The following is a 240503-nucleotide window of genomic DNA, read 5'->3' as shown; positions in this document are numbered from 1 at the left end:
CTCAGTTAGATTTAGGGACAGCACCTGTCTGCTCATAGCAGCAGAGCTCTGGAGAAAACATCACAAGGGTGCAAAGCTTGATTCTGCTACTTTTTCCTTACTTATAAGTAATGTAAAGAACTCTGTCACATTTTCTTTCCAGTGGGTTTCCCCCCTCCTGCAACTTGCATGTGTGGTTTTCATTTAAGTTGTTACGAAGTTATTATGAAGAACGTTTTGGAATATTGCAGTGGGGTGAATATCTTCCAACTTTGGTGAAATTATTTTAATTTGATATATATACAGTATATAAAACTCGTCACCTAAGTGGGGTTCAATGCTACTGAGATATACTTGTGAGAAAATGGATTTTTTCCAGCTCAGCTTTCCCCCTCAGCAATAAACAGCCTTGTATTAAAATTTCCCCCTGAATCATGGTAGCAAGATTGGTACCATATAAGGTATCATCTACCTGGTGCTGTTTTAGGCCTGCAGGGTGATAAGAGACTGCAATATGAAATTTCTGATCAAGGAGGATCATATGAGGACATGAATTTGGGTGCAAATTTTTTAATAAGAAAAATCACACCCACTGTGTGTTAATTGGTTCACCACTGCTAGGATATCAGTGTTAACAACTACCATTTTGTGCATGACCACTGCTGATTATATACTGTAATTATTGGTGGCTCTTGATCTCTGTATTTCATTTTCCTCTGACCTCACTGTTTACAATCTATCCCCCAAACCATGTGCATAAATAGACCTGAAACCAGGGGCATACCTAGGATGCAGGCCCAGGCGTCATGGGGGTGGGGGTGCAAAAATTGTGCCTCTCCACTCTTGCTCTAAGTGGCTAGGAGCCTGTCTGCCCGTCTGTGTGCTCCCTGGGCTACTCCAGGGCTGCTTGGGCCAGTTGGGCAAGGTGAACAGGTTCCTTTAAGTGCCTTGGCAGCAGAATCCGGTTGCCAGCGTGGGCCATTGCAGTAGCTCCCCCCCAGTTGGTGCTATTAGAAGTGTGAGTGAGTTTCTGGTCCATGGTGTCTGCTGGTTTTGGAGGCGCCAATTCAGCTCCTCACAAGGGAGCCTGGGTATACCTCTGCCTGCAACTCAGAGCAACACTGAAATGGACTGTAGTCTTAAGGTGCCCGAGACACTTTGTTGTTTTTGCTGCAACAGATGAAGACAGCTACCCTTCTGGAAAGCATTTTTTTTTTTGTCACCGATGGAACTATGGCACCAGGTCCTTCATGAATATCACAAATAATCTTGCAGAGTCATCCAAGGTCAGCTTTGATGCAGAGCTCTGTGGCATAATATCAGCCTGGCAGAAACTCAATCACTTTCTCCCTCCACGCTGGATAAATAAACTTTGAAGAAAGTTGTGAGGTCACTCAAGTTTGTGCGTGTCTGAAAGTCACAAGATGTTATCTGCATGTCTGTGCTTTAGTAGTTGTTCTCCATTTTCCCCAGCAGAAAATGCCACTAGAATATATTTCTGTAGTTATCCAGGCAAAGAATGGCAGCTTTGTCTTCTTCTTTTTTAAGCAAGTATTTTTTTTTAAAGCAGGAACCATGAAGCTTTGGCCTTCTGGCTGTTGTTACACTACAGAAGAAAGTAGACAATTGTGGTGGGCTGCTGGTGCTCACCTGACCATCCTCCAACTGAGTCACTGCTGCACACCTGACCCCGCTTACCTGGGAGTAAGCCCCATTGACTTCAATAGGACTCATTTCTGAGTAATCAGGATAAGGACTGCACTGTAAGTCCCCTTGGCCATTAGCAGCACAAAGCAATTGCCTCACACAGAAGGCAAGCATGCTTGTCAATTTCATGTGTACAATGTCTTGTCAGTTTCTTTCTTTTTCCAAAAAAGAGAGAGAGATATAACTATGTGTCACAGCGATAATGCACACATCCAGCCTTCTTAACCAATCCACGGATGGGCCAAAGATCTTAAGAGGTTTATCAGGAAAAGACAATGGAGGTAGCCAGGCAGCCATGGAAAGGACCACAAATCAGTTTGCAGTTAAATGGTTGGGGTGTGGAACAGGGGCAGAGGAAGGGGGTGTGGTGGGGGCGGGCTGCCCTGGGTGTCACCACTGAGGGGGGTGACAAAATGCTGGGCTGGGCATGCAGCGCACCCGAGCCACGCGTCTCTCCTGGGCGTGACACGGTGGCTTGGGCGCCCGCAGGCTCCACTCTGCCCCAAACGGTCCGCCTGCCACCTCCCCCTCAGCTGTAGGGTGGCTGAGTGGGAGGAAGCAGGCAGACTCCTCAAAGGCCCCATGGAGCATCCTGCCCCAACTCACCCTGCATAGGGCACATGCGTCGCCCCAGGCGCCCAATCGGCTTGCTCTGCTGCTGGTGTGGAAGGAAACAAAGAGTGACGATGCATTTGAGACATAATAGTTTTGTTCTACAGGGGATACACAAGTGGCAGGGGTGCCCTGGGAATGCAGACTGACAATGATGGTACAAGATACAAGTTTTGGAAAAAGAAATAAGTGAAAAACCAATCTGATAGCGCTGTTCTCTTTTCTCCAGAGCCAGAAAGTGTTGAAACAGCTGGCAGGGAAATGATTTGTAATGGGGAAATTGTTAGGAGAGAAAGGATTATGCAGTTATTCTCCCTAACCATTCCCAAATATATCCCCCTGTGACTGTTTTTCTTTATGCAGCAGCAACAGGAGGGGGAGATTGTTATGTGCTTCTGTTGCACAGGGTGTAATCTGGTTCTTTAGTTATCAGGTCTCTCACACACACAAAAACTCAATCCCTTTCAAGACGTGAGCGCCCTCAGGTGGCTGTCACTCAAGCTACTGGCAGTAATGGCAAAGGTTGAGATCTACTGAGTTCTGATAAACTGGAGGCGATATTCAAATTAAACTGGTTTTATTCGAAACAGTTCTGTTGTCCAGGGGAGACTAAAAAACAGTCTTCTGTGTTAATATAAAATACTTTTCTCAAAGGGACAGATTACTTTCCTAACACCAGGGAAGTTTTATTTTTATTATAAGAGAAAACTTTTCTATACATTTTTTTTAAAAATTATGCCATAAGTCTATCTGACCAGAATTACTTACGTCTCTCAGGAAACACTTAACCAATGGCTCATTATTTGCAAACATGGTGAATGGATCTGCACAAAAGACTCTCAAGTTATCTTCCTCACTATTGGCATGAATTAGTTTCGTTAATTTGTCAATGGAAACTCTTTGTTTATACTCTGCTTCTAGTGGAATTAAAGGGTGTGTTTTAAATATTAGTATCTTTATAACTCACCTGACATGTTCTTAAGTATCAGATACCTTTTGAAACTAAAAATTTAGGCAAAGCATCCTCTTGAAAGAAATGCAAAAATATAGATGAATGCCTTAAGAATAAACAAAGGATTGTAGCTACTTTATATGTGTATACCCTCTCTTATGAGTTAAATATTTTAAAGCTCTATTCAGTAATAAGGTATGCAATATTTGCTACATCATGCCTGATGAAACATTTGAGTTTGCATATTAAGGTAAACCAAATTGTGGATTACCAGGGCCATGTAAACATGGAGTCCTAGAAAGAAATTCCACTAAACTAAGCCTGACTTGGGTTTGAACCACATACAGGAGTAGCAAATTCTTCAAGTTAGCAAGGTACAGAACTTTTTATTTAATTCATTCTCTGAGATCAATAGTCTTTGGCTGGTAGATAAACCTGCATGTTCAATGAAAATTTCAGGTACAAACACATAAGAGAATTTATAGAATCAGAATTGTAGAGTTGGAAGGGACCCCAGGGGTCATCTAGTCCAACCTCCTGCAATTTAGGAATCTCAACGAAAGCATCCATGACAGATGGCCAGCCAATCTCTACTTTAAAACCTCCAAGGAAGGAGAGCCAACCACCTTCTGAGGAAGTCCTCAGCTCTTACTGGCAGAACGTTCTTCCTGATATTCTGTCAGAATCCCCTTTCCTGTAATTTGAAGTCATTGGTTTGAGTCCTACCCTCTAGAGCAAGAGAAAACACGCTTGTTCCCTCTTCCATATGACAGCCCTTGAGATATTTGAAGATGGCTATCATATCTCCTCTAGTCTCCTCTTTTCCAGGCTAAACTCCCTCAACTACTCCTCATAAGGCTAGTTTCCACAACCTTTATCATTTTGGTTGCCCTCCTCTGCACACATTCCCTCTTTCTTAAATTGTGGTGCCCAGAACTGGATCGTACTGGACATTACTCCAGGTGTGATCTGACCAAGGCAGAATAGAGTGGTACTATGATTTCCCTTGGTCAAGACACTACTGCTGATGCGGCTTAGAATAGCATTAGCTTTTTTTTTGCTGTCGCATCACATAATTGACTCATGTACTACTGGCAAGCCAAGTACCCCCCCATCTTATGTTTGTGTCACTGGTTCTTCCTGCCTAAGTGTAGAAACTCGCATTTGTCCCTACTGAAATTCATTTTGTAAGTTTTGGCCCAGTTCTCCAACTTGTTTTGGTCATATTGAATCCTAGTCCTGTCCTCTATGGCATTAGCTACCCCTCTGTTTGGTGTCATCTGCAAATTTGATGAGCATCTCCTCAATTTCTTCATCTGAGTCGTCTTAGGAGATGCTGAGGCAGTGCTGCGACATGCTTATTTGGATGACTCGCAGGCAAGGACTCCATAGCCAATTGTCTTAATCAGTACCCACTAGCTAGTAGCTTCCGCATTAGTTTCCAGCCATTCCTGTTATTTAATAGCTTCCTATAGCCCTGAGGCTTAAAACTGATGTCAGTCCGGAAACCCTAAGTTGACTGAGGAAGCCAGGAATGAACAACAAGACTTAGGTCACTTCTTAGAAACCGCTCTTCACAATCACCTGCTCTCAAGGACCAGTTACTGAATTACATGAATTATTTTGGCCACCTCATGAGAAGAGAAGACTCCCTGGAAAAGACCCTGATGTTGGGAAAGATTAAGGGCACAAGAAGAAGGGGATGACAGAGGATGAGAAGGTTGGATAGTGTTCTCGAAGCTACAAACATGAGTTTGACCAAACTGCGGGAGGCAGTGAAAGACAGGAGTGCCTGGCATGCTCTGGTCCATGGGGTCACGAAGAATCGGACACGACTAAACAAGTAAACAACAGACTAGTGTGATTCCTAGCGTGGCTAATCTGAATTTTTTAGCACCAATCTTTTTCCACGGCCGTTAATGAAAGCCAACATCATGAGCCTTGTCCTAAAATCATGAGAGTCCTGGTTTTCATTTAGACATTGGCTGTGATTCAGCTGCTGATCCAAGCCACCAGATGCCAAGGTGTAGGTTGGCATGCTCTACTAGTTAGTAAATCTGTTCATGTTATCAGATCAAGGAGAGCCTTAGATACCACATTCTGGATTCCAGGGGGGTCGGCTTCTGCCTCTTGTCCCATCCCTAACAAACATTTGATCCTCTGAAGGTTGCCGAGATGGGAATGTGGCACTCAGGTTGAAACAGGCTTTCCACTCCTGCTGTTCTTGAGCTAGAGCTTCTGTAGCACCTTTCATAGGAATTTCAGTAGATTCCAGTGCTTTTTTTTAAGGCTGCAGCTATGGGTTCTTTTTTATTGTGCTCGCGATGCTGTGACGGTGGTCATACACAACACTGCTTTCAGTACTGTCTGTCCCTACAAAAATTTCAGGGCATTCACATTGCTTCATAAGAAGAGCCTGCTAGATTACAATGATGATGACAACGACTTATTAAATTTGTATACTGCCCTAAACTTGCAAGTCTCAGGGAGGTTCACAAGATAAAAACACAATATAAAACCATGAAATGCATAATGAAAACAAAAGCAAGAACAACCCAATACAGTGGTACCTCGGGTTACATACGCTTCAGGTTACAGACTCCACTAACCCAGAAATAGTACCTCGGGTTAAGAACTTTGCTTCAGGATGAGAACAGAAATCGTGCAGCGGCGGCGGCAGCAGGAGGCCCCATTAGCTAAAGTGGTGCTTCAGGTTAAGAACAGTTTCAGGTTAAGAACAGACCTCCAGAACGAATTAAGTTCTTAACCCGAGGTACCACTGTAATCCCCAAAACATTTTAAAAGGGCATTGGATCAGGCCAGTAGCCCATTGGCCCAGCATCCTAGACTCACAGTGGGCAACGAGATGCCTGTGGGAAACCCGGAAGCAGGACCTGAGTATAACAATATTCTGTCCGCCTGCAATTCCCAGGAAAGGACATTCAGGTGCATATTGCCTCTGACAGTGGGGGTAGAATGTAGCCATTGTGGCCAGTAACCATACGATAGCCATATGCTTAATCTCCAGCCAGCTCTTATGCCACAATGTCCTGTTGAAACCCTGTAACCAAAACCCTGATTTTATTTCCGTCCCACTTCGGTTGCCATGCAGACGGCAATAACGTGGCAGCGTTGGGCGAAGTGTCACAAAACAAACAAAAAACCCCAATATCCAACAAATCCACTAATGCTGTGTGAAGAACATGCTGCAGGATACAGCGAAGGGACCCCGAGGCTTCCGAGGGTCATCTAGTCCAACCCCTATAATGCAGGAATCTCAACATGACACGGTTCCCCCATCCAGTCTGAAACCACACCAGATGCTGCTGTGCTTTGCAAAGGTGCTAGCAGTTTTATCACCTTCAGTGCCCTAAAAACCTTTTTGTATATATAATTTATATATACACATCCCTTGTGCAGAGTACCCTACAGGGAGGTAGCCAGGATTTATGGGGGGGGGGGAGGACTTTTGTGGAGTGTCAGAACCGATTTTGCACCTTAATAGCTGTTGATATTTACTATCAACTGCTACTGTGTATTTTGGGTCTATGGACCACAATGAAGCTGTGTGTGTGTGTGTGTGTGTGAGAGAGAGAGAGAGAGAGAGAGAGCGCGCGCGCTATCAGCGACTCCATTGGTCAGTTCGTTATTTTTATTTACTGTATTTGCTTGATTAAAAATCAATACAAATCTGAGGTTTTGCCTCCCTTAACAAAAGCCTGCCCCCACAACAAAAATCCTGGCTACGCCATGGTAATCCAGTAATCCTGGAATCACAGAACCGTAGTATTGGAAGGGGACCCACCATGGTCCTTTAATCCAACCCTGGCGTTTAATTCTGAGAAAGCCTGAACCAGCCTGTTAAAAACTTTCCGTGGATGGGGCGCAGTCCCACACCACCGACGCGTGTTTCTTCAATCGCGCGTGGGGCGTGCAGCTCGATCCATATTTACTGGCAAGTAAGCCTTGCAAGGGAGTGTGTCCAGGGTCTCTCGGCGCTTCTTCTGCCTCTCTCACCCACCCCCAATTCTGCTTCCGCGCTTTCATTAAAGCCCTGCTTTTGCCGTTTTTAGATTTTGCTGCTCCTCGTCCCGCCCCAAATTCGGCTGCCCCCCCCATACGCAAGAGGCGGGGCGTTGGCGACGAGGACCAATCCCGGGGCTTGCATGCAAATCGAGGCCAGCGTGTGTTTGTTTTCATTTCCCGGTGCAGCGGCTTTTGGGAAAAGGCGAGCGTGGGGTGCAGAATCGGAGCGGGCCCCGATTGAGAGAGGAGGCGAAGCTCGGCTCTGCTGTTGCTGAGAGGAAGGGGCAGCTGCGACCCCAACGCTGTGGAATTGCGTGCTGTGGAAAGAGAATGTTTTGAAGAATGTTTCCTGGAACGGGATCTTTCTGATTCTTCCTCAAGTAAGTTAACAGTTTTTCTTTGCAGTTTTTCTTTTTTTAAAATAAAAATTATTTGATGCCTCCCGTCTCCGCTTTGCGCGCGAGCGACGATACAATCCTGTGCAGCCTTGTTTACTCTCGAAAGTGTGACTAGGACTGCAGCTTAAATATTTTCCCACAGCTGAATGTAGGGCATGTCCCGCGTCTCTAAGCAACCGGTTTTTTAACTGTGCCACCACAGCAGTAATAAAGTCTAACTGATAAACATCCGTCCCCATTGTTATAGAAGACTTTCCCATTCAGTTTTTATAGTAGCATAACGTTCTAGGTGCTGTGTGTGTGTGTGTGTGAGAGAGAGAGAGAGAGAGAGGGAGAGAGAGAGGGAACTTGGATTATTTAGACAATACCAATGCCCCGTTGAAATATTTTGCGCAAAATAACTTCCCAGGTGTCTATGGGGGGCGGGGAGGACGATCTACAAACGCATTAAATAAGAATTTTTACTTGAAATTTTGTATTGGGTCTGCAACCCGTGCCTCCCCCCTCCCACCCCGTCGTCTGTGAGCCTTTCAGTTCATCCGAGTTGGGTTGCTGAACTCTAAAAAGAAGTGCAAGACGGGAACTGTGAAATTGTGGACTTTGTGTTTTACGGATTGCTGATGTGTTCAAAACAAGCGGCTTCCCCAAATTCCAATAAATGCTTAGGGATGGTTCATACTTCATCAAAATATGAAATATCAGACCGAAATATGAATAAATGAGGCAATGTGTATCATATACAGTACATTTATTGGATTGCAAAGATAGAAGAGTTGAATGTATACTTCATGACAAATACAGAAAGATCCAGAATACGGTACATGTTGCATTAAATGCAGTTACATATTTAATATGTCTGGCTTCTTTTTTGTTAACTTGCAGGAACAGAGGAGCAGAGGGAGGGGAAGATTAAACCTTTTCCTTTGTACTCCAGGTCCAACTAAAATTGTCCCTCAAGCTGGGATTTGCTGTAGGACAGAAGGTGCTGTTGGTGAAACCATGCATTTATTGTAACATGTAGTTCAGCCTTGAATGTACAAGTTTTTAGGTCAAGTATGGGGAACTGGTGGCTCTCCAGATTTTGTTGGACTCCAACTCCCATCAGCCCCAGCCAGCATGGACAGCGGTTAGGAATGATGGGAAGTGAAGTCCAATAATACCTGGAGGGCTACAGGTTCTCCTTACCTGTTTAGAACTTTTCTCAAACATATGCACTGTAATTATGCAATTTTATGGTACAGTCATATAGCTTGAAGTATGATGTATAAATATAACAAATTAGAATATGAGTTAGCATCTCACATGGAATTCCTCGCAATAATGACCGTAAGCTAGAGGTTCCTTTACACAACCTGTTGCTATTGCACATGAGGATCATCTCACTAAACAGGCACATGTTTGGTTTAGCAGATACTGTTACTACTGATCACCTGAATAGATGGGTGATCTAGAATAGAGATGGTGAGAATAATGCCCATAAAATGAATGGTGCTCTAACATCTTTTTTTTTTGTTAGGGAGAAAGTTGGTTTGCTCTGACATTATTATTATTATTATTATTATTATTATTATGCATTTTTACCTGGCTTATAAGGTTCCTTAGGAGATTATGCCTGAGCTGTGGAAGCTTTAGTATTACTGATTCGTAATTTATGTGTGGGAACAACTGACCTACTTAGGAAAACAATACACAAGGAATGGAAGAAGGGACTGTACAAAAAAAATAGGTTAATAGCCTGGTAGGAAATAAATCAGGTTATGGTTGTCATGATCTCCTGTAGTCAGGCAATATTGGCTGCTATATATGGGGCAGATTAGGATGTCTTTGTATAGAGTCTAATCTGTGTTGTGCTCCCTGATGTTCCTAATTCTTATTGAATAAAGTGTGCATGGATTAATTTTGCCCAAATGACATCTGTTGTTATTTTGGGATTTTGTTGTACTATATCATGGACTGGCTGGATGCAGAGGAGTGTTGGGGGGGCACCAGCTGGGGAACCCTCAAGGGAAACCCCTGGGGAAGAGGTTTCAGAGGCCAGGGGACTGGTAGTGGGATGACGGGTAAGAGGTCAGAGGAAGCTGAAGAGGCAACAGGGTTTAGTGAGCAGGGAGAGGCTGTGGCAGAGAGCAGTCCAGCTTCAGAGGCAGGAGAGGAGGAGGGCCAGGAGATGGAGATGAGGCAGGCTGCTGAAGAATCCAGGGGGTCTCCCTCTCCTGTTGCGACCAACTCCCCCCGCCCCAGTCTCACAGAACACACAGAGAAATGAAGAGGGTGGAGCAGTGAGAGACAAGATTTTGAAGCCTCAGTCTGCTGGGGAAGAAAATGGGGGAAGAGCCTTAGAGAGTGGTGGGAAGGCTCTCACAACTGCTTCATTGGGGCAAGACCTACTCGGAAGGATTGCTATGACCACTAGGTATGCACTGTTTTGGTTTCTTTGAGTAAAGAATTAACTTCAATGACACTGGTGGTGGTGGTGTTTTATTGCTGACCTATTCCTGACTCCAGCTTTTGACATACTGCATCTTTTGCAGTTCATGAAGTAAAATAGATTGACAGATTTGGGATGGGTATAGACCAGTGTTTCCCAGCCTGGGGTCTCCAGCTGCTTTTGGACTACAACTCCCATCATCCCTAGCTAGCAAGACCAGTGGTCAGGGATGATGTGAACTGTCTGGAAACAGCTGGAGACCTAAACTTGGGAAATACTGGTGTAGACTATTAATTTTATCAATATTATTTTCTAGCATATCAAACATGAATGACTTACTCAAAATCTATTTTGGTATTGGACCAAGATTCTTCTTTCCACCACAGCCCCCTTGGCCATTTGACATAATTTTGATTGCAATCCTATATCAATTTGTCTGGGAGTCTGTTGAGCACAGTGGACCTTACTTCTGAGTAAGCATGCAAAGAATTGCACTGTTGATCTTGGTTTGTGGATGGCAGACTGTTCTTCCTAGTTACCTGTGTAAATGGTTGGGATTTTATACATGGTAAAAAAAGAAGTGTAGATGCCTTTCAAAACAAATTCCTGAAAACTGATTTTACAGTTCTTTGGAAAGTATATAAAAAACCATTGATATGCACTTTCAGGACAGGAAAAGGTAATTTGATTGGTTTATCTGCACAGTGAAGAAGAAGAAAAAAAGATGAATTCAGACAACTATATCCCCCCCCCCCCGACTTTTGCAGTATCTAGGTACTGGGATTCAAACATAACCAGGTCACCTAAATGGGTCTTTGAAGTAGTGGACACCATAATGCTTATAGGTTTTCAAATGCATTTTTACTTTAGGACACTATCATCTGTTAGATTCCAAAGGCAGCTACAAAAGTCATCACATTAAGTGAAGAACCCAATTGTCTGAATCTATTATTGGGTATAGGCCTCTTTTAGATGGGTTGTTTTAATCCCATGCATATGCTTTAGGAGCAGTGATGCATATGGTGACTAGTGCCACTCACAGGTGAATTGACCTGGTGCCTGTAGGTCAGTTACCCAGTTCTGCCCTATTTGCCATGACTCAGAAAAAGGCGGTGATAAATTGTGCTGATGCATATCATTCCAACCACTGTCACAGCCTTTCGGCTGGTGCAATATAAATGGCTGCCTTAGAGGGCAGTTTATGTCAGGTACAAAGGGTGGAACAAAGACTTGATGTGCGATTTTTTGTCTAGTACATTAGCGCCCTCCAGGTATTTTAGATGGCAAGTATCTGAGGGATAGCTCATTCGGTAGAGCATGAGACTCGTAATCTTAGGTTTATGGGTTCAAGCCCCTCGTTAGGCGAAAGATTCCTTCATTGCAGGGGATTGGATTAGATGATGTTTGTGGTCCCTTCCAACTCTACAATTGCAGAGTTTGATTAAATTAGCCTTTGCTCTGATTCTTACGTTCTTATCTTAGAGTGTTGTTATTAGTTTGTGGGTGCAAGGCACCTATAATTCCTGAATTTAGTAAGTGTTAGAATTTAATCAGTGCCACAACTGTACTGTGCAATGAGAAGGTCATACCGACGGAGCAGACTTAACTTCTCATTTTGTTCAGCTTCTTTTATAGAACATCACGCAAAAGGGGAAAATGAAGGGACGTTCAAAAAAGAAATCTGTTCACTTGTACAGTGATGGCGGCCAATGGATGTCTAATTTGCCGGAATGTCTCTGGGGCATTCCTCTCTCTAATTTGTCACTTCCAGGTAAATAGCACCAGCTTTTCAGTATCCTATTACACTTAGATTTGGATTCGCTATGCTCTGTAGCACCTGTGCACTCCCACAAATGCAGTATTAACATGTGTAGACCACATTTTGGAAATAGTTCTGGAGTGAGCTTCTTCCTGTCATGTTGACTGTTGTTTTGGTGCCCGACAACTCAGTCAGGGAGCAGGCCCAACACCGAATCTCATCGACAAAATCTAATAGATGTAAGCCATAATGTTGGGGTATGTGTAAATGGTAAAGGTAAAGGGACCCCTGACCATTAGGCCCAGTCGTGACCGACTCTGGGGTTGTGGCGCTAATTTCTTGCTTTATTGGCCGAGGGAGCTGGCGTACAGCTTCTGGGTCATGTGGCCAGCATGACTATGCCACTTCTGGCAAACCAGAGCAGCGCACGGAAACGCCGTTTACCTTCCTGCCGGAGCGGTACCTATTTATCTACTTGCATTTTGACATGCTTTCGAACTGCTAGGTTGGCAGGAGCAGGGACCGAGCAATGGGAGCTCACCCCGTCACGGGGATTCAAACCGCGACCTTCTGATTGGCAAGTCCTAGGCTCTGTGGTTTAACCCACAGCGCCACCCACGTCCCTTTGGGGTATGTGTAGTTTGCCCAAATTGTATCAGGAGGGTGGTTAGGAAATTCTAACTTAAAGCTTCTTGCTGAGAGGAAAACACTAGCCAGGAATGATTTTCCTTTTCTGCCAGCCCTCCAGAAACAACAACTTTGGGAGGTTGCGTGATGGCTCAGAATCAGACATCACATGGATCTTGCTTTTCGACCCAGTCTCTCAGCCTCCAAGAAACTTGATGAAAGGGTTTGCACTGAGCTGGGATTTGATACCCGCTTTTCCCCACTGATAGATCTTTTTGCAATTATGTGCTTAGGGTGGGAATTGTGTGTAAAGCCACATGGTATTAGAGATGAAGTTTTGTGCAGAGGGTAAGATTTGTCAAATGATTGGAAGTAGATTGACTTTATGTTTTTATTCCAATAGGAAGTCATGATGCTATGACTTATTGCTTGGATAAGGACTCGAAAGTGAGCATAAATGAATCCAAGTTGCTGCAGTTTATGGACAAGCATATGCACAGCATAGTACACCCAATTATTTTGAGGTGGTCTATAACACAGGTAAGCAGTTCTCAAACTTTCTGGTTCCTGTGTCTTATCACTGAAGCTTGCTTTTTCAACAGTTAGCATGCTCACTCTGCTGTAAGGGCCATATGAGATGTACCATCCCACAGCTACCGCAAGGAGAAATAGAATAAATGTGCCTGATGTATTAAAAATGTTGAGGTTTGTGCTAAGCAACTTAAAAGCACAATCTGCTGTCTTCTGAATACTATTTTTTATCTAAAGTCAAAAAAGTGTGCTACTGAGACAATTCAGTATTTTTCTTGTTTGCACTTTGTTTTTAACTTGACAGGTGCTGACTCTGTCAGAGCAACTGGATGCTGGAATAAGGTATTTTGATCTGAGGATTGCTCATAAGCCTGATGAACCTTCCATGAAATTGCACTTTGTTCATATGCTGTACACAACAGCGGTTGTAGAGGTACAGTTTTGCTTTCATAGCACTGAAGTATTTATTATTTCATATTATCATGGGATTTATTACCTGCCTTTCACCCTAAGGTCCCAGGGAGGACTTAAAACACAACATCACAACATAATTTAAAAAAAGAGTTTAAGACAACTTACTGTAGGTACATATACAGTCATACCTCATGTTACATGAGCATTTTCAGGTTGTGTCCTGCGGCGACCCGGAAGTACCAGGGTTTTGCTGCTTGCGGGTTTTGCTGCTTGCGCATGCACAGACGCACAAAATGACACCACACGCATGCGCAGAAGCGGTGAATTGCGACCTGCGCATGCACAGACGCAGGTTGCGTTCTTTTCAGGTTGCGAACGGGCCTCCAGAATGGATCCTGTTCGCAACCAGAGGTACCACTGTAATGATCTAACTCCCCTAGATGTTGTACTCCCAACTCTCATCAGCCTCATCCATTGGCTAGGGATGATGGAGGCTGTATCCCAATGTTTGGAGGGCTGCAGGTCCCCCAGCCCTGATCTAACTACTATTTAAGTAATATGGGGCGTGTGCCAGCCCCTTCCTGGTGCAGGTGAAAAAGCTGCATGTATGCCTCAATGTCTCATCTGTAACAGCCTTGTGGGGGCATATCCCATTTGAGGAAGAGTACTTCCATCAGTTTTACCATTGGCTTTTGGAACTATCAGGTTGTGTACTGGATCAGGCAGGTGCCAGGTAATTTGCCTGATTCTGCAGCCAGTGCAGAGAGTACTGACCCCTATGATCCTGCAAACAGTGCTGCAACTAGACATCCCATGCATACTAAGCAGGACTAGTTGGTCTGGTCATTTTCATATTATACATTATATTATATGCATGTATATATATGCATGTATACGTATGCATGGTTGCCATGGCTGTACCATGTCTTGTTGGCAGAGAAAGCACCACATCTGTACCAGGTGAATCAGAAACTTCACTTATGTGCTCCCAGGGCTTGGTATGGGTGCTGGCTCACTACAGACCAAGGTCTGTTTGTGCGTGCAGGGAATATGCTACCTTCCTACGGTCCAGATCATGGTCACTGATGCCATGATTTTCAATAGAGTGCAATGGATCTGTATTGGAATGGAAATTATTGAATGCCATTATGGCCTGAAAAAGATATTAATACTCCCCCCCTTTTTTGTATCAAATGATCTTTAGTGTCAAAGTTCAAGGAGATGCTCCTTCAAGTCTGTAGTGTGGAAATATAGAACTAAGGACTTATTTGGATGTTCTTCTGCATACGTCCTGTTGGAATGAAAAGGGCGCTGCTTAAGCACATCTGTGTTTTACATGGATACCGTTCAGTGGAGCTTGTCTAGAAAAATCCAAGGTCCTTGATGACTTTACCACAATATGAAAGTTTAAAACCAACATGCATGATTATGATTCTTTATTAAATTTATATCCTTCCCTTCCTCCCAAAGAAGCCCAGGATGGCCTTGAGGACTGAAGGCATGTTAAAGTCAGAGAGCCATCAATTCCAGCTTGGGTATTTTGTATTCATTCTGTAGCAATGGCCCTATTCAGAAGAAACCAGCTGTGCTTTATTTCCATTAAAATCTACAAACTTGCCCCATTGCTTTCGATCTTGCTTGTGCATGTCTCTTTTTTTCTGGATTGGGGCTGTTGCAATTAATTTGCAGGAATCTTGGTAGCTGTGAAGATGCAGTTCACTGGAATTTTGGCTACTGTTACGCTGTTTTATAAATATCATAGGGATAGATCCAGACTAAGTTACTTTTGCTTAGCTCTCACTGAATGGGATTTAAGTTTAAGGCACAGCTTAATGAAGCTAACCTAACCAAATGTGTTATGGCTAGAAAGCGCAGCTCTCAAAAAGCTTTTTTCTCAGGTGTCCACCATTTCAATAAGACCCAAAACGTAGACTTACTAAAGATTCAGCAATGACCATGTTGACTCAGGTATAACATAGCAATTCCCTGTGATGTCTGGGCTTGCATATTTTAATCTGTTTGAAGATTATTAGGATTCCACAGCGGGCTAAGCAACAATTACAGCAGACAAACATTACTAACCCTAAGTGTTCAAAATATGAATCAGCTTCTCAGAATTGCCTGACTGGCTTTGCAAAGCACAAATTAAAACACACTTCTGCTTCTCTTTTATTGGCCTTCTAGTTTCCATGAGGTTGGAACAGATTGTTTTTCAAAATACTGAGATCCTGGTGTACCTAGATTTCCAAGAATAATAGATATGCAGACTGTGGTTCAAAACAAACTCTGGTCAGTTTTAGAACAAACCAACTTCAAGCCACAGTGTCTGAAGCTAACAAGTTTGCTTTATGTGGCAATCCCTGGTCCAAATTCCTTCTCCTGGCTGTCCAGAATGAAAGCAAAGAATGTGTGAGGCCAAGACTTGTGGCTACTTCCTGGTGTGTGTAGTGCTAAAACATGGTTTACCAATTAAGTGAGAACTAGACAATTGTGTTTGCTAGATACTTGGGTGCACTGGCCTTTATAGAGATTTCTGTACGCACAGAGGCTTCCTCTGTGTTTTCTTTCTTTTTTTAATGAGCCAGGGAGTGCACCACATGGACAGAAAAGGAATTCTGGTGCATACAGCCTTTCCCTTCCATGTAGAGGAGAGGTGGGAAAACCACAGCTTGAGGACGACATGCAGCCTCCAGCCTTGCCCAGTGTGGTCCTGACACCTCTCCCCAGAATATCCTGTAGCTCACTTTGATCAAGTGCCGCCCAGCATGGAAGGAAAAGCAAGTTGCAAGTGGAGAAACATATTGATTTCTGTCTTTGTGGCTCACTTTCCTTCCCAGTTAGGCTGGAAAAAAAGGAGGCTCTGTAGATGAGTACACTCAAGAATCTTTGGATCACACCTTATGTATCTAATTAATCAGATCCTTTTTTTAATTATTAAATCAAATGGCCCATTAATTCTGCCTACTATGTGATTAATGTTCTGGGGTATTTTTTTGTATTGTATTTGACCTGTGGTAACTTCAGGTTCTTAAATATAACACTGCCATATTTATTGGAAAATAATGATTGAGCAAACCACCCCTAAGTTGATTGCTCTGTTATGTGTGCCAGATGGATTTGATGTCAATAGGATTTGAGACTATGCAACAGATGTTAATATGAGACTTTTAAACCAAAAGGCCTTCTGAGCTAGGATACCTCTTCTGTTTTGGTTTGTGGTTTTGTTTTGTTTTTTGGCATATGCAATTCAGGAACTTCAACTTAATCAAACATGACAGATGGCCATCCAACCTCTGCTTAAAAACCTCCACCTCTCGTGGGAGTCTGTTCCACTGTTGATCAACTCTTCGTGTCAGACAGTAATGCAAACAGAGCAGAAATACTCTGCTGTGTCATAAGGACAGGTTACTTGCCACTTAGACTTGAAAATTAAAGTCGAGATTTTCAAGATCCCACAATTTAGTCAAGATTATTCTATTGTTGCAATTACATCAAGTGGTATTTTTTTTTTAGCTGTCTCTACTGTAGACAAGGTAAAGGTAAAGGACCCCTGGGCAGTTAAGTCCTGACAAAGGTGACTATGGGGTGTGGTGCTCATCTCGCTTTACAGGCCGAGGGAGCCAGCGTTTGTCCACAGACAGCTTTCTGGGTCATGTGGCCAGCATGACTAAACCGCTTATGGCACAGTGGAACATTGTAGCAGAAGTCAGAGCAGATGGAAATGCCGTTTACCTTCCCACCACAGTGGTGCCTATTTATCTACCTGCGCTGGTATACTTTCGAACTGCTAGGTTGGCAGAAGCTGGGACAGAGCAACAGGAGCTCAAACCCGTCACGTGGATTCAAACCGCCAACCTTCTGATCGGCAAACCCACATCTCTGCATACTGTAGATAATATACTCAGCTTGCGTTAGCTAACATATGTCAAACAGGAAATGTGTAAAAAAAATTCCAATCCTGCACAATTAACATCACTGTATCTGTAGTATGCAGATTCCAATCCTGCACAATTAACATCACTGTATCTGTAGTATGCAGCTTAGTGTCACTTGCGAAATTCATCAATTACAGGTTGCTGTTTGTTTCAGTTTCCTTGTAGCACTTAGCAGCTATTTATTTTACTTGTTTCGTGTTGGCTTTTGCAGGATGTCCTGTGGGATATTTTACGATGGTTAAGAAACCACCCCTGGGAGGTTGTCATTCTAGCTTTCAGAAATTTTGATGGATTAGATGAGGACCATCACCGCCATTTGGTCTCCCGCACAAAGGAGATCTTCAGTGGCAAACTGTGTCCTAGAAATGTAAGTTGCTTGGAATGTTTGGTTGTGAAGTTTCAAGATTGTAGATGCCTTATTCACACTGGCCTGTTCAGGATGATACACTGAAATAAATAGGATTGCTCATGTATATATCCTCGAACTATGCTCTAATTGAATGAGATTCTGTACATATTAACATCAATACCCACATCCTTTTTGGTCAATAGGATTTCAAAAGATGCACTGTGATTCAATGGGAATAGTTTAGTGTTTAATTTCTTAAAATGAAAAAAGAAGAAGTAGTGTTGAGACTTGAGGCGCACTATCCAGTTGGTGGATACAGACTGAAGCTAGTTAAAATGGAAAGGAACTGTTTGTCTGCTAACATTTTTCCACGACTCTTTGTCTGCTAACATTTTTGAAAACAGATTCCAGAGTGCAACCTTAGCACAAATTAAATTATGCTTTGCTATTACTGACATTACTAAGATGTTAAATGTTTCAGCATGTAAACATGTTGACGTAGTTAATTCCTTAAAGGTGTGCTACATTAAAGAAAGAAGCCTCAAAACAATAATGGAAACTTACATGGTTGCATCTAATTAAGTTCTACCCTGCATAGACCCATTGAAAGTGATGGACCTAATTTTGTCATGTGGCTTAATTTCAATGAGCCTGCGAGTAAAACACAGGATACAAGACCTAATCTACCCTCCCAAAATGAGCATCAATCCTCTCCTGGCTGAAGTAAGCTTTTTCCAGGTTTGGTGTGGGTGTTCAGTATCTGGCCAAATGTAAAACATATCACTGAATAGTTGCTCCATTGATAGCAATGGGATTTACTTGCAGGCAGTACCACAGACAATTCTGTAGCCTGCTCCACATGCGTGTATGGATAATGAATTGGGGGTGCCAACTTGAATAAAATATGGGGGCAGGAGAAGAGGCAGGTAAGCCCTGCCCTACATAATTGATCACATAATGCAGCACATTTACACTATTTGCATACCAATGCCCATTATCTTTGGACCCCCCTTCAAATATTTTATTGGGGTGGAGGGTGCTGAAGGGACCTCAGTCCCTAGGAGTTAGCTTCTGTATAGTGAATTGTGCTGTGTTTTTTTAAAAAATGTACTTAAGTAGGAAAGGAAGAAAGGTCCTTTGGTTTTTGAATAGACCCCAGTCCTAAGCTAGTGGATGGGCATCAAACTAGCAATGGTTATATTAAAAGAACATAGTCCATGGAAGGGGGTGGAGGAAGAGTGTCTCCATGAATTCAGTGGCCTTATCTTCAAAAGTGTCTTGCAATCCACTTGCAGCCGTCTTACTGTCATATGTTTTGCTATACAATTAGGGAACTACAGGAAGTATGACTTGGAACTTGAGGTTCCACAGAGCTGCCTTGAACTTGATCCTCATCCTTCCTACTGAGCAACATGAATTCAGTATGTTGACATCCCTTATCTTTCAGGTCACTCCGACCCTACGGAGCATGTGGTCCTCTGGCTATCAGGTTATTGTGTCCTATGACGATCCAGGACAAGTGACAAAGCACTGTGAGTTGTGGCCCGCGATTCCCTACTGGTGGGGAAATAAAACAACAGCGGCAGAGCTTATCCGTTACATGGAGATGAGGAAAAAGAATGGTCGCCCAGGTAATTGCTGCGTTTGGATCTCCCAAATGGCCAGCTGGCTGGGGCTGATAGGGGTTGGAATCCAAATTCTGCAAATGGGAGGTGGAGTGCTTGGGTCCAGGAGAAAGGGTAGCTTACAACTGAGCAGAATTGCTCATGGACAGGCAACTTGATTTTCTCTTCTGAGAAGGAAGATGTGCTCATCCATGTCAGTTCTGCTCTTAAGTGCCCATCTCTGGTACTTGAAATGGAAATCTAGAAAAAATCTAGAAAAAAATGAAGATCAACTGCTGAGTTAAGAGCCACAGTCTGTACTCAGCTGCACTGTAGGGCACATCCCCATACCTTTTAAATTTGGGTTTTAGTTCATGGAACTAATCTCTTTTTTAGCTGGGTGGCCTTTTAGAATGATTTTATGCTCCTTGTGTTGGTTTTATGTGGATTTTATATTGAGGGTTTTGTTTTGTTTTTCATCAGATACAGTAAAACAATTGTCTAAATTTTGTGAACTACGCAGATATGTGGTCAATGGGGTGGTCTACTAGATGGATAAATAAATGGCAAAAGTAATATCTGGCTTGCTCTCTGTGGTTTGTGAATGCAGCAGAACCAACATAGTGGTAGAAAGGGAGCAAGTCTGCTCTTCCTTGCTAAAATAAATAATGACACTCTATGCTGGTGCAGAAAACAAATAACCAAAAGGGAATAAAATCACAGGAATTTCAGCTAGCAATTCCCTTTTTTCTTTTTTCCCTACAGCGGGATTATTTGTTGCAGGAATCAACCTCACTGGAGACTTAGGTTATATTCTCGCACATCTACGTGGATCTGTTAAGAAAATGACTCTTCCTGCCCTTCCATTCCTAAATCAGTGGGTTAAAAAACAGCGCCCTGGATCCAAGAAAGACTGTATCAACATAATTGCTGGAGACTTCATAGAAAAAAATAACTTTGTGGAAAACGTGATAGGCCTTAATAGAAAATTTTTAAAATAGCATTGCAGCTTGGATGCATGCTTGGGTTAACACCTAGCATGCCATCTCAAAAAAAGAAGAAGAAGAAACAAAAACCATAAATAACCCACCTACCTCACAGGAATGTTCTGAAGATTTTGCTTGCAGCTAGGATATGGATAAACCGAAGGTGGCTTCATGGAAATTTCTATGAAAAGACCCAGTTTTTCTGGGAAGCATTTAGTGCAGTAATTGCACTATACTAATATACAATCTCCCAAAACTCTGCTCTAAAAGATCTGTGCATTCCAATCTACCAGGGGATATATTACTGTGAAACATTGAGTGTTTGCGACAGGCATCCGGCAACCACAGGCAGACCAGCATTCTATGCTGTTGTGATCTGGGAGAATATGGGTGATACAAAAATGGAAAACCAGGAATGCAGGCTCCCACAGTTAGGGAATTGGCTCATCTTGAAAGCTGTTAAAAGACGTGCGCACAAAGAAGTAACCATGACAGCGCAGCTTTTCTTCTTGGTTCGAAAGCCAAGATGTATCAAGTTCCCAAAAGGCTGCATGCTAAGTGAGACAGCGACTCCTGATTGCGTGCTCAGCTACACTAAGTCTGCAAAATTCTGCAGGGTTCAGGGTTACCAAATTCATCAAGGCTTCAACAGAATTCAATAAAGAGGAAAAAACAGAATGAGAAGAAAGAGAAAATTTGGAATCTAATAAAAGAAGGGGAGAAGAAATTGAGATCTAAGCCTAAATCTCAAGAGATACTAAGAGAAATAAAATTCTATCAAACACAATACATGGAATTGATGAATCAGGAAATAGAATGGAAAATTAAACAAATGAGACAAAAGACTTTTGAGTCCGCAGATAAATGTGGGAAGCTACTGTCTTGGCAATTGAAAAAGAGGCAAAAATTGAATACAGTGACATCACTCGAAGTAGATGGGAAGTCTATTAATAAACCAAATGAGATAAGTAATTGTTTTCAAAGTTTCTTCAAGAAATTATACAGACAAGGGCCAAAAAACGAACAGGAGATAGAAGAATTTATTGGAAAATACGGCCTATCAAAAATCTCTGAAAATAATAGAAGGAGTTTAAATGAGAAAATTACAGATCAAGAAATAGAGAGCGCCATTCAGGATATGCAGCTGGGAAAATCGCCAGGACCAGATGGATTAACTGCGAGATACTATAAAGCACTGAAGGATTGGTTAATACAACCATTGAAAGAAGTTTGCAATCAAATTTTGGAAGGGAAAAAGGCTCCCGAATCGTGGAAAGAAGCATTCATCTCACTTATACCGAAGACAGAAACTGAGAAACATCAAGTTAAGAATTACCGCCCTATATCACTCTTGAATGTGGATTATAAAATTTTTGCAGACATTTTAGCAAAAAGATTTAAAAAAGTTTTGTTAGAGGAGATTCACAGGGACCAAACTGGCTTTCTACCAGGCAGGCAATTGTCAGACAATGTGAGGAATATTATAGACATTTTAGAACTTCTGGAAACTGACATAAATAGAAAAGCTGTTTTGATTTTTGTGGATGCAGAGAAAGCCTTTGACAATATTTGTTGGAGTTTTATGAAGAGGAATCTCCAAGGGATGGGGGTAGGCAAAAACTTTGAAAATGGTATAAGTGCAATTTACTCTGAGCAAAAGGCCAAACTAATTGTAAATGGTATGGTTATGGACGAAATTCCAATAGAGAAAGGGACACGACAGGGATGCCCAATTTCCCCTCTATTGTTTATATCGGTACTGGAGGTTTTCCTAAATATGATTAGAAGAGACCAGCTGGTTAAAGGTATACAGGTCGGAACTAAACATTATAAGTTAAGAGCATTTGCAGATGATCTAGTCTTGACATTACAACAGCCAGAAACCAGTACAAAAAGAGTTTTGGAACTTATTGAAATATTTGGTCAGGTAGCAGGTTTTAAATTAAATAAACATAAGACAAAGGTGTTGGAAAAAAATCTCACGGTGGGGGAAAAAGATAGTTTTCAAAGAGAAACTGGTTTGGAAATTACTAAAAAGGTAAAATATCTGGGGGTGAATTTAACATCTAAGAATGTGAACCTATTTAAAGACAATTATGAGAAATGCTGGGCCGAAGTGAAGAAAGATCTCGATATATGGTCAAGATTGAGACTTTCCTTGTTAGGCCGAATTGCTGTTATCAAGATGAATGTATTGCCGAGATTGTTGTTTCTGTTCCAGACATTGCAAATTTTAGATAAGATGGACTGTTTCAAGAAGTGGCAGAAAGATATATCTAAATTTGTCTGGCAGGGCAAAAAACCCAGAATAAAATTTAAGATTTTGACTGATGCAAAGGATAGAGGGGGCTTTGCCCTGCCGGACTTAAAACTTTATTATGAAGCAGCGGCTTTTTGCTGGCTGAAACCATGGCTACTTCTTGAGAATACAGACATTCTGGACCTGGAAGGTTATGATAATAGTTTTGGTTGGCATGCATATTTATGGTATGACAAGGTAAAGGTACATAGAAATTTTAAAAACCATATTGTTAGGAAAGCATTGTATAATGTATGGAACCGATATAAAGATTTGCTTGAAAGTAAAACCCCCAGGTGGTTGTCACCAATGGAAGCTAAGGCGGTAAAAAGATTGAATATGGATACAGAGTGGCCAAAATATTGTGAAATTATAGAATATGATGGTGAAAAGTTGAAACTACAGAGTTTTGAGAAATTGAAACCCAAAGTTCGAGATTGGTTACATTATTTCCAGATCAATGAAACTTTTAAGCAGGACAGAAAACTAGGATTTCAGAAGGAGAGGTCAAAGTTAGAAACAGAATTGCTAGAACCCAATACCAAGAATCTGTCTAGAATGTATAATCTGCTGCTAAAATGGAATACACAGGATGAAACGGTTAAATCAGCTATGATTAAGTGGGCACAGGATATTGGTCATGATATTATGTTTGCTGACTGGGAGCAGTTATGGACCACAGGTATTAAATTTACGGCATGTAGTGCCCTGAAAGAGAACATAATGAAAATGATCTATAGGTGGTACATGACTCCAGTCAAGCTTGCAAAGATATATCATTTGCCCAATAACAATTGTTGGAAGTGCAATGAATGTGAAGGAACTTTTTATCACCTTTGGTGGACCTGCCCAAAGATTAAGGCCTACTGGGAAATGATCTATAATGAAATTAAGAAAATCCTTAAGTGGACATTTGTAAAGAAACCGGAGGCTTTTCTCCTGGGCATGGTCGGCCAATTGGTACCAAAGAAAGATAGGACCTTTTTTATGTATGCAACAACAGCAGCAAGAATCCTTCTGGCGAAGTATTGGAAGACTAAAGAATTACCTACTCTGGAAGAATGGCAGACCAAGGTGACTGAATTTATGGGATTGGCAGAGATGACCGGCAGAATTCGTGACCAGAAGAAAGAGACAGTGGAGGAGGACTGGAAAAAATTTAAAATCTATCTTAAAAATTGTTGTAAAATTTCGGAATGTTAAGATGTCAAGGGATTGGATACAAAGAATTACAGCTATAAATTGAAATTTATAAAATAGAATTTTTTTTAAAGAGAATTAAATATAAAAATGGGATGAAGAATTGCTAAAAATTTTTAAAATTTGGATGCAGGGAAGGGGAGGTTTGGGGAAGTCGTGTTATGTTTATTTGTTTTTTGTTTATGTTGTAAAATCAATAAAAATTATTTTAAAAAAAAAACAAATTCATCAAGGCTTACTTATGGAAAAATAAGGAATGTGATTGAAGTTCATGGTTTAGGGACAATTAGGAAGACAGGAGTGCCTGGCGTGCTCTGGTCCATGGGGTCACGAAGAGTCGGACACGACTAAACGACTAAACAACAACAACAAGGAACAAAATGTTTAGCTAGAGCATCATGTTTACCACAGTAGGCAACAGGAAGGGGAATGAATATTCATTCCAAAAGCAAACCTTAGGGAGTCATACAGAATAAATAAGAGCACTGGACTTCAACCACTGTGTAGCACTGTTACAGAAAAAGCTAATCTACTTCTATGAAGGGTATAAGAAAGGAACAGCAGCAGAAAGGCTGACTAATGTATTCCAGAATCCCTAGTCAGTGTTAACAGTTCTAAGTGTACATTGCAAAAAATAGAGCTACAATCAAGTTTCCCCTCAAGGCATTAAATATTTATTTTTGTTAAAGGAGGGGAGCCCAGGCCTGTAATATAAAACTTTAGGACTTTTCTTCTCCAAATAAGTAAGTACTTTTTAACAAAGTGTCAGGAATTGTAACACAGAAGTTAGAGCAGCATTAGCAGTCTGGAAAATCACGGCAACTTTTCTGATAAAACAACATTCACTTTGATTAAAAATTAGCTTTCTGACTGATAACAAACCCTGCATATAAGCAATTGAATAGATCTGCCACTTTGCCAAGAATGGGTGGTTTTATGCAATTCCCCATAAACTGAAAGTGTTGCAACTGTCTCATGACATTTTCACAAATATGTTTCTTCAGCAATCCAAGGCAAACAGTTCCTGGTCTGTCTGAAGCAAACAGGATGAAGGTCTATATTCTAGCAAAGCACTCTCTCTCTCTGTGTGTGTGTGTGTGTTTGTTTAACAGCTCTGCAATACCTATTAAACAGACTCTCTGCAAAGATAATTTATCTTGTTAACTGCAAGATGAATAACTTGATCGAGGAAACAGTCTTTTGTATTTGCCCAAAGTGGAATTGTTTATGATCACCTTCACGTTGGCTGTACCATCTTCAGGAACAACATCCACATCTTGCACTGTCGCTTCTTTGTAGAGCCAACTAGAAAGGCAGAAAACAGTGAGCCTTATAGACATTGGCTGTATGCAGACAAAAACCAATCTCTGGAGTATTAGGAACACCGTGTGCTTATGCACTCACTCCTACCCTTGCATGCTCAGATTAATAAGCAGTTCCCTGGTCTGAGCAAATGCTCCAAATCAGGATTGCCGTTCACTTTGCACGATACTCGTAAATACTTCACGTGAGTTGGGCACAGGAAGGTGGTAGGGTAGGGCTGAGGGTTCCCTAACCCGATATGAAGAATAAGAACTCCTTAGCTCCCTTCTACAGTGGTACCTCGGGTTACATACACTTCAAGTTACATAAGCTTCAGGTTACAGACTCCCCTAACCCAGAAATAGTACCTCGGGTTAAGAACTTTGCTTCAGAGATGATGGATTTTTCGGAACTAGCCGACCTGAACAGAAGAGTCCGTGACCAGAAGGAGGAGGAGTATCAGGAAGAATGGACGAAATTTAATGACTATTTAGTTAAATATGCTAAGTTAAATTGGAAAAAGCTTGCAATTACCAGATAGGCTTAGGATTTAAATATGTAATGTGATGAATTAATATGTTTAATGCTGAATTGGTAAGAAAGAAAGATGTTAAGTGATTAAGTTAAGTTTATAAGAATTTTGATTTGGAAAACTGTTAAAATGATTTGCACTGAAATTCAACTAGGGGGATACGAGGAAGTCACTTAAACCGCTTCTTAAAAAAACATCTTTAGACCCGGCCAATTTGGCCAACTATCGCCCAGTCTCAAATCTGCCATTCTTGGGCAAGGTGATTGAGCGGGTGGTTGCTGAACAACTCCAAGCACGCCTGGAGGAAACGGACCATTTGGATCCCTTCCAATCGGGATTCAGGCCTCACCATGGGACTGAAACTGCCTTGGTCGCGCTGGTTGATGATCTCCGGCGGGCTAGGGACAAAGGTGAGAGCTGTTTCCTAGTTCTGCTGGATCTCTCAGCAGCCTTTGACACCATCGACCATAACATCCTTCTGGACCGTCTAGAGGGGCTGGGAGCTGGGGGCACTGTTATACAGTGGTTCCGCTCCTTCCTCCTGGGCCGTGTCCAGAAGGTGGTGGTGGGGGGTGAGTGTTCAGACCCCTGGGCTCTCACTTGTGGGGTGCCTCAGGGTTCTGTCCTCTCCCCCATGCTTTTTAATATCTATATGAAGCCGCTGGGAGAGATCATCAGGGGGTTTGGACTGGGTGTTCATCAGTATGCAGATGACACCCAGCTCTACCTCTCCTTTAAATCAGAACCAGTGAAGGCGGTGAAGGTCCTGTGTGAGTGCCTGGAGGCGGTTGGAGGTTGGATGGCGGCTAACAGATTGAGGTTGAATCCTGACAAGACAGAAGTACTGTTTTTGGGGGACAGGAGGCGGGCAGGTGTGGAGGATTCCCTGGTCCTGAATGGGGTAACTGTGCCCCTGAAGGACCAGGTGCGCAGCCTGGGAGTCATTTTGGACTCACAGCTGTCCATGGAGGCGCAGATTAACTCTGTGTCCAGGGCAGCTGTCTACCAGCTCCACCTGGTACGCAGGCTAAGACCCTACCTCCCCGCGGACTGTCTCGCCAGAGTGGTGCATGCTCTAGTTATCTCACGCTTGGACTACTGCAATGCGCTCTACGTGGGGCTACCTTTGAAGGTGACCCGGAAACTGCAATTAATCCAGAATGCGGCAGCTAGACTGGTGACTGGGAGTGGCCGCCGGGACCACATAACACCGGTTCTGAGAGATCTGCATTGGCTCCCAGTACGTTTCTGAGCACGATTCAAAGTGTTGGTGCTGACCTTTAAAGCCCTAAACGGCCTCGGTCCTGTATACCTGAAGGAGCGTCTCCACCCCCATCGTTCAGCCCGGACACTGAGATCCAGCACCGAGGGCCTTCTGGCGGTTCCCTCATTGCGAGAAGTGAGGCTACAGGGAACCAGACAGAGGGCCTTCTCGGTAGTGGCGCCCGACCTGTGGAACGCCCTCCCATCAGATGTCAAAGAGATAAAGAATTACCTGACGTTCAGAAGACATCTTAAGGCAGCCCTGTTCAGGGATGTTTTTAATATGTAATGCTGTATTGTTTTTAATACTGATTGGGAGCCGCCCAGAGTGGCTGGGGAAACTCAGCCAGATGGGCGGGGTATAAATAATAAATTATTATTATTATTATTTTATTATTATTATTATTATTATTATTATTATTATTATTATTATTATTATTACTTAACAATGTTAATAAGATTAGTTTTAATAAGGTTATGATTTTTGTTTGTTTGTTTGTGTGTTTATAATTTTGTGAAAATCAAAAAAAGGGGAAAAAAGAACTTTGCTTTAGGATGAGAACAGAAATCGTGCTCTGGCGGCAGCAGCGGGAGGCCCCATTAGCTAAAGTGGTGCTTCAGGTTAAGAACAGTTTCAGGTTAAGAACAGACCTCCAGAACGAATTAAGTACTTAACCTGAGGTACCACTGTACATTGAAACAAAGCAGTTCTGTGACTGCAGTCTAGACAGTCAATGGGAAGCATTGGTGATGTGTTCTGTAGTAGCAGCAGCAGCATGATTACGAGTCAACAGCCTGGTGGCACCCAAGGACATATTTCACCAAACTCAAGGTCAAGAAAGCTAACCAACACACCAAGAAGGGAACTCTTTCAGCTTTAACTGTTACAACAGAACCAACAGAACACAGGCAAGTTGTGGGTTTGGCAAGGAAAATGAAGCTATTTTTTAAAGATGTGTTAAAACTTTGCTGTGGCGAAAGACCTAAAAGCTATCTGTGTTTGATGAAAAAGATCCTAGATACAAATTTGCTCTACAACAAACACCCCGCAACCAGTAAGTAGCCTTACCTGAGCTGAGGTCCAGATAGATCAATTTTAATTGTCATAATGTTTTTCCCAGTTACTTTCAAAACTCTGCTGTCTATTTCCTTTTTTAATTCTTCTAAACCATGCCCGAGGAGAGCAGAAATTGCCATTGCATCTGGCTCAGCCGGATGATACCTCGAAGAAAGCAGAGGTCAGAAAGTCAGGTCTTGGCAGCAGGAAACAATATAGTTGATACACAGTGTGTTTTGTTGCTGTGGGCCTAGGAATGTTTCAGACATATTAAGATGATGCTCATATTTTGATTCCATTCTATGTAAGAAGAACATTCTGGAATTAAGCTCCAAGATCATTTTGTTTGGGGAAAATTCAAGAGTATCAGGATCAGAAGAATGGTAAAATTCAGGTATTCAAACCTGATCAGGCATGTGGTTGACTCTGGTTCCTACCACTATCTAGTATCAAAAATATTGAAGTAAATGCAGGGTTATTTCGCTCTTAAACTAATCACATAGCTCAGGTGCTACGTCTGTCTTCACTGTAAATGTAGTACAAATTAATTTTTTCTTCATTATGGTCTTCTGTAAGTGCAACTTTTCAATTCCCAAAGTGTTGCATGTTTCTGAGCCTCATTAAAAGCAAGCAGCTCTTTTGAGTGTTGTAAATATTAAATGTTTTATTTCTAAGAAACTCATAAACCAGTCAATCCGGTTTAAAGGACACAACATAATTTATATTTAAATAACATTTAAAACTGAGGAAATAAATAAAACACAAACTGTTGTGCGCTGGATTCCACCTAGCAGTCATTTGGCATTGTGAGTTAGAGAAAATGTCTCAATTTTTGGCCATGCTGGGTGGAATCCAACCATCCGCCTTGCATTCATGGAAGGCCTTTTGACTCGGCAGAAGCCTCTGCTAACCCCTGTACCCCTCCAGAGAGTGGAAGGATTTTCCAGACCAGCGTGGAGGTGTCTGATGGATCAAAAGCCCTTCCATGAATGCCAGGGATTCCACCCACTGACTTTCGGCTCTTGTCCAGGTTGACAGGGCCGTGGCGTTTTGCCAGCAATGCAGAAAATGAATCTGGCACATTGCAGCTTATTGCAATACTCTAGTTTAACTTGATTAATAATTGAGATAGCCGGGAGATATAGACGATAACATTCTGTTACCTCTTACCTATTTATCAAATCCACTTTATTGTGAACTTCAATAATTGACTCCAGTAGGTGGCTGGGAAGATTAAGTTTCCTGAGAACCGATAGCACGCTTTCCTTCTGGAGGTTGCTTTCTGGATGGCTAACATCCCGCACGTGTATGATTAAATCCTAGTAACAAATAATATGCATGCCCCAAAAGGTGCTGAGTTATTTGACTTTTAAAAGAGAGCTGTAAGAGAGAAGGCTAGTGTTTCATACTGCTATTTGATGAGGTACAAAACTGAACTCTAGGTGAAGTATTATTTGGCTAATTTCTAGAGTGCCTGTTTACTTTCCAAGAAGTAGAAATTGCTTTCATCTCTAGCACATATTAACATTAACTATAGACCCTAAGCAATTCGACCTTCTCCTAAGGCTAGAGGTGGAAGTCCTTGGAACAACAGAGGAAAAATAGACCAGGAAAAAGAAACTTTTGAAAAAGCTAAACGGATGCCTCCAACCAGATAAAACTGAACCAAAACCACACCCATGTAAAGCTCCTTTTGTCAAATACTCTTGCATCACTGTAGTATTTAAGATATGTGACGCAGATGAGGGCTTAAAATAAACATATTTCTGAGAAAGACCTAAGAAGGCAATTCAGCATATCTAGGTTGGTTTTGGAAATTAATGTAAGAACTATTATGGGGGTAGGGTGAGTTGCACCCTATAGGTATGATATTTTGCTAAACAGATTAAAAAATTTGTATCTAAAGTTCTCACTTATGACAATAAAGGTAAAGGACCCCTGACAGTTAAGTCCAGTCGTGAACGACACTGCGGTTGCGGCGTTCATCTTGCTTTACTGGCCGAGGGAGCTGACGTTTGGCTGCAGACAGTCCCCCGTCCCCCCTGGGTCATGTGGCCAGCATGACTAAGCCGCTTCTGGCGAAACCAGAGTAGCGCACAGAAACACCGTTTACCTTTCTGCCGGAGCAGTACGTATTTATCTACTTGCACTTTGACTTGCTTTTGAACTGCTAGGTTGGCAGGAGCTGGGACTGAGCAACGGGAGCTCACCCCCTCGTGGAGATTCGAACTGCCGACCTTCCGATCGGCAAGCCCTAGGCTTAGTGGTTTAGACCACAGTGCCACCCGCGTCCCCACTTATGACAATGTCCAATACAAATTGAGCACAGTATGTTGCAGTCCTCAACTCTTCCTCTAGGTTCGTCAAACAAAGCCTATAAATTCCTCAGAAACAAGTGCCTAGTATCCAGGGGACCAGTATTTGCACCCACCTTAAGAGTAATTTCTCCCAAATATGTTTGTTGGCTTTTAGGCTCCATATCTGTTGAACGGTGGTGGTTGTACTTACTGAGCAGGCTACATCTTCTAACGTAGCTGAAAACGATTCCACAAGGTCATGGGGCAGCTGAGACAGAAATCCAATCGTGTCAACATACAGGACAGTCAGACATGATGGCAGGAGGCCAGCATGGGCTGTAATGTCCAATGTTGCAAAGAGCTGATCTTGAGGCTGCAGTGCTGAATCCCCAGTAAGGGCCTTGATTAGAGTGGTTTTACCTAACAGAAATCAAGGAAGGAAAAGCTGAACCAGCCACAATTATAAAGGGGGGGGGGAGTTAATGGGATGGAGACTTGTCATTTATAGAAGCACAAAACCAGCAACCATGTCAATACTATTTTATAATCCATATGCCGGTGCACATTAGTGTGTTACGGACAGGTGTTCAGGAGATCATGATCCATCAGGTTTCATTTGAACAGAAGGAAGTGTGCCTGTGAGTCTTTCTGTGACTGGTAGGGGGTCCCAGGATCCAAGTCCCTTCCCTTCCCTTGCCTTCCCTTCCCAAAATACAGTTATGGAGCTAAGTGTGCAGCACCCTTCTGTGAAATGAGCCAGCCTGACTGCTTCTACCTGTCAGCATTTGTAGCCAAGGAGTGAAATCAGAGCTGTGATTGATGAGAGGGTTGTTTCAACACCAGTAACAGGAAACCCTGAGGTCCTAAACAGCTTGTATTTCCCCCTCCCCTTTAGTGCACTTTTGCTGCTTCTGTCTTATTTTCTAGCTGTCCTTGAAATCTCTTCAGTTTTCAATTCTTTTTCTCCTACATATCAGGCTCCACCTATCTTGTGGTGGGATCTGGTACTCCTTGTAAGTTATTTTCTGAAATACTACTACACAATAAACACAGGTGGGTATTCAGGAATCCCCTTCCACACATGGCAAATGCAGAATGTGAAAACTTTGCAAAGAGGCTTAGGCTCTATCATTTATCAAGGATTTTAGATATGCGGGAGACCCTACTAAGTAACAAAAAAGCACTTTGTTTTCTCAGGAAGAACTGGCATACATACATGTTACAGTCCAAGAATTAAAACTTCCTTACACAAAGCTCTCTTCACATTTACATGAATTTCCAGCAAGTACTTAAATACTAGCAACATAAGCATTTGTGCTGCTGTTCCCTACCACAATTAGTGTAGCCCATTACTGAAATAGTAGGAAACTCTGACTTTCTTCTTTGACTTCTGAGTAAGCGCCTTTTTCTTCTAAGCCTCTCTAGCGCTTTTCGAATTTTTAGTTCCTTTTCTTTTAAGAGGCGAAGTTGCACTTCCATGAACGTTTCACCTGAAAGGCAAGCAGCAGCAAAGCAAAAATCAACTATTTGGAACACATGAAGGAAACAAGGGCGACAACAAAGATTAAGTCTTTGCAAAATTATTATTTTTAAAAAATAATAATCACACAACAGTAAAAATAAAAGCTGGAAACAATCCAAAAAGTCATGTATAATTTTTGTTAAAATGTAACAGTTTCCATAATCAGTAATGATAACATAAAATAAAGAATTTTAATATACACTGGAACCTCGGGTTACGTTACCCTCGGATAATGTAAACTTCGGGTTGCGAAAGCGGCAAACCTGGAAGTGTTTCGCCACTCGCACATGCGCAGAAGCGGTCTACTGCTGCATGCACATGTGCAGAAGAGGTCTCTCCTTTTGAGAAAACTTTGGGATACGGCCGGACCTCCGGAATGGATCCTGTTCACAACTGGAGGTACCACTGTATATGAAAATAAAATTTTGGAAGGGAGATGAAGGATTCAGCAGTTGGTGGAACACAATAAAAAATGTGTACACAGTGGTAACTGGTTATGAACTTAATTCGTTCCGGAGTTCCGTTCTTAACCTGAGGTACCACTTTAGCTAATGGGGCCTCCTGCTGCCGCCGCACGATTTCTGTTCTCATCCTGAGGTAAAGTTCTTAACCCGAGGTACTACTTCCGGGTTAGCGGAGTCTGTAACCCGAAGTGTTTGTAACCCAAGGTACCACTGTATTGCTTAAATGTACAGAACACTGAACATGGCTGCCACACCTGCCTATTGCAGCTAGAATAGTCTTTAACCTTGAACATACTAGCACAGGCATGCCTTTTTCAGGAAAGATCTGTAAAAAGGATGCCAGACTCCCTTTTATTCTTACCCCAGTTTTCACATAATGCTAAGCCAAATCATGAGTAGGCATGGTTTTGGCTTGACATTATGTCTGAACCCACGGGTAAGCCAAGAAAAAAAGCTTGACTTTAGCTCATGCTTTGTCGGGAGACAAACCATGAGTTGGATTTGGATGCAACGCAAAACCAAACCACAGCTTATCTTCAGGTAGCATGGCAACAGCAGAATCGGGAGGAAGAGCAAGGCAGCAGCAATTCATGCTTAGCTATGGTTTAGATTAGCATTACGTGCTAACCAGGCCACAGATTTTCTGGGAGAATCCACAGAACCAAGTCTAAGCAAACATGTTTCATATGCATGGCTCTAAAGGAATCACTACAAGAACAGTTCCATAAAGACAAGCTGCTTGTGGGTGGTAATCAGTGTTTGCAGCAAAGCCCTTGATTGCAATAGTGATGGAGTTTTTTTACTATTGATTTCCACAATAAATGCTGCCTACCTGAACCCATAATGTATCTTGAGCCACCTCTCTGCTGATCCAACCGATTGACATCATTTCTTACATTGGTCCTGAGGGATAAAAAAATTAATATGCCTTTCAATGGCCATAAAAGTCTATTGACAGTTAAGTTACAATGGATGCGACTCAGATAAAATTAGTTGAAACCAATGAAAGAAGTTAGGTAAAGGTAAAGGTACCCCTGCCCGTACGGGCCAGTCTTGGCAGACTCTAGGGTTGTGCACTCATCTCACTCTATAGGCTGGGAGCCAGCGCTGTCCGCAGACACTTCCGGGTCACGTGGCCAGCGTGACAAGCTGCATCTGGCGAGCCAGCGCAGCACACGGAATGCCGTTTACCTTCCCGCTGGTAAGCGGTCCCTATTTATCTTCTTGCACCCGGGGGTGCTTTCGAACTGCTAGGTTGGCAGGCGCTGGGACCGGACGACGGGAGCGCACCCCGCCACGGGGATTCGAACCGCCGACCATGCGATCGGCAAGTTCTAGGTGTTGAGGTTTTACCCACAGTGCCACCCGCGTCCCTATGAAAGAAGTTAGTTGCAGTTAAAGTAAATACCATTGCTTTTAATGAGACCTAAAGCACAAGCCTATACATGCCTAGCCAGAAGTTAAACCCCACTGAGTTTGACAGCACTTGCTAAATTGGCATAGGACTGTAACCATAGCTGTCAACTTTTCCCTTTTCTTGTGAGGAATCCTATTCAGAATAAGGAAATTTCCCTTTAAAAAAGGGAAACGTTGACAGCTATGACTGTAACCTTACACATAATTAACATTAGCTAAGATCAGATTCTTTCTGATCGTTTAAACATAATACTTTCATTGGCAAAGAAATCTGTTTTATGGTACTATGCTGGACTTTTAAACCGATGGTGCTTTCACACATAAAAAAGTATGTTAAGGGTCTATCAGAACTTCTGAAAACTACATACACAGCCCTGAAAGGAGATGAAAGTGATGAATAAGCACTCATAAAAACTGTAATGATAAAAAAAATCCATGTATATATCTTTTAACAAAAAAAAGGTAACTGCAAAATAGCTTTAAAAAGCTTCTTAACTTGATCTAAAGCTGCTTTTATAAGTTGTAAGCTGCCATGTTATATTTTATAATTTTTTCAAATAAAACATACAAACCAGTCTTCCCCAGTTTGGTGTTCTATTGATATTTCAGACTACAACTCCTATCAGCTTCAGCCAACATGGCCTGTTGTAGCTGATGGGAATTGTAGTTCCAAACATCCGGAGGGCACCAGGTTGGGAAAGACTGATCTAAGCTTTGTAATGTAGTTACAATAGATGTAGTTACATCTATCAGTATATTACATAACAGGCAAGTCAATTCTGAGTTATTATCTGAAAGCATTTCTACTTTCTATTCAGATACTAACATGAAATGTGCATTGCTTTAAGTACCTTAGAAGTGGGATTTCAGCCAATGCTATCTGGAGCTTTGCCTCTTTTGTTCGAGCATTGCAGCGGAAAATATGAAGGACGATTGTGTATCTGTCAAAGACTTTCACTTGCCAGGCTTCTTCAAGTTCTTTCTTTTAAAAGATAAAATAAACTGAAGGTTTTTATATTGCCTGTGAATTTGATGGAATTCAGAATTTTAACAATGTACTGCTGTAAATTTAGCATCTAATGGCTTTAAGGACTTGATTGCAAAACCTTGTGCTTCATTTTCTGCATATTTATAGCCCTCCGATATAGAAGATGTCACTCCTGGAATGGGGATGGACCAAGTAGCCTCATCCCATAGACTTCATGCGAACAACACAACTATCTGTACCAACAGACCCTTCACACGTACAGCTGTACGTGCAAAGGCTTCTATGTCACCTGGAAACTGAACTGCACAGGCTTCTGGAGTGCATAGAAGCCTTTGTGCATGCAACTGTATGTGCAAAGTTTCTATCAGCACACAGTCATGTTGTTAATGCAAAGGCATGGGAGTGAGGTCTATGTATCCCTGGCCCTTTGCTGGACAACACAGGAGCAATATATTCTGAAGAAGCCTCTATGCTCCATAAGCCTTTCTAGACATGGTTTCACCTACACCCAAGTCACCACCTATGATGAGTTTCCTCTTCTCTGGCATAGCATGTGTGAATATGTAGCATATCACCGGGCACTATCGCATTGTGAGTTTCCCTGCTCCCACCAGCAGCTGGTACCTAGTGGAGTGGATTGAGTAAACTACTGCATTACAACATTGTGTGGTCTGTATTTATGCTACAGAGGGGAAATGTCATCACAAGGAAGCATTTGAGGTACAAGTAAAAGAATGCCTAGACCAGTTTTTCATGTGTATATTACAAACTGATGCATGAAAAGGAATATGGAACCATATTTAGGTATAATTTAGTGATGTTTAGCCACGAAGCAAACATCATACTCTGTCATAGTCCAATCCTATGCAGGTTTACTTAGCCCGTTCAACAGCAAGCGAATAAAATCAGAGTTATTTCTTGACTACTGGACTTCTGGACTACTACTAAATCAATGATTTATGCAGATTCTTAGCTACATTCACACTGTATCAATATAATAAAAATATTCCAGAACCACGAAGGAAGACTTGTTAGCTTAGATATAAAACTTTGGATTACCTTTGTTAGAGGAGAAAGCCTTTCAACATTTACGAAGACAGATGATACGTTTGACAGTCCTTTAATCTTATCTAAAAGAAAAGTATTGAGATACATAATTTTGTAACATATTGACTTTTTTTAAAAAAAGTGAAATAGTAGCCCTGCATTTTAGGCATTTCTCAAGGGTTGGCAGGGCAGGCACCCACTTCCTCCGCCGTGTCCTACAAATACTCATCAATCACATTCCTAGGGACAATTCACACCCTCAGGTAAGGCAAGAGTTTCAGCATCAGTCATTTGCTAAGAAAACATCTGACTAACTCTTGCAGATAGCCAGATTATAGCATTATACTTGAACTACTACCAATATCTGATGTTGGATTAATGCATATGGATATTAATCTGTTCCCCCAATTTGGGTGCATTAGAAAACAACAGAAGTGCAACAGCTGGTGCATGAGCGGAAGGGGTAAGCGGGTAGTACACATGCAGAAAGCTTGCTCAGAGTTTAATAAGCTGCAGGTTAAAGAGAGTTATAACTGAACCAGTCCATTATGTACAGTCAACTGTTATTATTTATTATAGCAAACCTAAACATTTCACTGAATCAGTCATAGTGAAATATTTCAAAGTTATAGCCATTCAACCCCCCCCCCCCCATTTAGAACATGTAGTATTTAAATGAGTATATAAATCTGATGGTTAGATACTACGGGGTTTCCTTTCATTTTATGAAAATGATAATGTGAAGCATTAAAGGAGAAAAGAAAAAAGCTTCAAAGCTTTCTTCTGTCTTACCAGTCAGAAGCTGAAAATTCCCTTTGCCAAAGATAAATTTCTTGTCAGGAACTTTTGTAGAAAGGATTATTTTATCTACAACTGTCCAGTTCTGTATGGTGTTTATGAGAGCAGCAGCCTCAGCTAGTTGTAGTTCAGCTGTCAGTTGGGAGAGAAAATTGATACAAATACAGTTCTAGTCACATAACATCATCCATTTTCAACATCTGTTTATCCATAAACACACAGTTATAATGAAAAGTACATCTACGAAATGAAATCTTGGAAAGTTAACACCCTTCAAGCTAGAGGCAATGTCACGTCTAGAGATGGAGACACCAGTCTGTTTCTGTTCCAAGTCAGTTTCACATGTGCTCAAAGTCCCATAAACCCGTGCAGAAGTCACCCCAAATTCAGTTTAATGCACCATAATGGTATTATTAACAATAATTGCATCTATACCCCTCCCTTTTCCCCATGGAGCTCAAGGTGGTGTGCATGGATCCCCCCCCCCATCTCATTTAATCCCCTGAGAGGTAGGTTAGGCTGAGAGGCAGCTGACTTGTGATGACTTGGGCTGGTTTCTATGCCTGGTGCCAACACCGTTACTCCATGTGCGAGTACAACACACAGGAGGACAAGCTGGGCGCAGCTGCGTTGCAGACACACAACCTTTCTTGTGTGGCTGTGCCTGACGTCTGGCATCACACCTGTGGTTAGCTGCGGCTTGCCTGGCCCCCATTTCACAGCTGGGTGAACAAGAAACACTTTCTGGGCGTCAAGAGGGAGAGTGGGCAGGCTCGGTTCCAGCAGATCTTCATCTATGTCCAGCCCGTCCTCGTCTTCCTCCTCGTCGCCCCCTGCTCCGCAGCTGCTCCGGTTGCCGTCCCAACCCCTCCTTCCCTTAGCAGGCCCATGGCCAGACTCCGGGAGCCGATAGCTGGCGCCAGTGGCGTGCCAAAACCTGACCGGAGCGGGCGCTAAACGCCCAGCCGCTGGGAGAGGAATAGCGACGCGCAACTTCTGCAGCAGCTGCCGCCACCGAAGACTCACGAGGACCATGGCGCGCGCGTGTGTGTAACACCCATTAAGTCCCCCCAGTCGCGATTTGTCCGTCCCCCAAAACACGCTCCGCGGGTCCCATCACCGGTTGGAACAGAGCCGGGCGCAAAGCCCAGCCCCCTCCTCTAGCTCCGCCCCACACCAACCCGGAGCAGAAGCAGTTGCCATGAGAGGGGCGGGGCTTGAAGGAAGAGCGTTCCAAAGCGGAAATCTCGTTCCTATTGGGTAAGTCGCGGCACGTGATGATGAGGAGGGATCGGGGAGCTTCGAGCGACTTTTGAGGGCGGGGCTCGTGCCGCTGCTGTGATTGAACGCCGGGGCGGGCCGCTCCGCCCGTGTCAGAACCGGGCCTTCGCCTGGGCCGTTGTCGGCCAGCAGAAGGGTAGGGGGGCGCGCTCGCGGGCGGGTGGGCGGTCAGTGTCCGGGCTGAGGAGGGACCCGCTTGCGCAACGCTCCGCGCGCGTGACCCGCCGCGTTCTCGGTCGTCGCCCCTTTCCACCTCTTTCCGCCTTGCGCGGCGAATTTCTCTCCCTTTCTGCTCCTGCTTCTCCCGCTTCGTTGCGCTCTGCTCCACTTCGCAGCCTCTTCGCAGCTTACAAGGTTGGGTGGGAGTTTCCGAGCAAGGCAGGAATTCAACCGCTGGAAGTTTTTGGCACCCTATTCCGGCCCCTCCCACCCACCTGCCCCGTGTGAAATTTGTACCTGTTGATTTTCTGGCGTGGTTAAGGACACAGGAGTCTCAACCCCCCGCCCCCCCCGAATGACGACAGTCTCATCTTGTTGTTTGGGAATATCTTTTTTTTGCATTCAAATCTTGCCTTGCTCCTTCCCACGAACATACTTTCCTTTGCCCTGGCTGAGGAAACCTAGCCAGATGGGCGGGGTATAATTAATGATAATCATAGTAATCATTCTGTATTTGGGTTGTACTTCCTCTTTAGCTGCAGTCATGATAACTGTAAAAATATTTCTTTTTCTGAATTATATGCCCTATTCTAAACAGCTGTAGGTTTCTCTCCACCCCCACCCCCCACCTTTAAAAAAAATCTCTTTTTAAAAAGGGGATTATTTTCTCTTTGGTAAATCGTATTTATATAGAAATCTCTTTTTTCTGTGTATTATATTTCATAACACACGAAGCAACGGTTTTAAATGAGGTAGATGTAGAATGAATTTTGTCATTGCGCCACTGGTGAAATTTTCTTTCTTTCTTTCTTTCCCCACCACCTTTTTCCTCCCTAGGAACTTAAAGGTGGTGTACACGGTTCTCCGTTCCCTGTTTTATCCCCACAACAACCTTCTGAGGCACATTAGGCTGAAAGACAGTGACTTGGAGAATTTCAATAGAAATTAAGGAGGTAAGAAGAAACCTGTTGGATCAGACGAAAGGCTTATCTAGGCCAGATTTCCTGCAGGCAGGTGCATCTACTAGGCCTACAGGCAGGTCTATGAAGGTGATCACTCTCCCTGGCTGTTGTCAGCCTCTCCTCGTACCTATTTAGTGGCATGAAACCTTTATCCTTGAGGGTCCCATTTAGGCCTAATCAGCTTTTAAGGACATCAAAGCCTGTGGTCATCATAACCACATATTTATTTTTTTATTCTACAGTCCTACCTCTTGTTACATTCGGTTCAGGTTACGTCTTTTCAGATTGCGTCCCGCGGAGACGCGGAAGTACTGGAATGGGTTACTTTCGGGTTTCGCCGCTCACGCATATTCACTCATGACGTCATGCGCAGACGTGCAGCTGTGGCTTGCACTCTGCTCATGTTGCGAATGGGGCTCTGGAACGGATCCCGTTCGCAACCAGAGGCACCACTGTATTAATAATAATAATAATAATAATAATTTATTATTTATACCCCGCCCATCTGGCTGGGCCTCCCCAGCCACTCTGGGTGGCTTCCATAGAAACCAAAAATACAGTAAAATATCACACGTTAAAAACTTCCCTGAACAGGGCTGCCTTAAGATGTCTTCTGAATGTCAGGTAGTTGTTTATCGCTTTGACATCTGCTGGAAGGGCGTTAAGCATTTTTCTTCCATAATGGAACACACGGTGGTGTACATGTGGTTCCTTGATTACACCCTATGTGAAGAAACATTTTCTTATGTCTGTCCCAAATGTATTACCAATCAAATTTTTGCCACAGGTGGTCTCCCTGTGACTTGAAACTTCAATGCATAATAATACCGAACTTTGTATAGTGCTTTCCTGCATTCATGCACATTGTTTAGTTGTTATCTTTAAGCAACCTTGGAAGACTAATTAGCACATTGTTCTGCAGCCCAAGACTTAGTTCATTTTGTCAACAAGGGCAACAAATAAAAATGATAAAAAATAAAGCAGACATGTGCTGAGGTGCCTAGATTAGGATACAAATAGCTTTCTTTCCTTCATGTGATTGCTCTTTTGGTGTGTGAAGTGGGGCTCATAAGCAGATTACAGCTGGTCTGCCTGAATCAGTTGAGGAGGGATGTTTGCCAATGTGTGTGCATGCAAGGTTGTGGGGTTGGTCGCACGCAATTTCGGCCCCAACCACTAATCTCATGCCAATCCTGAAGGGATAGTAAAAGCACCTGACTTCCTTAAAGTATCCTGGTAATTCATAACATCCTTAGAAAACTACAGCTCTCAGGATACTTTGGGGGAAGTCATGCCCTTTTAATGTGTGGCTTGCACACAGCCCAATAAAGGTAAATAAAGCTGGAGGTTAGTGGTGGGGAGAGAGTTCACCTAGTGAGATCTGAACAGATTCATAACCTAGTCTCCTAGCTGCTATGCTACAACAGCTTAGTTTATGAGCAACTTGGATTAAGAACACTGCAAACCCAGAAGTAGGTGTTTTGGTTTGTGAACTTTGCCTTGGAAGCAGAACATGTTTTGCTTCCTGTTGAGCGTGTTCCATTTGTAAATTGAGTCCCCCGCTGCTAGGGGAAAGCACGCCTTGGTTTAAGAATGCTTTGGTTTAAGAACGGACTTCTGGAACGGATTAAGTTTGTAAAGTCATACCTCAGGATAAGTACGCTTCATGATAAGTATCTTCGGGTTGCGCTCCGCGGCAACCCGGAAGTAATGGAGCGTGTTACTTCCGGGTTTCGCCGCTCACGCATGCGCAGACGGTCAAAATGACGGCATGCACGGAAGCGGCGAAACACGACCTGCGCAGATGCGCAGTTGCATCTTACATTCTGTTCAGGATGCGAACGGGGCTTCAGAACGGATCCCGTTCGCATCCCAAGGTACCACTGTACTATACTATCACTCCTGTCTTAAGACACAAAGTATCTATGAAGAAGACTATGTTACTGTTTTACTATAACATACACTATGTTATGAAATTCTTGCTGTGTTACTATGAAATTGTTCTGTAGTGTTTGTCTCAATTTTAAAATTTATTTACTTAATTTTTATGCTGCCCTTTCTCTGAGGATCACAGGGGCAGTTTACAATATAAGAACACAAAAATACAAAAAATGGTATCAAACAAAAACAGTAACCCTCCCACTTAACCAGAGGCCTGGGAGAAATGCATTCCTGTTTCTTTGTTGTAAGCCGCTTTGAGCAGGATTTTTCTTGTGGAAGAGTGGCATGCAAATGAATGAATGATTGACCTAATAATGTTGCAAAACGTTGAGAAACAGTGTAATCTCTGGTTATGTTTCAAGAATTATTTCTGTGTAACACAAAAGATTGCGTACTGCATGTTGAATGATGGCTGGTCTTCAGAAATGCTATTATTTCAGCGACTTTTGTCTTGTGGGATTGTAAGTAATTCCGATTAGATTCTCCTCTTAGCCATGTTGCTAAAATATAATTTTACTGTTGTATTTTTGAACTGCTGCTATTAACATATTGTATTGTAATTTTATGGTGTGTATTGTCTGCTTTTTAAAAAAAAAATCGTGCAGTTCTGCTGTTCTGAGGAGAGCTGAAGAAAATGAATTTGAATTGCTGTTGCAAATATTCTTTTTCACGATGAAGCGTCTGATCAGAATGACTTGCTTTCTGTGCTGCTGAGAGGATGTAGCGAAAATGATAGCAGAGCCCAATTCCGTTGCCAATCTCCCCAACCACAAGTAAGACTTTTGACAGTAGCATACAGAACTTATCTTGTTGTTTTTATTGAGAAGTTTATTTTATTTTAGTGGTCTGGAGTGGTGTGTGTGTGCTCATACATTAAAAATGTTGCTTGTCAGTTTATAATTTTAATATGATACAATTATATAGTTTCATGTTTAATATATCTTAACATTTAACAACGCCAGCAAAACTTAATAAGATCAGAGTTAAAATAAGGAGGAATCCACTGGGATAAAATACAGTGGTGCCTCGCAAGACGAAAAGAATCCGTTCCCCATTTTCTTCGTCTAGCGGTTTTTTCGTTTTGCGAAGCAAGCCCATTGACGGATTAGCACTATTAGCGGCTTTTAGCGGCTTAGCGGATCAGCTGATAAGCGGCTTAGCGGCTTAGAAAAAGGGGGGGGGAACCCCCGCAGGAACTCGCAAGACATTTTCGTCTTGCGAAGCAAGCCCATAGGGAAATTGGTTTTGCGAAGCGCCTCCAAAACGGAAAACCCTTTCGTCTAGCGGGTTTTCCGTCTTGCGAGGCATTTGTCTTGCGGGGCACCACTGTATAACATCAGGTTGGAGAAGGCTGAGTTAGTATAATTTAGGGTTGCCAGGACAAACCCCAAAGTTGTTGAATATAATGTCGGAATTGACAAACTATCAAAACTGACTCGGAAATTGAGTGAAGTGGAAAGTAGTTTGTGCTGGTACCTCCTTAAAAAGTGGAGTGCTGGCCAAATGCAAAATGGTAGCAATCAAGTGACCTCTAAACCACAGTTTGCCCATAGATTTGTAAGTTCAGCCCATGGTTTGTGTTCCCAGCAAGAGTTAGCCACAAACTCTTGGCATGGCTGGCTCATGCAGTGTTGCTCTCCAACTTTTTCTGAGTGCCCTGCATTTGGGTCAAAGTTCAGTGGAAGCTGAGCCAGCTGGTTTGGTTGTGGGACTATTTTACCCTAACTTTTAGCCTGTGGGACTATTTTGTTTGTTTGTTTTTTAACTTGGAGGAAGGCAGCAGAAGGCTTATAGGCTACACCTACTTTGTAAAGCCTTTCCCCTGTCAGAAGCATTTCCTCCCATTTCTCCTTCAGACAGCAGCACATGCTGTACAAATTGGAAGAAAAGCATTGGTGAGCCAGATATGGCCTGTGGGTTGCTGACCCCTGCTTTGACTTGTGCTTGTATGTTCAGTTTGTGAAGCAGAGGTTAAAGGAAGCTAGAGACTGATTTATGGATGGAGAGTTAAATACCCGCCCCACCCCCCCATGATGTAAAGCAGATACCCTCTCCTATTTTGCTTTGGTTGAATAGCTGCAAAGTATGTAAGCACTTCTTGCTTTGAGACATATGTAACATGTAAAGTTGCATGTGGACAGAAGTAGTGGTGGCTGGTGCCCATTGGACGAGGAGGCCAATGACAGGCAAAGCCAGAACCAATGACCGGCATCTTGGTGTCATGTGAACAGTGGGTTAAATTACAGAGTGTTTGGCCCATGTCTTGAGTTAGCACATCCCCTATGCTTGCTGGATGCTCTGAGATAAGAGTGCCAGGTGCAGTGAGTTACCCTATCAACACCAGCAAGGTTGATTGTATGACTTGCTGAATCATTCACCCTCCCATTGGTTCAGGAATGTAGAGGCAGACATAATAGTCTGTAGGGTGCGTATCTCATTACATCCTTGTTCTAGGGTCTGACTCTGAATTTCTGAGAGTCAGGGGAAGAGGCTGGGTGGTTTTTTTTTTACACAGCAGTGTTAGATAGCATGGTGATCGTGTTTGTGGATCTGTTCAAGGACCAGAAGGGGCAGTATATAGTAGATAGCAGTGTTTAGCTTTGTCTTGTCCCTGGAGGCAACAATCACTGTTACTTTGAGCTGTGTGGGAGAGGAGTTCCCCCCTTAACTGGGGACTCTGGAGGAAGCTGTTCTGCTTGGAGCAGATAACCTCTAAAGGCTCTCCTGGGGCACTGCATGCTCATCTGATACATCACACTGGTTGAAGTGTGGTGAACTACCGACCGTCTTCCAAAATCCATCAACAAGGCAGGGTGAACTAATGCTAGTTTTACACCCATCTTCACCTCCGTTGAGTTCTATAAGGATGTCACAGAGACTAAGGGTGGAAGGTGGCACTTTTAAGAAAGAAGGCAGACAGGTTGGGGGCTAGCTGAGGGCAGACTGAGGTTGGTGGGGCAGTGATCTATTCACTCTGTTGGAACAGCCTCTCCTGGAAGAAGTGAGGAAAGCTAGGGTAAAAATCATGTGAGTCATTGGCATGTATTAATACTAATTTGAGTGAGGAAGGCAGTGTGTGGATTTGCTACTTCTTTCTTTGTCTTAATAGGCAGCACAAGCCCAAACAAGTAAGCTAGCCTGTGTGTTTGTCCATGCAGAGGTTGGGAAATTTTTTATAGAAGTCTAATGCACTTGACAAAAGGATAGGTTTTGTTTTGTTTTAAGAAGGTAGACCAACAAAGTTTCTGTGATTGGGATTATTTAACGCCCCCCCCCCCAAAAAAAATCTTTAGGGTATAGTGAATTTCAAAGTGGCATCATTGACATGGTTTCATAGTATGCAACAGACTAGATATTACAAAGGGAATATGTAAACAGTTTCCTGTTTATTTATATTATGAATAAAAAGTGGAAGTGGTAGAGTGACTGCTTAACCCTGACATCTTTTGCTTTTTGTCTGTTTAAGAAATGCTGGGCAGCATCCAACAGAAATCAACACGTGCAATGGGACTTCCAGTTTAGCTTCTTCTCCAACCGTATGTGTCTCCAAAATCTGTTCTGGACAGTCCCCGAACCTTACGGATCAGATTTTGGGGGAGCGCAAGCAGGAGACTGCAGGGGGAGAAGAGTAAGTTGAAGCTCTATTGTGCTACATTGGATTTCACACCCGCTCTTGAAGCTGTTTTGTCTCCCATGGGGAAAATGATAAGGGAACATATATCTTTTTCTCCATGGGGAAAAAAAAGTGACTGGTGGGAATTTTTAATGGACAAAAAGCAGGAGGGGAAGGGGTTTAGCATCCCCTTTGCTCCTGATTGCAGTTTCCTGCAGTTGCTTTTCATTCATAAGAAGTTGTGACTTCTGTGTAACGTGTAGTTTGGCCCTTTGTTGCCTGTAGTTGCAACAACACAAGACAACTAATTTGTTTGCCCTGTAAAAAGAAGAACGTTTTAAAAAAAAACTAAAAAACTGATAAAATATTAGCTCTTAATATTCAGCATTTCCTTTCAGGGGTTTTGAGTCAGTTTAAGTAGCAACTTGGTCCTCAAAAGAGCCTTACAGTGCAATCCTATATATATAGCATGTATATGTATATGTATATGTATATGTATATGTATATGTATATGTATATGTATATGTATATGTATATTTGGAGGGATGATAAAGCTGCAATCCTATACAATTATTTGGGAATAATTAAGTTCTGATGAACTCGAGTTCATCAGAACTTAATTATTCCCAAATAATTGTATAGGATTGCAGCTTTATCATCCCTCCAGATAGGTGATTTATTTTTTTAGTGGGTATATTCTGCAACATGTCATTGGTGTAACAGTAGTTTGTTATCAGTGGATTTGTAGTGCACATCATTCAACTTGATTGGTTGTTCTGTGATGCTTTCCCTATGTTACCTTATTATTGCCATCTGGAGGGGGCACTCTTGCACCAGAGTGTGACAGAAATAGGACACATACCCCTGGAATATTTATGGTATGAAAAGTTACAGGATTTCAGCAGGAAACTACAGAACATGCACTGATTGCAAACAAAGCTGTATGTCCACCCCAGAACTTTTACAGGCACAAACAGTATTGAAAGAAGCATCACATATAACCACCTTGATACTGTCAGGAGCATTAATAATCACAAATGCACAAAATAAAGGATGTGTGGAGGGGACTCTAGGATAACAGTTCTTAAAGCCCGCAACTCAATAGAGATTGCTCTCTTTCTTCAAACGATCTTTCTTTTTCTTTTTCTAATGACTCAGAGAAAATGGGATCCATGAGGAGGTTGTCTCTGAATCTACAGTGCAGAACGGCAGCTGCTTGAGAAATGGCAATGTTAAAACTTTTGTAAGTTTCTGTTATGTTCTATAATTTCACTAAGTGGACAGGAGAAGGAATGTGCTTCCCTGGATCTCATTGTATTGTACGCATAACTTAGGGTTAGACTGGGTATACAGTTGATTCTTCGTGAATGATTTATATTGTCTACAACTGTTGAATGTCAGTAGTCCCATACCAACGCAAACAATCTCAGATGATATTTGTGCATGCCCATAAATAGATCTCTCCCCGCCTTACAATTTTTAGGTATACATAAATGAATGTTGAGTGTCACTGAGTATCATCATTCACCAATGAATTTCCAGACATTCACACATTTGTGGAGAGGGAGAGAGAACAAAAGAAAGGGCAAGGAATTGGACTAGATGCCCCATGTTTTCCTTACTACTTTTATGTTTCTGCAGTTTCCCTCTGATTGAAGTATATGCAGTTGAAATTATTTGCTATTAAGTTGCATAAAATGTAAGTGAATTTACTCCACAAGGAATGGCTGACTTGACACATGCCTGTTCACCATAGAATAATAGAATTGTAGAGTTGGAAGGGACCCCAAGGTTCATCTAGTCCAGTGGTGGCCAAACTTGGCCCTCCAGCTGTTTTGGGACTACAATTCCCAACATCCCTGACCACTGGTCCTGTTCGCTAAGGATGATGGGAGTCGTAGTCCGAAAACAGCTGGAGTGCCAAGTTTGGCCAACACTGAATTCTAGTCCAACCCTCTGCAGTGCAGGAAACTCAGCTAAAACATCCATGACAGATGGTCGTCCAACCTCTGCTTAAAAACCTCCAAGGAAGGAGAGTCCACAACATCCCAAGGGAGACCATTCCATTTGATTTCTGAGTGTGCGGGCATGATTTCAGGCATTTGGACACATGGTTACAATCTTCATTTGGAGAGCACATGCTAAGCACCACAATCCTAGCTCCTACCATGTAAAGATGTTAGCATGAGTCCTTGTGTCTGAACTGGGACCTCTAGCTTCAGAAATGATAGAGGGGCATTGTGTTTAAAGTAAGGTGAAATTTCTGACTGTGACCTGTGATAGCTCATTCATACAGCCACTTAATGCTTTATTGCTGTAGAGAGGTAAGAGAAAAATCCGAGAACAATGTGAAAACAGAAGAAGACACCCTTCAGATGGTAGACGGCCAAACCAGCTGCAAAATGGAGAAGTGGTTGAAGCAGTTACGTTGTTTGAGGTGGTCATCATGGGCAAAAGCGCTATGCAGGTACATCAGCTTCCAAGGTTATGCGGGAGTTTGATACTGTCTGTTTCTAGTTTTTTAATCTGTTGCCTTTTTGCAATGTGGTTCAGTCTGTGGTAGATGACTGGATTGAAGCCTACAAAAACGATCGAGATGTGGCACTTCTGGATCTCATCAACTTTTTCATCCAGTGCTCAGGTTGCCGAGGTAATTTTTTATCCCCATGCTTTCTGAGGGCAACGATGTGTGTGTGTGTGTGTGTGTGTGTGTGTGTAGCTAATTCCTGTTTGGGGATCCTCTTAATTCAGAATCTGGCATGCATTTGCTAAGATGTGGCTATTCCATACAACTCGGGTTCTGAATTTAGAGCTGTGGAAGCAGAAAGGTAGAGTAGAAATGCAGAGGAGAAGAAGTGGAGAAAATAGATAGATGAGCATAACCACTAGTACAAATAGGTAAAGGTAAAGGGACCCCTGACCATTAGGTCCAGTCGTGACCGACTCTGGGGTTGCGGCGCTCATCTCACTTTATTGGCTGAGGGAGCCGGTGTACAGCTTCTGGATCATGTGGCCAGCATGACTAAGCCGCTACTGGCGAACCTGAGCAGCGCACGGAAACACCATTTACCTTCCCGCCGGAGTGGTACATATTTATCTACTTGTACTTTGATGTGCTTTCGAACTGCTAGGTTGGCAGGAGCAGGGACCGAGCAACGGAAGCTCACCCCGTCACAGGGATTTGAAATGCCAACCTTCTGATCGGCAAGTCCTAGGCTCTGTGGTTTAACCCACATAGCCAACCGCGTCCCACTAGTACAAATAGTTGTGTTTAAAAGCTGTCTTAACCGGTGGTTGGAGAATAAGTCACACATTTAAAATGAGGTATGGAAAGTTACAAATATTGGCTGCGTTCACATGAAACGCTGAACTGTTGGTGTTTTAGCACAGAGGGAGGCTGCACTGTGCCTCCAGATGTTGTAAGAGAGCAGCTTCCACCAAGCCCAGCAAGCGGGATCAGGGATCCTGGGAGTTCAAAAATAGATGGCATTGCATTAGCTATTCTTAGTTTTAGCACTGTGTGCATATGGTTATACCCTGTAGGGTGGGGCGGTGTTGCTTAATTGGATTCTCGAGGTGGAGGTCACTGCCAGTAACAGAGAGGGAGAGGGACAATGCGGCAGGGAGGCTGGCACGGTGCAGGCGTAGCGGTGGGAATGTTGGATTGGCTTTGCCACTGCGCCAACACCACAGTGACCTCTCTGCTGCTTTTCCTCTCTCCTTGTTGGTTACTGGTAGCAACTTAATGCATCAGAAAGTAGCCATGGTCCACAATGATGGCCTGCTACTGCAATCATGGATTGGAATGAGCCTGGGACTAGAGATGTGAAAGCCTGGGGGGGGGGGAGAGACTTGGAACAATTTGAGACCCCCTCTCCCCATTCCGTCTAGATTTTTTTCTAGGCCTTCACATTCCCTTCTGAGACCCCAAAAAGTGTTGCATTTGCACCCCCCCCTTTCCTTTCCTCTCCTCCACCTCCTGACTGGCTAGAAATATTATTACAGGTATTTCGCATCTTGTGCTTATTTGATCACAGCTTTTCCTGGGTGGGGAAAAATACATTCATAAATGATGGGCAGAGGACGCCCACTCTCTATTTATTTACACACACACAAACCTCATGCACGGAAAGCTGTGATCACAGGTTCCCTGTGATGGACTTTGGGAAAGGAGGCATGAGAACTCTGGCAAGGTTCTGGAGCCCTTGTGTTTCCTTCCAAAAGCCAGGAAGGAATTCCTGGCTTTTAGAGTCCTGTATATTCAGAGACCTTGTTTTAAAATAGAGTTTGTGTCTATGCTGGCATACTTTGTTCAGTTAAATTTTTACTTCTATGGTTACTTACGTAGGAATGGTTACAGCAGAAATGTTCCAAAGTTCGCAGAATTGCGATGTGATGCAGAAAATGACAGAGACATTTGATGAGGTGGGTTCTGCTTGTATGAGAACACTTTTAAGCTGCTGATTGTTGATAAGCTTATTCAAAAGTCTTAAATTGTTTATTTTGTAAATATATAGATAGATGTATAGATACGTACACACACTCACCGCTGCATTGTATAACTATATCATAGTAGTTTAACAACAACCTTAAACCATAAAAACACTGTTTAATTTTATATAACTTCCCATCAATAGATATAATGTTTCTTAAAAGAAATGATGCAATATCTAAACTTGGAAATATCTAATTAAACACAATTTTATGTTTTGTCCAAGCTGGGAAACTCTGCCAGTTCAGAACATTGTCATATATTAAACCAGCTTCCCAGTTGACAAAATGGTTAACTGCTCATGCTGCAAGAGTACAAACGAAGGGTCTATATGTGTGTGCAGAAGGCAGATACATATATTTTGCTTTTCAGGTGAAAATACATGATTGTCCAAACTGTGTGGAGGGGGAGGTATTATGTGCTACAGTGGTTATCAACTTGGCACAAGGATTACAGCATCTGATCCCACTGTTACTCTCAAAGGAATGAAAGCTTTGTGCAGTCACCCAGATCTTTAGCTTTATTGGTGTTGCACGGTACACAAGTAGCCTACCCTTTAGCTGACTTTAGCTATTGCACACAGCTTTGCACATGAGGTCATGGTGAACCTTAAAAACTTGGGTTTTACTGTGCTTGTTTATTCCTGTCAATTAGATTTGTTTAGCAATACTGTTGCTTCAATTCTGTTTTGCCTCTCTATATCTTGTAGGCAACTGGATTGCAGTATAAAAAGTTCATGGCCTATCCCTGGATCTTGACAGTTACTTGGCCAGTGGATATGGTAACGCTTTGCATTTCTTTTATATTCCGCCTCTCTTCCATTGGAACTTGTGATAGGGTACCGGGGGTTCCCAGGGTGTATCCTATCCAGTCACGGGCCAGATCAAGCTTCAGCAAGGCTGCTTTTTTCGCTGCTTTACCTATCCCAAAACTGATTCCAGAGTCTTTCTGTGAGCATAAGCCAGTTTTGAGATGTGTAAAACTTCCAACAGGAGTGCTCTGGTTATTCATTTATTACCCGTTTTGCAAAATTGTTAGCAATGTCTCCTGCTTCCTCTTTCCTCCGAGTTGCATAGCACCCTTCAGCTCTCTTCCCTTTAACCTTCATGCAAGGAGGCAAAACACGGACAATCAGTGAGGATTGTTCGAAACTAAGACCTAGGCAGTGCTCCTTTGATTGATTATATTCCTGGATCAGACTGCTACCCTCAGCCATCATAGTGCAGGGAAGAGGGAGATGTGGGAAGTAGTGTTCCAGTGCTGAAGCCTGAAGCTAGTATAGTCCTTCTCCGAGCTGATGATGAGGGCTAAGGTGGCAGCTGCTGCTTGGGCTGACCTTCAGCCATATTAGTTCTGTGCATGGAAAGTAACTTTTACAGAATTCCGTGTGCATCAGAAGTGGATGGGGAGAAGCTTTCCTCTTGCTCATAGCACTAGAACTTGAGTTTATCTAGTGAAGCTGAAAATCGGAAGTAGTTAAACTGTGGAACACACACTTACAAAATGTAGTGACCAGAGGATCCTTCTAGTACAGCGCTGATCTCTTGTACAGTACAGTCCTACCTTGGTTTTCAAACAGCTTAGTTCTTGGACGTTTTGGCTCCTGAACTCCGCAAACCCGGAAGTGACTGTTCCGGTTTGCGAACTATTTTTGGAAGCCTAACGACTGATGGGGCTTCCGATCGGCTGCAGGAACTTCCTGCAGTCAGTCAGAAGTTGCACTTTGGTTTCCGAACGTTTTGGAAGTCGAACGGACTTCCAGAATGGATTTCATTCGACTTCCAAGGTACGACTGTATTATTCTGTGCAGTGAGCCTGGGGGAAGGAACAGAGGCAGGAAGGGTAGCCGTGTCAGATCACTAACTCTTCAGTACATTTTTGTCTTCTGGATGCATTTCCCATACACATGTACTCTATGCTCTGTGAACTTCCAGACTGTATATGGAACCACTCTTGAAGATGACTCAGGAACTTCAACTGGTCCAAAATGCAGCAGCCAGATTACTACTCCCTGTGGTCCCGTTTACAATTCCCATAACATCTGTTTTGAAACAGCTGCACTGTGGATGTCAGTTTGTTCCCAGGTCCCAAATCAAGGTGCTCACATTAGCGTTGGGTGTAGGCACCAAAAAACATGGAAGATTACTTCCTTCCTTACAGAATGTATTTGGTGTATTTGATCAGCAGAGGGGGCCCTCTTGGTCATTCCACTGCCTACGGAAGTTCTGAGACCTTATGTTGAAGGGGGGAGGCAATAACTCAAATAATGATGATAAATAAGTTTTTGTCATAGGGGGTTGTTAGGTGGTTTCTGGTTTTGTATTTTGTATTTTGATTATGTATTTTGTGTTTTGATATTGTGATTTTGTCCTGTGAACCACCCTGAGACCTGTGGGTATCAGGCGGTATACCAATTTAATTAACAACAACTTGTCTTACACCTCTTGTAGGATGATAAGGACTACCCGCTTGTGAGGGCAGGGCCCTACTGGAAGAAGTTCAGGACTAATTTTTGCGATTTCACTTCCGTATTGGTGCAGCAGTGTCAGTTCAGCATCCTCTATGACAACTATTTGATGGACACCATCATCTCTCTCCTTTCGGGCCTGGCAGAGTCCATGGTCAGAGCATTCCGGCACACCAGCACATTAGCAGGTATGCACAACTGGACCTGTCAAGATTTTTCAGAAGTAGTACATTTGGTAGCTTGTGCTGGCGAAGCTGGTTAAGGTGTAGGGCAGCGGTGTCGAAACTTTTAAGAGGGCCAGATTTCATGAAGTGAAGGGCCGTGAGGACTGACCAAAGGGCCGACCAGGAAATAAACTGCCACAGAGGCCGGATTAAACTGATTGGTGGGCCAGATTAGGCCCCCAAAATGGACTTTGGACATGCCTGGTTTGGGCAGGGATAGGTTGCCAGCAGGTCTATTCATGTTAGCCTGATTTTCATATGGTGCAGCTTCTCGGATCACAGCGCTGCAGCAGTTAAAAAAGCAGGCCTTGCCAATTTCCCCACATCTCTCATTTCAGCTGTTCAGGTCACTATTGTGGAAAGTTTCAGTGTATAGTTTACTTGGTAGTGACTGCAAAACATCAAGATAAACATTAACAAAAATATAGAGTAGTCACCGGTCATATTTTAATCACATTAGGAGTTCCTGATTATGTATTGTAAAATAAAACTCTGCCAAAATATTAAGTAAAAAAAGGGACCAAGAGCTCGTTACTCTTAATAAGAAAATAATTCCAAGAAAAGAAAATAATTCCATAACCAATACAAATTATACAACTCATATCCATGGTTCTGATTAAGCAATGAAGCAAAATGACTACTGACCTTTATCAAAGTTTTTTGAAACACATAAAATTTATGGATTTTTCTTTGTTTTCAGCTATGAAGCTTCTAACAGCACTTGTAAACCTCATTGTAAGTATAGATGTCAGCAAGCATAACCTGGAAAGATTATACGAGGTAGAAAAAAGCAGGACTACAGGCAAAAGGACCAATACTAGACTGGACCAGCTAGAGAAGAAGAAAAAAGAGGTAGGAGAAATTTCCCCTTGGAAATTGATGACAGTTTGTAAAAATGCCTATTTGTAATTGCTGGTTACTGGATTTCAATTTGAGGTGGTCGGCAGTGAGCGGCTCACGCCAAACGTTTTCCTATTCTCCCAATCTAAGGAAGGGAAATGAATTCTGAATCACTGATTGGCATAGTGTTGTTTGTTTCATCATATTGCAATACGGTGCTAGAATGTGAAGGTTGCGTTGAATACTGGCACATGGCCTCCTAAAGACTCTCAAAACTCATGTGCCAGTCATGTGTATTCACTCAGTGTGACAATCCTGAAACAAGATGGCATTTGTGGTGTGGAAAGGCATGGATTACTTGGGTGGAGGATCACAAAGTTATCCAATAGCCTTTGCTTTAGTGAGTGATCAGACCACTTTACCTGGTAGTGGGTGACTCGGGGGGGGGGGGAGACCCAAGACCCAAGACCACAGGTCTTTTTTCTCAAAGTTTCTAAACGAAGCTTCCTCTATTTCCAGTAACAATCCTTGTTACCACACTTAAAGAGAGCTCTTAGGTAGCAGCGGGTTTCCTAATTTTAAAAAAATGGTTACAGTCCTAATTCATGCGTATTTACAACCACGCACCTAAAAGTGGCCAGCTTTTAGTTTTATCTGACTCTGTTCCCAAGGCTGGAGTTCAGGTGTGCACATGCTGTTTGATCTCCAGTTTGTTGTGAGGTGGAGTTGGCTTGTTATATGGTTCTGGAGTTCGATGGCCACTACCCCCTAGACATAGCCACGACGTGGTTTGTCTTTTTGGCATTCCCTCCTATTCCCTAAAGTAGCATCTCCACCCAGCCCAGTTCAGCCCAGACACCCAACCCAGAGGGCCAGCTCTGAGGGCCTTCTGGCAGTTCCCTCACTGCAAGAAATGAAGCTACAGGGAACCAGGCAGAGGGCCTTCTCGGTAGTGGCGCCCTCCCTGTGGAACGCCCTCCCATCAGATGTCAAGGAAATAAACAACTATCTGACTTTTAGAAGTCATCTGAAGGCAGCCCTGTTTAGGGAACTTTTTAATGTTTGATGTTTTATCACTTTTTTATTACTAATAAAAAAGGGGAAACCCAGCCAGATGGGTGGGGTAATAATAATAATAATAATAATAATAATAATAATTCCTTGCCCCCACCAGGTGCTGACATGGTCCTTTGCTCCTTAAGGGGGAATTTCCCCATAAAGCTGTCCTTAGTTCCAACAGTCTTGTTTGTGGCTGTCTGGACTGTTTTCCTGAAGGTTTTTTTTTTAACTGTGCCATCCAAAGTTCAACAGTTGCATCTGATCAACTGTGTTGTCAGTGTTTACACACATCTTCGTCCTCCAACCCCAGCATCCATCCTTATCTTGTTCCAGTCTTTCCTGCATCTTGGAGAGCGAGATCACCCTGAAACCCTTGGCCTTGTTTTCAGCCATTTTTGATAGGGAAAAACCAAGTGTTCCTACTCCCCCTCTCACACACAAGGCTATGTCTTTATCTATACTTGGAACATAGAACCAAGCCGATTACCACAGTCACCACAGTTTTGATTAATAGAAAGTGTAAAAAATTGTACAGGCAAGCATTACATTTGATTATGGGATAACATTAGCCCCGTTGTTCCGCTGTTCATTTACAAGTGAAGATTAAGATGTGAACCAACAGGTTAAATAAATATTAGTGATGAAGCAGGTATTTTAGTTGAGTTATTGAGGAAATCAAAAAATATATAACTAGCTTCTGTTGTATCCTTATCCCTTCCAACCTTTCATTATATCTCAATTTGAAAAAAATGAGGTGGTATTTAATCTGTGAAATTTCAGTGAAATGAGATTAAGCATAGAAATAAGGCCTTGCCTATAGGAAGAGACTGTTCAATTGTTTTCATTTCAGTATGAACAGAAACACCTGGACATAGAGAACATGATGAATGCTATTTTCAAAGGGACCTTTTTGCAACGCTATCGGTAAGAACCTTTATGTACTTGGAAGGAGTCTCTGGTCAGGATATGGGCATCTGAAGGACAGACTGGATGATGGGATTCATTCTACTTGGGGCTCCGTCACAGAATATGCATATTCTGCAGTATCAAGTAATGGTCCTGCATATATGACTCAGGGTTTCATGTCACTTCGCATGGCCTGAAACACAGTACTTTTCGATAGAATGCTCACATATTCTGCTGCCTGCCCTCAGATATTGCTTAAGTGATAGCAAGTAATATAATTTTAAAAATAATGTTTCAAGAATACTTCTGTTCTTTTGCATTTTTTTCCTTAACAAAAATCTGTATTGCAATTAAACAGTGAACAGTGTTCCATTTTTATTTTATTTTAAAGTGATATTATTCCAGAAATCCGGGCCATTTGCATTGAAGAAATTGCCTGTTGGATGACAACTTATCCTGATCGGTTCTTAACGGATAGTTACTTGAAATACATAGGATGGATGCTGTATGATAAAGTGAGTATTTTTTTTTCTCGACAGTTGAGAAAAAAGTTAACGCAATCTCTTTTTCACAGGCAGAATCCCAAAAAGTTGAAAAAGTGATTTCTTTTTAATTGATATTTGAAATAACAAAGAATGAAAGGGGGATTTAAAAAAGAATGAGAGGGGAAGAGTGAGAGGAAAGAAAAAAGAAACCCATCAGCCTACAATAAAAATATAATAAGCATTAATGCATCCACCTTAATCTAAACATACAAAGTGGTACTGCCATCCAGATAGGTGTCTACATGAAACTGAGGTTTATAAGAAGTAGGTTAAAATATAGCAAGGGCAGTAATGTCCCAGACCACTGCATAATAAATGGGTGAGTGTTTATCTTTCAAACATTTTCATTTATTGAATTTATATCCCTCTGTTCCTCCCAAAAGAGTCCAGGACAATGAACACATCTGAAGTTTTTAAAAGGAAGCATTCTAAAACTGTTAAAACCATGCTAAAAAACAGGGTTTTTTAGTTTGGAAAAGCATAGGCCTCTTGGTGACCATAAAGGAACACAAAATCTACTTTTGTTGCCTTGCCACTAATTTAATTTAATTTTGACATATACGGACACCTTGGCTTTATAAATTTCTTGCATGACAACTCTTCTTTGTTGAAAAGGCATTCTTCTTTTATTTTGCTTTTAAAGTAAAGCACTTTGTTGCAATAATTGAACACAACACCATATGTGCCTTGAGTGAGGCAGGAGTGAGCTCTGTTGAGTTCAGTGGCAATTGATTCCAGGAAAGTGCATATAGGATACAGGTTGGGGTTTATTTGTTTTTTGCCCCTTTAGGGAAAACCCCTAAAGAGTTCCCCTCTACTTCTTTGAGGTTCCCCAGAGTGTGCTAATCACTCGCTGCTATTTCTTCGCAATCCTGTTTCGGTTACATAGCCACCTGATGTCACGGGACTGGCAAGGAACGCCTTTGAGTCGGGGGGGGGGGGAAGGGAGGAGATGAGTCAGAGCCGGAACAGTCAGAAGGAGACAGAGAGGAAGTGACGGAAGGGGAAGAGGGAGAGAGCCAGGAGGCGGGAAGGCTCTCCGATGCTGAAGCAGAGCCCCAGCACCGCACAGGAAGTTCAGGAACAGACGGAGAGATTATGCCTGTGCCTTCTGCACAGGAAAGGAGAGGGTTAAAGCACAAGAGACGTCCCATGAAGCTTCCCTGCCTTTTCTGTTGGAGGAGAAGCCGGAGAAGACCACTCCCCGAATCTGAACCGGACGATTTGGATACATGATTGTACTGTGCTGCTTCTACATATGTAAAATAAAGAACTGTAAATATCTCTCTGAGTGAGCAGAGGGTGCTTATTGCGAAGATCATATGCAAGCCATCACATCTGAGCACCTGAGTTTGCTACTCATATGCACAAGTGGGACCTGCAACAAAATATTGCAGCATCGAGTGCTCTTGTTCAGGGTTCGAACCAGCTAGCCAACCAACCAACCATCTCCCAGTCCCCGTTCCCCTTTCTGCTCTGGTTTTCTATTCCTTCCTTTCCTTTCATAGTAGGCATACCCTGTTGTGTGGCCACTGAGTGTGATCAGCCCTCATCAGACTGTTTGGCGAGGTTTGTTTCCCTCTTATTCCCACCCACCCCGCTGCAGATTTTTGTAGTTCTGTAATTGTCAGGGTTGCCTCAAGCCTGCTGATACCTCAGTTTTGTGCATGAATCATGCTCTGTTGACTTCACAAAGGTCATAGCTTGGGGAAAATGTTCGCCAAGTGCCAATTGAATGTTTTTTGTTCTTAGAATAATGTCAATAGTTGCATAGTCTTATCAGTGAACTTCATCTTCTATTTCATCCTGTATTCCAGCAACCTGACGTCCGACTGAAGTGCCTTCAGGGCCTGCAGGGAATATTTGGCCAGAAAGCGCTGGGTTGTAAAATGGATCTCTTCACTTGCAGGTTCAAGGTGAGCTTGAACAATAAGTGTCTCTCAGATTGAATATTCTGGTTGGTTTGCCTTGGAGGGCTGACCATTTTCAAAGCTGAACCCTGAATCCTGTATCACTTTAGGCCTATCAATGGTGTACAAGGTGTAAATTACATATAACTTTAAATGGGAAGTGTTTTATAGTTGATACACAAGGGTATATTGTATATACGTGACTTTAAATGACATGGTTTCCCTTCTGCCCGTGACCCAATGCTGGGAGTTTTAGTTTGGCCAGGGTGGTAGGGCTCCTCACAAGAATTCAGTTCCCAGGCTTCTCTGGGAAAAGGAGGTGAGTTAAACTAGCTTTAGTTTATAGACATAACCAAGACATAGCTTTAGACATAACCGATCTGTGAAGTTGCAAGATGCAAGCCTTTCTTTTTACATGTATGCTCCGTGGGATAGGCATGCTGTGGTTTTGCCATTATTGCTGGAAAGCTGTTCCTAATCACACAAAGTTACGATGACCACCTGACCTCCAGTCTACATCCATTTAACACTAATGGAGATTCCTTGACTCTCAGGCAAGAGGCCTTAAAGGATAGTGCCCTGATCCTGTTGCCACATTGAAAGAGGACAGATCGGACTTGGTTTAGTATTCCTCTTTGGACAGAAAGCAGGCTTGGGAAAGCAAGTTCTTATTTAGAGAGAGGTTCATATGAACACAACCCATTTGGAGCCTTGTCTTTCGTTTTCATCAACTTTGTTTGAATTGATCTGCAGAGACATGAAACATTGTGTGCATTGCTAGCATATGTCAGTGTTCGCAGGACGTTTTGGTACTTCGCAGTCAAGAATGCCAGGATCCAAGATTGAATCAGTGGGGACTTTGAATCATAGTCTTGAATCATAGTCTACAAAAGGGAGGACACTCCTTTTTCTTGTAATAGATGGGGGATTTTTTTTTTTAAAAAAACCTCCTAATTAAAGTACAGACAACCCATTCCCGTTTATAAAGCTTGCCTTCAATGACCACATGAGACCAATTACTGTAAAAAAAAAAAAGGTAGAACATTTTGGACCCTTTTTGTATGTACCGTATTTTTCGTCCTATAGGGCGCACCGGCCCATAGGGCGCACCTCGTTTTTTTGGGGGGGAAATGAATAAAAAAAAATTATTCCCCCCCCCCAGCCGTGGCTGCCACCCCAAGTCTTGTGCACACCTGCCTGAAGCACGGCGCACCCTCCGGAGGGCTCCGCGTGCTTCGGGCTGCAGGCTGCCACCCCAAGCCTTGCGCGCCCGGCGGGACCTCCTGCCGGGCGCGCGAGGCTTGCGGACACTCGCCTGAAGCACGGGGAGCCCTCCGGAGGGCTCCGCGTGCTCCGGGCTGCAGGCTGCCACCCCAAGCCTTGCGCGCCTGGCAGGACCTCCCGCCGGGCACGTGAGGCTTGCGGACACTCGCCCGAAGCACGGGGCGCCCTCTGGAAGGCTCCGCGTGCTTCGGGCGGTAGGCTGCCGCCCCAAGCCTTGCGCACTCGGCGGGATCTCCCGCCGGGGGCGCATCGCTTGCAGACACTCGCCGGGGCTGCAGGCTGCTGCCCCCCAGCCTTGTGAGCCCGCAGGAACTCCCGCCGGGCTTGCAAGGCTTGCGGATAGCTACCTGAAGCCTGGAGAGCGAGAGGCATCGGTGCGCACCGACCCCTCTGCATTCGCCCCATAGGACGCACACACGTTTCCCCTTCATTTTTGGAGGGGAAAAAGTGCGTCCTATGGGGCGCACTAATAGACTAATAGACAAGTATTGGAATGTTTCTAATATGTTTTTGTGCCATACTCCAGTCTTGTTTGCTGTGGCATGGATCACTTAGCAACAAAACAGAAGGGAAATTAATAAGGCTGGAGTTCCCATTTTAGAATGTGAAAATAAAACTTCTAATGATGTAGTCTATTGAGCTATTATCAGAAAAGACTAAAAGTGCTTTTTTAAAAAAGTGATCCCAATTAAGGAAAGCTGTGTTTTTGTACTTCTGACTATCTCTGCAGTAGTGAGACTCATCAATGTATTTGGGATTTACAGTCATACCCTGGGTTACAGATGCTTCAGGTTGTGCGTTTTCGGGTTGTGCATCATGTCGAACCTGGAAGTACCGGAATGGGTTACTTCTGGGTTTTGGCGCTCGCGCATGTGCAGAACCACCAAATTGTAACCTGTGCGTGCGCAGACACGGCGCTGTGGGTTGTGAACGTGCCTTCCGCACGGATCACATTTGCAACCCGAGCGTCCGCTGTACCAACTTGAGATATCAGTGACACCTTTAAACTGAATAATTCTGATCTTGAAGCCTGCAGGGGGTGCTACAAACCATCCATTGCAAGTCAGAGCAATCACCACCCGAACTAAAAAAAAATGTGGAACAGTTCTGGGCCATGAGTTCTATGTCACAAACACAATGCTTATTTGCTTTTCAAATATGGGCCACTAAGGAGTAATTGTTCTCTCTCCCTGCATGCATTTCATTGTGACCATCTCAACTTGCAGCTTTTACTCTAGCTTAGTCAAACTGAAAAAAACCCCAGCGTAATCTCAAAAGCATGCAGTCTGTCGAAAAAGTATAACTTCTTCAGCAAAGACCTGCGGAACAGAATCTTTACATCTTTCTTAATTTTTTTTGCATCCATTAGGATCGACTTGTGTCCATGACTCTGGACAGGGACCATGAAGTAGCAGTTCAAGCCATGAAACTCTTGATGCTTATGTCACAGTAAATAACTTTTTCATTCAAATCTAAAGTCTACTTGGGTGCAAGATGCAAACTGTAACTAGTTAAGACTTGGGGCTGCACACTTGTCTACTGTACTCACCAACCCTCCCCTCTCACTCTCCCTAGTCTCCCCAGTTCCCCCCACAGTAACCCATTAGGGATTAGACATTCCCCTTTGCACCCCATGCTGCTCCGGATCCCAAGACTGGCTAGCTGCCATTTCTGGGTGGCTTCCCCCTGCACTGCTGCTTCTGCCACTCTTCACGTTGATTGGTGGCGGCAGCAGCAACAGTGGATCCCAAGGGAGGAGAGCTGCTGTTTCTGGTCAGCTTTCTTGTCCCTGTGCTGCTGCTGCTCTTCATCCTATTCACAGATGCTGAGGCTGGCTGTTGCTTCTGGGCAGCTTCTTCTTCCCCTTTGTGCCCAGGCTGACTCTTAATGATAACCCACATCAGTGCTGGTAGCAGCAGCATAGGCCCAGGCCAACCAGTGAGGAGGAAAGCAGGCAGCAGAGGCACTGGGTGGCTGGAAGATCTGAGGCCCTGAGGCTGGCAGGTGGGGAGCTAGGGGGCTGTCACAGCCTGTTCAGACTTGTCCCTCCGTGGTGATTGGGTGTGCATGAAGGAGCCTGGGCTGTCCATCCACTGCCTCTCTTCACACTGTAGTTCACAGCGCCACCTTTTTGCGGTTGTGCAAACTACAGCGTGACGATGGCTGAGTGCAAATAATAGAGAGAGAAATCCCTCATATTCTGCCACATCGGCAACTGTGCATAGATGAATGTGAGTGCCAAATTTCTCAGATTTATTATGAATCTGACACATCATATTGCAAAGATTAACACATTCTGTAGCATTATGGATTGTTTTTATATTTATGCAAATAATGTGACTTCACTTTTGGATTTATCTAACATAAACCTCTTAGAAGCATTTCTTCTTCTTTTGAGTATGGCAACTGCTTATGCCAGTCTTCCCAAACAGGGCTAGCTAATGAGTTTCCTTCTGGATAATTTTTTGACTGCAGTTCCCATCATCCCTGACGGAATGCTGGCTGGGCTGATGGGAGTTGGAATAAAACAACTTAGGGAGGGAATTAAGTTGGATACTTCTGCTCTGAAATCACACCCGCAAGCAGTGAGATGGCGGCTCACCCCTATCCACACACGATTGTGCGGATACATTCGTACCTTGGATCTCAAACACCTTGGCTCCCGAACAAATTGGCTCCTGAACGATCGAAAGCCAGAAGTGAGTGTTCCAGTTTTGGAACCATTTTCGGAAGCCGAACATCCGGTCCAGCTTCCAGTTGGCTGCAGGAGCTTCCTGCAGCCAATCAGAAGCCGCGGTTTGGGTTTGGAAGTCAAATGGACTTACGGAACGAATTCTGTTTGACTTCCAAGGTATGACTGTACATTCATCCAGGGGGTTTTCTGTGATATTTCAGACAAGGTTATCAGTTTGTGAAAAACGGAGTAGGGGCTCAGATACACACTTTGCCACTTTCGGTGGGTGACCTCTTTGGCATATGGTTAGTTCACCACCAAGTAATAGTGGAATATTGTCAAATTGTTTCACTAATAAATTATGCCTTGCAGTTTGTAAGATCTAAGCCTTAGTTTGTCTGGCACTGCTGGGGTTATTTCATTTGCGTATATATTACAGCAGTGAATAGATGCTAACCGGTTTGGTTACCTATTCAGTCTTCACATTGGTTTCGTTCCCTTTTTCAATTCTGGGGGAGCCATTGTTCAAGCAATTCGCACAGCAGACAGATGATCCCTGTGGACATCGCCATAGTGTCATCTCTGTGTGGTGTTTGCTTTTTGCTGGTGCATTGATAGTAGAACAAAGTACAGTGCAGTTGTCTCTGTGCTCATTCTGTTCCTGTGCTAAGAGGGGTCATGTGCCTTTGTTATTCTACAGTGATGATTTTTAAACCATTTAAATGTTACTCTTGTTCTACAGCTGAACTGACAAGCATTGCATTGGCACTGCAGCTGTTCAGCATTTCTGACTTTGCTGTTGTCACTGCACAGTGCAAACTATAGCCCAAGTGTTTAAAGAACAACACATGTTATTAGGAAAGCAGAACTCAATTATTGGACTGCCTACTCATACGTCAGGCCTATTCAGTTCAAGGAGACTTACTCCCAGGTAAGCATGCATAGGATTGCAGCCTGAAACCTAAGCCTGCAACACTAAAGAGCTTTTGTCTGAAGAAAAGAATTCAAGCGCATCCTAACACATATTTCTGTATCTGTGAAATGTGAGTGCAGTTCTCCTTTTCCTATTTAAAATCCTAGTAGAGTCGAGAGACTGCCTTGTTGTTGCCTTTGTTTCTTCTTCCATCTGTTGCTGAGCTGGTTCTCCAAAGTCACATAGAGCCCTGTGGATTTGGTCTAATTACTGAGAAGGTGTGTTCAGGGAAGACAGAGATGAAGCTAAATAGTATGCGGAAAGGTTTCAAAAGCATATTTCTCTTTTTGGCAAGCTCAGCGTTAACCATCTTAAAACCATCTTACATTGAATGAAATTCTTTGCAGCAAGCCTAGCAATTTGCATCAAACTTTTCTTTTTTTAAAAAAAGCCTTCCACTTCCATTACAGTGGTACCTTGGAAGCCGAACGGAATCCGTTCTGGAAGTCCATTCGACTTCCAAAATGTTCGGAAACCAAGGCGTGGCTTCCGATTGGCTGCAGGAAGCTCCTGCAGCCAATTGGAAGATGCAGAAGCCGTGCTGGACATTCGGGTTCCAAAAGAACGTTTGCAAACTGGGACATTCACTTCCAGGTTTGCAGCGTTCGGGAGCCAAAACGTTCGACTCGCAAGTCGTTCGTTAACCAAACTTACGACTGCATTGAACTGAACAATGCTTTTCATGCCTTTGCACCAGAAGAGAGGCTCTAATTCCAGGTGACACGATTTATTATAATCCCGGGTGTTCATGACATTCCCATTGTGCAGCAAGGATTTGAGTACAAATGCTCAGCTGTCTTGGCATTGTAGACTAGTTAAACCCGGGGCGACTTAGTCATAGGAATGCTCTAGGTTGTTTTGCTAATTCATAGGTTTACATTTCTATAGATCTGTCCTCCTGGTTGTCTTTGCTACAGTTCTGACACCTCTAGGCAGGATCCAGCAGGACCCCCCAAAGTTCTTAAGCACTTCTCGTGTTTATCAACCACTTTACACTGCTGCAGCTATGTGTATGTGTGTGTTGAGAGAGAGTGTGTTAAAAATCATCCATGAATTTTATCGCCCTGCATTTAGCTCAGATTTTCAGAGGCGACAGCTGGCATGAAACAGGGATATAACAGTCCTTCATGGAGATGAGGGATGAGATATTACCTTCTGAGCATGCAGAGTTCACTAGAATTATTTCGTTGTACTTTATTAACTTACGAGCACTGTAAATACTGGGCTAAAGTTCGGCGAGTTCGGAAAACAACATTGAAAACAAGCCCCACTTTAGTGATTAGGCAATTGGAAGAGATGACTGAAGGGGAAATACTAGAAGGGAATATTGGTGTGTGAGCATAGATCTACAAATAGCGAAAGGGAAGGAATTTTGGCTGGTAAAAAGCAGCGAGATCTAGCCGGCAGGAAATATAGGGAAGGAGTGTGGAAAATCTGCCTTGTCAGTATTGTCCAGAAATACATCACACTTTTAAAACATTCTTTAGTGTTGTCCTGACAAGGCAGTCTTTGAAGTAGGAAAATGACTGTACTGTGGAGCTAATTGTGGTAGGTTTTGATACCTTGAACTGCAGGTACTGAGCCTATATTTTTGCTTTCCTTCCCATGACTGGAACTCCTTTAAATTCTAAGAAAATTAACAGTATAATTTAGATTATTCCTTTCTTCTATGTGTTGTTTAAAGCCCAACATTGTCACTGGCGGCTCAGATGGCATCAGTGGCAAGGAGATTCTTTTTCCGGTTCCAGCAGGTTTGCCAGCTCTGACCCCTTTTTGACAGAGATGACTTGGCCCACTGGACAGAGAAAAATAAAACCACTATTTTTCAGTTTCAGTTCCACTTTACAAGAAAGTGTCTCTATTGACAGCTTGGAAATGAACTATGCCTATTTGAAAATCAGCATACTTGCTTGTGGTTATATGTGATGGGAGAAATTCTGTGAGAGTCCAAATACTCCCTCAGTTCTACAATGAAAAAAATAATCACATACCCAACCTCTGTGCAAAGCCTCCTCTGATCTTAATACAGCATCATCCTGCCATTTAATACAGTACTTAATACAGCATCATCCTGCCATTTAAGCCACACTTTTCTTTCAAGATCTGTCATTTGCACCCTTCCCTTCACTCGTCTCCTGTTCTTCTTGTCTCTCACCAGCTTTCTTTGTTTTTTCGGATTTACACTTTCAATTGAGGTACTTTAACATTGTCATCATGGGTGAAGCACTGTGGGTGTGCCCTTCACTATTATTTTTTTAACCAGATACAAGCTGAAGACCATTCTAGGCTTTCTGAACTCCTATGTTGCCATCTTGCCAAGGTCACCTCCATAAAAATAAATGGGATCCTTTTGAGATTTCTGTTGGTGAGGGTGGAAATGCCCAGAGGAAACTAAGCTTCCGTTGCTTCCCTAGAGAGCCCCACCTTCAGTTCTCTGCTACGTGTTCTGTTTGTGCTCAGTCACAGTGAAATATGGAGGAAAATGATATAACGCGGATTTGGTATGCGAAGGCAAGACTTATTTTTAGACGGCTAAATACCGGCAGGCCCACTGGCTTAACCTTTATCTGGCACTTGGCATTCCGTATATTTGCAGCAGAAGCATTGCTCTCAATGAAGTATTCCTTGAATGTGTAATTTCTGGTTCATGGCCTACAAAACTAGAGCCACTCTTTCTGAGTTAAAATAAGACCCCACTGGGTATCGACCTTTACAAGGAACAGACTCCATTAACTGGTATTTATTTATTTTGAAAAACAAAACCCACTATTTACTTTGTACTTATGTTGGTATCTCCAGTAAAGGTAAAGGTACCCCTGCCCGTACGGGCCAGTTGTGTCCAACTCTAGGGTTGTGCACCCATTTCACTTAAGAGGCCGGGGGCCAGCGCTGTCCGGAGACACTTCCGGGTCACGTGGCCAGCGTGACGAAGCTGCTCTGGCGAGCCGGCACCAGCGCAGCACACGGAAACGCCGTTTACCTTCCCGCTATAAAGTGGTACCTATTTATCTACTTGCACTTTGACGTGCTTTCGAACTGCTAGGTGGGCAGGAGCTGGGACCGAAAGACGGGAGCTCACCGTGCCGCGGGGATTCGAACCGCCGACCATATGATCGGCAAGCCCTAGGCACTGAGGTTTTACCCACGGCGCCACCCGCGTCCCAGCATCTCCAGTAAACAACGGCCAAATTACCGTATTTTTCGCTCTATAACACGCACCTGACCATAACACGCACATCGTTTTTAGAGGAGGAAAACAAGGGAAAAAACATTCTGAATGAAACAGTGGATGTATCATTTTTGGGCTTCATGCTGTGGCCACAGACATGTGATCTGATGGTGAATTTGGGGTGACCCAATGCAAAAATCCTGAGAATTCCTGTGGATCCATGCTTTGTAACCACGTTTTTGCACCATTGCAGCCCCAGGCAACAGTGGGTGTGTGATTTTTTTGTTGCAGGCTGTAGCCATGGACATGCTATGTGATCGGATGGTGAATTTGGGGTGACCCAATGCAAAGATCCTGAGAATCCCTGTGGATCCATCCTTTTAACCACGTTTTTGCACCATTGCAGCCCCAGGCAACAGTGGGTGCGTGATTTTTTTGGTGCAGGCTGTAGCCATGGACATGCTATGTGATCTGATGGTGAATTTGGGGTGACCCAATGCAAAGATCCTGAGAATCCCTTTGGATTCATGTTTTGTAACCACGTTTTTGCACCACTGCAGCCCCAGGCAACAGTGGGTGCGTGATTTTTTTGGTGCAGGCTGTAGCCATGGACATGCTATGTGATCTGATGGTGAATTTGGGGTGACCCAATGCAAAGATCCTGAGGATCCCTGTGGATCCATGCTTTGTAACCACGTTTTTGCACCATTGCAGCCCCAGGCAACAGTGGGTGCGTGATTTTTTTGTTGCAGGCTGTAGCCATGGACATGCTATGTGATCTGATGGTGAATTTGGGGTGACCCAATGCAAAGATCCTGAGGATCCCTGTGGATTCATCCTTTGTAACCACGTTTCTGCACCATTGCAGCCCCAGGCAACAGTGGGTGCGTGATTGTTTTGGTGCAGGCTTTAGCCATGGACATGCTATGTGATCTGATGGTGAATTTGGGGTGACCCAATGCAAAGATCCTGAGAATCCCTGTGGATCCATGCTTTGTAACCACATTTTTGCACCATTGCAGCCCCAGGCAACAGTGGGTGCGTGATTTTTTTGGTGCAGGCTGTAGCCATGGACATGCTATGTGATCTGATGGTGAATTTGGGGTGACCCAATGCAAAGATCCTGAGGATCCATGTGGATCTATGCTTTGTAACCACATTTTAAGTGGGGAGCGAAGGAAAAACAAAGAAGGGACATGAGAGGGGTGTGCAGAGAAGCAGCTGGCTAAGAATGCAGGAGAGGGATTTAACGGGAGGGAGGAAAGAAAGGCAAAAGTTTCCCCCCACCCAAGCCAGCCATCTCCCTCCCTCCCTCCCTCCCTCCCCTCCCCCCTCTCTCTCCCTTCCCCCCTCTCTCTCCCTCTCCCCCAGCAGCACAGAGAGGAATTCCCCTCTGCTTGCCTGGCGGGAGGGGCTTTCCCTGCTCTTTGTTCCGTTTCAGCAAACACAGCAACGAAACATTGGAGGGTGGGCAGTAAGACCCTGAGGCAGAATGCAGGAAAGCAGCCACTTCCTCTTTTCAGGTTTCGCTTCTCCGTGCAGCGCCGGGATTTGATTTTTTGCCTGATTTTTGCCTGATTTTTCGACTCCAGGGACCACACATTCGCTCTATAACACGCACAGACATTTCCCCTTCCTTTTTAGGAGAAAAAATCTGCGTGTTATAGAGGGAAAAATACGGTAGTTGAGGAGGAGGCGAGAGAACTGATGCTTCCCCTCTGCCTTTTAAAAATTAAGAATATTAGTCCCAATTGGCAAACCATTAATGCAGAAGTTACACCCCACCTTCAGTGTCTATCTGCTCCAAAGCCAGCAAGGATTCTCATCTCATCTGTTGTAAATAGCTTTGATATTTTTTAATCAAATAGTAGTCTATTAATATTTTAACAAATAAATGATACGTTTAGGGAAAATCAATTCACAACACATAAAAAGAACTTACTTAAAATATTTTTAGAACATCACTATTTTTAGAATGCACTAAGCTAAATGTTTAGAGTTTTTTGTGTTTTTTGTAAAGGTTGACTTCATGGGTGCTTCTGTAATGTCACATAGCAAAGCATAGGTTTTGTTTCCGAGTAAATACCTTGGCATACTTTCCAACAATTTTGCATGCAGCTTCGTATATCTGATTCTTGTCCAGTGCAGAACTACACATACATAGGGAAATGAAATTTCAGAGGCATTGTCTGATTGTTTTCTGGGTTTCTGAAAAGCTTGGTTTTTTAATTATTATTCTGTGATGCCCGGTATGCATTTTCATGGTGAAGCTGCATCTGCTGTGCTTGAAATCATTTGTGTAAGAAACTTTTATTTATTAAAAAGCACAAGAAACAAAAATAAAATAACAAGCAGCTCTCTGCAAATGATGGACAGTAGGCTAATGATCAGCTTGCAGTTTTTCTGAGTCTGCCTTAACTCCTCAGATCCCTTTGTGCTTCCAACCCTCTGCTGTTGCCTTGTTTACAGTGAGAGCAGACACTTAGCCAAAGTGTGGTTTTCTGGAGCTTTTGCTTTGCAACTCTGTCCCACTAACAGAAACTTGAGGTCCAGACAACTAGTTGCTAGTGGGATGCTTGTTCTGCCAGCTAATTAGCTGCTAGGGGACAGGACAAGATAGGGGCAAGGTTTGACTTTGATAGATGGTCATTTGCTAAGGAGCTGCGCTGCCTTAACATGCAAGGGGTACAACATTGTTCACAGGGCGGCAGAGGTATTGTTTGAAAAACTTCCTTTGTGTTGGGACTTGCATGAACTCTTCAATTTAGCTATTTTACATAGGGTTGTGATGTTTCAGAAGTGGGTGTTAAAAACTCCTTAAAAAACCAATGCAATGAAATCTCTCACTGGAACTGCATTGTTGACCTGAAGGTTTGAGGGGGGGGGGAACGAAGTACCCCTCCTTGTTTTAGAGATAGCCTTAAGTGGTATGAATGTGGTGGATTTGTTTTCTCTGTGAGCTAGCTAGTTAGTCTTCAAGCATGTGAAGCTGTCTTATCCAGAGCTAGGCCATTGACCCATCTCCCTGTTGTATATTCTGACTAGCAGTTACTTCTCATGGTTCAAGAGCGGCATAGGTTTCCCCAACCCTGCCTTGAGAGGTGATTTAATAGCCCATGACAGGGGTTAAACCTGGAACTTTTTATATGAAAAATAGTAGTTTTAATTGATTTTTGTAGCAGGTATTATGCTTTGCTGTTGCATTTTATTTTGCTGCAAATCCCCCTGTGACTGTTGTGGCGAAGGGTAGTATGAAAGTACAGAAGCACATACATAATAAAGGCTAAACTATGACCCCTTTCCAACCACTCTCTTATCTTCAAAACGGTTGGAAATAAATTTTATTATTGCTTGAAGTGCTTAGCCATGTTCTGGTACAGTGGTACCTCGGGTTGCATACGCTTCAGGTTACGTACACTTCAGGTTACAGACTCCGCTAACCCAGAAATAGTACCTCGGGCTAAGAACTTTGCTTCAGGATGAGAACAGAAATTGGGCGGTGGTGGTGTGGCAGCAGCAGGTGGCCCCATTAGCTAAAGTGGTGCTTCAGGTTAAGAACAGTTTCAGGTTAAGAACGGACCTCCGGAACAAATTAAGTATTTGCCTGAGGGTTAAACTTGGGGCGGGGCAGGGGTGCAATGCAAGCCCCACTCCCAGTGAGAGGCAGTGTGGTTGCAGTGGTTAGAATGTTGAACTAGGACCTGGCAGGCAGGCCAGGGTTGATATCCCCACTCAGCCATGAAGCTCACTGGGTGATCTTGGGCTAGTTACTGCCTCTCAGCCTAACCTACCTCACAGGGTGGTTGTGGGAATTAAATGAGGAGGGGGCCACCTTGATCTCCTTGGAGAAAAAGGTGGGGTACAAACACAGTGAATAATAATAATAATAATAATAATAATAATAATAATAATAATAATAATGTCCCTCACAGGCTGGCTGCTATCGAGATCTTTCTCTGGTTAGTAGAAAGGTCTCGAGAGAGTCTTTAAGTTCGTTGCAAACTTCGCTGTGAGCAAGAGCCCTGGCATATTGGGATTTCCAGTCGGTGGGAGAGTTAATTGTGCCAAGATCTCAAGAGCAGCTGATGTGCCTTGGGGATATTGGCTTGCAAACTCCAGCCCCACTTAATCTTTCACATGTGCGACTGAATGTCAGAACACTGCTTCTGTTGACATCTTTGCCTGATGTTCACCTCATGCTCTAAATATGTAACCAAATTACCTTATTCATTCTTTTCCATGATTGTTTGTCAATTCCCGGAGAGCCTCGCATGGTACACTGGCATAAATGTTTCTGCTGTCGAAATATAATTTAATGCCATATGTTATGGAAGGCTTATAGGACACAGTGCTCAGAAGGCTTAGAACAGAACTTTACGGTCTCTCTCCGGCTGCAACAGAACGGACATAAGTTGTTTCATGAGTCCATGTGGCTATAGCTAAGTCCAAAGCTGTCTAGTGACTAAACACTATCCGCCCCAAGAAAGTAATGTACAATTAAGCCCCAACCGAAAGTATTTACAGGCTTAGGCTGCAATCCTATGCACGCTTACCAAGGAGCAAGCCCCATTCACCGAGGAAGACTTCTGGGTAAATGTATAGGGTTATGCTGTTAATGTGTATAACAATGCTCTTTTTGACAAAACATAGTTAATACCATGTCTTTGTACAGGAACTATGAAGATGCGTTGTCATCTGAAGACTGTGAAACCTTATACCAGTTTGTTTATGCCACACACCGACCACTGGCTGTAGCAGCTGGGGAGTTTCTTTATAACAGGTACCTCAGTGTGACTATTTTTATTTGGTACTTGGTTGGCTCCTTAACAGCAGAGCCTGCCCTTGCATATGCTATAAGCATCGTAATTCAACACACATACAGAATTCTCTCTTGAGTGATTGTGGTCTAGGCTGATTCTTGTTACATTTTCATTCGGTCCGATCTCCACCAGTGTAAAATAAGCATGCAAACGTAGTAACCAAAGAACTACATTAGTAGAAATGTTGATCCTTAAGCATGTGATGGGATGCCCAAATATACACTCACTCAGACAACCAGTCCTAGGTTATTTTTATGCATACTTGTGTGTGGTGTGTGTGTGTGTGTGTGTATGTATGTATGTATACATACATGGTTAGGGCTAGGGCAGCTATACTCTCTGCTAAAAAAGATAAATCGGTGAAAATCAGTTTTGTTTCACCAGGCCTTAACTTCAGCTGCTTTTGTCTGTTGATTTGTCTTGCCAATGCTTGCATTTCTTAGTTCGTTCTCCTTCTTTTCTTTTTTCTTGGTAAAAATTTCCTTAGTTCATTCTGTGCCTCCAGATGGGAAGTTCTTTGGTCTTTCATAGATTTAATTACTTTCCTTTGGATTCCGTCAGAGAGTATAGAACCCAGGTGAATTTTCATCCACATCGAGTTCTTCTGTGAATATTTCCCACCTATCTCTTGTCTGTTTTGTGTTAGATGTCCGTTGGAAGGAATCCAGAATTATCTGCCTGCCTGTGTGATTATCATATAATTTGGAGCATAATGCCATTTCCTTCAGTGTGAAAGTTGACTTTAAAGGGACCTCTTTTTAAGGTGCCCCCTCCCTCCCTCCCTCCCTCCCTCCCTTGCCAGAGATGCTTCCTGTGGGTGTAATAGTGAGGAGACATTGTTAGGGTTCACTGAAGAGCGTTTCAGGCTGAATCCCTGGGTCTGGCTCTCTAATGGTATTTTGCAATTATAGTTTATATACACAGACTGATGTGCAGGCTTGCTACAAAATGTTGCCTGGCTTTATTTATTTCATTACATTTGGATCCCACCTTTTATCCAGGGAGCTTAAGGTGGCATACATGGTTCTCTCCCTCTCCCTATTTCATCCTCACAACAACCCTGTGAGGTAAGTTAGGCTGAGAGACAGTGACTGGCCCAAGGTCACCCAGGGAGCTTCATGGCAGTGTTAGAAACTGAGATATGAAAGCTAGGAGCTAAATGGCACCTTAAACCCAGGTTATGGGCACAACAATGGAATGTCTAGGTGCACTTTTTTAATAACAAGAATACAAAGCTGAAAATGAATGAACTGCAGCTAAAATATTATGTTCATTTTCCCCTGGTCTAGTCCTTCCCCTGCCCACCCCCCTAATATTCTTAAGAGGGTCTCTTCTCCAGTCTTCAGAGAGGAGCTGGAAGTAGGGAGGCAGAAAAAGTTCTTCCTTTTCTTCCACTCTGCAGTTTTAATCTGAAATCTTGGGCACAGTACTGCACCCAGAGCTCCGAAACTACTCGCGCTAATTAAATTCCCTGTTGCAAAATGCGCATAGAACAATGGGAGTTTTGAATACTGCATCATGGGTTAAGTAAGGTTCATAATCTGGGTCTCCCAAGTCTTAGTTCAACACTCTGACCGCTTTCCTGTGGCTCTTAGGAAATTGCCTTATGTCGAATTTGATTGGTCCCTCTAGAATAGTGCTTCTCAAACTTGGGTCCCCAGCTGTTGTTGGACCACAACTCCCATCATCCTTGACCACTGCTCCTGCTAGCTGGGGATGATGGGAGTTGTAGTCTCAAGAACAGCTGGAGACCCAAACTTGAGAAACACCGGTCTAGATGATTGTGGTCTGCAATGACTAGCAGCGGCTTTCCACGGTGTCAAAGGGGGGCCTCCCAGCCCCACCTGGAGATGCTGGCGAGAGAACCTGGAGCCTTCCGCATGCTAGCCAGATGCTGTACCATTGAGCTGTGGCCCTTCTCCAAACATTTAGCCCTTCACAGCCCCACATCTCTGTCTTCCCTTCCCTTACATGCCAACCCTTTTCATCTCCTCCTATTGGTTGTCCCATTTTGTATCTCTCCTTCCTCTCTGCTCCATCGGTTGTCTCGCCAACTCTGTTCCTGACCTGCTTTCACTGATTTTCTTGTTTGTCTCCATCCCGCCCCCCACTATTTCTTGTTTTCCTTTTTGTCCTTTGTCTTCCTCTCCCAGGTGCATCTTCTCCTGCCTGCCTTCCTTGTTTGCTTGCTCAATTCTCTTTCCCACCTGCCCAATGACTGCTTTTCTTTGCACCGTTCTTCCTTGGCTTCCTTTTCTCAGCTTTTTTCCGGCCCCCATCCATCCTGCATCACTTGTTCCCCTCTTTTCTCCCCCTCCAGTTTACCCCTGCAAGGTTTTTTTCTTCTTCTCCCAGCATGCTCAGCCAGGAGCCTTTGCAGTGGCTTTTGGAAATTGGATCCAGGGGTTCCCTTCCACCACGTTGCATACATGCAAGGGCTTTCTCAAATCCCACATGACAGTGCTGCATGAGAATAGGTTTTTTAAAAAGCTGTCCAAAGATGATGTTCTGCTTATGGGACGTATAGAAAAAACACGAGAACGGCTGTAGAAGCGATCTCCTGCAGTGCTTCTCAAAGTCTTACACAAGTGTTTGCAGATCTGTCCGAGGGGCTACTTTTCCTGCAGCTCGTGATTCTTTAGGATCCTACTCATTATCTCCAAAACTCTCACAAAACTTCAGTAAAGCAAGTCAGGGTTGCTGAGAGAACAGGCTTCCCTAAGGCTGATTATTTTAAGTGATTTCAATTGTATGTGTTTATATTGTTGTAATTCTGGGACCATTGTGATGAAGGGCAGGTAAGAAATCCAGTGAGTAATAGTGCCATTTAGTAAGTTCACAGGTGCAGTAAGATTTGAACAAAGGCTTCCCCTGCTCCTCCTGCTTACACTTTTTGCCTTTGGCTTTTGCCAAATATTATATAGGGGTGTTCGTTCTCTCTCTCTCTCTCTCTCTCTCTCTCTCCCTTCTGTTTTCTCTGCTTGTTGATTTCTATCCAGTGAGCCAATTTCTTCCCAAGCAGCATCTGCTTGTGATTGTTGTGAATGGTTTATCTTTTCTGATTAATCACAAAGGGTCTCTTCTTGCACAATGCAGCTGTGTAGTAAAAAACAAACAAACCCCAAAAACAAACAAACCCAAAACTAAAACTTGAATAATTTAGTGAGGCAGTAGATTAAAATAAGTTCCAGTTTTTCAGTCAAGTTGAAATCTCATTCTCCCAAGAGTAACTTTGTAAATGGGCCTTGGTAACAATATGTGGATTAGGGGAAATGAACTAGAATGATAAAAGGGAAGCAGTATAACCCCCATTGGTATTGGAATGATTTTTTATTACTTACCACTGTGACATGCTGATGAAAATAATTTATTATAGTCAAGGTTTTCCCCCCGTTTTTAATCAATCATGCTTTTTGTTTAATTTTCCATAAGCAGATAGGTTGAAAAAATGCATTAAAAAAATCAAAATTAAAATAATAGAAAGAGAAGAGAAGTAAAATAACAGCCAACAACTACGCTGATGCAGAAACAATACACTGTTGCCATAAATTAAAAGTCTTTCAGTTTTGTTCTTTTCTGGATTTTAGCAGGAGGGCCTGCAAAACAAAGTCATTGCAGAACAACACCTGCTCATGCAGTGGGTCTTCTCCTGCCTCCCCCCCCCCCCCGTATTCACCCCTAACAACCTGCTCTTGGAATTGCCCCAATCCCCAGAAGCAGATTTGGGTGGGGGCACGGGGCAGGAGAAGGAGAAGGACAGGAAGTTCTGTTGCATTAATGGACGTTGCCCCACGAGCTCAATTACATTGCTGGATACAACCCCTTGTCTTGAACCCTTTTTGCCCTTTCGCTCAAACCAGAAGGAGCTGGAGTTCTGATTATTATGAGCCACATGACTCCGAACAGCTTCAAAAAATTAATGTGTTGGATCAGCGTATGTTTATTAATGTTGTAATTTTCATAATGTGAGCAAGTTCCATTGAACTCTATATGGGACTTACTTCTGAGTAGACATTTCTAGGATTGTGCTGCTAGAATATATAATATACCTGGCAAGGCATTGCAATTTTGAAAACAGAATCTAATTGTCCGCTTTTTCTGTTGGCAGTTTAATTATCCAGGAAATTGAAATTGAAGCATTCTCCAAAAGTAATGCAAAGTGGGAGCCCAATTCTAGTCAGCTGAGAGCACTAATAGATTTCTTCCTGGAAAGTGAGGTAAAGGTAATGCATACTGTGTTGGATGAACAGATGAGTTTCTAATATTCACAGAGGTGTCTCACATATCAGGACCAATTAATGAAGTTGAGTTAATGTAAGGGTTTGAGGGAGGGAAGAAAAGAATTGTGATAATAACAAGAAATGATTTGATGATAAAAGTGTACTGGAAGGTAAAGTTTCAAAATGTGATTGATATTTTCAAGTAATTGTAGACTGGAAGATTTGGACAATTCATTGATATTTTCAAGTAATTGTAGACTGGAAGATTTGGACAAGTAGGCACATGAAGAATATATTTAAGAAGGGTGCCTGAAGGTGTAGAAGGGAAGAGCTTGGTTATGTTCTTAGAAAAATAGTTAGCTGTTTTATTGGAATGGATAGAAGGCTGGGTGCATTTTCTGACTGGAAGCTAAGGTGCCAAGGCAATTCATTTTTTGCCATTAGGTTTTAAGTTTGGCAGAAGGTGGAATTACAAATTAATCGATATAAGCTCAAAATCGTATCTGAGATCTCTCATTCTGAGAAACCATAAGAATTCTAATACTTTAACCTGTTTTGCTGCATGATATAAACTGTTTGCTTTTCATAAATAATCATAATTAATTATTACCACGGATTATTTATTGAATTAAAGTTGTTCATTGAATTTAGGTGCGATACATGGCCTTAATTTGAGCTGCTTGTTACTGATAGTTCACGTCATATATATTGGCAAAATTTTAACATGATAGGCTGCAATCAAAAGAAGCAATATTCACATGTGGGAAAGAACTGTGCTTGAAGAGATTGTCTCTTCTACTGCTGAAGAGATAAGCCACTGTTCACTTTAAAAAGCAGCCTGGCTGTTTGACAGTGGAGATCTGCTGCAGGAATAACATAAAACAAGGCTCCAGCATGTGTTGTACATGTTTCTTCTCCACCTCTTCCCAAACAAGTATTAGATCATAGTGGGAAGTCATGTTCAGTGAACCATTTTTGAAGGTCTGAGTTGTTGTTGTTGTTGTTATTTATTTTTAGCTACATAGCCACGTCACGTATCTTGTAGACAGCCTTTGGGATTGGGCCCCAAGTTTATTGAAAGACTGGGAGTACATGACTGCTCTCTTATTGGGAAATGCCGATAGTCACGAACAAGGTAGGTGCGTCAGAAAAACTTAGCACTTTCAACTTGTGTTGCTGCCTTCGGGTTCAGGCAATCCAACACAAACCATTGGACTATAGAACCAGGATGGATGAGAGGCGTCGTGTGGTTTCATTAACAGATACCCTTTTTCATCAAGCACCAGTTTAAAATGCTGTGTGGTGTTTTGGCACTGAAATGGAGACTCTGTCTTCCACTCAGAGCTCTGCTTTGTGGTCCACTCAATAAAAATCCTTATTGTTCTCTATGGAGCTTAATTGCTACTTCAGAGCAAAGCAATGCAGTAACCGGGATATGTATGCTAGTCTTTCTTGGCTAATGAACTTTGATGTTCTGTTAAATTCATCTGTTTCCTTCTTGAATAATTTTATGAGAGCTTTGTCCTTCATTATGTGCTGCGCTACAGTAAGTTCTGCAGAATAACTTGAATGCCCTGCGTGGTGAAAATCTATTCAAAAACTTCCAGTGTTGCTTTGTAGCTAACTTAAAACAAAATGGCCCGGTGAAAGGAAAAGTTTCTGTGTTAACCATCCTAGGATTCCCACCTCTTTCAATGAGAGACCGAATGGCGTCTGTGTGTCATTTTGCTTTCAGCGCTGACTGATGCCCATGAGCGTGTTCTTATTGAAATAACCTTAGCGACCGTTCGAGAAGCTGCTGAATTTCATCCTCCTGTGGGGAGAGGAGGGACCAGGAGAGTGAGTGGCGTTTTGTTACACTGTTTTGATCATCTGGCTTTTGATTCACACCACACACACACACACACACACACACACACCATTGATCCCAGCTTCAGGTTTCTCTGCATTGACAGAACAGAATCATGGTTGCAAGACGAGCACAGAGCCTTCAGTCTAACCAGTGCAATAAAGGGCAAGTGTATTTAGAACACCCACAGAACCTTAATGCCCAGTGCCTGCAGTTTTAAAGCAGCTCTGTTTTCATTTGCCTGCCATTTCAGAGGAAAGGTGCAGTACTAAGCATGCTTGTTTTGAAGGCCATTACATCCAATAAGGGAGTGTGCTTCTCTCCTGCAGAGAGATGAGTGGGCTGTACGTACATTTTAACACAGTACTCTTCAACCTTGGGAATGGGAATTGTAGTCCAACAACATCAGGGTGTTCAAGGTTGAAGAACACAGCAGTATCTTCTGAATAAACATGACTAGGATCAGACTGGGAAAGCAAATGTTTAACTGCAGTCTATTGTAATGTGGTTTCCTGATCTTGTAAGCTGTAACCCAGTTTACCAATTATAGTGACAAACACACTGACTTGTTGATACTGCAAGGGTCAAGAGATCTGCATAGCTTGTTCGCAGAACTGAGAAGTGTTGGAACTCTTTCACAAGGTTCCTGATACGACTGGAATGCCCAGAAGTTTCTTTATCTGCACTCCACGTCCCTTGGCTCAAAACAAGGAATACTTCTTTGCACAACTAAAGAATCGGCATGGAAAAGCTGCCAACTTTTCCTTCCAGTCCATAGCCACCCCCCCTTAAAAAAACTCCATAATCCGCAATCAAAACACTGTTCAAATACTGCGCTTAATTAATTAAAATCTGAAGCTTCCATCCCCAGCATTTTGCTGTATTAAGTTTTAACCCTACAACTAGCTTAAGCATAGATCAGCAACCTGCTTATGCTATAACTGCAACCAAGGGCTTTGTCTGTAGATCCTGTCTTCCAGGGAGAAGAAGATACAAGTGGAAGATTGTACTCGAATTACTGAACACTTCATTGTGGTGCTTCCTCAGCTCTTGGCAAAGGTAACTAGCAGCTGCTCTTGTGAGTGCATATTAAATAATTCATTTGAATTTCAGCAGCTCACTCATATCCTGTTTTTCCCCCCTCTGCAGTATTCTGTAGATACAGAAAAGGTGACAAACCTCCTGCACATTCCACAGTATTTTGATTTAGAGCTGTGCAGTGCTGAACTCCTGGACAAGGTGAATTATTTGTGTGTGTGTGTGTGTGTGTGAGAGAGAGAGAGAGAGAGAGAAAAACTTCAAGATAGGATTTTATATTTATTTGTCAAGATTTATATAGCAATTTAATTGGGGGGAAAACCACCCAAGCAGTTTGCATAAAATTGCACAAGACAGCTATTAAAAAAATAAACCCAGGCTTTAAAAGCAGTAGACATAACAAAATGTCAAAATATAGATAAAACCCACAAATGTCTGTAATAAAATTGCGTGCCTTTGTTTAGGCTTGATTTCTTGAAAATGTGGAGCTCCTGCCGAGTAAGGCTACAGTCTGCAGAGCTGTAATTCATTTTAACTGATGAGTTTTTATAGCCCTTTTGATCCATGTGCGTGCTCATGCGCGTCGTTGGATTGGTGCTTGTGGGCTGGAGGCAGGTGACAGCCTTTTTTTCCATTGCAGTGCTCCAGAAGTTGAGTTGAAAAAAAACATGGCCACCAAGACATAAAAGTGTCCCGCATGTGGTGATATTGAGGGCAGATGCTCAGGCTGTACTTATGTGGGAAATCCTGAGTTACACATGAATGGCATCTTCCTCTCAGGTCACACCTTTTCCCTTGGATTCCTTCACACACATCTAACTTTGTGCCAGAGCTCTGAACTGGTGACATAGGAAGGTCTTGTGTGCATGTGCTCTAAGAGTGAGGCTGTGTATGCATGACATTCTAGAATCAATGGAAACTGGGTCCTTGTGTTTTTGTCCATAGTCCACACGTGAACTAGATATTTTTGTCTGTAGCCCACACGTGAACTGGCATTTTTGCCCCAATAAGATGCTTGTTGAGTACTGGTTTGATTCTGAAAATAAAGCTCACTGCAGATTGTTTCTGCATTGCCCCATAGCGTGTCTGTTTAAATACAGATGCAAACAGATGTAAGTGTGAGTGTTTACCCAGATTTTTGTTGCCATTTCCTTTTTCATTTGCCTGGGGCACGTGCAGGGAGGAAAAGGCATGGATAACGTAAGTAGTAGTAGTAGTAGTAGTAGTAATAATAATAATAATAATAATAATAATAATAATAATAATAATAATTTATTTATACCCCGCCCATCTGGCTGGGTTTCCCCAGCCACTCTCTGGGCGGCTTCCAACAAAACACTAAAATACAATAACCTATTAAACATTAAAAGCTTCCCTAAACAGGGCTTCCTTCAGATGTCTTCTAAAAGTTTGGTAGTTATTTTTCTCTTTGACATCTGGTGGGAGGGCGTTCCACAGGGCGGGTGCCATTGCCGAGAAGGCCCTCTGCCTGGTTCCCTGTAACTTGGCTTCTCACAGTGAGGGAACCGCCAGCAGGCCCTCGGTGCTGGACCTCAGTGTCCGGGCAGAATGATGGAGGTGGAGACGCTCCTTCAGGTATATTGGACCGAAGCCAAAGCAAGGGGAAGGGTATTCAAAACGTCTATTAAGTCAGCACACCCCTTGTGAGTGGCATCTTCTAGAATCAAGCTAGACTGGAAGCAGCATGCTGAGGATGACCGCGAGTGATTCTGGATCGAGGAAAACTATGTTTTTTCGTGCTATAAACAGCTTAGTGTATATGCAGCCTGAGTAATAACATATGCCCCCCATCTCTGTGAATTAGGTCACTGTTGTTCTTCCTTTGCAGACTGGCCATGAACCATGCAAGTCAGTGTCCTGCTCAAGGCTATACAAGGAGTTCATATAATAATAATAATTTGTTATTCATACCCCACCCATCTGGGCAACTCCCAATAGAATATTAAAAACACGATAAAGCATCAATCATTAAAAACTTCCCTAAACAGGGCTTCCTTCAGATGTCTTCTAAAAGTCAGATAGTTTTTTATTTCCTTGACATCTGATGGGAGGGCGCCACTACCGAGAAGGCCCTCTGCCTGGTTCCCTGTAACCTCAATTCATTCAGTGAGGGAACCACCAGAAGGCCCTCGGCGCTGGACCTCAGTGTCCGGGCTGAATTATGGGGGTGGAGACGCTCCTGGGCCATGGCAGTTTAGGGCTTTAAAGGTCAGCATCAAAACTTTGAATTGTGCTTGGAAATGTACTAGGAGCCAAGGTAGATCTTTCAGGACCGGTGCTATGTGGTCTCAGCGGCCACTCCCAGTCACCAGTCTAGCTGTGTAGCCAGACTTTGAACCTAGGTCGCCTGAGTTCCAAACTGAATGCTATCTTGCGGGTTCCATGGGTTCATAGTTTAATGACATTTGCGCTACTTTTGTTTTATCCACAGCACTTGGACACATTTCTGAGCGAAATAAAAGCCGTTGTATCCAAGCACTCTTACACAGATGTCCTGAACGCTTGCGCCAGGGTATACGCCACTCTTTGCGGTGAAGACGGTTCTGGCCATAAAAAAGTGGGCTTGGCCAGAGATGAACTGGTGGATGAACTGGTGCACAATCTAAACCAGAGTTTGGACACCTTTTGGGATGAGGTGGGTGTGAAGTCTGGATTTGTAATGAGAAATGAAACTTAGGTTTCCAGAGCAAAATTTGTACAGGATTTATTTTTGTTAATTTTGCATGCTCTCTCTCTCTTTGTGTTTGTGTGTGTGTGTGTGTGTACAAGTGCAAACATGGCAAGATCACATCTGATTGATTTCCCTAATCATGTTCCTAATATATATGAAGAGGTGGTAGGGTTTATGTGATATTTGCATAGGCACGGCTGAGTAGATTTGCCAGTTCACAAGCTGGCAATGCTGCCTGCCTCTTTGGTCATTTCGGGGGGGGGGGGGGAAGGATGTCCTTTTCCTCCCTCTCCCTCCACCAATGGAGAAATACTGAAGTCCTCTAGGCTATAGCAGGTGCTGGGAGGAAAAGGGCAAAAGGTCTGTCCAAGGCATGAGCTGCATCCCCTCCTGTCGCCTTGGAACGTTTAAAGTTAATAATAGGAAGCGCTTCGAAGATTCATTATGGGAACCCTTCTTTAGCCCTATATACTCCTACACAGAAGTGATATCCATGCTAGAAATGTATCACATGCAAAGCGGGCCGAACTTTAATGATGGTCTTTACCTTTTTTTTTGTTTAACTGTTTAGATCCTGCCACAACAGTAATTACCACGAATATTTCTATTGGTTGTTTTCTGTTTGAAGTAGTGCAAAGAATCCCTCTATTGGAATATAATGTGCCTCTCTTGACAGAGTGCTGCATGATTTGTGAACATTTAAGTCTGTTCTTCACATCTCTGGGAACTGATATTCTACCACTAGACTATTTAAAGTCTGCATTCTTAACTAATGACTGTCTGCTATTTGACATCATTTGTCTGAGGTCCAGTGAGGAAAAAATAATTTAACTAATTGGAGATGAAACTGAGCTTTTTCCTTATTAGGGCAAGGAAGACATTTCCTCTTCCATAACTTTTCAAAGTTCAGCCTCTGCATGGATATTGCTTTGTTAAAACATCTTGCAGCGTTTTTAAACCTTGAAAGTGGCTTTTGCATTTCCATTTGTGTTGGGCTGGTTGGGGGTGGGATTTGCTACAGAAATACTTGAAAAGGTTTTCATTAGTTCTAAGAATACAAGAGCAGCTGTTGGGAATATGAATAGCTTGCAGACTCGGTTCAACAACAGTTGATCAGCTGTGCCATTGCTAACAGATGTCATTCCAACATATAAGAGTTCATGCTGATAGTTTTGTTTCTTTTCTTTAAAAAAAATGGAAGTACAGTAAATGTGTCAGGTTAAATTTGCCCACACTTTATTTTTGGTAGAAAATAATAAAAAACCATGAATTCTGCACCAGCTTATGTAGTGAGATCAGCTAGATTCCAGCCATTAACAACCTAGTTTTCTGCAGATTTGCAAGTTGGCGGGGGGGGTGTGGATTAGAGAGAAATATGCTTGATTTCCATTATTTAGGCTGGCCCCCTAATGTGATTCTTGCAGCGGCATTTAATCCCCCCAGGTTGGGGAGGAAAAGTTCCTGCCATTCCATGGAACTTTGCGTGTGCGCGCGCACACACACACACACACACACACACCGGCAAAGACCCGGTGAGGGGTGGCATCCTACAGTTCGACAGATCATCTGATGTGAGTCAGACCAACGCAGGAGCAGCCCAGCATAGCGGATCCAGTAGTAAACTTTCAGCACTCTTGCAGGAAGATTGCATGTCCCCCAGTTGGCAGTGCAGGCATGCTGCCTCTGTGCCAAAGAACTGCTTACAGTGGGAAGAAAACTCTATGCCAGTAGTAGCCAATATGGTGCCTTCCACTTATTGTGGGCTACAGCTCCCCTCATCCATGACCATTGGGCGTGCTAGCTGGCGATGATGGGTAAAATAATAATAATAATAATAATAATAATAATAATAATAATAATAATACCCTGCCCATCTGGCCGGGTCTTCCCAGCCACTCTGGGCGGCTTCCAACACTATTAAAATACAATAACCTATTAAATATTAAAAGCTTCCCTGAACAGGGCTTCCTTCAGATGTCTTCTAAAAGTCTGGTAGTTGTTTTTCTCTTTGACATCTGGTGGGAGGGCGTTCCACAGGGCGGGCGCCACTACCGAGAAGGCCCTCTGCCTGGTTCCCTGTAACTTGGCTTCTCGCAGCGAGGGAACCGCCAGAAGGCCTTCAGCACTGGACCTCAGTGTCCGGGCAGAACGATGGGGGTGGAGACGCTCCTTCAGGTATACTGGTATTGTTGTCCATAAAAAATACCCACTCTATATTTTATTGTTGTCGTTAATAGCCCCCCACAATTTAAAATGCCATAGATTGTTTAATTAGCACAAAGGCCTAGGAGAGCAGGAATGTTTTTGCCTGGCACCAAAAGATATGTAACAAAGGTGCCAGGCAAACGTCCCTGGGGAGAACATTTTGCACATGGGGAGCCACCACAAGAAAGGCCCATTCTTGTGTTGGTGGCATACAAAGGGCCTCAGATGATGATTGCAGGGTGTGGGTTGATTCATATGGGGAGAGGCAGTCCTTGGGATGTGCAGGTGTATGCACTGTGGGGGGAGTCTGCATGTTGTGTGTGTGTTGGGGAGGGGGCAACAATACTGCAGGTGCCTTTCCCCCTATTCAAGCCTGCTTTTCAGAGAGAGAAGTTGCTGCTCAAATGTCACATAGTCTTTTCTCCTGTCTCCTACACAGGGAGGAGGGTTTCGTGCAGAAAAAGAAGGAATTCATCATATATGCTTGACGCTGCGAAGAATAACTGCTTTTCATCAGTGAGATGCTTGTTTATGTTGATTATTAATTCACTTTAGTGACCGTCTGTGGGCACATACAATTAGAATAATGCTGCTTTGTTTACAGACCTAAAGCCAGGCAGCATAGAATCATAGAGTTGGGACCCATCTAGTCATCTAGTCCAACCCCCTGCAATACATAATACATTGTATTAAAATGTAAGATTGCTGGGTGAAATTAAGAAGTGCAGGTGTTGGGATCAGGAAACATCCCAGGGTCTGCTCTGAAGGCACATTAAGCAGCTGTCCTGCTGAAGGTAAGCAAGTCTACCTGGGAGCCATCTTGGGTTCCATGATGGAAGAAAGGGGGGATATAAATGGAAGAAAAGAAAGGCTTTGCTAATGTAAGCCAAGACGCTATGAGACTCAAAGTTTCTAAAGTCTGTGGAGACTGTTTTGGGGCCCATATACAGATGAAAGTTCTGGTGTTTATGTGTTGGCACTGTTTCCTGGTCAATTTAGATAAAGTGAAGGCCCACTTAGAGCCATTTAAATATAAAGGCTGCCACCTTTCAAGAGGTTGTGAAAGAATAAATAGTTAGTGAATATTGGCTATATTTTTAAATACAATGGTACCTTGGTTTAAGAACAGCTTAGTTTATGAACAACTTGGATTAAGAACGATGCAAACCCGGAAGTAGGTGTTTTGCTTTGTGAACTTTGCCTTGGAATAAGAACATGTTTTGCTTCCTGTTGAGTGTGTTCCATTTGTAAATTGAGTCCCCCACTGCTATGGGAAATCACGCCTTGGTTTAAGAACGGACTTCCGGAACAGATTTAAGTTCGTAAACCAAGGTACCACTGTAATAGGATTCTCTGGAATGTTTGGTTTCTAGTTGTGCAAATAGGGCTCTGGAACTTTTTTTAAAAAAAGAGTCAGACTGAAGCTCTCCACCCTGCCTGCCACTCATGTCTGAAATGGAACTCAGTTCTGAATTCACCACGTTAATGCTGTGTCACAGTGTAAATACATAGCATGATGGATGGCACTGACATAGTGGGACAAATCTAGGATTTTGCTGAGCATCCGTCCCTGATCTTTGTACCAGGGAGCACATGGCACATGTCCTCTTTGCATGCTAATACTTATATCATGGGCTTGCTGGTTTCAAGGGACTAGAAACATCTATAGTGCTGTAGACAGGCATCGTCAAGCACTTCCTTTTATTCATGCAAAATTAGTATAGCTCAGTTGGTTAGAGCATGGTGCTGATATCGCCAAGGTTGCAGGTTCAATACCCCATATGGGACAGCTGCCTATTCCTGCATCGCAGATGGTTGGACTAGATGATCCGCAGGGTCCCTTCCAACTCAACCGTCCTATGAAATTGTTGTATTTGTTAAGATTGGAGTACTATAGGCCTGGGCTAGAATGCTGTGTTCTCTCTGGGAATGGGAGTCCTGCCTTGCATAAATTTTGCCGATAAACCAGATTATTATTTCTCCTGCTCCGCTCCCCGCAGGCCAAGTTTGACAAGTGGGAGGGGCCTGATGCTACAAATATAAGCAAGCTCCATTTTGTGTGAACCGGGGTCTTTTACCTGATGCCATATATGATGTCGGGTGTTGGGCAGCTGGGCATGGCTTTGCCGAAATGACCTAGCAGGCCAAATTAGGCCCCCTATTTTGGCATCGGGACGCAGATGGCACTGTGGGTTATGCCACAAAGCCTAGGACTTGCCGATCAGAAGGTCGGCCTTTCGAATCCCTGCAATGGGGTGAGGTCCTGTTTCTCAGTCCCTGCTCCTGCCAACCTAGCAGTTCGAAAGCACGTCAAAGTGCAAGTAGATAAATAGGTACCACTCCGGTGGGAAGGAAACGGCGTTTCCGTGCGCTGCTCTGGTTCGCCAGAAGTGGCTTAGTCATGCTGGCCACATGACCTGGAAGCTGTACGCCGGTTCCCTCGGCCAATAAAGCGAGATGAGCGCCGCAACCCCAGAGTTGGCCACGACTGGACCTAATGGTCAGGGGCTCCTTTACCTTTATTTTGGCATTACCAGTTCAGGCAATTTATGCAACACAACTCTTGCACCCCTTTTAGCACTTGTATTCTCACAGTGCTGGAACTTGGGACTCTCCTTTTGAATTGCTAACCAGTGTGGGAATAAGTAGGCTTTGAAGATGATTCTGAATCTGTGGCAATCCTACTAAAAGTCTAAGTTGTAATAGGCTGCTTTCCACTTGCTTTGTTGGGCTGGATTAATTTGCTTGGGGTTTTTTTGTTTTTTTTTTACAAAAAAACCAGTTGACTTAAAGCCATGCTTCATTGTGCAGATTGCCAACCTAAGGATTTCTGAGGGTTGTGTTTTTGTTTTTTGTTAAACGAGTTGGAATCAAAATGATGAGTAAAGAGGGTGAGGGCAGTCTTGAGTATTTTGTTGATGGGACTGTTTTGTCACAGCTGCTTGAAAGTTCTCAGAGTGATGCTGTGTTTCCTTTTGGACTTGTAGTGCTCATGATCTCACCAGGTGGAATCTCTATGACACACTGGCTAAGCTCCTTGGTTTTGAGGTGGAACAAAATCCTTTACCTGTTCAGGTAACCGTGACCAAATTATGGACTAGAAAATATTTCGCGTCTCCAGAATAGCACACCAGTGTAAATTAAGTCTGAGTTTCAGCATCCCATGGGTTTAATGACCTCCCCCAGCCCCCGGCCATTTCCCATCTTGTTAGGCTGAATTTCAGCTGATCCTTGAGTCTGAGTAGAACACATTCTTAATTAAGTGACAGAAGTGGCGTTTAGATGTGGGTGAATCACTGGGTTCTTTCTTTGTGGCAGAGGAGTGGAATTTTCTGCAGTGAGGTGACTGCCCATGCTAAGCTGCTCGGTTCACGGTTTGAAATGATTAAGTCACGACTCTTGGTTTTCTTTTGCAGATCCTTTGGCCTGCTTTACAATGTGCTTATTCTGCACTGCTTTGGCAGCTCTCTTCTGCACTAGAGACAACTTCTACCAAGGTTAGTCCCAGGGTGGGGACTTCAAGCCACTTCTCCAGGCTTCTTTGTCTCCTTTTGTGCTTTGTTGGTCAATTTGGAGCTTCAGAAGAATTTGGGCTTCCAGAAGCAAAAGTGGCTCACGTTCTGATTTCCTGATTCTGGTGCAGTAGTGACTCAAAAGCAAGCCACGCCATCCTTGAGCTCCCACTTCAGAGACTATTTGGAGTCCTTTGTGAGATCCATTATCCTCTTCTTCCCAGGTTGCATCAGAAGCATGTTGTTCATACTTTTGCAAACCTTGCATCTGATAATAACAACCGATGGGTTGGAGAGAGAGCAACTACCTGTGAAGCAGGGGCTTCACACACTGAATTTTTTTCTTCCTCAGGAAGAAAATCATCATGGTAACATGTGCTTTCCTTTGATCACATGGACACTATGTAAACCACTATGAGGTTTTATCAGTGCTTTTTTCCCCTTAAAAAATGTTTAGGGGTACTCTCATTTTGACTCAAGAAAAATCACCATTTTATAGTTCAAATCGGGGAAATAAATACAGTAAATGAAGAAAAGTACAAAGATTCACTAAATGTTTAAGGGTATGCATCCCTGCAGAAAAAAAGCACTGGGTTTTATTATAATCAAGCAGTATATAAATAAAATTAACTCTGTGGGCAGCATGTTGATGTCTTCCTAGCACATGCAGTGTACACATGGCCAAAAAAGTAAGTTTATATTTATATTATATACCATTAGAGAGGATAGGGGCAACCAGCCCTGATGAGAGTTTTTGGGAAACAATTAAAGGGCACCTGGGACACCAAAACGTCTTTAGCTGCCATATTGTACCTGGTAAACAATGATTATATATGCAAAATACACCCGGATGATCCCTGAGTGAGTTCACTAATCTGTTTTTTGATAGAAAACCCAAACAAATCATGCCAGCAGCTCATTTGCTGCATGTTTGTGTGGTTTCTGTCTTGATTTCATCTGCAGTTTTTTGTGGGATGCTGTAGCCAGTTTTCTGGGGGTACTTAAGGGTACGCAGTACTGGCACCTGCTTTCCCCAGAAGAAATCACTGGCTGTGTCTCAGAATGAAAAAAGAAAAGAAAAGAAAGGATGTCACTGTGAGATTAAAAAAAATATTCTTTATGCAAATCAGCATTTCCCACTCTGGGACACCTTGGTCCCCTGCAGCAGGGACCTGAGTGACAAGGGGAAGTGAGCTGACACAGATTGGAGCTGATTACATCTTGTCCTTATTCCACACTATCACTACGCTGTCTATATAGTGTGACAGATTGTTGCAAAACAGTGGATGGGAGGAATAAACCCTCATTAGATTCTGTGCACATCTCTGTGCTGCGCTACTGGCAAGATAGAGAGTGAAAAACTGCTGGATACAAAGGTAGAATGAGGAGGATCATGGTGTCCTGTGGATTTTATAGAGATTTCTCACAGCTCCTGTGACTCCTCCCCCCCCTTTCCTCTGTGCTTCCTCTTCAAACAGAATAAGATGCGAAGAAGAAACTTGAGATGCTACAAAGTTCTGCACCTTTCACAGAAGTCTTGAGATGGGCTTCGGATAACATAGAATTATTCAAAGAGGCATTTTGCAGAAATAATTTCTGATTTTCTCCTTCCCCTTAAAGGAAAGCATTCTTGCCTTGAGGACACGCTTGAAGCAGTACTGCCACATTTGCACGTGCTACCTCAGTCACCGCAGCAGAAAGTTACGTGAAAAGGTAAGAATCCTACAAGCTCGCTCTTATGACTTTTCCCTTGAGATTTGCACCCCTCCCTATCCTAAGAGCAATGTGGGCAAGTGTTGTGTACACATATTCAGAAGAAGTACTCCCCTGTTTTGAGGGGCGCTGTATTGCCTAGAGATACTAAAATTCTGGGGAGGAAGGAAGAATTGACTCTAATCTCTTTTTTTTTTTTTTGAATAATATTTATTAAAGTTTTCCAATTAATTACAAATTAATAAAACATCCAATTTCAAATCTTTTTCCAATTACATCCTTTCAGAACTTCCCCTTCCCTCCCCCCCTTGTATTCCAAATCTCTCAAATGATCTCAACAAGTTCTTCTCCTCAATTCAGACTTGTTATCCTTAACCCAAATTTTCGAATTGACTCTAATCTCTGTACAACACAGCACTCAGTTGCTGGTGTGACTTAGTGGCTAAGCAGGCTGAGCTGTGAACCAGAAAGACGCTGGTTTGCATCTTGTGTCTGCCATCAACTCACTAGAGGCATTAGGCAACCCACTCCTTGCTCTCATCAGCATCTCCAACTGCAGCATGGGGGAGAATAATATTGACTTGCCTAAGAAGGTTGTTGTAAGGATTACAGGTAGAACATGCTTTAAACACTTGAAAGGACCAAGGAGGAGGATTAGTCCAGTTCCCTGGTGGACCATAGTGAGGATTTATTCCTCATGAGAACAGTTAACCCAGTTTGGTGCTTCTCCACACGAGGAAATTGCAATCTCCCCTCTTGCCATCCTGGGCCCAGGTGGGAGTAACACTCCCTAGTGGTTGAGGTTGGGAATTTAGTTGTCTCATAGGAATTTTTAACCAGTGGTGTCCCTGGAAGCGTCTTCAGTTTAAAGTTCCTGTTGATTCACACTTTGTGGTGCTAATGGTGTCCCCCCCCCCCGGTGTTGCCCATGGGGATTGGATGAAATATGAAGGTGAGCCTGTGAGGAGAAGGGGTTTGCTTGGTTGTTACTGGGCAGTTGCTTCCACTCTGGACTGGATTTGGCAGAAGAAGTGCTTTCACTTTCAATAGGACCATCCCAGTAAGCCAAGTAGGCCAAATCTTAAGCTGTACTTTGCTGTGTGTTACTAGTACAGGTGAGATGGAGAATGGTCGCTCAGCAGAGTTCCCAGGTGGGCAGCATGTGCTGCCTGGCATGACTTTCCTTGGGGCTCAGAAGAAACATTTCCCCTTGCAGACAGCCGTTGGAATTGGCCAACTGCTGGGGCTTTGTGGGAGTGCCTGCCAAAAACCTTGTTTAAATTGGCCAATCACGACCTTCGAAGTGGGTGTGGCAAGAGCGGCGGACCAGAGTAAAGAAGTCTTCACTCCAGCCCACTCCCAGAATGCTTAAGCCAATGGTGTTGGGCCCCAACAACACTGTCAGCAGAGCATCAGCTCTCCTGCCTCCACCCTATATTCTGCTCCCTTGGTGCTGTGGTTCAAAATGGTTGCTGTATTTGGGGCTGGGAAGGATTTTGCCTCCAAACAAATGGACCTATTCAAGGGCTTTGCCTTCCTCATAGCAATCATCACAATTTTGGGCAGATAAGGAATTGGTGGAATCCTTAATCTAATCTCAGGTGTGGGGGGGGGGAGGGCGTACTTTTTGTGCGTGGCTTTGAAATTGGCATTTCACAAGCTGAATTATAGCTGGTGAGGTTTTTGTATTTTTTGAATGTTCAAGGTTTTGATGTGCTGTAATCCAATGTTATGTTACAATAATATGGTACAGCATTTTTTTAAAAAAAATATTGTATCTTTAGCATTATATTGTTATTTACTGCCTTGGTGCATGCGGTCCTGAAAGGTGGCTAGTAAATATTTCAAAATAGAAGTGCCTAAGTGCCCACATGACCTGGAAACTCGGCCAATAAAGCGAGATGAGCGCCACAACCCCAGAGTCGGCCACAACTGGACCTAATGGTCAGGGGTCCCTTTACCTTTACAAGTTGTTTTTCTTTTATTTATCATTGTAGGCTTTTATGATACTTTGCGACTTGCTGATGATTGTAAGTCATCAAGGTTTAAGTGATGGACTGATTGAGTGTGTGGAGTACCTTCCCAGTTCATCTCTTCAATCAAAACTGCTCTTCTTCGTTGAGGATCATGTTTTCGCAGAGGAGCCAAGAGAATTCAGAGGTCAGCAGCGCTTTCCAGCAAGGAACTAAACATACGTTGCTGATAATGTCAGTGTTCCACTTAGTAGTGTTCTGCTACAGGGCGATAGCAACTAAAATCACATACTGAAATTACATGCCTCGGTGGGCTTACTGGAACAAAAAGTTTTAGCAGGCTCTGAAAACAGTACAGCGATGGTGCCTGTGTAATATCAATGGACAGGGAGTTCCCAGGGTGCGAAGGAAGATGGAGTGGATGCACCACGGGAGGTGCCAATGTGATTGCTCATCATGGGTTTATTTCAGTATGGGGCTTTCAATGTTCTCCTTTTTAATCTTCCTCCTCATTCTTGGTCCCCATGATATAGATTCTATTGGCAGTCAGAAGTCAACCCTGTGGTTAACATCTACTGCAGGTTCTGGCACTGAAGATGGAGAATTTACTCCAGAAAAATACCTTGTGCCATCGTTTATATTTCCTACAAGAAGTTCTTCCCAACACTTTAGTATTAGTATTTCTAGCATATAGGTTAGCACAATGCATCAGGAAATGTTATTTGTTATTATAAGATGAGTTGCACTTGCACTGATTTTTATTATTTTTATCCAGCCATATATGAATGTGATTAACTTCCCAGTCATAGTTACATAGGGTTTAGGAGACCTCTGGTATTCACTTGCTCCTCTTTGCTGCTCTGTACATACTGCTTTTCAGTGAGGAGATCCATGTGAAATGGCAGATGAGTTGTTAGCACTATCATCAGCCTTGATAGCTCAGTTGGTTAGAGCGTGGGGCTGATAATGCCAAGGTTGCAAGTTCGATCCCCGTATGGGACTGCTGCATATTCCTGCATTGAAGGGGTTTGGACTAGATGATCCTTGGGGTCCCTTCCAACTCTGTGATTCTGTGATGTCTGAATAACAACAAATAAATGCTTTTAAGGTTTTGTGAGCTGGCCACATACTCGAGGGTGTCTATTGCTCAGATTAAGGTTTGTATTTGAAAATGCTTCGGAATGCAGTGTTAGCATGAAACCTAACCAAACTTGCTGCTGTAGTCTTGACAGGAGAAGAAGTGAAAAAGATGGAAGAACAAAAATTGGATGCCTTGCAGCAGAAACGGTGCCTCCTTGCAGCTTATTGCAAGTTAATTGTCCATAATGTTGTCGAGATGACTGCTGCTGCTGAAATCTACAAGCATTATATGAGGGTAATTGAATAATCTCCTTAGCGATGCCTTCCAAATGCTGTAAAAGTTACAGTGGTACCTCGGGTTAAGTACTTAAGTTGTTCCGGAGGTCCATTCTTAACCTGAAACTGTTCTTAACCTGAAGCACCACTTTAGCTAATGGGGCCTCCCACTGCTGCTGCCTCGCCAGAGCCTGATTTCTGTTCTCATCCTGAAGCAAAGTTCTTAACCTGAGGTACTATTTCTGGGTTAGCGGAGTCTGTAACTTGAAGCATCTGTAACCTGAAGCATATGTAACCCGAGTTACCACTGTATATAGCAAGCACAAACACTTGAGTTTATTAGTACACATTCAGTCTTGATGCATGTGCCATGGTGAGTACAAATGAGTACACTCTGTATTCCATTCTGTTTTATTACATTGCTGACTGCACTTTTTGAAGACTCCTCCTTAGCAGCACCCATATTTACACTGTGACAGTGGGGGGGGGGGAGAGTTATGGCAGGCTGGAGAAGTGTTTATGTGCATTGCTAATACTCTCACTACTTTGAGGGAATCTTACAAGGAAAGAACTTTGGCAAGGTGTCTTCAGACTGTTGGCTTTTTCACACCCTACAGTTTGTTTTTTAAAAGGTACATGCACCTAAAATGTTTTGAGTTGAAAACTCAAAATACAGTCGAAAGTGCAAAGATGCCAACACATATCTGGTGGGTACACTTTCCAGGCAACTGTACCTGGCTGTGGTTCTGTTTGAACATACACTGGGAACAAATCTGGTTATCTGCAATATAGTGAGAAGGGATAAACATAATACAAAACCGTAGCTTGGCGTTATGCGCACCAGCCTCAGGTCCACACACTTCCCTCTACACTGGTGTGGCCATGAGTAGGAGATTGGAAGCATTCACTCCAGTTTTAAACTAGCTGCAGTTTGCTGTTTCTTACAAGGGGCAAATTGCAGGTGGTTCCCTGTAGCTTGCCTGAAAAAAGCCTACTTCAAATCATGGTATGGTCCCGGTTTGTTCAGATAAACCTCGGTTAAAACTAAACTGCAGTTCCTGGTTTGGATGAAGCAAGAGATTGTGGTTTGTTTAAAACAGAAGTGGATGCCTCCGATTTCCTCCCTCCTTGTCACTGGAGGAGGGAGTGGGAGCAGGCCCATTACACATTAACACTGAACTGGGTTAGCTTTGTGTCCAAATTAGGTCATCACATGAAACACCTCTGCAAAACTGGTCAGGTATGGTCTCTGCGTAATCACATACACAGGAAATAAGCACAGAATGTCTTCAGAATATTCTAGAGCTAGAACCTAGATGTTTTGTGCAGCGGGGTACACCCAGAGGGGAAGATTCAATACCTTCCTGCTCAGTTCTTCTTTGAGAACTTCACCAGTAGCATTGGCTGGAATATTTTTTTAGGTTTTCCAAAAACAAGCGGATTAGGCCTGTGATTTTTCTTTTCTCCGCTCTCTTGTTTTTATATAGATATGAGCTATGATCCTGTTTGGAAGTGAAACTCACTTCTAATTAAATGTGTTAAATCAGGAGTGTACTGCACGAATAAAATCGTGAGAAAACGCTTGCAGTGTACAGTGGAGCCTAAATACCATCGTTCCTTATACAAAGCTATAAATAAGTTAACTTGTTTCATTGTATTTTAGTATTCTGCTGGAAGCCGCGAGTGGCTGGGGAAACCCAGCCAGGTGGGCAGGGTATATATAATAAAATTATTATTATTATTATAACTTTTTTGTTTTGTTTTTTAATAGCCTTTAAAAAATAATGCTATTCCTTGATGTGATTGAGAGTTTTCCCCTCTTTGCCATTTAACAGACTTATAATGACTTTGGCGACATAATTAAAGAAACCTTGAGCCGGACGAGGCAGAATGACAAAATTCAAAGTGCAAAAACACTGATCCTCTGCTTGCAGCAGGTAAGGCGATTCCTGTATACATCCCATTGGCAGGATTCTAAGGAGGCCCTTCTCCATCTAGCCTCAGCTCTTGGTTAGGACTATATTGGGGGGACGGGGGACATGCTCCTTCAGGTATTTAGTCATTCAGGCCTTTATGTGTCATCTGTAAAATTCTGAACACAGACCAGAACTGTGTTGGTTGCCAGGGTAGTCCTTTAAGAATGGTGTGATGTGGCTCCAAATATCGACTCCTCTTAAAAGGCAGTTTACTGCGTTTTGCACTAGCTGCAAAACGCTCCTCCAAATTGTTTACCTCCACATAGAATAGATTTTAGGGAGAAAGGCAATGGCCTACTTGCCATCCTAATATGCTGGCTTTATGCAGGGCCAGACCTATCATTAGGCAGGCTGTGGTAGATGCCTCAGACAGCTGTTTTGGGCAGTTCATGAAAAGGCAGGAAATTGTTAGTTGGTTCATTTATTATGATTTTAGTTTTACTGGCAGAAAGGAGAGGTGCTTGCGGGATTTTCTGCGGGAGGTGCCAAAATAACTTGGCTGGCCCTGGGTACCATGAACCTTGGCTTTTTGTAGTTGGAAATGGTGTAGCCCCAATACAGGTTCACCATTTCCATGTGAGCAAGGCCCCAGATGCACCGATACATTTTATCTTGGTGTCATATAAAGAATGCAGAATTTTGCTAGCCTAGGCTAGCTTGCTCAGAGCTGTCTTATCTGCTCTGCAAGCTTATGTGCCACCCTCCAAGCTTCAGAATGTCCCCCTTCAGATGGCTGACATATGAGCCCAGTGGATTTCAAACAATGTCGTCAAGAGCTTAGGAAGTGCCATGACCCATCTGCTGAAATATGAGAGGTGGGGAGGCTCAGCAGCATTTAGTGAGCTGCGCTCTGCTCACATAAGTCAGGAGCCTGTGTTTACATATCACATAGGCAACCAGCCTAGTTTGGGAGTTTCATTGACCTTGGAAAGTTCGAACCTCAAAGCATGCTAATAACCCACCTAGCCAGTTGGCTTGGGGAAAATCACGTTCTCTCTTGTATTAATGAGCACTTTGGGCTTGTTCTCCATTTATGCAAGGCAGGCTTCAATATAAAATGTATTCAGAAACTGTGAGCAAAGTATGTACACTTAGCTCAAGTTACGTGCTTAATCTGATCCACAAAAATATTCTTCAGAAAAAGTATTGGGATGTGTTAAAAAAACAGTTTCCCCATATTCAGAAGAATTCTAAAAGGGGTTAATTGCATGTTACATGCAAATGGATAATTCATGTTGTTTAATTAAATGGCATCTCTCAGAAGGCATGGTTTATTTGTTTATTTGCATGCTCTCACACCATTTTGTACTGGAGAAGTGGCAGAGTTTAGGTGTCTTAATTGTGTCCCCTATGTATTCTGATCTGCCCACCACCCGCCCGGATTCCCACCTGTAGCGTTTGGATTCTTGCTCAGCTTGGTGGGATTCTAAAAATATATAATCAGATTACTGGTGCTTAACTGCATCCTGAGCAAAGAATTTGTCAGATGTATGGCAGGTATGTGTTCTTGGGGCTTTCCCCCCTTTAATTGCCTGGAAAATTTTATATCAATTCCTGTGGTCCACAGCTGTTTCAGAAGCATGCCAGAAGCCAGGACAACAGCAATAGCATTAACAGCATAGATTCCTCCTTCAACAACATTAAAGAGCTCGCACGGCGCTTTGCTTTGACATTTGGCTGGGACCAGGTGAAAAGTCGAGAGTCAGTAGCCATGATACACAAGTAGGTGCCAAATCCATGTTGTCCCTTGGTCTTCCATTGTGTGGCATCCATGTTATAAACCTCTCTCTCTCGTTTTCTTCTCTTCCTTACTGTTGCTTAAAGGGATGGTATTGAGTTTGCCTTTCAAGGAATTGGTGCCCTGGAAGGGAAGAGCCTGCCTCCCAATCTGAACTTCCTGCTCATCCTCAGTGAATTCTCCAATAAGCTTCTAAAGCCTGACAAAAGACTTGTGTAAGTTTTCCCTTTGGTGTTCAAATGCTTCTGGACAGCACAGGAGTCTCTGTGGTATTGAACTTAAATAAACTCTTACGTACAGGAGGTGTTAACTGAGGCATAGCATGGCTCCTGCTTACAAACTACTTGTGCATTTGTGCTCGGAGCGAATAAATGGCAACCTCTCTGTATACAATTCTGCCATGGATTTCTGTTAATGCCCTCCTCCTTGGTTTTCTGCTGCCAATTTGAAGAGGTGGGCTGAGCTGTTTGGACTCAGGCTTATTTTTGCTGCTAGCATAGCTCACACAGCACAGAAATGGACAAGCTGTGGCTATCTGGATATTGTTAGTCTACAGCAGGGGTTGGCAAGGTTTACCTTGCCTGGGCTGGTTCACTGCCATGGAGCCCCCTTTGTGGCGCCCCCAGATTGCAGGCGCTCATGAGCGCCCATGCGCAGACGCGATTTCTGGCACTACGGAAGTGAGTCCCTGTGATGCACTGGTTTAGTGCAGTGCGCAGGGAGTCACCGAGTGGGCGGCTCAGTTTGGGGATGGCTCGTGGGCCGGTTAAATGACTCCCATGGGCCACTTGTGGCCCATGGGCCTTAGGTTGCCTACCCCTGGTCTACAGCTCTCCTCATTCTAGGAACATTTGCTATGCTTGCTGGGGTTGATGGGAGTTGTGTGTCCAACGATCTATAAAGGGCCACAAGATACTTGACATACAACTTAATTCTGTGTGCTTTTAGGCTGACCCTTGCTGGCCAAACCACTCCTAAGAGTGATGCAGGAGTAGGAAGAGCTATGCGAAGCTGCACACATGAATACACACTGTTGGTGCATGTTATGAGCAAGCAGTGTTGTTATCTATGCCTTGTCTACAGGAGAGCCACTGGAATATGAAAAGCAATTAGGAAACTGCTGTAATAGTATACTCTTGCTACACTAAGCAAGCACCTTTAAAGTCTACGTTAAACATGCCATACTTTAAATGTCCTTTCAGTGTGGAATTGTTTCTGAATTAGTGTTGTCTTGTCTTAGTTGATCGATGGGCTGCCTTGGTTGAGAAATAGAGAAAAGCTTTGTTAATTACTATAGTGAACCACCTCCTTGTCAGAGAAGAGCTCCTGATCTTTTGGTCGTTTGTATTTCTCCCTCTTGTTCACATCCAGATATAGTTACTTGCTGAGATATACCTCTGAACCAGCACTTTGTAAAGAAGAATTTGTGTACTCGCTGGAGTGGTACAGAACCTCTTTGCTGGCCAGTGATGAAGATGAGAGTTCTATCATCAGCAGCATAAGTGAATGGCCATCCGATAGGACACCATGTAAAAAAAACCTCTTTGAAGGTATAATGTGACTATTTTATTTTTAAAAGTTATAATAATAATATGTATCTGTAGGTAATATGCATATCTGTAGGTAATATCTGTAGGTAATATGTATATAATATGTATATCTGTAGGTATATATATAATATGTATCTGTAGGTAAACAATATACTGTATTTTTCGCCCTATAGGACGCACCGGCCCATAGGACGCACCTAGTTTTTTGGGGGGGGAATCAAGGAAAATTTTTTTATTTCCCCCCCAGGTTTGCGCAGCCATCCCCAAGCTAGAAGAGGGAGACGGAGCGCTCCGTCTCCCTCTTCTGCCTTCAGGGACAGCTTCTCTAGCCTCCGTGGGGCAGCGGCTTGCCCTGCTGTCCCCCGAGCTTGTGGGGCTGGCGGGGGGGGGGGGGAGAGAAGCAAGCTTGCTTCTCCCCCCGCCCGCCAGCCTCCAGACCAGGTCGGGGAATAGCAGGGTGGCGGCGCTGCGCCTCCCCGCTGTCCCCCGAGCTTGTGGGCTGCGGGCTGCTGCCCGCAAACCTTGCGAGCCCGCGGGACCTCCCGCCAGGCTTGCAAGGCTTGCGGATAGCTTTCTGAAGCATGGAGAGCGAGAGGGGTCGGTGCGCACTGACCCCTCTCGCTCTCCAGGCTTCAGCGAAAGCCTGCATTCGCCCCATAGGACACACACACATTTCCCCTTCATTTTTGGAGGGGAAAAAGTGCGTCCTATAGGGCAAAAAATACGGTACCGTAATTCTCTCATCTGGTGTCTTGTAGCAGTTGTATGGAACAAAGCTATCACACATTAATTAATTAATCTATATAATGCAATTTAACCATGTATATTAAGTAATCACAAAGTCATTTATTTAGCCCTTTCAGTTTCTCCATTATCCTAGCTTGCCAGATGGAACAATACTCCCTTCACCCCTTTGCTGTTCCAGGGGTTCTCTGAAACTGCCCCCTCAAGCCACTTTTTGTAGCATGCAGGAAAGGGAAAGCTCTGTTGCTGACAAGGCTGATCAGTATCAATCCCGACAATTAGATAAGATATAAAAAGGGTAGAGAACTATCCTTAGACGTTTCCCAGCAACTTCGTTCTTTGTTTCCCCTGAGTAAGCCAGCATTTTGTACCCACTGAGCATGCTTCCTTGGTTTTGTTTGCTGCATTTTTAAAAATATACTTTTGCAAAACTCAGGGTTTCCTCAAAGCTTCTGCTGCCTCTGTTTTGGCTACATAAGTGCAGACATTTTTTTCATGAAGATCGGAAATACAAAAGCTTCTGTATCCACTGAGAAACCATTTTATATCCTGGCCCCTGGAAGCAACCCATTCAGCTTTGAATCTTATATTCTTTCTCCCCTACCATGGCTCCCCACATAAACCCTCTCCTGAAGTTTCGTTGTGGCCTTTGATGTGGTATAAGGAACAACAGTGACATGTAGATGGATGATGGATATAATTCGTTGTTTCCAGGATCCTGCGCCAAAACCAGTCACACTGAGATGGCAAACACACCTTCACATGCCCATTGCCCATCTGACCTCCCTTCCTTGGCACAGAATAGCAGGAAGAGGCTAAAATCTCATGACAGTTGTCACCAAGAATATCCATCAGGTCCTGAAAGACTGAAGAGAAAATATAGGTAAGGAATAGGCTTGGGATTATCTTTGTAACTTGGAATCTCTCTCTTGGCTGTAGTTGCTGCAGCACTTAAGAACTGAATCATTTCAACTCAACCTTTACTGAAGAACATATGAAGCTGTTTTGTAGGGTCTGTTTAGCCCAGTATTGTCTACTCCCATTGGCAGCAGCTCTCAAGAGTCTTGGGCAGAGCTCTGGTATGCTGTTCTTTAACTGGAAATGTCAGGGTCCTTCCTGAAGTGTATTGTTAGCCACCAGTTCTTAACTTCAAAAATGAGTTTCTCCATGATTCCTATTAGAAAAGAAGTCTTTTTTTTGCCTCTAGATTGCAAAAACTAGTTTCCAAGGACAGCAGCTAATCTATCTGGCTTCTCGTTTTAGTATTCCAGATGGTGTCAAGGTAGAAAATACAGTAGCGGTTCTGGCTGAAGAGGCTGATATTGATGTTGTTGGTGCTGACCAGGTAAGGATGGCTTTATATTGAGGTTTCAGTTATTTTGTTGGTAGTACACACTGGTGGAGTGGGGAGGAATAAGGCTATTGCTCACAAAGGCTAGCCTTTTCACTTAGCGTCTCAAATCTTTGGAAAACACTCAGTACTGTACACTTTTTAATCTGTTGCGGTAATATCTGCCTACTGTTAATGCCTGTTAAAGACACACACATAACTGGTAACTCCTAAATTCAAAACCCAATCTGCCCAGCACCACTGTTACCCATTCTTCATTTCTGCTCTGATGAGGAACTGGTGATTGAAAATGCATTTTTAATTAGAAAACATTATTCAAATAGCAATATAACTGCAATTCAAGTTGGCCACAGGGTCTGTACAGAGCTCTGTGTAATAACCTTGATTTGTGTATTATTTAGGAGACGTAAGAAGCAAAGACACTCTGCTTTTTCACGTGAATGAAGAAAAGTACAGGCATTGCAATGGGCGCCACACCTGGTTAGCTGAAAGCATGACATGGTATGGTTATAATATAACTGAATCATGAGAAAGGTAATGGCCAAAATTACAATAATTTCTTCAGCCAGTGTTACTACATGGTTTGATATGCTGTTGTGACTATACTTTTTTTCTGCAAACACTTGATTTTCATCTTCGTTTTGCTGAAGTTTCTCTGTCCAAAATGTGACGGCAGATGTAGTCAGGGCAACAATGGCAAAACCTACCATATAGTAGCAGAGCAGTATTTTATGTTGGGCCCATGGCAGACCACTTTTGAGACAAGACTGTTTACTTTTTAACACAGAAGCAGGGTAGTGGGTTTCTGGGGAATAGAGAAAGAGAAACTATTTATGTATGTGGGTGGGGAAGGGGAATCCTTAAAAACACAATTTCTAATTTGTATTTCATATGCTTTCTTGTATACCATGGCAGTCTCATATTGGTACTAGGGTGAAAATGTGCTCTATTCATTGTCACTGAGCTTGTAAAACAGCTGTTTGGTTTCATACTTTTATATTATCATGTTTGCAAAATAAAATGAGTGATTGTTTCAATCTGCCTAAGTGAGACATTCTTTTCTTACTGTGGGCAAGTGAAAAAGGAAAGCCTCCTGCCCACAGGTTCCCCTGGCTTACTGTGTGCAAACAGACATCTGTTACAAGCTGCAGTAGTATTAAAAGAGTCTACACAGATGCTGAAGGAAATCAATGAATTTACATATATGAAAAAAACTTTATTTGAAAATAACATATTTAAATGCTTTAAACAGATCTGCACTGCAAACAAAATAGCTTACACCTGTTTTCGTTTTCCATGAAAAACAGCAAGAATCTTCCTGGAACACAATATTTAGTTCCTCGTGTGAACGTTGAGATAATTAAGGCACTACAAACCTTATGCTTTTAAAAAACTGGCGTAGCAACTTCTAGCTTGTCCAGAAAAGCCATCACTTCTCAAGGGAAGCATCAAACTGTTCAGCTGCTCTGACACCATTGGTATACTCATGGAATGTGTCATTAGCTAACCATTGAGGAAACACACTAAATGCCCATAACAAGGTTAGTGCACATCACAGATCAAGTAAAACTTACATAAGGTTTAAAAATTGGTTCCTTTGACACAGAATACAACATCCACTGCAGTCAAGTGTGAGCGATAAAAACCATTCTTGCAATGGGTGGCGATGGGGGTTTAAGTTGAAGGACTAAAAGGAGCACAGTGTGTGTGTGTTAGTTTTCACGGCAAGACCACATTTTGCTGCGTGCACCAGCATGTCCAGAGATGCTTTGACCTTCACACACAGCTGTGACATTTTTTCTCTTTGAACTCTGGCAAAGTTATTAGATTTCTGCTGGGAGACCATTATCGCTATAAATGAAAACTAGGAAGAATTCTACTCTTTTTTTTAGAGGAGGGGGGGAAGGTACGTTGTAATTCCATAAAGGTAATATAACCTATCTATAAATAAATTAACTCTATTTTACAGGCAACAATCTAATGAATAAATACAAAAAAGTAATTCCATAAAAAGCAACTTTCTTTTTCAAGGTATCTAAGGGTGATATTAAATGTTAGTCATACTCAGAGTAAGCCCTTTGACCTTCATGTATAAGACCATTCATTTCAATGGGTCTACAATGTCTACTTAGAGTGTGACTAACAATAGCTATCATCCAAAATGATTAAAATATTAACTTTGCAGCACAAAGAACTAAGTTTACTTTTTCTGGAAACTAAGCCCTACATAGATTTAGCAGACCTGCTGCAGACGGTCCTTATTTTTATACAAACAATTCATTCAAAATCATCTTCATAGTCATACTCATCTAAGTCAACGTCTGCCAAATGGGAAGGCATATCAAAGAAAGGCCTTTTTTCCATCTGATATTTCAGCACGTTGGTCTTCTGATGATCTCCAGGGTTCAATTCCGCTTCATAACTAGGAAAGCAACATAGGAATTAACGAAGAAAGTACATATTTATGGACATACCTTGTACTTTATTGCATTATGCTCCCAGCTGACCCATTTTTGGTGATAGCTATGTATCATACTCAATGGCTTTTAGGTTAGTTACGGTAACTGCTCCTCAGTGTTGTTACTCACCATATATACTTGTGTATAAGCCAACTTTTTTCAGCACATTTTTTATGCTGAAGAAGCCCCCCATGGCTTATACTCAAGTGAGGGTCCCACTTACTGTTTGCTGCTGCTGCTCTGCCAAGAGCAGTTCTTGTGCCTGCCCTTGCGAGCAGCAGAGGCTGTTGGCGGTGGAGGAGGAGAAGGAACGAGCAGCCCGAAAGCAGCCCTTTCAGGCTGCTGCTCCTTCCTCCGCCTTTGCCACTGTTGGCATTTCCCACCCTAGGCTCATAATAAGTTTTCCCAGTTACAGATAGGTAGCCGTGTTGGTCTGCCATAGTCAAAACAAAACAAATTCCTTCCAGTAGCACCTTAAAGACCAACTAAGTCAGTTCTTGGTATTTTCCCAGTTTTTTGTGGTAAAATTAGGTGCCTCGGCTTATATTCGGGTTGGCTTATACTCAAGTATATATGGCAATTAATGTTTTACATATAACCAGCCAGTAGCTGTTTGCACATAAACTCTGGCTTAGTGTTGGATAAGCCTCCATGAGCCCAAACAAAGCATCAATCTCATATGCTCCCCTCCTCTCCTTCCATGCTGCCAAGAGGAAGATTTCTATAAACTTGATTTTCACTTTCAGAGATCCTCAGTTAGCATTATGCACACAGGGGAACATAGTTTAAAAATAAGCAACCCTCAGTTAAACAAGTCAGCTTTGTAAGTCATAGCTTGAAGCTGGATTGTTCCTTCTCAACCATAATCCCCAGTTCATAGGCAACACTGAGTTTCTCTGAAAGCAAAACAAAACTCAGGAGAACTGCTCTTGGCTCCATGGGAGGAGAAAGCAGCATATAAGCCCAGCCCCTTTGCTGTGCGATGTGAACACTCATCTACATATCACTAAATCAGAAATGGGGAACCCGTGGTGCTCCAGGTGTTTGTGTCAACTTCTCATCAGGCCACGCCAGCGTCCAAGAGACAGGAATGATGGGAGATGTATTTTAACAACATACGCAGAGGCCCCCCCCCCCTCAGCTAAGCCATGGTTCAGCATTCTATGCGAACACAGCCAATATTCTTAGGCATGGCTTTGAATACTTGCTGTCTCACATGACTTTGGAAATAAGCTTGGGCTAGGCTGCATGTGGACTTCCCCAAGAAAAGCCATGGTTGCTACCCAGAACAGGTTTGTGTTTTGTTGCAGGAAGCAAATTCTTCATTAAATAATTATCTTTCCCTGAATTAGTCACTTCGATCTATCTAAGCCTGAGCTGTGGTAATAAAACCAATCTCTTTTGCTAATATTAAGAAGAGATTCTGTAACTGTAGTAATTAAATAATAATAATAATAATACTTGTATATTTATACATCTGGGTTTCCCCAACCACTCTGGGTGGCTTACAGCATCTCTAAAACAAAAACATCAGGCTTTAAAAACTACTCACCAATCATTCCACTGGTCACTAGCTGCTTCCTCTGCTACTAGGACATCATACTCTTCAGCAGCATATTTTTCCCAATCAGACAGTTCTTGGTTTTCGTTTTCAGTGCCCTAGGGGTATGATCAATGATGCTTATAATACTGAAGAATGTTAAATGAAATTAACATCAACTTGCAACACTAATTGTTCTTACCCTCAACATAGAAAACTGATCCTTCTGCTCATGATCTAAATATTTCTCAATGTTGAAAAAGGTGTCGAAAAACACATTTGCCATCTTGCACTTCTTTAAGTCATGAAGAGTTATTTTCCCTGGAAACAGGATCAGAAACAAGGTTTTAAACGTTTCATAAGTTACGGGCTGTGATAGAATTATTTGGAAAACTGAAAAGGCTTATAACATTGCTTTTACTGATGAACTAGACCTAATAACCCCTGTGGATAATATATGAGAGATCCCCCAGTTAAGATCTGTGGAGTAAGTTCTTCTCAAAAATAATGTTTCCTATTACTATTAAAATCAAAACAGTCCCTTTGGAGCTTCTTCCTAAGAGGATGAAGACTCATTATGAATTTGGGGGTTGTGGGTGACAATTCTTATTTTAGCAAGCTTTTGACTCAGTCTGATAACCTGATAATTTTGCCAATTTTCAGGTTGGAAATTACGACTGAAATCCTGTCATAATGCAATTTATCAGATGAATTTTGCCTGCTAAATGTGATAACTAAATCAGAACATTTAGCCAAAGAGACTTCATACATGATTTTATCTTGTTAGCAAAAAAATTGCTGCAGAGAGGCTGTTAAGATGGAAAAGAACCTATCACCTTCACACTCTGGTTTCACAAGATCAAGCATCTGGCAAAGGCAATCTTCAAATGGCAGTGGTTCAATGGCCATATTGTCCAGTTTTTGACATTGCTCTTCATAAAAGTACTGCAGTTCATACATTGACAATACACCATCCCCATCAAGGTCCATGCAGCGAAACCAGTATTCAATGCTGCAAAGAATAATTAAACAATTTAGCACCCAATTTCAAATTTATTTTTATATCCTTTGTTATAACATACAAAACACAAAGGACCTTTTGCAAATGGCTGAGAATTTGTGAAATGCTGAGAACACATGCTGAACTTTTAAACTGCCAACAACACCAAAAGTATTCAGCAGCAATTGCTTGTACTGTATATGAATATTGCTTGGAGTATTACACATGCCATTCATTTTCTTGCTTTGTTGTACTGTCATGGGCCAAGAGTTTGGGACAAATTAGGTGGAATCCAGTGGGTTCTTCTCAGTGAAGTTGCTCAAGTATAGAGGTATCTGCTAACAGAATACCCTCTCTGATTCTCTCTCTGCTCCTCCTGCAACTCCAGTCCCTGAAAAACTCTTCCAGAACAGATTTGTGGGGCATACTGGAGGGGGACATAGTCAGAAATCACATCCTCTGTTGCTGGCTAAACCAGGTGAGGGTAGGCAGTGGGTCTGGTGAGTTAGGGACTTCCCCTGCATACAAAGGGAATTGAGTGGACGAGAAAAACCGTGGTTCCAATAGTCAAAAGGTGATTTCTGCACATGCTGCAGAGGGAAGTGAGGGGCAGATGGGGCTCATCAAGCTGGGAAGGTAGAACATCTGGGAGAAGGAAAAAACTGATCTTAAACCTCTGCTGCCTTGTGGGATATCTTCGGAAGAAGAAATGGCTAAGGAATAAACCCTACACAAATCCGGATTGGAGTTCCTAAGACAGTTGGATGGCGGCACCTTGTGTGCCTCTTTCTGGCAACTCCTGCAGCCAAGCTGCTGCCAAACGCACTGCTGAGGCTTGCGCCCTAGGGAAGTCACTTTGGTGCTGCTAATGCAATGGTTTGACTTCACCCCCTGAGGCACACTCCATTGCCTCTCGAGACAGACAAATGCCAACAACATTTCTTACCCTAACCCTCTGGGCTCAATGTAGTATGAAATAATTGCACCCCTGACAGCTGGCACCCAGCCTCTCCTTAACACACAAACCTCTTAATTCATTAGTACTGAACGTAAGAAAGATCTATAAAATGAAATTTAATTATCGAACTTTGGTAGCAGCACAAGTCACCTGACCCCATGATCTTGTATAAAAGGCCTGCAATTATACTCCTAACAGCTATTTATTCTTACCTGGTTGCAGTCTTTTTATCCTCTTCGGATATTAAAAACCATACAAAATCTGCATAACTTATTTTTCCTTCTTTCTGTGCTTTCTTGCCTCTTTGAGATTCAGGTGATTAAAGCAAAGGGAGAAGAGAAGGTATTAAAAACCGTTTTCATATGTGTATTAGTACTCTAAAACACAACTGTCGCTGTCAGTCATGAAAATGCAGTTGTTGATTGTTTTCTTTATAGTGAAATTGTACTTTTAATATATGGAAAAGAATTTATAAATTAGCCTACAGTTTGTCAATCTTTTTAAAAATGAAGCATTTAGAATAATCAATATTAAGGGAAATATTGGATCTTGGAAATATGTTTATATTTATCAGAATTCAGCTGTCCATGTACTTTGCCAACTGCTCTTGAAGCATGATGGTTAAATTTAAATTTAATAAGTAAAAAAGAGACACCTTGTTACAGCTCCTGAGAAAATCCTCTCTATCATCCGATTAGATATAGCTGTGAAAGAGCAAAACGGTTACAGTTAATATGTTAAAGTTAAATCATACATTTTAAAAGTTTCAGAGCTTGTGCATAAACACTTTATTAGAAATACTTCATTCCTTGCCTTATTTATTATTCATTAGATTTCTTATGTGTTCTTCACTATAAGGTCGCAGGACAGGATACAACATTATAAAAAGCCAATATTAAAATTGGTTAAAATAGAGGGCCTGGGTGTCTTATATTTACAAATGCTATTTAAATGCCTGCAACTGAACACATGTGCCTTCTTCTACCTGGACAATTGCCAACCTGAATTTTTGAAAAACATCTTACATTTATTCTGGAACACATTCATACTCTGGCTTCACTGAACAATTTCCTCCCCACTCCAGCAAATGAAGCCTTAGTTCACCAAGGAATCAACATCTAAGGACTCTGGCCTAACAATCAATACCCACCCAGCAGAGATCCTCTTTGGGCATCTTTCAGGTAAAGGAAGTGTGATGTCAGTATGCCCAGTTTGCCCTGTATTTCCCCATGGGAGAGTGTGTCTCTCTTGGGGGAGAGGAAACTGCATCCCTCAGGCCTACATGTGTATCACATACTACACATATATATGCGTGGTAAGAACACTGCTCGTGATGTAAAGGGATTCTCATGCCAGGTAAGAATGCTGAGCATATGAACTGGCCCACTGAACAGACATGGTTCTGTTCAAAATTCTAGCCCCTTCTTAGGTGTGTCTGATTAAAACTTCTTATAAAAGAAACATAAATCCAGTTAAATTTTAATTTCAAGTTCATTGTGAGTCTAGAAGGGATAATCGGCACAACGGAAGTGTTAGTTCTGTTAGCCAATCTGGAGGCTTAGCAGTACAGATAAAATGACATATGACAGTGTAAAAGGTATATAGCCCCAAACCTCTTTGATCATAGCTCTTGATTGTGTATTGGTAATTGTCCTCAGAAGATTGCACCATCATTAAACTAACACAAATGTTCTGCACTGTACCAGCCAAGCTACTACAATATACAGTGGTGCCTCACAAGACGAAAAGAATCCGTTCCGCGAGTCTCTTCGTCTAGCGGTTTTTTCGTCTTGCGAAGCAAGCCCATTGACGGCTTAGCGGATTAGCGCTATTAGCGGTTTTTAGCGGCTTAGTGGCTTAGAAAAAGGGGGGGGGGAGAGAAAGGAAAAAAACCCCGCAGGAACTCGCAAGACATTTTCGTCTTGCGAAGCAAGCCCATAGGAAATTCGTTTTGCGAAGCACCTCCAAAACGGAAAACTCTTTCGTCTAGCGAGTTTTCCGTCTTGCGAGGCATTCATCTTGCGGGGCACCACTGTAGTTGTATTTTACTACTGCAAACTGCCTTTTTATAACTAGTTCCTCAGTAGAAAAGGTTTAAAGCAGATGAAACCCTACAGTTTAGTTCATCTTTCAAATATTTCTCATTCCGTGTGGACTTCAGCAAAATCTCTGATACAGCACCGAAAAGGAAATTATTAACACTATAGATTATTAACACTATAGATACTGTAAACACTAAGAAGAACAAGCATCACACAGAAGTGGCATAAGAAAGCACACATTGATTCTGAGTACTGTGTGTGCAGGAGAAGCTGGCTCCCAGTCTACAGGAACGTTCCTCAGATATGCGAAAATACACAGAGTTTTTACACATGTAACATCCAGGTCTACAGACTATTAATTTATGTATTTGAAAATTTAATGGAATGAACTATGATCAAAGATTAAGGATTGGTTTGCTACAAATATGGATACTTTCACAGAAGCGGTTTGTAAGGTGGGGGCAGAGTCACTATGCTGGCTTCACAGCAAGTGGGTCGCTGTTGCTTACCGAAAAGGAGACACAGTGGGGAAGTCGGCATCGTGCAAATGCACTGTCAGAAACAACAAAATGACTCTGCTGGTGTGTTTGCATTGCATCAGCCTCTCCCCTCCAAGTAAGCAACAGCCACCTATCTGCAGGGAAGCTAGTGTAGCGGCTCTGCCCCACCTGGCTGGCAACTTCTGTGCTGTCATAGAAGAGCATAGGATATCTTCCAGCTTTGCAGACTCGGAAATGTACTCTCATGCACTATTCAAAATGAACTGAATTGTTCCATTTGTCATACCATGGTCACTATGCCGAGCTAAATCCTTCGGATCAATATAAAGGTCATGGTCTGTATCCAGCTCCCAAAATTTGCAGTAGATTACATAGAAGTGCTCATATGAAAAGTATTCTGTCAGCTGGTTAATATCTACTTCCTCTTCCAATAATGCCACATTCTATTGATAAAAGAGAGGAAGTACCGTATTAGCAGCTTGTAGGAAGGATTCAATATCTTATAGGCCCCACTGAGTTCTATACCAACAACTTCTCAAAGTTCTAAATCTAACAGGGAACTGAGGTTTAGTCAAAACTGAAAACAACTTTCACTTGTCTCCTCTCATGTGCATCGAGGAAGCATGCAAACCTGAAGTTCATCTGCAATGGTGTAAATCATGATTTAATCTACTGCCTGAACTGTGCTTAACAGTTCTGTGATGAAAAATATGATCTTACTTAAATAAATATGGCACAACCTCCTGCAGCAGGCTTTCAACAAACCAACATAAAATTCAACTGGAACATTATCAAATTGCAAGCATTAAGCCTTACTGGCTAACTGCAAATAAAAATATTACAGAACGGAACAAAGATCCACAGGGAAAAAACCAGTTCACCCTCTAAACCAGTGGTTCCCAAACTTATTTGGCCTGCTATCCCCTTTTCAGAAAAATAAAATAAAATACTCAGGACACCCCTGGAATTCTACCTTCTTTGACTGAACAAACAGAAATATGCAGTGACAAATTTGCATTCTTTTATGTATCTCTATAAATAGGCAGTCAAGCTGCAATCCACTTCCTGGGTGAAGCCAAAAAGGGTTCACCCAAGCCCAGGAAAACCCCTCACCTCCAGCTCAACCGCTGGGTCCAGGAGAGGAATTGTTGCCGTTCTGCAACAGAGCCCAACCTGGCAGTTAGCGTCATTACACAACAGATGAAACATGTATGAACGGTTTTTCAAAATGTTCTTTATGCTTCCATTGTCCCCTCCCCACAATTGCACCCGAGGCTGCTAGTGCCCCCCCGCCCCCCGGATAGTTCCAGCACCCTCCAAGGAAGCAGTATCGCCCACTTTGGGAAACACTGCTCTAAACCATCTGGCGCTCATTGATTTCAGTGCCCTCTATTTGAACAGTTAACATATAAAGGCTTATGTTGTTATTCACAAAACTACACAGATCATACCTGTAAAAAACTGCTTTTTCTGAGTTCGTTACAAGTGATCCTTCCTGACCAGGATCTGTTTACTGTATAAAATATCCTTTGTATTACCTGAAACATAAAAAGAAAGCATGAATGATGCACCAACTGCATTCATTCAAATAGTCTGAGTACTTAAGTATGATATAAACACTCTTTCAATTTATCTTGCTCAAAACCTTGACAGATCTTTTGGGCTTAATCTATAGCCACTGTGCTTTATCCTTCTCCAAATCCCTGCTTTCTACATTCTACAAGCTTTAAAAGGCTTGAACATACCTAAACAAAGCTGAGAAAACTTTCAGTCGGATATTTGATGGAATTCAATGTTGCACTAATTATTATTTTATTATCAGGCTGTCTGTCAGTATGCTTATTACTATATTTTTATTATGTTTTGATCATTGATGTTTTGAAATGTGTTTCTAATGCCCTGAGATCTTTTGATAAAGTGTGGCATATAAATGGAAGTGGTAATAGTAATAGTATTATATGTCATGGTGGCAGACTCATGTTACTCAATTCAAATAGTTTCACTAATTTAATGGAGCTTTACCCTGCTACACACACACACACACACACACACACACACACACACACACACACACCTACACCTCGTCGGCTCTGAGGGACCACGAGAACTCACAGAACAGCAGGGGAAGGAATATCGTTTTGACTGGCGAGCAGAAATGCTTGTGCTGGCGGAATGATCATATTATAAGAACAGTCTACTCCCCGACACTTTCACTTATTTCAATTATTTAATAGCCATAGGCCTGGGTAAAGAGGAACGTTTTTGCCTGGCATCTAAAGACATGTAATGATGGTGAAAGGCGAGCCACTCCACAATCAAGGAGCCACCACAGAAAAGGCCCATTCTCTTGTTTCCACCCCCAAACCTCTCTGGGAGGGAGGTGGGCACAGAAAAAAGCCTCAGATGACAAGTGCAGGATCTGGGTTGGTTTGTATGGGGAGAGGCCCAGAGGTATTGAGGTCCAGAGCCATGTAAGGCTTTATAGGTCAACACAAGCCCTTTGAATTGAGCCCAGAAACTAATTGGCAGCCAGTGCAGTTGTGCCAGGATTGGTGTTATATGCTCAAATCATTCTAGATTGGCCCCAAGAAAAAACAAGCTTTATATACAAGTTACTTACTGTTGTAATATACCGAGAATGAAATTCTGATGCTTCTTTTAGGAAGACTAGACTGGGATGACTATTGACCACATCCTAAGAAAGAAGCACAAAGGTTAGATGCATGTTGTTGGTACTTAAGCACAATGTCTTAACTTATTTGAAAAGTAGGTTTCATTTTTAGGAAGAAAAACAGAATTCTAATTTTAGAAATAATATGCAAAATTCCAGTTATTTGGGAAAAGGGTTTTTCTCCAAAGAGAAAGTAGCAACGGAGGAAAACAGTTTGGAGGAGGAGGTAAGACAAGCATGGATTCAGAGGAGGGAGCTGGGCGAATGCACATATGTAATCTGAATGCGAGCTAGAAAAGGAATAGAAAGGCTTCAGAAGGCTATGGAGGCAGAATGGCCTTCATATCAACTTTGGGTGAGAAAACTAGCACTGATTCATTTTCACCATGTTCTAGTGATCAGGCTGCCTAGGAATGACTTGAGCTTTTTTATCTTTCAGCTTGTGTGTCATTGAGTTCGCAAATAAGGGCTAGTCATGTTTATTTCTTTAAAAAAGAATGGAAAGTAAACTAAAGTCTTTTAAAGGGTTCATGACATAAGAATAGCAAGCAAGAAAGTGCAATTTACTTGTAAAAATGGAATGAAGTCTTCTTGTACCAAATAGTTACATCCAGGGCTCTTGAGAAGATGAACAAACTTGGAGGCAGCATCATGGCAAGTCTGTAGAATCCTGAAATGCATAAGTAGTCTAATGTGCACATGTATATTAAGTTAAATGCCCTGTGAGTTGTTTGCAATGTAGTACAGTCATACCTTGGATCTTGAACGCCTTGCGACCCGAATGTTTTGGCTCCCGAACACTACAAACCCGGAGGTGAGTGTTCCAGTTTGCGAACGTTCTTTGGAAGCCGAACGTCCAACATGGCTTCCAATTGAGTGCAGGAAACTCCTGCAGCTAATTGGAAGCCACGCCTTGGTTGTCGTACGTTTTCAGAAGTACATTTCCAGAACGGATTCTGTTCGACAAACTAGGTACGACTGTACTAAGTTAAAGCCACTTAGCGATATACTTGTGCTGGTGGAACATGGTTGCTCAAAGGAAAGCAAAAGTACATTACCAAAGAATGTTGCACAAGAACAATCAGCTGTTGTGTAGGGGGAAACACAAATGCCCTTGGAGATTATTGTGCAACAGATTGAGCAAGAATCATCTGCTGCACAACAAGCTTCTGCTAGTGCAACTGTTGCACTGGATTTCTTTGTAATGCAACCTGTTTTTCCCCAGCAGGAGATCTGCTCAAAATGTATGCATAGGAATTAATGAAATCTCTGATCTAGAGGTGGCTAAACTGTGATCCCTCGGATACTGCTGGACTACAATACACATCATTCCTGACCACTGGCAATACTGGCTAGGACTGATAGTCCTACAACATCTGGAGGGCCCCAGGTGAGCCACACATGCTCCAATCATCTCCTACATACCCAACCAATCAATCAATCAATCACTGCACTCTGCACAAGGACCTCTTGCAGAAAGCATCCTATCAGGAGGTCTATTCCGCACAATGTTAAAATTGAGCCTTTCCTGTGGTGGTCCTTATCCTTTGCATATCAGAGAAGGGCATCCTCTATTGGCTTTTTGGTGCCTGCTAAATACATTTCTCTGTCCACAAGCCTTTTAAAATATTTTTCTAGATGGTCCCTGCCCTGGATCTGCATAGATTTTATATATGCGCTGTTGTTTCAATCTGATATATATAATGTAGTGCTTTATTTCTTGAAGGACATAGTGGTATGCATACCCCTAAACATTTTGTGAATCTTTGTACTTTTGTCCATTTACTGTATTTATTTTCCCCAATTTGAACTATAAAATGGTGATTTTCTTGAGTCAATGCATACCCCTAAACATTTTTTAAAGGAAAAAAGCACTGGGCAATTGTTTTTACATGCACAACTGTTTTATATATGTCATTCTATTGCAATACCTGAAATAACTATTAATAATAATAACCCTAAATTTCTTAAATTGCCATATATGCACCCATCAAATGTTAGGAATCTAGCAGGCTTAAAAGAGTTACTGTTCAAACCCAACAATGCCTTTATTTATGAACTTTTTCAAGCATCTTATTTTTCCTTCTCTTTTTTAAAAACTTCACTTTGAAATGGCACGGTTGTTTTACACCAAATCCAAATATACATTTTTGAGATGGGGGAAGAGGACAATAAATATTTTAAAACTCTTGCCATGTTCCTTATTCTAATGTTGGTTTTTTTCTAGGAAAGTTATTCAGTTAAACTATTTAAAGCATGATGAAATGGCCTTGCTAAATAAATCATACTTACTTCCGCCACATTGCAACAAATTTATGAACCGATACAAATCCTGTTCGTTCTCCTCCAGCACAAAAAAATAGTGGACCTTTCCAATATAGAGGACATTCACAAGCCTAGAGTTAATCAGAAGCAAATTTGAGGATTATTCTTTTAGAACTAACTGTCAGGCCTATTAGAATGCCAACATTTTGGAAAAAGGAAAGTAACTTTCATTTTTATTGCACTATTGTAAGCATCAAAGTACATTGTTTAACTTATTGAGTGAAATGCTATACTGCCCTAGATGCCATACAACCTTATTTATACTTATTTCAACTTTAAGTCGAAACCTTAGGCTCGTTAAAGGGATGTTTCTGGCAAAAACGCCACCTGTAGCATGCAAGGTCTTGCTGGACTGAATCCTATCACTTTTTCCTTTGTTGTTGTTGTTGTTGTTGTTGTTTAGTCATTTAGTCGTGTCCGACTCTTCGTGACCCCATGGACCAGAGCACGCCAGGCACTTCTGTCTTCCACTGCCTCCCGCAGTTTGGTCAGACTCATGTTTGTAGCTTCGAGAACACTGTCCAACCACCTCATCCTCTGTCGTCCCCTTGTGCCCTCCATCTTTCCCAACATCAGGGTCTTTTCCAGGGAGTCTTCTCTTCTCATGAGGTGGCCAAAGTATTGGAGCCTCAGCTTCAGGATCTGACCTTCCAGTGAGCACTCAGGGCTGATTTCCTTAAGAATGGATGCGTTTGATCTTCTTGCAGTCCATGGGACTCTCAAGAGTCTCCTCCAGCACCATAATTCAAAAGCATCAATTCTTCAGCGATCAGCCTTCTTTATGGTCCACCTCTCACTTCCATACATCACTACTGGGAAAACCATGGCTTTAACTATACGGACCTTTGTTGGCAAGGTGTTGTCTCTGCTTTTTAAGATGCTGTCAAGGTTTGCCATCGCCTTTCTCCCTAGGAGCAGGCGTCTTTTAATTTCGTGACTGCTGTCACCATCTGCAGTGATCATGGAGCCCAAGAAAGTAAAATCTCTCACTGCCTCCATTTCTTCCCCTTCTATTTGCCAGGAGGTGATGGGCCCAGTGGCCATGATCTTCGTTTTTTTGATGTTGAGCTTCAGACCATATTTTGCGCTCTCCTCTTTCACCCTCATTAAAAGGTTCTTTAATTCCTCCTCACTTTCTGCCATCAAGGTTGTGTCATCTGCATATCTGAGGTTGTTGATATTTCTTCCGGCGATCTTAATTCCGGCTTGGGATTCATCCAGCCCAGCCTTTCGCATGATGAATTCTGCATATAAGTTAAATAAGCAGGGAGACAATATACAGCCTTGCCGTACTCCTTTCCCAATTTTGAACCAATCAGTTGTTCCAAATCCACTTCTAACTGTAGCTTCTTGTCCCACATAGAGATTTCTCAGGAGACAGATGAGATGATCAGGCACTCCCATTTCTTTAAGAACTTGCCATAGTTTGCTGTGGTCTACACAGTCAAAGGCTTTTGCATAGTCAATGAAGCAGAAGTAGATGTCTTTCTGGAACTCTCTAGCTTTCTCCATAATCCAGCGCATGTTTGCAATTTGGTCTCTGGTTCCTCTGCCTCTTCTAAATCCAGCTTGCACTTCTGGGAGTTCTCGGTCCACATACTGCTTGAGCCTTCCTTGTAGAATTTTAAGCATAACCTTGCTAGCATGTGAAATGAGTACAATTGTGCGGTAGTTGGAGCATTCTTTGGCACTGCCCTTCTTTAGGATTGGGATGTAGACTGATTTACTCCAATCCTCTGGCCACTGCTGAGTTTCACTTTTTCCTTTACTTCTCTTTAAATACAGTGGTACCTCTGGTTACGAACGCTTCAGGTTACGAGCTCTGCTAACCCGGAAGTAGCTGCTCCTGGTTGTGAACTTTTCCCCAGGATGCGTGAACCTCATGATAAGAACACTTTCAGCTTAAGAACGGACCTCCGGAACAAATTAAGTTCGTAACCTGAGGTACCACTGTACAACACTTTCCATAGGAAAATCTGTTGTTGTCAGCCTTTCTATTGCATAAATAACTTATACAGACTGTCAGCGAGCCTGGATAGCTCAGTTGGTTAGACCATGGTGCTGATAACACTCAAGGTTGCAGGTTCAATCCCTGTATGGACCAGCTGCATATTCCTGCATTGCAGGGGGTTGGACTAGATGATCCTCAGGGTCCCTTCCAACTCTACAGTTCTATGATTCTATGAACCTTAACTCACTGGAGAGATCCTTAAGGCACAATATGTTTAGGTCAATTTTATGACTACACTGATGACACAAAGCCTAACTGTGCTCAGCCATTTACAGTTCAACCTGGTGAATAAATAATAATAATAATAATAATAATAATAATTTATTATTTGCTTCCCCAGCCACTCTGGGCGGCTTCCAATAAAGATTAAAAATACATTAAAATGCACCATGCAAGAAAGAAACTGCTACCGCATATTTTACAGGTCTTTGTGATTCAGGCCATATTCTCACATGCTGCTAGTGGAATGCAAGCCACTTCCTTGAGGTGAGAGCCTATATCAGTGTAGCACAGGAGTGGCTGGTGAGGAGTACCACCTCCACCAATGCACCCACACAGTGCCAACCATCCTACTGCCTCATCCCTCCCCTTCCTGGTAAGTGGCAGTTACTCCACCATTATGGTCAGAGGCAAAGGTAATGGGACCCCTGACCATTAGGTCCAGTCGTGGCCGACTCTGGGGCTAAAGCACTCATCTCGCTTTATTGGCCGAGGGAGGGTACAGTGTCCGGGTCATGTGGCCAGCATGACTAAGCCGCTTCTGGCGAACCAGAGCAGCGCACGGAAATGCTGTTTACCTTCCCGCCGGAGTGGTACCTATTTATCTACTTGCACTCTGATGTGCTTTCGAACTGCTAGGTTGGCAGGAGCGGGGGCCGAGCAACTGGAGCTCACTCTGTTGCGGGGATTCGAACCGCCGACCTTCTGATTGGCAAGTCCTAGGCTCTGTGGTTTAACCCACAGCGCCACCCGCGTCCCATGGTCAGAGGTAGGTCCCACTTAAAAATTATTTTCTCCTTCCCAAATAATATACTAAGGATGCAGCCCTATGGACACACCTAGGATTGCACTGCACACACTTCAGTATATTTGATATTCTTCATGAACTTCATATCCTTCTGGGCAAGAAGAAGAGAAACCTATTGGGCTCACCTTTGCAACTTTACCCATATCTTCTAATGTTGCTCTCTCATTTGGAAACTGAGCAAAAGTTTTCTCTATCTTAGTAATAACACTATCTATGTTCACTTTTTCTTTCGGACATCCTTGAGGAAAATAAAATGTTGGAATGGTTTGGCTCAGAGATGGTGTCAAAGGTTCTTCTTTCTTTGACTGAACCTATAGAAAAAGGAAAAATTAAACTTTAAGACATAAACTAAAATAGGCATCTTGACAGTTTTGTCTCCAAGTCTTGAAATGTACACTTAACAATCCTACCACTATAACATTTGTATGGTAATATAGGAATAACCCTTAAACTGGGGGTGGGAGGGAAATGAGAGATTTTTCTGAAGCCTAACAATGAAAGTCACTATTCTTTAAATTTGTGATAGAAAAAACTGCCTTTTGCCTTATAGCCTCCTCTCACGCTTTTGGAAATGGGTAACAAAACATCTGCAATTGCTCAAAGGTTAATCTATTATTGGAACCAACATTACCAAGTAATCACTAGCAAATAATGAACAGTTTTGCTAAATGTGTCAAGACTACACTATAATTTCCAGTTGTTTAGCAAGTTCTTTTCCAAATTCAAATGGAGAGAACAAGGGGTGGAAAGTGATACTGCATCCTTGGAAGAAATGAGGGGGCAGCTGCTTTTTTTTTTTTTAAGGCTCAGTTTAAAGAGGGGAAGAAATTGCATGTCAACGTATGTATAGATGTGACTATTAGTCAAAATAATAAAAGAGCAATAGCAGTTTTTAATGAGCAACTTGATAAAAAGTTGCTTTTGGTAAACAAGGAATTATCTTTTATTCATATTGCTATCTGGAAATATGACAGCATACAGCAAAGGGAACAACAGATGGAATAAATCTGAGAAATGCTACACCAAGGCTGCAATCTTATCCGCACCTGGGAGTAAGTCCCATTGAACTCAATGGGACTTGCTTCTGAATAGACATGCGTATGATTGCACTATATAATAGAATTGTATACTGTTCTGCAAAGTTAGCTTTACTTATAAACAAATATTATAGATCACCACATCTCAAATAAGGTATCAAGGCAATATACGACAGAATATGCAAGCACAATAAAACATGCACCATAAAACAATACAAACAATGGTAAAAATGGCTGGTTCTTCTTGAAAAAGTTATGCCTGAAGAATCAGCATGGAGCCAGCAACACTAAGTGTCCTACTTCTAGTTGAAGCCATTTGGGCTTCTGAAGCTATCAACAGTGCTCCTCTCTGTGATACGATGACTCAGCTGGGATATCATATAAGGGCTCTCAGGAGGTCCTTAAGATATCATGGACCTGATTTGTTCAGGGCTTTGAATATTAATGAGAACCTTGAGCCTGGCCCAGTTGTATATGGTGCAGATGTTTTAGCAAAGGTTTGTTGGCCATATGCCCTCATCAACCATTTAGCTGGAACTTCTGGTTCAGATTCATGGGGCAACCCTGTATTGCAGCAGTCTTGAGGGTACCATGCGTAGACTACTGCTCAGACTACCCCGATCAAGATATGTCTGTAGCCAGCATATTAGTCAAAAGGCACTAGTAGTCACAGAGGTCACTCAGGTCTTTAAGGATGCATCTTGGAGTAGCCACATATGTGCTCCTTCAGAGGAAGTACAACCCAGTCCAAAACAGGCAACTGGCCTATCTTCTGGCACAAGACCATCTACCTAAAGAACCTCTTTCTTCTCTGGATTCAAATTCAGTTTATTGGCCTTCATTCAGTCCACCACTACATTCAGGCACTGGCCCAGGTCTTACACAGCAACTCCTGAGTCAGGTGTTCTGTAGGAACATACGTTAAATAGCACTGGACACAAAATAATGCCCTGTGGAATACTATATTAAAAGTACCAGGAGGCCAAAGAGCACTTCCACAATGGTACTCTCTGGATTCTCACAGGTAGGAGTGGAAGTGCTGTAATACAGTTGGCTCAGTGGTATTGAAAGCCACTGAGAGACCGAGAAAGAACTGCACCTAAGATTTCAGATTAAAACTGCAGAGTGGAAGGAAAAGAAGAACTTTTTCTGCCTCCCCACTTCCAGCTACTCCATGAAGACTAGAGAAGATACCCTTTTAAGAATATTACGGGGGTGGGCAGGGGAAGGACTAGACCATGTGAAAAATGAACATAATATTTTAGCTGCAGTTCATTTTCAGCTTTGTATTCTTGTTATAAAAAAAAAGTGCGCCTAGACATTCTGTTGTGTGCCTATAACCTTGGTTTAAGATGCCATTTAGCACCTAGCTTTCATATCACAGTTTCTAACACTGCCCATACCTAAACAGCTCTGCAAAAATGTCTGAAACAGCCAAGCATAGGCAGAGTGCTATGGATTCACATTACTGAAGAAGAGTACTGGAATTTGTTATTGGCTGAATAATTCTGCACTCTGAAAGCTCCAGTTTGATTTTTTTTTTACAGTTTGAAGCCTTGCTGGATGGATGCCAAGGCAGGTTCGAAATATGTGGGCGCTTTATTTTGTGCTGGGGTGGGGGAGGACAACCGTATTTCCAATAGTGAAGGGTCAGAGCTTCAGTGCTCTTCATAGCTAATTCCCTACCCTATGACTAATAGGGCCATAAATTATACAGATTGCAGGGTTTAAACTCTCTTGCCACATAAAATTGGTATACATACTGCTACATTAGTGTATACACACCAAATGGCACAAAAAAGTTTAAGCTAAGAAATGAAAACTGAAGTTTGCAAAACAGCTCACTATAAGAAACTTCATGACAACAAAAAACAGCACTAACACACCATACAATTTGAGTTTGTAAGCACTAATTATTTTCTACTGCAGCCAAATGGAGGACAGCAGAGTGTAACATGTTAAGCCTTTAGATTTGGTAAATGTTGATTATATTTAGCATTCCCTTCTTTACAAAAGTACTTTGCTCTTTACATGTTAGGCTTGTGACAGCTAAACACGACCACCAGCTGTTTGAGGAAACACAAACATTGCCATCAGCAGACAGTAAGCCCTTCAGTAAACACCTTTTAGAGTTTGAAGTAGATGATATATACTGATACATTTTTACTCCAAAGATGCAGAGAAATGATGACCAAAAGGGGTGCACAAGCATGCACAATGAAAAATTGCTTTGGTATGTGGTATATGGCAAGAGCAAGGGACGCGGACTTCCGGAGGCGGCGTGAACGGCAATGGCTGCCCTCTTCTAACTGCAAAGAGGGAGCTCTGTGGAGAACGGGTCGTCCGCTACGGTGAAGCGGAGACCCACCTTGGAAACCCACAGGCAGCAAAAGCCTGTGGTCTCGGGACCCGGCGGGCGCCAGGAGCAACCCCTGAAACGTTGAAGGAACCCCGTAAGGGGCTCCGGAACGGGGAGGGGGTAGCAGCGCTGTGGGTCGTTTCGCAATCTACAGAGTGAAGCCGCGCTGCTGCCGCCGGTGAGCGCTGACCTCTCTTCCTGGAAATTTTTGATTCGGAAAAGTAACAACCCGTGAGTAATAAAGAACTCTATTAAATTTTGGGATTCAAAAATACTGAAATTGGCTGAAAGCGGAGCGACGCAAAACAGGAAGTCCGTCTTCCGCTGTCACTGAACTTCAAAGCAAAGAGCTGGAGGAGTGGAGGTAAAGAGAGAACTTTTAACCTAATTGATCTGAGCACCCACTGAACTTCCTTGTAAGCAGAATAAGGACTTTAAGCATTTGATTTCATGCTCTTCATTTGTATTGTGATACCTTTCTTCTATTGGAACTACAATTTAAGTAAGAAACCCAGGTGCTGGAGCTGCCTGAGTAACTGAGCAGTCAGTTTGCAGATTTGGCTACTTTGAATCCAAAATTTTGAAACAATCTGAGGGAGTTTGGACTTGCTACTTTGAAGCATCATTTGAAATACCAGTACGCACTTTCTGAAACATTGTGGCTGCTAATACTAACTCTGCTAAAAACTTATTATTGAAGGTTCCTGGACATTAAATTTGACTTCAGTAATTTTACTGGAATTGATCTCTTCCCTAAAGACATTTTAGGCTCCCCCTAGAGGATTTGGGATTTACAGCAGTGACATTATTTTACTTTCCTTTTCCCGGCCTCCTGTTTGACTGTTACCATCTGGGCTGTTGCTTTCTCATGGGAACAACTCAGCTTGACCTTGATTTTTAGATAACTCTGGAATGAGTGGCGCAAGAAAGAGGGGAAGAACTAGACAAACAACCTTAACAACTTTAACTGCAGCCCCACAGACACGTAGATCATCTGTACCTACTTTGCCTTCAGAGGAAGAAGCTGCTTCTCTGCCACGGGCAGGGGAGGGAGAAACTGAGGAATTACAACTGGAAGATATGGCCTCAGGAGCAACTGCTTCTATTTTAGAGAAAATCTATGAAAAATTGGAATCTTTGGATAAGAGAGTGGAATCTCTGAATAAGAAAGCTGACGAGCAAACAGCTAAAATTGATCAAAACACAGAATGTCTAAATAGATTAACTGGACAAGTATCACAGAACGCACAAGCAATTGGAGAACTGACGGAGGCCACAGTTGAAAATCGGAAATTGGCTGAGGATACTAGCCAAAGACTTGGAAATTTAGAACAAGAGGTAAGACCACTCTGTAAACAAGTAGGTGAACACCAGACCTATCTTTCTATGATAGAACTGCGGAGCAGGGAGAGCAACTTAAGGATAAGGTCGGTACCAGAAGCGGAAGAAGGCAACTTAGCTGAGTTTTTGACTAAAGAATTTTCCAAGTTTTGGAATTTAGAGGAAAAGGACTTTAAAATTGTATCAGCTTTTAGGCTTGGAAGACTTATAAAGAAAGAGAAGCCCAGAGACTGTTTGATAACATTGAGATCAAAGGAGGAAAGGGACAAGATTTTGGGCTTACACTACGGAAAGTCACTGGACATTTCAGACAGAAGAATTGAAATTTACAAGGATATCCCTAAACAACTGTTGGACCTCAGATCTGACTACTTGGAACTGGTCAGACTGTTGAGGAGCAACTCAATTATCTTCAGGTGGGAATTTCCCCAAGGACTATCTTTCACTTTTAGAGGGAAGAAGGTTAAAATTAGAACATTGGAAGACAGGGATAAATTTCTGACTGCATACGGAGAGGACCTTCAAAAAGGAATTGAATTACCCTCTGGGCCTGGAGCACCAGGGGTACCTGCACCCTTGGACTCTGAAGATCCAGCGAATAAGGTACCACCCCCAGGAAAATAACCAGATTTATTCAGGATGTCTCTGCAACTTTTGAGCTGGAATATAAATGGCTGTAACATCCCGGAAAAAAGGAGGAAAATTTTTCATATATTAAAAAAGGAACAATTGGATATTATTTGCCTACAAGAAACACATGTGACTAGGCTCCACAGAAAAGTGTTAATAAACAAAAAACTTGGCCAGGAATTTATATCTTCGGACAGAGTAAAGAAGAGAGGCGTGGTGATATACGCAAAAGAGAGCCTGTCACCTAAATTTTTATTTAAAGATGAACATGGAAGAATTTTAGCAATTGAGATACAACATCAAGGAGAGAAGATTTTGATATTAGGAATCTATGCACCAAACGAGGGGAAATCGGAATTTTACAAGAAGTTGCATGAGACTATGCTGGACTATCTGGATTACAACAACATCATTATGATGGGAGATATGAACGGGGTCGTATCAACTAACATGGATAAGTCACAAAGTCAAAATGTTACAAAAGACGGCAGACTACCAAAGACTTTTTTTGAAATGATAGACAATATGGATTGGATTGACATTTGGAGAATGAAGAACCCCTTGGGAAGAGAAGGAACATTTTTCTCTGAAGCCCAGCTGACTTGGACAAGAATCGACCAAATATGGATAACTAGAGGTCTGGCACCTAAGGTCAGAAAGGTGGAAATCTGCCCAAAGACCTGCTCCGACCATAATGCACTGAAGATGGACATGACACTACTACCAACCGGCTCCTTTAGATGGAAGATGAATGACAATTTGTTTAGAGATCAGGAGATTATTAAGAAGGCCCAAAAAGCTTTGAAGGATTACTTTGAGATAAACATGAACACTACGGTGGAAAAAAGAACTATCTGGGATGCAAGCAAGGCTGTGATGAGGGGGTTTTTGATACAACAGAATGCTGTAAAGAAAAGGACACAAAATGAGAGGAAAGATAAGATCTTGGAGAAAATTAAAGAACTAGAGAAGAAGTTAAGATCAAATCCGAAGTCACAGCCGACTCTGGGAGAAATTAAACTTCACCAAGCACAATATTCTAAACTGATAAACCAGGAAATAGAGTGGAAGATTAAATTAATGAAACAAAAAACTTTTGAATCGGCAAATAAATGTGGGAAACTGCTAGCTTGGCAGTTGAAGAGGAGACAAAAATTAAATACAGTCACAAATTTAGAAATTGAAGGAAGAAACATTCAGAACCCTGCGGAGATCAGAAAGTGCTTCCAGAGATATTTCAAAAAATTATATACTCAAGGGCCGCAAGACGAGGTTGAGATTAAACAATTTTTGGAAAAAAATGGACTAACAAAATTGTCACAAGAAAATAGATCAATCCTGAATTGCAAAATAACACGACGAGAGATTGAACAAGCCATTCAGAACATGCAACTGGGCAAATCTCCAGGGCCAGATGGGCTGACCTCCAAGTATTATAAGACATTAAAAGACTATTTGATACAACCACTGATGGAGGTCAGCAATGAAATTATGGAGGGGAAGAGGGCGCCGGAATCGTGGAAGGAAGCTTTCATCACATTGATACCAAAATCGGAAGCTGAAAAGACACAACTCAAGAACTATCATCCTATCTCCCTTTTAAATGTGGATTACAAAATATTCGCAGATGTTTTGGCAAGTAGACTTAAAAAAGTTTTAAATGAAGTAATTCATAAAGACCAGGCAGGCTTTCTCCCAGGTAGACATCTGTTTGCTAATACAAGGAACATTATTGACATTTGGAACTTTTGCAAACAGACATAAATACAAAAGCAGTGTTAATCTTTATAGATGCGGAGAAGGCCTTTGATAATATCTCTTGGAAATTTATGAAGGGAAATCTAAAAGAAATGGGAGTGGGACGGGGTTTTGAGAATGGGATTGATGCAATATATTCAGAACAAAAGGCTAAATTGATAGTTAACAATGTGGTTACAGAAGAGTTCAAAATTGAAAAAGGAACACGACAAGGCTGCCCTATTTCCCCTTTGTTATTTATTTCGGTTCTGGAGGTGCTCTTGAATATGATTAGAGGGGACCGGTTGGTGGAAGGGATCCAGGTCGGAGCAAAACAATACAAACTTAAAGCTTTTGCAGATGACCTAGTTTTGACCCTGCAGGAGCCAGAATCTAGTACGAAAAGAGTATTACAATTGATTCAAGACTTTGGTCGGGTGGCGGGATTTAAATTAAACAAACAGAAAACTAAGGCGTTGGGAAAAAATTTGACAGATACAGAGTCAGAACGGTTTCAGAGAGACAGAACTAACTGTGGTTAAAAAAGTAAAGTACCTAGGGGTAAACATAACAGCAAAAAATCTGAGTCTATTTAAGGATAACTATGAAAAATGTTGGTCTGAAATTAAGAGAGACTTGGACAGTTGGACAAAATTGAAACTTTCTTTGTTAGGCCGAATTGCTGCTATTAAGATGAATGTATTGCCAAAAATGTTGTTTTTGTTTCAAACACTACAGATTGTGGACAAGACGGAGTGCTTCCGGAAGTGGCAGAGAGATATCTCTAAATTTGTCTGGCAGGGCAAAAAGCCCAGAATCAAGTTTAAGATATTAACTGATGCGAAAGAAAGAGGGGGCTTTGCCCTGCCAGACCTAAAGTTGTATTATGAAGCCGCAGCTTTCTGTTGGCTAAAAGACTGGCTACTTCTCGAAGACACTGACGTACTGGACCTGGAAGGTTTTAACAATGCTTTTGGTTGGCATGCATACTTATGGTATGACAAGGTTAAGATCAATAAGGCCTTTAAGAACCATATTGTCAGGAAAGCAGTGTTTAATGTCTGGACAAAATACAAAGACTTATTGGAAAACAAAACTCCAAGGTGGCTTTCACCTCTGGAAGCTAAGGCCCGAAAAAGACCCAATATGGAGACCAAATGGCCAAAATATTGGGAAATACTAGAAAAAGATGGAGACAATTGGAAATTGCAGAGTTTGGAGAAAATGAAGGATAAAGTGCGAGACTTTCAAGAATGTATAACTTGCTGTTAAAATGGAACACACAAGACGAAATGGTTAAATCGGCTATGATAAAGTGGGCACAGGACATTGGGCACAACATTATGTTTGAGGACTGGGAAAGGTTGTGGACCACTGGGTTGAACTTCACTGCATGTAATGCTTTGAAGGAAAATGTAATGAAAATGATATATAGATGGTACATGACCCCTGTTAAACTTGCCAAAATATACCATTTGTCTGATAATAAATGTTGGAAATGTAAAGAAAATGAAGGAACATTCTTTCACCTCTGGTGGACTTGCCCTAGGGTGAAGGCCTTCTGGGAAATGATACATAATGAGTTGAAAAAGGTATTTAAGTATACCTTCACCAAGAAACCAGAGGCCTTCCTTCTGGGTATTGTCGGCCAGAAGGTGTTATAGAAGGACCGAACATGCTTTATGTATGCAACAACGGCAGCAAGGATACTCATCGCCAAGCATTGGAAAACTCAAGATCTACCCACACTGGAAGAGTGGCAGATGCAACTGATAGACTATATGGAACTAGCCGAGATGACTGGCAGAATCCGAGACCTGGGAGAGGAGAGGGTTGAAGAAGATTGGAAGAAATTTAAGATTTATTTAAAAAAACATTGTAATTTGGTTGAATGTTAAGAAAGGATGCTAGATCATAAATAATTGAGCACCACTAAATTAGATGGAATCAAGATGACAAGTAAGTTGAGGAAAAATTATATACTCTTTGGAGAATTAATAGACTATATTTAAATGAATGGGACATAAGAATGTAAACAAGATGATAAATTGCGGGCAAGAATTGACAATGATGCAAGTGGGAGCGGGAGATGTGAGGGAGTCCAAAGAAGTTAAGAAAATATGTTATGATATATGTTATATTGTTCTTTATCTTTGCACTTATGTTTAAAAATCTCAATAAATATATATTAAAAAAAAAAAAAGAGCAAGGGACGCGGGTGGCGCTGTGGGTTAAACCACAGAGCCTGGTACTTGCTGATCAGAAGGTTGGCGGTTCGAATCCCTGCGACGGGGTGAGCTCCCATTGCTTGGTCCCTGCTCCTGCCAACCTAGCAGTTCGAAAGCACATCAAAAGTGCAAGTAGATAAATAGGTACTGCTCCGGCAGGAAGGTAAACGGCGTTTCTGTGTGCTGCTGTGGTTTGCCAGAAGCGGCTTAGTCATGCTGGCCACATGACCCAGAAGCTGTATGCCCGCTCCCTCAGCCAATAAAGCGAGATGAGCGCCGCAACCCCAGAGTCGGTCACGACTGGACCTAATGGTCAGGGGTCCCTTTACCTATATGGCAAGAGCAGAATGAAAGTAATGTGTTCCTGGCATTGAGCAACTGGGATAGATTAGGCATTCTGCTGGTTTGCCAGCCGCCTCACTGCCTAGCAGTCTCCTTGCCTGAGGTGACAAAGCTAGTCTCATAGGCAGTGTTGAGGACTCCCAGACTGTTGGGTCTGGAGGACTTCAACATCCATGCCGGCTCTGGCTCTGGCCCCTAACGTCACTGGCCCAACGTTTGTGGCAGGCTACACTCTGGGCCAGGGAGGTGATTAATGCCTCCTCCTTGTGAGGCGGTGGTCCCTACCTGCTTGAAGGAGGCAGCAATAAAACCAATCCTCCCTGCATTTTGAAAATCTTAAGTACCGTATTTTTCGCACCATAGGATGCACTTTTTCCCCTCCAAAAATGAAGGGGAAATGTGTGTGCGTCCTATGGTGTGAATGCAGGCTTTCGCTGAAGCCTGGAGAGTGAGAGGGGTCGGTGCGCACCGACCCCTCACGCTCTCCAGGCTTTGCACACCTCTCCGCAAGCAGCGGGAGGCCAGCGCTGGGCTCCCGATGCTTGCGGAGAGTTGCCAGCATGCCGAAGCCTGCGCGCGCTGAGATCAGCGCGCCCAGGCTTCGCGGACCTCTCCGCAAGCAGCGGGAGCGCTCCCAGGGCTTGCAGAGAGCTGCCTGTTTGGGGGCTGGGGTCGGGGGAAGCTCGAGCTTCCCCCGCCCCAGCCCCGCGCCTGGGGGGGAAATAATTCCCCCCCTTTATTCCCCCCCCCAAAACTGGGTGCGCCCTATGGTCCGGTGCGCCCTATGGTGCGAAAAATACGGTAACTATCAGTCAGTTGTCTTGGACAACATTATTGAGCAGGTGGTCATGGACCAGATCCAGGTGCTCTTGGAGGAAAATGATATTCTAGATCCATTTCAATAGGGGTTTAGGCCTGGTTTGAAACATAAACCACTTTAGTTGCCCTGAATGATGATCTCTGTTGGAAGAGAGTCGGGGATAATGTCTATTTCTCATCTTCTCAGTGGCTTTCGATACTCTGGAGTGGCTGTCTGAGTTAAGTGGCACTGCTTTGTCGTGGTTCCAGTCCTACTTGGATGGTTGTTTCCAGAGAATGATGCTTGGGGAATGATCTGTGGGCCTGTGCAGCCTTCAATGCAGGGCTCCTCAGGGTTCAATTTTATCCACTATGCTGTTTAACATCTACAGGAAACTGATGCATTGGGTTATCCAGAGAAGACTGAGCCACTGTTAATAAGCAGTTCCCTAGGAGGGTGCCTGCTTTTGTTGGGATCACACTACCACTTAAAGAGTAGGTATGCAGCTTGGGAGCACATCTGGATCCTTAACCTGAGCTTGAGGCTCAGGTGGCCTCAGGGATGCGAAGTGCCTTTCATTAGCTTCGGCTAATGGCCCAGCTGTGCCCCTATCTGGAAAGGTATAGCCTAACTACTGTCTATGCTCCGGTAACCTCTAGCTTAGATTACAGCAACGTGTTATAAGTAGGGTTGCCTCTGAAGACGGTTTGGAAACTTCAGTTGGTGCAGAATTCAACAGGCAGGTTGCTTACTGGGGCAAGATGGTTTGAGCATATTACATGGATCCTGGCCGGACTGCACTGGCTGCAGTGTTGGTTTTGTCCTATAAAAGTCAAAGTGTTGGTTTTGACCTATAAAGCCTTAAATGGCTCAGGACCACCTCTCCCTATATGAACTGACCTGGACCCTACAATCATAATCTGAGGCCCTCCTTCATGTGCCTCCTCCATGAGAAGTCCAGAGTGTGGCAACATAAGATTGGGCCTTTGCGGAGGTGGCTCCCCGTTTGCTGAATGCTTTCCTCAGGGAGGCTCACCTGGAGCCTTCAATACATATACGTTTCTCTATAACAAGGCCTTTGGCTGATAAACTTTCTATGGCCCTTTAAATGTGTTTGTAGGAGGGGGGGTTATTGATGTGCTTTTGTTTTATTATGTATTTTGTGTTCTCATTTTGTATTTTTATGCTGCCAACCACCCTGTGATCTTCAGATGAAGGGCACTAAACCAATTTAACAACCAACCAACCAACCAACCAAACAAACAAACAAACACAAAAAATGCTAAAAAATAGACCATGTATACTTATGAGCTGCATAACATGCAACTTCTATTGCACAGGCTTGGAGCAACATTGTATCAAAAACATATTACTAGGACACTCAGTCTTGAATCAAGTTTAGATTTGGTCTCAAGAACTTAACAATATAATAACTTTGTTCAAATACTGTACACTACTCTTTTGCCAAGGGATAACACTGTAGATGTTCTTTGTTTTAAATGTCCACAACAGAAAATACTGTGAGGTTTCAACAAAAAAATTCCTTCAATTATTTATGAGCTCTGATGGCAGCAAGATTCAGCCTGCACACATCTAAACAATTGTTTCTTCACAGCAGCCCCCACAGAGAGAGAAACTTGTTTTCTGGCCAGTTATTACTCAGGTGTGGAGGGGAGAGAAAGGTGTACTACTGATTCAAGTGAATGTACTCCAGCATGAATCTGAAGACTTAGACACATGATTTGAGTTAGAAAAAGAGCTCTGCTGTCTTACAGGAAGGCATGCAAGAGTACAATGCCAAACAGTGCTCCTCACACATTCTTTGTTAACCATTGTGATAGTATTGGCAGGCAACAGAGACTGCAACAGCACTTTATATTATAACACATTCTGCTCTTTCCTAAGAAAATCTTCAGGTCTGTTAAAGCACATTAAAAAAAAAGTAACTTTAAATGACACCTCTACTCAGAGATCTGCACTGGTTGTTACTGGGCCAGGTTCAAGGTTTTGGTGTTAGTATATAAAGTGCTTAACAGCTTGAGACAAGTTTTCTTGCAGGAGTGCCTTATCCCATATATGCCCACTTAACCGCTTCAAAATGTGGAACTGACTTCAAAATGTCAATAACTTACATGTTTGTCTTTGTTTTTTCTTCTTTTTTATAATTTAGTTATGTTATTTTTATTATTGTTTTTTTCGTGAAGATTTTGTGTATATATGTGTGTATCTATGTGTATGAAAATTAATAAAGAGAATTAAAAAAACAAAAACAAAATGTGGAACTGGCACGGTTACAGGTGCCACGTAATACTAGTTCTGCAGTAAACAGTAAATAATAAACCTATTTACTTGAGAAATGCTTCACACACTACACAGTTTACTGGCACAAGCAACGGGTAATTCAGAGATTCTCACACACAGCACAATCCTACACATGGCTACTCAGAAGTCCTCCTACTGAGTTCAACATGGCTTGCTTCCAGGTAAACAAATGTAGGAGTCCAGCTTAAAAACAATTCCAAAAAAGATGAATAAAGTAATGACAATGCTTGTAGTGCAACTACCCACTTAGTCCAGCCCAATAATTAAAGTTAATGGTCTAGACAAGGGCAGAAAGAAGATAGAGCAGGATCAATGACAGATTTCTGGTGATGTGCAGTACAGTGGGCAAGTGTTCTGGTTTCAAGTGCTTAACAAAAAAAACCTTAAAAGTATGTATTGCTTGAAACAAAGTTGGGGGAAACTCAGTGACCTCAGTTTTGGGAATGCAAACTAATTCCTGGTCCAAGCATATGTTCAGAGGCACTCTGTTCTTTAATTATATGTCTGCCCTTCTGAGCCAATTTTTGCGCCAATATCTGACTGAACGGCCTCATGGTACTAGCAAAAAATGAAGTAAATCCCCACAAGTCTGGAGTTTCCCAACTCCTGATCTAGGCAACAAGTTAAAATAGCATAGATGAGGGAAGAGTCACTAAAAGATGCAGAAACAATATACAGTAATTAATTTCGAGTGAAAAATAGCCTTTCATTCAAAAATTTGAAAAAAACACACACAGGCAAATGTTCACTGACATTAGATCAATAGTTATTATATGAAAAACAAATATAATGGTGGTTTGTTGTTGTTTTTTATTTAAAAAGTTAAATAAAAAGGTTTTGAGACCCTGCAACTCAATAACATGTTACCTCCTAATGTCAGAAACATTTCTTGACTACATCTTTGTATTTAAGAGAGGAGGTTCTTACAACAGCAGAAGGGACAGTTGCCCAATATATTATGAGCTTGCAGGTCTATATTTATATTAAGAGTTTGTGGTTGCAACACACATACGCCCAATCAAAACCTGAAAATGGGCTATTTTTACATCTAGCGATCAGAATCTGGGGTATGAAGGTGACCTCATAAGAGAGGCCAGCATTCCAGCACAGGGCAACCCAAAGCCACAAGTGGGAGGGAATGTCAAGCTACAAGCATTTGATTGCCTCTTTGCACATTTCAAGCTGTGGCTTCAGAGGAAAAAAGGGGTAGGAGCATCTCACTTTCTGCCTCATGCATATATATAATTATATATACACAAGGCCACATTACATATATATATGCTACATACATACACCTCTTTCTCTTTCACCTTAAAATACATGAAGCACAAAGTAGCTCAATGGTGCAGTAAACAGATTCAAAAATGTTTCAAGCTTCCTAACAGAGGAACACTGGAATTCTTTTAAAAGGAAACTTCCTTTACACTCTCAAAAAAAAAGGGGGGGAGAAAGAAAGAAAAGAAAAAAGAAAAGAAGCTGATTGTCCTGCAAGTTCTTAATCAGAGACTGCAGGAAGGACACTCACAGATGGTGGGCCCTACTGGATGGACTCCTCCCACAGCAAGAATTCACTCCATGCCTGACTTAATCTACACTATCACTCCAGAAACTGAAGGTAAGCAATTGCACTGAGGTTCTGGTCAATGGACTCATGTACTGGATTAAGCCATGTCCTAAAAGCACCTTCCATTAAATCACAGCAGCTGAATGTACTCCTAGCATATTTCCAGCAACATGCTACTGATATCTGAATGTCGTGGAAATGCTACTTCATCACAACAAAAAGTTACTTCTCAAGTAAGCAATGAGTAACACTCGCATATTTAAAAAACTCAGGAAAGGCCCACAGAATGATGTGATTTTCCTCTCTTCCTCTTTTCATGAAGGTGAAAGAAAGTAGCAATAAATAAATAAATAAATAAATAAATAAATCCCACAGTATTGTGCCTCTTGCATAAAATTTGTAAACTTTTGCTGCCAAAAATCTACCTGTTGTCAGTAGCTAAGGATCCAGAATGGAAGCAGGCTGTGGAAATCCACTATTGCACCTTGAAGAACAATCATTCAGCACTGAATACCACAGCTCGCTTATTTCTATAAACATTATTTGTCCCATCAAGAAGTGTTGCTAGTCTCCTAAGAGACTCAGAGCAAAGGCTCAATAAATGAATTCGCGTGCTAGCTTTTATGTGTAGACGCAAATTTGAGGTGGCTCCTGCTGTCACATCATAGTTTGGTGTATGCTAGGAGTGGGGGTAGACAGAGGCAGAGAGGATTTTCTGCACCCAGTACACTGCAATGTGGATTGGACCCTCTGCCCCAACCACACAATCTTTGGCAAGGTCTGCTGCTATCAATACTAATTAAAACTACAAGTCTTGTCCTACATGTAACTTGACCCCCTTGTCCCTCTATCATACATATACATCCTTCCTCACCCAATCCAGTCACTGCATATATTTACAACTACTCTGCCACTAGCCGATTATTGCTCACACATGACAACCAATAATAATAGATTGACACAGTCTTGGCTACAGCTGGAAATCAAGAAAACGGCCCTCACGTAAGTTAGTCAAGCCAGACATGATGTGTATTTTATCATCAAGAATATATGCATGAAGATGACTTTTCAGAAAACACATTTCCATCTCTGAAATGGGCAGAGCACTTATGCATGCAAGATGTAAAAAAGAAAAAAGAAAAAGAATACACACATTAGCAGTTTTCTCCGGATGGTGATGACAGACAACAGACTACAAGAAAATTATTGGCTCATGTTCACCCAATAAACTTCCTGGTTACTATCCCCCACCATTCAGTGTGCTGTCCTCCCCACTCCATAGTCACTCCCCTCCCCACACCTTGTAGCTTACTGAGCACAAGTGGGAAGGGCTTGCCTCCCCCCTCTTCTCCTTTGCTTACAGGATGGCTAGGCAAGCCAGAAAGTGCAACACCAGTACTCCCAACTATCTATCTTAACTTGTCCAGAATGCCCTATAAACAAAGCTTTGACAAACGGGGAGACACAGAAGATCCAGGCCCAGTGCAAACGTTTCATAGCTTCAGCCCTCTGGGCCACTTACTAACAACACCCCTGGGACTACCCATATATGTATAAAATGCTGCAGCAGGTTGTTGGGGATTTTGCCACCCTAGTTGCATGCCTGCACACATGCATCACTTTTTACTCCAACTTGGTAAATTGGGAAGAATAGCATTCAGCAGATTAACATTTCCACTGATGCCTGTGTGAAGAAATGAGGCAGCATTATTATTATTATTATTATTATTATTATTATTATTATTATTATGCTGCCCATCTGGGCAGCTCCCAACAAAATATTAAAAACACAATAAAACATCAAAAACTTAAAACTTCTGAAAGTGCAGAAGGGGGGAGAGATGTGAATAAGATAAATGTAGACTTTAGCAATTTAGCTTCCAGTGTCAAGCTGCACTCCAGTTGAAAGCAAGATAGTTATTAGATTCCCAGCTTTGAGGAAAAGATTTTACTTTTCTGTCTAACTATGCAATTTTGAATATGTTCGCATCAACTAAATACAGCTTTGTCAGGGTGCTGAAAGGCATGGTGAAAAGATTAAACATTAAAATGCATGGTGGTCATCAATGTATTATAAGCAACTAAGATCAGTATTTTCTCCTGATCAGGTTACAATACTATACAGTAGAAAATCATGGTAAGTTGAGAAATAACATTCACTTATGTAAAACACGAACTGGATAACATTTATAACAGGATGCTGGACATGAACTTTAAAAATGAATTTCATTATGCAAGATGGCTAGGATAGATAAGTATGCAAATGACTATTAATTGTTTATTTTCTACTGAGCAGTTTCACATTCATAGGCTAAAAAAGGAACACATGCTGGGGAAAGTTATATTGTTCAACATCCCACTTTTACATACGGAGTGTAACAAACAGAATGTCTCAAGGCAAACAGTAGCAACAATAACAGGAACAAAGTAGCCATATTCAAACGCAGGTGTATTTGTTTTTATACTAACCTAATAAAACCACTTGGGCTTTTCAAAGTTCAAGGCATATCTGGCTAGTTTCCACTCAAACAGCATGAACCCCCCCCCAATCCCTCAAAATATTACACACACACAGTCCAGTCAAACTCATAATGGTAAACAAACCTGGACTTGCTGGAAAGCTTTGAGTCTCTTCTTGAATCTGGAAGGCAGAACAAAATCACATCCCCGAGCTAGCAATGCCAATTCCTTTCGTAGATCAGGATCTTGCCGTAAAGAAATCTCCTTTATCCTCATGTTTTCAGATTTCATATACTGCTTGTGTGTGTACCAGTCCAGGCACTTGAGTTCCAGTAAACAGCAGAGTCCTATTATCACACAGTGCCACTTAAAGCAGCAGCTGCGTTTTACTTCTGTGTTATTCTGAGAGCGAGTTCAACTTAGCCTGCTCCATACATTAAAAGGGAACTTGGCTAGAACTGCGGACACAGATTGGAAAGTCACTTTGGGAGCCTGCCCCTTACTCCATGCATTCCAAAGTCTTAATGGTATGGTAGAGTATGGAAAAAGACACAAGCCTGTTATAAAAGTGGCACTTCAAAACCATCAATAAAAGTAACTTCCAATTTAATGAAACCAACCAGGGAGGAACATGAAAATACCAGACGTAGCGGTTTTGTAGCTTCCTCTCTTCCCCTTCCTTTTGTCACAAGTCACAACTGCTCAAGTCCCAAAGTAGGCTATTGAAGGATTAAGGCTTGCAGGCGCTTCCAAACTTGCAAAGCCCTTTGAGTGTTTTGTATGTCAGAAATGAAAGCCACCTTAAGATAAATTGTGGATCTACGTGCTTGTATAAAAATAAGCAGCTATAGTAATGCCAAAGCAAAAAATAAAAATAAAAAGCTTAACTCTTTCTTTCCTTCTTCGGTGGGGTATTTTTAAGAGGGAACATTGACATGACAATAAATAATGGTTATTATTTGGCAATCAATTTTCTTTATCCTTTATTATTTTTCTGACACATTTGAATGAATGTATTTCTTGTACCCTGGTTATCCTAAATCTTGATATATAATTTATACACATTGGATTTGAATTTGTGTGTATGTGTCTTCATTTACCACATAATGGCTATATCATATACAGCCACAAAAATGGAAATATTATGGATTCCATCCAACAAAATAGAGGGATGCAATGATTACTGGCCATGTAATGGGACCTCTCCTACCTCTCCCATCCCTGTGTATTTGTTTTGAGGGTTCTCAAACTCTGTGTATTTGTTTTAAGTGCAGATCTGGAGAGGTCATGGGGCAGAGGAGAGGAAGGGGAAGTTCTGTTGCTCACTTAGTTGGGTACCATGCTATATAAATTGGCATAAAGTACCAAGTAAATCAAATGTTTCTGAATTCTTCCTAGAAAGTTTGTGACAAGTGTGTGTATGTGTGTTTAAAAGGCAAGTGGGGGGGGGGGAATATGATAGAGGTGTATACAATTATGTATGGTTTGGAGAAGCTAGGAGGCTGCCTCATACTGAATCAGACCATTGGTGCAATTAAATCAGTAATACAGTGGTACCTCGGGTTAAGAACTTAATTTGTTCTGGAGGTACATTCTTAACCTTAAACTGTTCTTAACCTGAGGTACCACTTTAGCTAATGGGGCCTGCCACTGCCGCGCGATTTCTATTCTCATTCTGAAGCAAAGTTCTTAACCCGAGGTACTATTTCTGGGTTAGCAGAGTCTGTAACCTGAAGCATCTGTAACCCGGGGTACCACTGTATCTACACTGACTGGCTCTTCTGGGTTTTAGGCAGGAGTCTTTTCCACCCCTACCTGGAGAAACCAAGGATTGAACCTAAGATGCTGTGCTAATTAGTGGTGTCCATTCCTGCTGAGACATTTTTCTCCTCCTCTCGTTATGTTAGAACTAGGGGACAACCTATGAAGCTAAATAATAGAGATTCAGGACGAGGAAACAATTCGCCATAGGTACATTGTTGAATTATGGAATTCCTATAGGAGAGAACTATTCTGATCATGGGTTTGTAACCTTTCAACTGACACTTGTCTAGCCACTATGAGAACAGAAAGGTGAAATAAATAGGCCTGGCCTGATCCAGCAGCACTGTTCTTATGTAAGATCAGTGAGTCAGCTGAATCACATTCCATTAATATAATGAGAAATCAGGGAGGGAATAGCTTCTATGGCTTCTAGTTAGAAAATGGTTCAACGGACTGATTTGAAACTTGACAGTGTAAGAGAGAGATGTTTGAGGATGGTTCATGCCAATTTTGGTTAGACAGGATATGAAATGAATTATTTTGAATGGGTTGAGCAGTTGATGAGAGACACTAGCATGTTGAAAGGTGTTGTGCCTTTTCTTTGCTGGTTTTCTGGAAATACTTTTCTTTTTGTACTTACTATCTCTTAGGGGAAATGGTTTGTTGTTAGGTCAAAGAAAATGTCCAGTATGCTTGGTGTAGTTTTTATTTAAAAGGCATTATTCTGGCCAATGTTAGTCTCTGGAAGTTTAGAACGTTGTTACTAGGCAAGATTCTCAAAGCAAAGGGCTCAGTATAAAAGACTTGAAGCGTTTACCATCCAGGTAGGCCAGGAAGTTAGAAATTAGGTGGGAAAGGAGATGTGGAGAAAAAATCACAGGAGGCAAGTGAAAATAGTTTGAGAGACATGGGTGGGAGGGATATCTGAGACATGCAGCAGCTGGATTTCTGAAGGGCAACGTTTGAAGGCAAAGGAGAAGGCAAAGGGAGAAAAGAGGAACCAATGTTTGTTTCCAATTGGAAGACTTGTATTAGAGGGAAGAATGGAATGTGGGAGCAGGGCTGCCCCAACTGAACACTGTGAAGATTCCATTCAGTACTTTCTCATATTCATTTTTACTGTCTGCTGCTTGTTTACTTCCTCTCCTTTACAACTGTGTCTATGTCCTGGACAGCTGATCAAGATCAGAAGGATCACTGTCGTGTCCCCTGGAATGCAAGGGATATCACCCAGCCAAGGAGCTGAGTCTGTGTGCCTTCATCTCAGCCAAAAGTACAGGCAGTGGCTCTCTCTCCAACAGCATAACTGGGACACTCAACTTTGAAATGCTGGCATCCTAGGCGGTTGGCTAATGGGGATAGCCCTGCCAGGAAGAACAGTTTAGCTTTCTGAAAGGGGAGCAAATTGGCAAGCATATACACAAGCATAGCTGAGATTTGTGACTTAAGAGTAAAATACTAGCAGAATGGATCTGGTCCCAATCGCTATACAGTAAGCCTGCAACTTACATGGGGGTTACATTCTGGAAATCGTGCCTAAAGCTGCAACTGTGTGTAGTCAAAATACATTGGATTCAATGAGACTGCCAAAGTCTTTTTGCCCCGACACATGCCCTCTTTCTAATTAAAAAATAAATAAATTGTCAAGCACGTAAAGCTGAATGTGCACAACTTAAACGCTTCTAAGTTGCAGGGTGACTGTATTGCTTTAGTAGACAGTGAGATTTCACTTAATCCAGAAGAGTAGCTTGTAAAAGCAAGAATTTAACATGCAAAACCAACTTTAAGGTTTTCCTTATGTTCAATGAAAAGTTGTCGAAGATACAGCCTGTTAAATTATATCCTGTTGAGTAGAATGAGAGTTATTGAAGTAACTGGAAAGCAGCTGCTAATTCTTCTGAAAAATCCAAAGAACTTCAAGAAAAACTATGTCACTCTCATTCTCCAGCAAACTAATATAACTGTGGGATTATCTTGTTTCATCATTTCCATATAATGGCAGTGCAATAGGCAGGAAAAGACAAATCTACCAAAGGCCAGCTAGCTCCCTGTTTAGGAAGGGAAAGGAAACCCTCCCTGGGTGATGCATGTTGTGTTATCTTTGTCGTCTAAACATATCCATCATAGGAAAGAGAGTGTCAAGGGTTTTAAAACCTAGAGGAGAAAACCTAATGTTGAGAAAGAGCCTGCAACTAAATATTGTAACCACAACTTGGAGGTTTGTGTCTCCCTGCAGTGAGGGCATAGAAAAGAGTCTCTGTGATCCTGATGCCTGCTTCTAGTTTCTCCTTGACAGGGGGAGAGGCTGGTAGAATACATAGCATCTCATCAGGCCCAGAAAGGGAGCTGAATCAACTACTTCTTTTCCCACACACAACTGGTTTGAGTGGTCAGTTTTAGGCACCAATATTTTTCACACAGATAACCTGATATTGAGGATTTTGAAAACATGTTGTATTGGAATTTGCTTCCAGAAGGAAGCATATTTGCCTGTTTAAAAATCACACTCAACTTCTAGACCCTTCTTGCCATCTTTCTGCTGACAGATGTCTGCTGGTGAAGACAAGAGAAAGGTCCTTTTCAATTGCGACATTTTGAACCAGTGTTCAGAACTCCCATTGTTCTATGCACATTTTGCAACAGGGAATTTAATTAGCGCTAGCAGTTTCTGAGCTCTGGGTGCAGTACTGCATCTAAGATTTCAGATTAAAACTGCAGAGTGGAAGGAAAGGAAGAACTTTTTCTGCCTCCCCACTTCCAGCTACTCCATGAAGACTAGAGAAGAGACTCTTTTAAGAATATTAGGGCGGTGGGCAGGGGAAGGACTAGACCATGTGAAAAATAAACATAATATTTTAGTTGCAGTTCATTCATTTTCAGCTTTGTATTCTTGTTATTAAAAAAGTGTGCCTAGACATTCCATTCTTGTGCCCATAACCTAGGTTTAACACTGCCATGAAGCTCCCTGAGTGACCTTGGGCCAGTCACTGTCTCTCAGCCTAACTTACCTCACAGGGTTGTTGTGAGGATGAAATAGGGAGAGGGAGAGAACCATGTATGCCACCTTAAGCTCCCTGGATAAAAGGTGGGATCCAAATGTAATGAAATAAATAAAGCCAGGCAACATTTTGTAGCAAGCCTGCACATCAGTCTGTGTATATAAACTATAATTGCAAAATATCATTAAAAAGCCAGACCCAGGGATTCGGCCTGAAACGCTCCTCAGTGAACCCTAACAATGTCTCCTCACTATTACACCCACAGGAAGCATCTCGGGCAAGGGAGGGAGGGGGCACCTTAAAAAGAGGTTCCTTTAAAGTCAACTTTCACACTGAAGGAAATGGCATTATGCTCAAAATTATATGATAATCACACAAGTAGGCAGATAATTCTGGATTCCTTCCAACAGATATCTAACACAAAACAGCCAAGAAATGGGAGGGAAATATTCACAGAAGAACTCAGTGTGGATGAGAATTCATCTGGATTCTATACTCTCTGACGGCATCCAAAGGCAAGGAATTAAATCTATGAAAGACCAAAGAATATCCTATCTGGAGGCACAGAAAGAACTCAGAAAAACTTTACCAGAAAAAAAAATGAACTAAGAAATGCAAGCATTGGCAAGACAAATCAGCAGACAAAAGTGGCTGAAGTTAAGGCCTGCAGTTCATTCATTTCAGCTTTGTATTCTTCTTATAAAAAAGCGTGCCTAGACATTGCGTTGTTGCGCCCATAACCTAGGCTTAAGGAGCCACTTACCGGGTAGCTCCTAGCTTTCATATCTCAGTTTCTAACACTGCATAGTTTCCTCAATGCCTGCTTTTAAGCATAGACATTAATCAAGACACAGACATATCAAGGCAATTCATCATAAATAATCTGTCTTGTTTAACTAATCCTTTCAAAAACGTATTTATTGAAAATAAAGCTTTTTGGGGGGGAAACTATATTATGATAAATTGCACAGGTACCACCTTAATATAAGTAAAACTTCTGAACAGACATGTATAGGATTGCCCTGCAAAACTTGCAGTTTTGGCCTTCAGAGTCTCACTTTAATTATAGCGTCAGAACCATTTCCTGTACGTTCTGTTCTGCTGCTTCCATGGAGTTACTGCAATTTAGGGAATGGAAGCCTGGAATGCAAAGTCAGCTTTTAAAAAGCCACACATAATACTTCTGTGCAGCTTTAAAAGCTGAGTGCACCAGAATTGCAGAACATGAGCAGAGAATGCCCAACATACTATGTAGACACTATTCAGAACAGGGCCAACCAATTTCACACAACCAGAAGTGCAGTCATAGCGATATTATCCCCCTGCCCTGCATAATAATAATAATATCCGTTCCCCTAGTAGGGCTCCTGCATTTTAGAAGCTCAAGCACAGCTTTCATTTGTCGCAATGAAATATAAAAAGGACTCTATATGAAATAGAGTAATGAATAGAAGATGCTAGTTTGGTAAGTTGAAGTACATGGTATATGTTTGTTGATAACCTCTCTTTTCTCACAAACCTTCTAAAAAAAGTCTTGGTTTTTATGTTTCAACAATTCTATGAACAGTATTGTGTTTTAAATTCTATTTCGGTACACTGCTTGGAGTATTCTCTGGAAGTACAACAGTTTATACATTATGAAAAAAACAAATTATGTCTTAGCACTTAAGAACCATAAGCAATGTTCTGCTAATACAATGGGACTTTATTCCTCCTTCGTGATGTAGCCCTTATATCCTCCTTTATAAATCTGCTTGGGGCCCCTCCAGAATGGCAAGAGCTGGGTGGAAAATCAGCAGAATTGTCGACACACCCACCCTCACCCTGATTGTCCAAAGAACCTTTTGGATTCAACCAGCATCTAGAAAATGTAATTTTCCTAATTTCTAGAAGTTGATAAAAACAAACCACAATCCTAAACATTTACAATACTATGGCCTGGCCTGATTGTAATGCTATGGCAAACTATAGTGTAGCATCAATAAACAAGTGTGCTGGAGCACAACAAGAAAATTGTGGCTGCTTCACTCCTGCCTTGCTATTGGGAGCTAAGCCAGTTTACATCTGAAACCAGACTCAAGGTTTGTGTTGCTCTGAACAAACCATGAGCTATAACCAAAGTTTGTCTTGGCTTACCACTTATGCTTTGTCGCCCGCATTGTGGATATACAACAGTTTTTCCTGCTTACACTGGGATCACTTTAGCATGATGAACAGGGATAGCAAACATGTATCTTTAAGAATAGAATATCTATTTTTAGCAAGATGATTAGCAGGAGGAATTTGATGCTTGCCCTTGAAGACAACTGTTCACATAAGCTATATTTCATAAGAAAGGTATGAATTCCCATTGCCACTGGGATGAAAATTTTTAATTAAACACAAACTTATTTATGGCTCAGTATCCACCACCTTAAGTTTGAAGAGCATGGCCAGAACACTTCTCCCAATCTAACACTTTCCTTCAAGGTTTAACTCAAATGCTTCCTGTCACTCTTCTCAACTGGATATGGCACAGGACAAGTCATTAGCATGGTACCCATTGACACATGTCTGTCTGCAGAGGCCTTCTTTGACACCTGCAGGGTCATCCCCCCCCCCATCCTTCCTCCATTGATATTAGGCTTGAAAAAGCCCATCTACTGGCTATTTTAAAAAGGCTTCTTTCAAGCCTAATTGCAACAGGGAAGGGACAACTTTGAGGGTCCCAAGTAGGGAGGTAACAATTAATCCTTCCCTCTCTCATTGCAATAGGGCTTGGGGGGAAAGCGTTCTGTTGTCTCCAATGGAAGGTTTATTCTAAGCCTAAACATTGCAGGGTGTGTGTGTGTGTGTGTGTGTGTGTGCAGATCCTGCTAGATTTTTTTTAATACAAAAGCTTGGAAGATGACCCATAAACCCAACATATCTAATTAGAGAGTTATGAGAACAATTGGGAATTATCAAAGTGACAAAAAGGTTAAGGAAATACAAGCCAAATAAGAGATATATACACAATTAGAAGTTTGTGCAATGTCAGAACTGCAACTGACATTAGCAAGGAGCTGCTTCTTTTCTAAACAGCCAGAACTGCATAGACAGAGCTATATAACTGTTATAAGCAGTGCAACTATATCCACCTGCTTGTGTGTTATGTCTTGTTTAGGTTGTAAGTCTGACAGCGGAGACTGTTTTAGTACTGATGTTTGTAAGTTGCTCCAAGAGCCTTTTTAAATGTCTTAAGTGAATGTATGATTACATGGAAATAGCTGGAATAGGGACTGATTACATGTAGTGCATATAAATACTGCATATGGGAAATATGCTTATATCCATTCTATACTTACACTTGGGTTTTATAAATAAATTTATGTCTCATATTCATGCTGATCATATATCTATATTTATATGTAACTTATCCTTTAACTTTTGAGATTTTTGATGTTTAATACATTCACACAAAACATGCTCCAATTGTGTATTTCCCCCCTTTGCATTTTCCTCCCATAAGCCCCTCAACACTTACAAGAATACTGTAACTAATCAGCAGGTTTTACTCCCAAGAGATTACATTTTGAATGCTCACAAACTGTACTATCACACTAATTTGCACCATTTGCAGCTTCATAGCAGCCTCCACTAGCCCAGCAGCACCCTAGCACTGTTAAGATATCTGCAATACCAGAACTAGACAAGGTGCTATCAGGACTGTTGCTCCCGTTCAAACCATCAGCATATAAACTGAAGGAGAAAACGGAGGCACATTTTTGGTACTGATTGTTTCTGGGACAAGCTCATTGGAAGAGAGAGAGAAAAATAAAGTAGTTTTCTATTGGCTGGGACTAGATATGATTATATTTTTCCAAATTACTGCTTCTCCTCAGGACCTTAATAAGAGGTGGGTTAGAAATTTAAACAAAAAAAACTTTGATCAAATATTGGCCTTGCTCCCTGCCCCCACGCAACAAGACAGTGTGCGAACTGCAGGTTCTATGTCAAAGTACTCTTGCAGCCACCCTGGAGGGTCAGAGATTCCCCACCCATGCCCTAGAAAGTAAAGTGGCATTATGAAACTGGTTGTCAGCTTATAACATAGAGTACTGGTCAGTTGCTAAATATAAAAACAACTGTTTAAGAACTGGTACTTGAATTTGATTTTTGCTCTTCCTTTCCTGTCCCTTCCCCCTTATGTGTTGCTTTTTTATATTATATGTTGTAAGCCTTAAGGCAGGAACAGCCTTGTTTTTATTGACTGCATGTAAGCCATCCTGGGAACCCTTTTAGTTGAAGATTGGGGTACAAATGCTCTACATAAAATCATCATCGTACTGATCTTTTACAAGATAAATATCAAAACTACAGTCCATGAAATCAAGGCACTTCATATTTCAAAGAGCGTTTCGTGATATTATTTCACAGTGTATCATTCTTAATATGTGAATACTACAGTTAGAAACAGTAGACATAGTAATAAAATAAGCTCTAATTCTGGTTTTCATTTACAGCATTCCGCACTATTTGAAGTCCTTCGTGAATGGAGGAAGCCCTAATAAACAAAGAACGTTCATTAAAAACAAAGTCACTAATGAAGCCATGCTTGTGGTTCTGTACCATCAGTGATGCCTGGTATGCTATTCATTAGACAGAGACCATTAACAGCTGATGCAAGGTGCCATACAAGGGAGCAAGTGCTGACAACTACAATAAATAAATAAATTCACAGGCTATAAATAGCTCATATCTGGAGGAACTGAGGAAATGGTATCAGCTGCATGGCATTCTGAATACTGCCACAGCTGTTAGGTTCTTTGCTCTGTTAGAGTGTAAAAAACTGAAGTTCAACATAACAATAAAGGAAGACAGAAGACAAGGCCTGAGAGACAGCCAATACAATAGGTGGAAGTCAACACTAGCTCTGTTCAAGTGCAGACGCATTGGTGATAATAAACATGACGGTTAGACCCATTGAAATTAACCTAGTCTGAGTAAGGTTCAGTTGGAAGCAACCCAGTGCTACTGCCATCAGCAATGAAACTTATTTCATATTAGTGATTCAACATAAGCTTTTCCATGTCTGCTAGTGATATGCTGGAACAACTGCCGATACCCCACAACCTCACTACCTAAATGTTTACAAGTTATAGGGTTGAGCACTTAAAAGTCACTTCTACTGTTTGTTACAAAACCAATTGTAGTAACACCAAACACGCATAATAGTCACTATTTCCCCCCATAAGATACTTTTATGATTTCTGCTTTTCCCATGCCTAGAAAGTACAGGCCTGAGCAGCTCTTTTCAGTTTGCTACACCACTTTCCCAGGGAAAATGTGCTCTTTATAGAGCTGAATTGGAGCAAACATCAAACTGCAAAAAAAACAACTGACCTTTGGTTCAATTCATTGGTAAAGATCAGGTTTCCCCAGGGGAATGCAGCAGGACAAGTGAAAATCTGGATGAGCCCTCATTTCCAGTTTATAATGGGGAAAAACAGCTGTATGGAATTTCCTACAGACCAACATGCTCAAGTCACATCTAGATTTTATTTCAAAAGGTTGATTTTTTTTCCAAAAACAAAAAAGATTCTTGCACTCTATGATACCTACAAGGCCATTTTATTATTGATTTGGGGTTAAATGTTCATTGCACTAGTAAACCATGTGTAGCTCACAGCAGATGAAACCAACCTTTACAGCCCTTATTTGTGTCCAAAATGACAAAAATTGGTGAGTACTATAAAGCAAACATTCATAGCTTATCTTAAATGTGCTTAAATGGGCTTACCTGCCCAAATAGCAAAAAACCACTTACACTTTTGGTGCTTGAAGATCTGCGTTTACCTCGAATATTAGAAAAGCTCCTTGGGCTTGTTGGCGTCCCCAGTGGGAGAGCAGTAGATAGATGAGGAGGGCTTGTAGTGGTCAAAGTAGACAGCAAATTCCCCAGCATGCTTTGCTTCGAGACACAATTTATATGGCCAAGAATATGTTCATTGTTCTGAGCATCACCACTACCGATTTCAATCTTCTCCTTGTTAGTTATACTTCTTAAGCAGTCCTTGAGCATCACCTGAGTTGAGGCATCACTCAACCAGCGCAAAAAGAGTTCGTCCACTTTCATTTTTACTACAGGCTTCAGAACTGGCATTTTTTCTCCCTTTCTCTGCTTTATGCCTCAACAAAATGGCTGCAGTTCTCAATTCAGATTCTAGAGTTTTCCACCTTACTTCCTGAAAAACCCCCACAGTATTTCTTCAGAAATTCTGATGTAATGATGTCGTTCATTTATATTCTGCTTTTCGGGTCAAAGGAACCTAAAGCAGTGAGAAGCATATTAATACCAAAGAAATATACAACAAACACACCATGAATACAATTAAAACATAAAATAACCACCAATCATACTGGACATGCACCCAAGGAGTTGCATTCATGCCCTTGCCACTGATACAGCTTCCCAACCTACCACTTCTCACTTGGAAGCCAGGTTAACTCATTTCTCGTGACCCTTTTTGCACTGGCTGCTTCACAAGTATCAGAGTAGGAGAGATTTTAGAGATAGGTATAAACAGTAATGATGATGCCCTGGTGTGATGGTTTTATTATCCTTTATTTTTATCCTTTTTATCCTTGATTCTGGCTTATATTGAGTGTGTTTAACATCCATAGCATAACACATAGCATACATAGCATAATACATTTTTATTTATAAATGGCTTGTTGTATCTTTGTTTGAATTTTTGCAAAGGCCTCAGACCATAAGCAAAGAAGGTTTGATCTGGCTACAAAATTTCAATGTGAAGATATTTCATTTGAGAACATCTTAGGAAAACACCAAGGGAGAAAAATGGAATAGGTCTAAGATCATGAAGAATCACTATGCTTAGAAAGTTGAGGTAATTGTAATCTGTTTTAGTCTTTTAACTTTTGTCTGTTTTAAAGTAGAGTTGTTTCCCCTCCCTTCAATTTTAAGGTTTTATCATTTGTAAAGCACTTTGAGGGTTGTTGTTGTTGTTTTTACAATCAAGCAGTATACACATTTTCTGAAAGAAATAAAATAATCCCTCCTCTCTTTCTAAAAGACAAGTTAACATCACATCCTTATAACAGATTAGGGCATACTGATCAAGGAATAAATAGTTTTTGCACTTATTTATGCTTATTCCTGTTTAGTTTTAAGGATTAAGGACGTGTCAGTGAGTTTTTGAAGAACAAACTCATCGTGTGTTAAGTACCTGAGCCTCTCCAACCTGGGCGACTCTCTTCTGTTTGGGTGCCAGGCCTTTAGCAGCTGGGAAACGAGCAGGGAAACCTAACAATTTCCTGCTTGATGCGAGCCAAAATCTTCCCCTTGCTGAACAGCTACTGGAAACAGACAGGGGCAGAAAAAGGCCGCCAAGGCTAATAAGCCACCCAACCTTCGGCTAACACACATGGGCGACTGTAAGCCAAGCACTGCATACCTTGGGCTACGTGGTTACAGGTGAATATATTTCCGAGGCTTTTTAAGGTCCACCTTTAAAAAAGAGCCTCCTTGCACTTTGCACCCGCCCAGTGTTTATTTTATCCGCAACACAGCCGTGGCCACTTCTGCCTGCATCCCTCCCCGCCCACCGCCAATGTGTGAGGAGATGCAACAGGTGTGTCTTGTGAGGCGTTTGGCTCCAAGAGGTGAACTCACCTTTCAGGGTGGCTACCTGACTGCCTAGCCCGGCCGGTTTTCGGGAGTCTGTCCCCCACCCCCCACTCCTCCTTCGTCTGTGTGGCCCAGAGAAGCGAAAACTGCTTTTCCCGCCCCCGCTCGGTCGTCCTTTTAAAAAGTTCGTTATTTTTAAGTGGTTCCCCCATCTCCCCCTTCTTTTACGCATGCGCGCCTTGGGCACGCATGCGTTCTGGGGCAAATGAGCCCAGGTAACGGAGGAGGGCGTGTGGGTGCGCGCACGCGCAAGACAGCGAGGCGGCGAAATCGAAATCGCCGTTGTGATGACGCCAGGCGGTGGAGAAGCCTGATTGGCTTGTTCGCTCACGCCGCGGAGCGAAGGAAGAAAGCGCTCGCCGCTTACTGCCGCGGGGGAGGGGCGGGTCTGAATGATTGACGGATATATGGGTGGGTGTTTATGTGAAAACTGAAGTATCTGAAGAAGTGTGCATGCACACGAAAGCTCATACCAAGAACTAACTTAGTTGGTCTTTAAGGTGCTACTGGAAGGAATTTTTTTATTTTGTTTTGACTATGTGAAAACTGGCTCACTTTCTTGACCGCTCTGCAGGGGCTTTTTGAGTTCTCTGCTATGGATTCGCAGATGTATTTCAGGCTACAGATTCTCTGCCGATCTGTAAAATGGATTTTTCTGTGGTGTTTTCTAAATGCACAAGTCTTTAATAATGCGATTTCGTGATTATGTTCCGAAATACATAGTATGGCAGTGTCCTTGTTAATATCAACCCAAATGTCACAAAATGAGTTCTCCATAGTTTCATTGTCCTGAGTGCAAGGGAGAAGGAAAAACTAGCTTGAAATTCATACAACTTGTATTGGTATTCATCTTAAGCTAGGAGCTGTTTATGCACTATTCCTTTAAGCACACCCACCCACCCGAAACCTGGGAATTGTTGTTTGTTAAGGGTGCTGGGAGCTACAGCTCTGAGAGAGGTCCCCAGGATACTTTGAAGTAATAATTCCAATGCAGCTAACCACTAAAAATGAATGAATTTAGTCAAAGGACCTGTTAAACAGCCGAGAGGTATAGTATTCCATAGGCTGGGTGCCACCACAGAAAATGCCCTAGCTCTGATTGCTGTCAGGTGTGCCTCATAAGGTCAAAGGATCTGGATCGGAGCCTCAGATGAGGATTGGAGCATGTGGGAAGGAACATACAAGTCCCCAGGTCCCAAACCATCTAGAGCTTAAAGGTTAACAACAGCACCTTGAACTGAGTCCAGATACAAACTAGCAGCTAGTGCAGGTCACACAAAATTAGCATGATGGAATCAAAGTGTCTGGCTGGAGGATTTTATACTAATTTGAGTTTTGAGCACTTTTCAAATGCAGCCCTACACAGAGTGCATTATGCGGCCATAGATGTATTGAAAGACGGAACCGTATACAGTCTCTCGTATCACAGATGGTATGAAAACTGGACTGGAGTGCGCACCAAATCCCAATGTGTTTGGTAGCTTTCTGCTGTGCGTGGATATTGTCATGTTCCAAGGATATCCACCCAACAATAACTCCTGGCTTGTGGAGCATAGTTCCCTAAGAGTGTACTGATGGCTGAGGTGAAAAAGCTAGCTGTCTCAGTCATATGGTGCTGACTCGCCATCGTGTATCCAGCTGCTAAATTCCATTAAAGTGGAGTTAAAAATACATTAAATATTTTCCTATTGCGTTGCCATGTAAACAGCTGCTGCAGTTGCCATAGGGATGCTGAGGGATTGTAAATTGAGCAGAACGTGGTACGTGTGATAGCAAATGAGAGGAGAGGTGGAGCCAGGCAAAAAATAGGCCAGTTATATGATGCACAACATAAGCCACCTACTAAGTGTCCACAGAACAATTACATATTTGAGAACCCTTTCCCATTTGATCTCTTGTGCTTCAGTTTCCATATTGTGAAAAGCTACAGTTTTAGAGCTTGCCATTCAATCACGGACCAAATGTAAAGTGATGTCTATATTTGCATGGTGGTGACCATTAATACAAGTGGGCTGGCAAAATGCAGTTGTAACACAGTAAGGTCTAAGTCCTGAATCGATATCTCATTTCAGGCAAGAGCTAACAGCATTGTCTTAAGCCACTGATTTCCAAACTGAATTGTAGGGAACCTCAAAGTCCCTCAAAAGCTCAGCAAGAAAACCTTGATGAAGAGATTGGCATACCAGACAGGTTTCCCTGAAAGATTGGCGTGGGAGATTGTTGAGTATCTAGGCCACTCTCCGAGTTCAGGCGGATCCAACAAACCTAGCTAGTGCCTGACATGCTGTATCTTTAGTTTTAGATCTTATGATTTATGTGGAAATTGTTTCCATTTGGCTGTGCACTTTTTGATGTGTTTTATTTATTGTTTATGACTTCTGTTATGTTTGTAATTATGTAAATCTTGTCATGTTGTAAGCTGCCTTGAGCATAGTTTCAACTATGGAAAGGCGGCATACAAATAAAATGATCCTGCTGCTGCTGAGGTGTGCCTACAGCAGGGGTAGGAAATCTTTTTCAGCCAAAGGAACAACTTTTCCAAGATGACATGGCGGGCGGGGGTGGGGGGCAAAGGCAAATGTAGGTGAAACAATGTAAATTGATGGCTGGAGGGTGGCAACATGAGAACAGGCCTTTTCTGCGGTGGCTCCCCATTTGTGGAATGCTCTCCCTAGGAAGGTTCGCCGAGTGCTTTCACTATACAGCACACCTTTAGGTGCCAGGCAAAAATGTTCTGCTTTAACCAGGCCTTTGGCTGATTGGCATCCAATGGGGTATGTTTTTTGGGTTGCTTTTGTTTTAATTTTTATTATGTATGTTGTGTTTTTATGTTGTAACTGCCCTGGGGTTTGTGGGTAAAGGGTGATATACTGCTGCTGCTGCTGCTACTATTACTACTACTAACAACAACCTTTGTACACTAAACTAGTTTCTGCACACACTCACAAGAATCTCTGTATCATTCATATGGGCAAGCAAATGCCATTATCAGAGCTCAAGGACACATTTCATCCAGGCAAAACACACTCCAAGAGAGTGTGAAGCAGGACCAGTCGTGGAGGATGGCAGCTTGAGGACAGGCCAGAGGCCAGACAGAAAGACCAGGATAATAACATTGCCGAAACCTATAGGGTTGCTGTAAAGATTATTACAGAAATGCATATCAGACTTGTGTTTGACCACTCACCTGGTGACTAGGGAATTCTTTCAGGAGAGTGATTGGGTTCCTCTTCTGACTGTTTTATGTTGGCTGAGTGTAATTTGCCTCCCTCCTGAGGGTAATTTGCCTCCCTCCTGCCCAGCATAGAAACCAAGTGGGCTGATAAGGAAAGGATAGAGTGTTTGGCCCTTCACAGGGGGCAGGGTTCCCTTCCCAGTGCATAAAGTGCAAATATTTGAAAATTTGGTGCCCTCTAATGGTATTCCCAAGGCCTTCCACTTAAGGCAGACTTTCACTTTGTCTTTAATAGTAGGGATGTCCCTGGAAGTTTAGTGTAAATATTGCAACCACATGACGAGACTCATGATTTGAGTGTATGGAATAGTTCTAAAAAGATTGTTGCTGTATCTTTCTCAACTGTATCTTTCTCAACAAAAATGAAAAAACAAAGCTCACGTACATCATATTCAACAACAGCCATCCAAAGTAGCAGAAAGCATGTGATAAAACCTCAAGGGTCTTCTAATAGGAGACGCTGTCATTCAGTGATTAGCTAAACAGCTATCCATGTGGTTGCTTTTATATATAACATTTCAGGCATGTGGAATCTCCCTTCGCTCCTCTCTCTGTGTGTGACTGAACTACACAAGCTCTCAGTCCAGTACAACTGTATACAGGGTGACAGAAATCAAATGATAATGTACAAACACTAAGCAATTCGGGGAAAGGAAGCTACTAAACTGCCAAGGAAGACAGACCTTGTAACATTATCCTATACATGTAAGCCCCCCTGAGTACAATAGTACTTACTCTCAGGTATACAGGACCGCAGCTATAGGGAGAAATCCTAAACTCCAAGGAAAGAAGGCAGAAGGGCCATTGGATCTTGACCATCCTCCTTTCTGCAAAGATGCATGTCACATGGTGTATACAGAAAGAAGGAGGCAATAGAGAAACTGTGGTCTCTGGGTGCATTATAACCTTGGAGCTCCCCCCCCCAAAGGGAATTAGGAATGCTCGGCCTATATATTAAATACACACTATGAACATGCAGTCTTTATCATAATAGAAACTCATTAACATTATTAAAAAAAAACCCAAACCCCTCTCTACATTTCCTTGTTGAGCCATCTACAGTATCTGTTCAACATTCCATGGATGAGCCAGCATAGGCTCGTATCCTATACATGTATGACATTTTAATATTAGAGAACACAACAATTGGGAACAGCTAGCTCCAGGATGCTCTTATATATGGCAGATCTATGCCTGCTTTTCGTATAAAGGGTGGGAGGCTAATTCAAATAGTTTGGCAACTTGCCCACACCAGCAAATCAGCACACTTTAACCTCTCTTGCAGCTGTCTACCAAAAATAGAATTAGAATGGTTAGCTACAGATCATATGCCATCCAGAAGTAGCATCGTATGCAGACACAAAAATGTGAACAATGCTGACTTGGTATACATGCTACCCACCTTGGAGGAAAATGCAGTTCGGATGAACTTGAGTTGCTTCATTTCATTCTCTAGTTCATTGCTGTTTATTTCAAGATATAAATGGGATAATTGACTTGAAAATTTTACAACTGCTGCAGCATCAGGAAATCATGATGCAGGATTTAATTGTGAATTGCTTTTCAACTTGACGGTTTGCTTTTCTGGTTTAGGTACTATTTACAACATAGCTCTTAAGATTCTGTTGCAAATAGTCTGCCTGTTGACTGCCACCGAGTCACATTCTCGTATTGTATCAGTACAACAAAGTTACGGTATTTGTAAATCATCTGAATATTTAGGGATTTAGTAAAATTGTATTCAGCATTAGCAGCTGCAGCAAACTGTGGACAGGCCTGCCAGCAGCTTTATCCTTTGTTGACTGACTGTTCATCTAGCTCTGCAGAGAAATGTGATGTTGTGGCAGGGTTGTGTGAGTAGCAATTTGCCAAGTGGTTTGCCGGGTTCATGCCAAGGAGAATTTAGCAGGTGTGATTTCCCTGTCATGGATCCATTCCAACAGGAGATGCTAATTTCAGTGGCATGTTAAGGGTCAAACAATGTTTTGTGGGTAATGCGTGCATAATTTCTCAACCTTTCTAAAAAACGAAAAGCGCTGTGGGCAGATGGCAACTTGAGCACAGAAGTGGCAGGGCTGCTTAATCCTTCCTGCCGTTTGTCCACTCAAACTATCACACACATCCCGGGGCAAAGCTAGAGGAATCTGATACAGTGGTACCTCGGGTTACAGACACTTCAGGTTACAGACTCTGCTAAGAACTTTGCTTCAGGATGTGAACAGAAATTGTGTGGCGGCAGAGCAGTGGTGGTGGGAGGCCCCATTAGCTAAAGTGGTCCCTCAGGTTAAGAACAGTTTCAGGTTAAGAACGAACCTCCGGAACGAATTCAGTTCGTAACCTGAGCTACCACTGTATATGTTCCTTCATAAAAAACAACACTAGCTTTTTATTACTTCCTTGAGCGTCTTTTCTTAAACTGAGCAACAAACCAACAAACCAACAACAACCAAAACCACAGACAGAAAGGAAGGCCTGGATACCTGCATTAAGCCAGCCAAGGATTTCTTTTTCCTCTGTGCTGCCAGTTTTTTATGTTGGTGTTTAACGATCTTTTACATTTTTGTTTCTTATGGAAGATACACAACTGGAAGTAATTTATAGATTAAGTTTTCCATGCTAGTATGAAGGAATTGCTAGCAGAAATAAATGGGAGTATTAGTTCTTTTTAAATGTATCTTTGTACTATAGTTTAGCATTAATGTGCATGAGTAGCAGTGAGCTTCAGACTCCATGGCTCCCTTTCTTCCTCTGACCTACAGTATCTGCAAGGAAGAGGTCGGAAACTTCTGCTTTAAAACTAACCAGAATTCTTTGCTACATCCTAAATCGGGGAAACTGGTTAGCTTTCACTCATTTTCTTTCCGTTTCCTTCCCTTCATCTCTTCTTGCTTTTCTTTAATCATTTGGATATAGCCACTCGCTTTATCCTATACAGTAGTGACCAGCAGCATTCCTATGTGTGTGTATGGTTTTTTTTTGTAATACTTGAGAAACTAAACTATATAAAATTGCTTTATTTCAGTCTGAGAGAAGCCAAACATTTTCTCTTCCAGTAACATTATTCTAGAAATAGCTTCTTGCTCTGTCTTTCTAGAAAGTGTGAGGCGGTAGTAGTTGCAATTGTAAATCAATGTGCTGGCAGGATCTTAATTTCCAAAATACAGTGGTACCTCAGGTTACATACACTTCAGGTTACATATGCTTCAGGTTACAGACTCCTCTAACCCAGAACTAGTGCTTCAGGTTAAGAACTTTGCTTCAGGATGAGAACAGAAATCGTGCTCCAGCGGCGCAGCAGCAGCAGCAGGAGGTCCCATTAGCTAAAGTGGTGCTTCAGGTTAAGAACAGTTTCAGGTTAAGTACAGACCTCCGGAACGAATTAAGTACTTAACCTGAGGTACCACTGTACAAATAATAAAAAGCCAAGCGCTCTAATCTATGCAAAGGGCCCTGCCATTGATTTCAGACTGACCTAGGAAGATTGAGATCAGCAATTGAATTCAATAAAGAGGAATAAAAATATTAGAAAAAGGTGTGTAAATCCCAGGTAGTAAATAATATAGGCATTGCATCATTTATGAAACAGTATGTGATTGTGGAGCAGTTCCACTAACTGAATAAACCACTTAAAAATGTAGGCTCTGTGCAACTTGAATATGGTTTCAAGTTCTGGTTCAATTGTTTATGTAGTGATTGGAATGCTAATATCTGTATAACATGGAACCAGGCCAATTCTTCCATTAAATATGGAGAATTTCCAGGAAGCTTATATTGGCATAATATTTCATATCCATTGGATGATTTGTGGAGTTAACGTGCATGAATATGTACACATGAAAACGTTCTGTGTGAATGTGTTGGCTGCAGAAGTATAGGGAAGGAAGCCTCACTAGACAGAGATCATGGTCCTCTGTAGAGTGAAGCATGAGTAAGTCCATTGGAACTGGGCTTAAATGTGCTTAGCTCTTTGTACGATTGTGGCTGTGATACTGGGTTGAGGCCTGGGTTGTGGCTGCATTCAGCTATAAAAGATTGTTGGTGACTTGAGGGCACTAAAGTTTAAGCAATTCACCACAATTTTGCATAATAGGGTTCTTGTGAAGATAAAGGAGATGGCAACTGTAATTGTGAGGCACTTTGTGCTTTTAAGAAAGTGTTAAAATAAATTATTTTAGAAAAAAGAGGCCCAGTTTTTAGGCCAAGTGCATTTTTGATGAAAATTCTGTGAGAATTTTTGACAGAATGTTCTTCCTTTATGGGTTCAATACACTGCCATCTAATCACAGTGGGATTATTTTTCTGGTTGAATATACTGATGGAATTAATCAGAAAGTCAAAAATTATTTCTGAACTGACCTACACACCATGAATATTTGCTTAAAATGAGAGTTATTCTTAGGGTGCAAGAGAAACTATTTCCAGATACAGTGGTACCTCGGGTTACATGTGCTTCAGGCTACAGACTCCGCTAACCCAGAAACAGTACCTCGGGTTAAGAACTTTGCTTCAGGATGAGAACAGAAATCTGGCGGTGCGGCGGCAGCAGGAGGCCCCATTAGCTAAAGTGGTGCTTCAGGTTAAGAACAGTTTCAGGTTAAGAACAGACCTCTGGAACAAATTAAGTACTTAACCCAAGGTACCACTGTATATCCTTTGCAAATGAGCAAAATAAGGTGTTTGCAATGGTATTTTGCCACATTCTCTTGCCACAGTTCAGGGTTGCAAAGCAGTATAGTGGTCCCCCAGCCCACCCCCAAATTTGTATGGATTACTACCTCAAAAATTTAAAGTGTAATCCAGAAATAAATTTCATGAAGAACAGCCCCATGCAACAAATAAAACGAGTTCATCAGAGGTGGAGGATTGGATCCAGTTGGCCGACCAGATCCAATCCAGTAAACCCCATCGCCTTCCATGCCAAGTATGACAGATGGGTGGGGTTGGGTGTAAGTTTTACATCAAACACATCTGTTGAAGGTCTACTATAATTTATTTTCATGTCAGTGGAGCCTGGGGCCATTTGTAGGTTTTCAAGATGGGTATTATACCATCTTATATTTTTTTAAAGTTGTATCTTTGGGAAAATATGTCTCCAAACTCTTTTAAAAAACATGGTTACAAAACTTACAAACTTATTGCTGTGCTCACAAGATAGAATTTTAAAAATATGTATTTCAAGGAAATGTAGATCATCACAATGAACCTATTTTTATCATTGCAGATGTGCAGAAGTTCACAGGTTTTAGTACATATTCATTTGAAGGGTACTTTCCCCCCGAACCTCTTAGCAGCCACTGTTTTACAAATGTTTTAACCCACATAAATTCTTAATTTCTGCTTGTACTTTTTTGTGATGGAGATGTTATCAGTAAGGTAATAAGAAAAAGCTTCCCTTCCCCTGTGTATTGTGCATTTTTGCACCTTATGAGAATATTGAATAGACTTCATTATTATTTTTTCAATACAAGTCTGAATCCCACCATTTGATTACCTAAACCAAAAGCATTTCCATATGCCATCCATCACCCTGACCAGTGTAAAATGCTGAATATTCAGATTAAATTGGAACTTTTTTTCCCTATGAATAAGGAATTTGGTTCAATTCCATAATATACAGTGTCTCTGGGGAGAGAAAATTGAGCTGAAGGTCGCTGAAGGCAAGTGAGAAAATTGTATTATCCAAATACAAAATTCTTTTTCTTATCATCAAAACCTGAAATACAGCCATGGGGAATAAAGGGGTCAAGGGAGGATTCAATTAGAGGTGAAAATGGAAAAGGTGCATTTTTCAACTTGCCTTTCATTTTTCCAAACAAGTGGCAGCAGTGAGCCACAGGAGTACAATGAACTATTTGTCAAGCGGTTTAAACTTTTACAAAATGTAAATTGGAAAACACTCTTGAGCGGTTATAAAAAGAGATTAGACACAGGGAGCGGTTGAGTTAGCATATCTCTTAAACACAAAGCAGATTACAATAAACATAAACTGCAATACCTATCACAGGACACCCAGTTTTTAAGAACAAGCAGAATTCTCTGTTTATTTTGGGTTGTTCTCTTCCTTTGTGTCCCACCCTCCCCCCCAGTTTTGAGAGGATGCATGGTGTGCGAAAATTAAAAATACCTTTGTGTTTTAATATTTTGTGCCAATAGTGGCGATGAATTAAACAAGATGCATGATTGGTTTGATGATATGGCTAAAGGCAAAAATCCTTTTGGGATGAGGGAGCCAGGGGAAGTGGAAAGCTGGAGATGGCGACATTGCATGCCTGTTAGCCTAGGAACCAACTCCTAGGGACTGAAGTCCCTTTGCCCCCTCCATAAAATATTTGAAGGTGCTAGCCCCCCCCCGGGTTGATTGGCATTGATTGATTGTGTGGGGTGGGGCTTACCTGCCATATCCCCCCCCCCATATTTTATTCAAGTTGGCACCCCTGCCTCTTAGATTGGGTTGTTCCCTTTTGCCACAGTAGACCATGGTTGTGAAAGACCCATTTTTCTTGTGTGAGGTGAAGCAGGCAAAGAAACCATTTTGTGCCAGTTCCAGTATCAGCTAAGCGTTGCCTCTTCTCAGTAATCATATTGATAGATTATCAATTCTAAATCCTAACCTCGGCCTAAAAATATTGTTATTTTCTCAGAACTCATTTATTTATTTCAACAACATATATACCCTTAGTCGCTAAGCAGCGTACAGTAAGGTTAAAGAGAGGCAACAAAGATAACATCAGTTAAAACTAAAACCAGAAACTTACCTAAAATGCCTGTTGGAATAAAAAGGTATTCACTAGGTGTCATAAATTCAACAGGGAGAGGGCTTGTCTAATCTCACTTGGGAGGCTGTTCCACAGAACTGGGCCCACAATACTGAACCCATGGCTCCTGGTGGATAAAAGCTATGAATCTGAGCAATGAGGGACCACCAATAGTGACTACCCTGAAGGCCTCAGTGTTCAGGTAAGGAATCAGGCAGTGCTTAAAGTATCACAACTTGGGGCTACCTTTGAAGGTGACCTGGAAACTACAACTAATCCAGAGTAGCCGCCGAGACCATATAACACTGGTCCCGAAAGACCTATATTGGCTCCCAGTACGTTTCCAAGCACAATTGAAAGTGTTGTTGCTGACCTTTAAAGCCCTAAACGGCCTCAGCCCAGTATACCTAAAGGAGCATCTTCACCCACATCATTCAGCCCAGACACCGAGGTCCAGCGCCGAGGGCCTTCTGGCGGTTCCCTTGCTGCAAGAAGTGAAGTTACAGGGGACCAGGCAGAGGGTCTTCTCGGTAGTGGCACCCACCCTGTGGAACACCCTCCCACCAGATGTCAAGGAAATAAGCAACTATCTGACTTTTAGAAGACATCTGAAGGCAGCTCTGTTTAGGGAAATTTTTAATGTTTGATATTTTATTGTATTTTTAATATTTTGTTGGGAGCTGCCCGCCCAGAGTGACAACTAATCCAGAATGCGGCAGCTAGACCGGTGATTGGGAGTAGCCAGATGGGCAGAGTATAAATAAATTATTATTATTATTATCATTATTAGTGAATTAATACAAGAACCTTAAATTTGGCTTAGTAGCATATGGGCATTCAGCGCAAACCTTTAAGCACTGGAGTTAGCTCAACTCCTCACCAACAGTCCAGCCGCAGCGTTCTGTTATCAGCTGGAGCTCTCGGCCAAGAAGATGGAGAACAACATTTTCAAATTCATTCTCCTGCTACGTCTTACTCATTTTCTTACAGCAGACCATAAATCACTTCACCTCAAAAAAAGGTCCTGGGACTAGGATGGCTGGCCAGTCCCTGACTGACTTTCCCTCTTACTTCATGCAGCAGTTACTTCCCCAACCATATCAACTGCATTTCACACACACACCTAACCTAGTTAAAAAGGGGGTGTGTGTAGGATTCTCTTCCTCCTTTGCTCCCCTGCAGAGTAAAACACCTCAGAATTTCACAAAGGGCTGGCGGAACACATTTTGCTGCCTAAGGCAAAGAACAAGATGGTGCACCCCCCTACCCTCCACTGCATATACAGAAGCGGACTGGCAACTGTATCTTGTTTCAGTTAGGCAAAAGGATAGTTTCTTCCAGAACAGACTAGTTTATGGGGTAGAGAACAGGTCACGAGGCACAGACATCCAACAGAAGGAAAATGGTCATGGGCTGCCACTGCTACCCTCCAATATCTGCTGCCTGAGGCAGTTGACCCCCAGTGTCTGATGGTAGATCCAGCTTTGCTTTTATACTCCGCCCCACTCCCACAGAACTATTCGAACCATTCCCAGTTGGGTTGACAATGAAACTAAACCAAAGGGCTTCTCAACAGGGACACATTAGAGGCCCAAAGCAGTTAAAAGATTTTGGTGCCCCCATATACAGTGGTACCTCGGGTTAAATATGCTTCAGGTTACAGACTCCGCTAACCCAGAAATAGTACCTTGGGTTAAGAACTTTGCTTCAGGATGAGAAGAGAAATCGTGCTCCGGCAGCGTGGCGGCAGCAGGAGGCCCCATTAGCTAAAGTGTTGCTTCAGGTTAAGAACATTTTCAGGTTAAGAATGGACCTCTGGAACGAATTAAGTACTTAACCACTGTATATCCAGTTCAAAATATAACCAACAATAAAGCATAAAATGTTGACTTTATAAAATTATTTTATAAAGTCCAGCATGGCTGAATCTTCTTTTTTTGCACTGAAAGTATGGCACACATATTGTTGGAGCCTTTTTTCGTGGAACATGATTTAGCTGCACCATATGGTCCATGGTGAATCTGGTAATGGAAAATTGATCTGGTGCCCCCCTTCCCTTGATGCCCTAAACACATGCTTATTTTGCTTAATGGTTAATCCAGCCCTTCTCAAGCACATGCACTCTTGGTTGAAACTAGATGTTGCCTCTGTGCTGCCCCAAGAAACCTGGGATTCTCATATATTTGCCTAAAAGAATGTAAATGGTCCCCTATGCTGTATGACAGGGATGGGAAATCTATATTGTAATCTTTATTGCTGTTTAAATTAATCTAATGATGGAAGTAAACAGAAATGTGAGGTATTATTAACTGCAAACCTGGAATGGTCCAGTGACAATGACTTGGTTGAGAGAAGCTTAAGGAATCTTAGTAGAAAATATAAAAACCCCCTAAACATAAAACCAGTAGCTTACTGCTAAGTCAGTTTTTTTTCCTTCCCAAAAGTCATAATTTTCCAACATTGAGACTCCTTATTATTATCTGGATCACAATAATAAAGCTACGTTTGCATTTAAATTAGATTGGGCACCTTTGTACACCGTGTAGAATAAAATCTGTGAGTCAGCATAATCACATGCTTCCTAGACTGACATTTCTCTCACTTTTCAGTCTTGAATTCTGCTTCCTATCTTGAAAGTCAGCTGTCAAAAACGCAGTAGCCCTGGAGGAAAATGTTAAGAAATACAGATAGATTATATGTGAAATTTATGGATAAAAAGCAGAGCTGCACGGAATGTAAATCTTTAACCTGTATCTGATCTACAAAGATTGTGGAAACCTTGTATCGGTGCATTCTAGCACACTGCGAGACAAAATGGCCAAGGAGATCACACAGCTGCTTCCTAAATTTAATCTTGGAGGGGGGGGGGAACCATTCATTACCTTTGGGTCAGGTAAGTGCCCTTAGCCCCATGTCAGAAGAATGACTAACATATATCTTGCCTGATGTACTAAGAAGAGGAAACCAGAAGTCTGCTAATCTAGTGTATTTACATAAACATTTGAACTCCCCCCCCCCAAGTTTTATTTGTATTAGCATTGATATATTTGCCACCCTGGGCTCCTCTGGAGGAAAGCGAGGGGTATATATATTTGTTGTTATTGGCATCGGCTTACCTTGAGAGACAATGGAGTGCACCTCCAGGGGTGAAGTCAAACTGCTGGATGATCACAGAAAAAAATCAGACAAATGCCCAATTTACTTTTTTCTTTTTTTTACAATCCAGCCATCCCTAAAATACTGCATTTTTATATGTATTTTCATTATTATTTTATACCATGGACACTTTACCCCAGTATATACATTTTTGTGCATGTTACTTGCTAGAAAACTGCACTGCAAAATTTAAATTACTGCAGATTCCCCCCTCCCTGCCCCCCAAGAATGGCTGTGTTTTGGTTCATGTATTGCTTTGGAAACTGCAAATTAGGTAGGTTTGCCTTTAAATGTGAATTGGATCAAATCCCCCTACATCCCCAGATACAAGCCCTAGTTCTTAAAACAGCCATACTCTAAAGAATAAGCACTGATTAAATTCTGGTGCTATTAGTCCGATTTATTTTAATATACAGTTGGAACATAGTTCATTAAACATTTACAATTAAAAAAAATCATTAAACAATGGGAGTTTGAATTCAATGCAAATAGCAATATGTCTCTAAATTACCTGCAGGATTTCCTTATCCCACATGCACTTTGAAATCTTTGTTTCACATTTATATACTCCAGTGAAAAAGACCATTCTTCCTTCGTCAAAATTACAAAGCTGCTCTGCCTGAATAGTCAGAAATGGGACATCATTCTGCACACAAAAGAATAGTCTGTCCAGGATGCTATTAGTCAACATAATAGAACAATAATACTCTTCCCTTATTATAGTTACTTTAAAAAGTGAAAGTAGTAATTTCAGGGAGGAAAGGATGGTTTAATCAAGTCATAAGTCAGGAAGTCTGAACTTTATTATCGATTAAAAATGTGAAAAGCGATTTCCTCAATAAAGCAAATCACATTTCCTTCTTCCTTTTTTCTTTTATATATTCATTAAGGAATTTAATATGTCTGGATTTTACTTCGTATTGTGCTTCCTTTTTATTACTTTATATTACTTTTGCTTGTGTTCATAGACTAGATGATGTAATTGCCTTTTGCTGGGACCAAGTGTGCTTTGGTAATAATTTGAGGCAAAGCTCACTCCTCTTATTGGAGGAAAAGTTATTAACAATGTCTGTAAAAGTGTGTTCCTTTCCCTCTGATCAAAGGTTTGACTCCTTGTCAAAAAGTTCAGTTTTCCAATTGGGGAGAGGGGAATCTGTTTTCTTTTTAAAAACAACAACAAACCTTATTTCTAAATAAGAGTTTGATGCTCTATCTTCAAAATCATTTTAGAAACCTGAAAATATTTGCTTGTGTACCACTCAGCCATGCAAGGAGGTACAGACATTTATAAACAAACACACTTTAAACACAGACACTTATAATACACTTCCACTCATGCGATACTAGTGCACATGCACTTACTATACATGATATTCATTCATGCACATAATTGCAAAATTAGTGGTTTTCCTAAAGGCCCTGTTTGGTATATAACATCAGCTCATAGGGCTCATCCACCCCCCCCCGGTGCTTTTCCTGTGAAAACCCGCTGTTTAGTGTTGAATAGGAGCAAACAGCAACCTGCAGAAAACCCAAATTGCTGTTTGTTCCAATTCAGCGGTAAAGAATGGGTTTTCCTTGGGAAAGTGGCGAGGCAAGAAAAAAAGCGCTCAGACATGGACCAGGAAAGTGCAGACCCGTGCCTAGAAAGTGAGGGGCAAAAGGCTAGTGTGGATGAACCCATAGTTTAGCACTGCAGGAACAAACCTTAGCCTTGTGCACTTCCCTTTCTTCTCCTAGTACTTGCCGGAGGATGAGACTGAAACATCCGCCTCTGCTTGTAAAGTGACCAGAGTTCTCCACGCTACATCCATATTTGGGGGACTTTATTACCTCCAACCATGGTTTATTAACAATCCATGATCACAAATCAACCTATGGTCTGGTCCTGGCTTCTTTGAACAAACTGTTTTTTAATGGCAGATGATAACAAGGAGCTCTGGTTACTTTATAGGCAGGAGCAAAAGCTTCTGGTTCCCTTGCAAACATGATACCTCATGAGGAGTGTGCAAGACCAAAAGTGCTGTGACTTGTTCTCATGGGGCTGAACTATTGTTTACCACTATATGTGAAATTGGCTCCAAATGGACCAATGATCTGGCTCTCTGTGTTCCTATGAATGCTTCGCAGGCTTCCAACTCTAGGAGAATGGCAATCTGATGGAGCTTAAGGTGCATTGTAAAATGCCTTGACACAGCAGTTATGAGCATGAAGGACATTAAGCATATAGCATGTTCATATAGTTAACTATGGCTTCTGAATATGAATAATTAGGCCCATCGCTAAAGGGCAGTGAGACATTGCACTTGCTTCCCCTACCCTAAAGTGTTTATATTTCAGACTTTGCTTCCATTGGTATTTGTCTGAACTCTTTCTTAAACAAGTTGGCTTAAAAAAATTAAAATCATACAATAAAATGCATAGACCTCTGAAAGTGAGCCTAGTTGTTTCACCTTTCAGACAGACAGCCCACTTCCTTGTCATACTTAGAGCACCCATCCTAGTTATTGCCTTGTTGAAATAATTGAACTTTAGAAAGCAATTGCAAAGAAAAGTTGGGGGAGACGGAAGTTCTTTTAGACAGAAACAAGAGAAAAGGGTTTCTGCATAAATCTTGGAATGGCTGCTGTACTGCAGAGTTTATGATCGCACTGTTTTATTAGGAGCTTACTTTTGCTCTGCATACAGACAAATACTGTGTTTTGAGAAACTGTGCTGGAAGGAGCAGGCATGTTCTTTGAAGGAAAATAGGAAGGAGGTTATCAAACAAAATTGCTTGTAGCAATGGTTGCCATCTAGTGGACTTGCGGGAGAACTTAGTAGAAGATGGAATAGGTGAAAAAATAGTAGAGGGGATAGCTGCTAAAGACTATCCAGATTAAGGGCTGTGGGATGAGTTTTAGCATTGGCGCTGAAAAAACAACATGAACTTGGCAAGTAAAGTCTGCCAATCATACAACATCCTCATATAACTTGATGTGTGTTAGTAATGCAACATCTGCAGCCCAAATTCCAGATGATTACAGGGAGAAAGTGCAATTTCCTTGCTACTGCAGCAATAACTAACTGAGATTTTCTTGGATGACACTGCTCCTCAAGATTCTCCCTCAACCCACCCCACTAAAAAGATGAGCAAAAGTAGAGGCAACAGACATATTTAACTATCCTCCAAATTAAAGGTCCAGTTCCTGGGTGAATAAAAATGTTTTAGCCAAAGCAGCTAGTGATGGCACCAGGAGTGCTTCTCTGAGGAGAGCATTCCACAAACAGGGAGCCAGCACTGAAAAGGCCTGTTCTCATGTTGCCGCCCTCCACACTTTCCTCAGAAGGGGGCACATGGAGAAGGGCCTCTGATGATGAACCCAGGGTCCATTTTGGTTCTTTAAAAATGTGCGGAAGGGAATTATGCCATGGTAAGTATGTATAGATTTAATCAAGTTTATTTAACTGGTTGCAAAATATGGCGGTATCTGAGGTAAAGGGGAAGCAAGAGGAGTTGGAGGCCTTCACACCGTGTTGCAGGAGCAAGCCACTCAGTTTGGACCAAATCTCTGAAGAGGATTCTTCATTTTACAGCTTGTGAAAGTACTTTGCTAACCTCAGCGCCTAACTGCAGCAATACTGTCATTGCTAACATTACTGTCTTTAGAGTTTTGTATGTAAGAATTTTATAGTAGTATAATTGGCTATAACAATATTGTTTTAAAACAACCCTATTTCACTTTAAAAAATATTTCACCCATCCTTCTGAAAGAATATTTTATATCAAATTATTATTTTCCATGGAAAAGCTGGGAGGAGGGGAAATCTTCAGAGAGAAACAACAGCTCTTTCCCCCCAGATTTTTCTGGGTCTCCCCAGGCCTCTCCATCCTTAAATATATTTACTCCCATATATTAATATTTAACTTTTTCTTTATTGCTTGGTATTTTAGTGTGTTAAGATGCTAATGATCAGCACAACAGATTTGACATAAAACTTCCTGTCTTTGTGATCTTCTACTCTATTTCTTCTGGTTTCAGATCTAAATTTAACTGTCTTTCACAGCCTTGCATTGTTAATTCACACCCAGATATTGTTCCTCTTATTTCTTCAGTGACTAGCTAATGTAGCTTAATTTTAGCAAAGGGTATGCATATTAGATGCCCTGCTGCAATCAAAATGCTCTTTAGTTTTGAAGTTTCTTTAATGTTGCTACAAATGCAATCTTTGTAATAAGACATGTTTATACTACTGAGAATTCCTTCTGGGAGATCATTTCATTTGCTCATATTACAAAAATATAAATATAAATAAATTAGGGGAACACTGTCTCTCCTCATGAGCTGAGGGAAGAACAAGATACACTTGTTACATCGATGTAAGAAGCAATTTAGAAGCTGAACGGCTGTGGCATAGATTTTTGCAGTACAGAAGTTCAGTGTGGAATGTTAAGATGCTGTCGTAGCGAGACCCATGTTCAAATCCTTCTGTGTTGCCCAGGGAAGTCACTGCCTCTCACGGTTACCTGACCTACATGTTCAAAAGAACCACGTGGTGCAGACTTTCTGAGACTGTTACTACTTTCAGAATCCAGGGTTCAGTATTAAGTTATTTGTCATGAACCTCAAGATTCTCATTCGTCACGGGATGAGACTGGGACTTCAGAGTGGGAGAGGGGATTGCTGTCCCAGTACCACCTAACAAAACATAAGCACATCTGCAAGAATATTCCACTGTGCCTTGAGGATGTTGGGTTGACCTCCTCCATGTTAGAGGAAAGCTCAGAAGCTCTAGGGCAACTGCAGTCTCTCACACTCTGATGGAGCTAATGGTAGGTAAAACAAGCTGGGCCTTTTTAAATGAAATGACTCCTCTCAGCCAATGTGGCATTAGCAACTGAGACAGAACTGCAGCTCTTATTTAAGGCTCAGTCTGAGGATGACTGCTGCTGAAGCAACATCTGAACACTGTTAGTCTTCAGCCTGAGCCCTGTATGGAGCTGTCCAGAGTACCTTTGGCTCTGCTCACAACAGAATGTAATTTAATGCTTGTCCTGAGGGGAATGTTCCTTAGGATGACTAATCTTCATCAAATTTCAAATTTCAATTTCAATTTCATCTTCAGAAGACTCACGTGGCACAGTCCTGTTATACCAAAATGCCAAAGAAGGGATTGCATGCTCAAATGTTACTACATGCAAATCACTCCTCATACAAGGCATCATATTTGCTCTTGACACAAAGGTGGAAACATTCAAACTGCACTGTGAAGTGACTAAGTCCTGGATAACTGTACCACATGCACTTTGATCACATAGACTAGTTCTAACTACTTAGGATTAACTTGGAGTTAAATAAAATAAGAAATGCAATATACTAAGGCTGCTACTCTATGCACTCTTACTAGAGCATAAGCCCTGTTGAAAAGAAGAAGGCCTTACATCTGAGTAAACATGCCTTGCCTTGGGCTACTTAAGTACAATGCGAAATATATAGAATAGCTTTGTAATGAAGGTATTTATTTCATAAAACATTTATATTGAGCAGATTTGCAGTAGCACCAAAAAGCCAAAAGATAATGTAATGAGATAATGAGATTTGAGCAGAGTGAAAATAGTCCTTAGTTATCTTCCTTGACCTCTTTTCTTTGCTTAGAATCATAGAATCATAGAATCATAGAATCATAGAGTTGGAAGAGACCACAAGGGCCATCGAGTCCAACCCCCTGCCAAGCAGGAAACACCATCAGAGCACTCCTGACATATGGTTGTCAAGCCTCTGCTTAAAGACCTCCAAAGAAGGAGACTCCACCACACTCCTTGGCAGCAAATTCCACTGTCAAACAGCTCTTACTGTCAGGAAGTTCTTCCTAATGTTTAGGTGGAATCTTCTTTCTTGTAGTTTGGATCCATTGCTCCGTGTCCGCTTCTCTGGAGCAGCAGAAAACAACCTTTCTCCCTCCTCTATGTGACATCCTTTTATATATTTGAACATGGCTATCATATCACCCCTTAACCTCCTCTTCTCCAGGCTAAACATGCCCAGCTCCCTTAGCCGTTCCTCATAAGGCATCGTTTCCAGGCCTTTGACCATTTTGGTTGCCCTCCATTTTTTGTACACATCCTTTTTAAATCTTAACTCAGTTAAAAGTTCTTTAGATAGCCACCCTGGCTTCTTTAGGCACCTTCCATGTTTCCGTCTCATTGGTATTGCCTGAAGTTGTGCTTTTACTATCTCCCTCTTAACAAACTCCCAGCCATCATGAACTCCCTTTCCTTTTCGTATTACTGTCCACGCTTGCTTACAGGTTGTCCTTGAATTCACATTCTTCTGCACAGCAGCTGCAGGACTCCCTGGACTGGATTGGGGAAGTGGTGCTGGGGAAAGGTGGTTCCCTCCCTCCCCCAATGGCAGTACAGTGGTACCTTGGGTTACAAACACCTCGTGTTACAAACACTTTGGGTTACAGACTCCACTAAGCCGGAAGTAGTACCTCAGGTTAAGAACTTTGCTTCAGGATGAGAACAGAAATCGCGTAGCGGCGGGAGGCCCCATTAGCTAAAGTGGTACCTCAGGTTAAGAACGTTTTCAGGTTAAGAATGGACCTCCAGAACAAATTAAGTTCATAACCAGAGGTACCACTCTATCCCAATTTCAATCCCCTCCACCTAAACTGCTTAATTGCCTTGCAGAGTGAAATATACCAATAGCACTATGCTGCAGTGTGCTTTTTCCTATAGAACAAAGATTGTGTTTGGGAAGGGGGAGGTGACCTGGTTTGGAGAAAGAGCTAAGCACCACCTTTCTGAACAAATCTCACTCACCCCCAACCCCCAATTAATGACTGGTCTGAACTAATTTTTAAAAGCAGTAGCTCTAATCTTGGATATCCCAGGGTTTTGCTGGTTTGGCTCTTGGCCTACTGAGAAATGAAGATGGCATTTGAGTCACTGTTTTATTTTGAGGGCAGCTAAACATTTGAGCAAGGTAGTTTCCAACTAGCTAGACCCAGGGCTTTTTTTCCTCTGGAACCCACTGGATCTCAGTTCTGGCACCTCTTAAGTGAGTGCCATTACCATTATAAGAGGTAGGTGTTCAATGGTGAGTTCTAGTACTTCTTTTCCTAGAAAAATAGCTCTGGCTAGAACAGAAAAGTAAATAGAAAGGGAATTTTAAATATATTGTACCCTACCATTCATTCGAGTCAAAAACCACTCACAGTGCCTGACAATAATTTAAATTATATTCCTATTCCAAAATAAAATGTATTTCCAGTGCAGATAGTAAGTATGGGTGTAACTGAGTCTAGACCATTCCTGCTATTATTTTTGCTGCCCATCCCTGATTGTCTTCCAAAGCTACTTTATATGTATGGATGAAATCTCCTGGGCCACTGCAGGTGGTTATTTAATCCAGGCTCTGTCCACCAATTTAGATGGCTTTGAAGGAGAATTTGACAAATTAAAGGAGGACAAAGCCATCAATGCCTGCTTGCCTTGATGACGGTATACTAACTTTAGGATCAGGAACACAATGCCTCTGAATACCAGTTGCTGAGGAGCAACAGTGAGCGAGAGTTGTCATATTCATGTCCTGCTTATGCCTGACCTAGCCACTGGGAGAAAGAAGATGCTGGTCTGATCCAAATAGGATCTTGTGTTTCCTATGGCAGGAGAGGGCAGAAAAAGCAGCAGATGGATTTAGGAAGCAGCTAATAATAAAGATGCTCTTCTACCAATTTGCGGAATCTTTTCTACTTGTTGAGTCCGCTACCTACCCATTAAGTCTAGGGATGATCAAGAGGAGTGGCCAAATCAGCATAGTGCAGTAGGTAAAGGTAGGGAGGTGGGTGGTGCTGTGGCCTCTTGGGCTGCTTGATCAGAAGGTCAGTGGTTCGAAACTGTACAATGGTGGTGAGCTCCCATTGCTCTGTCCCAGGTTCTGCCAACCTAGCAGTTCGAAAGCACACCAGTCCAAGTAGATAAATAGGTATCACTGCAGTGGGAAGGTAAATGGCATTTCTGTGCACTCTGGCTTTCATCACAGTGCTCTGTTGCACCAGAAGTGGTTTAGCTGTGCTGGCCACATGACACAGAAAGCTGTCTGTGGACGAACGCCAGCTCCCTCGGCCTGAAAGCGAGATGAGTGCCGCAACCCCATAGTCGCCTTTGACAAGACTTAACTGCCCATGGGTACTTTATCTTTACCTTTTTACCTTAGTGCAGTATGAGAGGGAAAGTGTGCACAAGGGAAAGATGAGGCTTGTAGATTGGGCAGGGAAGTTAAGGGAGCAGAACAGTGGTCCAGCTCTACAATTCTGTGATTCTGATATTGAAGGGTTGTATCAGCTTCTTGGTTTGGAAAGACCAGCTAATGTTATACAGTAAGCACTAGATGGCAGTGTAATCTACCAACAAAGCATTGCAAACCAGTTTTAAGGAAGTATTGATGAGATTATTTAATGGATTAATTATTGCATTACTTGAAGACTTTTTTTAAAAAATGCAATTTAAACCTAATTTTAATTAGACATTACCCTGTCAAGTTACGTTTGATGGTGGTAGTATGACTTAAAATGATCGGTAGGCATTTTTTAAAATAAAAAATTAGACAATCTCTTGGATGAAATATTAATCTGTAAAATGATCTGTACCAACAAAAAACACACACCACACAACACTTTTATCTCAAGTATATTCTTTTAAATATCTTCCTAATATTATCTTTACAATGTAACATTCCTTTTAATTTGCTCATTATCTTGATAAGAATGGGTAGCCAGGGAGTTAATTGATCAGAGCAATTGTAACATGCTGACAGTTCTAATTTCAAGAAACAGAAGTAAAAAAACAACAACCCAACCACATTTCTGGGGGATTCTGTATCCAAGACCACATTCTGCTTCAAGGTAACGTGAGCCGGAGAGCTGCAGCTCATTTGCATGTTTTTGTGTATACATAATTAACCAAAACTGCATAAAAGTTGCATGAAGATGGTGGACATGTTGCACTCCTGTGATACCATCTGTGCAGTTTGCAGCGTGAAACTAGAAGGAGAAGCTCTTAGTATGCATTGGGATATTATAGCCTTTAAAATTTACTAAGCGGGAGGAAATGGAAATGCTGGCTCAAATCTATATATACTGGATATAAGAAACATCCAAATGCTTTCAAAATATTTTAAAAGAGTCTGCATGCACTTTGTGAAGGCATTGCTTGGTGTTATGCCTGCGAGGTCAAAGTGTAAAATGTGTAACGAAGTTCCTGAATGTATAACAAGGCTCAGAACCACACAGGCATCCTCATATCTTCTAGGATAGAGCTTTCCAAACTGTTTGTCGTGACACGTTAGTGTGTAGATGTGTCACATGAATGCTCCTCCCAGGGCTGGAAAGGGATGAGTTTAACCTGAATTAGTTAAAACTGAATTACTGTGTCATGGAATGATGCATGTCTAAAAAATGTGTCACCAACATTAAAAGTTTGGAAAGCTCCGTTCTAGGATCTACAGCAACAGGGGATGAGGCTAGGAAGTAATCTTGTATTAGGAGAAAAGCAGTCATGTGAATCAATATCTCGAGTCGTGGGAAATATAGCCTAGACTGAAATTCCTAATTGTTTACTGCAGATTTTGGAGCAGAAACGCCTATCACATATCCTTTACGTTCGCCTATGTAATCAAAGAGGCTGGAAACTTGCATCTTTATACTGAAAGCTGAGATTCTGGGTGTCATGTCTAGTTTGCCTCTAAGGCTGTACAAAACTTCATTAGGCACTTATGAGCTGTTAATATTCTCTTGCTGCTCATATTCTTGTGAGCAGTACAAAATGAAGTTTTATACTGCTTTAAGAAAAAACTAGAGTTGACACCATTCATGCAAGTAGCAAAGTAAGTTGCAGGCATGTCCACCCTGCAGTGCGGATGAGGATCCTGGTGTGACTTTAGCAAACTGCAGTCTTGATCTAGATGTTGGGGCACACATGCTATTTGTACTGGGAAGGGGCTGCTCTCATTGGAGCAAACAGTGCAAATAGTAGGTGTTGCAGCTCATCCTAGATAATTTTTGGTACACACTTGAGATCTCTTCTCTCCTTAGGGGTGGTTCACACAATCAAATGGCCATGATGAGAATGAAAATTGGTTTGTGCATGCGCTCTCATCATGTTATTACTGGTGATTAGCAGCTGAATCTGTGAACCGGCTTTACTGAAAATAATTTCATGTGAGTTGATGTATGGTGTTAGGTCAATGATGGATATGCAGATTTACTCAGACTTAAGCCTCACTGGGCTCAGAATGACTTACTCCCATGTATGTGAGCAGAGGACTGAGACTGTAGTCACTGGTTAACAACCTTGTTCTAAATACTCTTGTAACATTCTGTTGGGTGAAGAATTCTGCATGATTTTTAAAGCTTTTATAGCAACAGAACTTGGTCTAGTTAAAGGTATTGTTTTGCATTTGTTTGACTTGGACCAAATGGGCAACAGCTGTTTAAAATGCATTACTTCTCAGTGCACAAGTGAACAAACAAAAAGAAAACACAAATTAACTCTAAATTAATTATAGCTAAAGAATACAGTGTGAGTGCAAAGAATAAGTAAGTGGCTCTGCATTATGTCAGTCTGATAGACACAGCTTCATAGATCAAGATTCATAAATCATAACGCTAAATGCCTTCTTCTTGATCTAACAATATATGCTCATTTTGTGGAGATGCGATAATGCTAAATATAAGGGCTGAAACCCAAAACATAATTAGTCAATGGAGTTCAAGCCCCCTCTATGCAGAATTTGGTCTGTTGTCTTTAACAGGTATACTAATTCAAATGTTCCTATCCTACAAAAAGAAAGGATAACAATATCACAAAAGCACATTCTTTTGGATTTTAAATAACTCCTTAGATAATGGATGTCTGTATTTGTCTCATTTGGAATTTTTAGCAATATTTTAAAGGCATGAGTTTTGATATTTCTGATGAATCTCCAAGTATTGGCAAAATAAAACTTAGCCTGTGAACTTCCTTTTCTGCCTGAAGTTCCCCATAATCCAATACTAGTTCACATATTCATTAAACACTTCTGACTTACTTTTACAATTAACATTTGTGTTTCCTGTAATATGATCTTTCCAAATGGGCTGAGGTTCCCTGGGATACATTAAAAGATTGAAACCATAAATTTTGTGCAGGAGTATTAAAGCAAATGGTTGTATAGAAAATCTATTTCTCTCTCTATCTCACAAAAAAGCCACCTGCTCTTTGCATGTCATGTGAAAGGTCAGAAAAGAATAAGTCTGCAATGTGTGAAAAATGGAATTTATTAAAATGTATATTTTAAGCATTTACAGGAGTTAACCATATTTTTGAACAAGATCCTTCCACTATCCTTCTCTGATGAGTTTACTGTAGCTTGAGATACAATGTTTCCTGTTCATATTCCATTTTTCACATATTGTGGGCTTCTTATTTTTACTAGTATTTACTGATAAGATGCTATACTCTTGTAGTGTTATGCCACAAAGAAATCAGATTCCTCAGAGTACAATTTCAGTACTTGTTTTGCTCGTTTCCCATTGATAAAATGATTCCCAAGATCATAATGTTAGCGGTGCAAAGCATCAAACACACCATAATTCAGTCCCTGCATGAAAAGGCTGTAAACTTGAATGAGCAGGGGAAGGCGGAAAAAAGAACATACCTGTTTTGCAAAATTATCATAATCTTACTTTACCGTAAGGTTCAATGCAACTTCTGTTGGTGAAGTTGAATACAGTAGAACACATTTCTGAGTTGAGCTTGCAGGATTAAATAGATATAATTTGCAACGTGGGTGGTCTGACACACACAACAATCATTTAGAAGTATCCCCAGTTGCCTTCTGAAAGTGGTCTCTACATCCTTCCTATTTTAGTTCCATCTCACTAATTCCAGTTGTGAGGTGGAAAATTATTAATGCTGGCAGTGATTGCAGATTGCAGTGTTCTCTGGTTTGTCTCTGAACCGAAAATAGTTTATTCAGGGAGGTGGAAAAAATCTTGCATTGCACCCAGACTTTGCATTGCACGAAGAGGGAGACTTTCTGTATTCTTAAAGCATCCAGGCTGCTTCCAGTGACTAAGCTTTTGGCTGTTCAAGTGGCTAAAATCAAATCAGTCCTTCATGCTGGAAAAAAGAGGCATTTGTCTACAGGGAGGAAATAGCTTGTAAAGGTAACATAATAGGGATCAGCAGCCAGGTGTTGAAAATTTACTTGCAAGGTTTTACAGTGCCTTATATCTTGCAGCACTGTGCACCTTAAATCTTGACAATCTGGAAAGCTAAGACAAAGATTAAAAGAGGTCTTAGGTTCACATTTCTGTGAAATACGCACCACACACAGAGAGAGGGCTTTGACTTCCCCAGGAAAGCATGGACTTGGTTCACTCAAAGTCCACATGAAAGCACTGAATCAGCTGAGAGGTGCTATTGCCTTAAAAATGGCCATCCACTCTGGTCTCCCCTTATCACAGAATACAGAGCAGAATGGGCAGGTGAAATGATGCAAGAACAGGAGCAAAACACCAGGACCTCTTTTAACTTTGAAACATCTCAAGACCTGAGGTTGCTATGTCTTTATTTTATGCTAAGGATTTGCCAAGAGCACATCTACACATGAGCCTCCTGAGTTCCACTTGTGTTGTAGCACACAAGTAGAAATGCAGGAAGAAAAACTTCTGGATGTAAGCATGCTTGCGTGTGATTGGGTTTCTGGGTTTCTTTATCTGAATTTTTATTGAAAAATTGGTTAACTGCACATCCAGAAGCTTTAATAAATCATCACCATCATCTACACTTAACTAGTTTACTCCGAATCAGGGAAGAGTTGAAGATTATGATGCATATCAGGGAAGCTCATGAAAAATCCTATAAATTGTAGGTGCCTGTGATGGTATGGTTCTGAATAGACAACACTGGCTGGATTTGCATATAAACCATGGCTAATCATGGAAACCTTGGTTTATTACATCACAGAATAGTTAAAAGGCACCAGTCAGAGCAGCCGAGCCATGAGAGCAGTTTGAACTTTTTGCCACCCTTCGCTCTATAACCTTGGGGTCAATGCTGGATCCGTAAACAAAGTTAAGGAGGAGGTCCAGGTACACGTGTAACACTAAGTTGTGGTTAACATGAACTAAGGTTTATGGACCAGCTTCAGACTTTGGTTAACTAGCAATCATAAACCATAATTAAGAAAGCTTAGTTAAGCCGCTGGGTGGGTTTGCATATGCTGCTAGGCCATGGTTTAATAAACCACAGTTTAGCATTACATGTAAAGCAGGCCACTGAATACTATTATTTAAGTGCTACAGTCCCTTCTACAACTCCCTAAAACTAAACTATAGCTCCTCCCCTTAGGCATGCTAAACAGTGGCTGCTGTTTGAATGTCTGGCAGGGAGATTGGCAATATGGCAAATGAGATTCTGTGTAAATAATTGCACTGGGGAAATCAATGAAAACATTAAATCAGGATATGGCAATACTGAAAAGGTCACATTCTTCTATTTACCATTACTGGTAAAGGGACTGTAACTAAAATGTCTAGTGTGAAAATGCCTTTATATAAATCTATGGGGTGGCTATATTTGGAATACTGTGTATAATCCAGTTTGCGGCATCTTAAACAAGGTGCTTTATTTATGGAAGGGTACAGAAAAGGGGAGCCCAAATCATCCAGTGGCTTAGACACTATCTGTACAAAGAAAAGGTGAAGCATCTGAGGCTCCTTAAGTTTTAAGGGGGAAGGGACCTGATTCTGTATTTATGAATAAGATGGAATAAGTGGTAAAGCCAGACTTTGACTTCTTGTCAAGGTCATCCCACGAAGATGAGGGCTAATAGATTCTGGCAAGGGAAAAGGCAGTACTTAATCAAGCCAGCAGTTAACTAACTCATAATATATATGGTCATGTCCACTGGCTTAGATGGCCTTATTCATGGAGCAGAGGTCGATAAATGGCGATTAGCCATGATAGCGAAATGCAACCTCCAAGTTCAGAGGCCATTATAGGAATAAAAGAAGAACAAGGCTCACCAAAGACACACCTGGCCCAGTATCCTGTTCTCAAAGTGGCCAACCAGATGCTTATGCAAACCCTACAAGCAGAACACGAAAGCAATCCCACCTGAGAATGCCCAACAATGGGTATTCAGAAGCCTATTGCCTCCAACAGTGGAAGCAGAACATAGCCATTATGTCTAGTAGCCATTGGTAGCCTTATCCTCCATGAATTTGTCTAACCTTTTTAAAGCTTGAATTTTGTGACTCTGAATGCCATTTTGTTGGGGGGCAAATGATCGGGGAGGCCTCTTGTCTTTGTGCCCTGCTTGTGGGCCTCCCTGAAGCCCTGGGCTAGTCGCTGATGAAAACAGGGTGCTTGACGAGATGGGCAATTAGTCCACAAGGCTTTCCTCAACTCCTCATATATTCATTAATAACCATTTAATCTGCTTGAGCTTTCCCCCACTCTTTCCTGTTTTACAGCCACATTCCCCTCTCCTTAAAGTAAAGACATAATAAACCCTCTCTTACTCCCAGCACAGTGTGCAGTAATGTTAAAAACTGGCTGATCCCTCATCCGCCTGGCCTTGTCAAGCCAAGTGTGCAAGTGGGTCAGAAATGATTGAATGTCCCATAGTGCTGAGTGTCATGTCCCATTTTCTCGGTGAGTTAAGAATGAAACTTGCAGATCTCAGAGGTGAGCACATGTGATGCACACACACACACATACACACACACTAGGTTGCTGATGTTGACAGGCCCATAAACCCCATCCGAAGAAAAGGTGTGTATTAATGACAAACACTGCACTGAAGGTCTGCGCCTGCAACTATTCCTCAGGTCAAAATTCAAAATTTCAGCTGAAGGAAGCACCTGACAAGGAAATGATTGTTTAATTCTATTAGCTTTATATGAACACCGATGTGCAAAACAAATGGTGTTTAGTATGTTTCCACTTACCTGATCTTTAGCTGTCTTGGTGTCCTAATCGTCTTGAATTTGGTATGAGTCTCAAAGGTATTTCCTTGCCCAGGTATCACCATAATCTAGCAGCAGAAGGCAAGAAAGGTGTCATGAGCTCCCCAGGAGAGAAGGGTTCAAGTCATGCTGTGCAATCAGTGCTCATATGCAGATATTCACCAGAACACTCCTAATAATACATTTGTATTGTTCCCCTTGTGAGAAAAGGAGAGGGCTACATGAGCTGGAGGTTCAAGACAAATAAAAGGTAGTTAACGTATGGAGTTAAACTATGAAATTTACTACTACTATGAAATTCTATAGCCAGGAGAAATTCTATAGCTGCAGAGAAGGCCCTTTTTGAGTCCGTCCCCACTCCCAACCATACCTCTTTTGTACATGGGACCAAAAGCAGAGCTTCCAAAGAATTATTGTAACCTATGGACATTTGAATATGGGCCGCAATGTTTTCCTGATCCAGATCTAAAGGATTTGGCGCATTCCCTTTGTTCCGGTTCGGAATTTCACCCTCTCCCTCTGAAATGGATTGGATTGTCCTAATACACGGAAACAGAGATTCCTGAATGGTGTCGTTTTTTTGGAAGGGTAAGCTCCACGGGGAGCATTTAACCTTTTGCTTAGCTCAGTTGGAAAGATAGGAAGATTTAGATGGTAATGCTTATGAGCTTAACACTTTTCCATTGGCATTTACAGTTCTTCAGAAGTTTCATGGCAGTACGAATCGGAGCCTGGGCTGAGCAACAGATGGATTCTGGCCAAGATCCAGTGTTTTAAGAACTGTTGATCAAAGATCAGGTTTATCACAGTTGGTCTTGCAGAAAAAGATTGACATCTCAAAAAATGAGCTTCAACAGATAGAAGCCGAGCTCTCACAATTTTAGCTGATTTAGCTTTTTCCCTTTTTGGCAAGCTGGCTGAATTGCGTGATTAGTAATTTTTGTGAGCTGGCTAATAGGAAGCAGTAGCAATATAGGTGTAAAAGTTAGTATAAACTTGCCAAGTCCTGCTTTCCTTTATTGAATGATGATATGTGACACTCCTGTTGTTGACCTTGATTGTTAACAGGAGTCATTGAGCATCAATTTTGTTTTAAAAGCGTTGTGTATGGATAAAATTCTCGTTGGACCAAAGACGATTCTCTTAAGAGCAGTGACTGATGATCTCAGAAAGCATACCTACACTACTAATTTATATAGGTTTTTTTTAAAAGCAGTTTGTCATAATTTCCCCCAATGCATCCTGGGAATTGAAGTTTCATCTGTCGCTCACAGGGGAGATCTCCTCTTGAGAGAGGAAGGCTATTAACCCAGTTTAAGTCTGCAGTATAGATGGAAGTTCCCTTTAAATGAACTTTACAAATTTCTCAAAAGTGTTTAAACCACACAGGTGTCCAAAATGCCATTTTAATATAATTTCCATGTATATTCCTGTGTAGAGATAATGACTACTTTCCTTTTTTCAAAGTTCATTCTGTAAACACAAGTAGGTGCACTCTTTCCTTTGTATGGTTGTTATCTTTAAGTCCTTTAATTCGTCGACTCACATCTTGCAATAATACATGCAAAATGGGCTCTGAACTCCTTTGCAATATGCAGATTTGTGTGCAAATGAGCGTTACCTATGGTGTTCGCACTGAAGCGTTTTTCTTTGATGTACATTTCTGACATTCTGAGACTGTAAAGAAGAAAATAACTTCAAAAATTTTAAGAAACCTTAATTGAAGTTAACATAAAAGAAGATACATGGTGTTAATTGGTCTGTTTCAGGCATAATTTGGGCCTTTGAGACCATGTCCCTTACCCCCTGCCAAAGTGTCAAGACTCACATCTTTAATTCAACAATCTTTGTATTAATTACCTCTGGATAAGGTAAGCTTTGATTGGGAGGCTTTTATTGTAAAATTACAGTACATTGCCGGATTTAAGATAAATAAATTAGGGCTGAACTTGAAAAAATCTCCATCCAACTGAGAACTTGGAAGTGCATTTGCCTATCAAATGCCAGATGAAAGAGCAGTTCATCTCCAGGCATTTTAATGGGAGAAAAGTGTTGAACTGTTTACAAGAACCAAGATCCACATGGATCTGTACCACACATAGATTGCAGATAGTCATCTTGGGGCGAAGAAGACAGGCATATTATTTGCAGAGCAGGGAGGGTGGTTTGGAAGCATCCTTACCTTAGTCACTCTCCCAGTCTCCCAGTTACCCTCATGGCTAAGTAAGAATTTGTACCTTCAGAACTTCATCACTTAAGCCACAGCACCACAAATAACAATCCTGCTTCACCCTACTTTATTTTACATGGGGTTACAAGATATCCAAGGTATTTCCACATCTTGCTAAGGTGTTGCGGGGGCACATTTGCAAAGCAGCCTCTTCTGAATATGGGAAAAAAGGGCATGAGCATTGTGAAGGACTTATTGCCGTATCGGCCTAGAGTTATATCCCCTGTCTGTGGATGACACTACTTTACAACAACTGCTGTATGTCCTCTTGTCCCAAGAGTTATGCTCTGCTGGTTAGGGAAGCTAGACATGAAGACTGGGTCAAACCATCGGTGCACCAAGCTCAGCACTATTTATGCTGATTGGCATCAGAGTTTCAAACGGGGGGTCTTTCGCCGTCCTACTTGGGAGATGTCAAGGACTGAGCCTGGGACCTTCAGCATGTAAAGCAAATGTTCTGCCTCTTCCCCGGTTGTCAAAATGGCAGCCTCGCCAAGCAAAGGATTCTTTTGCCTGACAAGTGTTTTCAAATCCAGCTGCAGATAATTACCTGTGGCTCTGCCTCCAACTTGAAAAGGGCCAAATCCGCAACACCTTCGAGCAGATTAAAAAGAGGCGAGGCGAGGAATGGAGGCACTTCTCTGCGGCTCCTTCGCTCACCAGCACTTGACACCGAATGCGTACGGGAGGCTGACCGTCAAAGGCAAAATGAGCTCGACAGAAAAGAGTAGGCATACATTTGCGTCTGACTGTAATGCAGTATCAATCATTAGAAAGTGCAACACAAAGGATTTGCATGGCAGGCTGTGCTAATCAGAAGAGGTGAGTGTTTTAATGCGTTTAAACGAGGACAGGGCACTTATTAATCAAAACAGAATCCAAAAGGACTGAAAGAGCAGGAATGCGACTCGAAACTTGCAAAAGTGGACCAGCGATACTTCTGAAATCCCATTTCAGGAAACCATCTAGGTTTATTATGAGAGGAATAATGAGGTAACTAACAAATACAACAAAAGGGGGGAAAAAGTGAGAAGTTGTAATTATATCAGAGAATGCGGGCAGCTGATTGGGGGAAATGTTTCCCATTATAGCAAAGTGTCTTTTGGCAAGGTGAAGTAAAATAATGGATTTTTCATTGCCTTTGATTCAGCCTAGCACATGTTACTGCCGCAAGAAAAAACTATTAAAAGTTTCTACCATGTGGAATAAATGTGAGGTGCTGGAGGAGCCAAGTCATTTATCCACACCGAAACCTCCAAGATCCCCAAATTCAGGACAATCTACAGTAGAGTTCATCCACGTGTGAGACAAAGGGGAGGCACACTTAGGAAATTGTGGGTTAATCAAGATGTCTGACCTGCAGACACAGGGGAAATCTGTCATGGATGAGATGAAAAGGGACAACAAAGGAAGTCTGAGAGGAAAGTAGGATATCAGGGGAAGCATGGTGGTTCTAAGTTGCCAGGGCTAGCAGATAAGGTTACTAATTGCTACTGAACCCTCCTTTTACAAAGGCCATGAATGAAGTTTGCCTCTGCCCCCATCCCTGGTTGCTAGCTTTATGGTGAGATTTAGAAGGGACAGTGGCATTGCTGCTTGAAGCCAGTAAAAACCCTTGTGGATCAGGCAAAAAATCCATCTAGTCCAGCATCCTGTTCTCACAGCGGACAACCAGGTGCCTATGAGAAGCTTCAAGAAGGACCTCAGTGCAACAGCACTCACCTAGCAGCAGGCCTCCAGAGGCATACTGACTTTGACAGTGGAGGTGGTACATAGCCATTGAAAGCCTTTATCCTTCACAAATTTGTCCAATCTTCTTTTAAAGTTGGTGGCCATCACTACACCTCACGGAAACAAATTTAATAATGAATAGCATTTAATAATACTGTAATAATAATAATAATAATAATAATAATACCTTTATTGTCATTGTACAACCTGTGTTCAATGAAATTAAATGAGCCTCCCCCCCCCAAACACTCAATCTCTTATCGAACAACACACCACCTTGCAAGTCAATATCGCTATGTTATTTTCCATTCAACAGCCTAACAGCCCACAGATAAAAGCTATTTTTTAGCCTGTTGGTACGGCTGATTATACTTCTATATCTCCTGCCCAAGGGTAGAAAATTAAAGAGGTGATGGCCGGGGTGTGAGTCATCCCTGAGAATTATTATTATTATTATTATTATTATTATTATTATTATTATTATTATTTGTTTTGAAACACTGGCCACAAAGGATTTACACTGAAAAAACAGAAGAGCAGGATCTGCAGGATCTGGTCAATGCACTCTGAAGACCAGAGGCGCAGCTCCTTTACTCACATGTAACTGTAAATCCTCCCAGCATTTGGTTATTGTTATCCCTGGAATTTCAACGTCCCTGATTTACTATGGTGCTAGTCCTTCTCTCCCGCTGTCGTGAGAGAAGACTAGTTTGTTGGTTCTCTCCTGCCTCCTCAAAGGAAATGTCAGCAGGAACTAAAGAACTCTGGGACTGGTAGTACTTGAGAGGGCATGTCATATAGGGTGGCAAATTAATTCCTCTTCCTTAAATTACAAGTCCTAGCTAGAGTTTACTGTGCAAAAATGCTCTCTAGTTACACAGAGAGGAGGAGGGGGAAACAGAGCAATACAACCAATTTGCTATCAACATTATTGAGTGACTGCAGAAAGTTAGATCCTTGTCAGCAAATTTGTTCATATGAGTAAAGTTGCTGAAACTATAAACAAAACAACTGTTTGCAGGTTACTTTCCTTGAATGTTTGCTACCATGTGGTAATAGTCCAGCTGAACTCTCTGCAGGGAAGTGCTAGAGCACAGTCATAGACTTCCTTAAAGATCATTTTACCTCACCAGTAACATGGGTTTCCTGTCAGATTTCAGAGAAATAAATTTCTCTGAAATCATCATACCCAGTAGGTTGTATTTGAATGCTACCTCCAAATAGGCAGTCCTTTGCACCGTTCTACTCTATATGAACCTATCCACCCCTGAGATTTGTATCTTCATCATTTATCCCTCACCTATTTTCAGCTTGCATGTTCTGTGTTACAACTCACCTCTGAAGGCCAATTTATCAGTGGCCCTTGAAACCCCACAGCATATTTTATTTCTTTGGTAGGAGAAGGGACCCACTGATGCCATCACCTTTGCTGACACCCTCCCATTGCTGAAGCATCCCTTCAGCCACTCACACTCAATAAAGCGGCCTTTGTGGCAGATTTAAGAGGCAACGGGAGTGTGATGAAAGATACTAAATGCCAGTGGCCTAGAAGGAGCAGGAAGGGAGGTTGTGTGTATGAAAATCTTGAGGCTATTGTGCTGGACTGGAAGCAAATATTTCATAGGGAGGGCCCATAATTGGAAACAGTTGAGATTCTTTAATACTGCCACACAGGGTTATCTAGCTCAGAACATTAAGATTTCCTACGATAGCCTTTTCCTTGTCTTTTCCATGGCTCTAATTGGTTGTGTTGTGGAGTGGGAATCCAAGGGAACACAGTTCCAGAATGCATCTCCATCATCTCCATCAGTTTGCCTAAAAGTATCTATTACTGTCTTTCTGTTACCAGAACAGGCAACTCTTCCAATTTAGAGCATCAGAACGATGTTCATTCTGCAATGTAAGCTTTGCAGACATTCACAATCACATGTTGTGATATATATTTTTAATGATTTGTCTAATTTTGAGCTATTTACTCCTAACATATATCTGTTGCACAGCATAGATAAGGGAGCATAGAAGGTATCTTTGGTGTTGAAATTAAAAAGAAAAGGAACATTTTGAATCAAGTTGTCTGGCAGCTGGGTTTTGCTCACTCATTTAGCATCTTCCAAACAGGTATTTTTTTATATCCCACCTTTCCTTAGCATACTTAAGGCAGCTAGCAAAACCCAATGTGGGATGAAGCAGTGACACTAAATCAATTTTCTTTTTCTTTTTCCTTTTCCTTTTAAAAATGAGATCGTAATCTTATGATGGCAGATTATGATAACCTGGTGGAAAATTGAGGGATGATCTCTCCATCAGCTACCACTAAATGAGAATATCTTCAGCCACTGCTTTTGCTACAGAGAATAAATGTTGCAGAAGCATAGATGGCAAATGAAAGGCTTCATTTAAATGGAGAACATAACACACCCAAGTTCCTAGCTATGAGAAAAGATCTAGGAGGTTTGCCATTTACCCTGGATTTCTTTGTACAAGTTATTTTCTTAGAGATTCCTTACAAGAGCCATAAAAAAAATTCCACCAGATTCTTAGATGTTCTGTCTTCCAGTCTGTTTCTGAGCCCAATTTTAAGAGCCAGTTTTCATGTATAAAGATCTAAATTTAAGGCTCAGGTTACTTGAAATATCACTTTCTTGCATACACCAATGTGGTTTTTAATATCTTTGTCTGAGACCCTGCTCTGAGTGCCCTTGCCAAATGACATTAGGTGATAGAGGTCCTTACCCTTATGGGAGATATGTATGGCCCTTTCTCTATTGGTTTTTAAAAGATATTTTAAGACTTATTTTTAATCCCTCATTACCAAACTACATTTGGATATTTTTCTGGAGTTCTCTTTTTGCAAATACAGTGGTACCTCAGGTTACAAACTACCTTGGGTTACAAACACTTCGGGTTACAGACTCTGCTAACCTGGAAGTAGTACCTCGGGTTAAGAACTTTACCTCAGGATGAGAACAGAAATTGTGTGGCGGTGGGAGGCCTCATTAGCTAAAGTGGTACCTCAGGTTAAGAATGGTTTCAGGTTAAGAATGGACCTCTGGAATGAATTAAGTTCGTAACCAGAGGTACCACTGTATTTGTTTGCTGCTGTTATTTCACTGGTAGACCTTTCGTAAACAGTTTGTATAATCTTCTGGGCATGACGTATTGCCTTCTGGAACCATGCCCAGCACGTTGGAGCACAGGGGTGTGTGTTGTATTGCCTATCCTGCTCCCCCCCCAATATGTCCTGTTTCTCTCAGGTGCAGTGGGAGGTCACTGTCTTATTCTCACCAGTACTGAAGTAAGATTCAGCTGGCAGTCCTCTTGGTTAATGTACTTAGAATGCAGGGGAGGGGAGGCAATTTTGTCCTTTTCACCATACAGCAAAATGTATCAAGCCCAACCTGGGATCTCAGTTATTACATCTTTGGGAATCACACTCTTGGGGTTTTCTTTAAATCTTCCTTGGAAGAGTTGAAAGAACCTATCCTTTTCCTGCTCTTCAACCACCTTAACGATAGGAGCATATTTAAAGTTAATAAGTGTGGGAAGAGGTAACTAAACTGTATGCTCTCTTGTTTCCAGAACTGTTTTTGGAGGGGGACTGACTTTCTGTGTCTCTAGAGAGTCTCTTCAAAAGAACTCCGGCACAGGAGTCCCTAATGATATAAATTTTGTGGCAGTTGCAGCAGGCAGAGTTTACGACGACGGAATATTGATCAACAGATGTAGCTTAGCTCAGAGACTTGAATAGACATGGATTAGATGCAAGACCCCATATGTTCCCCATCTCCAATTTCATTAATCTTATTGTGTTTGGTGGCTATGAGATACTCCTTTATATCAGATTATGGGAAAGACCTGATTGATAACGCTATCTAGAGAAATATTTATTCTGTGTCAATGATAGTACTTTTGATTCTGAAAACTTTTGTGCCGCAGCGTGCCAGTTGCAGAAGTCCTTGAACTCAATGGTTCTTTTTATTATGTGATATGAGATCTTTGTCCTTTGTAAATGAATAAAGAGTAATGGAGAGAAACGTTGGACTTTTTCTTTTAGCTTTGCCGTCACTGATTAAAGAAGCTGAAGGGGCTTTCTAGAAATAAGCTCTGTTTGGACCCAGGCACCTTAATTAAATTGATTGCTCAATTACTTTTGGACTAAAAGAAAGAAAGAAAGAGCAACACTTGATTAAAATTCTGCTCTGAAGAAAAATGAACACCTGTTTTTTGTAAACACTGCAGCCAGAGGGATCTCAGTCAATGCTTGCAAGAGAAAGAAGCACTAGCAAGTCGTGTTTGGGGAAGAAGCGGCAGGCCAGGACAATCCAGCAAAAGAGGGAAAAGGACATGCGTTTACATGCAAACAAAAGATAATCTTAAAGCTGTCTCCTTAAGGGGACATACTAAGTTTTATTTGAATACTAATCAGCTTGCAGAATCCAGCATACAGAACTGTTGATAGCTGGCTTGGGATCAAGGGTGCTTTTCTGCATCTGGCAACAACATGGGTCATTCTGACTCCACTGTAAGCACATGTCAAAGAACGGGAGTCACTGAGGGGCAAATTACTCCATTCATTTCAAAGGATGGCACTCACCCAGCACAGAGGGAAGAGTGATGCCATATTGTACTTTCTTGAAATGTGTGAATAGCATCAACTGAAGCGAATGGCAACGTGCTTTTCCGAATGTGGCAAATGGATGGGATGAGGGAGAGATTTAGGATCTGTGCTTGGTTTCTGCTTTTGGCTCCTTGCACTTCTCTCTCTTATCTAAAATGCATCTTGCCCATTTCCTCTTGCAGGGACACATTATGCTCTGGGAGAGAGAGGTGCAAGATCAGTTCTGGATTTGATGGAGAAAAGTTTGGACAGAAAGCCTAAGGGAAATATGCACCCTATGGCTGCAAAGGTATGGATTTTTGTCCCATCTGAAACAAGCCTGGAAGGGAGCTACATGTGAATACAAAATGGCCAACTCTTATACTCAGAACAGAAAGCTACTAATTTTATAGTAGTCTGCTGCCTTCCTATTTTACAAGTTAATCTTCTTTCTCTCGAATCTAAGTTCTGTTCCTGAATCTACTCTTTTCCAGTCACTGCCAGATGTCATAGATCTCCAACCCTCTTTTCATTTTTAAGATCTATGAAAAGAAGGGGTGGGTGAGGGAAGATAGATTTTTGTAGCCCCTCACTGACTTACATCACTAGATGCCTTATTGCTTGATGATTCGCTGCTGCTTGTGCGAATTGTTTCAATTGAACAAAATTGATTTAAGGTTATGCAAAGTGATGATACAGAGCCTAGGGCAGTTTGAATCCCTTCAACAGGGTGAGCTCCTGTTGCTCGGTCCCTGCTCCTGCCAACCTAGCAGTTCAAAAGCACGTCAAAGTGCAAGTAGATAAATAGGCGGGAAGGTAAACAGTGTTTCTGTGTGCTGCTCTGGTTCACCAGAAGCGGCTTAGTCATGCTGGCCACATGACCCGGAAGCTGTCTTCAGACAAACGCCAGCTCCCTCGGCCAGCAAAGCGAGATGAGCGCCGCAACCCCCGAGTCGTCCACAAATGGACTTAATGGTCAGGGATCCCTTTACCTTTAAAGTGATGATACAGCAGTTTCCCCTATAGTGCTTGACCCATGATGGTTCAAGTCATCATATTATTTTCATTCATAACATTTCTGCACACCCTTTATATAAAGTACTCAGTGTAGGTATAAATATATAAAAATTGAACGATAAGATCTGTTTCATCCATACCTGGGCTGGTGATAGGCTATACAGCACAGGGTGCAGAAATGGAACAGGCAACCCTCTCTTCTACCATGCAGGTATTGCATGCAGAACGAGGACTCTTGTGTGTGGTGGAACATCTGGTCAATAAAAAAACATCTGAGTGATACAGGGAAGGGATGCATTCTTCACTCTGTCATCATATAAAACAATAGCGAGTCTTGGGCCACCTCACCAACACAGTTATTGCCACATAAGCTTTATGCTAGTCTTTAAGGCACCACAATATTCTTGTTTTTCCTGTGACTGGCTATCACAGCTGTTTTCTTCTAGAAAGGCACCAGCCTTTCTGAACACTGGGTAACGGCACAGTTTTCATGAGCAGGAGATGGTGACCTACCCTTGACTTCTCCCTTTCCCACTAGGTAGATATACTATAACAGTCCATCAAATTCTCTGCATTCCATCTTGTTTTATGTGTAGGTTAAACAGCATTCATATATGTTTATATGAGGGTGGGGATCCAGAATAGTAACACCAATCATCCACGTTATATTACTGAATGCCTCTGTGTTTGTAGAACTCTTTGGGCCACAAGAGAAGAACGAAAGGTGGATTAGAATCATGGGAATGAATACAACAAGGTTATTGTTTGAGTTGCAATTCTTCCTGCTTCTTCTACTTTCTTTTTCTTTCTTTTTTCTTTTTTTGAGGGGGTTGTGCAAAGTTCTGCAAATGATTGTATTAATCCAATTATCATATGCTTCTGCCATGGGTTTCAGTGGCAGAGTTCCAGTAATTACTCTTCATTAGTATTCATTAGTACCAGGTTTTGCCTGATCTCAAGTTCATGTTGAATAAACTCGGCTGTAATATTTTTGATATGGGCTAGATGTAGAGGTCACCGTGGAGGCATTAATTAGGCCTGGTCGTCAGAAGATATTTTTGTGGCTCTTCAAATGAGTTTTGCTTCAGATGCGCCATGGCTTTCCACTTGTGAAGTGTGAGCAGATATGCAAAGCAGAGTTAGCAGCAAAGCCGACACTTCAGCATCCTAAGAATCTAAGAGCGTAGGCCACAAGAAAGCCCAAACACACAGACTGTCTGCAACGATCTTCCAAAAATGCACAGTGTTTCGGGACCATTTCTTTACAACTCTGACTTAAGCATGTATCTTCTGAACTCAAGTTAAAGTGGAAAGAGTGGGTGCTGGAAAATGACGCTGGGTGATTTTCTTGGAATAGATTTCTCCCCCAATTAGATGTTGTAAAGGATTGTAATATCTTGAAGACATCACTAACCAAATGCTAGACTCTGGAGGATTGGGGGAAAGAAATGGTAAAAACCAGCATGCTTGTATATTTTCTTTTTTAAAAAAATCCTTTAGACCACTTCTTCTTTGGCAATGTTGAGATACGTCTCAGAGAGGAAGAGAATAACTTTCTTGTGCAAGAGGAGTAGACATCTTCTTCGTTCAGAGGCTGTATACTACTGAAAGCCAGCTTCTGGGGAATAACCGCAGGAGAGTCTTATGATTTCATGTCCTGTTTGTGGGCTTCCTATAGACATAGAATCACAGAATTATAGAGTTGGAAGGGATCAAGAGGGTCATCCAGTCCAACCCACTTCAATGAAGGAATCTTTAACCCAATGTGGGTTAAAGAACCTCAGGCTCTACCAACTGAGCTGGCTGGCTGCCCTGATTCAGAAGGGCTTTTCTTTTGTTCTTCTGTTTTGAGTAAAAATGAAAACAGCATAATAACAATTTTTTTAAAAAAGAGGATGACATTGTTAAGCTCAAGCTAGCCTACACTTTACTCTCTATGCATGTATTTATGTATTTCTAGGTCAATGTCTTTTGATGTATTTAAAAAAGAAAAGAAATGTAATCTTATTTGTCTTTTCCATTTCATTAATTTTTGTTTGATTTTATAAAGTATTATGAACTTGAAAAAGCAACAGCTATTCAAATTATCTCAGTAGGTCCCAGACAAGTTTGCAAGATATGGAGGCTTTGTACAAGAGATATTGATGGCTATTTGCAAATAGCTGTATCTTTCAGAAGTTTCATTTTTTAAAGAAAATAATTTAAATAATAGGTAAGCAAGAAAATCTTCAGTGAACATTGTAGTCTTATGCATACTTTGGCTTTTGCCTTACTGAAATAGCAAATCACAAACATAATAAGGTGATGTCCAATAAGTCTGCTCTGAGTATGACTAACATTGGAGATCACCCAATAATGTTAGGGCTCAGATACTGAGCTTACTGTAATGCTATGCCCGGTGTATTAAATACCAGGAGTACTATGGATGAGAAGCCAGTCTTGTCAGTAGAAGCCCTGCTGTCAGGGACTGGACAGAGGAGGAATTGTGGAGATCGCCTCCCCAGCCTGAACCTTCCAGAGAAGAGGAAGACAGTATAGATTTACAACAGTGGTTTGCGGGAGGTCACAGCTCAGAGGCAGATGAAGGGCAAAGTTGGGAAAGTTGGGAAATAATGGGAAAAATGTAAATGGCTTACACTTATCACGAGAAAGCATTCCAGACCCTCCTCCTCCCAGAAGCTGGCAAACAATGAAAGTAGGAGAGCAAAGGGCTCAGAGACAAATGGCCCTAAGTGGCCACTGTAAGGTGGGTGGTGCAGTTGATGATTGAGGAAGTGGAGGGAAGGGGGTGGTGGTGGAGATTTACTCGGAGCAACACCATTACTCCAAGGGGCTGCATTTCTAAGCTTCTCTCTGTGAATATTGAATAAAAGACATTGGAAAGAACTTTCCTTGTCTTATCTATTTCTGGCAGCCTACCGTGGGGGGATTGGATTCCCTGATGCCTGACACCTGCACAAGGACTTCTGGTTATGTGACAGGGCTGTCTCCCATGCATCCTGCTCATTGGCGGGGCACGGAGTGTGAAGAATTCCAGAACAGCATGCGGGAAGAGGAGAGTGGGGAAACTCTTTATTCTGGAAAGCTGCAATGATGAAACATTTGCCATAAACTGTGGCATTGAATTATATTCCAGTTCATTATTTGCTGTTTTGAATTCCTTTGGTGTTTTCTTGTGCAGAATATTTAAGAATCAGCCACCCTTTCCCCCATGAGTAGGGCTAGGTAGTGTATAGGGCTAGGTAGGTTTTACTTCATTAAATTTCTCAGAGTTGCATCCAATGCTCTTCCAACTTGGAGTACATCCACTCAAATGAAATGATGCAACTAGACTTCGCTGCATTCAATGGGTCTGTTCTGAGTAATACCTTGGCTGAATGCAGTCCTTAGTCACCAACCACAAGCAAAACCAACCAATATGTACAAGCTACAAAAATTTAAAAGATACCAAAAAAAATAATAATAAAAAAATGGAGACACAATCATACTGTCAACAGGTTAACATATCAGATTATGGCAACTTATAAAACTGCTAAAAAGCACCACTGACACAATTATAAACCATCCAGTTCTGAGGTGGGGAATTAACAGCCAATCCCTCAAATATGCTCAGGTGCCTGGCAGTAGAGGAAAGTCTTAACTCCATGCCAAAACTATGGTAAAGTTGGGGTCAGGCAGGTCTTGCCTGAGGGGAGAACTTTGCAGATTTTAAGGGCTGCAGCTCAGTGGTAGACTTGCCACTTTGCATGCAGGAAGTTCTCATATGTTGCATCACGCCACCCTCTTTTCTTGCACAGCAACCAGAGTTGTGGCACTCCCCCCTCTGTCGCTGGAGTGGGCTACAGGAGTTTCCTCTTCGTTGCTCCAGACCACAGCCCTACCCCTCTGTCCTCACTGCGCCTACCATTTGGCAGCTCCTGAAGTGTGCTCTGTGGGAAGGCACTTTCCAAGAGTGTGTGGTGGTGACCAGTGCTACATTCCTAGAAGAAGAGGTGCCAGAACTCACCATGAACACCTCCCTTGTTCTCTTATAATGGCAAGGTGAGAGGTGCCAGAACTGAGTTTTGGTGAGTTCTGGCTGGGGGGAAAAGCCCTGGTGGTGATCTTAAGAGAGAGAAAGAGAGTGAGGTGGATCTGGCACTAAACACTGCTGATATGTAGCCCCCACAACATCCCACTGGGGAATAGGGCCCTCATTGGGGAAAAAGTTCTACACACTGGCAATGAAGAAGGAAAAAAATTACATTCCTTAAACAAATCTGTCAATAGACTCTGTGTTGCCAGATTGATTTTGTAAACTTGAAGTTTTCTTGGCCATGAAGATAATAAAGCCTCATATTTAATGAAACTACCTTGGAAAGAAGGCATTCTAATACACCTCAAATTTTCTGCAATAAGCATCCTATTGGCTAAGAGTATATATAATGCTAAGTTTTTATTTGTGTTAACATGGGAAGCAAAATTGTGATGGGACCATAATAGGGTTGGATTAGTTGAATTTTGATGGGACTATAAAAGGGTTGAATTTGAATGTTAGGCTTACTGGAGTTTGATTTGAGTTTAGGAGTATGCTTGGGAGCAGAGGGCAACAAAAGATGCTGTTAAGTCATTTCTGTCTACAGCATGCCCTGGTAAAATGGGAACTTGCCGATACAGCAGGCATCTGTGTCTTTTGTTTTTGGTGTTCTCCCACATTGAACTGTAGCAGAGTGGAGAATCAGGCTTGATGGGCTCCATATTTTACAACGCGCAACGCAACCCAACATCTGGGAAGCACTTAATGGAGAATTAATCTTGTTTTTAATGTGTGGGTAGCAGGGATAGCCCTAGGCATTTTGTTCTTGATTATTTGTGGTTAGTTTTATTTTTCCATCCTGTTGTCATGGTTTGCTGCCAAAAAAAAAGGCAAGAAGGAAAGCTTGGCAAGCTGTTGGGAAATGGACTAACCTGTAAGGTGTAATGGTGTGCTTGTAATATGGAGATTATTTGGTCTGCCATCCTAAGTTTTCTTCTTGATGAACTCAGTGGAAATTACCTCCTGGCAAACAAATAAACCTAGGATTAGGTTGTTTGTGTCCAGCTGGGATACTGAGTACACTGGAGGTAGTTGTTGTTGTTGTTATTGTTATTGTTATTGTTGTTGTTGTTGTTGTTGTTGTTCTTCTTCTTATTATCATTATCATTATCATTATCATTATCATTATCATTATCATTATCATTATCATTACAATTTATTACCCACTGTTCAGCCCAAGGTCCCTAGGAGGGTTATAGCAAATGAAACACACTATTAGAGGGTACCTTCTCCAGAAATCTATCCCCAGTTTCTGGGAATAGGAACACAATAGGCTATTCACTAATTAACTAAGGTCTGCTTTACACATGCCTGCTCATAACTTGCTATCTCATCATTTGATGGGCTCACAGATGAAGCAAACCACTTTCACTGAACAGTATTGGATGCAATCCAGCAAGAGTTTGTTGCAATTTAAGGTCCATGGAAATCTTTGGAATTTAATCAGCCATTTCTGTAGGCAGATAAAGCCCTACATGTGTGTCCTATCGCAGGACTAATAACATGATTTTTTTAAAAAAAACCTTTCCCTCAGAAAATGGGCAGAGGATCCAATGCATGAAGTTTTTAGTACAGCTTTTTTTTTTCTTTTTAAGGCAGTAACATGGCCCAATGCTAAGTCAAGAGAATATGAACGGGAAGCATTGCAAAGAGCTTTGCTCTAAGCTATTTGGTTATAAAAAGCATTTCACATTGCAAGTACAACATTAGGAAAAGAAACCAGGCACTTCTGATGAAGTACCACCCTTTACTTGCGATACAAAATGAAAGTTTCCTTTATTTGTGGCTGAGGGAAAACTTAAGCGCAAGGAGAACTTATCTTCTGCCTTGCCTTGCCTGGCGTCTTGTTTTAGGCTCCCGCTTTGTTTCTGGTGCAGGGAAAGAAGGATGTGTCTTTAATAAACAAGCCTGGGAACTAATACAAATCCATGTTGACAAATGCTTGTCAGGAAGAAAACCAAAGACGCAAAATCAATACACAGCCTTGCATTAAATCTCAATGCTTAGAGATAGATATCTTTGCCGTTCCTTTCTCTCTCTCTCCCCTCCTTTTTTGTTTACTAAATAGCTGTCCCTGATTAATTTAGGATAAACAAAAATGTGTAGACTACAAAAGTACCCCCCCACCCACGCAGATGATGATAATAATAAAAAGTTTACAGTGAACCTTTTTCAAACAGTCTTGTATTTTATTTTAAGGGGGAACAGGAAAAAAAGGTTACAGCCCACCCCTCCCAGCCTTCTTTCTTCTGACACCATTTTACTTTAGAAAATCTCAAAGTACAAGTGAATACATGACACTCGTGATGTCTCCAGTGTACACATTTTACGTTTGATTTATGACATTACTATATAGGTGCACTTGACAGCTTTCAGATTGAAGCAGAGACAAGAGAGCTTTAAAGTGAGATGGGTTATCTGGGTAAATCTATCAAGGGTTTCATCCTGGGAGAACAAGGAGAGAGGCTTTGTAGAGCCCTGCTGTGTAGCAAGCCTCATGCTGAGCACATCCCAAGCTCCCTGACAGTTGCGCACAGCCTTCACTGTAATAACGAATAAAAGGGAGCTCCCTGTAGATTACAGATCTTCCGTGTTTTGACATTGACCTTAATACATAATTTAACCACAAAGCCTGAGAAGTGTGGAACAAGATAAGAAAAGACCACAGAACTGGCAAATAAAGTGATGTTCAATCAGAAATCATATTTGTTCCTGATAGTGGAGATGTGGGCATTAAAAAGGGAGACAGAGAAAGATTGAGGGGAAAGAAGGAGAGAGAGGGAGAGAGGGAGAGATTGAGGGAAAATGATCTGGGTTATTTGAAGAGTTATGGATCTGTTTTAAAGGACATATGGCTGTCAAGTACAAATTTGCCTGGGAAAACATGGTAAAACACACACAAAGGAGTCAATAGTTATTACATTTTTCAAAATTGGAGGTTATTTCTTTTCTTGAGCAGTCTAAGCATGCCTTTAAGACTGGTCACTGTGTTCACACACAAACCTTGAACTTGGGGGTTGCAACAGGAATGCTACAATGCCATGCATGGATGATGCTTAGTTTGGGAACTTGAGGATACTTATGCCTTAAGAAGAAGAGGTGGATTTCCTCACCCATTTTATGGACAGAAACTACCTTTCGTGCAATAGAGAAACAGGGTGGTGGCATGGTAATAGTATATTTAACATATAGAAACAAACAAATGCAATCCCATACAGTATATGTCTACTCAGAAGTCAATCTTAGGGTTACTCAGTATATAGGACTGCACTGTTAGATGTTCATAATTAAAGCCCAGTGTAAATGTTTCTTATATTATTCCTCATTACAAGGATTTTGAGCAAATTTTAACCAAATTTACACATGTTTAAGCACAGTGATTTTCAGTGGGAGCAGTTAATGTGCTTAAAGCTCACTCAGTCATTTCAATCTCTGCCACTGAAATGGTAAAAGAGCCAGTGTGGTGTAGTGGTTAAGAGCGGTAGTCTCGTAATCTGGGGAACCGGGTTCGCGTCTCCGCTCCTCCACATGCAGCTGCTGGGTGACCTTGGGCCAGTCACACTTCTTTGAAGTTTCTCAACCCCACTCACCTCACAGAGTGTTTGTTGTGGGGGAGGAGGGGAAAGGAGAATGTTAGCCGCTTTGAGACTCCTGAAGGGGAGTGAAAGGCGGGATATCAAATCCAAACTCTTCTTCTTCTTCTAAAAGAGAATTTCCGTATGCAACATTAGTGGTTTATTAAAAGGCTGCCAGAATAACAAATTATTAGCTAGTGTGTGCCTGGGCACAGAAAGCAGAGTCCAGAAACAACCAGCATTTGTATGAACATAGTTTGGCACAGAAAAGTCAAGATGGTTTTGTAAAGGGAGACCATGCACAGAATTTTGAAAGTTAAATGTCCCCAGGTATGATATCCTGATTTATTATCTTAGCATTAGCCTGGAATCAGATTTTTCAAGAAGGTTCAGAGTAGGTAACAATACATTTCATTTATGCAAAAATCCTCCAGGATATTATCCAGCACAAGATCCACAGAGATTAATGGGAGCTCCATTCATGTGCATGGGAACTACCTTCTAGAGACCATACAAGCAAGGCCATCCCAAGTTCACCTACAGCTCTTCCTTCCTCTGACTGCTTTATCAAGTTCAGTCTATTACATTTCAAATGATGTCTATAGCTCATGGTACATTGAAAAGCTCTCGCACAATGAAAAAATAAAACCTAAACATTCTAATAATGGTTAGCATTTAAAAACCAAACCCTGTGGTAAGATCTGGTTTTTTTATACATTCATCGATAATAAAGTATTTGTGCTTGCAACAGCTATGGTTGGTATGCTATATGCTACGTTCTTTATCAAGAGATTCCTCAATAAGGAGATTAGTGGTTTTATTTATTTATTGCATTTATAACATGCCTTTCCTACAAGGAGGGCATGGCTGTGCACATACTACCTTATTTATCTACACAACAACCTTGTGAGGTAGGCTATGTAAGAGATGCCCACGGTCATAGCTGAGTGAGGATCTAAATTAGGGTCCCCCTAGCCCTAGTCCAATACTCTAAGCACGACAGCCTACTATCTCTGTCAGACAATCTTCCCTAAACTATGCCAGACAAACTATGCCCTAAACTATCTATTTCATAGATCCCTTGGTTTTCCAACTGGTTTTCCAATATCCTCAGAAACCCCAAGGATAAAATCCAGTTGGAAAACCAAGGGATCTATGAAATACCCTGCAAAGTCTGCCCAGCCACGTACATTGGACAAACAAACAGACGAATAAATGCACGTATCGCAGAACACAAGAATGCCGTCAAAAAAGAAGAAAAAACTTCCTCTCTTTTCCAACACATGAAAGAAACAGGACACGAAATTAATTTTGCAGATTCCAAATTGCTCTTTAACACGGAACATCACCACAAGAGAATAATCATGGAAGCCATCGAGATAGAGAAACACCCTCACAACATGAACAAGCGTGACGACACATCCCGCTTGCCAGACATCTGGAAATTAGCCCTCCCCACAAAAACTGACACCAGATCCAGAGGCACACAGAACGCCAACACCAATCAACCACACCAGACCCAAACCCAGACCCTCTCCACAGATGAATTACAGACACCATCCAGTAGCCAATCCATGGTGGCACCTCCGGATGCTGCACCCCCCTGCAATCCCTACACAGATCTGGCTGACACAAGCCACAAAACCACAGCTCGCCCCTATACACGAAGCCAAGCCAGAGCACAACTAAGTACAGTACAGCCATCTTCTCAGGAAAACTCTTCACAAAGTTCAAGAGGTCAAGACACAAAGACTTTAACAACTAATCCACACCTAATGACCCACCTAAGTGGTACTCAGGATATCACTCAAGAAATCACTCAAGATATCTCTCAAGTAATTAAGGAACAAAAGAAGAAAAGGCACACTAGCCTGGGAACTTCCTCTCTGCCCAGAACATTGGAGGCTATACACCACACCCCCTCTACAGTATTTATAGGAACTCAAACACTGAGATCCTGCTCTGTTCCAGTAACAAGAAGCCGAAAGCACCAGCCTGAAGATGACGAGTGAGACCTCGTCGAAACGTCGCCTAGACACCCCAACTTTTACACGGGAAGACACCCGAGGACACCAAAACCTGCATATATATATATATATATATATATGTTTTCGTAGATTTTCACGGGTACAGGAATGCAGGTTTTGGTGTCCTCGGGTGTCTTCCCGTGTAAAAGTTGGGGTGTCTAGGCGACGTTTCGACGAGGTCTCACTCGTCATCTTCAGGCTGGTGCTTTCGGCTTCTTGTTACTGGAACAGAGCAGGATCTCAGTTCCATGGAAGCCATCATGGAATCATGGAAGCCATCGAGATAGAGAAACACCCTCACAACATGAACAAGCGTGACGACACATCCCGCTTGCCAGACATCTGGAAATTAGCCCTCCCCACAAAAACTGACACCAGATCCAGAGGCACACAGAACGCCAACACCGATCAACCACACCAGACCCAAACCCAGACCCTCTCCACAGATGAATTACAGACACCATCCAGTAGCCAATCCATGGTGGCACCTCCGGATGCTGCACCCCCCTGCAATCCCTACACAGATCTGGCTGACACTAGCCACAAAACCACAGCTCGCCCCTATACACGAAGCCAAGCCAGAGCACAACTAAGTACAGTACAGCCATCTTCTCAGGAAAACTCTTCACAAAGTTCAAGAGGTCAAGACACAAAGACTTTAACAACTAATCCACACCTAATGACCCACCTAAGTGGTACTCAGGATATCACTCAAGAAATCACTCAAGATATCTCTCAAGTAATTAAGGAACAAAAGAAGAAAAGGCACACTAGCCTGGGAACTTCCTCTCTGCCCAGAACATTGGAGGCTATACACCACACCCCCTCTACAGTATTTATAGGAACTCAAACACTGAGATCCTGCTCTGTTCCAGTAACAAGAAGCCGAAAGCACCAGCCTGAAGATGACGAGTGAGACCTCGTCGAAACGTCGCCTAGACACCCCAACTTTTACACGGGAAGACACCCGAGGACACCAAAACCTGCATATATATATATATATATATATAAAACTTAAAGCATCCATCGGGGATTGGCATGGTTTTCTAAACTCTTTCTGCCATACTGCTTCCCTGACCTAAATATCCCAGTCCTGAATCTATTAGCTCCAACAAAGCAGGTGGTGGTGGAGGAAATAAATGCATGTCTATTTCTGCTGAAAGCGCTAACAACGGGTCAGGGATGGGGTGCAATGGAGTGGGTTAGATCAGGAGAACGGTGTCAAGGAAAGGATTAAAACCCTGCTCCCCAGTGCCACTTCTCTGGTTAGATTTGGACCCCTGCTACAGCTGTCTTGAAGTAAAAATAAAAATATGATCATGGATCATCCATAACGTATGTAGCGTGAGCCCGAGAGACAATTTGTGCACCAGCATCAAACTTCCTTGCAGCTTGAGCATGGGTGTACTCAAAGGAACATTTTGTTCCCGGACACTGAGGTCCAGTGCTGAGGGCCTTCTGCTGGTTCCCTCACTGCGAGAAGCGAAGTTACAGGAACCAGGCAGAGGGCCTTCTCGGTAGTGGCACCCGCCCTGTGGAACACCCTTCCACCAGATGTCAAAGGAAAAAACAATTACCAGACTTTTAGAAGACATCTGAAGGCAGCCCTGTTTAGGGAAACTTTTAATATCTGAAGGACTATTGTTTTTTAATATTTTGTTGGAAGCCACCCAGAGTGGCTTATTATTATTATTATTATTATTATTATTATTCCAGTGGAATAATAGGAAGGTCCAACAGACCAGGCCGGTATGTAATGGAAGCTGAGTGTACCCCAATCTTTTGCAGTGGTTCCTTGACAGATATGTGGGGCTTCTATGACTGGCAATCGGGGGGAAAGTTCCACTCCGATAGATTTGGAAACCACTGTTAGAACACGGAAAGATCTGGAGCACAAACCTATGTCATCACCAGAGCTACAATTATTCCCACCCCACCCGGTCAAAAGAAAACAACAAGATTTCACAAGTCATTCAAATAGAAGGGTGGGAGATCTGCTAAATTTCTGTGCATTATATATGTGGCCAATATAACAACTGTAATGGTAGAGAATATGTACGTGCGGAACAATAAAAAGATGCTAAGCAGGCCTTTCCATGTGCCGGGTACACAGTTCTTGATTTTCTCTTTGGTTGTAACTTCAAAGCTGAAACCAGCCATAAATCATTGGCAGGGTGGGAAATGCAATAAAAGACTTGGAAAGACACCATCAGGGGTACATCAAATGTGGACTTTTAAGAAGCACAAAAAGATGCCATGGCTCTGAACTTCGAGCCAGCACATCACCTAGTGATGATGTCAAATGCAGGGCCAAAAGGAATACGCTCAGTCTTAGAATGCACACACAATCTGATGATTTGAGGATGTGAATATCATCAAACACTGATATGTCACCAAGAAGCACAGAATCAATCAGAAGGCATCAAAGAGCTATGCTAACACGGCATGCAGGGAGAAATTCTGCAAACTGCCAAAGAGCAAGTCAACAATCGTTATCTGCACATTTCTAAAAGACTTCATATTTGTAGGAGTAGCTGCATATTGTATATAATGTGAAGTATAATGCTGTTGAGAATAGTGGTGGAGTGGTACATTTTGGAGTGCAAGAGCTCCTCATGAAGTCTCCATAGTCACACTGTCAAGATTTAATAGACATGCTTCCAATACAAATCCAAAAAAAATGCAGGCAGTTGTGTTAATCCATTATTACACACACACACACCAGCAGTATATAGCATAATAACCAATATATCAGGATTAACGTGACTGCAAAGTTATGAACAACTTTCTGGGAATAAGCTGAATTGAACTCTGTGGCGCTCAGTTCTGACTGCATAGCTTCAAGTTGTAAAACACAGTGGATGTTAGCAAAAGATAAATGCAACCTTTATCTTGTAGATGGCTAACACTTTGCTTAGGGGTTCAGTTTGCCCCCCTCCAATTTTTGATGGCCCTTCAATATTCAATTGATTGTGGTGATGGCAGCAAAATGTTGTGCTACGTTAAATACAGAGGTTTAAACCTCTCTGCTCAGCCTGGGAATGCACCAGAATGCAACAAGTCCCTCCTCAACTGATCCACATGGCGCAGCAAAAGGTGGGCCTGTGTGCAAGAGAGTGGTGTGTCTACACCCATTGCTGGCATGTGGTCCCCTAGAAATTTTTGCTATGGCTTTTAAAGGGAAATCCATACAATCCTGCAAAAAAGCATTATTTAAAATAAACTGCTGGTGTGAAGGAGAAACCTCATAAAATAAAAGAATGTATCTGTATGATTGTTTCCCTAATTTTCTTGTTTCCTTTTGTGCTAAATTGTTACAAGCAAACTTGAAAGGCTCATGTCATCTCACCCATTCACCAGAGCAAGGGCAGTCTTTTCAATTACCCTGGTGCTCTGACAGATGATGTCGTAACTCCTGCTATGAAAAAAATAAATAAAATAAAGTCCTGGAGCTGAGATTCCCTGGATTGCTCCTCCCCAGTATCACTGGCTGAGAAGAAAAATGTCAGGAGCTGTATTTTGTCACATGTTAAAGTCTCCAAGCCAAGCACAATCTGGCATTGAGGAAATATTGGGCACAGGAGAAACTCTTCCGAAGTAGATATATATGGAAAGAAATGAAACAGAAGCCATAATATTAGAATTGGCTCAGGAAGGGAGAAAAGTGGATGATTGAGGTAGCAGTGAACCCATGGCCTGGTTCAGGCCTGCCAAGCCATTTTAAGCTGCTCATCAGCTGCCATACTGTGATGGGTAGGAAAATATCTGTCTCGGCTCTGCTGAAGAACAGAGATAAAGATTGTCCTCCCCATCAAGGTACTGGGAGAATAGGTTTAAATCTCTCTGCCCAGCCTAGCATGATGATGGGACAACTTGAATGTCCATTACAGTGCTGCACTGGGTGGAGAGGAAGCTGTGATGGAACGGAATGTGGTGTGTGCATGGATGCATGCATGTGTGTCAGCACAGAGAGTGTGACTATTTTGGCCACGACTGCTGGTATGTGGCCCTGAACGAGTTGGCCAAACCCAACTTCAGCCCTCAGCCCAACTATCATGGAAGGGAGATAAGGCAGGAGAAGAAGGAGGGTTCACTACAAGTACATGCTACTTGTAATAGTGAAGCTTCCCTTCACAGGATGGTTGTGCAAAAAGGGGTCTTCCATCCTCACATCTAATGTCGGCCTTTGAGCACCATCAGTTAGATCGCCCTCTTTAAAACCTATGATCAATGGAAACCCATTCAATACAATCAGTGCTGACAGTGGTTGGCAAGGCTTTACACACTTTGCAAACTAGACCCCCTCCATTAACTCAACCTTTGATGTTTCATCAGACTCAAAATACACGATCCAGAAGGAAGCTATGCCGTGTTTCCATGTAAACCGAATCGTTCTTAAACAGGACTGTTCTTAAACCAAGGAACCACTGTATTTGCGTCCTCTTCAAGGAACGGAGGAATCAGAATCAGAATCCCCCTTCATGTAAAGGTGGTCTACACGGGTATATCAGCACACACACAGAGTTCCTTCACAAGCCAGTTGAATGCTTGGGTGGCAATGAGGCGTAGTGGATGGGGTGAATCAACAAGGCCTCACAATCCCCCTTGTGCATTTTTTTCAACGTATGTAGGTGGTCATCCTTTTTGATTGGCAAGCCCTCTCCAGGTGCTTTGTCTTTCCCATCACCTATCCAATCCTTTTAACAGGACATGCCAGGCACTGAACTCTGAGCCTTCTGCGTGCAAAGCAGTTGATTCACCAACGAACTGTGGCACCCCCTCCTCACATTGTTTTCATCGACACTTTACTGAGGAGGTGTGTGTTGGCAATGCCCATGTGGTTTGGGACCCTGCCCTTTCCGGGTATGAACCTTTTTATTGCAGATAAATTGATTTAGGACAGGATAGATAAAGCTACTGCTATAGCAGTGACAGGTTTTGAAAAGGAGACTAGGCCCTTAACCTAGTATAAAAGAATATCATACCACCCTACTTGCGTGACACAGGCCATTTTATAAGACATGGGTTAAATGGGTGTCTAGTGTGTACCTACAATGCAGCCATGAGGCACTTCAGAAGTCTTTGCTTCAGTCTGGGGTGTATAAGACAGATCCCACCTTGCCTTCAACAAGTCTGGAATCTTTCCAAACGATCCCACTTCAGTTCAAGATTCACCTGAATCCACTGCAAGGTCCTAATACTAATACTAAAATGTTTTTCTTGGAGTTTTTATATCTATATAATATACTTAGTATATGCTGATATACTTAGTATATAACTAACAAGAGAGTTTGAAATTAGGCTTGTGACTTCATTTTTTAAATATAAATATATATATAGTATATAATAAATATAAAAATAGTGCTTAAACATATGGGTGTGATTCAACTAAGTTACTTAGAAAAGACTCCTTGAAATAAGCATGGCTAAGTGTCAGGGAACTGACATCAGAGCGAGAGGCGGAGGCAGGGCTCCAGAGCGATGCCGGAGAGGGGACCAGCAGGGGGGAAGGAATTCAGCGTAACACCAGTAGAGAAGAGAGGGAGATGGAGGAATTGGAGACAGGGCTCCAAGACCCTTCACCCGAAACTAGTGGAGAGAGCGCTGGCACGCCCCTGCCTTCCCCTTACTTGCGCAGACGAGTTCCGCGCAGGGAACATAGGAGGAGACTTGGCGTCAAACAGCTTTTATGCTGGAAGAGGTTCAAGAAACGCCCACTGACGGATTCTGCAAGTGACTAACAGGTCACGGAAGGCGAGCTGTGAGCCTAAGCATGGTTGGGCAAGCAATCTAACTAAACCGAAGGCAATTTACGCACAAGTAACCCCCTTACAACCATTACACTAAGTTAGGTCAAGTAATGTCAGTGGGTCTACTCTTAGTTGAAAAGTATCCAGTCCAATTGATTTCATATTCACAATGTCTTGACATTTTTTTTCTCCATTTCACTATATGAAAGTTATATGTCCCAACTGTATCTACTAGGTGCCCACTATCTGACACTGGGTGTCCATTTGGCCATACAACTATTAGGTTTTTTTTTTTTAATGGCCTTGCCTGACTTGCTTCCAGAGTGTACCATTCTGAGGCTTCAGCCTTCTGGAGGAGATTATATGGTTAAATAAGACTTAAAGAAGTAAAGCAAGCTGACAGAGCCTTTTGGGATTCCTCATGGTCCTGCAATGAGTAATAACACCACATGTTAATTGAATTCCCTGCTGTGTGGATTGAACAAGTCCCTTTCCCCTGCTATCAGGGACAGCCTGGCTGATTTATATCACTTGTATAAGACTAGGCCGAGAATAAGAACCTGTTATTCAAAGGGTCATTTTGCAGTAGTAGTGGAACTAAGTCACCACAAGCAGCCAATTTTTGGTGCAATGCTCCTTTTATTCATTCGACATCAGTGTACATGACACAAGGAAGATCCCCGTCCCAAGGAGCTGCCCAGTTTGTCGATTTCTCTCATTGCCTCCTAGAAAACTTCAACATGTGAGCTGATCCAGGAGATGGTGAGCTGCAATCTTAAAGAGAACTAGAAATGGATTGGGACCCTCAGAAGTTGGGTGATCATGCCATAAAATGCATCTAGACAGGCAAGGACTGCTGCTGACATTCATAACCGCTGTGGAGGTTTGTAATAAAAATAAGTGTGTAAGATTGCACATTATCCTGGAAATTTAAGTCTATCCACAATAAACATTCTGCTTCATATGGGCAGAGATGGAAATGTATGAATTATTCATATTAGTTATGAATTCATGTAACACCCTAGCCATCAGTATGAATTATGTTGCATGATAATTCAGCCATTTTGGGGTGTGGGTGTGCAGTTACACACAAGCTTGCAAAGGCCCCAGGCCATTTCTATGGCACTTTTATTGACACCAGCCACAGTTTGTTGACCACTCAGTTGTGTTTTCAGGAAAAATATGGACACAGCCCAACCATGATTTTTAAAAATGATTTTGTGTATTTATAATATTATTATTTAGAAATATTGCTTCTGAACCCAGATGTGGTATAGCAAGATACCATGGCTGCAAAAAGCCAACTGGTGTCCTACTTTATGCCCCAGTGGCTATGGTGCCAGGTGTCAATCCGAGAGGTGGTTTTAAAACTCTCGTGAAAGTTCAGTTTTAAGTGAAAATTTATCCTAATATACACTTTTTTTGGATGCAATTTTGCCCAACACATTTTTGCAAGCATTTCCCCAAACAGAATGCATTTTTGTATGTTGTTTTCTCTAACATATGCATCTTCATGCAGACTTTCCCCTAATATATGCAATTTTGTACACAGTTCTGGGTTGGAGAAGTGCAGAGTACAACATTTGGAGAAGTGGGAATTCTGAAGGACAGCTGCATTTTGGTTTGTGTATTGTTGTGGGACGTGCAAATTAGGTAGGTTTTTATTCAAATGAATTTCACCCCATCTCTACTTATGCTCAAGCCAATTTAAATCTGGCCAGGTGGCAATTCTAGGTACATCTGGATATCTATATTTTTTTTAAAAAAAAGAAAGGCAGGGTGAGTAGCTTAACATTGTGTCTTACCTGTATTTTTTTTAGAAACAAATTCTCTTCTATTAAAAATAGTAGAACTAATTTATTAGCATGTTCAAATAGGGATAATAAAAAAAAAATTCTGTAAGGAAGAGAAAATCTTTTGGGGCCCAATTACTGTTAATTTGTAATCCTGGAGGTCAAGTGCCTGATTAAATATTAACATAGGAGAAAGGTCACTGTCTTTTGCGATTCTCTCTGCCCTGTTTCAGTATTCCATCAGATACAAAGAGCTCTTTCAGTGAGCGTTTCACGAGAGAAGAATTGTTTTGCTTGAGCCTAATCAAGGCCTGCCTTATGGTTTTCATCTTCAAAAACGAAAACCAATCACTTGTGGTGTCATATCTATGGAAGTTTTCATGGACTGGCTGGATGCAGAGACTGGTGGGACTGGTGGGAGGCACCAATTAGGGAACCCGCAAGGGAAGAAGGCTCAGAGCCAGAGGGTGGGTGGTGGGATGATGATGAGTGGTCAGAGGGAGAAGAGCAAGCAGCCTGGGAGGAGGAGTTGTCAGAAGGTGAAGAGGTAAAAGGATTTAAGGAGCAGGTGGAGTCTGTGGCAGAGAGAAGTCCAGTAGCAGACATAGAAGCAGAGGCTGGGCAGCAGGGAGACCAAGAGGCAGAGATGAGGCAGGCTGGTGAAGAAGCCAGGGGGTCTCCCCCTGCCTGTTGAGACTATTTCCTCTCCCCCTGGTCTACCAGAATCAGAAGCAGTATGAAGAGGGCAGAGCAAAGACAGACAAAGCGCCGGAGTCTCGGATTGCTTGGGAAAGGACCTAGGGTAGGAGGAGACTTAGGGTACTGTGGGAAGGTGGGGACCTTCAGTTCTTGCAAATACCTCATTGAGGCTAGACCTACTGGGAAGAGTTGCCACACTCATTAGGCCTGGCCTCCTGAGCTGTTTTGTTTCTTTGAATAAAGATAGTTAACTTCACTGGCACCATGCGAGTTATTGCTGACCTGCTCCTGACACCCACCGTGACAGAAGTCAATGCATCTAGTGGTTTGGTTCCTTTAAATGTTTGGATCATCAACCAGCAGGTGATACCGAGAAGCATCCAACTCCCAGTTCAGTTTCATAAGCTTCTTTTTGGGAATCAGATTCCCATCAGCTGTCTTTGGCATTCTTGACAGCAGTTGACCAACTCTGGCCGTAGGATGGCTACATCTGACTGCAAGCTCAGATTTGGGGGGACAGGCCATAGCTCAGCTCCAGAGCACATCTCAGGTTTAAGTCCTGGCATTTCAAGCTAAAAGAAAAGGGGCAGACTGCTTCTACCACCACCATCACTCATTATTGATGGTGTTATTAGTCTAGGGAAGAAAGCAGACATTTCCACTCCTGAGGCAGCTTGGGAAGTGATTTTTTTTTATCAGAACCGTGACAGGGAAAAGAGTTAAATTCTGCTCCCAGAGCCCCAATCTCTCTCTTTCGCCCTGCCCCAACAGCTGTTGCTTAAAGAACAAAAATCAGGCTTGTTCAATGCTGACATGTGTTTAGCATCACATCTAGTTCGGCCTTAATTTATTTAAACGAGCTGCATAAATCCCAACATGTTTCAGGCAAATAGCTCTCGATTAGCAAATAGAAGAGCAGATAGAGGCTACCTTTGGAAGAAGAAGAAGAAGAAGAAGAAGAAGAAGAAGAAGAAGAAGGAGGAGGAGGAGGAGGAGGTCTTAACAATTAAGCATTTCCCCCCTTGAAATAAACGCACGCAATGAACACTGAGCAACACTTCAATGGCCCATGAATAGGAATGATTACCGTGGTATGAAGTGAATGATACTTACACCTGAGTAAGGGTGTGTAAATATAGGCTTGCAGCCCAAAACATGCAAATGAACATACCAATAATTCTGCAGAGAAAACAAAATTTTAAAATATGTACAGGGATCAAAATATATTTCCTCAAAACGTAAGGAAAAACAGAAAACAAATCTCCTATGGTACAAAATGTAACTTAGGAACTTAGGCAACAACCATATACAGAATCAAACCACGAAGGCTCTGTGAATAACAACAACAAAAACATTTAACCCTCAAATAAGCAAGGACTGGAACAGCTTTCCGAACTCCTCACTGATCAATAAAAAGAATAGGATTCCTGGCATAGCTTCATATCAAAAGGCTTGTCTAACTGGGAATGCTTGTATAACTTAGGCCCCAAATCTCTGAAAGACTGCCTCCTTTCCAACAGACCCTGTCAGGTTTTAAGATCAGCAGGGCAGACCCTCTTGGTAGCTCCACTGCCCTCAGAAGCTAGGAATGTTGGGGGGTCCGGGAGAGGGAAATCTCTGTGGCAGCCCCCAAGTTGTGGAATCCCCTCTCCGCAGAGGCGTGTCTGGCACCTTCATAATACAGCTCTTGAAATCTGTTGGAGATGCACTTCATTGCCTTGGCTTGGACGCCTGAGATGTGCTTTTGGGATCCACCCTATTCCTGTGATTTGATTATTTTTCATGTTGAATTTAAGATTGTTGCAACCCTCCCTGTTACCTCCTGGCGAAGGTGGGTAATAAATTTAACAACAGCAGCAGCAAAGAGCATAATCATAGTTATATCCTCCATGTGAAGAGGTATCAGGGCTACATGCTAAGTGCCTTATGGGCTGAGAAAGTTCCAAAGTATGTAGGAAACTGTGCTCCTAATGCAGCATTTTACACAAGCTTCTTGGCAGAGAGCTCTAGTAGGTATTAAAACCTGTGGTCCTCCCAGACTCAAATCAAGGAATGGTGTGAGAAAGGCATGTGCCCAGGGCAGCGGGTGTGTGTGTGTGTGTGTGGGTGTGTGTGTGTGTGTGAAGCATCGAAACAGCATAATGTGTGAGAAAGAGAGCAGAAAACCTTTATTGCTACATTTTATGGACATTTTTCCTTCTCAGGTCCATTGGCTAATTAAAAGAGGAATTAAAAAATCATCTTGTTTTTAAGGTCTGATCTTATCAGCATTACAGTGGTACCATAGCTGTCAACGTTTCCTTTTTTTCAAAGGGAAATTCCCTTATCCCGAATAGGATTCCTCGCAAGAAAAGGGAAAAGTTGACAGCTATGCAGCAGTGGGAGGCCCCATTAGCTAAAGTGGTACCTCAGGTTAAGTACAGTTTCAGGTTAAGAACGGACCTCCAGAACAAATTAAGTTCTTAACCCAGGTACCACTGTATTATTATTATTTTTAAAATGTAAACTGCTTAAAAGTTGTGGTGATTAAGCTGTGTACGAATCCAGATAGACAGGTAGATAGGTAAGCAGATGAATTAAGACATATATTGCTCAATAGCCTAGTCGTAAAACAAGCCAAAACAAGAAGAAGAAAAAGGCGGAGCAGTGCCCACATAGGTACAACCAGAAAGGTATGGTTTATTTCTATTTATTTTCTCACATTAATTTTCTCCCTTTCTTCTGTCATGGAATCCAAAGGGTGGTTCCCCAGTAGGCCCCCAACCAGGCACTGAACAGACCCAGATACCTATTTAGCTTCAGCAAGCCAGGGAAAGGCTTTTTACTTCTTTATTTTATTAAATTTATATATCGCCCTTCTTCACCAAGAAATCCCAGGGTGATTTGGTAATATTGCTTTGCTAATATGGCGCCCTGAGTGAAGACAAAAGTTGCACCCTCCTTCCAGTATTTCTCATTTTCACAATAATTCATTTTGATACAGTTGCTTTTAAATATTTTCACTAGGTACCTGCATAAATATAGGTATTATTATTATTATTGTTGTTGTTATTATTATTATTATTATTATTATTATTTTGTGCCCTCTCAGCCCAGCACCCTGTACAGAGAAACCACCCTCATCACGTTAAATCCAGCACAGGTAAAACGGTAGTCTGATTTGTCTTCATACTATACCTTGGTACCCTATTAGATAGGGACTGTTGGTTATGTATCAATCCATTTATCATTCAACTGATGTCTTACAACAACATTAGCATAGCTCAACGGTAGCATAAAGTGCCCGGTTCAAACCCTGGTGATTCCATTTGTTAAAAAAGTTCAGTCAGAACACGTAGCTAAAAACCTTTTCTGGAGTGCCACCGCCAGTCAGGTGAGTAGACAACTCTGCCTTTAACTAGAAATGAGACAAAGCACGAGGACAATACGGATATGTTGGGTGCAAATGCTAATCGCACATGTAAACAAGCTCCATGGGGCACCTATAGTAAGATTGACTCTCTAGTCAGGAAGTCCTCGTCCTTTAACTGCCTCCTCATCCACTTTACCACCAGGTGGCAGTGTAGTAATTACAATCTGCTCTCTGGATTTGTATTCTTGCATCACCATAAAAAAGAGCTCTTTCCCAGACATATCTGGTAGGGCTTACCGTATATTCCTGTAGTCCTCTAGGAGGCTGTCCACCAATGATTCATCTGAACTGAATTCTGCTAAATCTGGTCTGTGCATAAATGTTTTGCTTTCTCATTTTTAAAATGAACTGTGAATACATATTTAACATTTAATGATAGGGCTTACCCGAGAAATGCCAGAGAGGCAAAATAGCCTGCATTTTGTGGGAAACATATTAAGAATCTGAGGTATCTAGAAACAGCTTTTGGGAAAGTAGTCCGGTGTTCAGAGTCCAGGCAGAGGGGCCTAAAGAGCATGACACATATTGGGCTGCCGTTAGTTTTATATGCATAGATGCTGAAAAAAAGAAACTACGGAAGAATTTATGTCAATTCATGCTTTCCAAAACCTTAGCTTGCAGGATGGTGTTTTGATTTATTGTATGTAACAGATTTCATTAATTTTTTATTATATTAAACAAAATATTATACGCTGCATTTCAAGACAAAATCTTCCCGAGACGGCTTACATCAAACTACAATATCCATGAAACCACAATGTAAAGGAACCACTGCAATATTAAAACAGCTGCAGTTAAAACAATCTAGGGCACCACATATCATTTAGTTTCAAATTTTTGTAATGGTGTAAGTTCCTTTATTATTAAGTCTCACACAAGAACACTATTTGTTTCCTCCCTATAGATACTAATTTATTGGAGAATGTGAGAATTCAGCAGAGGATGTGCATAGACACCAGTAGATCTGCACATTCACACAGAGGGAAGGAGAATGTGCAGAACATGAAACCACGAATAAGGCAGTTTGAACGTTGGATAGTCAGCACATATAGTCTCCAAGGGATTCTGGAAAATGTGCATTATGGAAAAATTGGCCAGTCAGGCAGTATAGACATTGTCTATTTGTCAGTGTCCTGATTCTCAGCCTACTTAGCATTTTGCTTGTGAAAAGCCCTGCCACAATGGGGGGAAAATTGTGCCTTTGTTGTTACCATTGCAACAGATTAACACAGCTTCTCTTCTATGGAAACTGCATATAATTTAACAGTTTGTGCATTGAACCGTCAAGGAGGAAACAGTGATGAAAAGACAATGGAAACTCATCCCAGATTTGTCTCATAAAAAATAGCTTGCATTACTATGGGTTGAAAGTCAACATTAGTCCTACTTAGAGTAGACCCATTAGAAGCCATGGGCAAGTCCACTGCATTCAGTGAATCTACTCTGCATATGACTAATCGGGGATCTCAGGCAATGCATTTACCATCTTGTTACCCAAACTGCAGGGAACTGCTGAGCTATCACTCTAAAGAGGACACAAAATGCACTAAGAGTTTATTCATCATTAGGAAAAATGCACTGGGTTCATAAATACTGAATACAAATTGCAAAAGTAATACAAATGTTAAAGGACATGGCCTTTCGTTAGATCGAATGTCAGTTCTGCTTGATTTATTTGGTTAATAGACAGAGAACTGGTAGCGAATCAATTAATAACAAGTAAAATAGAAATTACAAATTTTGGGGGATCTACAAATGATTGGCTGGTTGTGGTGTGTGCCTGTGCATATGTGCAGTTGCACACTGCTGTGACAGTCTATAAACTTTCTCACCTATATAAATAAATGTGTGGGAAATAACCAAATCTAATAAACTTTACAAATTTGGCTCAAATTAAGATGACAATACAGCGATGTTATAGTGGTCTAAATGGTTAATTACTGGAAGAGTCGTTTTGGAGAAGAAGCAAAATACAAATATAGTCCTTCCTCTGAATTATATAACGATAAGGTAGGACTGAAATATTTAATTCTCTCTGTACGTACAGAAATACAAGCAAACTATTAGAAGAGGGAGTTTACAATAATTTAACATAGAGAGACAATCTGCTGAGGATCTACACTATATCCTCATTCTGTCAATCATTGTTATAGCTTGTGTTGATGTATTTATAGGCACTTCTGTGTAATAAGTGGTAAGTATTGACCATACAACCTCTGGGTAATTGCCTCCTACATAGTTCGATGTAATGTAAAAGCTCCCATGTTTGAGCTTCATTATGCTTCCTGTGGAAAGAGCCTGAAGACTGGATGTGCAATGACATTTCCCCCCAACTGTATCACATCTGGGTGTTAACACAGTGGCAGACCTCTGCGGAACGACACTAGCCAAATAACCCACCGTGCTGGGCTGCATTAGATTGTTGTGCATGTCAACTGTTTGCATTGTGATGAGCCAAAACATTACGAGGAACACTGCTGTTCCGAAAACGACATTTTCGAAACCATTTTTCATTTTATAACTCCCACAAGCTTAAGTGCTTGCCACCTGCAAACCCAGCTTGGTGACTCAACGCTGCTGCTCTTTTAAGCCAAAGAATTTGCAGCGATTTTTAATGGGGAAAATTAATTGCAGAGTAAAGGGCTTAATGGCTTTAGGAAATGAGCAACATATGTCCACATCCAATAAGAGGGATCCAGACATGCAATTGTTTGCTGCTTAGGGTAAGATTTTGTGCAACTCCTACAATGGCAGTTAGGCCAAACCCCCTAAGCCCCACTGAATACAATATACATGCTTAGAATTGCATGCTTTAACCTCCCTACTAGAAGAAAAGCTTCTATTGGACACTAAGGAGGAAGAAGTATGAATTGAAGGGTGAAAGAAGAGAACGAAAAGCACAGTCTATGCACACTTTGAGAGCAAGTCTCACACAGAGTTACTTCTGAGTCAACATACAAAGGACAAAGGCTGTAGAGAGTTTTCTCTGCTAGAGTTGTGTGGTCTTTTTTTTTGCTGCTGCTGTTTTTACTTTGCATTGATCTTAATAGCCTCCAGCATTTTTTTTAGGCTGATAGGTGATTACTAGGTTTGTTTGATAATTATGATTTTACAGAGGTTGGAGTGGGAATGGCTTGAATGTATAGGGGCAATAGAGTGGGGGGGGGGTGAGGACTGGCAGACGTGCTTATCTCCCTCAGGATATTCTAAGTCTGGGGTCAGCAAATTTACCACGCCTCGGGCCGGTGTCTCCAGCACCGATCGCGCGGTGGGCCGGAGGGTGGGGGAGCGCGTGCCCATATGCGTGTGCACATGCTATTTCCGGCACACTTCTGGGTTGGAGGAGCACCGGAAACAGCTTGTGCGCATGTGCACGAGCCTCCTCCGACCCAGATGTGCACTGGAAATAATGCTTGCACATGCGCACAAGCTATTTCTGGTGCTCCTCCGACCCGGACGTCAGCAGCCGCGCAGTGCAGCGCCGGTAAGAGCGGGCAGCGGGGGTCACCGTGGGCTGGATAAACGAGTCCCTTGGGCCTTATCCGGCCCGTGGGCCTTAGTTTGGAGACCTCTGTTCTAAGTTTTGTCTGTCTCCTCCTCCTTCCTGAGTTCTACAAAGGCGAAAGTGAGACGAAGGATGAGTTAGCAGTGCCAACTCCTGGACTGGTTGTAAGTAAGAGGGCAGGCTGAGAGTAGTGGGGCAATTTTGCACTTGCCTCATGGGCCAGCTGCCACTGAGTACAAGTCCACTCTGCTCAACTTCCTGTTTTCAAAGAAGGCAACCTACAATGCCCCAAAGAGGGGGAAAGAAAAACATTGCACACAATGGGTTCCTTTTGTCTGGAGGAGGCTGGGATCCAGCAGAAGCTCCTACTGGAGTATGGGGGCAGGCAAGGGCGATGTGTCCCATTTTGCCACTTGAGGGGAAATGGGCAGTGCCAATTTGCCCTGCAACTGCCACCACTGCCACCACCACCTCCCTGCTCCTGCCGCTGCCATGCGGGTGATCTCTCACCCCAAATCACGCGACATCTTGTGCACTCCACAAGCTCTTGCATGATTTGAGGTGAAATGAACACAATCTTGTCACCAAATGGTGCTTTTCCGTTGATGGCAGGGCTGGCAGGGCACCCCTGGGTGATGCATAAGTGGCCTGAAGCAGAGGTCTCACTCTGTCTAATAGCTTGGCATAATCTGGAGCAGGCTGCTGCTGGCCCTTGCACTCTCAAGCTGTTTCAGAGGGTTCGCCAGTTCTCTGGAACAGACTTTCCAGGGACAAAGAGGGGTGGGGAAGGGGAAGGCGAGATCCACTAGTGTCCTATAAGCAAAACTCCACTCACAGGATGCTCATTCCAGTGAAAACTTAGGACCTAAGCCACAAGAACTATGTTGTGATATCCTTTCAAAAACGCATCAAACAGTGAGAGGGTTCAGATATTACTTAATGTGCCTGTACAACCGGGAGAGAGGGAGAATGGACAGGGTTGCATTTTTCTTCCTTCCTTTCTGGCACAGATCCCTGGGAAAGGACTGCAGCTCATTGGTAGGGCCACTGCTCTGCATCCAAAAGGTTCCAGATTCATTCCTCAGCATCGCTAAGTAGTAGTAGGGAAGACCCCTGCTTAAAATCCTGGAGAGTGGCTGCTGGTTAGAAAATAATTCTGAGCCAGATGCGGGACTATAGAGCGCCCCGCTTTATAGACCATGCTTTTTAAAGCTCTGTTCATACATAGGTAGGTAGTGCAATAATTTTAATAGCTCTCTCTTTTTTTTTTGCCTCCTCGTTTCATTTAAGTTCCCAGTGTCACCTTTTCCACTTTGTGAAGTGATTACAAAACTGATGTGCCTAACCTGAGATGCTAATACTGTGAAAACGCCTGGAGTAAATAGCTGGTATGTAAATCCCCTCGGCAAGTAAGCTCTTTGCAGTTCACTGTAATGCTAAAATTTGTATTTCAGCTACAGGGAAGGCAATTACATGCAAATAGTCCAGAATGTAAGGGGGAGGGGACCTCTCTTAAGCTACTGAAGTGGAGCTATACAAGGGGGGGGGGAATCATATGGCACAACTGCATAAGGTAAAGATTTGAAACTCCAATGACGTTTTCTTTCATTTGGCCCTCGTTCATTATGTCAAAACAAATCAATTTGCCTTGAAAGATATAATGTCTGCCTGTCTCTGCACAGATGAATGCCCTAGTTATAACAATGTATGGATATTTAGATTATGAACTTCTGTTCACCAGGGTGATAATAAACATACATTCTGCCTTCCCTGCCTCTAGAGCTGGAGGCAGATATTCACCTTGTCCTAGTTAGAACAGTCATTGATACAAGATACCAGCAGTCATATTAATAAAAGTTGCTGCATATTTTCCCTTAACCTCCTTTGTAAAATATAGCTTAAGCACCAGAAAACTTCCTTCAGCAATGAAAGGAGGTTCTGAATGTGCCCCATCACACATCAGTCTGCCACTTCAGATACCCGAACACCTAAAAAAATAGGTGAGTTGCTTAATTCATTTTTAGCATGTTGCAGTTATCACTTTTTTCTTCTTCTAACAGAGACACTCTGCACACTTCAGTAGCAGACGAGCAGGTAGAAGTTAAACAGATGCTGTTTTCTGCAGCACAGCAGAACTTCCATGTTGGGAAAAAGCCTCACCAGTTGCACTTGCCACAGAACTGTTGAAGGTGCAGAGCCTCTGTCAGTGAAAAAGATGGTGGGCAACCTTTGGGCCAATCCTATTTCATAGAATCATAGAGCTGTAGACTTGGAAGGGACCCCAAGGGTCATCTAGTCCATGTTATTTCTATCCTGTCCTTCATCAAGCAAATCCAAGATGAACAACAAAATAAAAGCTTTTTAACATATCCCATAACTAGGAATGGGGGGGGGGGAATGAAACTGAGTTCACATCTGAAGACAAACCTATCTAATATACAGTTTACTGAACAATATGGGAACCGAAATGTAGCTGTCCCTCAAAATTTTCACCAAATTTTAAAGTCCTGTTACTAAGTAAATTGTGCATAAAATGCATAGATTAGTAAAGAGAACATCTAAAAATACAGCATATTAGGGAAAATCTGCATATAAAAATATGTAGATTAGGAGGAATTCGCACTGATGAAAGATTTCTGAAGGGTTATTGCAATGGAATATGGCTGAAGCTTGCAAGATAAAATCTCATTTCTTAGTATGTTATTTCTTACAAAACAAATTAAGCAAATAATGAGGGTTGTATCGAATGCTGCAATGTTTCACTGGTGCAGTGGGGGTTCCATTTCCTCCCCTCCCAAAAAAATCTGTTCTGGATCTGATTTTGAGGATGTGCAGGGGGCTGAATGGGACAGGAGAGGGAGAGGAAGAAGATCCATTATGTGCACTGAAGTATCTTGCATTAGCTGAGTTTACATGTTTCACTTGGGGTGATCTCTGATTAGAACCATATCCCTGAATGGTTTCATCAAGGCTCTGGTTCCTCAGAGCATTTACTGGGCTAATTTCATTTCAATTCCATTACTTATTTCTTTCCCCAGTCTAACTACTGTGGTTGGAGCACGACACAAAATGAGCATTCAGATGATGCACACGTATCTCCATGGAGAGACCTTGGTCCTCCCCAAAACAGACGATGAACACAAAGCCATATGTTGCCATGACAATCATGCTGCTAAAGTCAAATATTAGACATACCTGGAGTGCTAATATGATGTTCCTCCATCATATTAGCACACCGAAAATATATTTAATAACTCCAAATCCTCTGCCTGAGGCAGCTTCTTCATTCTACCACATGGCAGGGCCAGCCCTGTTGTGATGCACACAGAAAAACCTATGCCACACAGCAAAATGGTGTTACTTCTTGGACTCAGCCATAATGTGAATCAGTCCTGCTCTTTTAGTACATGTGCTTATTATTAAGCATGTTTATTGTCCCAATCACATTTGCTTGTACGGTCATGATTTTGAACAGGCCTAATTGTGCAAATCAAGTACTGCTCAGAATGAGAAACAAATGAGTTCTAATTAAGGGCTGAGGTCTCAGTTGTACTTAGAGTGCTGTCCTTTGTACATTTCCTCAGCCGATTCATTAAGAAAACACAAAATGCACAGAAATAGTGAATAGATCGAGGTGGTTGTGGCTAATCACAGAGAACCAGAACAAGTTACAGGGTTGGCTTTGTTGTTGTTGTTGTTAGATTTACAGATTGTTCAAAATAGTTGCCATTTCCCAGTCTCTCAACTGAGGTAGACAAAGGAAAGATACCGTATGATGGTATGTCCCTTTGTTTATTTTCCTGGAAAATGTCTACGCTACCCTTCAGTGGAGTGCATCAGAACAACCCAACAGTAAATAAAACAAGAAGAATTCAAAACACAAATGGTAGGGTGATAAAATCCAACATAAAAAATAACAGTCAGGAACAGCTCACATGCTGGAATTCTTGCAAACCAACAAATTATGTCTGGCTGGTATCGGAATAATATCAAAGTTAGCACCAGATGAACGTTCCAGAAAAGGAGGTTCCGAAAATGGGAACGCCCTCTATTGAGTCACTGCCTGCCTGATTTCAGATAATTGTGGTGGTGGATAATTGCACAGAGGACCACATTACAACTATATATTCCAATGCAATTTCATATTTAGTGGTCTTGAAGTATGGGACAATATCTTTTTGGGATGATAATGAAGAAGAAGAAGAAGAAGAAGAAGAAGAAGAAGAAGAAGAAGAAGATCATCAGGGATAAAGAAGAAGTAGTAGAAATAACTAGGGATGGGGGAGAAAAAATTGCTTAAGTTCACATTTTATTATCTATTTAACCTAATTTACACTTCCCAAAACAATACAAACCAAAGCACAGCTATCTTTCCAACTTCTCCAAATTCTGCAATGTACTCCTCCAACCCAAAAAGTGTACAAGGATATATATGGAAGAGGAAAGTGTGCAAAACGGGGGGGGGGGTTATTGGGTTGGTTTTGTTTTTATTATGTATTCTGTGTTTTTTATATTGTAATTTTATGTTGTGAACCGCCCTGAGATTTACGGGAATAGGGTAGTATACAAATTATATATATGTATGTATATGTGTGTGTGTGTGTGAAGAATCATGCATTTTATTAGAGAATTTGTTTGAAAAAAATGTACATATTAGGCAAAATTGCATACAAAAATGTGTATATTTGGAGAAATGTGCATTATAATGCCAATAAATTTTCATTGTGACTTCAGTAATAATAATAATAATAATAATAATAATAATCACAAACTAATATGGAAATGTGACAAACTTAAGACTTGAAAATGAGAAACTGAGAAAAACAGAAAATGACAGCATTATTAACTTCTTGTTATACAGCTGTTAAAGGCACAGGAATACAGTCAAGTCTGGAAATCTATCAGGTATGTGCAGGAAGTATGAAGATCACTGTCCTATTGTGGATTTAAAGACCTTTGTGACTCTTATCAGATCATCTACCTGATCAATAGTATCGCAAGCTTTCAAACTGTGCAAGATTTTTCTTCAGGCTTGGGTGCTCAGAAATGAAATAGAATAAAATAGAAAGGGAAACTGGCATGTCCCAGTTTGGCTGTTAATTGGTTAAGGAACTCTGAGAAGAAAGAGGAGACTGTGATAATTCTGTTTCTCCTTGCTTGTACTAATATATGTTGTTTCTGTATTTTGAGGGCATACTAGACATATTCTTCTAGACATATTTATACTAGACATATTCATCTGAACTGGTAACTTAGTAAAACGCTGACAACTTTGAAAAATAAAACCCTTTTGCTAGCAATTGTGGTTTCATTCAGGCTAGCTTTAAAGTTCATCTGTTTTTCAGATCTTCAGCCTATCAGAACTTCCAATAATGTTTCTGTGCCTTTAAAAATTACATGCCCTGTCTCATGAGTTTTTATCATATGTGGATATTCCCACAAGCTTCACCTGACAGAATTACCATTACTACTTCCTTGTTCCTTGCAACATTATTATTATTATTATTATTATTATTATTATTATTATTATTATTATACTGCCCTATACCCAGAGGTCTCAGGGCAGTTCACAGAACAAAATCAAAATATAAAACCACTAAATATATGATGAAAAAACAACAACAACCCAATAACCGCCTCCCCCCAAAACCTCTTAAAAGTACTGGAGCCATCTTAGATTCGAGACCTGGCAAGTTTAGTTCTGTAGCAAGCAAAGACCTTCCCAGTAATCTTGGAGCTGAATAAAATGACAGGACTGCTAACCTTTTCATACCAGTTCCTATGCCTTTAACAAGCAGCTTGATCTACAAACATAAGCATGGAGGGATTTTACTTCCCATGCGGTGAAAAGCTTTACCTGTTTATTTCTGAAAATCAAGCTGCTACTAAAGGCAGAGGAGCAAGCTAGCTTGCTTTTGTCAGCTGGCAACCCTAGTGATGGTTGTGGCTACTCAATAATGAGAGACGGGCATGACATTTTGGTGCCTGAGGCAAAAAAGAAAAAGCCAAATAGTGTCCCACACCAAGATGGTAAAACAAAAACAAATGACCATTTGCTGTCCTTTGATATAGGCACCTCCCCAATTTGCAGTGTGAGGGTGGGTGCCCCACCCTGTTGATGGTGGACCTCCTTTGACAACAGCTCTAAAAGGGTTTGGAGCATTACAGTAATTAACTAAAGAAAAGCAAATATTATCAGACATAGAAACTTTTGGGGAAGGCTTTTGTTCGCATGGTTGTGAGATTGCTTCAGAAATTATTTTGACTTTCTGACTTATGAGCTCTAATGAAATAGTTCTGACGCTCACGTTACTGACTTGACCAGCATTTAATGCCTTTGTTGAATGAAACTATGAGTAAATACATGGACAAATTAACTATTTTTGGCACAGAGTTTTTCATATCGGCCAACTGACACAGAAACGATTCCAGCTAATTTCCTTTCCCTTCTGGCAAAAGGCTAATTAAACACTTTAGGGAGATATTCAGCGCTAAGCCTCTGATATGCAGGCAAGGTTTCAGGACATTTTTGAATGCTTGCTTTAAGTGAGGGGTAGAGGCTTGGTTTATTCAGGCTGCAGAGTGCCACAATTAACACACAGAAATAATCCCACCAAATTAAAAAGGCACTTATATGCCTGTGTGTTCCATTTCTTTCAGAACTTCTTATATTCCTTGCTGTTCCAAGGAGGTGCCAGTCCTCTGGAACAAAGCCAGATTTCCTTAGGGGAATTGTGGCTCCTAAAAATTGGGTTGCCAGCTTTTTAACATGATGCCCACAGCTGTCCCTTTAAGAGCAGCACAAGCTGCAGCAAGTTAGCAGGTGATAATGTCTGAGGCAATGCCAGAATCTTTCAAGGACATACTTGGGCACAGCAGGGACAGAGGGACATTCAGAGGGCACTTGACCCCTTGACTGAAATTCCCCACACCTGAATTAGTGGAAGAGAGAGGAACAGGTTCGTGGAAGTGTATTAATAAGGAACAAGGCAGGCAAGGGAGCAAGCAAGAGGAGGCCTCCATCTGCAGACAGTGTTGCCTGGGCATTTGTACTTGCTACTTTAAAAGCTCTGGACCTGCAGCTGCTGTATCTATGGTTCTGCTGATCCCTTCACATTCCCATTAACCTCCCTTGCTTGCCGCTGCTTCAGAGTGTGATCACAGAACAGATGCAGTCCTGTATGGCTCTAGCAGTTGTAGAAGCACTAGGTTTTTGAAGAGGGATAAAAGAAGAGTAAGATTTTTCCAGGAACAGGTGCAAAGAAGGCATCTAAAAATAAAAATAAAAAATGGCCCAGATACCTGGATTGCTGAAGAGGGCAGGAAGCTGAGTTTTCTTTCTCTTTCATACATTGCTGTGGAACTTGGGGAACACCTCCTTTTTACTTTGTTAGTGCAATCATATGAGTGCTTATTTATAAGTAAGTCCCACTGTGTTCAGCTTGGTCCCTAAGTACAACTAGCAGCCACTCGCTGAAGGAAAGCCTTCGATTTCTAGGTTGAGCCCTGGAACCACGGCATTAAAAGCTGCCTGGAAGATAGCTTGTTGTTGCAACTGTACACTGTGCACTATCCAGCCAAGAGAAATCTGTACACCTGAGCTGCCTGGGGCTTTCACATCTGAATGTCCTATAAGTAAGATCAAAGGGACTCTGACCACAGTGTGGAAACACACATGGCTATGGTGGGGCATTCACAAAAAAAGCTTATGCAGGGGGTTTGATTAAATGACCTTTGGGATACCTTGCAACTCTACAATTCTGTGATGCAGATACTTCCACTCTTTGTCCATGAGGCTGCACTGTGTGCAAAGTGCCATGTGTGACTTACCTTATACTAATCAGAGACATGAGCTTGCATGAGGCCAATTGCTGACAATGTCCTGTACATGAGGCAGGAAGGACATCCAGGAGCCTGAAAATTAGTCATGGCCTCCATCCCTTATAGCCTGTCTGTTAGTCTTGTTTGTTACACAGATAAATAGGGTGTGGTGGTAGGGTGGCTACATGGTATACTGCTGAAGAAAATGCATACTAATGAATCAACAGAAAGCAGTGAGATTTGGAACCCCAGATTCTTCATTGGGGCTGGATGAGTATTCAGAGCACTGAAGAGTAGAGCAAGCGCTCTCTTATATGTCGATTTCAATTGTGGACTGTGCTTGCTTTTGCAGATAAAAAGAAAGCTTTACTGTTACAGTGGTACCTCGGGTTAAGTACTTAATTCGTTCCGGAGGTCCGTACTTAACCTGAAACTGTTCTTAACCTGAAGACCACTTTACCTTATGGGGCCTCCTGCTGCCGCCACGCCGCCGGAGCACGATTTCTGTTCTCATCCTGAAGCAAAGTTCTTAACCTGAAGCACTATTTCTAGGTTAGCGGAGTCTGTAACCTGAAGCGTATGTAACCTGAAGCATATGTAACCCGAGGTACCACTGTATTTAGATTTCCCCTTTGTTAGAGATGGTTGGTTCTTGCTGATTTTCAGGTTGCAGAATTTCTAGGGATCTCCAGGTCAAACAACAGAATATGCATTGATCTTCTTTTAAAAACTTATCTAGTCCTATGGGGTGATGCCCAACCACGCAAAAAGAAGTGGGCAAGTAATGTCAAAACTGTATTTTGACTTAGAGATGTTTTGTTACAAAGCACACTAGGTAATTAATGCAGTCATATTACCTGGAGGTGGAGAATCACAGTGGTTTGAATACTGAGAGGAAGGCCCCATCACTCATGGCTCCCTTGATTTCAGGACAGGATACTTTTGCACATCTGCTCCCTGATAGAAAACTGTCATGCTGGCGGTTGAATGTCTTCTGCAACACAATATTGTCATGTGTTGGCCTTTGGTGAAACAATGAAATCAGTAATATATTTATTTGATGGGACCAATCAGTATGTGGAACATGAAGGAGGCAGACAAGTTACATATTCACAAAACCACAGAACGTGTCTGACCATCCACACAAGATATATCTCTTATCAATGATTTATAGTATAAGTCAAGTGAATAAAAATTGCATAGTCTGCAGGGGCACCATTTTGGATTTCATTAGGTAGAGGGGAGATAGAGGCTTTTGACTGACATCTGAATATAAACCCGAAGTGTTTGAGCTGTTGAAATCAGGTGTCAAAAGCCAATATATGCTGAGTCCCCTACATGTCATTGGGGTATGCATGCCAGTTTGCTACAGGCCAGACCCATCACAAGCTGATTTTTCTGTGGTCACCAGGCACTGAGCTGTGCTTTAGCCTCAATTCTTAGTCTGCAAAGTGAGAATAATAATTATTACCTTCGTCAACCCAAGGTTTTCTTAATAAGGGCCTTTAAGCATTTATATAGTAAAAGTATACTGTAAATAAGAAACATCTGCCAAGGAAGTATGTGCAGCTCCTGTGCACTCTTTAAGTTGACCATTATCTCTCTTTCCCTCCCTGACTCCCACGTCCAATGCATACACAATTTGGTTATTATTTGGTTATTATAATTGCAAGATGAGCTAACATTCTAAAGCGTCTTTGGGATTTGAGGCTTAGTTAAATATGCCCCTCCAAAAAAAGAAAAAAAGAAAAAAAAAAGTTCCCCCTTGCTTTTTTGATATAATACTTTTGTTATCACTGTATTAATAATTTCCAGGGCACTGTGGAAGACTTTAGTAAGCTGTTGCTGTGTCAATTTCACAGAGCTATATTTTTGTGCTCATTATTATTCTTGGATGTCTCTAATTTACATCTAAATGTACTGACTAATTTTGATTCAATCATGTCAAAAGTGATAGGTAATGTGTGGGAGGAGATGACAGCCCTACCCATCAGGAATTGCCAGAATGTGAATTCCTTGGGGCAATGATTTAATGCCCAAGTCAGGCACTGCTGTCAGAATTGGAGGCCAAATTATGACACATTATGCTGTACTATGGACTTGCACATACAATACGTATGAAAAAGTGACTGAGATTGGAGTCATTAAACTATGCTTTAACCATTGCTACATTTCTCTCCCCATCTCCCTCTCTCTCTCGCTTGCCACATTTGTTCGGAATTCCTAATCGCAGTACAGAAAATCTCGTCTGTAACAACCAACAGCCCAAACCATTTGGGGAACCCCGTGTGATTAAAGCAGGTAGTAAAATGGTGGCACTTGATGTGTGTTTCTGCTTAGCCTTTTCTTTAAATCACTTACATTTTTGAAAGCAAGTGACATGTCAGCTAGATGTTCACAGAAAGGGCAGGTTTTTCTTTATTGCATCATGCGCCTCCTCTCCACCCGAGAATTTAGAAAATCGACAACTGCTGGGCAACAACTCCCCCCACCCTCATCATAACTGTTAGGCTTTTTTACAGCGATGCAAAGGATGCTTTGCATAATGGATAATTCATTCTAATTATTACATTCTCTGTGCATTTCCTTTCCTTTTTTAGCTTAAGGGGAATTTATCTGTCAAATGTTGGACTTTCAGGTTAGAAATGAATAGCATTGTGCTCACAGATTTTAAAATATCATTAAAGTAGGGATGAGCTGTGAAATTATTTACTGTAAGTGACTTGTGCAAGGCTCATTGTATTTCATATGATTGCTCTATTAGTAGAGAAATAACTGCTTGTGATAGTGGTGGGCAACATCTTCAACGCTGCAAAGCGCATTGAAACCTTAGATTGAACATGCTGAGGACCACAGCAAGTTGCCATATATTTAAACAGAGACATTTGCTAAATGTGCAGACATATGATAAATGTTTTATATGAATATTGCATTTCTTTTGGGACACTGAATGAGCAAAGTTTGTTGGGTGTGTGTGTGTGTGTGCAGATCCAGCTGACGTGCTAACAACCCAATCACATTGAGTAATGCTTTTGTTTCTTCTGACTGGCTCTACTGAATAATCTAATTTCAAGAAAAATGAGCCCCTGTGGAAATGTTATTAATTTCTAGTGCTGAAGCTAAAAGGGGAAGAGGAGGCCTAATATCATGACGGTAAAAAATAGTGCGGTTAGAACCACTCTGGTATAACATTTACTCCTGACTTTTTAAAATGTTAATTTAGTCTAGTTTTAATTTGATCTCCTGGAAGGGATTTTATAAAAGTGAAAAATAAAAAGGAAAGGGTGATACATAATTGCTTCATCTGTCTAATGAATTAGGATTTCCTTTATTGTTTGACTTTATCAGTTCTGAATTAGTACCTTTTTACTTTGTTTGATAACACAAGAAGAATATTTTCTTCTATATTAAATCTCACACTCAGTGTAGTCCTATTTTCTCCCTTTAATATGTTTGATCCATTGTGCCTTTGCCTAAGATCTAAGTGTCTTCTGTTTTGGTATAATGATTTTTCATTACAATGGAACAGACATCATGTCTTCTTGATATTTTTTACTTAACTCTGCCATTCCCCACAAAAAATAATATGAATGGGAGCCCAGTGGACTATAGATGTGACTGTGATAATTTCTGCAGTTGTTTCCTTTCCCATTTGAGCTACCTCAATGAGTAACCTGCAAGTGGGGCCTCTAGTTCTCACAAATAGTGCCTTCACAGTGCTGGCTCCGAAGTGTAAACAGCATTCTGCCCTCCGGATGTTGTTGGATACCAATTTCCATCATCCCCAGGTAGGCTTGGGGAAAGATCCTGGTCCACATTTCGAAGCAAACCTTCCCATTCCCCACCCCGGAATTGTGCAGAGCATTGATCTGTGGATTGCGCCATCAAACAAATGGACTGAACTGCACATGTATACCACTTATGAGGTGATCTGAGGGCTGCCTATTTCTTTCTTTTTAATTTTGCAAGCATTTTAAGCTGCTTAGAGCAGCTTTGTAGCGATATTGTAAACAACAACCCCTTTTAAAATGTTTGCCGGAAGTGAATGTATGTCAAAATGTGCAGTCCCTTCTTGAGGAATTGTATAGGGTTGAATTGTCTTCTGGGTACATCCATCAGTATCTAATAGCAAGCGTTAAGCTACACAGTACACACACAGTAACAAAGCCGCTGTGTTTTGTTTTGTTTTTTGCTTGCTTGCTTGCTTTAAATGAAAGCAGGCCCAGGAGGCTGCAGTGGGAGGCAAAGAGGGCGATCAATCTTTTTCCCTGTTGGCCATTTTTCTATTAAAACTTTCCCCCAAGCTGATCTTTCCTCACTCCTGTGTGGCTGCAGATAGGGTAGGATGAGAAATGAACAGCTAAGGAATGATGTTCTGTTGGAGACTGTCAGTATGGAAAGGGTTAAGCCCCCACCCCTCTACTCAAATTCCAATCCTCATCTTTTTTTCTTTTCTTTTTTGGAAATAAAGGCCACATTACAACCGTTTGCATGTCGTGTGTAGTTTTTATCTAGGCAATAAGAAAATAATCATACTCCATATACCATAATGTGCCGTTTGGGAGTTGCCAAGGATTATTGTTCTGAATGACTGCATGAAATGAAATCAAGTTGCTTTGCCTTTCGTGGCCTTGTGGGGCTGGTCACCCTTGCTAATAATAGGTACACTTTCCCCTTAAAATCTTAATTTAATTTACATCAAGCATCAGGATGACTATTAAATAGCCTGTTGTTCAGAGCAAGGGTAGCTAAACTTTGCTTTTCAACTAAAGGTCCCATGATCCCTGACTAACATCCCTGACACATCCCTGGGCTCCTTTGTGAGGAAGGGCAAGATCAGGGTGGACTTTGGTAATATGGTGCCCTGAGCAAGGACAAAATTTGCCTCCTCCATATAAATATTAAAATATTAAACATTTGTGCATCTTTTATGGGGTCACATAAAAGTGAGTTCTTTTACTAAGTCACATTATTATGCCTTTTTTGTTGTTGCTGCTGCTGCTGTAAGTGATGGCTGAAAACTTATACAAGGATGTTACTTTAAAAAGGGGGGCGGGGTTGCTTCTTCTTTAAGAAAAACAGAAGCACCTGCCATTTCTAAGCTTGGTAAGATAATATCCTAAGCAGGCCCACCCCAGCCTCCCTGACAGAGTATACAACTTGGCCTGTGTTTGTAGGCATGTTGAATCTACATTCAGAGTCTAAAGATATCCTTGTGGTGGTGGGCTCTTCACTGCTATTAAACAAAGTGGGTGGAGTCTAAAGAACTGAAATTCCAGAGCTTCATTTTCAAAAGCAGACTGCTGTTTTTAAGGGACAAGAATGGCAGACAATGGCCATGAAGCTTAAGGGATACTCAGTTGTTTACAAACGTGTGCATTGCCTCCCCCCCTTTTTTGAAAAGAAAATCTTTATTTTGAAATTGTGGCCCTGGTAGTCAGGGTGCATTATACTGAACCCTTTCTGCTTCTGATGCTAAAAACTCTAATGAGCATTAATTGCAAATGCCGTCACATGATTCAGCTTTCCTATATAGCCTCCATCCAAATTAGCTAAAAATACAGAGGGTTTGATTTATTTCATTTGCAACGGTTGCACTAAAGGAAGGTAATTCCTTCTGAAAATGCTACATGCAGGCAGGAACAGGAAACCAATTAGGAATCAGTGGATGATAAATGGGCATTTTTACCAGCAGTTTACTTAATATCCCCATTAAATAAGCCTCTTTGCATTCATCATTTAATTTTCCCTCAGTCTATGAGGTTCTTTAATTGCTGCCTAAATGAGGCTTGTGTTGAAGTCCAAATTTAATCTTGGATCGGAAGAGAATGATCCTTTCCATTGCATGCCTTCCCAGTTGCCAAGAACTGTCAGAAGTGATCATGTAAATTTTCATATTTCTTAGAGTCTCATTGGAGAAATGGAAGAATGAGAAGAGTGTGTGCGTATGACTGGCGGGGTGGGGAGGGGGGAGAGGGACTTTTTAAAAGATATGAACTGTAATGCAAGCAGCTTTTCCTGAATTGCATTTCCTGTACTTTCTCTGCTTAACCCTGCACCAGAAAATTTACTGAAGCTGTAATGTTGCATGGCACTTTTTCATTTTGGAAAAGTTACTATGGGTAAAAATAGATGTGTGCCAGGACTAATGATGTGCTACAGAGTTTGTGCAGCAAACAATTACTGGATAGAGGCGACTGGGAGCATCATGTGCAAAACATGCGATTTGCAAGGAGAACATTGCGTTTAGAACTAAGCAGTGATAGGAAATTATAAAAGACCCCAGAGCGGTGGCCTCAACCTGCCCTTTTTATTTTTCCTGTAAGACGAAAAACTTAAAAGAGTCAGAGAGTTGGTCTCTAGAGACCAATAAGTGATTTAAATCCTTGCGGTGTTTATTTTATTTTATTTTATTTTTATTTCGGAGGTTTCTTTCCCACCAGGGGCCAAAAGAGAACTTTCAGAACACCAATAAATTTCAAAAGGTGACCAGTCCTATATGCTGAATGCAAATTTGGTGTGATATCATTTCTTGATGACATAAAATATGAAAGGATTGCATTTTAAGGACATTATGTTACCGCTGTGATTTTGGAAATCAGTATTTGTAAACTACAAATTATTCAATTAACCAAAATAAAATGTTGTCCGTTTTATAACACGGAACAGTAGCTTCAGTTGCGCGGTTCCTTGTGTCAATGTCGCTGATAGCCATCTAGCTGCAAGGCAGTGATGAAGGTGGAACTAAGCCCAAGATAGGAGATACCATGGCAGTATTTCCTAAATAACCTGTTGTGGCCCTTAACTGCTGTAATTTCTCAGCATGTGGGAGCTTGAGTGAACATGCTAGACACAAATCCTAAAAACAAAAAGTGTTAAATTGAAAGTGTTTTCTGTTGTTGTTAATTTGATTACATTTTGAGAAGGATACGCCTGCAACACTTGATCAGGCAAACATGAAACTGAAAATGAGAAACTCAGTGGACAAAGACATGAAGAAATATCCTCACTAATAAGAAATCACACACCATTTCGAAGAGCATGGATTGCTAACTTTTTCCCCCTAGCTGGTCTCCTGTGTCTTCATTGTACAGTGGGACCTCGGGTTACAGACACTTCAGGTTACAGACGCTTCAGGTTACAGACTGCTAACCCAGAAATAGTACCTTGGGTTAAGAACTTTGCTTCAGGATGAGAACAGGAGGCAGCAGGAGGCCCCATTAGCTAAAGTGGTACCTCAGGTTAAGAACAAGTTCAGGTTAAGAATGGACCTCTGGAACGAATTAAGTTCTTAACCGGAGGTATCACTGTAGATGCCTACTTTTACTGGCTGTTGCTGCTTTTCTCTTTGTAGCAGTTTGTTGGCAGAAAAGGGTTCATGTTGGTTCCCATGCTCTACAATCACCTTGGCTAAATTCTGTATGTTGTATAGTTGTTAAAGGCACAGAAATAAGGCCAGCTGAGGGTTTTCAGGTTGGTTGACAAGTGTAACCTTTAAAGAATGCAATGAGAAAAGAGAAAATTTAGGAAATAAAGCACATAGCCATAAAGTTGCTCCCTAAATCTCCCTCCCTTTTTTTCTTGAAAGTTCTATTGCACCTTCAAAAGCCCATCAAAAATCCAGACACTGTGCACCTCAGATAAATTATCTCTATGCCTCATCTTTACTTATCTTCTATAATTATTTCTCTCGATTTTCATTCACACCTATCTGCAAACTCATTGACCTACCTGAACTGTAAACTCTTCAAGCTGAGCCCTGGTATGTAAGAATCTACCCTAGTAACAGCAAACTTTTAAACTTCCAGAGGCTAAGATTGGCCATAAAATATTGCCTAGCAACAGCAGGATAAGCCAAGTCCATTGAGCAACATGGGTCAGAAAAAATGCCTTTTTAATAAAATAAAATAAAACCTAACAGTATGTTACACATTTCATGGGTAAAGTCACACACTAGATGTTCCCCTTGACCCAAAACAACAAGCTGCTTCCCAAAACACACAGTACTAACAAAGAAATATGTCTTGAAAATTCATCCCATTAAAATCTATGCAAGTTTAAATTCACAATCCCTGTCAACATGGCTGAGTACTGTATTGTTGAGCATTTAACTACACTAGAACAGGGTATTTCCTATCCTTTCTATCCTAAAATCCAACATGGACTTCCCTCCAACCATCTTCTCCTACACTGCTAGTTTTTTAATCAATTTGTTGACCAATTTTCAAACGATAAACCGTAGAACCTATTGTACCAGACATTTCTCATTATAATGGTGGAATGGGTTTCAATGGAATCATCCTTAAAATTAGGGCCACATCTGTGACACTTATATAAATACATTAAAAAATATAGTTTCCTTTCTGTCTCTTTTTACTTTTCCCTCCCAGTCCCTTTCTGTCTCTTCCACAAGCACATTCTGTCACTTTTGAACCAGTCTGCTCTGCCTGGTCCTCAATCCATGCAACATTCCATTCCACCCCATCCACCTTCTTTCAAAACAGCTTTATGCTATTTGTGCGTGGGATAACACCCTTACCATACCCCATTGACTAACACCGGTCACAAAAATGCCATTTTAACAAAAACTAGAAACATGTTATGTTACTCCTAGACATTGCCCTTGATCTAACAACAACAAAACATTTCTCAAAAGACACAGAAATTGAGAAACCTTTTAGAAAACCACAAGCAAGCCCATGGAAGAAAAATGCACAGCATCTGTCAATATAGCAGAGTCTTTTGTCAAATATTTGACTCCTTCACAATAACTCATTTCTTATCCTTTCTATACCAAATTTGGCCATTCTCAAGCACACCTGTCCTACACTGCCAGGTTTCAAATCAGCCAATCGAACCATTTTCTAACTAAAAGTCATCAATACTTCCCCCCCAACTTTCTCATTATAAAGGCAGAATGAGAATCAACTGACTCACTCTTAATAGAGGACCATGACAGTGGCTTCCCAATTGGGTAAATGCGATGCAGCTCACAAAATTATCCCTTGCCAAAATTAATGAGTGGATTTTGGTCTAAAAATTGGTTGATGAATGAGATGACTAATGAGGTATCGTCTGTGGAACAGGAGAATATTTCAGATTAAGACGTTTCACTTGTGTCTTGGCATAGTCTTGCAATAAGTAAATTTCAAGTAGAAATGTTCATAGCAGGACAGCGTTGTACACTATCCTCATATTCACCATTAATTATAGATTCTCATCTGTATGTTTTAGCTCATTTCTTTATGTTTCTGGTTTGAGTAATTCCAAATTGTTTGTACTGACACTAACCTATGAGAGGGGAGGCTAAATAGTAAGGTTTCAACATATGGGGGCTTTTAGTTTAGGAGAAAAAATGGTGAAGGGAGGACGTGATAAAGGTGTATAAATAATTATGCCTGGTACGGCATAATACAAAATTTTTGCGCCATCCATTGAAGCTAAAAGTTGGAAGATTCAAGACAAATGAAAAGACTTATTCACACAGCGCATAGCAAAACTATAGAATTTGCTCCTCTCTCTCTCTCTCTCTCTCTCTCTCTCTCTCTCTCTCTCTCTCTCTGCAGTGATGGCCACTATCTTGGATGGCTTTAATAGAGGATTAAACAAAGTCATGGAGGAGAGAGAGCTATCAAATACCAGTTGCTGAGAATCAGAAGAAGGGAAAGTACTGTTGTGCTCTACTGCTGCTTATGGGCTTCCAAAGACATCCTGGGGCAGATGGACCTTTGGCTTCCCACAGCCTGCAGCTTCAAAACTATTTTAAAACAACATTGGCTTCTTTAAGGCAATCTCATTTAATCAAGGATCATGTAGTGAAACGGATGGTTGCACATTGTCACACTAGGAATCAGTCTGAATATGTGACAATGTTATGAGGCAAATCAGAGGGGCTTTGTATTTACTTTACTTTGTATTTACTCTGAATAGGCTTCCAATCTGGATCCAATTTGGCATTTGTGGTGATGTCATGAAGTGAAGCCAGAGTAAGATTGATGCTTTCTGCCCTCACTCTGAATGGACAAATATTTGCATAGTATTTCACATTTCCCCCCTACCATCTTCAGCAATGTACATTTTATGGCATGTAAGGTTTTTCACAACCCAGCTGTACAGACAACTAAAGCATAATAAGTGACAGCTGGATGTCATGCTTAGGCATATCCTGAGCATTCAATGGACACTACTCACATGTTTCCGAGCCTCTGCAGCTACAAATCCTTTACTTTTTAAAAATATATATATATGTAAACCAAGATTCTTATTCTGAGTTAGGAGCCAGGCTGCTTTGAATCTCACTGAAATTAATGTGATTTTAAGTTTACTGCTTAATGTTTTCAATAGGATTTTTCTCTGGTTTGTTTTATTTTTATCAGCATGGGTGTTATGCTGATGTAGAACAGCAATATGACAAAACAAATTTGGAAGGAGATAAAATAAAAACTGCACATACATGCTTTCTCAATAATACAAGTAATATGATGCTTCGCATTAGAACAAGAGGTTTTATGGTGGCCATTAAAATAAATGTGAAGATATTTTCCAGTATAAAATCAGGTTAAGAAGGAGAAAAATCCAAAGAGTATTTTATGTCCAAGGTGGTGCAAAATTAAGGGGAAGTGCCTGTATGTATGCTCATGCCATTAGGATTCTCTGTAAGTAGGGAGGGTGTATTTATGTGATAACCCTTGCCATTGATTTATCTTTGAGTGTGTTTCTTCCAGTCATCCCCGCCCCCCATTTTGTCCCATTTCTAATGTGCAACAATAATTAATTTGTATATTGGCAATTCCCCCCACTCCCTGTTCCAGGATAACAGTGTTTGCACAAGACACATTTAAAACTTATTGACTGCAATTTCTTGAAACTGAGTCCTTCAAGCAAGCCAGACCTCAGCAAATAATACCTGACTGGGCTTATATTGCATCAATGTCTGACTTTTAGTAAAACTTAAATATATTTTTCTAAACTGTTCACCCACTCAGCAGGCATCCATCACGCTTAACATTAAACTATGATGATTCAATAACCGGTTACACACTGCTCTGGTGAGTTCACTCAACCAATCACATTATATGCTGTTCTGCTAACACCTATAAGCATGTTTGCATCGGGAATGGAATTACTAGAGATTTAGATGTACAAGGCCTTGTACATAGTTCATTCTTCCACAGGAAAGCTTGGCTGGCAGGGCAGAGCCAGTCATGAATTATGACTTTGCTCCCCAGCCAACTGTAAACAGGTTTACCTCCACCACTCTCAAAAAAAAAGAGCCAGGCCAAATGTGACACAGGAGATCTGTAATTAGGATTTTTCCATGCCCCTTCTCTGATGTACCAGCCCAAAGCTTCTTTTAGTTCTGTGAGGGGTGGAAAGAGTCAGGTACGGATCCTTTGAGCCTTTAATAGTTATATGCCTTGCAGAAATTCAACCGATGCCATTTTACCAGCATGGAGATGCTGTGATAATAAATGATGGAATTTCTGCCTGTCGTGCAACAATTAAAGGCACAAAATGTCAATTAGGAATGCCAGACCTAACTGTGAAGTATGGCCTGTGTTGCAAATGAGCTGATTCTGTCAGCTTGTGAAGGTAAAGGGCATCCCAAATAAAGGGCTGGATCCTACGTACCCAATGTAAATTATGTGACTAGCAAGATGTCTGGTTGCCTTTGAGTTTCTTAGCCAAATACTGGGGCTGGAGTCTTTGGGAATGAGAGCCACTTAGGGCAAAGTGGTTCAGGAGCAGCAAATAGCAAAGGCAAACTTAGGAGAGCGTGACTGATGTGGTTGCATGGGGTGCCACAACTTCTGGGGTGCCACAACTATGACATCCAATGGAAGGCAAGATGGGGGGGGGCTGTATTTTGGCATCGCACAAGGCACCGCTGAAATTTGAGATGCCAGGGTTCACCACCGGTAGTGGTTGGTGCAAAGAAAAAAAGTGGACAGAGCCAATGAAAAATTGACCCCTCATTCTCTCTCATCAAAGGTTCATAAAAGGTTACAAAGTAGTTCTCCCTGCCTTGGCAGCTTAGAAGATTAGCATGAAAGAATGAGATAAATTAGCAATTAACTGCAAAGGGGACTCGGAGATTTGACTTGTATAGTTTATATGATAATTACCTCTCATCCTATGTAACAAAGAATTTTAGCAGATTTTTCGGTGGTTTTATTGTAGTGATTGTTGATGGTGCCATGGCCTTTGGCTAGTGTAATAAGGTTTATAATGCTCTGGCAAGTTTCCAAAACAATGTAAAAATATAATCAAAACAGCGTGCTCCTACTACTTACTGGCCAAGAGACAGAAACCTGGTACAGTGGTACCTCGGGTTACATACGCTTCAGGTTACATGCGCTTCAGGTTACAGACTCCGTTAACCCAGAAATAGTACCTCGGGTTAAGAACTTTGCTTCAGGATGAGAACAGAAATCGTGCTCCGGTGGCATGGCAGCAGCAGAAGGCCCCATTAGTTAAAGTGGTGCTTCAGGTTAAGTACTGTTTCAGGTTAAGAACGGACCTCTGGAACGAATTAAGTATGTAACCCAAGGTACCACTGTATATGGCTGAAGGCCACGGTATTCAACACGTACTCTGAAAACAGTTGGACAACAGTGGGGTTTTGTATTAAACAAATCTGTTGATGAGTCCAAAGGCATTAAATTATCTCTGGTATGTTTGGAAAAGGGTCAGTGTGTAGTGGCACGGGGCATACTTTTAATGCAAAAGGTCCCAGATTTAATATGTGGCATTTTTGGTTCAAGCAATTGGGTACCAGGTGAATATGAAAACACCCTCTTTCTGCCTGAGAACCTGGAGAGCCTTTAGTCTAGGCAATACTGTTCTGGATGGACTAATAGTTTGACCTGGTAGCTTCCTATGTTCCAGTGCTTCCCCCACCAGCCTCTACTAATTGCTTCCAATCCTTTAACTCTTATTGTTACTGCACAATAAGTGGGTAGAAAAGACAGGTGTTTTTGGCTCATGCAAGTAGGAACTGTGTTGTGAGGGGGATCTTTTACCAATAGTTTTAGTCAAAGTAACTCAGTTCACACACAGTTGTTACATGAGAAGATAATTTAAAAATGGTAAGGTTTTTTTCTGCCGCAAACTGTATTCTAAGTAGGGATGGATGAATCTGTCATTTTCAATTTCTCATTTTTTCCCCAATTTTTAAGTTCAGTTAGCTACATTTCTGCAGCAGTTTGTATATTTTTTTAAAGTCCTCATTAAAATTCAGGGGCTTTTTAGTATAAATTTATCCCACTATACACATTTTTTGTGGAATTTTGCTTTGTATAATGCACCTTTGTGTGTTATTTTCATGAATATGTGCATTTTTATGTATACTTTCCCCCGTATATACATTTGTGGATTGAAGAACTGCATTGCAAAATTGCGAGAAGTAGTGATTTTGAAGGAACACTGTGTTTCAGTTCGCTTTGGGAAGTTTGTGAAACAAAACCAAATTTCTCCCCTATTTCTAATTCCAACCAGATGATGATGAAGAAGAAGATTATTATTATTCTCTCCAGTTTTACCTGACTATTTACACTCTCAAGCATAGCTGTCTATTGACATTTGGATTTTTTAAAATTTTTGTCTGTTGCCCTTGACTGAGTTTGTTGATTGGTGTCCGGCTGCGATAAGGAAACTGGAGATAAAATCGGGAATTGACACCATGTTGCCTTGCTCACACTTGAGCAAAATGGAGTCTAAGCTTTTTAGTCATCATAGGGCAGTGCAAAGCTTTCACTGCTCTGAACTACCTCACTTGCTCCAGCCTGAGTACTGAGGCTCTCTCTATGTGCAAGTTTACATGAATAACAGAGGACCAACTGACAGATGTGCCTAAATGAATAACCAAAATTTGAAAGCCGGTCGATACTCACGTCCCATAATTTGATTCTTTCCTTTCTTCCTTTATTGGTGATGTAAAACGATAAAATGCTTGAATGTGCTGAATTTGATTTTAATAAAGTAAGTAATACAAGTAGTATTGATTGGAAAACTAATGGCTCTCACCCTCTGAGCATACGTTAATATTCAGAACTGTGTGTGTATAACTCTACTCAAGATCCACATTCCCACTTTATATTGATGAAAGTGATATAATGCAGAACTTACATAATATATTGAAAGCAAAGTAAAGATCCATAATTCTGGATAGTAACTGAAACTCCTTTTTTTCTGCTGGCAATTATTTCTCAGCCCACCCCACAGATATCTTCAGAAAACGTCTTCAGAATTTATTCTTTCTTCAATTTTTGTGCTTTCACTTATCACCTAAGGGACTACAGATGGCTATATATTGGAGATTTTGAAGAAATGGAGAGTGAGGACTTTGTGGGAACATGGGAGGGGAAATGTTTCTGGGTTTCCAGATGACAGAGCCTCTAGATCTTCCCTTAAAAAAACACCACATTATAGAAAATCCTGGTACTAATGAATTAATGAAAATGTCTGTAGCTTCAGATTAAAGGATGAACTAAACTAAACTGAACCACACTGACTGAGCCACATACACCTTCCCTCCTGTAGCCTCTTAAATTATCACTACACTACCTGTATGTTTCTCTCCAAAACTGTTTCTCCCAAGCTGTTTTCTTCTCTAGGAGGAATTTGCCATTAGTCTTGGGGTAATTTTCAGAATAAAAGCACAGTGGGAGAAGAATTCAACAGCCCTTTGCCCTGGGAATGGCAAGGAGAGAATGGGCCTTTTCTGTGGTTGCTCCCCAATTGTGGACTGCTCTCCCCAGAGGCTCGCCTGGCGCCATCATTGCATGTCTTTAGGTGCCAGGCAAAAACATTCCTCTTTACTCAGGCCTATGGCTATCAAATAATCTATGCCCTGTGAAAGTGTGGGGGAGAGGACTGTTATAATGATGACTATTTTATTATTATGGTCTCTGTCAGTATTCTTTTTATTTTGTTTTTATCATTGAGGTACTGTAATGTGTTTTTAATGTTGTACAGCTCTGGGATCTTTTGATAAAGGGTGGTACATAAATTGAATTTATTGTTGTTGTTGTTGTTGTTGTTGTTGTTGTTGTTGTTGTTGTTATTATTATTATTATTATTATTATTATTATTATTATTATTTTGTTCTATCAGTTTCTCAATCTTCCAGTCTTAAATTCAGCTCTGCACATTTTGCAGCAATTTGTGGGTTTTGTTGTTTTAAAAAAACACCTCATCAGCAATTTAGTGATAATAAACATTTTTAAATGCAATTTTGACCCACAAACACATTTTTGAAGCCAATTTTCTCTACTATAATGCATTGGTGTGTGTTATTTTTACAATATATTCATTTTTATACACACGTTCCCCATTTTTTCTCTATACATTTCCATCCATAATTTTAAAGAATAACTGTTGTTTCAAGAAAGTGCAAATTTTATAGATACCTGAAACCAGAATCAAACTTGGGAGAAATTCAGTTAGGTTGCACTTCCTGAAACGGTTTGCAGATCAAAACGCAGCTAACCTTCAATCAATCAACCTTTTTATTCGACCGTCAGTCAGAAAAAAATACAAATACATTTGTGAATACACAGTTAAAACATCCAGGAAGATTTTAGAGCTTAGCCAACACTAAAAGGGCTAAACAGATAGCCCCATGTCAATACAGTCAATTATGGTCTTGCGACGCTTAAAGGCTAAAAAAAGAAATTTGGCCACCAAGAAAGGTGTGACATTATTATCTAGTGACATTATTCAGCAAGTGTAAAACCTGGTTTTCTCTGGGTAGGAAGCTAAGTTGACATAGGAGTGGGTCTATAAAGTTTTGTCTAAGCTCTGCATAAGTCAAGAGAATGTGTTCGGTGGTCTCAACCACACCGATAGCACAATGACAGGTTCTCTGGGCGTATGGTACTCCCCTGTACCTTCGCCACAATATCGCAGAGTCAAGGACATTTAATCTAGCTGCTGTAAGAAGTCTGCGGTATTCCACATAGTGGATTTCTGCAAGGTAGGGGGCTGCTATGGTCCAATAAATCTGGTCCCCTAGGAACATCCCAGGTTTTGCCTGGGCTATGTCCTCTTGTCTGGCAATATCACTCAGTCTCCGGGAGATCACATCTCTAGCTTGATTGTACGTCATAGACTCAAAGTAAAGGTGAGACAATCCACAGGATTGAACCTCTTTAATGACCTTCCTTTCCCACGATGATTGAAAATCCTCCCTCAATATCAAGGGGGCAACACCCACTGGTTTAAAACAAAGCTTGAGCCATAGCCAGAGCTTCGTCTTCAAGTCCACATACCGTAGAGCTTGCCAGCTGACCTCTAATCTCATGACCGCACCCGCTACCGAGGGGGGAATCCTAAGGATGGCTCTAAGGAATCACGTTTGAATAGAATCCAGTTTCAAAAAATCCCTACGGGAACCTAAAGAGATGCCCACCAAAAGAAGGGGGAGGATTTTCATTTGAAAGAGTCTCAAAGCTAACTTCACTGATTGGGTCTGATTCTTAGCATATAGAGATCTAATCTGGATGGCTGCGTTAGATGCATTAGTTGTTATATAGTCTCTATGGGCCAGAAAAGACCTATTTGACCGTATTACTTGTCCCAGATATTTAAAGCAGTTAACCTGCTCTAGGGGAAGTCTCGGTCTGGCAGAGAAGACCATGATCTTGGTCTTAGCGTAGTTGGGTTGGAGCTCATGCTGAACACAGTATTCATGTAGAGCTTGCAACATTCTCCTCAGTCCAATAGGGGATCTGGCAAGAAGTGCGGCGTCATCCGCGTACAGAAGAACATTCAGAGATCGGCCTGCTAATTTGGGGGGGTGGAATGCATCATTGGCCATGTGAGTCACCAGTGAGTTAATGTAAAAACTAAACAATGCTGGGGCCAGTAGACAACCCTGTCTTACCCCTCTAGTGGTGGTAACAGGGTTGGAGACTAGGCCTTTATTGTCTAGCCTGATTCTCAAAGAGGTGTTTGTATGGAGGCTGATAATCAGATGAAGGAGACGACGATCGATCTTTGTAGCAGCCAATTTTGTCCATAGCTGCTTTCTAGAAATTCGATCAAATGCCTGCTTAAGGTCAATAAAAGCCACATGAAGGACCTTTGGGGCTTTGCCGGCATACTTTTCCGCCAGGTGATTCAAGGTTAATATTTGGTCTGTGGTAGATCTTCCAGGGCGAAAGCCCGCCTGTTCATCGGCAATGATATTGTCGTCCTCCATCCATTTTGATATTTTGTTTAGCAGGTACCTCGAGTAAATCTTCCCAATGACATTTCGCAAGCTGAATGGCCTAAAGTTGCTCGGCTCTGTACGTGGGCCTTTCTTATGTATTAATACAATCAACGCAGAGCTCCAGCTTGAGGGAAATTTTGCTGTTTTGTTTATATGCGTGTAAAGTGCTGCTAGAAGTGGGATCCACCAATCTTTATTTGCTTTGATGGCATCAATAGATATAAGGTCATCACTGGGGGCCTTGCCTGCTTTAAATTGGTCTATGAGCGTTTCAACTTCAGGGCATGTAACTGTGTCCCAATTGGGCAGTGCTTCCGGCTCCACCGTATCTCCGCAGGCATCGTGGGCTGCATACAGATCGGCGAAATATCTTTCCCAAGTGTCCACTGAGATGTGGGGTTCTATTCTTGCAAGCAGCCTACCCAGGTATCTGGAAATTAACTGCCAAAAAGAGGCTGGATTTCTATTCTCTGCAGCTATCAAAAGGTTGTTCCAATTGTTTCTTTCTGCCTCGAGCTTCTTTTCCTTTAATAGGGCTTTGTAACTTCTCTTGAGGGTGATAAGACGGTTATTTGGCATGGGGTCATTTGATGCTCTGTATGCCAGCCATTCATTATACAGATGATTCTTGAAGTTTTTGCACTCCTCATCGAACCATTTTTTGTGAAGAGACTGTTTACCATACTTTGTGGGGAACCGAGCTAGTGTTGGTTTTAGAAGTTCTACTAAATCGTCATATATTGGTAGAGGCTCGTCAGCCTGCATAAGGGAAGCCCTTTTTACTTGGAGCTGATCAGACCAGAGAAGTTCGTTCAACTGCTGGGCCGAGTTGGAGGTCCATTTAAGGGCTGTAGGTCTTATCTCCAGATAATCATTTGATAGGTGCACAAAGGAGTGTCTATCAAGTTCGTCAGCCAGAGTCAAGGAAATTTCTAGAGGAAGTGATCACTCTCCAATCTTGTAGCCACCTTAAAGCTGGATATTTTGGGGGTAAGGTCGGGAGATATCCATACAAAATCAATAGTGGAAGCACGTGAACCTGACCAATAGGTGAATTCGGCAGGGTAGTCCGAGCTGACTGCCCCATTTAGTAAAAGGAAATTGAGGGCCAGCAAGGTTTGCCTGCATTTGAAACCTGCGTAAGTGGCTATGTTATCTTTGAATTTCCTTGGTAAAAGATCTGTGGTCATAAGAGGTGAAGAAGGGTACTTGTTAAATTTAGAGAATAAGATTTGGTCAGTATGTGACAGGCGTCCATTAAAGTCTCCCGCCAACAGAAAAGTGGCTTCTGGGTATTTATCAGAAAGCGTTTCCAATGTCACTTGGATTTCCTGCCATCTCAGATCAACCAGATTTCTCTTATGAATTGGGCATAAGTAGATATTGATCACTACTATCGTTTCCTCTGCCGTTTGTAACTTTATAATCAGCATGAGTGACGACTGGATGTCGATTTTTTCGGCCTGAAGGTTTATGGCTAAGGAAACAAAAGTGGCCAAACCTCCTTGCGGTCTACCATGTGATAACGAATTCTGCGTGGCATTCAGATAGATGCCCTTGTATCCTGTTAGATAGAAGTCCTCACAGGCCCATGCTAACCTTCAAAATTCACATTTCCCTGAATGCACATCTTTCCAGCCAAAATATGTGCACAAAAATGTGTATATTAGGATCAAGTGTACATAAAATGCATTATACTGGTGAAAATAACATGCAAAAATGTGTTACATATATTAGACAAGATTTCACACAGATAGATATATAGATATATGAATGAAACGTTGCATCAAAGCGCGAGTGCACTTTTGTGAAGGTTAAAAACAAGTAGACCTGAAAAACGATTCAGAAACATGACAAACTGAACCAAAGACTGGAGACCTGAGAGATCTGCACTTTAAAATCTCTGCTTTATAGGGATCTGGTGGCAACCCTTTTTGGGCACGTGGGGCCTGCTGTCACAGGCCCTAAACCCGTCACTTTTTCTAAAGAGGTTCAGGTAAATTCTCTGATAATGAGGCCCTTGCCTAAAAACAAGTGTAGAGAAATAATGGTATTTGAATCCTGCCCAAAGAATTTTTTTCTCCAGGTTTCCTGCTCTCGTGCTGTCTCTCACAGTCAGATCATCAGCAGTGAGGGATTAAAGTCTCTCGCTGTAATGCTCAACCTTCTTGCTGAATGAATAACATGATTAAGGTATATGTGGAAGTGGAGTGACAGTAGCAAGTTCCATAGGTACAAACCCCCTCAGGGGCTGTGCTGCAATATACAATGATTTATTCGGCACCTATTTGCATGCAACCAATGCCTACTAAACCTGCCAAACATTTCTGTGAGGAAACTCACTAGTTGTCTTGATGGGTGAGGCAGCAGGAGTCGCTCCTGTGAGCTGAGAGCAGCTGTTTTGCTTAAAGAGCTCCAGACTGGCAGTAGGAGGAGGGAGAGTGGTAGGTTCTGTACATTATGTGTAGGATAATGGCTCCCATTTGCAACCACTTTGTTTGTGGGTCTCAGGCAGTTGGACCCTTTCTCCGAGTTTGTAGAATTCTCTTTTCCGAATTCTCCTGTACGTGTGTGACAATTTCCCTCCAGACTTATATTATTACCACAACATCACACACACACACACACACACACACACACACACACGTATGCTTATAATCTTTGGCCAGAGCAAGTTCCCTACTCATGGCATTTGTGAGAGAAAAGAAGCACCATGATGTGGACAGCCTTCACCCATAATTCATTTCAGAGCCACAATGTTGGAACAGAAAGGACAGCTTCGTTGAAACTGGCAAAACCAGGCAATTACTTACTTACTTACTTACTTACTTGCTTGCTTGCTTGCTTGCATGTTGTTTCTAAGAAGGGAATGCCCTTCTTTGTAATCCCATCTTCCCATCTCCCATCAAAATGTTCCTGTGTGAGGGAATTTTTCTGAGGGGAAACATCTGCCGTCTACAAAGGACTACTCTGATTCTCAGATAACTTGAAGTCTAACTTTTCCACAGTTCTCGTGTAAAAAAGAAACACAAATACTGTATTTTCCCATGTATAAGACAATGGTTTTTGCTATTTTTTTAGTCAAAAATTGTAGGTTGTCTTATAATGGGTAGCGAATGTACAGGAGTTAAAGAAAACACTACTTACCTTTCAGCGACGCTCATGAAGAAGCTGCTGGAACCGCCAGACACACTCCATTGAATATTTGTTCCGGTGCTTTGAATATTTAATAAAATATCAAAGTTCAGTTTGATCTTTAAAGTATTTATTTCTTAATTTGGGGTTCCAAAAAACAGGGGTTGTCTTATACATGGGGGCATTTTATACAAGGAAAAATATGGTATATAAGACAGAAAGAAAAGGGCAAAGCAAATCTTTCCTTTCATTTAAGGGGCTGATTTCCCCCGCCAACTTCAGACAGGAAAAAGGCATCACTTCACAGGCCTGGACTTTGCTTTTTCCTGAGCATGCTCTGGCAGGAGACAGGACCCCAGGTGTTGCTATGGTAACCAAACACTCATGGGTAAAATGTAGACGGAACCAAAATAACTGTAAAGTATTGGGAATGCATTGTGGTCAACACTGTGGTTGTGTAGGGGGATTACAGAAATCTTTCTCCCTGCCCCATTGTTACAGTAAGTGTTATTGTGCTATTTACCTCATACATACAGAAAGGAAACTAAATATATGTCCATCAGTTATATAAAAATGTATTTATTTAACATTTATATACCACTTACTTGCAAACGAAAACCTGTAAGCTATTTGCCAAGAATACAAACTATCCATTAAAAGTGTAAATAAAAATCAATGGAAGTTTATATGTATATATGAATAACCAACAGTTAAACATATGCATTATAAGGTAAAATTGCAGATTGAAATATATGTCAATTTTACATGTCTGGATAGACTTGCCATACAGTTTGTTTTTAACAGGCGCTGAAAAAAATACAGGGGAGTCATCTGATTAATGTCAGTGGGCAAGGAGAGAGCTTCCTTACAAGTGCAGAATAAACATTATATGACACATAAAAGTGCCACTGATCGAAGTGACCGTGTTGTCATATATAGGGTAAGGAGTGGGTAAATGTTTGAGTAATAGAGTGCCCTATTTATTGACAAACATGCAACCAAGCCTACTGCCCCTTCCTTTGAGTTTCTGAGGCAAGTTCTTGTGTGACCTCATTTCAATGCGGGGTTACACAAACGGTTTGAGGCAAGCCATTAAAAACTGCACTAAACCGCTCCCACATGCATACAACCTATGGACGGTTGCAAAAACTCAGCAATGTATTGGGGAAGGCGCCAAATTGCGGTACATTGGAGAATAGTGTGTGGCTGATTGGCTGTTCCAGGAAAACAAGAACACAAAAAGCAGAACTCCAAGTTCCTGTGCTGCAGCTAAAACAGCTTGTTTGTCATAGTTGCAGCATGCACAATTTAAAGCTTGATATTCACTGGAATAAAATGTATTACATAGGATGTAATGGTAGCCAACTTTTCACCACCTGGGAAAACAGGTATGCCTAACCCCAAGTTCAAATTTCAGTATCCATCAATACTTCTTGCTAAAGCAAATACATTGATGGTTGATCAGCTAAATGCGCAATTGATGCTTATTCACATAATTATCCACCCACTTATCTTGCTGTGCTCAATTATAATTAAATCACTCTCTCCGATGCACCCACCAATAGCACAAATGGAATAAGCAGTCACATTGAAGCCATTCACTACTCTTGTTTGCAAACTGCTTGATGTGAAGTTGGCATGCTTTGACATAGACAGAACTCTTCTTTTTCAAGGCTGATACAAGGCAGAGCAGTTTGCACAAAACAAATTGCCTACCTGGGACACATTCACCTGTATTAAGCTTGGCTTGATATGGACTGTACAAGATTTTCTCCAGTTAATCCTTCTGTCTAAACTCCTGAAATCTAGAGTGCTTGATCAAAGTTTCCCATTGTCCCTTGGCAGAATACTCCCACAGAATAGGTCTGAAGGCACATGGTACTGCAATCTTGATTTGGCTAGATTTGGCCAGTTCCTTGATGGGAGACTACTTGGAATCCCCATGTACATCACTTTGAGTTCTATCATAAAAGAAGACCACTGCTTCCAAATTTGGAAGCCCCGTTATAGCTATCTTGACTAAGAGACATTGATAGACCTATACATTTGCCTAATCCAGGAGTGAGGAACCACTGGATCTGCAGATGCTGCTGGACTACAACTCCCATCAGCCTCAGGCTAGGGATGATGGGAGTTGTAGTCCACCAATATCTGGAAGGCCACAGATTCCCCATCGCTATTTTAATAACATTTTAAAATGCGTCTTGTCACAACCAATTCCACATCTTAATTTATGTGTTGTGTATTGCATTGTGTAGTGATATTGTTCATTATTCTATGTATTTCTTTGTGTCCTCAGTTTGGACTCATTGCAGCTTTCTGCTGAAACCACTAACTGCAGCGTTCTGTAAATGTCCGCCTGCTTTCGTTACGGAATTTATTTAACACTTCAAGTCTTAAACGCCACCTTTAGTTTGCCAATGGCGTTTTGTCCCTGCAAAAAAAGGTTTTTATTAACATTTCAAAGAAAACTTTAGAGAGGAGGTTTCGAATTATTGAGCTTGCTTTGCATGAGATTCTTTGACTGCAGACATTTTTAATCAAATTACTATTTTTTTAAAAAAACAGAAAAGTTGGGCAACAGGAACAAAACACTGGCAACAGTATAAGGAGAGCTGTTGAAGGATTGATGACATGTTCAATAGGGCAGCAGAAGAGGTGGCATGAGCAAATAGTAGCTTTCGTTTATGGAACAGCTGCTGATAGGCGTCTTCTATATTCACAGTCTGTGGGCAATACAATCAAAGAGTGGCAACATAGTGGTATGTTTCCACAGCCTTCTCCACAAAAGGACTGTGCTGGGCTTTTGGGGAGGTGTGACATCTGTATTTGCTAAAAGAAAAAGTTTTAGTTTTGAAAACAGCGTCTTTATGGCTGTTCGTACAAGTGACCACAGTGGTTGACATTTTACATTAATGCAGTGTGAATATATCGATATGTCCATTTGCCCATCCAAACGCGCGCGCACACACACACACACACATGCATATAGGTGCCTCCCCACTTCATACATGACTACATATACATGCGGCACCAGAAAATAATTAGATAAATCAATTTAAAGTGCAAAAACGGCCACCCAAAAGCAGGAAAACTACAAAAATGGTGGGGAAAGAGTGGGGAAAACTGCCTAAAGAGAAGACTGGCCCTTCAAATGTAAAGTAATATAAGCTTATGCTAACTTCATTCTAATTAATCCTTGTTCTTACCATAGGGTAAGTGATCAGATTGCTTTTCAATCCATTGTCATTTCTCCTATGAAATGCAGACGCTACAATATTTCTCCTGAAAATAGTTTAGTACTGCAACTTGTAGAGAGATACGGTAAATTCCCTGTTCTCCTCTCAAGGAATGATGGTTTTACCGCACATGTGTGTTGTTGTCAATGTTGACATGAGGATAAATGTTTGCAAGCAAGCAGCAATAAAACAACACCAGTGACCTGTACATTTTCTTTCCATGTGTTCACACATTGTATGTCGTAACTGAAAACCTTTGCATGGAGATTAGATTTTTAAGGTTTTCAAACCACTTTGTCAGTTACTGTATAGCATTTCCTATGGTATTATAGGAACACTAACTTTGAAAATAAAGAGAATTTCCTGTCAGACAGCAATCATCATCTTACAGAAATATCGTTCCCTTGACTTCTTTTCAGCAAACTGGTTAAAGAGTATTATAGTGCAGATGCCCTCATGGTTTCAGATCTAAACTCCCCATATATAAAATGGACAGCTTAAATCCCTCGTGATACAGTTTGTCCTAGAATCTATCTCTGCTTTCATTTACAGCTTTCATTTTTTAAGCCACTAATGTAATCACTACTTAAAAGCATGAATGTCTTTCTTCAAGGAAATAATAATAATTTTCATTATCCTATTTTCCTTTTTTTTAAAAAAAAAACAACCACGACCCTAATTGTACCATGTTTTTGACAGCTAAATAAATGGATTTTATTAAAAAGATGATTATAAACTCAGATTATTTAGTATTCCTTTTTTATTATCTACTGTTGACTCTACTGGGAACTGCGAGCTTCTTTTCTTCATTTCCAGCATTGATTCTTGCATTAGACGGTTACATTGAATAATTAATATACTTCCAGTGATTGATGATTTGCATGGCCTGAATATTAGGTTATCAATCACAGCCCACTTGTTCTAATGTAATCATATTGAAAATGTGTCAAAAGCTGTTTACCCGAGGATGACAACAGAAGCAAGCAATGCTCAAGGTGCGCCAAGCACTTCAGCAGGAAATAGCCTGGTTGAACATTCATAATGCAGAGATTATGAGTTCCTCAAATTGATGTAACAGAAGCCTGGAGCCCTTGGTGAGAGTTATCAGTTCCAATAAAAAAAGCCCTTTTTTCAGTTGGAAAATAGTCCTGATTCCTTTGCCTTTTATCAGCTGCTTAGTGACTCTGTTAGACTACAGTGGAAAGTAATTATGTTCAAAGCTGTGGAGTGGAAAGAAACTTCTTTAAATACAAAAGGCAACAGAAATGTTTTGAAGTGGGAACAATCGCTGCCATTCTTTACCTACCATTGGGACAAAAGGCCTTATGGTGGCTTCCTTTGGCTCTCTTTCTCCGGAGATCACCCAGTAATGCAGAAATTCTGCACTTGAGACCAAGTGGCTCAGTTCGCTGCTGTTTAGGTTGCCCTGTTCATAGCACTCACCTTGCAGCCCTACCTAATTGGCTATTGAGACTCTGACTGGTCGATGCTCCAGCTCCATGCTGCACCCCTTACCAACTCCACCTTGCACCTTCCATGAAGGTTTTTACTTGGCAAAAATGTGTCCTTGAACTCTGGCAATGCTTCCTTGCTTGCTTGCATGGATGGATGGAGGGTGTGTAGAACGAAACAGCGAAAGCATTCCTGAAGGCCAGGAAATACCATCTTGGTGGTCAAGATAATCCAGGGACTTATTTGCTGTAAGGATGCACTCTCGTGTGTTTATCTGCTTTGATGCTTTGTAACCTTAGTTTTGGTTCAGTTAGTTGAGAGAGGAGAGGCTTCTCACACCAGCCGCCTGTCAGCTATTCCCTTATCTGAAAGATGGATGGGAGTTGGAAAGGGGCCTCTAAGCCAGGGCTGAGTTGATTGGGCTATTGATGCCAGCTGACATAGCTTGCTTAACATATTAGCGCCTTGTGGACAAGTCAGGGCAACCTCTCTCTGCTTTGGTGTTCAACCCAAGTCTGTAACAGCCGTAGGGCTTTGCAGGCGGTGTTATACGTTTACCTTTTCTTGTGATAAAGTCACTACAATGTTTTTGACATCCTCCTTTGATTTCCCTGCGCCAAATTATTCGTGCTCGCCCTCCTTTGGGCCTGTGGAGGACAGAGAAAGGTGTGTGGGTAGAAGCTAACCTACGGTATAAAGGTAAGGTTTGCATTTGTTGCTTTGGCCACTTTTGTCTTTGGCCCCACGCTCCACTGGAATCGGACCCCTGGAAGATTGCTCAGTGCAGAATGTCTGCGAAAGCCCCCCTCCATTCTAGAGCCATCACATGTGGGAAAGGTGTTGACTGGGTGGTGAAGCAGGTTTTCATTTGAGCTAGCCCATCGCATTTCATGATTTCTGCCATTTTCCTCTATTCCTCCACATGTTAAACCAGGAAAATATCAGTGGAGAGATATATACCTGGTAATAAATTTTGTTAGGATTTATAAAGAGAAATACAAAGCTCAATATCAGGTTTCTTTTTTTAAATCCAAACTAAAATGTTAATCTAAATAAAATAAAAACAGAGAGGAGGGGGAGAAAAAGAGAAAGAAAGAAATAAACGAAAAAGGAAGGAAGGAAGGAAGGAAGAAAAAGTAGAAAAGATGTTAAAAGAGAGAGAAAGCTCAGAAACTGAAGAACTTCCTGTTCTTCATCAGCTATATAAAAACAATATTCACTTCATCTACCCCAACAACAACACTTTCTATAAACAAACATTACCTTAAATCCTCAAATCTATGTCATTGTTTCATGTTCTTTTTCACACGAAAAGTCTGCGTATCATGACCTGAGACAATGCCTTTTGTACAGAGGGTAAACTCAAGGAATAAAGCCAAAAAGATTGAAATGAATCATATACAGTGAACATTTTTTTTTACTTTCTCTGTACTTTATAATAAACTTGCACTGCAGGCATGCCCTAACAATTCTTTGTTCCATGAGATTATACTGGGTGTAGTAACTGTAACCTGCTATAATGTTATCAGAATTTCATTGCGATTCCTGACTCTTCAGAAGGCTTTTATA

At 41.8% G+C, this 240503-nt stretch overlaps 4 protein-coding genes and 4 long non-coding RNA genes across 22 annotated transcripts; 4 read left to right on the top strand and 4 right to left on the bottom strand.

Annotated features, from left to right (window-relative positions):
* Nucleotides 1-7439: 7439 nt before the first annotated feature.
* Nucleotides 7440-20396, top strand: PLCXD1 (phosphatidylinositol specific phospholipase C X domain containing 1). Of its 6 annotated transcripts, none has more exons than XM_081859003.1 (8): nt 7440-7656; nt 9924-10087; nt 11726-11873; nt 12892-13028; nt 13324-13452; nt 17580-17735; nt 19165-19348; nt 20087-20396. In XM_081859003.1, exons 3-8 carry the CDS (start codon nt 11759-11761, stop codon nt 20320-20322), a joined length of 957 nt encoding a protein of 318 aa, XP_081715129.1. In that variant the 5' UTR covers nt 7440-7656; nt 9924-10087; nt 11726-11758; the 3' UTR covers nt 20323-20396. The 6 variants fall into 6 exon arrangements, with proteins under 6 accessions (XP_081715129.1, XP_081715127.1, XP_081715130.1 ...); XM_081859004.1 differs by having other exon boundaries at nt 7637-7656; nt 9916-10087; XM_081859002.1 differs by lacking the exon at nt 7440-7656 and adding an exon at nt 8060-8656.
* A 4061-nt stretch (nt 20397-24457) lies between these two features.
* GTPBP6 (GTP binding protein 6 (putative)) lies at nt 24458-37659 on the bottom strand. Of its 2 annotated transcripts, none has more exons than XM_081858982.1 (10): nt 37176-37659; nt 36487-36624; nt 35707-35777; nt 34511-34641; nt 33076-33146; nt 31589-31747; nt 30469-30677; nt 29131-29279; nt 27973-28125; nt 24458-25111 (listed from the first exon to the last, which is right to left on the bottom strand). In XM_081858982.1, the coding sequence occupies exons 1-10, from the start codon at nt 37525-37527 to the stop codon at nt 24967-24969; spliced, it is 1578 nt and encodes a 525-aa protein (XP_081715108.1). In that variant the 5' UTR covers nt 37528-37659; the 3' UTR covers nt 24458-24966. The 2 variants fall into 2 exon arrangements, with proteins under 2 accessions (XP_081715108.1, XP_081715109.1); XM_081858983.1 differs by having other exon boundaries at nt 37138-37348.
* Nucleotides 37660-37793: 134 nt separating this feature from the next.
* LOC309340289 (cohesin subunit SA-2-like) lies at nt 37794-98765 on the top strand. Of its 5 annotated transcripts, XM_081858959.1 has the most exons (35): nt 37796-37909; nt 38770-38885; nt 41441-41608; nt 44302-44463; nt 45607-45691; nt 46769-46915; nt 47002-47098; nt 48797-48873; nt 49650-49721; nt 51391-51595; nt 52332-52483; nt 54381-54454; nt 54828-54951; nt 56799-56897; nt 59545-59624; nt 69664-69771; nt 73920-74034; nt 75049-75166; nt 75767-75870; nt 76847-76939; nt 77030-77119; nt 79371-79574; nt 82255-82331; nt 84803-84890; nt 85232-85312; nt 86948-87040; nt 89038-89200; nt 90237-90388; nt 92205-92306; nt 93913-94067; nt 94170-94298; nt 95455-95633; nt 97092-97260; nt 97641-97722; nt 98130-98765. In XM_081858959.1, the coding sequence occupies exons 3-35, from the start codon at nt 41565-41567 to the stop codon at nt 98136-98138; spliced, it is 3729 nt and encodes a 1242-aa protein (XP_081715085.1). In that variant the 5' UTR covers nt 37796-37909; nt 38770-38885; nt 41441-41564; the 3' UTR covers nt 98139-98765. The 5 variants fall into 5 exon arrangements, with proteins under 5 accessions (XP_081715084.1, XP_081715083.1, XP_081715085.1 ...); XM_081858957.1 differs by lacking the exon at nt 98130-98765 and having other exon boundaries at nt 37795-37909; nt 73920-74028; nt 97641-98105; XM_081858961.1 differs by lacking the exon at nt 44302-44463 and having other exon boundaries at nt 73920-74028.
* A 158-nt stretch (nt 98766-98923) lies between these two features.
* On the bottom strand, nt 98924-143684 carry PPP2R3B (protein phosphatase 2 regulatory subunit B''beta). Of its 4 annotated transcripts, none has more exons than XM_081858978.1 (14): nt 143501-143684; nt 141632-142133; nt 114387-114572; nt 111191-111294; nt 109466-109568; nt 108848-108922; nt 107679-107765; nt 106514-106670; nt 104341-104389; nt 103898-103987; nt 102564-102739; nt 101930-102048; nt 101740-101846; nt 98924-100150 (listed from the first exon to the last, which is right to left on the bottom strand). In XM_081858978.1, exons 2-14 carry the CDS (start codon nt 141965-141967, stop codon nt 100006-100008), a joined length of 1734 nt encoding a protein of 577 aa, XP_081715104.1. In that variant the 5' UTR covers nt 141968-142133; nt 143501-143684; the 3' UTR covers nt 98924-100005. The 4 variants fall into 4 exon arrangements, with proteins under 4 accessions (XP_081715104.1, XP_081715106.1, XP_081715105.1 ...); XM_081858980.1 differs by having other exon boundaries at nt 141632-142111; XM_081858979.1 differs by lacking the exon at nt 143501-143684 and adding an exon at nt 143055-143246.
* LOC309340328 lies at nt 108887-111088 on the top strand. Its single transcript, XR_014155938.1, has 2 exons — nt 108887-108941; nt 110124-111088. It is a non-coding gene; the product is annotated as an uncharacterized lncRNA (long non-coding RNA).
* Nucleotides 143685-167738: 24054 nt separating the features above from the next.
* Nucleotides 167739-175725, bottom strand: LOC309340321. Its single transcript, XR_014155931.1, has 3 exons — nt 175605-175725; nt 171644-171707; nt 167739-168806 (listed from the first exon to the last, which is right to left on the bottom strand). It is a non-coding gene; the product is annotated as an uncharacterized lncRNA (long non-coding RNA).
* A 1700-nt stretch (nt 175726-177425) lies between these two features.
* On the top strand, nt 177426-197521 carry LOC309340324. The gene is made up of 3 exons (XR_014155935.1): nt 177426-177522; nt 180423-180529; nt 197393-197521. It is a non-coding gene; the product is annotated as an uncharacterized lncRNA (long non-coding RNA).
* Nucleotides 186180-202680, bottom strand: LOC309340322. Of its 2 annotated transcripts, none has more exons than XR_014155932.1 (3): nt 202333-202680; nt 200269-200334; nt 186180-186274 (listed from the first exon to the last, which is right to left on the bottom strand). It is a non-coding gene; the product is annotated as an uncharacterized lncRNA (long non-coding RNA). The 2 variants fall into 2 exon arrangements; XR_014155933.1 differs by lacking the exon at nt 186180-186274 and adding an exon at nt 197451-197538 and having other exon boundaries at nt 202333-202669.
* Between the last annotated feature and the right edge of the window lie 37823 nt (nt 202681-240503).

The sequence above is a fragment of the Podarcis erhardii genome (assembly GCF_964252035.2).
Source record: "Podarcis erhardii genome assembly, chromosome: 4".
In the NCBI taxonomy this organism is placed as follows: Eukaryota; Metazoa; Chordata; class Lepidosauria; order Squamata; family Lacertidae; genus Podarcis; species Podarcis erhardii.
The sequence above is the reverse complement of the archived record's forward strand: the minus strand, read 5'-3'. Positions and strand labels throughout refer to the sequence as shown.

Coding starts and splice junctions, on each gene's coding strand:
- PLCXD1 (XM_081859001.1), top strand. CDS start 11,759: ATGAAGGGACGTTCAAAAAAGAAATCTGTTCACTTGTACAGTGATGGC. Junction 13,029..13,323: donor TGAGGTGGTCTATAACACAG/GTAAGCAGTTCT, acceptor TTAACTTGACAG/GTGCTGACTCTGTCAGAGCA. Junction 17,736..19,164: donor GCAAACTGTGTCCTAGAAAT/GTAAGTTGCTTG, acceptor CTTATCTTTCAG/GTCACTCCGACCCTACGGAG.
- LOC309340289 (XM_081858958.1), top strand. CDS start 41,565: ATGATAGCAGAGCCCAATTCCGTTGCCAATCTCCCCAACCACAA. Junction 56,898..59,544: donor TCTTCACTTGCAGGTTCAAG/GTGAGCTTGAAC, acceptor TGCATCCATTAG/GATCGACTTGTGTCCATGAC. Junction 76,940..77,029: donor TTCCTCAGCTCTTGGCAAAG/GTAACTAGCAGC, acceptor CCCCCTCTGCAG/TATTCTGTAGATACAGAAAA.
- PPP2R3B (XM_081858978.1), bottom strand. CDS start 141,967: ATGCCAGTTCTGAAGCCTGTAGTAAAAATGAAAGTGGACGAACTCTTT. Junction 106,671..107,678: donor GAAAAAGCAGTTTTTTACAG/GTATGATCTGTG, acceptor TTTTATCAATAG/AATGTGGCATTATTGGAAGA. Junction 102,740..103,897: donor GATAAAAAGACTGCAACCAG/GTAAGAATAAAT, acceptor TATTCTTTGCAG/CATTGAATACTGGTTTCGCT.
- GTPBP6 (XM_081858982.1), bottom strand. CDS start 37,527: ATGGTCCTCGTGAGTCTTCGGTGGCGGCAGCTGCTGCAGAAGTTGCGC. Junction 35,778..36,486: donor GAATTTTCAGCTTCTGACTG/GTAAGACAGAAG, acceptor CTTTTCTTTTAG/ATAAGATTAAAGGACTGTCA. Junction 29,280..30,468: donor TAGAAGATGTAGCCTGCTCA/GTAAGTACAACC, acceptor ATTTGTTACTAG/GATTTAATCATACACGTGCG.